The sequence below is a fragment of the Halichoeres trimaculatus genome, unplaced genomic scaffold (genome assembly GCF_033239565.1).
Source record: "Halichoeres trimaculatus isolate MK-OKI-2021-1 unplaced genomic scaffold, fHalTri1.1 fHalTri1_scaffold_19, whole genome shotgun sequence".
NCBI classification, from domain to species: Eukaryota; Metazoa; Chordata; class Actinopteri; order Labriformes; family Labridae; genus Halichoeres; species Halichoeres trimaculatus.
In genome coordinates, this window is record NW_027437197.1 from 4,860,440 (window position 1) to 5,113,560 (window position 253,121).

The window sequence follows — 253,121 nt, forward strand, 5'->3', positions numbered from 1 at the left end:
GCTGTCTTCACAAAATCTTCATGAGACTTAAAAGAGTCTTTGCACTAGGATTTCCTGCCTAGTTCATGACATGTTAGAGGGGCGGGCCTCAAACACCAATGTCTCCTCATAGCCCCGCCCCCAACAGACCTCCAGAGGGCTGGCCAATCAGAGTGAAGGGGGTTTGTGAAGTAAGGATCTTTAAGAAATGGGGTGAAGGAACAGTTTTTTTCACACACAAAGTCACGCAAACAAAAAGTTGCATAATTCAGAAAATGATTTTGGTCTGTGCAGCTCATTTCCTTATCAGCAGACTCTCTATTTTGTTTGTTTTTAATAACTTATAAATTTTACAGACATTATAATTTCATCTTTTGCAGAATGATGCTGCATCACTATATTCCCAATATGGCGACTTCCAACAGAACGCTTCATAAATCTGCTTCTGAAACAAATGGATGATGTCATAGAGGCTGCCTTTATATACAGTCGATGGTCTCAAAGTGTGTGTGTCCTGGGTGAGTCTTACCTGCATACCTCGGGGTCGTGGAGGTCAGCGCTGATAATCGACCAGAGCTCGACCTTGACACTGAAACAGGAAAACAACAGAACATGAAGAAAACAGCTTCAGATATCTGGAGCTTCATTACATGTCTGTAGATTTGAGTAAAACCAGTTTGGATGAACAGGTTAAAGTGATCCTCTGTGCGACTTGTTATCTCATGAAACTGTAAACTCATCCGTCCAGCTGCTCTGTGAGTCTTTAAGGCCGGTTTGTACTTTGCTCTTTATTTTGATAAGTCGTGTCCTGTGGGCAGAGGAGTGTGTGTACCCAACATATCTCCACACCACAACTCAATTTACACACACACTCTATGAACCTAGAGTTTCAGTGTGTGTGAGCTGACCTGCTTCTCTCTCACATACTGTACACACACACACCAGACGAGTGGATTAATATTGATTCTTTCCTTAAAACCATAACAAGCGTAGAATCACTGAGTGACTCCTGAATGAAGACGTTTTTATTGACACAGAAAAACAAAGAGGTAAAGCAAATATTTGGTGTCTTGTCTCAGACGTCTTATCTCTGAACCACAAATTTATGTCCAGTCTACAGGTGAGTGTTGGAGCTCAGGTGTTGGTTTGATCAAAGCAAAGACAGCAGCCGAGAAAGATGGCTGTGCAAATATTCTCATGAAGAAGAAGAGCTGGCAGCGTTTGAAGAGCAGACGGAGAGCCGAGCGTTTTGACGACTGACAGAAATATGTGGATGGTGTTTCTGTACCAAACATGACTTCTCTGCCTGAACCAGGGCTCGCTTTGCTGGAAACGTTTGTAAAACCACATTTTTTATTCTTGAAGATGTTGGGAAATCATAAATTTATTAAAACATAAGGAAAAGCAGAACCACAACAGGAAACACAAACACAGGTTAACGAGATCAAGATGCAGGTGAAACCAAGGAGTACAATCAAAGAGGAGGGAGCAAGAAATACAAAGTGTCTCATTCTAATACGCTAATTTCACCTTTTTGTTTGATCAGTTTTGTCTTTTATGTTTAACTTGGCAGGTGTTGTCTTTAAGTCACGTCTTTCCTCTTGTTTCCTGCTCTGCTGTTTTCCCGCCTTTGTGATTTTCATCCATGCTCCTCATTGTTTCTACCTGTGTCCCTCATGTATTAACGTCTGCGTCCTTTCTCTTGCGTCGTTTCATGTCTTGTCATTGTGGTTACGAAGTATTTTGGCTATCCTAGTTTAAAGTGATGCTCTGGGATGGAACAAGTTGGGTCCTATCACAAGGTTTAGGGCAGAAATTACCCCTACAGCAGTGTTTTTGTGCAGCAGAAGCCCAGAGCGCTCGCACCAAACACCCCCTCCCTGCTCCTCTGCAGGTTTCCTCTGCACTCAGACAGGGCCATATTTTACTTGACCAAAAACACAAATAAACGAACTCCCACTGAAAAAATCTGATATCGGTCTGCATTCACGCTTTATTTTGAGAATTTTCAGCGCGTAACTTTCACACAAAAACACCGCTAAATAAGGCTCTAGTTCTCATCGTGTCCCTTCGTCCTGACAGACTACCTGGGTTTATTTATATCTGGCACACCGCGCACATGAACTGATACACTAAGCGGCGAGCGCCTCGTAGCCAGCTGTGGCTCTGCAGCGGAGGTAGCGCCATTTTACGACATGATGAGAACTAGAGCCTTATTTAGCGGTGTTTTTGTGTGAAAGTAACGCGCTGAAAATTCTCTAAATAAAGCGTGAATGCAGACCCATATCAGATTTTTTGGTGGGAGTCCGTTTATTTGTGTTTTTGGTCAAGTAAAAAATGGCCCCGTCTGAGTGCAGAGGAAACCGTCAGTGGAGCAGGGAGGGGGTGTTTGGTGCGAGCGCTCTGGGCTTCTGCTGCACAAAAACACTGCTGTAGGGGGTAATTTCTGCCCTAAACCTTGTGATTGGACCCAACTTGTTCCATCCCAGAGCATCACTTTAAGAATACATTTTTGCATCTTTTCCTTCTAGTGTTGCTGCGATTTTCAGTTTTTTTTGGTTTTCCAGTTTTTGCCAAGCTGTGATTTAGTGTTTATTACTTTGTTTTTTAAAGATGCCATGAGGAGGATCTTTTGCAAGTGCACTACCTCGCCACCTTGTGGTCCGGAGTCTCATGCACACTGTTGTAAATTACCTTTAGCGAGGCGTGCGTTTTTTTTTGGAAACAAATGGAGATCAGATTGAAAGAAATTTACTTTGGTGACGTAAACGTGAAGCAAACACTGTCAGTTTGTTTGTAGTTTAGTAGCCGGCTACATGTAGCGCTATCGGCAGCCTGGTGCTCTGAGACGTGTCTGTAATGTGTAACGTCAGTAAATCCTGGTTATGTCCTGCCAGTCATCTACCAATCAGAGCTAACGTAACCTCACTCTTCATTTTATTGATAGACTCTCAAGTTTGAACAGACCACTGCAGAATAACTGCTGACTGTGGGTTGGAATCAACATTAGCACAAACAGTTTAGCTCTTGTTTTAGCCTTCAGCTTATGCTCTATCTCTCTCCTGTTTATCTTTCTTCTGCTCTTCTGTCCTTTTTCTGTCAGACAGTTAGGCTCCAGTGTCCACCATTCATTCATTTTCTGAACCGCTTATCCTGTTCAGGGTCGCGGGTGGCTGGTGCCTATCCCAGCTGTCATTGGGCGAGAGGCAAGGTTCACCCTGGACTGGTCGCCAGTCAATCACAGGACTGACACATAGACTGACAACCTTTTTACGCACACACTCACACCCAAGGACAACTTCGAGCAGGGATGTCAAGCTCGTGCCATGGAGGGCCAAGAGGCTGCAGGTTTTCCTTCCAACCAAGAACTCCACCAGCTGATTTCACTAATTAGTCCCTGCTCTCTGCTTGAAGGTGAGGTAATCAGTGGAATCAGCTGGTGGAGTTCTTGGTTGGAAAGAAAACCTGCAGCCTCTTGGCCCTCCATGGCACGAGTTTGACATCCCTGACTTAGAGTGACCAATTAACCTGATGAGTTTTGGACTGTGAGAGGAAGCCGGAGGACCCACGAATGCACGGGGGAGAACGTGCAAACTCCACATAGAAAGGAGTTTTAAATGAGGAAATGTACGGAGGTGCTCACAGGATGATTTTCTTGTGGAAAGTGGAACAAGGAGTCCCCCAGAGTGAACAAGGTGAAAAAAAAATCATAGTACAAGTATCTCTTATGAATCAATCCCTATCCTGTTATCGCCAACATTGATGTAAAATAATTTCCCTAGTCTTGTTAAAGAAGTAGTTATGCATCTGGAGATAGTCAGAAAAGGTCCCAAGATTTCACTCAACTGTGCAGTTTAATGATGAAGGGAGAATCTTATTTTCTCTACATTCTGCCTTCCTTTGTGAATGTGTAGGAGCAGTAGCATCTCCATCTGAGCAGCCCTGCACACCTGGGATGACAGGACTGGCTTTCAATTTTATCAGGTAGTTTTAAGATGCTCCTCTCCCATTTAGGAACATTTAGTGTCCCTTTAGATGACCTTTTCTTGGTAAAGACGACATCAATCACCTTAGAAAGTGATGTTTCCTCCAACAACATACTTCAACCTTCAACAACACTCAGTAATAAGTGCTGAAAATTCACTAAGAACTGAGTCTGAGACCTCCTGACTCATTCTACCCCTGGGGACAAAGAGGAGAAGGCTCAGATTAAGGGTCTAAGTGTTCCCTGAACAGATGAGTCTTCAGACGTCTCAAAGTAGAAAGAGACTCTTTGGATCGTATAGAGTTAGGTAATTCATTCCACCATTTGGGCGCAACATAGGAGAAGAGTCTGGCTAGAGATTTGGAGCCGTGCTGGGCTGGGAGCATCAGGCGTCCTGGTCGAGATCCCTGCTTAATCTCTCTGCTCTGACATAGTGGTCCTCTGTGCTCCTCATTGAGCTCACAACATCAACAGAGGAAGGGATCGAGGCCGTGGGACCTGGGACTGTCAACCACACACCCTCAGAGGAGGATCAACTGGGAGCTTTTTGCGCTGGATAAAGAGGAAGGACGTGCTGGAAAAGGAACAACTAACCCCAACAACAGCCTCCGAGAAAACACCACAACATGCCCTCTGAGCTCAGGAGAAGCGTGTTGGATCTGTCCTCAGAGGATCCTTCCAGCAGAGAAAACATGATGTCTGATTTCCAAACATCATAACCTTACAGGCTCCTGCCCTCAGCCTCCCGCTGGGTCGTCCTCCTCAGCCAAACTGACCTTACAGCGCTCGATCCTCCAGGTGAGGCCCAGATGAGCGGCCCGCTCTGCCAGCTCACACCTGTCTGCTCTGCTCCTGATAAGTCTCTCACATCAATGCACGAAGCACACACCAAACATGATCAGAGACATCTTCATGCCAGGAAACAGATGCTGTCAGAGCCACAGATCATTACTCCTGGATGGTTTGAGCGGACGCTGATGAGCTTTCTCGGGACTCTGTTTAAATGATCTCCGTTAAACCAGTGGAAAGAAAGCCGAGGGCTGTGAGCATTTATTCTTCATATCTACGCCTCTTTCTGTTTGCTCATTTCTGTCTCTATCCACTCAGGAGTTGTTGATCTTTTGACTCTTTTTGTCCTTTTGGCATCCCGTCAGATTTCTATTTGACTTCCCACAGGAAACGTGAAAAGTCACTTTGGTCCAGGGGCCTCCTGACCCCTTGGAGTCTGGGTGTGTGCCCAGTAGGTCGGCTCAGTGAACCGTTCACGCTGTGTGGTCGCAGTTTGGGGGATTATTGTGGCATCCTGGCTGAAACGGTTCAAATGACTCCACTTTTGTTTATCTTACACTGATTTTTTAAATTGTTTTAAAGCAAAATCGAATAATTACACACCTCGTTTAAAGTATTTATATCGTCTCTCAACAGGAACACATAAAAACCCTCATCATCTCACAGCTTACTCTCTGAACAATGAGTGATATCTGATGAATGACAGAAGTCAGGGTGGATTCAGTTGCTTTATAGAGAGGTAGCAGGTGTGTGTGTGTGTGTGTGTGTGTGTGTGTGTGTGTGTGTGTGTGTGTGTGTGTGTGTGTGACTCATAAAAAGATGCACATTGGCTCCCTCACTCCCACACACTCTCTGCTCTGTGTTTGCCGTCCATTGTCGCTCTCTCTGAGCGTTGTATCAGTATTTTTCCAGAAATCATGCATTGTTTGAGCCGAAACAATGCTGCAGGAGGAGGGGAGTTGGTGTGTGTGTGTTTGTGGAGTTGTGTTTGCATGAACAGTACAGGGGAGGAGGTGTGTGTGTGTGTATATGTGTGTGTGGGTTACATAAAGCTCTGAAACTCTTTCATGGAGACTCATTTAAATCTGCTTCTGAAACTCAGGAAACGAGACGCTCAGCTGCAACTGAGAGGAAGACAACGTGAAACAAAGAGAGGACAAACAAAATGTGACTTTTGCTTCTACTTAAGGATGAAAAACTTACAGAAAAACTACAATATATTCAGTCATGAAGGAAAAATCACGTTTAAATGTTGTTTTATGTTGCTAAACATAGACATTTGGAGTGGATCATTACTTTGTTTGGCTCATTTGTTGTTCGAGACAATGGTTTTGTCTTCAGTGATATTTTTACTATTTTTGCTCCTGTGTTTGTCTGGAGATCCTACATGTAACCATGGTTGCATTGTTTACATGTGAAATCAGCTGTTAGCAGCCTGTAGCATGTCAATGCTAACTGGTGCTAGGCCGGATGTTTCCCCACAAGATGAGGATGGCATGTTGGTTCTCAGGTGTGAGCTAAAAAGTGACGTGATCGACCTGTCCTTCCATCCATCGTTATTGGGAACATAAGATCTATCTCCAATAAGATGGACGAGCTAGCCGTGCTAACCCAGCAACAGAGGGAATACCAGAAGGCAGAGAAGCATAATGCTATTCACAGACATGGCTAACAGAGCTAACACCAGACACCAACGCCAGATTGGAAGAGCTTCACCTGCTGTGAGCAGACAGGATCCAGGAGACAGAGACTGAACAGACTGCGGACAGACTTCTTCCCTCTGGGGTCAGGGTTTCCACTCAAACAGGCACTAAAGAGCGTCATGTTTTTAACATTAATTCATAACAACAAAGCAGAAACCTATAAAACAAGGAGTGTTACAAACACTCAGAGATGGAGCAGGTCGCTCCAAATGAACTCAGTCTCACTTCACCTGATCCACCACAGAATAATTTCCTCTTATTAAAATTTTCTGAGTCATTCTGTAAACATAAAAACTTGATCCCGGTCAAAAGAATTTGAAAGCTGGGAAATAATAAACTACAAGCCAAACATTTTTCCTTTGACATTTTTTGATGTTCTGTCTCAGGATTGTGACCTGCTGGCCGAGTCTGTTCCAGCTTTAAATGTTGGACCACTTTTCTCTGGACTGACTTGTTTTTATTTTCCACTTCAGAGAGATCCAGAACAAGTACAGTCCTGGCTACCAGTCCTTGGAGCAAAATTACAACATCTAATGGTTTGCAGCAGCAGGAAGAGAGAAATATTTGTGAAACTTTGGAGGAATAATCCAAGGTCGAGGAGTTTAGGGAGTGACACATAACTTTATCAAAAATATGCTTTAAACTTGTCGTAGTATTTTGTGACATTTCAACCATTTCTAACCAATTAAAGAATCAGTCCATTAAACTGCCAAATGGTGTAACCACAAAAGCATGACTAGGATGAAATAATTCAACTCCCTAGAGCTTATGCAAGTAGGGATGGGTACCGTATTAGGTACTTTTAAAGGTACCAACCAAATTCTGTTAAAAGTATCGGGTACCGATTGCCGTAAAATCAAAAGGTACCATGTTTAGGTAACTAAATGCATCCTTGTGACTGGGAGTGAGTGGAAGAGTAGGCAATTTTCCATGCTGGACATGAACACACCATTGCAAGGTTACATATTGAAAAATAGATATGTTTAATTAAGAAAATATATTATTAAAGAAATTGATATTTTTCACCACATAAACACAAAAAAGTACCAAAAATTGGTACCGTTGAGTACTGGTACCGATTGCCAGGTACCAGGCACCGGTACCGCATCGTTTAAAATGTGAAAGGTACCCATCCCGATATGCAAGTGTGCTGATGAAACAAGTTATTTGTTATGAATATCATCTCAAAGTATACTTAAAAATATTGCTGTGAGGCGATTAAAAAAAATCTAATTAATTACAGGGTTTGTAATTAATTAATCGAATTAATCACATTTTGATCTCATATCTGCTTCAGGTCCTCAAATAAAGAATCTGAATTCTTGGACATTATAAAACTGTCAAGCATGACTAATCAAATGAATACACAAAGAGAGAAGGTTTGAAAATCCACATTTTTTCAAATGGTCAAAACTAAAATGTCCGTGTTGGGTGCCATTGCCATCTATAGAAGTCAATTTGATTACAACCATTTACTGGGTCTATAGAAGTAATTTATGTTTTCAGCAGGGGGAGGCGGAGTCTGGCGGAGCTTGTCGATCAAAATCCTGCTCGTAAGCTACTGTGGGTGAGAGCGGTGTGCTATTTGGACGAGGGCTCAGCATGGATATGAGGAGAAGATGTGAGATGACAGAGGGATAACGAGACGCTGATTGCATCTCGACTCTATCCGACCGTTGTGGTCCTTAATGGCCCTATAATCACTCTTAAGTTTTTTCAATTTCTCCCAGTACTGGTGGGAAGTCTGGTGGTAGCCATGCTCCTCCATTAGCCTTGAGACTTCCTGGTAGACTTTTTCATTCCTCGTGGCTTCATCCAGCTCTCGGCCAAACCCAAAAAGGTCTGGACCTCGTCGTTGGACCACGGATTAACTTGTCGGGACTCCATTCCTGAAGATATAGTTTAAAAATGCTGGGTGGCTCTCGTCCTCCAATTAGTAGCCGGCAGTCGGTACTAAAATTGGCTTGTTTTGGGAGATACCAGGCAAGTGGAAACATGCTGCAAATCAAGTAGAGCCGAGTAGAGTAGGGCCAAGGCGTGCTAGTGAAAAAAGGTCCAAAAGAGAGATGTTGCAAGTCAGGCAGCTAATGCTCCAACTGAGGATGTGTCGAGGTAGTTCAGAGAGAAAGAGCGGCGCCATCGTGAGGAAAGACGACAGAGATCATGGAGAGGTTCAAAGGATGGAACGCCGAGATGAACCCGATCAACAAAAGTATGTTTTGTCTGTTTTTTGGATCAAAAACAGGAAGAGAGACATAAAAGAAAAGAGTCCACTCTTCTTAGGTAGTTTTGGTGTTTACATAGTCATAGAAAACAAGATTCTTTGGGTCTTGAAAGATCGTTTAAGATGCTCTGAAAATGTCCGGCAGCCAATGAGTTAACTGCGTTAATTTGCGGTTAAAGAGCGTTAAAGAGACAGAGCCCTAATAAAAATATTTAATTTCTAAACTTGTTTTTTTTTGTGCTGAGCGAGTCAGTTTGCCACGGCAATCAATGTCTTCTTTTTTTTGGGGTCAGTTGGTTAAAAACATTTTAATTTTATTTTTTACAGTGTAGCAGACTGATAAAATCATAATAAAAGAAGGGTTTTTTGTGCAATATCAGATTTTTTATGAGAAACATTGGTTACACCGAGTGACAGTTATCAGTTTCATCAACTGACCACGTCTATGTTTCCAGATTAAGATGTTGATGACGTGCTCTGACTTCACAGAGAGAATCAGACAATAAAAGCAAATCTGTTAATGCAAAGAAGTGAGTCAGTCTGTGTTTTAGAGTATCTAAACAGAAGAAACAAAAAGAAGGAGAAAGGACACGAACGAAGGAGATAGATGAGAAAGTAAAATAAGGAAATTAGAGAAGACAGGAGTCAGGAAGGAGAGCCGGGCCAAGCCATCTGTGGGTCTGTTTCTCAGTCCGCCATGTCATCAAACCTCTCAGCAGGACCCCAGATTCCCCAGACACGACCTTCCAGCTCTGATAAGAACTCGTGGTTTGGTACGTGTCATGGTTTTTGTATCTGATTGTCGTAAAGATTTTACGATGACATCTTGCTACTTCGGTTAAAGACGTACGAGGCGCTTAGAAATCGAGCTGCAGAGACATTAAGTGCTCCAATGAACCCTAGTGCAGCCTGAACAGTTCAGCTTCATGGCTTCAAATGTAAAAATGATGATCACAGACAGTGAAACTCGGATTCAAAAGATTCAATCAAAGTAATTTCACCAAATTACACAGATGAGATTAAAGACAGATGCAGACGAAAAGGTTTATCCAGAATTCATCGAGTGGCTCGAAGTGAAGTTGTTTCAAAGAAAAGAAAGTCTCATGTTGTGACTCTGAAGCTCAGTTTCAGAATCGCTGCAGCTCGGCCAAACAAGCAGAAGCCCTCGGGAGGTCCAGGTGCTGCTTTGCAAGTTGTAAAAATAAGTGGTGTTGGGAAAAGAACACTCTCAGGTCAGCGGTTGAGATGCAAAGTTGTCGAAGAGTCAGTGAAGCACGAGGGCCGTGCATTAGGTTTGAAACAGCTCTCAGGAGGTTAAAGCTCATGTTGCTTTCTCCACATGAAGCCACAAACCAGAGCAGAGACAGAGAGTAGGAGGGAGAGGGATGAAAAAACAAAGGTTATTAAGGTTTGTAAAGTCAGCACGTGGACGCAGGAGGAGGAGGAGGATGGAAAAAGCGGTTAGAGAGGGCAGATTGCTGCGCCTAAGTCCACACAGTGAGTCATCTCCTGCAGATAAGCCGTTGCATTTTATGAATGGCAGCGGGTGACTCAGGGCTGCAGGGGGGACTTCCTGTCTGACATTGCAGAGAAGAGCATCAACGTATGAAACACACTAACTCCAACAACCACGTGTCACTGCCAGAAAACGTCGCAAATCAACAAAAACACACACAGCATCCTCCCTGGTCAGGTTTAGGTAGCGGTGAGCGTTCGAGCTGAAGGTCGACGAGCTTTGAAGCGCTCCTAAAGCGATGTCCAGGCTTTTATTATCCAATAAAAAACTCTGGCAGGAGCAGAGTGTTTTCCACTGCGCTCAGATCAGCAAGAGGAGCAGGATTTAGAGCTACTGAGTGCTGAGCTGACGGATCTCCCCGCTAACCGCTGCCCCTGTGATGAAGATGGAAAACATCTCTGGTTAAGGTCACCGTCGGGATGCCCGCGAGGCTGGAGGGAGATGCTGTGCAGGATGGAGAGATGGTGAAGTCTGGGGAAGGATTCCTAAACTAAATACTACTTTTAACTTCATCACAGCAGCAAAATCAATATCAAAAATGATTAGAGGACAATTTCTCTGTCATGCAGTAAGACCAAGGGTTTATAACTTTGCAGAGGAGATGATATCAGTGAAGTTTTTTTAACCTTGGCTAAAGGAATTCAGGATGTGTCCGTCTACCAACCCAATTCTGATTGGTTACCCCAAAGTCCCAGACAATCAGGGCGTTAGCAACAGAAACTGCTCCAGAAACCGCTCAGGAAAGTGATGTTTTTAAAGCCAGGGTTATGAAAAAGCAACAACAACAGAAAGTGATTCTCAGAGACGGAAGTAACAATCAAAAACGTCAACATAAGTAAATGTACCAGCTGCAGCTAATGTTTGCAGTCTCCAGTCTATTCTTTTTTAAATATATAACACTTTTCCCTAAAGCCAAACATGATCACACTGAATTGTTTCTCCTCTCCCAACAGCTCAAAGTGCCAAAACTTCTTCTTTAAATCTCAAACAAAATAGAAAAGCAGAAAACTGTGACACAGACGTTTGACATTTTGCACGAAAAACTCCAACTTCCCTTAAAATGATCACAAATGTTTCTAAAGAAGCGTCCCGTCCCTTAAACACAAACTGAAATGTCAGAAAGGATCTACGGTGTGTATTAAACGCTCCTGTTTTCTGTTTCTATTCTTGGGTCTGTTTTAAGTGATCTTTTATTTTCCAGCTGTTTTTATTGTTTCATAACATCCGGCTGCATGTTTGGTGTTAGAGCACGGTGCTACACGCTGAGCGCATTAACGTTTCTGAACCACTGTGGTCCTGGAGGGGGGTCATGGGACCAGCAGTGAGGGGGAAACCTCTTTCAGTCGTATTTCTGAGTTTTGAGGCAGTTTTTATCAAATTATACTGCAGAGAATATTCAACTGTTTAGAAGACCTGTCTTTTATTATTATTATTTTACAAATCTGTCCATGGATATACATATGTTTATTATTATTCTTTTTTTAGTATTTTTCTTTATAATTAATTTATTATTTTCAAATAATTACAATTATTTTATGACTTTTATTATTATTTATTCACTTATTCTTGTTTTTGTACCTTTAAGTTTTTTTGTTTATGATTGTTTACCTTTTTTAAAACAATTTATTTTTATTTTTCAAATAATTACCATTATTTTACTACTTTTATTATTTGTTCACTTATTCTTGTTTTTGTACCTTTAAGTTTTTTGTTTATGATCGTTACATTTTTTAAAATAATTTATTTTTATTTTTCAAATAATGACCATTATTTTACTCCTTTATTATTATTTGTTCACTTATTCTTCTTTTTGTACGTATTATTTTTCCCCTGGGCCCTCTTTAAAATTTATTTTAGATTTTTACCCAAAGGATATTTAGCTGAAAGTCAAAACTCTAGAGGAACCACATGCTCACATGACCGATTAAATTAAATTGGCAAAAGGAAAAAACAAAAATACTTTTTATTAAAAAATTTTATATATTTTTTATTTAATTTTGTTCTATTTAATTTGATTTAATTTAATTTGATTTTGCCTTTTTTGTATCAAATCCATGACTATTAAAAATGAACGGACAGAGGAAGAGAAAAAAAAAAGAAGAAAAATTATAAGTGATATAGCAATGCAGTATTTAAAAAAAATAAATTAAAAAAGATTTAAAAAAAATAATAAAAAAATAAAAAAGGAAAAAAACCTGAGTTCGAGTCAGACAACAGAACAAATTTAACATTTTACACAGAAGTCCTTCAAAAGAAAAACCCAAAGCAGTGACTGCATTTAATACTCTTTATTCATTTTTTTCCTCTTCAAACACATTTTCCTGATGTACATGTACATTTCCATTCAAAGGAAAAACTCAAGTGAGGTAAAAGTGCTGAAAAATGAAATAGTATAATGGTTGTAACCATCAAAACTCATCGTCACAATCACAAAGCTGACAAAAAAGCTCTTTTGCATTAACTATTTCAAAAAAATATATATAGTGCGACAAATTTCATAACTTTTTTTTCCCCCCACTTTTGAACTTGTGTAGGCACCGGCATCCCTTCATACACACATGCAAACAAGCACACACACCTCCACACACGAACGTAAACACAACCTGCTGCAAAGTAAATTCACAAACTGTAGGAGAGCCTCCGTCACATTCCTACGGTGTAAGACTTGTACCAAGACAAGCGAAAAATATCGAATCCACAGCTTGCTCTGCACCCGCTCCAGCGATGAATACATCTACAGGTGTCATAAATAAAAACACGCTGCACTAAACGAAAGCCTGACGCGTGGGACGACCACAGAGGAGAGGCGGGTCAGAGGAGCAGGGATCAATAACACTGAGTTTACAGCAGAGAAAGAAAATGGGGCCGGAAACAACAAAGGCAAAAACACTTCATCCTCTTTTTTTTTTTTTTTCTTTTTAACACCATAATCGTCCCTCACTGACGTCGACACACATCAAACCCTGACAGAGAAACTGATTCAGCATCTGCTCTGTAAAGCTTTAGGCACATTTTCAGTCGTCAGGGGAAAAAAGGCACAAAAACCGTAAACACAGAGAGGGCAGAGTGGGCTCAGGAAGTAAACGCAGATTCAGGAATCACAAAGTCTGCATTTACTTCCTGTTTCGAGAAAATGCAACTTTCTGATTGTTACATTTTCTTTGACATCACTGAAAACTTTTTTTTAGCGAGCGATGTCAAAAAGGAGCCCGGAGGAAACACATGTTCTCATTACGCTCAGCAGACTTCAGCAGCAGCTGGTTTTAGTCGCGGGTTAACGCTTTCAATAAATCATTTTATCGTCACGGAGAGAAGAAATACAATCGACGGCGCACACAGCAGACGTTTCTCTGACTTTGAGCAGGAGATTTGACACCAGTTTAGCGCTAACGACAATCTGAGCAAGTGTTAGCGACACTGTAAAGTTTGCAAAAACAGATCAACTTTGTGTAATAAATAAATAAATAAATCGAAGACAATGACAAATGTTTGCAATCAAGCTCTGATTTGATATAGGTCTTTTCCAGCCACTTCCTGTCCACTCAGCTGCTACATTATCTGATGCTCGCCGTTTGGTAATCAAACATAATGTAACCTCAAACATGACCCCGTGTCTCTGTTGGTTTAAGATACTGATTTACAAATATCCTACATTCATACATGACGACGGCGTATGAATGCAGGCTGAGGTCAGAGAGGAGCTGCTGCAGTTTCAACGCCAAATGACTTATCCTGCGCTCAAAGCTGAAGTCTGCTGTCTGCTGCAGTGAGAAGCTGTGTTTGAGCAAGAAGAGGAGGGTTTTAGGTGATACACAGAAGAGGAAAAGACACGGTGAAGATCAGGAGGGGATGTCTGAGTAAAGTAATTCACCCTCCGAAGTAAAATAAAAAAGGGACAAAACAAAGTCCTCAAAAACACATCATTTATGTCCCTGAGAACCAGCTCAACTCCCTCCACAAATCGAGCACATTAGCTTATTTACATTCCTCTCAGGTGGCTGGGTTTGGAGTAAAACAAGGCCTCTCTAAAGTGCTTCTGTTGGTATGGGGTCTCTGCTGGGCGACCTCCAGCTACTGTGCCACAGGATGGCTTGTCAGTGCACTTAAGGTATTGCTTTGGTTTGGATGGGAACGAAAACAGAAGTGTCGGCGTAACGAGCGTCGCCAGGTTGCTGAGGAGCAGGTGGGTCTACAGGACTGCGACGCAGCTTTAAGAAAATGAGAATCAATCAAACGTTGGATTTCAAAGGGTGAAATCAACGAGGCTGCCAGCGACAACAAGGGGGGATAAAACGAACGACTGACGGGAATGACCGGACAAAGAGGATTCAGGGAACAAACACAGGGTGGGTTAAAAAGAAAACACCAAAAACTCAAAATATCAAATCAAACCAAAGTTATTTTGCTTCCCAATCCTTTTTTCTCTTTTCTCCCAGAAATGTGTCTCTAACACAGAAGTGATGGTTAACAGGGGCTGAACCCTTTCCCTCCTGGTCACCATTAAAAAAATCTTTAAAAAAGCTCAATCACTCCAAATAAGTCAAAGGCACTTTAGTGCTCGGGTTGCTGGTTGTGAAGCAGACTTTGGTCCAGAGCGAGGCAGTTTGTGGCACCAGATTTGTTGTTAAAAAAGACTAAAGCAGCCGAGCCAGCTGGGGTGTGACCTGCAGGAGAGGCTGAGCTGACCTTCCCCTGTGACACTTTCTAACCAGCCAGGAGCCGTGGGCCAGCTCGATAAGAGACCATCCTGGTTATCTGGTGTAAACAGCGAGAGCAGCAGCAGCAGAGACTCAGAGAGGAGTTTTTCTGGTGAACTGTGGGGCGAAGGGGAGTAAACACACACCGCCAGCTGCTGCCGCGAGGATAAGATAATCAAGAGGAGGCTTTGTCCCGTCTAAAATATGAAAGCATGTCAGGAGAGATGTCAGGTTATTTTCGTAGAGAAGCTTCGGATGCTGGTGTGAAAGGACCGCCTCATGGCTCGAGTGAGTTACAGCGTCCAGGATAAATCAAAATCTAAGTCTGAAGTGAGGCAGCAGACACGCTGGCGTTTCTCTTAACATACCGATCCCTGCTGCCTGTCATCCCATGACCACAAAAGGGGCTCAGACACAAGCGTGGTCCCAGCAGGCACCAGGAGCGAGGACAGGAAGTGTTTCAGCTCCCACACATGTAAGGTGGCAGAGCTGCCGCTGTTCCCTGCTTTTAAAAAAGGTGCCTCTTCCCGGAAAGCAAAAAAAAGAAAAACACGATAATTATAGACGGACGACGAGTCAGAGAGCCAGGCAGCGAGCTGCGTCAGAGGAGGATCCCATTTCAGGCCCGCAATGGCTGTGAGGGACGACCCTGCGGGGCCAACCATGTGCTGCTCCTTTTAAGGGAAGGGACCGGCTCTCAGCCTGTCACTCCCCGAGATCCAGAGCGAGCGCTCGCACCGGGAAACAAGGCCAGCTGCCTGAGCTGACTCCGTCCTGTCAGTCAGATCACCTCGCACAGAAGCCAGAGCGCTGTGGCATCTGGAGGTCTCCTGAAGGTTTTGGAAGAGGCTTAAAACACAGGGAGAAGTCAGCTCCTCAGACACACAGGAGCCCGTCAATCTGAGGCCTTCGCTGCCTCGTTGGAGATTTCCACTGACTGAAAAATACAGGGCAGAGTAAACCGGGTGCAGGGGGAGGAGGGGAGTTCCTCACACTGAAGTTCACAGTGGAAAAAATAAAAATACACACATTTTCTCTGATTACAACACACAGGCACTGTCAGCTTATCAGGGAGAGCAGAAACGTCTGTGAAATACCAACGCGTCAGAATTAAAACAAATTGTCTCCTCCCACTTCCCCGTCGCTTTAAGTTTTTAGTGTACCACCTTTTTGTGAACTTAACTTCTATAACACTGGTGCTTTATCTTTTTTTTCACCTTTTTCCAACCCCTTCCCCTTTTAATACTATTTTTAAACATTTTCTATTTTTTCTGCCTTTTTCACGCTGATTTTTTTTTTAAACCAAATTTCAGGCTTCAATTTTCTCTTTGTCCCTTTCTTCGTATTCAAATCATCGAGGGAGTAAACCTGGAAGTTAAGGCACAAAAACACAACTCCATCAAGATAAAGTTGTTAAACGGCGAAAACAACCAAACACAAAGAAAGAAAAAAAAAAAATCACACTTAAAAATATCACTTTTTCTTCCAATGACCTGGACAACTCTGTGGATAAGGAATGAAAAGGATTCCAAAAACGAAGCCAAACACTTGTCCACTTTAACATAATCGTGCCTCGAGAGGAACATCGCATTTATTGCCTCGTTAATACTTTTTTTGGAGGTTTTTTTTTTTAATATTCCTTCTCTTTTCTTGAAAGCAGCACCAGCAGAGCTCTCTCACACATCCAGGCACTTGATCTGTCAGTTACACGGCAGCCATGTTGGAATGTTCTGGTTAGACACGTAGTAGTTGCTGAAGTTTTGGTCTCGAACATACGGCGCCGGCTGGTAGTAGCAGGTGACACAGGATGCGTTTGGAATGGCGTTCTGCTCCGCCAGCACCCGGAAGGCCATCAGAGAGATGAGGTGCAGGGTCTGCCGCCGCTCGTGGCCCATGAGGCAAACCGTGCTCTCGTTGACCACTCTGCGCAGGATCATGAGGTAATCGTACTTGCTCTTCTCCTCGCCGACAAAGTGGCTCTGGAGGTAGGCCTCCACTTTACGCTGCTGCTCCCCGATGTCGGGGAAGTCGATGAAGAAGCGGGAACACATGTACCGCTCCAGGCCCTTGAACTCCTCCTCGCTGGCTGGTCGAAAGTCCCGCACCAGCAGGTTGCAGTATTTGAGCAGCCCGCCTCCACGGATCTCCTCAGGCCGTTTCGTAGCGATGAGCTTGTTGCGCAGGTGGCTCAGAGCCATGCTGAAGTCCCCGTACACGCTTTCCCCCTCCACGGTGGGGTGAAAGGCCTGCGACATCGGCGTCTGTGCCAGCTCGTAGTAGTGGAGCATGGAGTCCAGCACAATCTGAAAGGAGTCCACGCTGAACTCGAACTGTCGGCGTATCGAGTCCACAAACTTCAGCTCCACGTTGCGGCCGTTGTTGTTGGAGAGGGAGATGAGGCTCCAGCGGTCCTGCTCTGTGTTGACCTTAACCAGCTTCTGCACGTAGGCCTCCTTCAGAGTCATAGGTGTGATTTTCTCCTTGTTCACACCCTCAGGCAGGAAGTCCAGCAAAGTACCCAGAACCACATCCTTAATGAGCTTAAACTCTGCTTCATGAGGCAAGTCCACCCTGAAGATGACGTCCAGGTCCTTGTAGCTCCAGCCAATGTCCTGCACCAGCACGTGGCTGGCTGTGGAGCCGTTGAGACGAATGTCTTTCACTTTGATGCCACTATGCGCCAGGCGGGAGCGCACCCGGGCCACAATGTCTTTGAGCCGCACCTCTAAGGTGGGGAAGTTCCCTCGTCCGTGAACGGGAACCACCTCCGTCAAAACGTCATTCAGCCGGCACACCTGCTCCCAGGACAGGACGCTGACCGACTCACAGCTCTTTGATTCCTCCTTGTTTTCCATCTCCTCACAATGCACAGATGAACTGGGGTGAAAGAGTTAAAAGAACATGTTAGTGATCGCCTCAGTTGGAAATGCTAAACACATTCTTTACTAGAGAGCAAGAACAAACAGGTGTTTGAAAATAATGTGCTTTAGATTTGTTCAAACATGCAGATCAGTTGGATGGGGGATGACCTGATGCTTTGGATCTGGACCAGCTGTTTTTGGCAACTTGTCTGAATCACTTTTAGTGATGTAACATTTAATGGTTATCAAGTGCTCTGAAGTATAAACTATGAAGAGATGTCTTTTCCTGTTGTTGTTGTCAAATCCATCTGAGTTATGATCTGTTTTGCTGTTGTGATGGCTCACAAATGTCAAATCATTCTCAGAAAAGGATATGATTCTAGTTTTCCAGCTCTATATTATCTCTCTTCTATATGACTTTAGTAGTTTCAGCCAAAATATCTTATAGTAAATTGGTGCCTTTGAAAACCCTCATTACAGCTACTGTCTCTTTAAGGCCTCCCACCTGCATTCCTGAACCTAGCCAGAAGGTCCAGATCCAGAAGCCTCCTCCACTGCTGCCATGCTGCAAAGTCATCTTTCATTATTTAAAATGACAGAACATTTCTATAACCCCACGAGATTCAACATTTTACTTTTTATTTGTTTGATTTTTTTTTAAGTAACTAAAGAGGGAGCTTTTTCGCTTTTCAACTTCCTTATCAAACAGTGGCAGCATCATGGCTCATTCAGCACGAGCCGAGCAAAGTGCGAGCACGAGACAACCTGCTCGCTCTCAGCTGCACACACACAGCAGTAAAGGACAGAGCTCGTGAGGCTTCTAGAACAGCTCACAGCACGAGCCTGGCTGTTTTTCCAGAACCACATACACAAACAAGCTACTAAAAGTTACAAAAAACTGGTGTTTTACGACATAAATCCCAATGAAAAACGTTTTTTTTTTAAAGATGATTATCATTTAATCCAGCTTTTGCATTAACTTAACTTTAACCAACGCATCTATTAGCCTTTCTAACCGTCTATTAACTCAGAAACGGTTTCTAAGCACAATTAGAAGTTAATTCAAAACAAATCACGTCGGGAGGAACATTTACGAGCATAAAATTTTACAAAGTTTGACTTAAACTGAGTCCATATGGCAACATTTCTCTAAAATTAACTCCAAAAGTTGTCAAATCACCATAAAACAACAAACTCAGCTTTTAAATGAGTAAATATCCCTAAAATGTGTCTTATTTTCGGATCATGACAACAACTCAATGCATTTCAAATAAGCACATGTTACCTAGCGTTTATGGGACGTTTGAATAGTTGGAGAGTTTAGTTTCTTGTTTGTGAAAGCTACTCAGAAATCGTTCAAATTAGGCTTAACTGACCAATTTGTATCAGCTGTACTGCATTTGGTTATAATAGTTAGTTTCTACCCGTGTAGAGTAACCTGAGCTAGTTGTTAGCTCTGTAATATCACACATTCAGCTCAAGTATGAATAGTTTGGAGGGCGACTAACCAACGAGGCATCCGAGCGGCACGTGAATGCAGCACAGCTAACTTTCCTAGCCCTGGTTAGGCAGTGAAAACCAAAAGGCTCGGTGTACTCACATGTCCACAATCGAGTCCCGAAAGCCTTTAAAGTTAGCAAGAGAAGATGTTAATGTTCAGTTCGACCAGACGCCTCCACATACTCCACAGCCTGAGAGACACACGCGTACCGTTCACTGTGTAAAGTCAGTGTTTGAACCGCTTTGCAGCCTGGAGGCACGCCTGTTTTATAAAGCCGAAGCACAACCCACAGAGCACCATGCACAACAGTAAAACAGCAGAGCTCCCTCTCAGTGTGACGTATTTTCACAACAAAAAAAGTACACCAATTCTGACAAGTGAGGTCTACAATCAAAATGTGAAAAAAAGACGTTTTATATTTACCTAAAAGTTCAACTTTCACCATAAGCACATCTCACAGACGTAGGACCATGGAGTTTTGAAGTATCAATGCGCCAAGCGGAGCTTCTGATTGGTCAGCGAGGTTTTTTTCGTTGCCAAGTAACCAGGACCGTCTCCGAGCAGGCGCGTTGCTGTGTCACAGTCCAGTTCAACTGTGTTGTCTTTATTTGACGATTTTAAAATAAATTCGGTAGATTTAATAAGTTTGACTACACTTTTACACACATAAATTTGATTTATAGTCCTCCAAAATCTTACAAGGATTTTTTTCTTCAAAGATCACCTAAAAAAAAAGTATGTCATAAAAAAAAGAAGAAAAAAATGCAAATAATGTAAACGAAAATTAATATTAATTATATTCAATCGCCAATTTTATTTTTTTCACCTTTACAGAAATAAGGAAAAATATTGAAGCACTCAGTAGCCCTGATCAATCTTATTATTTACAAGACACAACATCTTGTAAAATAAATAAATAAAAATAAAATAAAATAAAAAATAAAATAATAATAATAATAATAATAATAATAAAAATAATAATAATAATAATAATAATAATAATAATACATTTTATTTATGACCCCCTTTCAAGGCACCTAAGGAAGCCAATTACTTTCAAAAAGATAGGATGGATGATTATGAGACAAACTTCTGGTTCATAGCTTAAACCATTTAAAAGAGATTCTGTGGAAAATTGTTGTGAAGAAAATTGTTAATTAACAAGGTAAAATAGTGAAGCGCAATATACTGTGTTAAATGATAAAACCATAATCCACTACTAGTCAAAACAAATGAAAAACACAGACAAAAAGTCAGGTAAACTGAACCCTATAGGCTATGGTAACAGCCATTAAACAGTTTTTTTATGTTAATGTTTTGAGATTTATAGTTGTATATTTTAGTGGTTTAATGGAGTTACAAAATTATACAGACTATCAAGTGTTATGCAGTTATTTTCGGGAAATGTCTCTGTACAAATCTTGTGTTGTATGTAAATTGAAGAACAGTTTTGTGTGTTGACTCAGGCTTATGGTGCTAACAGGCCCTCCTATCACAGAAAACACAGGAGACAGATACTCTCTGGAAAGCTGCCACATTAAACAGGGAGAGGAACTCTCCCACCAAGTTCCAGTGAAGAAAGTTAATCTTGTCAAATCTATTCACTGGAATACATAAAAAATACACACAATTCTGCTTTTATTCATACACAAACACTTATGTGGACTAAAAACAGCTGCATTTGTGGAGCCCCCCCTGTGAATAAAGCAGAACAGACCTCTTCCTAGTCTCACACAGAGGAGTATTGAAGTCATAAACATGATGTGTGGTTGTTCTGTGGAAAATAAAACACTCATGATAAGATAAAATGATTCCCCTGTAACAGTAAAGGTCTTCTGCCTGTGAAGGTGCTTTTTATTGAAATATGAAAACGAATGTGTTGTATAAACATGAGCAGCTTGGTGGGAATAAAATCTAAACTGTGACACAGAAACTGTGGATTTGAAAAGGAAAAACTGTGCTCATTTGTGGTAGACCAGAACACTCTCCCACAGTTTTATTTGAAAATGATTTCTGTTTTTGCAGCCCAAGAAGTTGCTGACCAATAACATTTGATAAAACCCAAATGCTAAACCAAGGGTCTTCAACCTGCGGCTCTGGAGCCTCATGCTGCTCTTTGATGCCTTTGCAGTGGCTCCGTGTAGCTTTAAAAAAACATATATCTAAAATGAAAAAAGTTTGTTTTTCTTACAAAGGGTATTGGTGATTAGGACATTGACACTTAATAAGATCCTGCATTAACATTTTGTTAAAATATATACCCATCACAATCTTGCAATAAAGCTTTGAAATATTTTTGTAATTTTTGCAAATATTTTGTGTTTCAATTTTTTTTAAAGTTTTGCAAATACAGAAAAAAAATACATTTTTAAAAAAGATTGTGCAAATTTTTACAATTTCTGCAAAACTAACATTTTTTCAATTCCTGCAAATGAAAATTAAAAATTATTCCAATTCCTTGGATTATTTTTTGCAAATTAAAGCACATTTTTACAATTTTTATCTTTATCAATAATTTTGCAAATTTTTCAATTTTTAAAGTTACTGATGTTTTTAGAAATTTTGGCTTATTTTTCTGAAAATTTCATTTTTATCTGAAATTTGGCAAATAATTTCATTTTCAAAATTTTTGCAAATTTTGTCTAATTTTTTAATTTCCATTTTATTTTATTTTTTAAATTTTCGCAAAATTTGGCCTATTTTCACATTTTGGAAAATTTTCGCCAAATTTTGCAAGTTTATGAAATTTCTTACATGACAGATTTTTCAATTTTTTAAAAATATTTGTAAATCTCTTTTAAACAAAAAAAACTAAGACATCATATGTACAGCTTCATGAACACACAAAAAAATCTTGTTTAGGGAAATATTCACTAGATTTTTTACAATGTATAGAATTTTAAACACTTTTTTTTTTAAAGATAAAATAGATTTTGTGGCTCTTGAATGTCTTTAATCCAGGTGATCTGGAGGAAAAATGGCTCTTATTAAAGTAAAGGTTGCAGACCCCTGTGCTAAACTGATCACAGAACTTTTTAACATAATCTCCAACAAATCCAACTCAAGGCGAGATGAGACGACACAGTAAGCAAGGAAAAAGAGAAAAAAAAAAAAAACGAAACAGCTGCGTGTGTTTCAGGAGAATTTTATTAATTGTTGCTATAATATTCCCGGATTTTGTTCATTGAGGTTGATGACTAAAATATCAAACAGTCCATTTCAGCTGCTGATACTCAACAAGTGAACAAACATGTGCTGTAGAGCAAATCTCGTGGGATGCTGATCAGCACATCAGGCTGGAGGATGATGCTGAAAAATTTGGTCTTCAGTTGATTTCTTTATGACTTGTGCCAAAATGACAACATGTCATAAAATAATCACTGTAATATTGCTCCAGCAGTGTTTTCTATTTCGTGCTGTCAGCTTGTCCTGGTGTTGATGTTTGGAGCTGGAGTCTGTGCAGCAGAGACTGACAGGTGGAGACAGCTTTTGTGTTGCATACCAACGACTCATAAGAAGACAGATTTAACTTGCCAGTGAAATAACAACAGCAAAAGCAACTTATGGAGATAGCTTGGCTCTCACAGTTTTGAAAAGCTCAGCGACTGAAGAGTTTAATTTACTCTACTCTAATAATCCTGTGAACGAAGTGTAACAGAGTCTTCATCATCAACAGAGCAGTGGTTCGTGACGTTATACTCCAGCTTGAGCATCAAATAACTCAAAGTAAACTTCATACACACAAGTCAGCATTGCTTGGCTATGGCTGCCTTTTGGAGCAGCTCTCTCTTTTTTGTCCGTTTCTTGTAATATTTTTTTTGTCTCTTTTTTGTCGTCCTTGTATTTGGAGTGGATCATCACTTTGTATGCCTCATTTGTTGGTCATGGACACCAAACTTTTTGTGTCTTCAAGTGATATTTTTACTATTTTTGCTCCTGTGTTTGTCTGGAGATCCTACATGTAACCATGGCTGCATTGTTTACATGTGAACTCAGCTGTTAGCAGCCTAGAGCATGTCAATGCTAACTGGTGCAAGGCCTGATGTTTCCCCACAAGGTGAGGAGAAGGAGGTGATGACAACGTGCTGGTTCTCAGGTGTGAGCTAAGAAGTGACGACATGGACCTGTCCTTCCATCCATCGTTATTGGGAACGTAAGATCTATCTCCAATAAGATGGACGAGCTAGCTGTGCTAACCCAGCAACATAGGGAATACCAGAAGGCAGAGTAGCATCATGCTATTCACAGACATGGCTAACAGAGCTAACACCAGACACTAACGCCACATTGGAAGAGCTTCACCTGCTGTGGGCAGACAGGATCCAGGAGACAGAGACTGAACAGACTGCTGAAGAAGCTCAGTCCTGGACCCTGTGGAGATGGAGGCTGGCTGACTGGACAATGATGGACAAGTTGTCAGCATCTATTTTCTTATGGACCTTTTTGCACTTTTTATACACTCTCTTACTTTTGTTTTCTTGATTGCTGCTGTGACATGAATTTAGCTGTACTTTTAACAATGACAATAAACTTCTACTCTATTCTTCTATATTTAAACTAACTACAGTAATGAAAGCTGTGAGACAAATGTGTTTGGCTTGTATTTAAGTTTCATAGTTTTACCGCTCTAGTCCAGTAGGGGGAGCCCTAAAGGTTTTGATATCATAGTATCATCCTCCACTCTCTTTTACCTCTTCCTCTAAAAGTCTAAGATTCAACTTAAAACGTGTGGATAGAAAGGTTCTAGGATGTTAAGATGTCAAAAAAAAGTTAACCTTTCACCTTTTTTTTTTTTTTCTTTTTTAAAATCTATATTTCATGACTTCTTCATGTCATCCTGGTTCCACTCCTACCTCATAGGCCGCACTCAGTTCATCCAACTCAAATCCTTCCCCTCACAGCCCTCCCCCGTCACTTCAGGTGTGCCCCAGGGGTCTGTGCTGGGGCCCCTTCTTTTTATTATATATCTACTTCCAGAAATTTGGTACCCACTTTCACCTTTCCAATAAACCCGACGCCTCTCTTCCACCTTCCTCCCTCACCCACTGCCTCTCAGAAATCAAATTCTGGTTCACCTCCAACTTCCTCAAACTTAATTTGGATAAAACAGAACTCCTCCTGGTCGGTACAAAATCCAATTTCTCCAAAGTTGACAGTTTCTCCCTCACCATAGACAACTCCACAGTGTCCCCCTCCCCTCAGGTTAAGAGTATGGGTGTCATACTTGACAGCTTTCTGTCTTTTCACTCTCATACCAATCAATCAATCCCCCGGACCTCAGAAACATTGACTTCCTTCCCCACTTCAAATCAAAACTCAAAACTCATCTTTTCCAAACTACTTATTCCCTTTAACTTTCCACTCTCTTCTAACTGTGTCACTTTTATATGTTGTTTTTATTTATTTCAATTGTGATTTTAATGCAGTGTGTTTTTATTATCTATTTTGAAAAGTGTCCTTGGGTGCTAGAAAGGCGCTTTTAAATAAAATGTATTATTATATAATTACTGTCATCCTATCAGGAACAACTACTGACTGTTAAGTCTGAGAAAACATCCAAGTAAACATTTGTGCCAGATTTACAGGTTCAATCTGGGTACCTTGAAAAGAAAAGGTGATGGATGGACAAAAAAGTGGAATAAGCCTTTAACCTTTGACCCCAGCTCTCGACGTAACGGTGTCAGCAATCCTCTGTCATCAAAGACGGATCAGTCAGAGCTGGAGTGTCGCTATCTTTTCTGAGACATCAAAAGTTTTCTGCTTGACTTGAAATAAGATGAGATGTGTTGAGATAGCTGCAGGAAACACACACACACACACACATTCACTCACACTCTCACACACACATAAGTGAGTCTGTGAAGAGAAGTGCCGGGGTTACGGGGAACAGATCTGACTCTCTTTCAAAGACTTTTATCTTTTTCTTTTGGCCTCAGCAGAAGAAACGAGAAGTTCAGATGAAACCGCTCAAGTCAAGTGAGAAGCCAGAGACGTGTCAGCAGAACGGATGTAGTAGTGTGTGTGTGTGTGTGTGTGTGTTGAGTGGGTGAACCCTCAAAGAGGCTGGTTGCACATTAGTGACTCAGCAGAGGCTCTGATAGGAAAGCACAGAGGGGATTCCCTCCCGCTGTGTGGGTGTGTGGGTGTGTGTGAGGGCATCAAACTGACTTTATGATCTGATCAAACACAGACATGTATGTTGATTTGAGCAGACAGGATGAAAGTTTAGACCGCGTCGGCTGATGAGGGCTGGTGAGGCGTTGCTGAGGAGGAAATCCACAAATCAGGGTGGATGGAGACGTTTTCTTTGCCAGACAGTCGTTTATTCAGCGTGCAGTCTGTTTACGATGCACTGTCTTTTAGACGGAGTGGCCCTTTAATGATTCTGTGACAGTATAATGAGAGACAGTGGGCTCACAGAGGGTAGAGCACTTGAGCAAAGGACACAAAGATAAGCAGAGATTTGGACTGTTGAAACGCCGGGTTGGGTCAGGTAGTTTGTTACTGTTGACAGAAAAGACACCTACACAGAAATTACAGCTCAGACCTACAGACAGTTTATTATGTGTTCCTGAAGAGACACTCCTCTGCCTCAGGGCGTGAGCAGCTTTCTAGGAAACACGCTGCACTCTGAGTTATCACCTCTTTCTCTCTAGACGGGCTGAACGAAGCATCCAGCTCAGATCAGATACTTCCAAAAACTTCTCCCTACAGATTATACCAAAGTAAAACAGGCTGAGAGCAAGTCGCTGAGTTCAACAGATTATCAAACGTGCATCAGTTGCCTCCGGCTCTGAGGAGCGTTTATTAACTTACTGTTTTAGTTTCTGGCCTCTTTGAGTGTTGTGGTGCACTGCAAAGCAAACAACAGCTCATGTTCACATTCAGGAGAGTTTACAGAGAATCTGCCAGCCATATCCCTGCTTTTTTGCGTTAAAGATGTGTCAGATTCTTGAGAATTTTGCTGGAAACAGCTGCCGGTTGGGTTTCAGGATGCCTGTAATGACGTCGAAAAGAACAGTAGAGCTGCAGCAGACTGTAAGTACTGGTTTGATGTGGTTTCTGTTACTCAATACAGGAAACAATTGTTTTCATCTCCTTTTCGTCATCTTTGTGTTCAGATTGAATCATTACTTTGAATGGCTCATTTGTTGGATGTGGACACTAAACTGTGACATTTTTACTATTTATGCTCCTGTGTTTGTCTGGAGACCCTACATGTAACCATGGCTGCATTGTTTACATGTGAAATTAGCTGTTTGCAGCTTGTAGCATGTCAATGCTATATGGTGCTAGGCCGGATGTTTCCCCACAAGGTGAGGAGAAGGAGGTGAGGACGACGTGCTGGTTCTCAGGTGTGAGCTAAGAAGTGACGACATGGACCTGTCCTTCCATCCATCGTTATTGGGAATGTAAGATCTATCTCCAATCAGATGGACGAGCTAGCCGTGCTAACCCAGCAACAGAGGGAATACCAGAAGGCAGAGCAGCATCATGCTATATACAGACATGGCTCACAGAACTAACATCAGACACCAACGCCACATTGGAAGAGCTTCACCTGCTGTGAGCAGACAGGATCCAGGAGACAGAGACTGAACAGACTGCTGAAGAAGCTCAGTCCTGGACCCTGTGGAGGTGGAGGCTGGCTGACTGGACAATGATGGACAAGCTGTCAGCATCTATTTTCTTATGGAGCTTTTTGCATTTTCTATACACTTTCTTAATTTTGCTTTCTTGATTGCTGCTGTGACTCCTCCTGAATTTCTTTCTTTTGGTGTTGACTGTTGTGTGTAGCAAGTTGAAGCCATTTTTTCCTGGTTAGCCTCACTGATTGCTGACCCCCCAGCGATCAGACTCTAGCATCAGCAATGGAAGATCTTGATGAAAAAAAAGGCGGTCTTACAAATTATAAGAGTGTGTGACCTCTTCTTTTTGGTGGTGACTGTTTTTTTGGTCAGGCAGTGTAAATAACCTCAAGAACAAGCCTAAAAGAAAAGGAAACGGGTAGCTCATTGCATCAGATTGCATAAACACTTTTGTGAACAGACTATTCCAACTACTCTACTCCCTACTTATTTTATTGTTATTTAGTATTTAATCCTTATTTATGAATTAAATTTTACCGGAATTTCCCGCAGGATGAATAAAGTATTCCTGACTCTTCTTATTTCTTTGTCTTCTTGAGCTGTTGGCCCTCTGTTGCTGATGCAGTGACTCATGATGTACTGTTTTCCATCGTTTTATGTCTGACTGAATGTTTTATTAATCATAGAGGTTGCTCGTTGTTTTATGCAGTACTTTGTCTGTTTTATAGCAAACACACACATGCTTTCGATTAAAGAGCTACATATCTTCTGAACTGATGCTACGGCACGTGTCTAATAATAAAAGTTACAATAACTCTAATTCTAACATGGTAAGCCAAGTCACAGTGGGTTTCACTGAGTGTTTTGGCCGGACGCTCAGGTTCACTGGTTCACGTTAACTTGATTTTTTTTCCCGTCACTTGATCCCGGCTCACACAGGAGTCGTAGGTGGTTTTTACGGCATTGTTGGAGCAGCAGAGTCGACGCTTGAGCAGATTTCGTGATGGAACAAGACGTGTTTACTGTCACAAACACATGCTCTGAACAAAATACTCCCGTCTGTGTGTGTGTGTGTGTGTGTGTGTGTGTGTGTGTGTGTGTGTGTGTGCTGCTGTAATTTTAGCTGTTTGTGCCAAACCATCTGCCTCCTGTCTGTGGAAACATTCAGTATGTATGGAACTGCAGCCTGCGGCACAAACAGACGCAGCGAGTTAAAATCTGAGGTGACAACAGACGATTACCGGGATGCTGTTGTTTACGGATGAACGACAGCAGGTATGTAAAGGAGGGAGAAGGAGAAGGAGGAGGAGGAGGTCCCTGTGGTTGTGTTCATGGCTCAGTCTACCTCTTTCTCTGTGTGTGTGTGTGTGTTTTCATGCTGTTGTGCAGCTGGAGCTCTGCCACCTGCCTCTCTCAGGCCTCCTGCAATCCGAGGAGTGACTCAGTGTGTGCAGGTCACGGCTGGGTGAGCAGCCCCGGCCATTAACACATTAAACACACACTGAGACACACAAACACAATCGATTAGCATTTTCCCGGATGCACATATTGTACCTAAGCAGACACGAGTGCCATTAAAGGTTCCACTACGTCTACCGGACCAACACGTGTGCTAATCTCTGCGGGATGAATCATTCAGAGGTTTAAAGCCCTGCGCTTCCTCTGACATCATCAGGTCGTTGTTGGTTATCAGAGCGCACATTACCTTCTCCTTCTTTGCTCGTTATTACCTGATCAAACCTCATCTGAAGGTCAGATTCTGCTCTGGCTGCTGCAGATTTGAGCCGGCAGTTGTAAAGAAAGGTTTCCTCCCATAAACAGAGATTTATGTCGCCCCGCAGAGTCACTTCCAGAACCATCCATCATGTGCAGGAGTGAATAATAAAAGAGTTTTAGGGCGGCTGTGGAAGGACGGACGGAGCAGAAAGTTACACAGTGTTCCTCGTCTTACCTCTTACACACGTTAAAGCTAAAGAAACAGAAAATGTGAGTGATGGAAATGGCAGATATTTCTATCGAATCTACTCTGTTTTCATATCTCTGACACATGAGCTGAAAATGACACCCTGACATGATAACACCATAGGAAACATGCATGTTTGAGTTATTTCTGTTTCCCTACATCACCGTGTCACACCTCTAATTCAAGCAAGGAAACAAGCAAATTATAAGAGAGAAAATGACTCACTGACTGTCACTGAACTCACAGCGCTTCGTTTAGATCACTTCCTGTCTAACGGAAGCTGAAGGTGGTGATATAAGTGTGAAATGTCACAGTGATGATGAGCAACGAGTTCAGGAGCGTTACAATGAGCTGTGAGTTGAATAGAAAGTTGTGTTGACAGGAAATAAATCAAGCTGCACGTCAAACTGCTAACGTGTAGAAACTAGATCTTTCTGTGTGACTTTATCTGAGATTTTTGGTAAATATTTGAAGGAGAAAGATGCTGCAGCTGTTTCCTGATTTACTCTGAACACAAACATTGTGAGAAGATGTTGAAATTCGACAGATGAGCTCAGATATTTAAGCTGAGCAGTGTTTGTTTTTAGCTCAAATGATTGGTAATGGACGTTGAGATCGTAATAACTTTTACTCTCATCAACAGATTGGACACGCTGGTGAAAAGCTGAAGGTGCTACTGAGACGACACAATCAAACTATCTTCGGCTTCTTTAGCACCACCTGTGGTCAAAGTCTGAACTGCACGAGAAGAATAAATCCAAGCTAATCCTAAGCTTTTTTTCTATTCTGTGCACAAACTAACCCCCAAACAGAAAAAAACAGCCTAGCATGGATAGATTGAATGTGATTTTGTTGGGCTTTCTCTAATTAGTCTATAAATGTTTTGCGCAAAGTGTTTTGGATTGCCTTGTTGCAGAAATGTGCTCACAAAAAAAAACTTAGACTAATACTGAAAAGTTGTGTGACAGCTTCAATCTTTAGGACTTGTTTATCTTTTTGGAAAATGTGAAATATATATATATATATATTTATATAAAATATAACCTAAAATATTTCCAAATAGGGGAAAGTCCTATTTTTTTTAATAAAAAAAATAAAATAAAATAAACTAAACTTAAATAAAATAAAAGGAAATAAAATAAAATAAAATAAATAAATGAAATAATTCATGTGGCTATTATCTCATCTTAAAGATGTATTTTTCCACTGTTTTTTAAATTTTAATCCATATTTTTTTACTGGCGATCCAACCATTAGGTGTTGGTAATAGAGTATTTAAAAGCTGTTCACTTTGTGTCTGTAAATAACCAAAACCTCTTATAAATTACATGAAAAACATCCAAATAACATGAAACCATGAGGATCAGTGGTTGATAAAACACCTGTGAGCTGTGAGATTCAGAAGTGGAGTAAACAGAGACTTCTGCAGAATCAAAAAGTTCTGGGAGGAACTTATAACCAAAAAGATAAACAAAAAAATGTGATTAACTGAAATATAAACTTAGATCATGCCCATATCTAACTGACCTATGATAAATCTGCTCTTATCATTATTCAATGAGTCACTAAGGCAGAGGGAACTATTTGATTCATTGGCTAAAAGTTAGCAAAGACTATCAAACAAATTCCCGCCCTTATCTGACAAAGACAACAAATTTTAAAAAAGGTCTAAGAAGAACTTTTAGAAATAAAGAGGAGGGATCGTGTTGAACAGAAGGAAGCTGACTCGTGAACTAAATGACATAAAATGCCTCAAACTTCATATCAGGCTGATTACGACTCAGCAGAAAACAAACAGAAGGCCGCAGTGAATGAGATCATCATAAAACACGCCGTCAGTGGAAAAATTTCTGACGGAATAAAAGTTAAAAATAAAAACACACACCTCTGTTTGCTAACAGCCTGCAGCAGCTCCTATCGTCTCCAGCAGCTGTTTAATCATTATATCACATATGAAGAGTCAATATTGGTCTGTATGACTCCAGGCAACATGCTCCTTATAACACACTGAGGAAACAAACAACACACACACCACACACACTGGGAGGGAGGCTGACAAGACGATCAATATTTATGATGAGAGTTATCACAGAGCGCGCGTTTGTGTGTGTGTGTGTGTGTGTGTGTGTGTGTGTGTGTGTGTGTGTGCTCATGGATTATAGAAAGCACCTGTTCACGTTCCCACTGATGATATGAAGCAAACTCTCACACACAAACACACACCTGTTTCTGCCAGGAGACATTTCGAAACACAAACCTTGAGTTAAACCGTTCATGCAGCTTTTTACATCAAACACGGAAGATTTTACAAAAGTTTGACTGAATTACGACGAAAAATTTCTGGACCAGTGTATCAAATATAATGCCGTCTTAATAATTAAGACATTTTGACTCGTGATCTGTTTCCTCTGCTGTCTGACTCTTACAGGGATGTCTCTTCTTTAAGCTTAGTTTGCTTTTTAACCCTTTAAAGCCCAGCCCATCGGAAAATAGCCCGAAAACACTAATAAAACAAAATCCACTAAAGATATATTGTTATATCATTGTGTTTATTAAATGAATGACATGGTGCAAATCTTCACTATGAAAAAGTAAGAGTAGGAGGTTTTTTTTTGGCATTCTGTGAATCAGGATGAGTGGCCTACTTCCTGTTGGCTGTTTTGGATCTTAAAAATAACCGTATAGAAATTTTCAGCATCTATTTTGTAGCTCAAACAGAGGCGTCAGTGTTAATGGTGTCAGTATTAAAGCTGTTAAAAGTGAAGAGGAGATGTTTGAAGTCACGGATCAGCTGTTGGTGGTTTCCTGTGTGAAACCAACGGATGCAAACGGACGTCACTCTGGTTTCGGTTTTGGTCGGGGTTATAAGAAAAGAAGAGACATCATGTCTCTTCTGAAGAACATGAAATAAAAGATCAAACATATGCAAACGCTGCAGCATTTAAGGTAGAGTGACGCTTTTCAGGCGGGCTTGTTGACGTAGCTCCCAGACTCATCTACTACAGAGCTGTTCTGTTGTAATACACGCAGAATGAGTAAATATATAAAAAAATACAAAAGTACAAGGCAAATATGAGCAATGCCTCAGTGTAATGATAGCTCCACAGGTGCAGGTCACACCTCAGCTGAAGTACAAATGAGTAAAAATGTAAATTATAGTTTGTGTTGGCTCAGGAGGAACATTGTGTGTTGAAGTAGAACCAGAGAAATGTTTTGAACATGATGCAGTGTCAGCATAAAAAACAGAAGTCTGTGTACAAACAAAGCCTACCACAAAGAAAGGTGCTTATTAGTCTGTGAGCTGCCAGTTTGGAAGAAGCTGTGGAGCAGCTTCCTGCCAGCAGCCTGCAGCGACGTGACAGACGAGACAGACGAGGAGGAGGAGGAACCAGAGAAGTTTTGTTCTGAAAACGAGTTTGAGCTGAACTGACACAGAACCAGACTTTTACAGAGTGGGCCAGAAAGATTTACCCATCGTTTTTTTCCACACTATTCAAAAATGCTTACAGACAAAGATATCAAACATTGAACACAGTTTCTATTCTTTATTCTCTGTCACCAAAAAGATTTACATCTCAATATGGCCGCCCTTTGCCTTCATCATCGCCTGGAGACGACCTGGCACTGTCTCTGCATCAAGTTTTGACCATGACTTCATCAGAGCTGTCTTCAAAGCGGTGACACTGCTGTGAGATACTCTTCAGACCTCCCTCTCCAGGATAGACCAGATCACAAAGTCCATTTGATTGATGTCCAGACTTGACGGAGGCCACATTCTCTTGTCCCAGAAGCCAGCTGCTGCTCCATCTTGTGTGAAGACAAACTGGTTTCCAAACGCATCGGTACACCAAGGCAACACTTTTTCTTCAAGCATGTGAAGGTACACCTGGCTGTTCACCTTCACACCCTCCTGAATGAAGACCAAAGGAGACTTTGAGTCATCAGATGCAGCAGCAGCCCACACCATGACTCCAGCTGCTTCTGACGATGTAAATGAGTTCATTCTGGGAATCGACCACTGCCTGAACGGTGAAGATCTTCTCATCAGACTAAACCAGGACTTTGGATCTCCTGCAGCATCATTTTCCCCCTATCAAGACGTTTTTTTCTCAGGAGCGGCTGAAATCAGTTGTCTGTGTTGCATTTTTAGTGCTTTCCAATCCTGTTTGACGATTCTTCTCAGAGAAGTTCTTGAGATCTTCACTTCCTTTGCTGTTGCCTTCATGCTCCTGCGAGGATTCCTTTGGATTCTCTTCCTCACCATCTCAACAACCCTTTTGGTCCAGACTGAACGTTTTCTTCTTGCTGCTGGTATTCCCAGTCTCCTTGTATCATTTCATGACATTGTAGACAGTCTTACGACAAACATTCACCTTTTTCATGATTTGCATTGTTGTCAGTCCAGCCTCCTTCAAGGCCACAATCTGGTCGCGCTTACCCTTCGATGCCAAACTCCACAATCATTAGGAGTAAACAAATGAACTCAGGTACATCAAAAGCTATGGGATGTTTGAAGACATTTGATTTTTGGGGGGTTGTTTTAGGAAAATTTCAAGTTCTACTGTTTGAAACAAGTTTTTTTTGGACCTCAGTAACTCGATTCTAGTTTCATTGGCTTCAATCCCTGAAGAATCACTGAAATCTGTCCAATTGGCTTGAAATTAACTAAACAGTCTCCTCTTCTTATCACCCTGAGCAGACTGGTATCTCCTGGGTAATACTCTAACAAATAACTCTGAAATAAACTTTTTAAAAAGCACCAAAATCTCCCCAAACCAAATTCATCTTAGACATCCCATCTCATAAAACTCTGGTGTGTAACAGCAACAAACCTAAACAAAGATCCTTTTTTCCACTCAAACACAGATCATAGTCTCTGTTTCTGATCACTTTTCATAACATCTTTATTGAATTTGTGTCTCAGTTTAAACATATTTACAGATACTTTAATTTTATTTTTTTTTAGTTCAGTAAAAATACAAATACAGAACACTCAGTTTTTCAAAATCAGTGTCGGTCCCAGCGACTCGATGGCCGCCCAGGTTTCCCCTGGGCTTCCTCCCCATCAGATATACATGGTGATGATGTCAGCGTGATGTCAGCGTGATGTCAGCGTGATGACTCGGGGAAAAGTGGCCGTACTGCATGAACAGACTGTTTGAGTTGACTGCCACCAGAGATGGAGGATAGAGATGGATGATGGATGAGATAAAGAGTGTTGGAAGGGAAAGAGGCAGATGTTTCTGATGGATGTGGGTGTGAAGAAGAATCAAACACGGGTTGAGTTAAAAGTTGGGTAGAGGTTCGATCAAAGGTGTTTTGTTGTTAAAAGTAAAAGAAACTTCCAAAGTTTTGTATCACAAATTATTTCTATTACATATTTTTTGCCGTAAAATTCTCAGGTAAGACCAAAAGCAAAACTTTTCCAATCTAAACTTTACTAAACTCAAACTTCCCCTGTTGGTTGACCTTGGTATGTCCCAATATCCCATAGACCAGGGTTCTCCAACTCCTACCCTGAAGGACCGAGAGGCTGCAGGTTTTCTTTCCAACCAAAAACTCCACCAGGAGGGTAGGAGTTGGAGATCCCAGCCATAGACGGTGAGTAATAACATTTTTTGTTGTATATTTTTGGTAACATTTCCAAGAAACAGCACCACACTGTCGTTTCCAGAGAATTTTACCCAACAGTTGGACATTTCATCGGCAAGTATCAAGTGTTTTTGTCTTATTTCCAGTAGAAATAGCCTTTTAAGGTCTAATATGAGCTGCATTTACCTGACCAGACCAGAGAAATGTCTGATTTCAAGTTATTCAAAGACAAAAATGAGGTCTGAGTTTCTTGGAACAACTAAAAAAGAAATCTGCCAATGGGATAAGAGAAAAGTTACTTGTATTGTATTTGTTTACTTGTTACAAGCAATTCAGACCTCATTTTTGTCTTTAAATAACTTAAAACAAGACGTTTTTTTGGACTGATAAGTTGAATATGGCTCATATGGAACATGAAAAGACAATTTTTACTTAAAATAAGACAAAAACACTTGATACGGTTTAGGTTTTGCAGTGTGGGACTATTTTAATTGGAGGAAGAATACATATTGGGTTTGTTTTTGACCACTATTTGTCTCTGGATGAGGTTGACCTTTTCAACTTTAACTCCTTTATCTTTAATTTTTTGTTGTTTTGTGCAGATTTGAGGCAAATTTCCTCCATTTGCTTTAAATATGTATGAACGCTCCATCCATCCATTGACTGGCTGCTTATCTCAAACAGCACCTGGTGCTGAGAGCTGCTCATCGACAGGTGAGAATGATTTCCTGTGTCACACAGGAGGTGAACAAAGATCTCAGCTGATATATTTTCTTATTTTTTCAGGGGGGCAGCAGGTGAAGCGTTAAAGCCTTTTTTTTTGGTCGTCTTGAAGCTTCGAGTGTCTTTTGTCAAGAGTCTGTGGTCGGCGTGGTTTTCACTACATCAAGAGTGCAAAGAAAACGATAAAACAGAATATAACCATGAGGATGTATTTAAAAAAAAAAAAACACAAAAAGCAGAGAATGTGAAAAAGCATAGAATCATCCAAGGCGTCACATTTGACAATAAGGCTTAGAAAGAAACAAAACACACACACATATACACACACTCTTCCTGCTTTAGTGCAATCTGCTCAGCTTCATCGCCTGCATGCAAGTCGTCTTCAGACAGAGGAAACTCTGCTCGTCACTCACTCCTTCTCAAACACACGGCGTCACGAGCTGATGATTAAGACTATTTCAAAAACTAGCTTCAAGAAGCCGCCGTTTTTTTACCGACATGAAAAAGATCAGAAGCATTTGGCTGATGAAGCATGTTGGATTTGGCGTTGGTGTTAAAGCAACAAGACGTTATGATTTCCTTATTTTGTTTTAAATCTCACTCTTAAATTAACCAGAACAAGCCCTCCTGAAATCTAAAGAAAGCGCAAACATTAGCGTCTCCTTTAATCTGTAATCGTCCTCCAATTTGCTGTTATTTCACCGTTGATCTGATTCTGAATGTTATGTTTGGGTTGTTAAGGTTGAGACGCTTTCCTCACACCCACACGCTCCGTTTTGATTGGACATGAGACGTGTAAACTGGAGTTGTTTCCCTCTTTTGCTGAGCTAATATTGTTTCACAGCGCGGCTCTGGAAGCTGCAGAGAGAGTTGTGTCAGGAGCGATAACTGGAGGCAGCAGAGACTGAGCCGCTAACCGAGCAGACAGCGCGGCGGTGTGTGGTGGCTCTGACTTCTGTCAACACGGCCAAGCTCTCCATAAATCTGGGCATTCAGAGCGAGAGGAGTATTCTGACTGTAAAGCCCTTAAAGAGAGGAGGCATGACGAGTCAGTGGAGGCTGGGGGGGTGAAAGTACAAAAACCAAACCAGCCAAGAAGTCTGGATTCAGTTTTCAAACACTCTGGTGTCTTTACTGATATCGTTTAGTAGATATGATGTTGGGAAAGTTCAGGTTGTTGGTTAGAAAGAAAGGGGAAGGGGTTGCAATTCGACAGCTGAACACAAAGCCAACATTTTTTTAAAAGTTTGACTTCTAAAAGTTCAACTTTAAACTGACTTAAACTTCTACATTAAAAGTTTTCTTGACATTTTTTAGGGCGTAAATGTCTTAAATGTCCCAAAATTTAAGAATTGATACAGTTGATTGCTTGAGCTAGCTATGAAGTCATATTTAAGACTGAGAAGATCAGATTGAGGAACTAATTTCTTAAGATAAAGAGCTTTCCTGAAGATTATGGGAGTTGCTGGTCTACCTCTGCAGAATTATCAACCATCTTTGATTGAAATGAGAAGTTAAGTTGTTAAAAACCTCAGAGTAAAACTGTTTCATGTTTAATCTCTGCTGGAGTTGAGAGTCTCATGCACTGAGACTGAAGGCCAAAGTTTTACAGATGTTTAATCGTGAAGAGAAGAGGTAGAGTTAAATGAATGAGAAGCATGAGGAAAGACGAGAGATCGATGGAGGAAAGCGGACTCACAGTCAGGCAGCTGATATGGGTTTGAACAGAGAATCGCGTCACGGCGGCTCAGCAGACACAGGAGGATCTTCATTTATTCAGCTCGTTCAGTGCTACACCTCTACCTGCCTCTTGTCCCCAAACAAAGTGCACAGATAAATGATTTACAGCAGAGGTTGTTTTAACCAGCACGCACGCTCACACTCATACAAACACACGGTTGAGTTCTCGCCTCGGTGGAAAGGATTCAGAGTGATTGAGGTGGAAAGGAAGCAGGAGATGACGGGATGGTTGAAAAGCAGCATCCAGACGAGTAGCAGCAGCGTGTTTTTCGACGGGGAGGAGTCGTGACCCTGGAGGAGGAGCGAAGATTGGAGAGGCCTGCTGCTGTCCCTGTGAGACTACTGATCCACTTATAATGGTCCACTTTTCTGAAAAAGGAGGATTAGAAGAGGAGGAGGTGGGGACCAAAGCTGGACCTGCTCTGATGATGCGAGGAGCTGCGAACAGCTCCAGGTCAAAGTTCTTCACATGGAGATGAAACGGGAGGGAGAAAACGAAGGGCTTTGATTCAACCCTGTGTCCCCATCACGGATTCGTCAGAATAAAATAAAAAACACCTCATAACAGACCCTGTAAAGTCCCGAAGTCTGTCTGTCTGTGTGGAAAAATGATACTTCTGTCAGTGCAGAGTCAAACTGACCGAGTGATCCTTCACAAAGACTCCCGTCTGCACTCTCAGCGCGAGTCTGTACGGGAGGAAAGTTTGGTCAAATCTCAAATAAACACTAAAAATAATAACAAAATATTAAGCATCCTGTTCTGGAGCTCGGTCCTTCAAAGAAAAGAGTCAATTAGAGCCAGTCGTGAGGCTGAGCAGCAAAACCCACCGTCCGCCGGAGAGACGGACAGAGAGCCGGAAAGACCAGGCTCTCCCTCCGTCTCCTCCGGGCACGTCTGCAGTCAGAGAGCAGAAGACAGTCTGTGGAGCTGAATGTAAGGTTGTCCAGTGTTGGTGGGTTGGGTTTCTTCAGGCCAGGTGGGCAGACAGGTGGCGCCCCCTGGTGCAGAGGAGGAGTAAGAGCAGATCCGTCTATAGCTGAGCCGGCTCGCTGCCAGGCAGGGTGATGTTGCCCAGGTGGAGGACGGGGAGCGGGTGAGCCTCGGTGTTGAAGACCCAGCTCTCCAACGGCAACAGGTCGTCACTGGAGAACAACAGGTACAGGTACCTGAGGGGGGTGGGTGGGTGGACGGGTGGGGGTGGGTTGGGATGTTTGGGATTGAGGTAGGTAAAAGAGTGGGTATGGATGAGGAAGGTGAGGAAGAAAAATAAGTGACTGAGCTCAGACGGTTGAGACCAGTGACGCATCCAATGAGCAGTCGTTAAAACAAAAACATCCTGACTTCAGTTTAGTTATTCATAGGCCTGTCACGATAATCAATAAATCAATGAACCGAAGGATAAATAAAAATGTGCTCGGTAAGTTTGCTCGATAAACTGACACGTACATGCATGTTTGTTTTCCTCCTCTCTTTCGACCAAAGAGGCTGAATGAGAAGATGGCTCACTACGTCTATCTTTCCTAACATCGGGGTGCATAGATTTTATAGCGGATTTAGCGGATTTATAGCGGAGTGAGCATCTGTCAAAAATGCGATCTTTGGCATTTTTTGCGACGGGGCTGCTCGGGCGTACACACGGAGAGAGCTGAAGCGAGTGTCCTGAGGGGTAAGGAGGAAACACACGCTAACATGAGTGATGGCACCAAAGATACGGTTCTTAAGCCGCCTGCCACAGTCCCAGTGTGGGAATATTTTGTTTTTTATCAGAATGAACAAAGTGTGAGCTCATGAACACCAACGAGCTGATATGTCGCATTTGTTTGAAAATAGTGGCGACGAAGAAGAAGAAGGGGAGGTGCAGCGGAGCCTTGTTCTTTGACAATCCGCTCTTACTGAGGCTTTTGGTCTGCAAAGTAAATAGAAATAAAAGCGCCAAATGGTGGGCGCTCAAAGACAGCTACATTGCCAAAGAAATGCAGCCCTTCAATACGGTTGGAAGCCAGAAATGTTCAAAATGTTTGACAGACAGTACGGATTGACTGGGAAAAAGTACATGCTACAAACAATTCAGGAACTGTATAAACTCCCTTTTATTTAGGCCATAGTTTTTATTGTTGTTGTTTTGAGTTTTGTTTTTTCTTTAGAGACAGGGTCTATGTTTTATTGTTTTTGATTAGTATTAATTATTTTCATTGACACGTATTTTTTTCTAAAAGAGAGTCCATTTCATTTTCATTGTATTTTTTTTCTCTTTCTTGTTTGTTAAATTTATTATATTTTTGGTTTAATTTATTTTATTTAAAAGATCCTGACTTTTTAATTGCAGTTAAATATTCTTAAGAAATTAAAGTTTCTTGCTTTTGATATGATGTACTTACTTTATTATCCCATTTATCATAATTACATCAATGAAAAAATGGAAAAAATCAAAATAATATTGACAATAATATCTTTTATCGGCAATAATATTTTGGAAAATTATCGTCTAGCAAAATTTGTTATCGTGACAGGCCTAGTTATTCGACTCGACTTCCTGTTTCAAGCTACTGCATTCAGGTGTCGTCTTTGTGCAAATCACTGTGACTGGCTTTGATGTGATTGGCCGGCAGCCAGCGGGGGACACCCACAGAGCAGAGAGACACTAAAGTCAGCACAACACGGAGCCGTTCAAATGTCAGTGTGTCAGAGAGCCACGGCCGACCCCAGAACACTGACACACACAGATAAATCTCCTGATGTTGGACGCTCCGGTGATAATTTGTGGTGAAAAAGGTCGGATAATTAGCTGCCTGCTGACAGAAAAGCCTGTTAAGCCTGCTTTGCTCTGTTTTATGATTATCTCTGACCTTTAACAGAGTTTGACTGACAGTTACAGCTGCACACACCGTGTTAAGGAACATCAGTTTGTATGCACAGTGATAAGAGGAGGTGGGATTTAAAGAGCTGCCAGCAGGGGGAGTCAGAGAGCCAATAAGGCTCAATGTGCCCTTCTGTCTGCATCCTCTATCTCCATCTATAAAATCATGATGCTTAGATACAAAAACTGACAACAGAAACAATCAGGTGACATAATTATCACCTTTGAAGGTTTTTTCTCACCATCTTGTTCTCAGTTGAACACATTTTAATCACCTTTCATTTCAGACTCCACCGTCCCTGCTCTGTTTTTAATTTTCCTCACACGCTCCAAGGATTTACAGGAAACCATGTATGTGTTAAATCCAGCCTCTCTGATCCGTGTTCACTCTCTGCGAGCTGCTGTTTGCTCAAATTAAAATCATTTGACAGCAGAAAAAAACAGGGCGCATGTTTTTGTGAAGCGGTTACAAGAAACAGGATGTATTAGTCACAAAAAAACAAACCCCTGGTACAAGAAATGCCCTGTTTTTGAAGCATTATTTTTCAAAATAAAAGCCTTTAGTGTTTTTTTTTTAAATTTATACACCACCAGCATCAGCATGTTAGAAGTGTGACTTGCAGGTGACGTTTTTGACGACATTAAAACATAACTTTGTCTGAAAACAGCCGCTGAGGAAGTTGTAGATTGTTTTAAGGTGTTATTGGGTGCAGATCTGGAGGAAATAAGAAGAAATGCTTTCTTTTCTCCTGCTCTTCCTCTCTTGCACTCAACGCACATGTTAGAAGAATGAAAATAAAGGCGGACTTTGACACAAACATCCTCAAAACAGTATCTGTATCTGCTTCTTTCCATCTGAATTTCATCACTTTCTGTTTGGTCTCACTGCTCCTTCACTACTCTTCATGTGGACGTTATTTCTCCAAATTAGTTCCTGTTCCTGCTTTAATTTGACCTCTAGAAGTTTCATCCAAAAATTGTCTTTCTCTTTATGAGTAAAACTTGCATTTAGCTCCATATTTACTAAAATGAAACACTAGCTTAACAAGTGGTACTCTTTTGATGTCACATCCAATTGTCTCTTTAAGACACAGAAGTAAAAACACACAGTGGGGAAAATAAGTATTGAATGTATCAACTTTTTTCTCATCACATTTATTTCCAAAGCTACAATTCAAACAAAATTTCTACCAGACATTGGTATTAACTCAAATAATCCACACATGAAAAGAAATCACAACGTTCAGATCCATAAATAATGATTATGTGGAATTAAGTACGATAACACAGGAAAAAAGTATTGAGCACGCTAACTGAGACTCATCTAATACTTAGTGGAGAAGCCTTTGTTTGCAATGACAGCTTCAAGAAGCTTCTTGTATGTTTTAACTAATGGCCCACACTGCTCAGGTGTGATTTTGGCCCATTCCTCTGCACAGATTGTCTTTAAATCTGGAATATTTAAGATATCTTTTTCAAGAATTTCCCCATACATGGCTCCATTCATTGCTCCATCAGTTATATGAAGTTTGCCAACACCATGAGATGAGAAACAACCCCATGCCATGATGCTTCCACCCCCAAACTTCACTGTTGGTGTAGTGTTTTTTGGCTGATGTGCAGAGCCATTTCTCCTCCAAACATGGTATGTAGTATGACAGCCCAAAAGTTCAGTTTTGGTCTCATCTGATCAGACAACATTCTCCCAGTATTCTACAGGCTTGTCAAGATACTGTTTAGCAAACTTTAAACCAGCTTCAACATGCCTTTTCTTGAGGAATGGAGTCTTGTGGGCTGAGCGTCCATAGAGGCCATGGCGGTGGAGTGCATTGCCTATTGTTTTCTCTGTAACAATTGTACCTGCTGCCTCTAAGTCTTTCTGGAGCACTTTCAGGGTGGTCCTTGGCTGGTTGAGTACTCTTCTGACTATCTTTCTGACTCCCTGGTCAGAAATCTTCAAGGAGCTCCTGTGCGTGGCCTGTTGATGGTAAGGTGGTGCTTCTTCCACTTGTGAATAATGGCCCCAACGGTGCTGACTGGAATATTCAGGTGCTTTGATATAAGTCTGTAACCAGTTCCATTCTGATGCTGAGCAACAATCAGGTTGTGAATGTCTTCAGAGAGCTCTTTGCCTTTACCCATCATGAGGTGTGTGGTATTTAACTGCTTGGTGAAAAAACACCTTTTTTATAGGACCATCAATTTGCTCTAGCCCAGCTGATGTTGGTTTGCACTAATTGGAAGTTCAAGTAATAATTACTGACAGATTTCAGGTGGTATGGTGTATTTCTTTGCCAAAGTATACAGCCTTTCCATGGTGTGTTCAATACTTTTTTCCTGTGTTATCGTACTTAATTCCATATAATCATTATTTATGGACCTGAACGTTGTGATTTCTTTTCATGTGTGGATTATTTGAGTTAATACCAATGTCTGGTAGAAATTTAGTTTGAATTGCAGCTTTGGAAATAAATGTGATGAGAAAAAAGTTGATACATTCAATACTTATTTTCCCCACTGTAAGTTTGTTCATATTCAAGCTAAATAATTTTCATTTTTGTAACACAAGATTTTCTGATAAATTACTGAAAATCTGAAAACCCAGAGTAAGCATATTCTGCAATCACCCCTCCCAGTTGAGCTCTCTCAATCAGCCGCTCACCGCCCACTTAATCATTGCATTAATCAAAAATAAAGTGATTAATTAATCAGGAACAGTGCAGTTGATTCACGGATGGTGCTAATTAATCTATTCATTAGTGCAGCGTGAGCTTACTTGAGTGTCTCTGCGAGGAAGAAGCTCTGCTGCACGTCGTCGTACGTCGGGTTGGAGGAGTAGACGTCCTTTACACCCGAGAAGCCTCCGCTCACCCTGCAGTACTTATCGATGGCCTGAGGAGACAAGGAGGCAAAGAAGGAGGAAAGGAAGGGAAGGAAACCGGGAGAGGAAGTCAGAAAAGTAAATTAAGAGCAGGAGGAAAAGGAATAAAAAAGCAAAAAGGAGCAGAAAATGAGGAGGAGTAAGAGAAAAGGTGGTGGGGGTGAGACAGAGGAGAGAACCATTTTAATAAGCTTTCAAAAGCACGCTGTAATTAATTTCTTAGCTGGTGACAGATTAGAGCGCGTCCTGGGGAGACACATACAGGAAACTGCTGCTGCAGAAAACCAGAGGAAAAGAAGATTAGCCCAAAAAGCCTCAGCCTGCTTCCCCTGCATTTACATTTCATCCTCCACTTTTTGTCTCTCCTGCAAGAAACGGCCGCATAATGAGGGACACGCGTTTGTTTTACTGCACACGGCTTCTGAAGAGGCTGTTGCATTATGGGAAAGTTTTCTCAAACACATTTTCTTCTGGTTTATGGGAAAGTGTGAGATGTTTTTCAAACTCTGGTTACAAAAAATAACAACACGATGTTCCTACAGCTCAAGGCAAGTTAAATTCAAGGCTTTTAAGACTTTTTAACGCCATTTATAACTGAATCTAAGACCGAATGTCCTACTGATCCAGGAAAATTTCCCAGTAAGCAACAGACCAGTCTACCTGGCATGCTGTTGCCGCATACACAACGCTAACTGTTTGTTTATGCAGGGGGCAGATTTTGGTGAATTACCGCCATCTACTGGAATGAGCTGGCATTACAACTACAATACAACAACACTAACGATAGACACTAATGGTAGTATGTAGGCACTACATACTACCTACTGCTTTTGCTAGTGGTAAGTAGTATGACTGTTATGTTGGGTCTGTTTTGTAGTATACTACTCTGGGTTTCCAATTTCAGAAGCGGAGCTACAGGTGATTTTTTTTTCCTTTTATGATAAATGTAGAAAACAATCTATGGACAGATCTTGGCCCTTTAGTTATTTTGTTAATCATATCAAACAGAATTATCATACTTTATTTCTTATCTTACACCAAAAGTTATATTGTTTACTGAAAATAGATCTGAAAATGATTTTCATTTTTACAGCTGATGGAAAAAAACCACTTCTATATAATCCACGTATGGTTTAAAAAGTATATTAGTGGTTTATATGAGCTTTAATGAATTTGTTGAAGTAAACACCTCTTGTTCGACTGGAAGTGACAAGATTTACTTTCACGGACCGTCCATCGTTAGTGTTGTTGTATTGTAGCTGTAATGCTGACTCATTCCAGTAGATGGCAGTAATTCACTGAAACCTGCCACCTGCATTAGGATGCTAGATTGACTGGTCCGTTGCATACTGAGGACTTTTCCTGGATACTGCAGATTTTGCAAGTTTTTGCATACTACCTACTACGGACTGATTTTTAGCCAAAATAGTAGGCACTGCTAGTGTAGTAGGCAGTTTGGAAAACAGCCAGTCTGTGAGATAGAAGTGAAGTGATGTGAAAGAAACGCACCACTGAACCACTTATTTACTTTTTTAAACCATACATGGATTATATGGAAGTGTTTTTCCATCAGGGGTAAAAAAAATATCTCTTCCAGATTTATTTTCAGTAAACAATATAAGTATTAGTGTAAGATTAGAAATCAAATATGATGATTCTGCAACGAAATGATTAACAAAATAACTAAGATGCCGAGATCTACCCAAAGTTGTTTTGTACATTTATAATAAATGCAAAAAAAAATCTATCACCTGTAGCTCCATTTTCTAAAACTGGAAACCCTAGTAGTATACTAAGAAACAGACCCAACATAGTCAGGCTAGTAGTAGGTGGTTTGAAAAACAGCCTACATCAATTTCCATGGGGTCAAGGACAATTAATAGAGTCCCAGCTGCAACCACATCAATGGTTTTGCCATAGATATATACACGCTGTGAGTCAATGGGAAGCAACGTTGTCACAATGACGGCCATCTTGGGACAGGACTGCTCGATCGCTCATAGCATTAAAATCAATGGAGCATGGACTTTGAAATAACTGTAGATTACTCAGTTTTCAACTGAATTTCAAATGACTTGGTTTGTTGTAAACGTCAGAGATGTAGTTATTTTACAGTGTACTTAAAAATAATTAAAACCATTGAATTTGGTATATAAATTCTATTGAGTCCATAGGTGGCCAAGTTAATAAGGTTTGTAATAATCCAATCAGTAAACGAGTTAAAAGTGTTTAAGAGAGTAAAGCATCCACCTTGACCCTGACTACAGTACGGCCCATCATGATAACCTGATGTTATGAGAGTCACTCAGTAAATTACTTAAAAAAATAATTGTAAATAAATGGTATCAATTATTTCAAGATTTGGGACTTTTTACAATCATTCTAACATTTTTTAAGACTGTTAAAGGTTGATTAAAGACATTTTAAGGCCATCTAAGGCCTTGTTTTTAGATTCATGAATTCAAAGCCTTTTAAGATTTTTTATGGAGCCGATTTTTTAAGGCTGTGACGTGTGTTAGGGTTGCATCTTTTTGTTGGACATGGGGTACGGCGAAGATTTCTTTAAATTCACAAAAATAAACACACTGCTCAGCCTTTTCAGGATAAATTCAGGCTCCTTTGGTTGGAGGTCTGAGTTGTGATGTAAATCCTTCAGTCCTTCAATTTGTTCCTCTTTTCAAGGGTTTATCTTAGATCCTCAGAATGCTTCAGAAACAACAACAAACATGGAGCAAAAGTGGATAAAATAAGGACGAATGAAGACTGCTTTCCTCAGAGGGGTATAAGTTGCAGCTCTGACTTGTTTTCTTTACATCGATACCACGACTGGTTGCATTTTGTTGGACAGCCGTCATCAACAAAGGCGTGCGACATGCAGGCCAGCAGCAACGACTCTGGAAGCGCTGCACAATTACCCGCTGAATTCATTTATCGATCCAGGTGGACGTTACAAGGACTCTGTGCTCGGGAGCAGGCGGAGTAAAGACCCGTTAATGTCCACTCCAACTCATCTGGACATAAACTCCAAACACAGCTCCTCCTGGTTATTTCCAGCGTGGACACGGAGGACGCAGGCGGCGACTGACTGACGTTAACTCCTGCTTTATTGATTTACGATGAGGATTTGTTTCACGGACGTTGGCGCCTCCATAAAAACTCAGGCTGCTCATACCTTATTGACTTTTACTGTTAACAGACGTGATCAAAAGAATCACCTACGTCCTTGTCCTCCTCTCACACACTCACACACACACGTCCTGTCCTGGAGTGACCACTTTGCTGTCAGCAGATTTCTGCCCTCCTGGAGCCTCACTACAGCCTGTGACACACACCCTCACACACTTACACACACACACTTATACGGAGCTGAGTGTATTCTTCATTATTTCTTGGTGCTTAAAAAGAAATTTGTTCACAGGTCACATTTGCTCAAACTTCCAGGCGATTCACAACAATACATCCAGTTTATTCTACTGTACATATAAATGTGTGTGTGTGAGGGAGTGAGACACACACACACACACACACACACATTAGGAGCCATCTGTGCTAAATAAATTACCCAATAAAGTCTACCTGCGGAGGAGGAGGAGTGTTTCTGCAGCTGCTAAGCGAGGACACGTTTCACATTACAGCAGCCTGGCTTCACCTTCACACACTCTGACACAAACACACACACACACTCACACACACACACACAGAATGTTGGAGGGACTCCGACATGGTCTGAGGGTGTGTACACACAAACAGGTCGAGGGTTGGATATCTGAATGGTGAAGTGGTGGAAAGAGGAAGGTGCAGGTGTTCAGTGGATGAGACGGACACAGCTGGGGTTCAGAGGGGAGTGTGTGTGTGTGTGTGTGTGTGCGTGTGTGTGTGTGTGTGTGTGTGTGTGATGCAAAATAGAGAAGATCACAGGTGTGTGTGTGAGATCACAAAGGGACAGAGCTGGGCTTTGTTTGAATAGAGTGTGTTAGTTGTGCAGTATACCGCTGTTTATGATATACCGTCAGTGTGTCTCATGATGTTCCCCACGCACTATTTTTGCTTTTACCACCTCATACACAGTCACATGTCGGGGTCCCCTAACAACTGTGTACGTCTTACATCGCGTGTCATAAATGTTTTCCATGTTTATCCATTAACCCTCTTCACTAGGGCTGGGTCTTGCTAGGGACCTCACTATTCGATTCAATTCAATTTCGATTTCGATTCTTTAGGTTGCGATTTGATTCAATATTGATTTAAATGCTTTGATTATTGATTTTCATGCCCCATGTAAACATATGTGGTATGTCACTTCATATTTTGTAAAGTCCAGTAGGGCTGAACGATTTTTAAAAGTAATCTAATTGCGGTTTGTTTTGGACCAATATTGCGATTTAGCATGCAATTTTATTTATTTATTTTTTACATTTTATTCCATTCTATTTTATTATATTTTATCTTTTTTTATTTCATGTATTTATTTATATTTTTTATTTTATTTTATTATTATTATTTTTTTATATTTTATTTATTTTTTATTTCATTTCATTTTATTTTATTATTTTTATTTATTTTATTTTATTTATTTATTTATTATTTTATCATATTTTATTTATCGTATTTTTTATTTTTGTATCTATTTTTTTATTTTATTTATTTTTTATTGGGGGAATTATCTTTTGCATTATTTACTAAAACAATTAATAAAATCATTCTATATCATTCTATAGTATGAAGGCTAGGTTTACAAGTTGTGCTGAAATTGAATTGACTGAAGGTTTGTGTTAATGAAACTTTTTTTAAATGTTATTTTTATAAATTGCAGACTCTGTGATTTGAAAATTGCGATGTCGGTTTGAATTCGATTAATTGTTCAGACCTATTTTGGAGCAATAAAACAAACGTCACACTTTGAAGCTTAAGGATCTGGCTTTATGCTTCTGCTGCTGATTTGGCTGACATTTTTTTTGTTGTTTGGTGTCTCGTGGCCCTCGTCCACTCAACGTGAATAAAACAAACACTCCCCCCATTTGCTAGGAGATGAATCGATTGACAAATAGTTTTACCCGCCCCTACTCTTCACCGACACATTTTGACTCTTGGTCCCATGTGCCTGCGCTGCACGCGCTCTGTTACAGTTTGACACAGTTTAACTCATGAACTCTGTAAGTAACAGCAATAAATCTCCATGGTTCAAGCCCCAACACTAATACCACTTTTAATCCTGAGTCCCTCCCTGCGTTACAGGTTGGGACTGACGCACTGTTTCAGAGCACATCATCATATCAGTGATAAAATTTAAATTCAACTGATGGAAACAGCGTCTGTTTCTCTATTTTCTATTGCTCCTAAATGTAGATTATCAGACATGTATGATGAGTCAGAGCTTTTGTCCAGTAGTTGCTCTATAAATCCAGAAATGTGGAGAAAGGATGAAAAGCATTGCTGCAGATTTTGATAAGAATGAGTTCATTGCATTAATGGAGCTAAAAGAGTGCGCACATTATGGTTATTTCAGCAGCTAAATACAAGGTAGACTGCTTTTCCTTTTTGAAGTCTTCAGAATAAAAGTAAGATCGCAGCGCTCAGGTAATTGTTGCTTTGCAAAATCACTCATGCATGCACGTCAAAATCAAAATTTCTGATGGTTCAGTATCAGGGGTAGGACTCAATAAAAACTGATCTGTTGCATCGTAGCTTTTAAGTTTCAAAGCCATACCATGATACCGTTAAATTCTTAAAAAACACTGTAATATTGTTTTTTTGTCCATACCACCATGCCCTAGTTGAAAGGAAATGAAACTGTGAAGAGACGTCAAAAAAAAAATTTCAGGAAAACTTTGAGCTCCTGCCCACAACGCCAAAATGACCATGAAGTATTTCAGTGTCCATGATGTCACCCTGCCTGATTGGTCAGCTGTCTAGCCCAATCCAAAAAGTCCAAACAAGCTGGAGGCTGCAGCTAAGACGAGCTCTCTGGGTGTCGCTCACAGTCAGACGTATTTTCTTGAAACGTCAGAGTGTCTTCACTTACTCCCCCTCAAAGAAAGCAGAAGTTTCACTGCTTTAAAAGAAAAGAGTTAAAAGACTGACAAGAAGACTGGCAGGAGGCAGAGGGAAACAAAATGTTTGACGAGCGGGCCGGCTGAGATTCAGACAGAAGAGACGCACCGAGCGCCGTACGGAAGACGAGCGCTTTAATCCTCTGTCAGACGGAGAAGAACAGAGGAGAGACGAGGACCGAGACGCTTTTCATTTCTGTTCTGTGTTTTATAAAGCTTTTCAGGTCATAACACAAAGGAAGGATAAATATCTAACACCTGAGAGACTGGAACGCTCTCACATCCTCCCACGCGCCGGTCAAAGGTCGGCACGCCAACGGCCGTCAGACTCTCGGTGTGGGAATGTTAAATGAGTCTTCTGTGAGCGAAGTTTCGCTTTATTCTTTTCTGAAACTGTTGGACTTCAGATCAGTGTGAACACGTTTAATCTAAAGTTCTCAACTCAAACCTGGAGAAAGTCTGAGCCTGGCTTTAATTTCCCCGTCAGTATCATTTAGCGAAGCCCCATTTTTCCAACGAAACTCATCTCTGACTCAATTTCAGGTTAATGCTTCACTCTAATGGACTCTAAAGTCATTTCCTCCAAAATCTGCTGGACTTTGTTGTTAAGAGGTCGGCTGCTCTTTTGTTCTGAGAGATTCAATAAGAAAAAATGATGATTCATGAGCTCGCTCTCACACATATTCAACAGTCTGTTAAAGGAGGTGTACGCGTGTTTTTAGTTACCTGTGCTGCCTCCCAGCCCCACTGCCGGTACTTGGGGTCGTGGGTGAACCTCCACATGTACCAGTACGTCTCGATGACCTCTGGACGAAGGATGTAGTACTTCTCGTTCTGCCGCACGGCCACAGCCTCCAGACCGCTGTCGAACTTAAAGGCCTCAGGGCCGAGCTTCAGCACTGGAGGAGAGAAGACGAAGATGAGGGAATCTGCATCATGTAATAACTCCAGTTTCATTCATTCAGTCTAAATGTGTGTGTGTTGGTGTGTGTGTTGGTGTGTGTGTTCTCCTCACCCGTCCTGTCGTAGGACTCGTGGCAGGTGTGTGCGATCTCAGCTCCCAGCTGCAGGTAGTGTCCCGCCTTATCGTCGGGTGAGCCGTCGGCACCCAACGCAAACATACCACCGGCGAAGCAGGCCAGGTGGCCCATCTTCCTCTCCAGGTGGCCGTTCTTCCACTCGCCGATGAATGTCAGACCGCCGTTTGATTTGCGAACAAGGTGGCGTTCGATGGCCTGAGGAAAAAGTGAACAGTGAATTAGATTATCTTTGAAGATGTAGGGATGGGAACTGGATTAGGTACTTTTATAGGTGCTGACTGAATTCCATCTATAATACCGGGTACCGATTTACCTAAAATGAAACAGTATCATGTTTAGGTACCTAAACGCATCTTTGTGACTGTGAGAGAGCGGGAGAGAAGGCAATTTTCCATGCCGGACATGAACACAGCATTGTAAGTTTAGATATCCTCTTAACACCCGAGCTTTTGTCTGGTGTGCATCTTTTAATTCACCTTCCCTATTTGGGATAAATAAGACCTAATACGTATAACTAAACTTGGGTCATTGTGCAGAACGTTTTGACTATTTGTGTTATGAGTTCTCTATTAGTTGTTTGATGTTAGTGTTGTTTTTTTTCACTAAAGTGGGTGTAATGTTGTGATACAACCAATATTTGATGTGGGCAGTGTCCTTTATGTTGCTAAGAGTTCAAAGTTTAAAAAAATGAAGTATCATGGGTCTAAGAGGCAGGGATGTAATGATCACATATGTAGACGCTGAGTCTTAAGCTGTTAATGAAGAATAAATATGTTTAATTAATTAACTGTGAGATCTTGTTATTTCACAAATTAACATTTATTTCCACACAAACACACATAAAAGTACTGAAAAGTAGTACCATTGAGAAAAGATACTGATTGCCAGGTACCGTATCATTTCAAAGTGAAAGGTACCCATCCCGGAGACGATGACAAAAACAAAATGTTTTGGGTGTTTTTTGGTCTTAAAATGGATCAAATAAACATAATCCAAAGAAATTTTCTAAAAAAAAAAGTATAGATATTTTTGAGGTTTGTTGCTTTGAGACAACATTGTACCATAATGGTCAGTAATGAAAACAGAGGGTTATTTATTTATATTTCAACACATTTTCTTAAAAAACACATGGATAATACTTGATGGCCTCAACAGTTTACAATGCATGACATAAAAAATGTAACATCTTTAAAAAATAACCCTTTTTATAAGATTTCATGTCTGAACGTTGCCAAATGGCATCACTAAACCATTGAGGAACGCCCCATTGAAATGAATGGGTCAAAACTACACATATTTTACACATATTTCATTAAACTTTACCAGAACTATTTAACTTAAGACTTCACTTCTGTGGCTTTCAGGAGACAGACTTTCCTTAGTGGGTAAAATGTGTAGAGGATATGAGCCTGTGCTCTGTAATGAAGGCTCACAAAGTTCACTCCAGCAGACCAGAGACTATAGTTTAAGCCTGAACTTTACTAAAACTAACATCAAATTTATACAGGTGAAAACTGGAGAGGTCTTAAAAACAAATTTTAATGACCAGTTTGCTTTTGAACAGTTTTCAAACCCAAAGACAGAAAACCAAAATGTTTTCATGGTGAATCGGTAATGGTACAGTGTTGCCTCAGGGCAACATTTGCATTTTTACACGTTTACTTAAATTAATAAGCAAATAAAGTAGAAGAAACTATTACAGATTGAGCTTTACCTGTATATTAACATAAACATTTTTTTTCTAGACTGAGAAAGACAGGGTAGAAAAGTTATTGGACAGTTTTGAGGAGGGGAACTCGCTGAGTTGGTCCTTGCGAGAAAGTCTGCAAAAAAGGGTTCAGTCTGACCTTCGGAGAGTCATACGACACATTTAAACACTGTTTTTGGTTCCTTGAGGTCTTTTCTCTTTTTTTTAAAAGTATTTTATGACAACTGAGATGTATTGTGTGAGTGTAAAAGACTGAGAGTGTGTGTCCTTATTTGTTGACAACAGAGAACTCCTGCTTGCATCTCACCTCGATTGCATCATCGTACGTCTTGCGAGCTTCTGCGTCGGTCTTGTCGGACATGAGCCACGCCTTCAGCAGGTATTCGTAAAAGCTGTCTCCAAGTCCACCGACTGAGGTGTGATCTGTAAAGAAAGCAAAAAAGATGAGGTTAAAAGAGTGAAGAGGAGGCCCATATGGCATCAAACCCTCCCATGCATCCATCCTTTGGCTCTTTCTCATCTCGATCCCTGCGTTACGTTGGCAGCGTGATCCCTCTCATTTCCTGTTTTATTTACCCTTTCACTGATGTGTTCACATTTCCACGTCCCCAGTCGCTCTGTTTAAAGTTTGCTCAGCTTTCATGGCTGTCCTCATTTACAGGACGCCACACTGAGAGCCAGAGAGGATACGAGCAGCACTCATCCTGATCAGACAGAGGGAGAAACTCTTTTCTCCGGGGGGAATTTCGAGCCCATTTCATCCTTTTTTTTTTTAAATAGCACCGGTCTAATTCAGCACTGACCTACTAAATATTATTTATGACAAATACAGAAAACAGAGGGATTACTCCACATGACAACAAATCAGAATTCAGCATTTTAATCATCTGTACGTTTGATCCTGTGCCAGAGAATATAGGACCTATCTCAGAGACACTGAAACATGAAGTCTGAAAGTTAAATTCTCCTGCTTCAGGAAAGATTATTCTCCTCATCCCTCTGAGCTGCTCTCCTTGCACGGCAGCAGAAATAAACTTGGCTTATTTAGCTCTGAAACCAAAATATTCCTCATCCTTTACATATCTCTTCAGCTTGATGTAATCATCCTCGATATGTGAGCAGATTGCTTTGTGTCTCCTCTAAAGAGTTTCTTTCCTGTGTGTGATTAACGTGCCCGTGGGCAAACCGAGAGATATGCAAAGAAGCGAGGAAGATGAAGAAGCCATTGGAGCGATGAATTATTCATCTTTTGTCAAAGGGAGAGCGAAAAAACCTCACAAACAACCTTGGAGACATCACCGAGGGCAGAGTTAGCTGGTTTGTGGTGATGCCTGTGAGCGCACACGTGGGTGACTGGGTTTACACATCCATGATGAGAGGAGAAATAAGACGTCAGGGCTGTTTGGTTTGAAATATTGATAAGAGATTGAGTTTCTGAGTCATTTTCTCACAGAGAGTAAGATCATGATGGGGAAAAAGCTTGTCTGAAGATGTTTTTGCAGCATCAGCAGCTCGAAAGCCCTTACAGTGACTCAGACTATCTTTGGGGTCTCTAAGAGGGCTGTACACTCACGTGCATGGTTGCTTGTTATTGGTGGTGAAGAAGATTCTACTAGAGGATGTAACATGCTGTGCGTGGTTTCATCTCAGTGAATAGATATCATTATTCAAACACAGTCCATGAAACAGATTCTTAAAGCCTTAGACCTCATCAGGTACGTCTGGGTTATCTGAGACAAATCGTGCAACCCCAAACAGGAAGCGGCAAACTAGTGTCAAAACATGCGACCAAAAAAGCTGCAGCCTTCAAAACCTCCAGTGTCATTGTTAGCTCGCTAACTAGCTTGGTCATGGACCCCAAACTGGTTTTGTCTTCAGTGAAATTTTTACTATTTTTTTCTCCTGTGTTTGTCTGGAGATCCTACATGTAACCATCACTGCATTGCTTACATGTGAAATCAGCTGTTAGCAGCCTGTAGCATGTCAGCGCTAACTGGTGCAAGGCCAGATGTCTTCCCATAAGGTGAGGAGAAGGAGGTGAGGATGACGTGCTGGTTCTCAGGTGTGAGCTAAGAAGTGATGACATGGACCTGTCCTTCCATCCATCGTTATTGGGAACGTAAGATCTATCTCCAATAAGATGGACGAGCTAGCTGTGCTAACCCAGCAACAGAGGGAATACCAGAAGGCAGAGTAGCATCATGCTATTCACAGACATGGCTAACGGAGCTAACACCAGACACCAACGCCACATTGGAAGAGCTTCACCTGCTGTGAGCAGACAGGATCCAGGAGACAGAGACTGAACAGACTGCTGAAGAAGCTCAGTCCTGGACCCTGTGGAGGTGGAGGCTGGCTGACTGGACAATGATGGACAAGCTGTCAGCATCTATTTTCTTATGGAGCTTTTTGCACTTTCTATTCACTTTCTTACTTTTGTTTTCTTGATTGACTTCAATTTGGTTGTACTTGTTACAATGACAATAAAGTTCTATTTTATTCTATTCTATTCTATTCTAACTAGGGTTGCCACCTTTGAGGCAGAGAAATAAGGGACACCCTCAGTAGTGTGAAGGAGAGAGAGAATAGGAGAGAAGTAGGAGAGAATATTAAAATATTTTTTAAAAATGTGTTCTGTCCTGTCTGTCCTTTTGTTTTTTTTTCTATAATCATGAATGATATTGGTTATCAATATTGTATTGAACTTTTTTCATGTTGTACAAATGAAATGTCTGTATTTTTGATGTATTGATAAGAAATAACCAATCTGAGAAAAAATATTCTGTAAAACGCTGTGGTGTAATAATATTTTATTGATTATTAATAAGATCCCTGTATCTGGAAACGCCTCAGTGAGTCTGACATTTGTTTGTCCTGGTGTTGCACTATCATTGCTCTCTAGCCCAACGCTGTCCCATGTTCGACAGGTGACCATGTACATGTGAAGTTCTGTCTGTCTTTGGTGCGTGATGCGCTTACGCACTGCATGTGTACGCGACTGCGCTCTCTCTTCAGAACAGTAGAGAGTTCAGGTGAAGGAGACTGACTGAGCCAGTGAAAACTACAATGTCTTGTACTCTGCCTGTGATAGAGGAAGTATTTAGACATATGCACTCACAAGAACGTGACCGATGCATGCACAGAAAGCAAACATTCGATGATTCCCCGGCTCCAAACAGCTTTGACACTCTTTAATCTTAGATGGAAACGGCGCCCTGACTCAGACGACTGCTGGTATATTTTGTATTCATGTTGAGTGTTTCTGTTCAGCCGGCCTCTGGCAGGTCACCAGCGCTCTTCTGGTGGCTCCGCTTCATGCCAAATTATCCTCCTCGGCTGGTCAAGCACTGAAGGTGGCAGGTGGGTATTTTTGATTCTCACGGCTGGTGGAAAAATAGTTTCACCTTGGACTTGGTCACCTTGGCTGAGACTGAGATTTTCCTGATGCTTTTAAGTTGTCTTATCATGTTGGAATAATTGCTCCATCAGAGTCAGACGGTTAAAAGTGGGTAGATTAAAAATCTCACCTGCTCCGACTACGTGAGCTGATGTCTGATCGTAAAAACATGAAAATACAGCAGGCGAGACTGCTCATCAAAGCAGAAGCACTTGATTCAAACATGCACCCTGATGTTTCACAGGAAGGAAACACAAATAACAAGTAAAGGTGAAAACAGCATCCACCCAGATTAAGTATTCAGCATCACCCACAGCTGACTGTAAAGAGGCGCAAACAAAGATTAAAACATGAAAAGGAAGATAAAATGCTCTTTCCAGAGCCGACTAATCTTTTTTTCCGGTCCTCCCTTGTTCCTTCACCTCTCTCTGTTTCACGGTCACCCCTAACACTCTTTCAACTTAACATCCGCCCACAGACTCCCCCAGCTTCTCCATTATTTTTCTGCCAATCAAAGGACGGGGGTCAGGCAGGGAGCAGCTGTCAATCAGAGGCTGGGTTTACAGAGGAGGTGGCTTCAAATGTGCAATAACCAGAGAGAGAAATGTATGAACACAAGGCGGCTTCAAAAAGCTTCAAACGGGCTCTGCAGCTTCACAGGTCCAGGCTCCAGATCGCTGAGGGAATGTTAAATACTTCAGTGTTATTACGGCGTGACAGAGTGAGCCGCCGCTGACGTGACAAACACAACATGTGAGGTCAAAGGTTCATGGGAGGCATTTTTAGACCAGGAACCATTTGCCTTTTATGTGCAGCTCAAGAAATCAGACTATGAGTTTAGTCAGCACGTGATCAGACTGAGCATAGCTCGATCAACACGTATAAATAATGCAACTGCTATCAGGTTGTGGCTGGACTCAGCATGCCTCGGCTTTAAGTCCAAGCAAATTTCACCCTGTAGAGGAAAACCATGATAAATAGAGCCGCTGCGCTTCAACACAACAAACACCACAGCACATACTTTCATAAAAACATAAAGAGCTACAGATGAATCCAACTCAACCATTCGTCGTTACAATGTTGCTTTATTTTTGGGTAAACTAAAACTAGTTGGATACCCACGCAGCATCGCTTATCAAGAAAGACACTGTACCGTCCAGTCCTCTTTTCTGCATATTTACCCAGATAAGACTACCTCCCAACTGTGACTTCACAGCCATGATATCAATGAGAAACAACTCCATGCCATGATGCTTCCACCTCCAAACTTCACTGTTGGTGTAGTGTTTTTTGGCTGATGTGCAGAGCCATTTCTCCTCCAAACATGGTCTGTAGTATGACAGCCCAAAAGTTCAGTTTTGGTCTCATCTGACCAGAAAACATTCTCCCAGTATTCTACAGGCTTGTCAAGATGCTGTTTAGCAAACTTTAAACCAGCTTCAACATGCCTTTTCTTGAGGAATGGAGTCTTGCGGGCTGAGCGTCCATAGAGGCCATGGCGGTGGAGTGCACTGCCTATTGTTTTCTCTGTAACAATTGTACCTGCTGCCTCCAAGTCTTTCTGGAGCACTTTCAGGGTGGTCCTTGGCTCTTTGAGTACTCTTCTGACTATCTTTCTGACTCCCTGGTCAGAAATCTTCAAGGAGCTCCTGTGCGTGGCCTGTTGATGGTAAGGTGGTGCTTCTTCCACTTGTGAATAATGGCCCCAACGGTGCTGACTGGAATATTCAGGTGCTTTGATATAAGTCTGTAACCAGTTCCATTCTGATGCTGAGCAACAATCAGGTTGTGAGTGTCTTCAGAGAGCTCTTTTCCTTTACCCATCATGAGGTGTGTGGTATTTAACTGCTTGGTGAAAAACAACCTTTTTTATAGGACCATCAATTTGCTCTAGCCCAGCTGATGTTGGTTTGCACTAATTGGAAGTTCAAGTAATAATTACTGACAGATTTCAGGTGGTATGGTGCATTTCCTGTCCAAAGTATACAGCCTTTCCATGGTGGGTTCAATACTTTTTTCCTGTGTTATTGTTCTTACTTCAACGTAATCATTATTTATGGACCTGAGCGTTGTGATTTCTTTTCATGTGTGGATTATTTGAGTTAATACCAATGTCTGGTAGAAATTTTGTTTGAATTGCAGCTTTGAAAATAAATGTGATGAGAAAAAAGTTGAAGCGTTAAATACTTATTTTCCCCACTGTATGTACATTAAGAATTCAAGAGGTGGACCTGGAGCTCGACGCTCTGAGGTGAAGTAGATTTAAAGAGCCTGAAGCCTGTGGGCAACGGCTTTTAACCTGCCAGCGGGAGGCGCTGCCACCATGACAGGAAGAGGTTTAATGGTTTATCAGCAGGAGAGAAGGAACAAAAAACACTTCCTGTTAGTTAAGATTCAACAATGACGTGAGAGTCGAAGAGCTCGTTTTTAAACAAAAGAAGAAGAACGACCAAAAGAAATGATTTTAATTTGACTGACGTTAAAAATCTGATGCTTTTTTGTTTCAGTTAATCTTTCATAAGAGAGACGGTGTGTGTGTGTGTGTGAGCAGAGAGCGTACTGGTGTGTTGGTTTAAAAAAGGGAGTGGGTGGTGTGTGTGTGTGTGTGTGAGTGTGTAGGCTGTGTTTTACTTCAGGCAGGAGTGTGTGGTGTTGAGGCTGTCAATCACAGCAGGATCTCATTAAGACAGAAACACTCATCCTTATTCCTCATTAGTGTGTGCTATCTACTGTAACACACACACACACACACACACACACCTTACACTCAGGCTTACATTTTCACACACTCGGCATGTTGCCAAAACTCAGGTACACATTCTAAATCTCATCGAATACCGAGAGTTTACAAGTTCATTACTCCAACACACTTCTTCTTCTGCCTCTGACAGAAAGAAAACTGTTATTTTGACAAACGTTTTATTTCTAAGGATCATATTTCTATCAACTTCTCACAGTCCTCTTGATATTTATTCAAATTTTCTTACAACCCTCTTTAATTTTTTGTCTGTGAAGCTTCTTGTTCCTCCGATCCTCCTGGGAGGTTTGATTCTGGTAAAGCTGTACGAACATGCCTCAATAAATACTTTAAAAAGATAACTTCAATTCAACTGCCTGAACAGTTTGTTTACCAGATGGGATCTGACGTCGGCAATGGTTGTTAAGCCGCATCTGTGATTTGAACGCTGCCCCCTTTGGGACTCAGGGACCCAGATTTACAAAGACTGCAGAGGGAACTGGACAGTCTGGTCGTTTGACCCACAAAAAACCCTCATCATGCTCACCGTCAGAGGATAAAAATCTGGATATGTGGAGCTCTAAAGCTTCTTCTTGTTATTTATTTTTCCCTTTTCCTACCATTGTTTTTTTCCTTTTTTTCAGCCAATCACATGGCAGCAACTCGAAGCATTTAGGCACGTAGACATGGTGAAGACGATCTGCTGCAGTTCAAACCGAGCATCAGAATGGAGAAGAAAGATGGTTTAAGGGACTTTGAACGTGGCATGGTTGTTGGTCTGAGTATTTCTGAAACTGCTGATCTACTGGGATTTTAACCATCAACCATCTCTAGGGTTTACAGAGAATGGTCCCAAAAAGAGAAAATATCCAGTGAGCAGCAGTTCTGTGGGACAAAATGCCTTGTTGATGCCAGAGGTCAGAGGAGAATGGACAGACTGGTTGGAGCTGATAGAAAGGCAACAGTAACTCAAATAACAACTGGTTACAACCGAGGTCTGCAGAAGAGCATCTCTGAACACACAACACGTCCAACCTTGAGGCAGATGGGCTACAGCAGCAGAAGACCACACCGGGTGACCCTCCTGTCAGCTAAGAACAGGAAACTGAGGCTACAATTCACACAGCAACACCAAAACTGGACAATAGAAGATTGGAAAAACGTTGCCTGGTCTGATGAGTCTGGATTTCTGCTCCACATTCAGATGGTAGGGTCAGAATTTGGCCTCAACAACATGAAAGCATGGATCCATCCTGCCTTGTACCAACGGTTCAGGCTGCTGCTGCTGGTGTAATGGTGTGGGGGATATTTTCTTGGCTCACTTTGGGTCCCTTAGTACCAACTGAGCATGGTTTAAAGTCCACAGGAAAAAAAAAGAAGAAAAAAGAAAAAAAAGAAAAGAAAAAAAAACAAGTGGGGAAAAAGGGAAAAAAAAGAAAAAAAGAAAAAAAAAGACAAAAAAAAAGGAAAACAAGGGGAAAAAGAAAAAAAGAAAGAAAATAAAAAAAGAGGAAAAAAGAAAAACAAGGGGGGAAAAAGACAGAAAAAAGAAAAAGAAAAAAGAAAGAAAAAAGGAAAAAAGAGAAAAAAAGAAAAAAAGGGGGGAGAAAAAATTAAAAAAGAAGAAATATATTAAAATAAAGAATAAAAATAAAAAATAAAAAAAGGAAAAAAAAATCCACAGCCTACATGAGTATTGTTGCTGACCATGTCTATCCCTTTATGAGCACAGTGTACCCATCTTCTGATGGCTACTTCCAGCAGGATAACGCTCCATGTCATAAAGCTGGAATCATCTCAGACTGGTTTCTTCAACATGACAATGAGTTCCCTGTACTCAAATGTCCTCCACAGTCCCCAGATCTCAATCCAATAGAGCACCTTTGGGATGTGGTGGAACGGGAGATTCTCATCATGGATGTTCAGCCGACAAATCTGCAGCAACTGCGTGATGCTATCATGTCAATATGGACCAAACTCTAAACTTCCTCACTTCCGTACAAAATATCTGCACAGAAAGTGTTCAATAGTCCCAAAACTGGAAATGATTATCACGGCTCAATAAAAGTTGAAGCAGAATGAAGAGTCGAAGTGGTTGAAAATCATTAAGTCCTAATCCATGGCGGCATCTCTGCTTTATAACTTGTTATTTTGCAGGAATTTATGGACGTTCAAGGTCGTGTTTGCCGTGAGCCCGCTGGATTTTCACATTAATTACATTCCTCTCACCTCCTCCTCTTCCTCTAACTGTATCATTCAGCCTCTTGGAGCATCACTCAGGGGGCACAACAGCAGGTCAGGTGTTTTTTAGGAGCTGTGAGCTTTAATTAAGGCAGCCTGCTCAGCTGACACGCTTCCACCAACGAGGTAAAACGGCTCGTTATGAATTCAGGTTTAAGAGCTCATCTCTGGGAGTCGATCAGGATGTTGATGTGTAAGGTGGAGCGATTTGGAGATACTGTACATCAGTCGTGATTAGCATAAAGGCGGAGAAAGAAACACAAAACATCAGTCATCACCTGCACTGGCTAACCATCCATCTACCAACACCCGTCCATCAATCAACCTGCCTTCACTTCGTCTTTCATCCATTCATTTTCCTGCTTTCAGGAGCACATCAGTCTGACTGCCAAACCACCTCTCCATCCATTAATGAGCCTCTCCATTATTCCTCCATCCATTTGTTTTGTCAACATGAAACAAAAAACACAAAGATGCCATCCTGTGCGAAAATACTGTTAAAGAAATCCAAAAGGTGGTCGAGTTATCTGCTCCGTGTGTTTCCTTTTGTCCTCTTTATTATTAGTGTGTGTGAATAATAAGCAACACAACCTCCTGGACAATAAAAACAGCACAACATATTCAATTTCCAACAGATTTCATCTTTTCATTTCCTTCCAGTGAACCAAAGAGTAAACCCTGAGCAGATAGTCGCGTCTGATCAATGGAGGGGAAATACAGCGTTCAGTTTCAAAGAAAAGACTTCCAAAGCACGTGGCACAAAAAGGAATATTTTTAAATCCACAATGTTTTAATATTCTGTTGGAATTTCAGGAGAACAAACTGAGATCTTTTACATATCTGTCATCCTGAATCTTACTCTCTGTTAAACGCTCTCTCAGGTTCAAACTCTCCCTGCTGAAATGTTAAAAAATAAACATCAAGGAATATTTAATGATCCCTCGGGGATGCTGGGATGATAGCTTGAGGTTTCCCTGTGTAGTGTTCGGGGAAAAGCACAAACACTCAGAGCACATTTAGGAAAAAAAAAGAAAGAAATGTAGATTATTCTGAATAAATATTTGGAGGATGAATCAGAAAAACTGACTCCAGGCTGGAGGTAAACTCAGCACAGTCGGAAATAGAAATCAGCCCACTCCAGAGAACATTTCAGCAGGCGAACATCACACAGTTTGAGTCCTGCTGTGTTCAGAAACGAGCATCGAAGCTCAACCTTACCCCCATTCATACTGTATCTGTACTTATACTTTCCTGTCCTGAAAGTACAAATATATTATTTACAGTCTCTCACTTTAAAGGGGCCGTAAGGAGTTTCTATGTGATCTTGAAAAAGTCTCCCTTCTAGATATATGCCCGATCATAATCCACACTTTAAAATGAGATTATCAGTGCCAATATTGCTGGTTACAGGTTATTTTAAATGCTACTTCTTAGCTTCCAGTTTCTGTGATTAATTTTGTAGTGATGGTGGACACTGGAGCCTAACTGTCAGACAGAAAAAGGACAGAAGAGCAGAAGAAAGAGAAACAGGAGAGAGATAGAACACGAGCTAAAGGCTAAAAGGGCTAATCTGTTTGTGATAATGTTGACTCCAACCCACAGTCAGCAGTTATTCTGCAGTGGTCTGTTCAAACTTGAGAGTCTATCAATAAAATGAAGAGTGAGGTTACGTTAGCTCTGATTGGTAGATGACTGGCAGGACATAACCAGGGTTCACTACCCTTAGACGTTACAGACACGTCTTAGAGCACCGGGCTGCCAGTTGGCTAAATATAAACAGCTACTAAACTACTTGTGGTGGAATTTTCATATTGCTTTATGCCTTTCCTTAGCTAATTCTTTAAATTGCCTCTATATGTGTCACAATAATACCTGTATTTGCCTTAAAGTTATCTGCACACAGAGACACTGTTTTTCTTAGTCTGGGTTGGATCTGATTCACATGTTCCTGTCTCCTTGAACGCTGTTTCTCACATTGAGTGCCCAAGCTAAGCTGAACTCCCCTTTCTGATAGATAGACATAACAATCCCAATCTCAAGAATACTAAATACTGAGTACACGGACTGCTCTGTTAGAGCTGACTTTGCATTACACTGGGCACCATGTGTATTGTCTGTCATATTCTCCTCAATCGAGCTATATAAACTATTTCAACTTAAGCCATCTGAGTCTCCTGAGTCTTCTTCATCAAGTGTCAAGATTCCTGAAATTTCTTTAACACTAGTTAGCTTACGTGTCTATATGTCTGAGCACAGGCCTGCCGATAGCACTACATTTAGCCCGCTACTACAACATTTCCTTGATGTCACATTTTAAACTGTATCGCTACAGAACTGTACTGATAAGTCCCTTACCTCAGCACTTTGTATCCAGTAAAAAGTTGTTCTGAACGAAGAAAATCTTTTTCAATCTGATCTCCATTTAATTCCAAAACAAACACACGCCTCGCTAGAAGTCATTTACGACTGTGTGCTTGACACTCCAGGCCACAAGGTGGCAAGGGAGTGCAACTAAAACAGATTTTCCTCATAGCATCTTTCAAAATTCTTTGATATTGTAAACTTAAAAACATGAGAAATACTATTTTGAGCAACAAAACAAATAGAAGTCTACCCTACTAAATTAAAAAACAATAAATTAAGAGAAAAAAGATATCATTTAAGGGGGTTTGGTGTCTTTGAAATGGATAAAATGAGAACAAATGTTAAATACAGATGTGTTTCTTTTTTGGGAGTTAAATTATTAACAGTGTTAACTTAGTGTTAAAAAACACTTTAAAGTAAAATACTAAAGGGTTACAATGAAAATGACTTAATGTAAAATAAATAAGAAGAATATTAAAGAGTAAATCTTGTTTTTTTCCTTGTTTGTATTATTAATATTCTGGGTTATTTTATGGATTAGATAAAGGATAGGCAAACATAAGCCTGGATTCAGCCTTCTCCTTTTACACTTCTAGACTGTGCAAAATAAAAAATCAATAAATAAATAAAACAAGATTTTGCGGGAAAAAAGTTTTGTTTAAGCATGTATATTCATTTTTTTATTTTGTTTGTTTATTTTTTGTAAAGTGATTGCACATAGTTCAGATTGTAACCAAAATAAAATACTTATTCATATGTACACTGCTGTATTTAAGGATACTTTCATATATTTAAGACTATTTTAATCACATGAGGCTTGTTTCTTTCCTCTAAATGTTACGCTCATGTTCGGAGATGTTTTTTGTCGAATTCTGTCCCTAAAGACAAGAAAACCTTAGACCCGTTTAAAGCTTCGTTTTCCAACACAGGATTTTTCATTGTGCTGTTGTTTTTCACCATCGTGGGCATTTCCTCAGCGTGGTGGTCACTGCTGTGTGCATCCAGTAAATTAACAAATGATTGCAGGTGTAGCCGACCCCCAGTTTTAATTACATGTGTGTCAAAAATTGCTTTAACAGGAAAATTACAGGTTTAAGGGCAAGAATTACACGTCACAGAACATCTCACTTTACTCCGCGAGCTGTTAATTTCCCCGGGCAGGCGGCCAAAAAGCAGTCGATAAACTGGGAATACTGTGTTCCCCCTCCTCCGTCTGCCTCTGCTTGCTTCAATTTGTTCTTATTAAAGGAGATCCATGTTGATCCCTTAGTCCTCATTTAGTGTTGATCTCTACTGTTTCTCTTCACAGCACATGATCATCTCAGGCTCAAAGGGGAAGGTTTCAGACTTCTTACAAAAGGTTATTTTCTGGTCAGCGGCGCAGCTTTTCTGGTTTTTTGAGTCAAAGGAAGCAAAAGAAATCTTTCTTTCAAGGCAGATTTTCTTTGGATGAAGACAAAAGAGCTGAAAAGTTTGCATTTATCCCACTTCAACACTGAAGTTTAAATATCAACGAACTGTTTTGTGAGTTTTGACTCAGCTGTCAATCAAATACGAGCAAATTCTTGATCATTTATCCAAGAAACGATGCTGATTGGTTGAATCTGTGTGCAAAAAAAAAGGAGTACTCACGCTGGCCCCAGCGGCCTGTTCGAGGATTCAGGTAGTTCGGGTAGAGCCCGTTGGGTCGGTCCATTTTGGCTAGCAGCTTTCGGATGTGCATCACCTGTGATCAGACATAGGGTGAGCAACTTTTTTGCATGAGTGAAAATGTAAACGTTTCCAAAAACGCTGTCAGATCAGGTGTTTACCTTCTGGTAGTAGGCGGGGTTTCCTGTCAGGTACGTGAGGTGGACAAACTCCATGTGCAGAGTCCCAAACTCGGCCAGGATGCTGCTGCCGGCTGACGCCCAGCCCCAGTTACGACCCACACCGCTGAGAGCCAGGAGAGGAGAGAGAAATGAAGGATACGGATGAAAAACAGAAACAACAAACATCACAATCCTACACACTCTGAAAAAAAAGAGTTATAAAGTTTTAACTGCACAGTGTGAGGTGGTTTCTGTACAGTAAAATTTAACAGGATGCAGCTCCCACACACACACACACTTTCCCTTCTTCCTCTTTTTACAGGTACCATGAAATAAAAACTACATAAAGACAGAGAAACCATTGACAGTTTCCCCTCTGTGTGAGTTTTCTCTGCAGCACCAACAAACGGTCACACATTATGCAACTCTAATAATGATGAAGAGGTGAAGCGCTCTGCCCTCACAGCACAGTTTGCACACGTCCACACGGTCAGGTGAACACCTGAGTGGGCAGACGGTCACTGTGTGGGCACTTTATTATTCATACCAGGGCAATTTGATGTTTTCACAGTTTGCAGACTTTTAAAAAATACAGTCAGTGTTTTAACTAAAAAACACTCTGGGCAATGAAATAAAACAATGTGAGGATTTGAAGGAGCTGACTGTGGTTATTGCTGTTAAACTCTGATATGACTCCAACATGAGTAACCACGGCTGGAACAGTGAGGCTGAAAATAAAGGAGATAAAGCCAAAATTTTGGGAGACGGTGCTTTAAATGATGTTGTACTAAATTAGATGAAACACAGGCTGATTAAGCTTGAAATAATCTTGAAAACTTAAGAGAGGATGCAGAAAATTAGGAAGACAATGCTGCAAACATTGGAGATGTTGCTGAAAATAATAAAGATGCTTAAAAACGTTCTGAAAACGATAAAAAATGATGATTGAAATGAGAAGATGTTGCTGTAAATGAGATATTAACGCTACAACAGTTAATCCTGCCATTAACAATCATTCAGCTACAGCCTCTCTGTTTTCGTTTCACATTTATCTTTCATTTTTCTTCTTCTCTGACACCTATTCAGTGCACTATTGTGACTTAAATGCGCATTTTATTCTACTCTGTACAAGGTTCTCTATCTAATATCATATAATCATTATTTTTCCTATTATTTAAGCTCTATTTTTTCTAATTTTGACAGTTTCAGTGTTTTTTATTCACAATAATGGTACTGAGAGAGTGCAGTTTAAACCAGAATCAAATTCCTTGTTTTCTTGAAGATAAATGGCAAATTCATGCTTTTCTGATTCTGATTCTGAAAGTTATTAAAATGGTGCAAATGAAGCTAATGATAACGTGATATAGGGATGGGTGCCGAATTAGGTACTTTTATGGGTACTTTTACAGGAATTCTGTTAAAAGTACCAGGTACCTTCTTGGTTCCAATGGATCTGATGATGGACTTTTACATATGTGTTTTGATACACGGTCAGTTATGCACCCTTTATGCGACTTTCATTTGTGTAACTTTTGCTGCTTGTCCTCCTTTTTTTCTGTTTTTGTCAAATTGTTAAATTTCAATAAAAAGTTGATCACAAAAAAAGAAAAGAAAAGTACCAGGTACCAATTCACGTACCAGGTACCATGTTTAGGTACCTTAACACATCCTTAACACATCCTTGTGACTTTGAGGGAGTGGAAGAGAAGGTGATTTTCCATGCCGGACATGAACACAGCATTTCAAGTTTATATATATATTGAAGAATAAATTTGTTGCATTGAAAATTTTTTATACTTCATTTCCCAAAAAATTGATATTTTGTACCATATAAACACAAAAAGTACCGAAAATTGGTACTGTTGAGTACAGGTACCTATTGCCAGGTACCTGTCATCAGTACTGTTTCATATCAATTGTGAAAGGTACCAAACTTATGTTTCTGAAAATAATAAAGATGATGCTTAAATTTGAGAAACAGTTGAGATGTTGCTGTGATTAATAAATATGATGCTCAAAATGAGCAGATAGGCGTGCATGGTGGCGCAACGGTTAGCGCTAGGGATGTCCCAATCCGATCACGTGATTGGAATTGGGGCTGATCACGTCATTTTTTAATCGGGGGAAGGGGGGGCCTTAGTTCTTGTTTCTAATTAAAATGTGTTTAATAGCACATCATCATTCATTTTAGAATATAACTTTATTTGACATTATAACAAGTACAACGATATTGCAAACAAGAAATTGCAACCTTATTGTCAAACACATACACAGTAATCTTGTGGTGCACCACTGAGGAGCTTTATTTTTATTTTGTTGATCCAATACTGCACTAAGTAGAAAAAAAAAAAACCTATATCCATGTTGGATAGAATGATACCTTCGTTTAAACAAAATGAAAAAGGTTTTTTTTTCTGTCCTATTTTCTTAATGCATTGCTGAAAGATTGGATCGGGAAAAAACAGGATCAGCAGATATTCAAAATAAAAAAATCGGAATCGGATTGGGAGCAAAAAAACGTGATCGGGACATCCCTAGTTAGCGCTGCAGCCTCACAGCAAGAAGGTCACCTTTTCAAATCCAAGCTTGGCTGGTGGGCCTTTCTGTGTGGAGTTTGCATGTTCTCCCATGTGTGGGTTCTCCAGCTTCCTCCCGCAGTCCAAAAACATGCTCATGAGGTTAATTGAACACTCTAAATTGTCCGTAGATGTGAGAGTGTGTGAATGGACGAATGAATGAAAATGGGCAGATTTTAGCCGCACTTAGCGGGGGCCACGGCAAGGGAGCTTCAGCGCGGAACATAATCTCTGCAAAATCGCTCATTTCGGCTATATTTTTTCATCCATCGCTATCCATCGTTATCATTAACACACTCCTCTTCTGTTGCCATAGGCGAACACTGTCCACAAGCGCACCACCAGTTCGCATTGAGTCGTGGACGTGCTCCTGTTAGTTGTTCTTGAGCCAGCTCTTCGTCCCTCTCCCTCTGCATCCTTCTTTCATGGAGCTCCTCGTCCGTGTACTCAGGCTCAAACCGATAAGGACAACCGTCAAACGTTTGTTTACCAGGTCAGCTCTGGGTCAGCTGACCCACCTGAAGACGGTAGACGAGCTGACTTTATGATAACACTGGCGTTGGATGAAGAAATGTAGCCGAAATGAGCGATTTTGCAGAGGTTATGTCCCGTGCTGAAGCTCCCTTGCCGTGGCCCCCGCTAAGTGCGGCTAAAATCGGTTGGATCTAAATAACTTCAGAAGGACTCCGAGCTGCACGATGTTTGTCTGAGTGAGTATATGAGCATGCACACACCTATGAATAAGGTCCAGGTGTCAAAAAAAACGGAGTTGCCCTTTAGGATGATGCAGAAAACCCTCAAGATGTAGTTAAAATGCTTGAGATGTTACTGAAAAAGCTCGATCTGATTCTTGCACTGCGCAGATGTTACTGTAAATGATGAAGACACTGCTGAAAGTTTTCAAAATGGGTCAAATATTACTTTTGATAATGTTAAAAACACTTAAGATGTCTTTAGAAACAATGAAGATTTTATGGTTGAAATAAACAGATGATGCTGAAATGATAAAGACGATGTGGAAAGGATTAAGATGGTGCAGATGTTGCTAAAAGTGATGCAGAGGATGCTGAAAATGTTTGGACTGATGCTGAAAACGAGGATGAATTAATTTATTCACACCAGATTCAGATGCTCGGTCCACTTATTTGTTTTGAGCGTGAAATCCTCATTAGCATTCAACCCAGATACGCTACAGGATAAAGGGGGAGGTTTTAAGCAGGAGAGTCTCTGACCTCTTCAGGTTGACCATGGCCCAGGGGATCCCAGTGGGGGTGTTAAAGGCAGGGAGCAGCTTCTCGGCTAACTGGACCGCTTTCAGCTTAAACACCTACAGAGAAAGAAGGAGAGGGAAGGAAAGGGTTAACATTAGGACAGATCATCTCAAAGATCCTTTTCATCTTGTTTACTCTCAACTTCTCCTGCTTAATATTCTCCTCCAACGGCTGACAGGTACGAGCATAAAAGTGCCAACCGCCAAAACAAACGCAGGATGAAGGAGAATAAAACAGAGCGAGATGTCAAGAGACAAACAATTGCTAAATGACGGCCACAAAAGTGTCAGAGCTCAACAGATTTATGGAGGAGACTGCCGCGCTAATATATGCAAAATCTGCCATCAGACTGAGCCGGGACGACGTGAAACGCTGCGTTGAGAAGTCGAGGAGAAGAGCTCTGAGGTCAAACTTTAGCGAAGGAGCAGAGTGAGATGGAGGATGGAGAAAAATGGATATGTGTTCGTTTTGAGATTATACAAGTTTCTGCGCTCGTCTGTCAAACGAAGACCTAGAAAAATCTTCTGTTCTTTTCTCAGCATGCCAATCAGAGAGATGAGAGGAAAGTGTGATTTTACAAAACCTAGCGAGCATGCTAACATGTGCTTAAAGCATGAATCTCAAATATTATAAGTCTGCTTCTTTTTCTCTCAGTTGTACACTGTGCCACTGAATTAATCAACAGTTTTCCTCCTTAAACCGGATTTCCATCCACCTCAGAGAGTTGCATACCTGAAAAAATACATCGCCCTGCAAAGGTGTCACTTTTGTGTCCAAACAACACATGAAAGTGGATTTATAAAATCCAATTACTCACAGCATGAAAAGCAAGCTTTAACACGAGTACAGCAAACAGACACAGCAGGACGTGGACGGGAGGAGAGGGACTTCTGACTGTTGACAAAAACAGTCACACTGATTTAAAAAAAACATTTAAGAAGCGTGTGTTGACGGAAATCTTTATCCGACTAAACCGGGAATGCAGAGACAGACACAAAACTGTTTCTCTAAGACTCCTGCTGCAGAGACGACAAACATCCATGTTTAATAGAAGCTGGATGAGTGAGAGGAACATCTGGGATTATAAATCATAAAACAACAGCGCTAAAGAAGAGCTCTACTTCTTAATCCAATTATACAGAGACGGTCACTGCAAGAAACGTGGATAAAAAACATCTCACCTCTTTGCATGACCACCAAAACAAGCTAACCTCGCACCCGTCGTCCTCTGACATGTACAGATATTCACGTCTGTTTTGGGATAATCATTTTACTTCTGAAGGACAGAGTCAAAGTTTTACAACTCTCAGACAGCAGCCGGGCAAAGGGAAGCCCACTGACACAAGCAGACTGACGCTGATTTATCAACACGATCCGTCAAAGCGGAGCGGTTTTATGGAGGAACAAGATCTATGGAAAATTCCCGCTGTTTCACGATGTAAGAGGGAGCAATAACATGCTGGTGTTTGCAGAATAACTAAGCAGCCTGAGGGACGGCTCGAGCAGGAGCTGGAGGTCAAAGTGAGGAGTTAAATATGAGACAAAGGGAACGGGGAGCATCAACCAGGAGGATAAGAAGGGTCGAGGAGGGCTGGGCTTCTGGCCTCTATATTTCCTGTCTTGTCGAGCTTCTCTTAAACAGGCTTTTAGGCAGATTACTGATGGAAAGACACTTTACATTTTGAGAGACTTAGGCCTGTCACAATCACAAATTTTGCTAGACTACAATTTCCCAAAATGTTATTGCCGATAAACAATACTATTGTCAATATTATTTTGATTTTTTCCATTCCATTTTCCATTTTTTCTTTGATGTAATTATGAAAAATGGGATAATAAAGTGAGTACACCATATTAATAGAAAGAAACTTTAATTTATTAAGAGTATTTAACTGTAATTAAAAGGTCAGGATCTTTTAAATAAAATAAATTAAACAAAAAATATAATAATTTTAACAAACAAGAAAGAGAAAAAAATGCAATGAAAATGAAATGGACTCTCTTTTAGAAAAAAATACATGTCAATGAAAATAATTAATACTAATCAAAAACAATAAAACATAGACCCTGTCTCTAAAGAAAAAATGGAACTCCCCCCCACAAAAAAAAAATAAAAACTATAGCCTAAATAAAAGGGAGTTTATACAGTTCCTGAATTGTTTGTAACATGTACTTTTCCCAGTTAGTCCGTAGTGTCTGTCAAACATTTTTAACATTTCTGGCTTTCAACCGTATTGAAGGGCTGCATTTCTTTGGTAATGTATCTGTCTTTGAGCGCCACCATTTGGCGCTTTTATTTCTATTTACTTTGCAGACCAAAAGCCTCAGTAAGAGCGGATTGTCAAAGAACAAGGCTCCGCTGCACCTCCCCTTCTTCTTCTTCTTCGTCGCCACTATTTTCAAACAGATGCGACATATCAGCTCGTTGGTGTTCATGAGCTCACACTTTGTTCATTCTGATAAAAAACTAAATATTCCCACACTGGGACTGTGGCTGGCGGCTTAAGAACCGTATCTTTCGTGCCATCACTCATGAGTTACGGTAATTTAAAGAAAAACTTGTAAAATGGGTGCATCTGTGCTTTCCTTAAGTGTTAAAGTCTTTTTCTGGTGGTGCCTCGGGGTAAAATGTCGCTCTGTTAACAGCAAATTAAAAAGTGTTTCACTTCATTTTCAAACATCTGTTGCTCAAATTAGCATCAATGACTTGTTTTTAAACCTGCGTGTCGTACACACATCTGCTGCAGCCTCCTTCACACTGACACCACCAAGCAGAGACCAATCAGAGGAGCCTCTTCCTTCTTATAAAACTCTTCATGCTAATCATCCTTCAATGCTTTCATCTTGAGAGGGCTAAAAGATCAGGCTAACCTCAGGGACTGTTATTGTTTCACACCTGATGGGAGGAGGAGGAGGAGACAGAGGTCTGATTAACGAGTGCAGGTGAGTTTTCCTCGTCTTGTTTATTTTACCACAGAGCGTTAGCACGCTCGAGACAAAGCGGTGTTGTTGCCAAACTCGGCGTTCAGCACATGGTGTGAAAAGAGTCGGCAACGTGCTGCCAGACGCACCGCGGGACAGCGGGTAGGATCTGAATCTTAATTTACAGGTTGTCCAAAAAGCAGGAGGTCCTGGATGTAAAGCTGTTTTCTCCAGTGGCAGCTCATTAACTTTTCTATCAGCTACTTTTTTTTTTTTTTTTCTGACGCTTGTGCAATCTGGAGAGAAAACCCTTAGTCAGCAACTTGATGAAGAAAACATTTACTTAGATAAGAAAAGATTTAACCCATGGTCGCCAGTGACTAAAACTCAATTAATACTGAAGTAAAATGAGTATTTCTTTATTTTTATGTTTATAGGATGACTTAAATACCCATTCTGATGTTAATTATGAGTATTTGTATTCATATTTTGATTCATTGCTTTGTTTACCCAGCATCCTCTGCAGCAAACAGCCCACATTACCGCTGAGCATCACTCCTGTTGATGCCATGTTTACCGTTGCATGATTACAAGGCTGAGATATTAGCAGCTGAGAGGTACGAGTCCTTGGGGTTGCGAAAGGCCCAGACGGTTTATTGTCTGCCGTCTCTCAGCTTGTTTCTATCTTTGTCCCTGCAGGTCTGACAGCTTCAGAGTTCAGCCTCTTAAAATGCATCGCAGCAAGCTTTCATATGCATCTCTGGAGGATGAGCTCTCTGTGAACAGTTTCATACGCAGATATACGGACAGGAAGTTTTGAAGACAATGAAACTGATTTATTTTGCTGCCCCTTGAGGTACCGAGGTCAAAACGAAAGCTCAGAAGAGACAGAGTTTTTTCTGTTGCTGCAACTAAATCGTTGAACAATTTTGTTTCAGTTTTGAGTAATTTCTGTTAAATTAATAGCAGAACGTCTGGTCTTTAACCAGCCCTAAACAGCACATGTCACCCTGCTGTTAATCTCTCTTCACTGGCTTCTAGTAGCAGCTCCAATCAAATTTAAAGCTCTTCTTCTGGCTTACACTCCTTCTCGCCCTCTACGCTCTGCTTGTGAAAGACGCCTGGTGCTCCCAGCCCAGCGTGGCTCCAAATCTCTAGCCAGACTCTTCTCCTCTGTTGTTCCCAAATGGTGGAATGAATGACCTAACTTTATATGATTCGCAGAGTCCCTCTCTACTTTAAGAGATGTCTATAGACTCATCTGTTCAGGGAACACATAAGCCACGTTTCCACCAAGCAGACTGGTTCTGTTTGTCTCAGTACGGCGCAAATTTTGTGGCGTTTCCACTGACTTATCCTGGGACAGATCCCCGAATAACTGAGACGAGCCGTCCCACTTTTTGGGACCCTTTTGTATGAGTGCTCTTAGAGGGTGGAGCTACAAATTGTCACTTACTCCGTGACAGCGCTGCATTTCTCCTGGTGGCACACAGTCTTCTCTGAAACAAAGCTTGATTGTTCTTTGTATCAAAGAGCTACATACCAATCCCAGAGAGGACGAAACGCTGCATGTCTTCATCCATGCTCTTTGTTTACTGTGTCACATTTTTCTTCTTCGTTGGATTTATTAGTGGGGTAAACTGTGTCACGCTGCTACGGCGTCAGGCTATTGTTTAACTGCTGCGGCTTTCAGCTTCTGGCTTACACGGCGCCGACCACCAGAGGGCACAGTTTTGCTGTGGAAACACAAACAGGATCAGGCTTAACGGCCCTTAATCTGACCCTTCTCCTCTTTGTCCTCAGGGGTCGAATAAGTCAGAAGGTCTCAGACTCAGCTCTTAGTGAACTTTCAGCACTAACTACTGAATGTTGTTGAAGGTTGAAGTATATTGCAACAATTAATTGTGGTTTGTTGTCCAGATTATTTTACATTATTAATAAAAAAATCCTGCACTTAATGACAGCACCTGCAGCCAAATAATTTGTACCACTTTGTGGCACTAACTTGGTTTTTCTTCTGTCTAAATTCTTGCTTGTGTTGTACGTCGCTTTAGACAAAAGCATCTTCTAAATGAAACTGTCAGTTTGATTGTTTTAAATTGTTTTCAAAAAAATGAAACAGTTATTTCACTACCTGCACCTTTGTTTTACTGATTTATTTGTTTTATTTACTTATTTATTCCTGCATTTCTTTTTATGAACAGCACTTTGTCTCAGCTGTGGTTGTTTTAAAGTGCTTTATGAATAAAGTTAAGTTGAGTTTTTTTTGTATCTTTACAATCTAGTAGAAGTTATGTCCTTTCAAAATAAAAGCATGTTTTATAATCAAAATCTTGAGAAAGTGAAGCATAAGAGGCGAGGGAAGCATCACAAATCAGTTTTGTGATGCAACATCTCCTCAGAATTTTACCTTCAGCATAAAAAGACAGATAAAGTTTAACCATGAAGACTATTATGATTTTATTTAGTCAGAGCTGAGCATTAAATCTTTTGCTGATTATGTATCAGCTGTACGTTTTTTGGTTTCCACTTTTTTTCACACTTCTCTTCAAGTATTTTTACTTCAAATCACTTTCTTACACACTCTGTTCCTTCAGTTTTCCCCTCTTTCTTAAAACACCCGTTGTGTGTTTGTGCCCTCCCTCCTCCAGGATTAGCCGTGGTCCTGTCCTGCAGTGCCATTCGTTTCGATGGGCTAAATTCCCACACAGCAGACTGAGAGCACGGCAGAGCCGGGTGAGGAGGTTATCGAGGGGCACCAGCTGGTTTCCTGGCCCTTATGTCGCTGAATGACGTTTACATTGTATGGGTGAGAGGTTTGACTGGGACCAGACGTCCAAACCTAAAAACGCGTGCAATGGTTCTGTAAGGAGCTTTGGATAAGAATCATCTGCCAAATGGTACATCAATGTTACATCCCAGGGACAGGCAGAGCTGTAATCCAGCACTCAAACACGCCCTAAACTCAGCCAATGATCCAGTTATTACACATGAGGATATAATTTGTAAGCTGCGAGCAGCTGGGAGAGACTGAGAGCGCTGCAGAGCGGTCGGCTCGGAGAGATAAGAGAGTCTAGACGGCATCACACACAGGGAAGAGTGCACGGGTACAGAAAGTCACAGAAACACACAAGGAGCGAACTGCAAACTGTAATCTGCATTAAATCCATCCTGCCCTTCAGATGAAGATGCATCACCCGGGGGGAGAGGTCTGTGTTCATCAGGCGCACGGATGTTTGAGTAAACAGCATCTGAAGATTCAAACACAGTGAGAGGAATCTGCTGCGAGAGGTTTCTGAAATAAAACTACTTCACGTTTAGTTTGATGACGTGAAGCAGCAGCTTTTTATTTATGACAGTGAGAAATTTGAGTCTGGGGAGAATTTTTGAAAATCAGAGCTAATGCTGAGATTATTACAGATTTTGGGTATTTTTTGTGATTCCATAATTAGGGGTTCATTTTAAGTCCAAGAGGTATACTCATCAGTTTTACAAAATATTAACTTCAAGCAATAACGAATTTCACAGTGGGTTATCTGGGTGATTTTTTTACTTTTATTTAATACAGAAAGTTAACAGTTGTTGCTTTGATTGCTTTTATTTTACGGACGTTTCCTTTCCTTCATTTGGTGGTGGTTCTTACACTGCAAAAACTGAAATCTTATCAAGTGTTTTTATCTTATTTTCAGTAGAAAATTCCTTTTTAGACTCAATATGAGCCAAATTCACATGACCAATCCAGAAAAATGTCTTGTTTAAAGTTATTTAAAGACAAAAATGAGGTCTGAATTGCTTGTAACCAGCAAAAAAAAAATCTGCCAATGGAACAAGAGAAAAGTTAGTTGTATTAAGACATTGTTCTAGTCTCAAGGAAATTTTCAAGCAATTTTCTCTTGTTCCATTGGCAGATTTTTTTACTGGTTACAAGCGATTCAAACCTCATTTTTGTACTCTGATAACTTGAAACAAGACATTTTTCTGGATTGATAAGTTGAAAGTGGCTCGTATCGAGTATAATAAGACAATTTTTACTTAAAAAAAGACAAAAACACTTGATAAGATTTCAGTTTTTTGCAGTGTAAGATTCGACTTATTACGCTCGATATGAGCCACATTTAACTGATCAGTCCAGAAAAATGTCTTATTTTGAGTTATTTAAAGACAAAAGTGAGCTCTGAATTGCTTGTAACAAGCAAAAAAAATCTGCCATAGAACAAAAAAATTTGCTTAAAACTAGAATAATGTCTTAATACAAGTAACTTTTCTCTTGCCTCAGTCTAAAAAGACATTTTCCACTGAAAATGAGACAAAAACACTTGATAAGATTTCATTTTTTGCAGTGTAGCCTTTTATGTTTTTATGTATTTCCTCACATTTCTCTTGTACCTCTCTGTTACTACTTCTTCTCATTTGTTTTTATTGTTTGTTTTATTATGTAAAGCATTTTGTAACATTGTTTTTAAAAAGTGCTGTATAAATAAAGTTTTTTTTATCAGTATTATTAACAGGTTGCATTGTTTATTTACCAAAAAATGCAAATCGTGTGTTTGAATTTACAGTTTTTGTGCTGTCAGATTTCTCAAATGTTAAGTTTGCTCTTCAAAATTAACACTAGAATACATGTTTGTGTTTATTATTTTTTAGTATTTGTTCAAAATAATCATTAAAATATGACAAAGGTGATTCAAAAGCAAATAAATAATTAATTTAGACAAAATAATTCACTTTGTGTGTGTCTAAGAATTCTGACTGACTGTGTTACTCGTTAAAAAAAACCCTTTAAATTAGCAATGGTTTGCTCCAAAGTCACATGACCCAAATCAGCTGAGGTCCCATCCTTTTTGGTGGGAACCTTGAAGAAAGTGTGTCATGTTTTAGCTCCTCCTCATCAATATTTCATCAGAATGATTGTCTGTACATGGGGCGCATTAACTGTTCATCAACTGTGTTACCAACATTTTCTGCTCTTCTTACTATAGATGTTATAAAAACCAAACTGTGAAGAAAAGGAGCAGAGATATGAGCTGATGGAGGTCAGGTGGTGCCATGTTCATGGTCTGCAGTTAGCACAAGGGACAAAAAATGGAGGAAATGTCGACTGTGTTAGCGTCACTAAATGTAGAGTTGTTGGAGCGTAGTCTGACATAAAAACGTTGAATAACTCTAAATTCAGTATTATATGGATTTATGTTGAAAAATAGGCACAACTTTTGTCCATAACACGGTTGACAAAAGGGCACCAATTTTTTTTATTTTTATTTATTTATTTTTCAATTTTTTTTTAGAATTCATTAGAGCTTAAGCTGGCCAATTAATTTATATATTTATATTAATTATTTAGTTTATTCCAGGTATAAACTTTGCAAACGAATAGAATATGAAGCAAAAAAATCACAGATTTTTTTCACTTTGCAATGAAGATGCATTGAGCTTCCTGCTGGGTTTGTTAAGTCATGCTACCGCCCTCCTTTTCAATGCAGCGCAGCGTAGGCCGCTGACGGTCAAATCCTGTGATTCATTCAGTCTTTCTCTCTGGTTTCTGCAGAGGAAAGACATAAAAATAGTCCCTGTGCTTGTTTCTGGATGTCTTCATGCAGAAATGCTGCAGATTAAACCTTCAGTGTTTTCACAACCCAGTAAAAAATGATAAGTCTGTAACTCTAGAGAAACAAAATAGTGAAAAACAACAGAATAACTTCTGGGTTCATTCATCATTCTGATCACTAACTCGGTCTCTGCTCGCTGAAATGTCTCCATAACAAATGAACTGTGTGAGAACAACGAGGACTAATCTAAGTGCCCGACTAAATGACTTAATAAGATCAGCGTCCTCACACACACACACACACACACACACACACACACACACACACACAGAACGAGCACTGCAGACACCCACAGTCTCTGGTGGGAGCAGTGGGCCTCTGTTGACATGTAATGGAGCCTTCCTAAAGGGATTAAGGGGCAGACTGTGAAATGAGCTGAATGCGCCTGCTTGGAGAAGAAGGACCCCGAGGGCCGGCAGGAGAGACAGGATTAAGTCACCCGCTGTGTCTCTGCGCTAACTGGGTGTCATTTCCATACTTTGTCACGCCACTTTGCCGTCACCTGATTCATTCGCTCGTACTGTCGGAGCATCCGGTGAGGAAGGAGAAGATAGAGACGTTTTTGTCCTGCGTCGAGGATTCGAAATCTTTCAAAACCTGAACCTCGACCTCAGGGCTTCAAGGATCCTGCTTGAAAAACTCAGCATCTTTTCTTGTTCCTTCTCTTGTTTATTGCCTTAATATTCTCTCTTTAGTGTTGCCGCCTTCCCCTTTGAGGACAGCTGGAAATAGAACAAAGCTAATTTAGCCTCCATGCAAAAACACAGAGTGGAATTAAAATGTAGGACATCCAGTTTAATCCAGACTGTCTGGATAAAAACGACTCCACGTAGACGTCTTCATGTGCTCACTATTAAATCACACAGAGGAGACATCTTTCCCCCTCATTAGCTGAATCCGTCCTCTTCTCCTGTGCCCTCCTCATGGTCCATTTGCCCACTTCTTCCTACTTGTCATCTCTGTTTCCTGAATCTTTCACTCTCCCTCCGTCCCTCATTTGGAGCGTGGTCTCCTCTCCTTACAGTATGCCGCTCGTTTTTTGTTTTCTTGCTTCAATCAGATTATTACAGTTCTGTCACTCCCCCCTGTTTTTCCGAGGCATGGAGAGCCATTTGTTTGCAGAGTGGAAACTCCTGAAGCTGTGATGAAATTAAATTTCTCTCCTGTTTGTTACACCCTCCTGCTTCTGCTCATTTCTCGCAGTGTGTGTGTGTGTGTGTGTGTGTGTGTGTGTGGGCCTGCCTGCTGGCACAGCAGCAGCTAGTTACTGAGCGTGTCATCACAGCAGAATCTGCAAAGGGGGAAGAGGATTCCCGGGGGATGCTAGACGACTGTTGCTGGAAACAACTGGGGTGGGCTCAATATGGATTGCTTATTACTGGAAACAAAGCCAAAACATCGGGGTTTGTCTGTTTAAAGCAGCTGTTTGATCAACAAACACTGAACACGAAGGGTGAATCCCAAAGCTCCAAAGTTTCATCCTTGATTCCTCCACTTGGGTTTTAGTCCCTCCGACCAGAGATAAATGGAAATGAAGAGAGGAGGAAGGAAACAAGGAGACATTAGACGTCCTTTCCTTTGGAGCGTCACATGATGCAACGTCGGTTAGTCGGTGTTGTTAACCTGCTTAAGTAATATTAATTTATTTGATCTTTAGTATCATTGTTGTTATTGCTGTTACTTCTTATATTGCTACTGCTTCCAATATCACAATAATCAATACCACTATCAATATTATGATTACCCAATGCATTACAAAAGTCTTTCATTTATGTTTTTGTTTTCCTTGTTGTTATAAACGTTTTGTTGTCCAGTAATTTCTGCTATAATGTTTACATTATTGCCAATATTATCACTGCAATCACCACCTCATAACCCTTTCATCTGTCACTATGTCATTCTCTCGTATTGTTGCACAAAAAGAAGAAGAAAAAAAATTAATTGGAAAAAAAAAGAAAAAAAAGCACAGGGATCACTGTTCTGGTAAAATACAGTATTAGATTATTTTCAATTACAGTGACAAAAACAAACAAACTTGTGATTATCGATATCGGTATCGGCCAAAAGGGGTTTCGATATATCGGCATATCGGCTATCGGCAAAAATCCAATATCGTGCATCCCTAGAGTGTATGATGTCTCAGGAAAACTAAATATTAGTCATTTATCAGATTTCTGGGAAAATAGGAATTATGATACCCTTAACTAACCCAATGCTCACGAATAAAACTTTATAAACTCTAAAGAAGATTTTACAAGTGTTTTTTTTTTTGATAGACTTTTCTCTCAGACTTGAATTATCATCATAAAGAAAAACAGAACAAACAGGAAAACGGATGAAAAAAACATTAATATTTTATCCATTTATTCAACTTTATGAATTATTTGGTTAGATGATGAATTTGACCTTCACAGTAATAAAAACTCAGAACCTTTCAGTATCTTCAAAAATCTCATCAAAACCAAAGCTAAACCTTGTTTTTTGTTTTTTCTTTCCTGTTGTTTTTTTCCCTTCAGTTTAGTGGAAATTTCGATTTTATGTTTGTGGTTTGTTTTGCTTTCTATCTTACTCCAAGAAAGACTTAATGGAAGGTTGAAGGCAGAGAGTGTTTTCGTTTTGTCGGTCGTGTGTTTAGTCAACATTTTGTGAGAGAAGAGGCAGATACAACAAGACTTTTCTTCTTTCTGCTCCTTTTCATTCACTTGATATTTCATTTTTATAGTGTATCTATATTTTTTATGACAACCATAGACTGTAAAAAAAAAATGGAAAAAGTGAGGTCTCCTCAAAAACTGCTCCCCCTGGTGACTGGCTGCAGTATAGGTTTAAAAATACAGCTTTCCAGTCATTCCAGATGGGCTGTGGTCAAACTTTAAAAAATTAATACACCTGGTAGAAATGTTTCCCACATCCGATTGTTGTGGTGATTTGAAGATATTATTTGGCTGTCTTGTATCCAAGTCCTCTTTTTTTCTGAAAAGTTTCGTTTTCATTAGTTATACAAGGTTAAAAACAAGGTTTTATGTAACGTTTGACGATGATTGACAGCAGGGCTTGACGCTTAGCATTTTCCCAAGTAGCACGGGTGCTACCAAGCAGAAAAATCTAGTAGCACACAAATATTTTTAGTAGCACAATGAAAAGTTACCAAGTATGTTTTTCTTTACTACAAAGATATCCGGTCAAGGAGGAGGCCTTTATAAGCAGAATATTTCCATTTATTTGAATAAAAAACATACATGGTATCCCATGATATCCCTTATGGGGGCGTGTCTTTTGGTGAAAAGACTTGTGGGAAACTAGCTCTCCTGTTTCCTCCCTCATCGCTCCTCTTCCTTCTCCTTTGCGCACAATTAACGCTTTGGGACACCACTGAATACGGCGGCTCAGAAAGTACTTCTGGTGCCACGGAGGAAAGAGGAGAGAGGAGACTGCAGTTTATCGCTTTGGGATTCATCCAAATTGTCCTTCAACGATGAAAGAACCTTTTTAAGAAACTCTTGATGCTTTTTCTTTTACATCCGCCACTTTAATGAAAGGGTATACTTTGGAATGGGGCTTCGATGAAAGAGGAAAGAGGAATGTGGTGAAGCAGGTGTTCATGCATCAGCTGCTCTCATCTTCTCGAGTCAGATCTGATGAATGAGGAGGTTTGATTTGTTTACATTCACCTTCATTGATAAACCTGCCAGATCCAGTGAATGGAAAGCCTCAGGTTACCGTTTGGCTGCACAAAGGATACATTTTATTTTCATTCTGCATCTTTTTGGCGGGGTATGCTCTCCCTTGAGAGAACCCTGGCAAGTTCACCTTCTCTCGAATTTCAGCGTAGCTAAGCCAGCTCAGTCACAGTGATCACGGCGCTAGCCAATCCCGCTCTTCCCTTACACGTGTGTTTTCTCCCTCTTCCTGCTGGCCAGTCGAGAGATGTTTGAATGAATTTTTTTGACAGGTTCAGTGTTTGACAGAAAACTGAGAGGGAGAATCAAACGCCCCATGGTGGGGATCAAACGGCGCAGCCTGCAGTCACCTATCCCTGGACGACTCGGCTTCATCACGGCGCAGACCGACAGGAAAACAGAGAGAAGTGTAAAGGAGGTTAATGGAGGAGGCAAACAGAGAGATCTGAGAGGAGCAGGAGTGACAGGAATCAGAGGAAAGAGGAGAATAAGATACAGGAGGTCTTCATGTCACGACAGTCGTTGGCAGAGACAAAAAGCTCGTAAACAACCTTCTCATTTTCTTCCTGCTTATCACAATATTCGCTTCACGATTTGTCTTCTGTCGCTGCTTTCCAAAGTAACTTTTTTCTCCCTTGACCCCTTGATTCCTCCTTCTCTCTGCTCCTATCAGCCTTTCCCTCTATCACCATCATTATCTCCGTCCTTCTGTCTTCTCGCCGCCATTCCCATAAATTTACTGTTCCATTTCTGTCATTCTCCGTCTCTTTATCTCCCCTCCTCCCCTCCGCAGGGCGGTTGTGCTGCTGCGTTTCTGCCTGCAGAGTCTGCAGCTTTTCTCTCAGACGCTCTCATCTCATTATCGTACATTATAGCCTCGGCTGGCTCCCCTGACCTTCTCTCTTCTCCGTGCAATCTGCTGTTCCTCGCTCGAATCGTCGCCGCCGTTGCAGTCCCCTCTCCTGGTTTTAGTTTGCAGCAGCACGGAGAGAGTTGTTTTTCCTCCTCGCATGAATAATGGATGTGAGCCAGAAGAAGGAAACTTTAAACAATGGGGTGTTGAAACTTGGGGCACATTGAGAATAAAGTGTATAGTCCTTGACCGGGGGCTTTTTAATTTAGGTGGCTATCTTAATGAGTGAGTTTAAAGCACTTTGTACGATAATTGTATCGCTATTAAATTTAATTCTCCAGTAAATAGCTTCTCTAATGAACACGCTGAAGCTGGAGGCTCTGGACTGAGGAAGTGATGGTGGAAGGTGCAGGCCGCACAGTTGCGTAAACTTTCAGTAATAATGATCCTCAGAGTTTACTCTTGGCACGAAGCACTCAGGTAAGTATGGAAAATGGTTTGGCAGGATATCAAACACACTCTCAGACTTTACTCTTCTATAATCAGGGACTTATAATGATCGTCAAAGCAAAGTATTGGCTCCAAAGCTTGTTTAGGTGTTTCTCTTTTAGCTCCATTAACTTCATTGGATCAGGTTTCGGAAACACTTTTTCACATAATCAAAGCGATATTTCTGAATTTTCAAAGAAGTACAAATTATATTGTTGTTTCCTTTACAATTAGAATGACACACAACTTGAGTAAAATCTAGAAATGCACGATTGGATGGGCCCTGTTGGCTATGGCTGCCTTGTGCAGCAGCTCTCTCTTCTTTGTCCGTTTCTTGTAATTTTTTCATCTCATTTTTGTAATCTTTGTATTTGGAGTGGATCATTACTTCGTATGGTTCATTTGTTGATCATGGACACTAGACATTTTGTGTCTTCAGTGATATTTTTACTATTTTTGCTCCTGTGTTTGTCTGGAGATCCTACATGTAACCATGGCTGCATTGTTTACATTTGAAATCAGCTGTTAGCAGCCTGTAGCATGTCAGTGCTGACTGGTCCAAGGCCAGATGTTTCCTCACAAGGTGAGGAGAAGGAGGTGAGGATGACGTGCTGGTTCTCATGTGTGAGCTACGAAGTGACGACATAGACCTGTCCTTCCATCCATCGTTATTGGGAACATAAGATCTATCTCCAATAAGATGGACAAGCTAGCCGTGCTCACCCAGCAACAGAGGGAATACCAGAAGGCAGAGTAGCATCATGCTATTCACAGACATGGCTAACAGAGCTAACACCAGACACCAACACCACATTGGAAGAGCTTCACCTGCTGTGAGCAGACAGGATCCAGGAGACAGAGACTGAACAGACTGCTGAAGAAGCTCAGTCCTGGACCCTGTGGAGGTGGAGGCTGGCTGACTGGACAATGATGGACAAGCTGTCAGTAACTTTTTTGTTTCCTAAAAATAATTTCTTAAAATGTTATTAGCCTAGGTAGATTAACAGGTCTTAAAAAGCGGTATTTACTTTTTTCGTTCGTCAGTTGGCTACGCCTAATTGCTGACACGAAGAAACTCCCCGCCTGCCGAAGCGTAATGGTGATTTGGTTATTTTCTTTTCTGATAATTCTGAAACTGTTACACACTGAAGACATAACTCAATGGAGGTGCATCTGTTATTCACGTCCAGTGACGTTTTTTTTTTTTAGAAAAATGTGTTTCCATTGCACTTTTATGATAAACTGTAATACCAAAACTTCTGAAAAACCACCTCATGAAAGCTTAAAAGCTTTTTCTTGAAATTAGAGAGTCTTTTTGAAATGTTGGTGTTTCCATTTTTCCACTGGGATATTAAGGTTTTGCATATTTTTAGGTGTAATGACAGAAAACTGCAGCATCCTCCACACCTAATGTGCCTCGCAGGATTAATTATAGATGTTTACAGAGGGTGCGCTGTAACCATTCTCTGAGATTTACCATCAAACAGACTGTCACGCTGGGTATCACCAACCAAACTGTCTGCACCGTCTAAGTTTAACACTCAGGAAAGGAAGGCAAACACAGCAGTGTGCTAATGAGCTGCAGGTATCTGCAGAACAAACTCCAGAGGAAACAAAGAGGAGCGCTGCAAACAGAAATAGCTGCAGGAGAGAAAACTGTACAGACAAACTTTGTTTTTGATTATATAAGTTTTTTAATGTTGGAGTTGTTTTTTTTTCCCCTTTCTCTCTCTCTCTGTCAGTTATTTCCTGGAGCTGATGACTGAGAGGGTTCATTAATCATTGCACGATGTGGAGAAGAAGAGTTATCCTTGAGGTCTTTTGATTGGAGGCTAACTCGCTACCGAAAGAAGAGGGTGATGAAAGATTGAAAACTGAACGAGGATAAACATGGAGAGAGCTCTCAAGGAAAAAAAACAGATGAAGAGACTTTTACTGGTTTAATATTAAAGAGGGTGAAGAATTTAAAGGGTCAGAGCAAGGATAAAACAAAGGATAGAAATTAAAAGGGAGAAAAGACAACAGAGGAATATGTAGAGAGGGAAAGTAGACAAGAAAACACAAGAAAGCAGAGGGTTGAAGGATAAAAACTGAAGTAGCAATTAAGAAAGTAAAAGAGAAATGTTTGGAGTTTCAAGAACAAACAACAAGATGAAAAAGTCTCAGAGATGAAGCAAAAAGAGACAAAAAAAGTGAAGGCAGAGGATGGACAGAGACTGAAAATGAGGATGACGGAGCAAAGGAGAAATATAGGAGAGAAAAAAGGCCAGAAGCAAACAAACCAGAGGAGAAATAAGAAGGAAAGAGATAAAAAAGCATCTCTGTGAATAAAGGTAGCCAGGAGCAGAAAAACAAAGCAGAGCAGAGAGAAGGTGAGAGGATCGAGGAGAGAATAAACGAATAAAGCCGAGGATGGACTGAGGAGTAAACACGATCCATCACTGCTGACCAACACCTCCTCCTCCTGAATACTAAACTTTAAACTCTTTGTTTTTCTGTTTATCTGCAGCTCTGCTTCGATTCTTGTGGGTTTACATCCTTCTGTGGATGATTTAGAGAAACGATGAAGGCGTCACATGACGGAAAAACCTGATCTGACCTGTCGATGTGTTCATGGACTTTCACTTCAGAAAGTTGGATTTAATGCATCGCTGAGCCTTGAAAGCCTGTGACAGGTTTTCCTTCCTCAGACCACTTCAGGTAGGTAGTGACCCCTGCAGACCGGGAACACCTCATAAGAGCTGCAGCTTTGAGCCGCTCTGACCCGGTTGTACTTCTGTCATTATTTGATCCTCGAAGTCTCTCATCCTCACACTCAATTCAGAGATTCTTCCTCTTTCCTTCGTCACACCTTGGGCTCGGACAAAGTTACCAAAGCATCTTCAAATATCTTTTAAGACCCAAATAATCTTGTTTTCTCTGACTATGTAAACACCAAAACTACATAAGAAGAGTAGACTCTCTTCTTTAAGTCTCTCTTCCTGTTTTTGATCAAAAAAACAGACCAACTTTTTTGACTACATTCAGCTCTGGCACCACATCGTTTGACTGTTCTTTCTCTCTGAACTATGGCGACATATCCTCAGTTGGAGCGTGAGCTGCCTGAACTTTTCTGACTTGCAGCGTCTCTCTATGTCTCTGTCATCTTACATCTTCTCCTCATATCCATGCTGAGCTCTCGTCCAAAGAGCACACCGCTCTCACCCACAGTAGTTTACGAGCAGGATTTTGATTGACAAACCACCAGACCCCGCCTCTATAGACGAGAGGAAAGAAATTCTGTTTGATGCATCGAAATATTTCTTAGCCCAATTCAATATCGATTCAGCAAATCCTCTAAACTGATTAATCTCCTGGAAAGTGAGGGGGACTACACGTGTTATTTGCGTTGTATGGATGAGGGCCACCAGAGACCAAACAACAACAAAATGGCAGCCAAAGCAGCAGCAGCAGCATAAAGCCAGATCCTTCAGCTTTAAAGTCTGACATTTGGGTTGTTTCATTTCTCTAAAACGTACGGTGACATACCACGTATGTTCACATGGGGCATGAAAACAGATAATTGAAGCATTTAAATCAATATTTAATCTAATTGATATTGAATCGAATCACAACCTAAGGAATCAAAATCGAATCAAATCGTGAGGTTCTTAGCAGTACCCAGCCCTACTATAGATGTCATTAACAGCAAAAATATTGGCCAGTTGAAGGACCCATAATTGGCAATGGCACGTCACTTTCCACATGTGCCCCTTACCAAACCAAACAGCAAGTTTATTTACGAAAAAAGATGAAGATGGGGCCATCAACAAAAATCGGGTATTTGTAGCTTGTTTAAAAAAAGAATTTTCATATCGACCGCCTGACGAATCATTTTAGAATATTTTTGGACAAGATGCCCTGAGTTTTTATTCAATCACCAAAAAATGTGGACTTACAAATCTTTTCTTCTTTGAGTATACATTTGATTGGTCATTTGATTGGCAATTTTGTAACGTCCTAGGAGATATGAGATTAAAAATGCAATTAATTTGATTAATTAATTACAAATCCTGTAATTAATCAGATTATTTTTTTAATTGCCTGACAGCACTAGTTTTTGTTTGTTTGTTTTTGTTTTCTTGCATTCACTCTGTTTTGCTCTCCTTCACATCCTCTCCACCTCCCAGTTTCTATTTCTGTTTCTCCAGCAACAACCTCCTGAGCTGAAAACAAAACCCGAGCAGAGGTGCATTGTTCTCTGATGAGTGTCCACTTGAGGCTGATTCAGGAGCAGAGGAAACCCCGTTAGAGCCCATGTTAAAACCTTCATTTTTACAGCCCAACTGGAACAACTCCTTCTGACTTATTTTGGTCTACATGCTGCTAAATCTTTAGAAAGATAAAACTATTTTCTCCTAAGTTGCACTGAAACAATCACTGACTCTGTGGGACTATTGACAGGACCAGTTGAGGGGTTAAGTGCCTTGCTCAAGGACGAGTCCAGTGAAAGTGAAGGATGAGTCTCTGTTCCTTTCCCGACCCCCTGCGCCATCCATCATCGTCATCCTCCCCTCCCATCTCTTTATCTGTGACCACCACCTTCACGCAACCTCCGCTCATCCTCACTGTCCCGCCACAGCTGCTCCTCCAGCCTCTCCTCCTCCTCTTCACACGCTCCCTCCATCACTGTCTGTCTCCTAACCACCCACTGCTTCGTCTATCTGCAGCGGGATCTGATGAATGGCTGAGTTTGATTTCGGGGGAGGAAGGAGGGAGGAAGGTGGAGGAATGAGAGTGACATTAACTTTCACTTTAGCTCATGATGTTATTCGGAGCGATTAAACAGAATCTCGGTTCATCAGTATCAAAAGAGAAACCCGAGACCTTTAAATCACTCACGGTGGCCTGGAAAAAGTTTAATGGGCTTTTTTAATGTGCGGGCTGTTATTGGTGGGAGGACGGAGCTGTCATTTACTCTGCAGTTACTGGAGTTTTGCATTATCTTAAACAGAAGATGGTTTTCATCAGCTCTGAGAGGATCAGGAGTGTGATGCTGAGGCTGGAGAAACTTATATTTTCATGCACATTTCTTTCTCTTAGTTTGACTTTTGCCTCTGCTTTAGTCAGTTTTCGGTATTTTCTTTTTGTATTTCTTTATTTTTTGTTGGAAAAGACATTTTCATTAATATAAAATTGAATTCAAGCTTTCACACCAGCAGCGTTCCTTCGCTGAGGGAAATTGGGGCTTTTATTTTTTCAGACCAAAGTTGATTTTTCTAAAGTTTCGCTTGCGACGAGTACACATCCGACCAATCAAAACGCTCGTTGTTGACAGGTCACATACCAAAACACTCAACATTGATTGTCTTCGTGTCCCAGCAGCCGGTTCTTTATGACAAAAGACAAAAACACTACAAAGACAACTATTACAAAGACATTGGAGGAGAACAGCTGCAGAGATTGAATTTGACGCCTCCTTTGCAATTGAGTGCCGTTTATTTGTGTCACCGTTGGTGTGCAAAGGCTTTTACACATTTTAAATCTTCATATAACATCCACATATGTTTACGTCACTTATATAAATGAATTACTCTTTACATTGTATCTCTGAGGAGGTTGAAGGAGAAAGACTGATGGGGGAGTCAAACAAATGGGGAAACAAATTCAATCCACTTGATCCAGATGAGATTAAACTTGTCTTTTTGAATCCTTAGATTGTTGGTCAAATTCTCCATTTCAAAGATTTCTAAGATTATTTCCAACCAGTCGTCCCTTGTAGGTGGTAGAGGATTGAAAAATTTCGAGTAATGAACTTTTTGCTAGCTTCCAGGAGGGTCTGTAATAACTTCTTTTCATCCCTCTCTTTTATTGAAACAATGTTACCGGGATAAAAACCTTCAAAATTCAGTTGTATTTGAATGTTGAATAATTTGTCAACCGTTTTGAGGATTTTCTCCCAAAACAAACTCAGTTTGAGCCCCAGAAGACATGACAATGGTTCACCACCCCTGAACCACGCTGCCTCCAACATGTTAGACTTGAGTTCTAGTAGCTATTTTTCTTGATTAGGTGTCTTAAAGTATCTAATAATATTTTTCCAGCAATGCTGTCTCCAGTTTACCGAGTTGGTTGAGGAATAAGGCTGGGTATTGCCAAGAACTTCACGATTCAATTCGATTCGATTTCGATTTTGATTCTTTAGGTCGTGATTTGATTCGATATTGATTTGATTCGATTATTGATTTTCATGCCCCATGTGAACATATGTGGTATGTCACCTCACCTTTTGGAGCAATAAAACAACCCAAACCTCAGACTTTAATGCCAAAGGACCTGGCTTTATGCTGCTGCTGCTGCTCATCCATACAACGCAAATAACACACACAGTCCCCCTCACTTGCCAGGAGATGAATCCATTCAAAGGATTTGCTGAATCTATATTAAATTGGGCAAGGAAAATTTTTTGATGCACTGATTCATCAATATTTTTACCCACCCACATTGAGTAACATTGAAAACTGCAAATTTCTTCCTTAACGACCACTGAGATCCTTATCTCTGCTCCCATTTCCCATTCATTTCTTTTAATGCACAAAGTGTTGTCATTTTTAGCCATCAGACGAGTTTTACATAGTTTAATAGTAGATTTATTAGGCATTAAATTGAAAGTCACACTCTGTTGTTGAACAACCTGAGAAATTACACTTCTGATTGAAATAGTAATCGAATTTTAGATAACTTAAAAACTACTTTGAATACTTTCTGATATAGTTTTTTGGTGTAAATAAAAGGTATGTTGTCAAAGCTTTCCTTACCCAAGATTCAAATCTAAGTTTTCTGTATTTTCAACCATATTTTCTCACTCTGGTCTGTCCAATTTGTTTAGCATTCATGGATTCATGAAGACACTTCTTCTCAGCTTTATCTGAGGAGCATTCGTTGATGAACTGCCTCTTAGTCGATCTTACAAACAGTTTGAGATGATTTTAGAGATGATTCCACTCATAAAACAAACCTGAGATATCACAGAGTAGCAAATTTTGACAGTAAAACAGCTGATGCTGTGTTTTCAAGTGAAACGATTCACCGAGGATGTCGACCCCTGCTTGCAAACATCACATGAAATTATAACAGAGATGCACAGAGGATCAGGTTTTATGTTTTGCTCCTTCAGCAGGAGAACTGCTGGCATGAAAACAGAAAAATGAGACAGATTCAAAGATCTCCTAAAGCAGGAAACCTCCTGATGGCCTCGACGCTAACAGGTGAGAAGATGAAGGATGTGAAAGTATGCAAAGGAAGAGAAAGATGAGAGTACGTACTTCCTGTCCAGAGAGGTAGTAGGCAGCCAGGAGTCCTCCGATGAAACGGATGTTGACCTCAAATACGGACACCTCGGCATTCTGGGAAAAGAAAAGAGCACAGAAAAGCACATCAGAGCTGCAAACTGTTTGTTTACAATGTTTCTTTTATTTGTGTCACAGTCGATCATTTATCGGTTAGTTTTTTCATTTCAACATCGTCTTTTCTTAGCTCCTCTAGGTTTACTCTTTTTTTGTACCACTAGAAAGTTTGTGGTTTGGTTTCTTCTCTGTGTTTGTAAAACCTTCAAAAAACCCTGAAACCCACAGGTGCAGCAGAGAGATACATACATTTTTAACCACTCATCCTCACACAGAGCACCAATCATTAGAAGATGACTCTTACGATGAGCATCAGGCTGATTGTTTTACGGCAGATGAATGCAGACACTTTTGCTAAAACTGAGAACATGAGTGGAAAAATGTGCATGAAATGTGTGGCATCTGTTGGAGAGCCTTAAAAGCCCCCATTAACAAATTAATGACTCCAAACTTAACCCTGACATTCACTATAAGTCAGCTACGTGTGGATAAATACTTCACGCACGACTCTGCATATTTCTTCAACTAATTAAGCAGAAACTTGTCATTGCTGGGTATCATTTCGTAGCCTCGGGGAGAGCGTACGCTGGTGTTCTCTGTCTGCTTGTTTGTGAAGCACCATTTAATTGGGGCTAAATCTCAAATAGATCTTCTGTTTTTTCCATTCTATCACTTGTTTTGCAGCTTTCCTAGAAACCAACAGTCTGTGTGAGCACTCAGAGTTGATTTCTTTCAGACAAATGAATGCGCAAACACACAGGCAGGTACTTCATGTAAAAATAAAACACGACTCTTTGATTGGCGATGTGTGTGATGCCATAAAACTGCTTCTGCTAAATTGAAATGCTGAGAGCTGCTTGCAAATTACTTTGCGACCTTGCACGGATATTTTCACAGAAGAAATGAAAACATTCAGACTTGAGGACTCGCACATCTCACTTAAGGTCAGTCTCAGTAACCTCGATTTTACAGTGAATGCACTCAAGAGGGGGAACAAAGAGAAGAAGGAGTGGAGGAGAAGAGGTACGCTGTATGAAATTTTAAAACAGTCACTACTTCTGCTCTTACAGCGGGGTCAGGGTCACTGCTACAGCTGTTTGAAACTTTCAAACTGCTGCTGTTGAGCTTATGTGACTACATTAAACCTTTCACGACGGATGTGTCGGCGCCGACACATCGCACTATTAAGGACCGCTATTCCTAAGCGGTTTGTGAAAGCTGATATGTGGTTTTAGGGTAATTTTACTCAGGCATTTAAGGAAACCTGCAAATACACACAAGATGAGTATCTGAAGGAGCAACACCATGTCACAAAAGGTAACGGTAGATGGGATGAATGAAGCAGTCTCTGTCTATTTTTTACTATTTATGCGTATTAATATGTGTAGATTGAGGCTTGTATTGTGTGGTGACTTCTTTAAACACTGAACTAGGAATGGGAATCGAAAACTGGTTCCTGTTGAGAATCGATAAAAAATGTTTCAATCCATCAATATCTTTAGCCTTTGTGCTTAACGATTACCTTATTGATTCTTTACATTGTGTCGGAGCCGCCAGGCCTTACGTCAACTAGTCTGCCGCAGCTATCTTAGCTTAGCAGTTAGATAACGTTTCCCAAGAAAACTCTGATTCCGGATTTTCAGCTTGAAGTTTTACTGAAGAACCGACTTCATAAAGAAATGTACATCACTCTCTCTCAGGAGATTCATATTCAGTACATTCGAAATGGTATAAATCACCTAATTTACCAAAATAACAAAATAGCGCAAGTCTGATGCTAAGGTATATGGGAAACTGCATTGATATGCTAACAGTTAGCACACATCAGTATGACTTTAGCTTCAGAATAGAATTTCAACCCTTGTCACAGAAACATATCACATCAACTCTTTGTAAAAAATACTGAGACTTTCAAATGTCAAAAGCTAACAGGCTAATGAAAGGCTCATGGCTGACTTCATAACTACGGGAAGGTTCCAAACAACTTAAACCATTGCTATAACCACTTTTAGACACTAGATGGCCTACTTGGATTATTAATATATTACAACACAATACATAAACGTCACATTGTGCAATTTTTACCTGTGTCCCCTTTAGTTTCACTTTCAGTTTGTCCTGTTGAGAGGAGCAGTGATGCTCAGGTGGTGTGAGTGTGAGGAGAGATTCTGGTGGTTTTAGCGACCTTTTTTATTCACAAAATAAGCGACTATGCTCAGAAATATAAATGCACACCTGTTTTTGAATGTTTGATCTCTAAGTTCTTCTTGTAAAATCTACTTCTGATGTTTAATTGATGTTTTTCCTTCACTAAACCTCTAAGTTCCTATTCTGTCTTTGTGTTTTTCTCCATTCTAAACTGTTTTACTCTCATTTAACAAGCAGTAAATTGGAAATAACTCCAAATATTGAAAGTTCCAAGTGTTCCAGAGAAATGGGCCAAAGCATTTTTTCGCAGGACATTTTTGACAATGTTGTAGTCAAAACTAGAAAAGCAGACCTCCACCAACACTTTAGTCCTACTTTAATTTTATACTCCCTTTCAGCAGACTGTCTGCTACAATTTGGTGTTAATTTCAGGTTTGTACAATAATTTGTTTCCTGACAGTGTTGAAAATTATGATGATGCTGTGCATGTTTCATATTCTGAATCTTAGTATCCAGAATATTTCCAGGATCTGGATCGTACTTTAACATCCGTCAGAAATTATGGTGAGCTTGTCTTGCATTGTTTTGCAAAGCAATCAGACCATTTATGGTGGAGTTATATACACATATGGTGAAGACGGTCCTATCTCACAATGATAAAGAGTCCTGGATCCAGACGTTGATCCGGATCACCTCCAAAATGTATCCACTTCTTCCTTTTCCTATTTTGAACATTTCCTGAGAATTTCATCAAGGTCTGTTTGTTACTTTTTGAGTTATGTTGTTCACAGACAAACAAACTGTCCCAGAAACTTTACCTCCTTGGTGGAGGTAATAAGCAAAAAGCTCCAGGCAGGCATTTTGAGGCTCAGGTGTAAAAGGGTTAAACTATAGAAGAAAAAGTCAAACAGTGGGTTTAATAACTGGACAATAACCTGTCAGCGACTTCCTACAGAGTATGAAATAAAGGGATCAGTAAAGGGAAGATGGAAGTAGACTCTTTTTAGCCAACAGTCTCAAACGCTGACTGTAACATTCGACAATGTTTTTTTTTAATAACTCAGTAAATCTAAAGAATGAAGGAGCGACAGCATCGTATAGGAATCATTCCACACACAGCAGAAACTTCTAGTCACGGCTTTGTCAGCAAGCTGAAGCGTTGTGAACTGAGTGATGAAGGGTTCGGATGCTTTCATAAACCTCAAGGCCAGCTATGTTTGGCAGCAGCCATCTATCTAACTCCCCATCTCTCCGTCCGTCAGCCTCACTTGTTATCCGTTAACAGCTGTAGTTTAAGAGCCGGACCCAAACGGGGAAACGAGCTATAAAAGCAGCCCTGATATCAAAGCGCCTGCAGTCAACACAGACAGGACGGCGAGGAGTAACGCAGGTTGTGAAATGACGCCTGAGAGCCCGACGAGAATAGAAGTTTTGGTTGACATGAATTGTTTTAGTCTGACACGATAAAATAGGACAGCAGAGTCATTTCCTGTTCTGATCTACTTTTACAAGATACCCGGAGATGACATACTGTATTCTTTCTCCCCTGTGGATTGCGTCTACGTTCAAAGATTTCTACTTTCTCTAATAATATCCAGCACTCAGCAGAATAAACAGCAATCTGTCAGCCCGTCTTGGAAGTCATTTCTTTTTGTGCACTTCCTGTCAGATGTGATCACTGTTGTTTATCCAAACTGGAATCTGTCCCTGCTGTAACTGCGTGTTTTGATGGGGTCCACAAAAACTGGTTCTGTGCTGGATTTTCTCAGAAATGGATTTGGCATAAGTGAGCTAAAAGTTTACTAAGTTTAAAATCAGCTGACATGATTCAATCAAGTATAAAATCGATCATTAATTTTGAAGAATCCATCCAAGACTCTTTTAGGCCCAAACTTTTTACCCCGGATTTCCACCAGATCCACCCCTGGTCCGTCTCTGCTATGCTTCAGTTTGTCCACCAACAACTATCAGCTGCTTTTCCAGTCACTACTGATTGAACTATTGATTTTGCTTGTATTTACATATTTCAGAATTGGTGAGTCATCTTGTTAAAGTCGCTCTCACTTTGTTGTTCTTTTTTCTTCCATTTCTTTTTACCTCTCTTTGTATTTGGAGCTTGTAATTAAATTGTATGGCTCATTTATTTGCCATTGACACCAAACTGGCTACGTTCACAGTGGTATTTTTACTTTCTTTTGTTCCTGTGTGTGTCCAGAGATTCTACATGAAACCATAATTAGATTGTTTACACACAAGACTTTAGCCTGTAGCATGCTAACTGGTGCTAGGCCCAAAGTTCCCTACAAGCTGAGGAGAAGGTGGCCAGGACAGCGTGCTAAGGCTGACATCAACCTCTCCTTCCAACCATCATTATGGGGAATGCAAAATCTATCTACAATATGACAGACGAGCTAGCAGTGCTAACCTAGCATCAGAGGGAATACAAGAAGGCAGAGTAGCATCATATTATTCACAGACATGGCTAATGGTGCAAACAATTATTATATTATGCTTATATCATTATTATATTATGTTGCTAGGTGCCACCTGGGAGCTCTCTCTTTCTTGTCTGTTTCTTGTTATTCTTCATCATCTTTGCATTTGGAGTGGATCATTACTTTGTATGGTTCATTTGTTGGTCATGAACACCAAACTTTTTGTAGCTCCAGTGATATTTTTTCTATTCTTGCTCCTGTGCTCGTCTGGAGATCCTACATGTAACCATGGCTGCAATGTTTACATGCGAAATCAGCTGTTAGCAGCCTGTAGCATGTCAGTGCTAACTAGTGCAAGGCCAGATGTTTCCCCACAAGGTGAGGAGAAGGAGGTGAGGATGACGTGCTGGTTCTCAGGTGCGAGCTAAAAAGTGACGACATGGACCTGTCTTTCCATCCATCGTTATTGGGAACGTAAGATCTATCTCCAATAAGATGGACGAGCTAGCTGTGCTAACCCAGCAACAGAGGGAATACCAGAGGGCAGAGTAGCATCATGCTATTCACAGACATGAAGAAGAAGCTCAGTCCTGGACTCTGTGGAGGTGGAGGCTGGCTGACTGGACAATGATGGACAAGCTGTCAGCATCTATTTTCTTATGGAGCTTTTTGCACTTTCTATACACTTTCTTACTTTTGTTTTCTTGATTGCTGCTGTGACTCCTGAATTTCCCTTTTGAATGCCTTTTGTTGGTAAAATGTAAATCAGATTCGTTAGTGAGAAAGTTGATTTCTTGGGGAGAAACTGAAGGAAAGATGTAAAGCAGAATGTGACGGTCGACACACTTGCATCCTTGAGAGAAACTGAGTGATGTATGTCTCAGGATAAAACACAAAGATGCTGTCACTCAGAAAGGAGCAAAGGATAGGAGAGCACAGGTCAAGTCCTGCTACAGTCCTGGAAACTGATCTAAGGGAGACATAGTTTAATGACCAGCAAAGAAGATGAGAACAACTCCAGAGACATGTTTGTATTCAGCTCTTGCAAAAATCTGAAAAGTAGAAGCTTTTACCAACTGATCTGACAGAGATTTTCTGTCACTCTTTAACTGTTTTCCTCTTGTAAACGTTTTGCACTGTGTGTCTGTTCCTCTACGAATAAAGTTTGACTTCCTTTACTTCCTTTACTTGAGGGACACAAACTTGTGAACTTTTAGCTCTCTCTGACGGTCTCAGCTCTCTATCTGAAACTTCCTCTCTGACTCAGCCTGCTCTTAATTTAGCTGAGATATTAAAACCCAACTATCAGAGAAAGAAGAGAAGCCTCCCAGTACAGTTATATAAACCATTTTATCATCTTCTGAATGTTGTGTTTGCTGTATTTTTTCTGCAGCTTTATACTTGTAGGTTTCCTCTCAGGCTGAACTTATCCACTAGAGGTCAATACACACAAAAAAAACCCTTTGCATTCATTCTTTACAAACTTCTCTTTCATACAGTTTGCTAAGAAAGTTGTGCTTGAATAGAAGAAGAACACAAAAGTCTGTTGAATAAGTGAAAAGCCTTCAACACCTCTGTTTTTTCAGTTAGAGTATGTGGTGTGTAGGAAGCACAACGCTCGGTTCAAATGCTTCACTGCAGCATGAAATAAAAGGATGATCGTCTTTGAAGTTCGAGGGGGAAACAGCTGAAAAATATGTCATCCAGGCAACTCCGCTAAAATATTAAATCCTCCCATGACTTTTGACAAGAGAGAAGAACACACAGAATCAGGGAAGTCGCTGTCAAATGTCTCTCACCATCAGCAGAGGGCTAAAGGGGGACAGGGGGGAAAGATGCGAGAGGGGGCGTCTGATCGTCTCAATCTGACAGATCCAGCGTGTAGGGATCATGAGAGCTCAGAGTGAGAAAATGTAAGGGGATATTTTTGCGACAACTCTGCTTTTTATGTCCAGAATAACAGTGCAACATCAAATATTTAACATCCGACATTTTCAGGCAGATAAAACTCAGAGAAAAGGAACTCTTGCTTCTTTATAATTAAACCTGGTCGAGCAGAGTGATCTGACAGCCAGGATTAATTCATCTCTCCATCTCTGCCGTACCTCCTCTGATCATATCCTCGATTTAACCAGGGTTATTAATGCGTCTGTTAACAGAGTCCATTAATTTGGCGGATCTCTGAGCCTGGCGAAGGCAGGCTGCGGACCTCACACCGACACATCCATCATGTAAGGGCAGCTACAGAGCGGGGGCCCCAGCAGGACACCAGAGACTCCAACAATGACTCACTGCCTGGCTCGAGCCGACATGGCTGCTGTTAAATCATTCAGTAGAAGTGGAGCTGGTGGATGTGGTGGTGGCAGGTGGGTGGCTGAAGTGAGAGGAGGGTGTGACACACACACACACACAAAAAGTGCATTAAATTGTTAAAGCATGAGGGACTATTTAAGGGTGATTTGAGCCAAACAGAGGAGCATCAGACAGCAGAAACACACTCTTTCTCATTTATGTATGATGGATCTATTTTTAAACAGACCTTTAGCTCATTCATACACACTCAGACAAAAAGTTAGTGGTTCAAATGTCAGCGCCTGCTGTCTTATGTTTGGTAAATATTTTATATTCCACCAGGGGTTGATGGCAAATTTGCTCGCAGACTTATTTCAGTTCATTTATACTTCTTCTTCTTGGGTCTGACCGGCTGCAGAAACATTCAGGCTCTTTGGGAACAGAGCAGAATGAGAAAATATTTACCCCAAACTAATTAGCCTGATGTTCCAGGAAAGCATCTGCAAAATATGGGAATAGATAGAATAGAACTTTATTTGTCATTGCGACAAGTGCAACGAAATTGTGGCCCCCAAATGGCACCAAGATCCATAACAATGCAGAAAAAAAAAAAAAAAAACAACCATAAAATTGATTTTATAAATTATATAAGTGTTACTCTAAAATAATTGGACAAATTGTTGCACCAAAGTGTCCTCTTGGGCCAAAATAGAATGCTAAAGTGCCCTGTTCAGAGCCCAAACATATGCTTAAGTGCTCTCATAAGGGCCAAAACACACTATAGTGCTCTTTTCGGAGCTTAAACATATATTGTAGTGCCCTCTTGGGCCAAAATTATGTGTTGAAGAGCTCTTTTACCTTGAAAAGCACTTAAAAGTGCCCTTCCTGAAACCCAAACAAATGCTTAAGTGCCCTCATGAGTCAAAATGGCGCTAATGTGCCCTTACATGATTGAAATATGCAATAATGTGCCCTTTTAGTTGCCGAAACACATGCTTAAGTGCTCTCATGGGCCAAACTTGCTCACTAGTGTGCCCTCTTGTAAGCAAAAATGCAGCTAATGTGCATTCATGGGAGGTTAACTGAGTGCTAAAGTGCCCTCTTAAAGGAGCCAAAACACACTATAGTGCCCTCTTTGGAGCCCAAACACAAATTAAAGTGCACTCTTGGGCCAAAAGTGCATGTAAGAAAGCTCTTTTGGCTTAAATAGCACTTTAAAGTGCCCTTCTTGGAACCCAAACGTATGCTAGAGTGTGTGCATGAGTCAAATTAGTGCGCTAATGTGCCCTGATATGAGCCAAAATATGCACTTCAGTGCCCTTTTGTTGCCCAAACACATGATTAAGTGCTCTCATGGGCCAAACTGGTTCACTAATGTGCCCTCTTGTGAGCTACAATGTAAAAGTGCAATCTTGGGCCCGCGCTAATGTGCCCTCACATGAACTGAAACATGCACTACAGTGCCCTCTTCAGAGCCCAAACACACATTAAAGTGCCTACTAGGGCCAAAAATGGCTTGTCATAGAGCTTTTTGGACCAAATAGCACCCTAAAGTGCCCTTTCTAGGAGCCCAAACACACACTGAAGTGCCCTCTTTGGAGTCCAAATGTGCCCCCATGAGTCCAAATGGTGCGCTAATGTGTCCTCATATGAGCCAAAATATGCACTAATGTGCCCTTTTGGTTCCAAAACACAGACTTAAGTGCTATCATCGGCTGAAACGGCTCACTAATGTGCCCTCTTGCCAGATAAAGTGCATTCATGGGTTGTATATTGCCTCCTAAAGTGCCATCTTGGGCCCAAATGGCACACTAATGTGCCACATGAGCCAAAATGTGCATTAAAGTGCCCTTCTAGTTGACAAAACCCACTAAACTGACCTCTTGGCTGGTTAAAATATAATAAACTGCCCTCTCTGGTGGCAGAAATGTGCGCTAAAGTGCCCTAAACATGTCTGGGGTGCCATGTAAAGCAAGCAGAATTTGGAGGAAACATGCTGTATGTTTTTTTTTTTTTCTTTCTGCTTCCAAAAGCCACTGAATGAATAAGTTACCCATGCTCTGAAGTTACCAATTACATGTTGGTTACCAGCAGACTCCATGAACTTCCTGAGTACACCATGACACTGTTCGAGTTTAAACTTCTGCTTAAATGATCCAATGTCCGTCCTTATCTTAAAGTATACATTGATGAAGTCAAAAAAGTGCAAAATCATCTCCATCATTTGGGTGAAAGCAGCTCTAACAGGGTCACAGTGAAGCTCAGAGTAATGTTTGGAAAGTGGACGCACTGGAGAGGAGAAATAAGAGACCCTGATGATGAGTGGTGTCTTTAATCTCCCAAATGGAAATCCAGATTTTGCATTTCTTTCTGCCTCACGGCTCTGGCTGAAGAGGCTGGAAACCTTTGGCTTCAACAAATCTTTGATTTTCACAAGGGCCAAGCTTAATAACACTTTTGCTGCCAATTACGCTGCCAGGCCACTGCAGGTCTGAAAAGTATTGCTCCCTGCGAGCGGGCGAATTACCTGTTTTGTTAAAGGCCTGAGCAGAAGTCGGAGCGGAGCCGTGGCCATATTGCTGTGAGTCAGCCTCAGCTACCTTAACCTTTCATGAATGTTAAAGGAGCTTCGAGCTAACGCTGGAATAATTTGTGTAATGCATGCAGGTATAAGAGCATCAAACCAGGCTGTTAATGAAAACAGAGCATCACACCTCCCTCCCCCCTCCTCCTCCTCCTCCTCCTCCTCTGGCTCGTTAACAGGAGCTTCATGTCTCATCCTCTCCTCACTTCTCCGCCCTCTAATCTCATCTCTCCATCCCTCTCCTGTGTAAGCCAAGTGTCCCTCCTCTCCTCTCCCTCATCTCATCCTCATTACTCCATCCAAACACATCTGCAAGGTTTTATCACCGTCTCAAACTCCTGTCATTGTTATTGGATCCGTTTCAGGTTTTATAACGCTCAACCTTTTTTTGTTCACGAGGCACGACTCACCACTGTTTGTTGCTGAGGCAGGTTTTATTACAGCTGCTGCTCCTGGAGGTATTTTCAATATCACTGTGCTGGAAAAATCACATTTGTGCAAAATTTTCACTTCAACACTTCCACTAAATGAATACAGTTGATGCTATTTTCATTTGTACGGGAGCTCTATTCTCCTATTACAGGGCCTGAAATCTTTGCTACAGAGAAAGTTCCCAATAACACGACATGAAGATCAATCTGCTTCACGTTTAAAGATCCTTTCACATTTTTCTTCACCCGCAGGTGTCAAAGATCTCACTTTCTATTTCAAAGCGAGCATCAGAATGGGGAAGAAAGGTGATTTAAGGGACTTTGAACGTGGCATGGTTGTTGGTCTGAGTGTTTCAGAAACTGCTGATCTACTGGGATTTTAACCATCAACCATCTCTAGGGTTTACAGAGAATGGTCCCAAAAAGAGAAAATATCCAGTGAGCAGCAGTTCTGTGGGACAAAATGCCTTGTTGATGCCAGAGGTCAGAGGAGAATGGACAGACTGGTTTGAGCTGATAGAAAGGCAACAGTAACTCAAATAACCACTGGTTAGAACCGAGGTCTGCAGAAGAGCATCTCTGAACACACAACACGTCCAACCTTGAGGCAGATGGGCTACAGCAGCAGAAGACCACACCGGGTGACCCTCCTGTCAGCTAAGAACAGGAAACTGAGGCTACAATTCACACAGCAACACCAAAACTGGACAATAGAAGATTGGAAAAACGTGGCCTGGTCTGATGAGTCTGGATTTCTGCTCCACATTCAGATGGTAGGGTCAGAATTTGGCCTCAACAACATGAAAGCATGGATCCATCCTGCCTTGTATCAACGGTTCAGGCTGCTGCTGCTGGTGTAATGGTGTGGGGGATATTTTCTTGGCTCACTTTGGGCCCCTTAGTACCAACTGAGCATGGTTTAAAGTCCACAGAAAAAAAAAGAAGAAAAAGGAAAAAAAGAAAAAAAAAAAGAAAAAAAAAAAGAGGAAAAAAAATAAAAACAAGGGGGGACAAAAGAAAAAAAAGAAAGAAAAAAAGGAAAAGAAAGGGGGGGGGGAATGAAAATTAGAAACAGAAAAAGAAGAGAAAAAGGAAAAAAAAGAAAAAAGACAAAAGACAAAAAGGAAAAAAAGACAGAAAAAAGAAAAAAGGGGAAAAAGAAAAAAGACGAAAAGAGAGAAAAAGGAGCAAAGAAAGAAAATAGAAAAAATAAAAAAATAAATGAATAAATAAAAAGAAAAAAAAAAGAAAAAAAAGAAGAAAAAAAAAAGTCCACAGCGTTCCTGAGTATTGTTTCTGACCATGTCCATCCCTTTATGAGCACAGTGTACCCATCTCCTGATGGCTACTTCCAGCAGGATAACGCTCCATGTCATAAAGCTGGAATCATCTCAGACTGCTTTCTTCAACATGACAATGAGTTCCCTGTACTCAAATGTCCTCCACAGTCCCCAGATCTCAATCCAATAGAGCACCTTTGGGATGTGGTGGAACAGGAGATTCTCATCATGGATGTTCAGCCGACAAATCTGCAGCAACTGTGTGATGCTATCATGTCAATATGGACCAAACTCTCTGAGGGGGTATAACTGGAACTAGCAAGGTGTTCCCAATAAAGTGGCCGGTGAGTGTAAATGTATAATATAAAAATAAAAAATCTCAAACCAATGAAAAATGAGCTCATGATCAAATAAAAAAATAAAAAAATAATTTTTCTAAATTTTTTGTGATCCTATGAGATGTTCACTAACACTGTCCTGTGATTGGTTCAGTGAGGGGACTAACAAGCTCGAGCGTCAGACATTGGAGCAGGAGGAAAGTAGGTAAGGGGAGAAAAAAACGAGTGAAGGGAGGGCAAAGAAAGGGCACGGATGGAATAATAAATTCAAGGGGAAAAGGGGGACAAAAGAGGGGATGACAGCTCAGCTCTAATGAAAAAGAGGGAGAATGAAGAAGAAAAAGATGAAGGTAAAATAGAAGAGAGAGTATAAGGATTTAATGGATGGTAAATGGATAGAAAGGAGCTAAGAAGAAGGACGGATAAATACAAGAAGGAAAGATTTTAACTAAGGCAGAAAAATGAAAATCTGAAACATGAGTTCGGATGAAGAGGACAGCAGCAGGAGTTTTCTGCACACATAAAAAAAGAAACAGAGGAACGGAGAGTGGATGGAGGTGATTGACAGGTGAAATAGAGGAGAAGGAAGGCAGTAATGGAGGAGGACGACCGAAACAGAAATAAATGAGGAGAGCTGCAGTTCTGATGGAAGAGGTTGTTAAGGAAGAGTGTGAGAGGAGATTGGAAGTGAAAATGGATAAAAATGGACGGGGAGAAAGAGGTGTTGGTTATCAGAGAAAAGAGACGATGAGGAGAGGTAAAAAGTGAGTGCCGTGTTTGACACTAAGACGAACAACCACCAGTTTGTCAGAAAGAAAATGTTTGTTAAATACATACCACACCAAAGTCCAGATTCTGCTCGATCCACTCCTGCCCGTCCTTGAACTCATCGTGCAGACCCATGATGTACAGGGTGTCTAAAGCATCCACGATGCTTGCTCCAAGTTGGGAATTTCCTGCACAGAGACACAGGATAAAAACAAATTAGATTAATTGCTCCAGTCACGCATGAACTAATTTGCTTCACACAAAAAAAGCTCGCTCTTCAGGGAATTGTGCGAGGAAAAGTAATCACAAAACACAATGGATCTAATTTGTGAAGGAGAAAGTAAGACATTTAAAGCGCTGACAAATAAGATATGACTTAGATGGTTTTTAAAATGTGAGATTAAGTTGGAAGTGGTGGCACAGGGGTTTGATTTGAGGAGAAAATTAAGATTTAAAGTGAATAGCAGCATGATTATACCCCTGACCAGTAGTGGGCACTGTGACATTGTACTGGTCTTCCCTCCTTTCTGGCTGCACAGAGGGATAAAGAAATACTTGGATGCTTCATTAAGTTACAGCTAACCAGAAAATCAATCCATCTCTCCTCTTCCAACCCGTCCAACACTCTCAGAGGAGCTGCTGAGCGAAGAGACCAGAGTGGGGAGTCTGTGGCAAGAGCCAAAGAGACAAATAAAATATGAAAGAGGGGAGACGTGAAGTGGTTTGGAGGTTTTTGTGCATGAATAAAAAAAGAAAATGAACTGAAATGAGCAAATCAGCACCACTAGAGACAAGAGAAGCCTCTTTCTGATCTTCAAATTTTTTTTTTTCTGATAAACATAATCGATATCTTTACCCTCATTACATCTCTGAGAAGCAACTTCTTCATTCTTCTTGCTAACTTTTTCTCTATAATATACTATTACCACATGAATAATATTCAGGATTATTGCAGAGTTGCATTGATGAGTGCAGATGAAACTCTTAAATTCTCAGACTTCTAAAATCCAATATCTTTTGGAATAATATTTATGTAGAGAAAAGCTGCAGCTGTGATGGAGCTACCAAAAGTGTGACAGCAAAGTTCAACTGTTATAGATAAAGGTTAAAACTCATTACATGATAAATAACCTTTACCAGCCTGCATCCCATAATGGGATTAAAACAGGCCTCAGCTAGTCTCCATCCTCTGACTTCAGCTGGACTGAAAGTGACATAACTGGGTCGATTTCTTGCGTGTTAAGAAATCAGGCCAATTAGCACGGAGGTAAAATATCAGAGATCTCACATCTTCATAAAAAGATCATTTGCTTAATTATAATTTAATGGGCTGGAGTCATGGTTTGGGTATCAGGGGGGAATTAGCATTTCAAATGTGACGGATTAAGACAGTAAATGATCAAATTCAGCAGCTTTTCAATAGCTAGACCTGACATCTTGGGTCAAAAGACTTTTGTTCGGTTCGGCTCGGCTCGGTGTACATTGTTGTTGTTTTTAACACCCCAGATTACCATACACCCTAATAATCTACCATTAACAGATTATTATTAATCAATTCTGTCGTGTATATTCATGAAAAACCTGAAAGAATGAGGCTGTTTCCCATTTCAAACATCATTAAAGCTGAGTGAACATCGCTACTTTCAACATGCCAACTCCTCAGTAAGGAATGTCACTATTGGATCTCCCAGAAGTCACTAAAAGCCACTAAATGACACTGCTGTCTAATTTGCAGAACAATCCCTTTGCATGAAATTGTCATGGACTCTGAGAGAGAAATAACGTGGGAGAGACAGAAAGCAGGTAAAACACAACATCATGAATATGTTTAGAACTACAAATTAACTTTCTTATGTTCATTCATATTTGTTTATGTCTAAATATCAACCCTCCTCCTTTATCTGAGCTGGGGATCAGCAGAAGTGACCATAATGAGACACACATTTGCGTATTCGAATGCAGCTGTCTGACCATTGAGGAGATCAACACACAATTTAACCGCAGATTCTCCAAACTCAAGAAAAGTCGCAAAAGTTTTCTTCATAAAAAAACTCACCAGAGGGGTCTGAAAAGTCATTAAATGTAGCGACAAAGTCTCTAAGTCGGCAACACTTAGTCGTGGTTTTATCCTCCACTTTCTAACCGCTGTCATCAGAGCTCACACTGAATCTAAAGTGCTCCCAGACAGCAGGACTCTACACATGAAGACAACACACACACTTCCCCTCAAAGTGTCCTGCAGTACTCCTTAGCTTCAAGTTAAGCATGCGTATAATCGGAGCTACATCCTCGCTTCAAACTGAGTAAAATAAAGAAAAAATAAAACAGAAACCGAACAAAGTACACGCGCCCCGAACCAAGTGAGGAAAGTCAAACAGTTTGGATTTTTTTCATGAATCATTCCATCCCTAGTTGGTCAATATATTTAGAAAACAAAGCTGTTTCAGGAGAAAGAAGAGCAGCCCTAGATCACAGGCCAGTTTTAAGAGCCCATAAATCTGAAACCAGCTCAGCACAAAAACTCAACAATGTTCAAATCAACAGTGAACAACCTCGTAAACCCGCAAAGTATCTTCATTTCCAAGAAAGTTGTTCACCACAGACTTTAGAGGTTATTCTGCCATTTTAGGAAGAATGAAACTCATCAAGGAAGGTTGCATCCAAAGTAAAGCACTTTTTAGTCCTAGTTTTACAAAAACAGACTAATCACTGCAGTTTTGAACCTTCTGAAGCTGGGTCACTGCATGTATTGCATAAAAACGAGGTCCGTGCAGCATAGTGTCAAAATGAAACTCTCACTCTACTCCTGCTTCAAACGTACCCCTGTTTTAAAGGCAGTGGCCCGGCCCTTTAAGTCCCTCCTGCTTTCATATCAGCTCCAGCGAGCTCTGTTGGAATTCCTGAGCCTCCCCGCCGTCCCGTCTTATCTCTGAGTCCATTCAAAAGCAGAGCGCCCGGCTTCATGCAGGAGCTGCAGCGGTACTATCATTATAGACAGGAACCTCTAAATCACTCTAAAAATACACCGCACTCAGGCAGCGGGCTGATAGCGGTGCCCTGGCCGCCTGCCGGATCTTGACAGATTGGCCTGGCTGTTGGTGGAGCGGAGCCCCCTCTGCTGCACCACACAACCCCCATCTTCCTCCCTTCTGTCACTTCCATCACCTACAGGTACGCTTCAGGCATTCAGAGCAACGTGACACCGCGGAGGAGAGGAGGCCTGTCGCTGCTCTGTGGTCAGAGGATGCTCATCTGATGTCAAGGTTTTGTGGAACGGACTCTGAATGCATTATGACCGTGGCGTTGAAAGCGCATCCCATATCAGTGAAGGATTTCAATTTGCTGTGCTGGTATTTACCTGGGCCTGAATGCATGACCAGCTCTTAGCAGGGTAAACGGACGGTTCATACTAACAATGAGTTTTATAAGTTTGATTCCCTCTTTGCTTTTATATGTCTTGAGTTCTTCCAAGATGTGTGTGGTGAAATGTTGGAGTTCGTAAACTTTTTTAAGAGTTATTCATTAAGATTCTTGGGGCACTGCTGTAGCACTTGTTTTGCAAAGCAGTTTTCATATTACAGATTTAACTATTGAAGTTTTCTACTGTATGCTCGTAAACATCACACACATTTACTCTGTTAAAGATCGCCGAACTTTCTCTTTCTCTTTGTTTACCTGATTGACTTCCTGATAACAGCCGTTTGTGTATTCTTGTAATAAAATCCCAATTCCTCACCAGGATTATTGCTGTTAATGTGTGGTGGACATGCACAGTTTAAGTTTGTTTGATTGGGTTTACCAGTAGGTTCCCCTAATTATGACATAAAGTCCCCAAATGGGACTTTCCATAACAGACAAGAGGACTAATGGTCCCGTTTGTTTAGAATAGAATAGAATAAAAAATACTTTATTTATCCCCCAGGGGAAATTCAGGAGGAGTCACAGCAGCTATCAAGAAAAACAAAAGTAAGAAGTGTATAGAAAGTGTGACAAGCTCCATAAGAAAATAGATGCTGACAGCTTGTCCATCATTGTCCAGTCAGCCAGCCTCCACCTCCACAGGGTCCAGGACCGAGCTTCTCCGTTAGCCATGTCTGAGAATAGCATGATGCTACTCTGCCCTCTGGTATTCCCTCTGTTGCTGGGTTAGCACAGCTAGCTCGTCCATCTTATTGGAGATAGATGTTATGTTCCCAATAACGATGGATGGAAGGACAGGTCCATGTCATCACTTCTTAGCTCACACCTGAGAACCAGCACGTCGTCCTCACCTCCTTCTCCTCACCTTGTGGGGAAACATCTGGCCTTGCACCAGTTAGCATTGACATGCTACAGGGTGCTAACGTCTGATTTCACAACAACGCAGCCATGGTTACATTGGGATCTCCAGACAAACACAGGAGCAAAAATAGTAGAAATATCACACTGTGGTGTCCACGACCAACAAATGAGCCATACAAAGTAACAATCCACTCGAAATGCAAAAATAACGAAAAGGAGATGGATAAAATCACAAGAAATGGACAAGAAAAAGGCAGCTGCTGTAACAGGCAGCCACAATGGGCCCAATTAATGTCATCTTTAAGTTTCTTAATGTTACCCAAAGTTTAGCTAACTGGTTTTTTATCTAATCTTGGCACCTGGGGTCATTTTGCTCACTTTTCTGATGAGACACGATGCTTTCAGAGGAGTTTATTTTGAGCTGAAAACTCCTAACACTGAAGTTTTTGAGAGTAGAGTTCATCTTCTTGGGTTGCAAACTGGCTGTGGTTCAGCCTTGTGGTCATTAACAACTCCCCACTGACCCCTCTTCACCTCCTTCATCCCTTTATCATCCTCCCTTACGTCTAATTTCAGTCAAACACTTCAAAGTTGAACCTGCAGTTCTCCCTCTTCGACTGTTTCTGAGTATTTTTCTCAAACCTTGAGAAGCTGAGCTCTCTCTTTCATGTCTGGATGTAACCTTGTGATCACCCTGAAACAGCCTCCACCTCTCCATCTTTCCAGCTACCTCTCCTCCTTCTACCTAACCATCTGTTTGTTCTCATTCATCACTGTCTAACTGTGTTTAATCTCAATCTTTGCATCTTTAAACGCCACATTCAAACACTGACGCACAAATTCTCCCTTTACCCTTCAGTCCTCGCATTTCCCGCTCATGAATTCATTATGTTGAGCATTTTCCTCTCTGCGTCTAATCCTCCTCCGCGTATCAAAGCTGGCATTACCTGCCCAAAGTTTTCATATCTGGGCTTGTATTGTCTAATCATCCTCCTCGTCCACAAAACACAGTCTGTTTGGGTCTGTTTGCACCAGCCTGCCTGCTTCCTTTCATACACTGCCAACTGCATCAAATGTAGCTGATTTGGCACATCCAAGAGAGGGCTTTAGGGTTGCCAGGTGCTGCTTATCTGAGACAAATTCGCCAGGATGAGGTTGATTTATTTTGGGAATTATCGCCACAGCTTCATGCACACACGCAGACACCCTCAGGTGAAAACTCGAACACACTTCCTCTTTCTCTCCTGACACAGATACACCCTGGTGTACCCTCTTTACGCCTCAACTGAACTCTCCACTCTTCGACTTCTTCTTTTCATCTGTTTTAATCTCCCACTGCCCTCCTGTGTCTCTGCTCTCTGGGTCACACTCCCGTCTCGGTCTGGATAGCAGCTCCATCAGTCGACGGCGTTCAGAGCTCTTCGCTATGAATTCCCACGAGGAAGGAAAACGTGATGTCATTATTCAGCCTGCTTTCTCTCTGTCATGTAAACTGTCAGCTCCAGAGATTGCGACATGATGAAGAGCTTGTGTGTGCATGTTTATGTCCTGTATGTTGTGTTTTCCAGCATGTTGCAGGATTTCTGGAGTCTTTGTGTTGATGAAAGCAGAGAAACAGAGGTCAGCGTTTCGCTGCAAGAACACTGATGTTGCTTTTTTAAAGATTTCCTTTAATGTAATCACTCCACATCCTGCTCGTAGCCTCCTTCTCGGTCTCATTCAGCCTTTACGATCATGCTTCACTCGACCCCTTCCCTCTTCTGCACGCTTGTGCCTTTAATTTCTGCAGATCAATCCATCATAGTTTACCCACAAAGTCTGTGAAACAGCATTAAGTGGTTTCCATAACTTAGCTGCTTCCTGCGTGTTTTCTTACCGTCAGACTGAGCCAATCTGACGCACCTTTAGCTTCAAACTGATTAAAAACATTAATAGGAGAGCTGTGGTGTTATTCTTGTGAACGCTGCCCTCAGTAACTCTCCGTCACAGCTTGCTACACAGTTTTGTAAACATTATGCTGCAGACTTCAGCCCCATCTCCTCCTCCTCTGCTGCTCGCAGTCCGCCGTGGCCTTTCAGCCTGTTTTGTAATGAGCCCAGCGGCGATAAACAAAGCCAACCCGGGGCCAATTCAGCCCAGTCTGGCTGGCAGTGAACAACTGGTTACCAACTTCTTTGGCAGCCGTCTGGAACATCTGCTGTGCTCTGTTTTTCTGCCTCAGAGGGTTACTGGTCAAACTGGGCCTTCTGCGCTACATGAGCTCTTCAGCTAAACCCCAGCCCGAGTGCCCGTCTCCAGGCCGGCTGCCAATGGGCCCCAGTCTGCGCTCACTTTAACAGGGATAAAGTCATTTCATGGCGTTCTGTCATCCGCACAAAGAGCAGGAAAACTGTGAGACATCTTTAGTTTGTGTTAAAGTTAGAGGCGAAGAATATCTGTGTGGCAAAGAGTTCGACAACCAAAGGGTACCTTGGCTAAGTTTTGAATTTCAATGCCACACTTGGTAGACCTACAGTATATACAATATGTCCGACATAATACCAGCACTGCAGGCCAAGTAGGGATTAGGATGAATCACACCGCTGAATCCACAGGCTGTATGGACTGTGGAAATCTCTGTAGAGCTCATATAATATTTCTACAATGAAGGATACAGCACATTGAGCATGGTAATACACAGATTCACAGCAAGGTCTGACTCAGATTCAGAGCTGGAATAAAGATGGAGACCTCGTTATTTCTTTTGGAGAAGCTGCTCAGACAAAGGTCTTGAGAAGACAAGTGAGGATAAGGTCTGGGGTTATTTTTTTTTGTGCAGAACCAGTGACCTCTTAGTGAGCCACTGAATAAAAGATTTAATAAAAGAGATAAAAAAAAAATATCCAACGACTGAGATTTAGTTTCTCATAAACTTTGAATGTTGTGTTTCTCTTACACTTCAGCTTCACACTGTTTCAAACAATCAACAGCTACCATGAGTGATACCAAATCCTCTAGAGCACCCCTGCTGGGTGACTGCAGTCTAGGTCTTAAGACTCGGTTCTCCTCCCTTTATGAACGAAAATGTATACTTCCATACATCCCTTCCGTTGGCACTGCAGTTAACCAATACCCATACCCAGGCACGCTTCAGCACTAAAGTCCTGTTTGTTTGGCCAATGTGATCACAAGAGTGCCATTCTCAGGCACGGTACACTTCTCTGCTCTGGCACGGTACACTTCTCTGCTCTCGCAAGGTACACTTCTCTGCTCTGGCACGGTACAATTCTCTGCTCTGGCACAGTACACTTCTTTGCTTTGGGACAGCACACTTCTCTGCATTGGCACAGTACACTTCTATGGTGTGGGACGGTACACTTCTCTGCTTTGGCATGGTACACTTCTCTGCTTTGGGACGTTACACATTTCTGCTCTGGCACGGTACACTTCTCTGCTCTGGCACGGTTCACTTCTCTGATTTTGCACGGCACACTTCTCTGCTCTGGCACAGTAAACCTCTCTGCTTATGGACGGTACACTTCTCTGCTTTGGCACAGTACACTTCTTTGGTGTGGGACAGTACACTTCTCTGCTCTGGCACGGTACACTTCTCTGCTCTGGCACGGTACACTTATCTGCTTTGGCATGGTACACTTCTCTGCTTTGGCACGGTACACTTCTCTGCTTTTGCATGGTACACTTCTCTGCTTTGGCACGGTACACTTCTCTGATTTGGCACGGTACACTTCTCTGCTTTTGCATGGTACACCTCTCTGCTTTAGCACGGTACACTTCTCTGCTTTGGCATGGTACACTTCTCTGATTTGGCACGGTACACTTCTCTGCTTTTGCATGGTACACCTCTCTGCTTTAGCACGGTACACTTCTCTGCTCTGGTACGGTACACTTCTCTGCTTTGGGACGGTACACTTCATGCGGGAGCACAAACACAGGTACCCATCAAGGACATGGCGTGTTATACCTGATGCGTAATCTGTGCAACCTTTCTCCACAATCGTGTTTAACAATGGCGGGCACGTGAGAGGGCCGTCTAGGACTAAAACAACCTAATATATACCAAAAAGTAACTAAACTAAAAAGTAACTTAACCAAAGTAAATTGTGCTAGAGTGCCGCACGGTTCAGATGCCCCGAGTGACTGTGCCCTGAAAGCCACCTCTGTAATTGAAACAGGTGGGACATGGGTCAAACTATAAACTTTATATTTCACTTTTTTTTTTTTTTTTACAAAAGTACAGTTGAACTGGCATCAATTCACGCTGCTATAAATGCATCAAAGCAAAGCAAAAAGAAATTACCTCCTTCTTTACATCCTTCTTTCCATGGAAAGGAAACCAAAAGAAGCCGCCTGAATTATCCCCGAACTGACTGCAACAGAGAATATTTGCCCTGAGAGGAGGTAACTGTGGAGGTAATTGCCGTCTTGTTTCCTTTTGTACAGTCTCACTGCAGTCTAGACTTTGAAAAGTCCAATTTGCCTTTCCTTTACATGTTCTGCGTTAGCTTACATGAAAATATCTGATGCGGGGTGTTAAATTAGGTCCATGCAGACGACAGATTAATGGGACTTGATCAAAGAGGTGTGGGAGGAAAAAGTGAGGGTATGAAGCAAAGTAAGTTTGACAGAGTGAAGGAAGAGGAGGTGAGAAAGGTGTGAAAGTTCCTCAAATCCAACACAACATCCATCGACTGGAACATCCAAAACTGAAATTATGTGTATTGATCAAAGGTAATCTATCAAATGTTAAATTTGAGCCAAAAGAAGATGGCTGATTTATTTTGTTTTGGCTAAAGCTGCTGCTCTTCCTCGTGAGCTGAATATCTGAGCGCTTATTCTGTCCCCGACTGGTCTATTTGCTTCATCTTCCTCTTCTCATCACTTCCTGTTTTTTCTCTCACTTTCAAGTTTCTGGCTTTCTGTGCTCGGGCCAAATTCCCTCTCTGAATTCGCCAGAGTATTTGGTGTTTTGCCACTTCATTACTGGTGTTGCTTTCCTCTTGATCTGACTGCCCTCACAATCTGGTTCGTGTAAGAGTACCGCCTGTTGTTGACTGAACTACGGACGATAACGAAGCAGAAGATAAGACTTTTTAACGTGTTAAAAACAGAATCAACTGCACATTTTCCGAACAGATACACTGCAGATATAAGGCTCTTTTTTAAATGTATGTAAAGGTTTTAAAACTGTAAATAAATCACAGGAGGAAGTGACTCAATGAACACGACCCAGCTGAATATTTCTAAGCAGCTACCTTTCAGCTCCCTCGAGTCAATACCTGCTGCTTTTATCAATATTAAAATAAATCCTTGCAGTGTCAGAGCTAGGCAGAGCTGCATTGTGGGTAGTGACTCCAAAAAGACTCTGTGTTGCTACTTTTACCCCAGCCTTTGTTGTCATCTGGCTTTTAGACAACAGAAAAACTGAACCCAGTGGGTCTGAACTTACAAGGTAATGTTTTTTCATCAAACGTCCTCTTTTTTCTGCCCCATCTGAGGGGCTTATGCACATTCCTGCTGGACTCAGCAGCAGGCAAATCCTCCTGTTTCCTGCAGTCCAATTTGGCACTGGCACCCCTGCTGAAAGTTTAATCTGAAAGGAAAGAAGGGGATGAAGGGAGGGCAAAGTCGAGGAGTTCTGAGGGAAATTTGACGTCTTGTTGGGAGCAGAATTCAATTCTCTCCACGGTTTCCTTTCTGCTCGACAAATGAGCCAAGAAATGGCTCAAAACAAGGCAACGGGCTTTTATCTGGTCATGAATCATTTGAATTCTGGTTTGATTATTTGCCTCTGGAAGATAATTCACTTAACTATGAGACGACGAAGCCCTGTATAGGCTTGAAACTTGACTATAAAAACCTGACTTTTCTCCTTTCTGGGCTGAAACCTGGACTAGATTGGACAACAGAGAGGAAAGAGGTTAGCCGAGAGGTGAATTTAATACCAGCATTTGTAAACAACCTTTCTGACCTGAGCGATTGTGTTCCTCTCTTTGTCTTTCCCCTTACCAAGCCCTCATCTCTGGTTCCTCTCTTTGCGTCCCTCATACAGAAAGCAGCTTTTGGCCTTCAGGTCATTTTGAAAGTGATTGTTAGAAAAACCTCTCATCCTACTCCACCCCCTACCTGAACGGTCACAGGGACTAAAGGAAAGAAGGGAAAATGCTTGATGTGTTGTGTCTCGTGATATAACGATTAACCAGAGAAACATGCTCTGAGTAACAGGATATTTTAATGAGGAGCTGCTGATGAGTTTGGAAACATACAGAGATTAAAGCTGCAAGCAGCGCCAATCGGAGCATGTACTAGCTTCCACATGAGCAGCAAAACGTGGCTCAGCAAAAAGCCTTAGGTCTATGGGGTTGAGGCTTGTGCCCAAAAAAATTCATGCCTGTAAGCTCTGGACAGGCTGCAGTTTTGAACCCCTGGGCGGCGCTGTAGAGCATGTATGTTATGGCAAGCAGTGTTAGAAATGCACTGAGGCTGTGACACTGAACCTCTGTGTGCATTTTGGTCTTAATCCAACACTGAACTAGAGAGCTATTAAGGTTTTCATGAAGCTGCCAAAATGGTGAACTTTGACAGGCATTTGTAGCCACGCCCAATGACGTAGCACAAATCCATTTGGCAATTTTCATTGACAATGCAAGTAGCATGGTTTAGCCAAGTTTGGCGTTGGTCTGATGAAAAACCCAAGAATTGTTCGAATTTAATCTGAGGCAAAAAATCGTCAAAATCCGATGTTTACGTCCAAATAGCCAACTTCCTGTTCGGAATTCGCTATGGTCATAGTAGACTTTTTTGTAGGTCTAGGCATGATTGTTATGTCTACAAAATTTCAGGCCTGTAGCTCAAAGTAGCCAGAGGGGCTTAAATTTTAAACCCCTTGGTGGCGCTATGGAGCATTATTGTTTGCACAATCAGTGGTAGAAATGGAATGAGAATGTGAAAATGAACTTGTGTGTGAATTTTGGTCCTGATCCAACGTTGTACAGGAGAGCTATTGAGATTTAAATAAAGCGGCAAAATGGTCAACTTTGGCGGTCATTTGTGGCCACGCCCCCAAAAATTATAACAATTCTATTATGATTAATAATCTTCAATGTGTCCAGTATACACACGCCAAGTTTGGAGCTGATCTGAGAAAAAACCTAGGACTAGTTCGTTTAAATACGTACCCTATGAACGCAATTTTTGACAACTTCAGGCCATCGCCATTAGGGGGCGCTGTACCTTCAGGGGGAAATAATGACATGGTTGCATCCGGGGCATGAGCCACTGCTACACATTCATAAAAATTCACGGAAAAGCTTTTTACAGTCTTCCTAAAGACCTGATCAACTAGTCTGGAGACAAATCCATCCAAGAGGCTCTTTCATTTCTGCAAAAACCAAACAAAGACACAGTCTTTACTGGAATCAAGCGAGCTAAAAGTGTTTACATTTATGGGAAAGTGATAAAAGCATCCAGCTGACGGCATGCTGCATTCATAAAGTTTAAGATTATCCCTGAGGAAGTACTCTGGGATTGATGCTTGAAGCTTTCAGTGCAATGAGTCTGTTCTGAGAGTGAACACAGTGAGATCTTTATGCTGTAATGGATCAGTACTGCAGCTGGAAACAACTGGTACACCTTGGTGATAAAAAACGTTATTACTCTACTGATTTGGAAATATGCAGAACAACATCTCAGTGTCTCTGCAGGCTCCACGTCTTTTCTATCTTCTTTTTCTTTAAGACATTTTTTGAAAAGTCAAATCCGTCTTTCCAATTCATCTGCACACAACCTTTCACAAAAAAACCCCACCTAAACAAGGACTTGATTAAAAATGGGTCGAAATTTCAGATTCTGTCTGTCCAGATCAACCCCGAAGCAAATCAACCAAAACACAAATTCTGCATGAGAACAGAAATAAAATATTCACAGTGTGTGAATTTCTTATCAGACAGAAAACCAAACCTTCTCCACCTGAGTATCTTTGCAGGAGCATGACCGCTCTGTACCTGTGCTACACTGAAAAAACTGAAATCTTATCAAGTGTTTTTGTCTTGTTTCAGTAGAAAATGTCTTTTTAACTTAATATGAGCCACTTTCAGCTGAACAGTCCAGAAAACATCTTGTTTCAAGTAATTTAAAGACAAATTAAAGGCTGAATTGCTTATAACAAGTAAAAAAATCTGCCAATGGAACAAGAGAAAAGTTACTTGTATCAAGACGTTATTGTACTTTTAAGCAAATTTTCAAGCAATTTTTTCCTGTTCCTGGCTGATTTATTTTCTAAGTCAGAGCCATTCAGACTAGGGATGCACCGATTCAGCTTTTTTTGGCCCCGATACTGATACTGATGCTGATACCTGGGCTTCGGGTATCGATGATACTGATCCTGATGCGATACAAGTGCTCGTAATGTTTTGAGCAAAAGACAAAAATGACTAATATTTATTTAAACTATTACTTTTTAACCATAGTTTGGTTCAGAATTTACAGAAATTACTATTTGATTGTTAAATTTTATACTCTGTAGACTAAATCATGGTTTAGCCTGAGAGTCAAGTTTGGACTAGGGGTGCACCGATCACAATTTTCTGGCCGATCACAGATCTTTAAAAAGCCTGATCTACTGATACCGATTTGGGCCGAAACCAATTTTTATCTTTTATTTTTTATAACTGACAGCATATACCTTCAATGTTCCAATCTAATTTTATTGAAAATCATTGAACAATAGCTGTGAAACAATAAAATCTTTATGTTTTAACTTAAACAACCAATAAAGTGTCCTGAGTTTTAGGTCTCAGAGCAAAAGCAACAAAGGCTGGCTGTCAGACCTGCCCGGAGGTATATAAGATCAGTTTTATATGTAAGGATGGGCCAATCACTGATCACCAATCACTGATCACCGATCCCCCAAAATTTAGGAAATCGGTACCGATCAACCGTTGCATGTCTAGTTCGGACTGATCCTTTCCCACCGCTCCTCACCTAATCCAGCTATGAGGGGCTGGATCGACGCCGATACCCGAAACCAGGATCCGATCGGTGTATCTCTGGCAATTTTTTTAACTTGTTACAAGCAATTCAGACCTCACTTTTGTCTTTAAATAACTTAAAACAAGAATTTTTTCTGGACTGGTGAATGTGGCCAAAATTAAGTCTAAAAGGACAATTTTTACTTAAAATAAGATAAAAAAAAACCCTTGAGCAAGGTACAGGTAGCTTATAATGATGCTTTCAGAATATTTCTTAAATTTCCTCGATGGACAAGTCACATGTTTGTTTATAACAATGTGCCCACATTTTATGCTGTTTTTAGAAACTATATGCACAAATTCATAGGTCGTTTGGTTGATCCAGAAAAGGAAATAATAATGTCACTTACTTAACACACAAGGTTCACATCCTGTTACTGGAAACACTGGTACAAATGTCCCTTTGTGTGTTTTTCTTTTCTTAATTTCTTTTTTATTAATTATCTGTTTTTCTGCTACTAATACATTTATATGGACCTAAGGGTCTGGAATAAAGCATAACAACAACATGGTAAATTTTCATTTTTTGTGGTGTATGTGCTCCAGTTGAGTTGATTTTTATCCCCCACCTTCCCGCTGAGGTTAAGCAGACGTGCACACACATACACACACACACAGTGCCTCATCATGTCACACACTGTACAAGGCCATAAAAAGATGTCTCATATTTATGGTATGAGATTTGGACCTTGGGTTTCAGACCACCTGACTGACAGAGCTACACATCATGTCTGCTTCATGGTAGTCACCCATAGCTGCACTGTCACGTTCCTGCCATGCAACCTCCCTTCATGGATGCAATGCCCAGGAGCCAATCATGTGAAGACATGACCTAAATGTCAAGGAGGAAAGAAAAGCCAAGTGAAGTGAAGTGGTTGAGTGTGTGGTTATCACACTATCCTCCTGAATCCTGCAGCCAGAGAAAGGACGCTTCGACAAACAGCCCATAGTCCTGCAGAAAACAGCGCTCCTCACTCAGTATTGATCAGATGAGCTGGAATCAAAGCACTATTTGATCTGGGTTTGTGGGTTTATAGGATTCTGGATGAGGCGTAAAACCAAACAGAGTCTGTACTGATCTGCTTCTGCTTGATCCCACAAAAAAAAAGGTTTGAAGATATTTAGAGAGAGGTAAATTAGCGGCCTGAAACACGGCGTAAGGAAACCGAAAGTTAAAGCTTTGATTCACAGAAAGTGAGATGAAGTTGTTTAAAATACTTTTCAAAAGGAAAAGAGTACAAAGGGCTGATGATAGCTGTGGGAAAGCTATCGAAAAATGCTGTGGAAACGTGTCGTTTCATTTGTTTAACTTAGTATTCTTTGCACTACGTGGATACAAAATCAAAAGAGAAAGAGGAAATTTAGGTAGGACATTTAAAAGTTTAGAGCAATGGCGCTTCGATGCTAAAAAGTTGATATCTTTTGAATTTATAACAAAAGATTTATAAAGCAGTTTGAAAAGTTTTGGACTTGAAAGTTTTTGTAACTTTAATTGAAGTTGAAGCTGACAGACCGTCTCTGAGGGTACCATGATACACAAACAGAGGTAATCTAATCATAGACGGAGCAGTCCTCCAGAGCCAGGCTGATAGACAGACCAGGTGTCCACACTTCATCCCTGTTTTGCATCATCTCCATCTCCTCCGTCCGAACAGGCCAGTCGCCCGAGGCAGAGTGTGATTTCACTCACTGTGAGCGTGTCAGCCCGCCTGTGGGAGAAAGTCGTGTCGCTGACAAGCGCGAGAATCTCCACTTACAAGTTTAGATTAAAATCATCAGACATCGGCCGAGCTTCTGAGAGAAACCAATAAAGCAGAAACAGTCACCAGGTCGACTCAGGGACGGATTCCCCGGCGTGCAGACGAGATTAAATCCACAAAAATGACTCCAGTCGGGTCACTGAGAGCCACAAATTAAACCCACAGAGAGAAGCAGCTCGGAAAACAGATGACAGACAATCCAGATGCTCCTGTTGTTGGCTGAAAATATTACCTGAATTTCTCCTGAAACCATCGACTCAAAAACAAATCAGGTACAAACTCTGCTCTGCTTTCTGGATCTGGGAACGTGAGCCTCCATCTTTCCATGAAAAAGATATCTGTTCTTAAATCATTCACACTCAATCCCAATGGCCCGGAGTCTCCGCACACTGTTGTAAATTACTTTTAGCGAGGTGTGAGTTTGTTTTGGGATGAAATGGAGATCGGATTGAAACAAATTTTCATTGTTTGAGACAACGTTTTACTGGTGCCAAGGTAAGGTATTTATCAGTACAGTTATGTAGCGATACGGTTTGAAATGTGACATCAAGCAAACGCTGTAGCAGCCGACTAAATGTAGTGCTATCGGCAGCCTGGTGCTCCGACGTATCTGTAGGCTAACATGACAGTAAGCAGAGCTAACGTAACCTCACTCTTCATTTTTTTGATAGACTCCCAAGTTTGAACAGACCACAGTAGAATAACTGCTGACTGTGGGTTGGAATGAACATTAGCACAAACAGTTTAGCCCGAGTTAAAGTCTAATTAGCCTTTAGCTTGTGCTGTATCTCTCTCCTGTTTATCTTTCTTCTGCTCTCCTAACCTTTTTCTGTCTGACAGCTAGGCTCCAGGTTCCACCATCACTTCAAAATTAATCACAGAAATTGTTTTTAGCAGGAAAAAACACTGATCACTCTTCTCACTACTAAACGTCGTCAGCTGGCGTGAGGTTTAGGGATGGGTACCGAGTTAGGTACTTCTATAGGTACCGACCGAATTCTGTCAAAAGTACCGGGTACTGATTCACATAAAATCAAAAGGTACCATGTTTAGGTACCTAAATGCATCCTTATGACTATGATCACGGCATTGCAAGGTTATACACTGAAGAATAAATATGTTAGATTGAAAAATATAACATTTTATTATTAAACAAATTGATATTTTTTACCACATAAACACAAGAAAGTACTGAAAATTGGTACCGTTGAGTACCGGTTGCAAGGTAGCGGGCATTGGTACCGTATTGTTTCAAATGTGATAGGTACCCATCCCTAGTGATGTTGTCATAGAGACCTAGACGTGCCGTGGCTCAATCTGGTCCTAGACAACCTGAAATGGAAGTTAAGAAGTAGCAATTTAAAATAACCTGTAACAAGAAATATTGGTGCTGATAATCTCAATTTAAAGTGTGGATTAGGATCAGGCAGATATCTAGAAGGAAGACTTTTTCAGGATCACTTTCATACTCCTCATAGCCCCTTTAAATATTGAACGCCTGGAGAAAGTATGACAAACTCGTGGTAAGTCTAATCAACCCTCAAAACAGGTCTGCACCACAAACGGAAACACAGACCAGATAGAGAGTCCGACGCTCACTCTGAGTCCACGATCAATGGAAAGTGACCTGTGTCCCTTGAGAGTGTTTTCTTGTCAGTAATGAGGCTGTGTTTAAAAGGAGACCAGTGTTCCCTGTACAGTTACCTGTTGGTAGACGTGCAGGTTTTTACCGAGCTGCTCGTTTAATTATTTTCTTCTCCATCAAAGAGGAAGCTGTGTGCAAGCCGTCTCCTCTCTGTGTGGGTTAAAATGAGCTCCAGCTATCAAAAACTGTCATCGCCCAGAAAACAGGCAACATACACTGTAGTTACTGCTGATGCTGGCTATAGTAGCAGCAGAGTTGTTAGTATAGCTCTCTAGAGCTGCTGCGCTGGCTTTGAGGATCAGTCTCCTTCTGTTGGCATATAAGCTTTGCAGAAGCAACTTTAGTAACCGTTCCCTGAGCCAAAACAAAGTCTTTGCTGTTGTTTGCTCGACTTTTATACCCTGATATTATCTACAGCGCAAATACAAACTGTTTACAGCCGTGATCTTTCGATGACATACACAGGATTTGCTATCGTTTTCAGAAATGTGCAGATTATTTAACCCACTGCTCCTCCAGTCTATAAATAAATCATTTATTTCTTCATCTCGGAGTGTGAGTCTGTGTGTTTGTGTGTTTGAGGGTGTAAGTTTCAGTTAAAGGTTCCTCCCAGGCTTTTTGTCCCCCAGCTTGAACTGTGCTCCCAGTACAGAGCCGTGTGTTATCCTTGCTTGAACCGCCTCCTCCCCCCAAGACAAAGGCTGTTTGTATCTGAGCTGAAAATCAGCTCCACTCAAAGGAGTGAAAAACAGAAAAACGGCCTGAACAGGCACGGGCAGTGAACTCAAGGTTATCTGAGCCTGGTGCCACGGACAGAGCTGCAGTCCGCTTGTTACCATTCTGGCCTCTCCTCCTCTCTGCAGACAGATTAAGGCTGTGCTGGAAGGCGTGGAGTGAGTGCACACAGTTTTACCCTTTGTCTCTGGCAAACGGCTTGAAGGCTGATTTTTACTGGAGGCAAATGGTACACAAACTGCTCAGTGTGCAAACATACGTAATCCTCATGTCAGGCGAGAAGACCGGCCGCGCTGCATAAAGCTGTGAAAGCAGAGGGAATTCTTTCCACGTTTGCTTCCAGAGGTCACTCTCAAATAAGGCTGCAGAAAACCATGTCTTCGAAAGTCTGCAAATCATCGATTATAGACAGGATTATTGGACTAATCAGATCCTAAAGTGCACCATATATTACTGGTTCTAGCTCTGTGATCAGCTTTTAAAGCTAACGTTAATGTGCAAAGACTGGAATCAAACCACCAACCTTCAAAATTGAGAAACAAGCAACTCTACCACTGAGTCACAGCCAAAGGATTGTTTTTAAAAATGTTCTGGTTTATCTTTGCAGCGTTGAAGGTGAAATACTCCGAGACTTTTTCCTCTTAGCAAAGATAGTGTGAATGCAAGATGTCTCACTCCTCAGGAATTCAACTCAATATAACGTCTGCACACAGCATGACAATGAGCAATGACATCTCCAACAAATCAATAACTGTTACATGCATTTCAGACCAATCTCAGACAACATTTTTGGTCGACCACATTGAAAGAAATTAAAATAAACATGTAATCTCTCTTTAAGAGCTCACTGTTTGTTTCAGTCGTCTAGACCTAGAGTCTGCAACCTGTGGCTCTTTGACACCTTTGGCTATTTGTAGAATTTTTTTTACATTTTTTTTAGAATCAAGCAAATTTTTGGTATTACAATTTTCTTATATCTTTTTTTTTTATCTTTTTAAAAATATTTTGTATGTTTTTTCTTTTTTTTTTTCTTTTTAAAAATGTATGTTTTTTTTTTTTTAAGTTATTTTTTGGGGCTTTTCACCCCTTGATTTGGAAAGGATAGGACAGTGGATAGAGACGGAAATGGGGTGAAAAAGGGGAATGACATGTAGGAAACAGGCCCCAGGTCTGACTCGAATCATGGCCACCCAACCCAGGGCGAGTCTCATGGGGCATAATCTAGACTGCTAGGCCATCTGCGCCCCCAAATTTATGATATTTTTGCAATTTTTCTAAATTTCAAAATTTTTGGAATTGTTGCAAATTCACACACTTTTTAATTCCTTTTTTTAATTAGCAAATTTTTGATATTACCATTTTTATTCATTTTTTATTTTTTGCAAATGGGCACATTTTTTTAAAGTTATTTTTTGGGGCTTTCATGGCTTAATTTGGAAGGTGTGGGACAGTGGCTAGAGACGGAAACAGGGTGAGAAAAGGGAATGACATGCAGGAAACAGGCCACAGGCTGGACTCACACAAATCACATAGGGCGTGGCCTAGACAGCTAAGTTATCTACGCCCCCAAATTTGATATTTTGGCAAATTTTGACATTTCAAAATTTTGGAAATTATGGATTTTTTTTTTAATTTCATATTTCTTAATAAGCAAATTTTTTCAAATTTTAAAACTTTAAACATTTTTTCTAATTTATTCATTTTATGACATCTTTTTTTTTTTTTTTAGAAATATTTGCAAATTTATTTAAATAAAACCAAACCAAGAAATCCCATGCACAAATTTATAAATACAAAAAAATCTTTTTTATATAATTATTTACTAGTTTTTTACTATGACTAGAATTTATACACTGTATAGTTTTTATTGTGAAGACAAAGTAAAATTTGTGGCTCTGGACTGATTGTTATCCAGGTGAACCGAGACTTCTGCTCTAGATCATTGCTTTATCAGTCATACCCAAGGTTTCTAAAAGTAGTATGGGTGGTGGAGCCTTTAGTCCTCTCCTCTACTTTTAGGAGCAGCCTTCAAGCTTTCCTTTTAGATAAAGTTTATAGTTAGAGCTGGATCAGGTCTGAACCAGCTCTTAGTTCTGCTGCTATATGTAACTTCTGGTCTTATTGTCCAAATATAGTAACTGACCACAGATCAAGACCTGTTCATGTTTTTGGAAAGTGTCCTGAGATAACGTTTGGTGTGATTTGGCATTATATAAATAAATGATTGGTTGACTTACGTGTCAATTTAGTTGGCATTTTGAGACATTTTTTAAGAGAGGAGACAAGATGTCTTCCACATGAGACAAAAACAAGAAAAGTAAAGACAGGATATCGTCCAAAGGTTGGGTAGTTGGTGTTAACGTTGAAGTTCAACGATCGTTTTGCTATTTTTTGAGGACTCTGAGTTAACATATTTCTCAAACTTCTGACCTTTAGAGACATCTCACTTTGTCTTGTTTTGTAAAATAAATAAAGAACAGCTAAGGGATCTGAATTCACCCTTCATGGTAGATCTGCGTCACTGTTTCCTCTGAGCAGTCAATGCTCTTAATCGCGACAGTAACACAACAAAAGGAGTCTGCTGGATCTCCAATACATTCATCTCTCTTTTCAGTGCTTCCTCTTTTCTCAACACAAAAACACACACACACTCACACACACATAATCAATGAGGCCGAACTCTGCTGGAGATCAGCATACGCCTCATCAATAATGGACGGTGTTGTGTGAAGATCGGGAGGTGTGTTGATTCTTCGCTTTGTGCCCGAGCCGGTGTTTTACCGTCCATCCTTGGACTAACAACCTGAAGACACACTGACTCCGGCTTCACACACAAAGACAAACGAGAGACACACAGCTGCAGATGAGCGAGCACAAGACACACAAAAGACTAACAAAAGAAAACACACACACACACAAACAGCATCTATACACCATTTAGCAGCAGCTCATAAAATAACTCAGACGCCGCCGGCCAATTTGCCAGACGGAGCATTCCAATTTGACACAAAAGGCCTCATAAGCATGCATCCTCACACACACACACACCCAAACATGCACACAATGCACACATCGAGGAACCTAAGGCACAAAGACACAAAAACAGGAGACACAATCACCAAGCTGGCAACTCATAAACACTCTGAAAAGAAGCATAAAATAACATTTTCACACGCTTTAATTCACACTGAGCGGGGAGTAACGTGGGATTCTGGACATCCATGCCTCTTCACATTTTTCACACTTTATTATTCAGAAGCTAACGCATTAGTTGATATTTACTGTGTACATTCTTATTATTTTATGTAAGAGCTGATTATGAGATTGATTTAAGGAGAGGAGCAGAGTACAGAGGCAGAGACGATCTGCCTCCTCATCACTCACTGCCTCCAGGACACACAGTCACTCTAAGTCGCTATTACTCACCAGGAAAACGTGTTAATTAACATTATCTCTACAAAGCCGAGGCTACAGGCAGTGGATCTCTGGATATTTTTACACCTTCTCCATCCGATGTGACAGCTACAAGTCCTCAGAGGAGACGTGCCATCAGCTGACGAGAGGAGAGGGTTTAAAGGCAGGACGAGGGTGGAGGAAGTGCAGATTTCTGGGCCCTGAGAAGATGTGAATCTGAAGTTTGTGTATCAGGATCATGCATGGCAGCTCCCAGGCATGTCAGTGTGTAAACAAAACTTTAATGCATTCATCAAACACAGCGTCGTAGAGATCAGAAACTCTGCAGGAAACCAGTAAATCCCCGGAGTCTCACTGACTTATGGCTCACGCTACAGGAGCTTTAAAATCTTCTCTGGTTTTGAAATCGGGAAGCATCACGCACGTGAGGAAAAAAAAAATGTCAGATATACTTCCGTCTGATCTCAAACATGCACCACACTACAAGATTTGAAAGGAATAATGCATCACACAATACAGGATAGTGTCGAGATTATCCTGTGTGCCGCGGGGAGCGATGTATCACCTCACAGGTAATCTCACAGAGGAGGAGATCAGAATGGAGTGGGGTCTCTTTGGTGAGCTGATGTTTCCATTCATAAAGAGAAAAACAAAGTCACAGAAGGAGCAGAAAGTACATCCAGACAGCGGTTTAGAGGGTGAGGGATGGGAATGTACAGTAGTTCCTGAACTCGTTAACTTGAGTATTTGTAGATTATTATTATTATTGTTTTTTAACCCTAAACAAAAATTAAGTCAGTTGGACACGGAAACCTTGGACCATACTTAAAGACTTCACATCTTTTCTACTCCTGTAGATGTTGTTCTCCATGGTGGAGGCTTGTGCTCCAGCTCAACAAACGCCATCAGCTCTCTGAAGCCTTCAACTTCCACGAAACTGAATGAGAGCTTATGTCCAGTTAGCATTTTGGTGATTAGCAGGCTAATTTCTGGTTTCGACACAATGGCATGTGCTAACAGGGCTAACAGTTGGCAAGATGTGGGACCTGTTTTCTCTTTGTGCTTTGAGCGCATGTGGTTACGCACTAAACTAGTGATTCTATGTCAAGTTTAACACCACGCATCTTAAGGGCGTGAAAAAATTTTGATAAGGTAATATATCACAATAATTAGACCTGTGACAAAATATCAATAATTCAACTCTCAATATCAATATCTTTCTTAAAATATAAAATCATATTTTAGGTGAGTTGGAAGTACAATACATTTTCCACAGCTCCACTGCAGTAGATGGCACCAAAGAGCTACTCGGCTGTATCTTACCCATAAACGGTAAAATAAACATAACCTCGAAGTTTAATCAAAATATTCTATTAAACTTGATGATGTGGGTTTTGATGCCGTAAACATTAATGTTTTCTCTCTATTCTTGGGTCAGGTAGTTTGAAATCATTTATAGTTTAATTTTTACAGCGTACTAGACTGATAAAATAATAATCATAGTCCTGTTTTGCTCAATATCAGATTTTTTTATGAGTAACATTGGATACACCAAGTGACATTTATCAGTTTCACCAACTAATCACATCTTTTATCCAATCATTTCTTTCCAACATTAGTTTAATGACACAGTAGTTTAAGTGACAAACTTGACAAACTTTATGTTTTCATGTTAAGTGTCTGTATGAAACTCTGCATCCGACTTTAATTATTTCAAACACAATAAAAAGAAAAGTTGTTTCACATCAAATAGTTTACTGGGTAGAATATTGCGATTTATCTAGGGATGGGTACCTTTCACATTTGAAACGATACAGTACCTATACCCGGTACCTGTCAATCGGTACCGGTACTCAACGGTACCAATTTTTGGTACTTTCTGTGTTATAGTGGTAAAAAAATATCAATTTATTGAAGAATAAAATCCATATTTTTTTTTCAATTTAACATATTCATTCTTCAATATATAACCTTGCTATGCTGTGTTCATGTCCAGCATGGAAAATCTCCTACTCTTCTGCTCCCTCACAGTCACAAGGATGCATTTAGGTACCTAAACATGGTACCTTTTGATTTTATGTGAATCAGTTCTCAATCCTTTTGACAGAATTCGGTCAGTACACATAAAAGTACCTTACTCGGTACCCATCTCTGGATATATCACAACATGGTGATATTGTGATATTATCCTATTATGACCCAAGTATCGCATTATGAAGTTCTTGCCAATACTCACCCCTTTTTATCCTGCACTGCACATTAACTTTATCGTTTTTGTTGAAGTACTTCTGGGTATCACTTTTCTTGACTGATATGTCGCAGGTGTAGCAGACGGTTCTGTATTTATTATGTTTTTGCTCTTGTGTAATAACATGTTCCTAGAGAGTTGCTGTAGCTGCTGTAAAGCAGTTGTATTTTGCGGAAATCTGGCTGAGTGTGCAGAAGTTGTGGCTGGAGAAGTCGTACGTTTGTAACCTGTTAATTGTTTTTCTACCTAGTATATTCAGTTAGGGAAGGACAAAAGCTGAGTCACACATGTGAGGGTGCATGTGTTGAAGTTATGTCGAGAAAAGTAGTGCTTACAAAGGTGCGTGAGTAAAGAAATGTAACTCGAATACCGGGGTTAACCACGAGCGCTTGAGTACACGAGTACAGAGAATATCTGCTTTAATTCATCTGTTTGTTCTTTTAATCAGTCTCGGGCACAAACATCTCGGTCCCTCGTTACACAGGAAGTTTCCAAAGTTTACACTCAGGCTGTATCTAATTTAAATTTACCAGCGCTGGCTTTTAATTCCTCTTAATAGGGAACCAGTTAATAGCCTGCCAAAAGTTAATAGTGCTCCTATCTCTCTGTACTGAATGACTCAGCACGTATGCTGATTTGATCGACCAGATTAGGTGTTAGAGTTGTGTTTCACAGCTCATGATCCGACCGCAGGACTCGTTTAAGAGTCACTAACACAAGTTGAATTCCCAAACGACACACAAATGTGCTAAGTTCTCCTTCTGCGACAACTAAATTTAGAGACTTATGTTGTGATGAAAGCTGCTGAACTGGGTCTAAAAAAGTGATGATGAGAGGGTCAATGGATTAACCTCTCAGTGAGAAAAGTAGCACCGCCAGTGGCAATGTTTCAATCGCTACAAAGTGAATTTTCCGTCTGAATGGACTCTGACAAAGACCCAGCAAAGTGTTTACTCTCCTGCTGACTGAAACAAATCTAACAGAGTCACATTTACAGGCTGCTGGAGTTTTACAGGTGGTGTAATAACTCTGTGTCAAGGTTGCTGACATTTAACTGGAGGAATATACGTATGAAGAGCCACACCAGCATCATGCCGTGCTTAAAACACAGGCTGACAGTGACTCAGACGGATAATGGCGTGTGAAGCAGAAAACACATCTGGCATTTCAGTGTTCCCTCTCCTTGTGGTTTCAGTAATCTTGTGCTTCTGCTTGAAAACACTCATCTCAAAGTGATATGCATCCTGCTGGAGGCTTTATCACATGACCTTGTCCACAAGAGGGAAGACAGCGTGTGTGTGACTGAGTGTGTGAATTCATGCATGCATGCATGTGTGATTTACAACTGTGTGAGCGCACTGTCAATGGGCACAGACGGCAGAGGGAGGGAAGGAGAGTGGTGTGTGTGTGTCTGGCTTACCAAAGATGTTTGTGGAATGTCCTTTCTTGGCGAGGGGCTTCAGCTCGTTGTGACCCCAGCCGTACTGTCGGTAGCTGTCCCACGCGTGCTTCATCATCTGAAAGAGCAGGACAGCAAACAAGACGGCTCATTAGAAGATGAGGGAAGAAGTCCTGACGAGGCAGGAGTGTGGCGTCGGAGGCAGTAGTTGGATAAGACACAAACTTTACTTTGTTTTAGCCTGAGGACCACAGACTCCTCTTGGACAGGTAAAAGAAAGATACTGACAGGTGTGAGCTGAGCTGCTGCAACTTATTGTATTCTCACAATTTAAAGGGTCTGTGAGGAAATGCCTGATCACCACAACTCAAAATGAGATTATCAGCATCAAAATAGTAGTGGTGGTCAATTTTAAGCCACGTTCTTTTGTTCTTTTTTTTTTTTTTTTTACAAATTTAAGTCCTTGATTTGAGTCTTTGTTTATAAGGTGGGTCGAAAAAAGTTGAGACGTAATTTCCCCTGAATAAATCGTAAAAACAGACTCTCACATGATGCCCATTTTTGGGAAAAAATACAGCTCCTTATATAATCTTTAGACATCATCATCATTCAACTTTTTCACTTGGTCTGGTGTTTAAAAAAGCAGATTAAAAATCACAAAAATCAAAAGAATCTCAATTTAAGTCTGATCGGCAGCCCAAAAATGGTAAAAAAAATCAAATTCGGGGAAAAGCATATCATACGGCCTGAAAAAAATATTTTTTATTTTTTATTGCTACTTCTCAGATTGATTTACAGCTCTTCCTTCTGTATGTCATGCTGGCAGTGTCTGCCAAAAAAATAAATATGTTAATATAAAAATAAATAAATAAGAGAGCAGAGCGCTTGTTTTTTACTTATATATTTTTATTTAATTTTATTTCTACATTTATTTTGTATTTGTTTTTCCTTTTATTTATTAAATTATATATATTTTATTTATATTTTTTTATTATTATTATTTTTCATTTATTTTTATTTTGGCATTTTTGGTCCTCCATATCATACCCATGACAACACCACACAGGCTGACAAAGTTTAGCAGGGAGAAGAGAGATCTGAGTTTTATCTCTGCTAAAAAGGATTTCTGTGATTAATTTTGTAGTGGTGGTGGACACTGGAGCCTAACTGTCAGACAGAAAAAAGACAGAAGAGCAGAAGAAAGCAAAACAAGAGAGTGATAAAGCACAAGCTTAAAGCTAAACCATTAATATTTCATATCAATTACAACAGTCTTCTCCTAAACACAGGAATTAAAATCTTAAATCACCAAATGAAACAGTTTCACCTCTTCTCGACCTGCTGTGGTCGAGCTGTGAGCCAGGCTGATGCAAACGTAAATCAATAGCCAACCAAAATCAATCATCCACTTAATTCTTCCAGTAAATAAACGCCAGGAGTAATTGGAGACAATTGCACCTTCATTTAAACTTACATCGAGAGTTTTGGCACCATGTGGTTTCATTTAAAACAAAAGTTTCTGCCCTGAATAAATTTTTAAGCAATCAAAGAAAATCTGAGGTGTAGTTGTTTTCCCCTTATTTCATCACAACAAGTTTGAACCCACTTTGGTCTGTCTGTCCCCTCTCGATTCAAGCAACAGTACAAAAAACACACACGCACCAAAACACACTCTTGAGTTCCAGTTATATGACAATACATGAGAGAAACTTTAATTGTTTGGAGACTTAATCTCAGGGTAACCTTATCCCCTGACCCTGAAATCTGCTTTTTCCCATCTGGACATGGCTTTTGTCCCCTCTGGACAACCTGTCCACATTCAAGTTGTTTTCTCTCTGAAATGAGTCCCTGAAAGTGGGTTAAGTCAGAAACACACACACACACACACACACTCACGGCTTTACTGGTGGTTCTGCAGGGCTGAAGGGAGGGCATGACCCCAAACACTTAAATCCTGAAGATGATGAGAATCAAAGTTCACTGTTTTGCCCTCAGTTTGACCTTTGACCTACACACCAGCCTGCCCTGTACACCGAACAGCAGGGAGCCCCACACACACACTCATCGTTGGTGGAAAGAAAGGCTGCATGAAAAATTCAGGTGTTTTACTTTTTGAGGAAGCACTCTGTCTCTATTTTGTTTCAGTGCATGACTTTGTGTATCTGTCGGATTAAACAAAATCAGATTTTATTCTCCACATGACCTTTGAAAGGAGGCTGTGAGATCTCTGCTCAGGGAGGGGTGCTGAGGATAAAAAGAGCAAGAGATTGTGAGATGAGCCCTGACATGGAGGCTGATGCTTAGAAGAGGCGCTCCAGGGCAAACAGAGAGGATGACACAGCCGAGGAAGGAGAGGAAAAAAAAAGTGCCAGCTTTTACTGAGGCGCCGCTGCTCTCTTTCAATTCGAACCTTTTTGTCCTCCCCCACAGCCTTTACTCGAGTGGCTCCGACAGCCTCAGAAAAGAACATTTCCCGTCTCTGTGGTCGTGTCACTCACTGTCTGCTTCCGTGGACATCTGTTGGTTTCTTTCCCCGCGTTCTCGCTCTACCTGGCAGTCTGCCTATGGGTCCATCTGCGCTCAGTTCTGTCTGTCAGCTTGTCACATCATTTCCATGATGACCTTTACGATGACGACGAGTATGATGATTGGGTTAGCATCGATGCCCTGCAGGCAGCGTGGAGCACTGCTTCTCGTTGTGATCATTTTTAAAGGACGCCTCATTTTGGACGTCTTCCCGCTGATACTGAAAGATATCTGATGCTGGAACCAAAACAAGCAGCAGATTTCCACAAATGCCAATATTGATAATTAACTTTTTCAGCTTTTTTTCAGCCAAAACTGATGCTGAGCCATCTCTAAATCCTCCTTTAAAAGCCTGACAGTCGATTCTCTCCAACTGAAGCGTTCAGATTCAGATTTTCTTCCTGCTCGGGGCCCATGTAGGGCATCTGATGTTATTCAACGTTTTAAAAAAGGGAACAATAAAAGTGACAGATGCCTTTAGTAGGGATGGGTACCTTTCACATTCGAAACAATATGGTACCTGGCACTTGGTACTGGTACTCAACGGTACCAATTTTGGGTACTTTTGTGTGAGTTTATTTGTGAATAAATATTCAGTTTTTTGATAATAAAATCTCAAAGTTTTTTTTAAATTAACTCATCTATTCTTCAATATATAACCTTGTAATGCTGCGTTCATGTCCAGCATGGAAAATCTCCTTCTCTTCCGCTCTCTCACAGGCACAAGGATCTGTGTAGGTACCTAGACCTGGTAACTTTTGATTGTAAGTGGATCAGTGCTTTGTTCTACAGACGAAATTCAGTTGGTACCTATAAAATAAGATAAATAAATAAAAAAAAGTAAATAAGAAGAAAAAAGCTGCATACAAATACGCCGGGGCTGATACAAATTTTGCTGGACGATATATTGTCCCACAATTATTCACAATAAAGGATATTATTGACAATATTGTTTTGAGACCAAATTAACCACTAATATAGAAATATTATATTATCATAAAGCAATACACCCTTTCAAATGCAATAAAATTCTATTTCTCATGAGTATTTTTTACTATAGTAATTGGAATATCAATAACTTTCAAATATTCAAAAAAAATAAATTAAACAATAAAAAAATGAAACAATAAAATAGACCCTCAGTCAAAAATTTCACTCAAACAAACAAACAAAAAAAGTATTAAAGGGCAGCATTTCTTTTGGGATGTAGCAAACTCCACTTCCTGTGTCCATGTTAATTCTCATCATCCAGGTCAGAGTTATTCTGAACTCTTTAAAATTGAGACAATCAATCAATCAATCAATCAGTCTTTGTTTGTATAGCGCCAAATCATAACCAACATTATCTCAAAACGCTTTACAAAAACATTAACAGGTCTAGACCTGTAAATGTTGATAAAGTTTTATTAACAGAAACCCGACATCAAGACAAGATAAGGAGTCTGATCTCATCTTAACCCACCATGAGTACAGGACTTTGCAGAGTTTCGCAAACTGGACTCATCCATGAGGCCTCATCAGCTTCAACCCAAACTATAAACAGTCCAGTTATCCCATTTTTAAGTGTTCAGAATACACCTTCTGTGAGCACACCAATTTGCGTTCTTCTGATTGTCTTTACTTTCTCGATCAAATGCTTCAGTGAGTTCTGACTGTCAGGATGAAAGCTCTGCATCTGCAGGTGCAGTTTCTTCCCCAGCTGGAAAAACTGGGTCAGGTGGTTGTGTTATAGGTGGGCATGCCAGTTTGTTGTGTTGCCTTTTTTTGTTGCTGCACACTGGCTTGTCTAGGTTGATGGGCTCACCTTGCTTATCCAGTTTGAAGCAGATATATTTCTATACAGGGGCTCTGGCATTTGACTTCACAATCATCTTTTCTTTATCCTAATTTCTATTACGTTAACTTGCAATGTCTCTGACAAGCTCACAAGGGTCACTTGTTACACTCTGTGTGTTTACAGTAGCTTGATGCTAGCAGCCCCACCTCCCCTTTGAGACAAAGATTTGATGACTGACAAGAGCGTTCACTGCGTTCACTCCATTCATTCCACTACCAAACAAAAACGCTTAGGAGTGAACTGTCTTGACATCCAGCCTGTGTGGAGAAGAAAGACAAGGAAAACAAACACGTATGCACTTGGCGATATATTGAGGCTAGTAAAGGTATCAAGTTAATTTCATTCATCGTATGATTAGTTGATTTATTGACTGTTGTCTAAGGCCCGCGTACAAACAAGTGAAATGTTCTTTATTAATTTTGTCCTTTCAAAATGCTCCAAACTGAGACCTTGGAGGCAGATTCCCATCAGCCACCTTGTTTTCTCTCCCCTCCAAGCTCCGCCTGTCTGCCTCACTAACTGCTGGCCTCTTTCTGCCACCGCAAGCATCCAGATCCTCGTCCATCTCTGCTCTCCTTGGAGGCGGCCTGCAGCCAAGCTAATAAAGACAAGGGCCAGGAGCTTCATTGTGTTCTTGGCCTCGTGGCTTTCCATGACGCACTGCATGCACACGCCGAGGATTATAAATCAAATTAATACACACTGTGACATGGACACTTAAGTGTTGGCTGGCTCCCTGCGATCGGTGTTGATTGGATGCTTCATCAAATTCTGATTGGCCCATATGCCAAGGACAAGCGCAACAGTGCAGTGTGCTCTGCAATGTTGACAAACTGCTTATTTAAGAGGGACCTTGGAATACTAATTGGACATTAAGCTGCAAAATTCAGTGATTGATTCTGACAGCTACCGCTCGCCAGCACAGCATCTCGTTAGCCAAAAAGGAAAAAAGGGGAAATATTGGTTTGTGTTGGCTCAAGTTTCTGGTTTATCCCACAAAGACGACTGAAAGGATTCCAAGATAATCTGCCGAGGACACAGAAAACTCTGCATCCCCCAGTATTTCTGGTATTATCACAAAACGAGATGGCTCTGTCGGATATCAACAGGTCGCCATGGAGTGCCAGAACCACGGCCAACTATCTCACAACTGTGTTTGAGCTAATTGACTGCCTCATGGTTTTACAGCCGGCTGTATGCGGTTTTAAAATCCTGTTAAATGATGCATCTTCTTGTTCAGCACTTTGAGATACAGGCCATAAATTCAAGTGCTGTGAAAGTGCAGCCCTGAGACGAGCTTTCTGCAGGAGCGATGGAAGAGAGGGGATGTTTCATGGATCATTATAAGCGGAGAGAAAACAACTAAAAATGGAGCAACACTGCAAGATGAACTCACAAATAACATTCATTTCAAAAGACTGATCACCGGGGACTGGGTTTCCTTATTGAGAGACTTTGGCTTCTATGAATCTCCAAATACAGTTCTCAAAATATCAACGCAAAAATAACCTCAACAGTCATGAAGCTGGAGTTCAAGACAGCAGAAATATTTCACACTTTGCATAAAGGTCAGAAATTTTGAGTTATGGACTCATGCAGCGAACTTTCTTGTATTTCTTTAAGACTGAGTATGAGCTAAAAACATAGTGCTCTTAATCTAAGGCTGTATTCAGACCAGAAAAGTCCTTTTGGTCCACTTGTTTGGTCCGGACCAAAAGCGGACTTTATTTTTTTCATTTGGTGCGGTTCGTATTCAGATTGTACTTTTTGCAAGTGGACTATATTCTGTAGGGCGGCACACAGAATACAGACCCGGGAATGGAGGTAAACATGTATGTTTGTGCTTTTATTAGAGCTGCAAAATCATTTTCAGTTTCAAGAGCAGCTCCTTCAAAGCAGCTTAACAACACCGTTTACAATTTTGGAACAGCGAAGACGAGCGTGCGCAGCAAGGAGACGCTATGCTCTGCGTGTCCTAGCAACAGCGTGGCTAAACAGAAGATGGAGGATCAGGTATGAACCAAAAACAGTTAGGTTACTGTGGCTTTAAAGGCCCAAAAGGCGCATGTATCCTGTAGTAAGTTCGGATGGACCTTGGTTTGTATTCAGACCTTCACCGGAGAACCACGAACTGCACCAGAGATCGTTTGGAAGTGGACCGAGACCACCTCAAAAAGTGGGTCTCGGTCCGGTTGTTTGGTCCGCACCAGGGTTTGTTTGTGTCTATTCACACCTGCATGAAAAGTCTGCACCAGCGTGGGAAACAAACCCAGGTCCGTTTAAAGTGGACCAAACAGTCCAGGTCTGAATACGACCTAAATCGTAAGGTTCGTCCATGAAGCGGCTTTTCTATATCAAAATGTTTTTATTCCCCCTAAACCAGCCTCATTAAAAAGACAGTCTGGCATTTAGTTGATGCTACAGCAAAACCCACCTGTGCTCCGGTAATCATTCTGCATCAGGTAGAGACACAAGGACACACAAAATAAATAGTCAGTGGGATGATTTAAAAAACAAATGTTAACAGTTTTGCTTCGTGATGAAGGGTTTTCCTGAAACACAGAAAACCAATATTTCATCACGAGTATGTTTGAATCCTTTGGGGAAATAAAGTTTACCCAAAATGTTATTTTAAATTGGTGCAATGACAAAAAAAACAGAACTTAAATTCCTGTATTTTTGGAGAAATCTCTCTTGAAGCAGTTGCCAACCTGCTGTGGAGCAGTTGGTTGGAAAATACTGTCATTCCCCTGAGACTACTCAACCATCCCTGCTGGAGTTGAATATAAAAATATTTTTTCCTTAAATCGCACCAAACACAAACCCCTCCAATCCAATCAGAATCAGTGCAGGAAGAGTATCTCTGCAACTTAGTTTTACTCCCATCATGCAAAAAATGCGCGTCCTTCATGTTCTCTCGCAGTCGACTGTCGTCTCTGTGACACTCAGCTGTGACTCCCTGTGAGTCCAGGCGGTGGTTTGTCCTCTTGTCAGTTAGTACCTACTGTGTATTACCACATCTGGGACTGGGGAGCGTGACAACAACTAGCAGCTTGTGGTGTAGGATGAGGAGAGCCTGTTCAACCCTGACAAGTCTCCAAAGTAACACAGACAGACAAACACAGTCTGTTCCTCTGCATGATTCATCGTCTTCTCTGTGGCAGCTGCTTGGTAAGCCTGGGACTCACTCTTAGTCCCTGCACAAATATGCACTTGACAATGCAAACTTTGGACGCATTTCTCAAATTTTCATCCAACAGCAACAGTATACATTAGTGAGGCGGTTCAATAAGCCTCTACACGGATCTCATATGTATTCTAAATAGGTGTGTGGTGCTATTTTTGCAAAGCTCACACTGAGATGAAAGGTTTCTCATTTAATCCAAAGTTTGGTGTTTTCCCTGAAAGAGCAAGCTTAGAGCAGTCTCATTGCGAGTCTTGAAAGCACTCCTTCATTAGTACCTGTCCTGATTTACTAAACAGGCCCCGGCTAATAAGAGGTTGAAATCCTTAAGGCACAAACTAATCTACATGCAGGAATAAGTAACATTGACTGGGATAAATGTAGTGAATTTGCATGTGATGAAGCTTTAGAAATGCAGATAATGTGCAGAATAACGTGCACGTGCAATGCCTTAAAGTGAGTTATTATCACAGTAATGCTAATGGGTTGCTTGTCTTCAGTGATATTTTTACTACTTTTTCTCCTGTGTTTGTCTGGAGATCCTACATGTAACCATGGCTGCATTGTTTACATGTGAAATCAGCTGTTAGCAGTCTGTAGCATGTCAATGCTAACTGGTGCAAGGCCAGATGTTTCCCCACAAGGTGTGGAGAAGGAGGTGAGGACGACGTGCTGGTTCTCATGTGTGAGCTAAGAAGTGACGACATGGACCTGTCCTTCCATCCATTGTTACTGGGAACGTAAGATCCATCTCCAATAAGATGGACAAGCTAGCAATGCTAACCCAGCAACAGATGCTATTTACAGATATAGCTAACAGAGCTAACATTGGAAGAACTTCACCTGCTGTGAGCAGACAGGATCCAGGAGACAGAGACTGAACAGACTGCTGAAGAAGCTCAGTCCTGGACCCTGTGGAGGTGGAGGCTGGCTGACTGGACTATGATGGACAAGCTGTCAGCATCTATTTTAGAATAGAAAATGTTCTATTCTATTCTAAATATTTCAAACAAAGCGAAGGCAGCTTTGTGCAAACTCCTAAAAGAGGGTTGCAAAGACTGAAACTCCAAATAATTCAACACAATTGTGCAATTTTCTGCAGCTTCCACTGTCTTGTAACCTCGCAAATTTAAAGGAATAAACTTAATGGCTTCAAAATAAATCCTCTTTATGAAGCTGGGACATCTTTTGAAATCAGAGGTCATGAGCTGAGTCTTCCTACATCTCAGTCTCTCCCCAGATCAAACCCATTTAATTAACATTCGCAATCATATATGGCATCTGTGTTTTGGGACAATAGAAAGATTGAATAGACTTCGCCCTGACTTCCTCAGAGCCTGACAGGACTGGGAATACTGCTGCTGTGAATGGCTATTATCACATTCAGAGGTGATCTGCTTATTATTTCTATGTGGCTCCGTCTCCATACAGTGGCTGTAAATATATTAATCATGCCACATTAATATGTTCAAGCTCGCCTCAGAGCAATCTGGCAGCCCAGGAGTAGCCCAGTGTTATTAAGGTCAGAGTCAGAGGGGGATTAAAAACTGCTCTTCCCCTCCCTTTTTCTATTGACTGATGAGATTGAGAGTGAAAAATGAAACCAACAATATGGTGCCGCTTTTGATGAGCCTGGCAGCAGAGTTTCTCATTTGATGAATTCATTTGGTCAGCCAAGCCGAGACTTCATTCACATTTCCATTTGATTGGGTGAAAAATTTCCAAATGAAGTGCACATTGATTTAAAGTCTGCCAGACGGGCGGCATGGCGTGCAGGTGTGAGTTCGCTTATGAATTCACCACTTCTGTGCTGAGAGGGTCCACTGCGCCGTGCAAATTCAGAGAAACATTCATGAAACTGATGAATAATAGTTTGGATGGATGTGTTAGAATTCTCCAACCTCATGATTAAAAACAGGATTTGATTTCTGACCAAAACACTGGAAAATAGTTTGTGCTAGAAGCATATCCCCAGTTTGTAACCCGGTGTATATTCAAGCTTTCAGAAGAACTGAGCCCCGTTTCCACCAAGCGGTCCAGTACGGATCAGAACAGTTTGGTACGGGTTGGATCGGTAAAACATGATCCTGTTTTATGCCAACCGTGCCTTTCTTGGTAGGCATTCTTTGTCAAAAAATCGTTGCAAAAATGAAGCCTATGCGGAAGTGCTTAAAGTTGCTGTTCATTGATAATCAGCTCGACGCTAGCTGCAAAAAGACCCGAAGTCACGAAGACATCCAGCCATAAAAACAGGCTTTTGCAGCATTAAAAATATATTTACAGTCCGATTCAAAAAAAAACTTGGGTCTAAAACGCTGATTTCACTATTGGCACACACTGTGCGGTGGGTGAGTTTTTTTCTAACTCAGCAGTTCAGAAGTGATTAGGATCGTTTGATTGTCCAATCAGAGACACAGCTCAGGTCACGTGACTGACAGGCGCCCTGTGTTCGAAAGGAAACTCACAGCCAGCGTCATATCAAATGTGGCTGTGTCTGCGGACTGGCCTCATTTCAAGTATCAGGAACAGACGGGTGATGTCAGGGAGGCTGCGTCCATGTGATATACAGTCTATGCTCCTGATATAGTCTGTAAACATTATCATCATCATTTAACTTTTTCACATGGTCTGGTGTTAAAAAGTAAGCTAAAAATCGCAAAAATAGTAATAGAATCGAATCACGAGACTAGCATATCGTCCCAGCCCTAGTACCCCGCTAATAAATTCAATGAAGAAGAAAAACGCAGTAAACAAAGAGCAACGATGGAAGACATTCAGCAATTTGTCTTCTTTTGTGATTGGCATGTAGCTCTTTGTGAGAAAGAAAAATCAAGCTTTGTTTCAGAGAAGGCTGTGGGCTGCCAGGAGAAATACAGCAGCCACTGTCGCAAAGGAAGTGACGATTCTTTCCACGGACGGCCACTGCAGTGTTTCTAGCTCCACCTTCTTTAGTACCGATTCATGTAAAATCAAACAGTACCATGCGCATCCTTGTGACTGTGAGGGAGTGTAAGAGTAGGCGATTTTCCACGCTGGACATGAACACAGCATTCCAATTTTAACAACTGGAGAATAAATGTTGAATTGAAAACTTTGGGATTTAATTATTAAACAAATTAATGTTTATTACCACATAAACAAACACAAAAGTACTGAAATTCGGGCATCGGTATTGTATTATTGACATGTGAAAGGTACCCATCCCTAATCTGTCACCCCAACAGAAGGGTACCAGAAAGCGGGACAGTATGGGTCGGTTATTTAGGACCTGTCTTGGTTTAAGTCAAAGGAAACGCAACAAAGTGAGACGAACTGAATGAACCACTTGGTGGAAACTGGGGCTCATGTCGAACAACATTAGCCACCTATACATGGACCCGAATATTCCACTTGCATTCGGTTTATCTGCTCAAACGGAAAGAGTATAACCTTTGTATACACCTTATTCCGAAAGAAAAGTGCCGATCCGAACGGACATTTAATCGGTTTCACATGGGGTGGAATATTCCTTTTCCCAAACCGATTGAGGTATCATGTATCCACTCAAACGGAAAATTGTCGGGGTGCGTTCTTTCAGCGCATGCTCAGATATGACGTAACTAGAGACAACTTTAAAAATGGCGCTGAGCAGTCAGCACTGGACTGCTGCAGAAAGTTTGCTTTTGATCCAAACTTTGAAGAACTCAACATAATTTCAAGACAAGACAGACGAAAAACTCACAATACGGAGTTATTCCAGCAAGTGAAAGAAAAACTCTTTGATAAATCACGCGATGTTTACGATTTTCTGCGCATGCCCCATTGACTATTCTGTTTGGTTATAGCGGCGCATGTAGACCAGAGATTGGAATATTCCTTTCCATGTATACTATTGTTTTTACGGAAAAGTCATTCAGAGAGATTCCATTCGGAAAGACGAAAAACTCCTCATGTAAACGTGGCTACTGTAAGAAATTGCTGAGAAGCTACTCTCAACTGGTATGTGAGGAGTACAGAAAGAGATGGACGACATATTTCTTGAGCACTTTGGCATTTCTCTACTTTATCTACTGCAAGGCCACGACATTAAAAAGAAGTCACATTTCAAAAGCGTTCACTTCTACTTCCCCTGACTCGAGTCATCACCGAATTTCATCATACTGAAATTAAAAGACTTTCAAACCTGCTGCCTTTCTAAGGAGAGGCAGGTTGTTTTCTCTCTTGACTTGACTGTGGAGTCTATTAGGAGCTGTGACCTTCAGCACAGCAGCCAAACGCCTGCTTGCTCTTGAAAAGAAGCACATGTGCCCCCAGCTATGTCTACCCAGAGGACCAACAGTCGTGATTCATGCACCCACATCCCTAAAGTGGCACAGTACACACACACAAACACACACGTATAATTGCAAAGCAGGGACACGGACAACCACAGGCCAGTTAAATATTCATAAATCCCCTTCCAGCCAGAGCTGAGAGCAAGGCCATTTCTTTTTGCCATTGTTTGGGAGAAATTTAAAAATCAGCTTAGCTCCCACAGAAGAGTCAAACAGTGACAAGCTCTGGGAGGTTTGGGGAGCTGCTGCAGAGCTGAGCTGGAGTTATGTGCTGCTCTGACTGACCTCCAGAGTCACTTTGACTGATTTAAAGCACCCGTCTGTCTGCCTGCCCCCCTCTATTTTCTCATCTCCTTCCAACTCGCCCCATGGCGGCCTCCTATCAGGCTTAACTGAAGGCCTCTCAGAAGATGCACGAGGGTGGTGAGGATGTGACATCTGAATCACTCCTTGCAGTAAATACATTCATTGCACTTAGGCAGGGGGAGGCAATAAATTACCCATGAAACCGAGACAGTGAGAGTCGAGATAGATTTAACACAGTTCCACAGCCAGGAGTTCAAAGATAATGGCTGAAGATACGGTTTCTCCTGCGTAATGCATGGATCTATCATACAAATGACTCTGCTTAAGGGATGACACAACTCTCACAATAAAGCTGCACTATTTGGATCAGCATCCACGGATCAAAACATGCTTGTGAATTGGATTTCCTTTTCAGTACTGCTAAAGCTAGCTTCATGAATTATATTTCTCTATAAATTGGCTCAGTTTGTGTGTGAGTGTCCCTGCAGTGGGATGAGGAAACTCATCCAATGAGAGGCAGATGATAGCATGGAGCATTAAAGTGCTGAGTAGCATACACATTTTTATATCATTTAATAAACCAGGAATGTTTATAAAAGGAAAAATAGTCTCTTTCTTAAAAATAAATAGTTTTGAAATGAAGGATTGAAAAAAGCTTGACAGATTTATAACAACACAGGTTGATCTACCATTTTTAATCTGGCTTTTAAATTTGAGTGTTATTGAGTCAGAATCAAGCGGTAACCTCCGGTCTAAGAATATGCGACAATGCTGAAGTGCTAAAATTTGCTGTTCCTTGAGTGTCCACTTGAGGCTGGCTCCGGAAGTACCAGAAGTCACAAACACACCAAGCCAAAAAAAAAGCTGTTTCAAAAGCAGAAATTATCCTATTTACAGCCTGATTCAAAAAATGCCTCCTGTCTGAGTCGCTAATTTCACCATCGGCGCACACTGTAGGGGGGTGAATTTTTTTTTCCAACTCGGCCGTTCAGAGGATATTAAGATCGTGAGCTCACACAATCAAAGGCACAGCTCAGGGTCATGTGACCGACAGGCGCCCTAAAGCTTTTCGAGAAGCCCTTGCTACTACCAATATGGCCGCTATAGCCGATCTGCTTCATTTTCCGTTTCAAAAACAGACAAGTGGCGTTGAGGAGACTACGTCCATGTTTTATACAATCTATGGTCAGAATGTACCATTATGGAACGGTCCATTTAGTTGTAGTGTTAGCGGCATGCACAGCTGCAAATAAGTGGCCAGTTAACTAATTACACCATGTAAGCTAAGCCGGTGCAGATAATATTTTATGTCAGGGGAACGTCTTGGAAAACCTCTATCCAATAAAGTCCGATCAAGCCCGGCAGATGGTAGCATCCACCATTCTTCGAACAGGTGTGGTAATCCTGTCATTAACGCCTGTAATGGTGTGGTCCACCTCTGCTAAATTTGTCCGTATTAATAATTTCCTTTGGGGCATTAACCTGGCTTGTACATACCCCTAATCAATTTTTTTCACCATAAAAACGGTCTGTTATCATCGCTAATGGTTAGATGATTTTTGAATATCATTTTATTTAGCTTTATTCCATTTTCTTTTTCTTTTTTTTGTATTGTTTTTTATATTATCATGTTGTACTGATGTTTATCTGATATTATTTCATTATTGTTATTGATGGGTTTTTATCTTATTTAATTACCACCCTTCATTTTGTTTTGGTACTTAAGTATTTTATTTTTACTGTTATTTTCTGTTCATATGTTGTTCTGAGTAGGTCTTTGGGATGGTTGCTTGAAAGTATGAAAGCCACAACACAACAGAAGTACAGTCACAACAAAAGTTATCCCAACAGATACTAGAGAGAAGTTGTGAAGGTTAAAAAAAAAACATTGTTCTCTTTTTAAACTTCAGCTGTGATAAATGTAACTTTGCAGAGGTCTCACTTTTTGATATCCTTCCTGGTCCTTCTATTTTTATCGTATTTACAGGTAATTTGTCACCTTGTGTTTAGCCAGTCAGCCATGCCATGACTTTGGGATTATAGCTACATTTATCACAACTTAAGTTAAAAAAAGAACACAATGTTTTCAAGACTTAAATAACTTAAGTGTGTAAATTGGGATAGCGGTCAGTTGGAAAAATGCCAAAGTCGACCTCTTTTAGCTTCTGTTGTGTTGTGGTGTTTGCAAATCATCTGACACCTACCAGCCACCGTATTCTACGTACATAAAGAGAAGTTGTGTGAAGTGTAACAGTGTGTTATTGATGTGCTGTTTGCTCTGTTGGTTTCATAAAGTCTGACATCCTGGTTAAAAAGAAAGAAAACAAGGCACTGTACCTAAAAAAGGTACACATGATTCATCTAATCCCCATCATCTGACATATCTGTTACCTTAGTTAGGATCAAAAATACATTTTCTCAGTAAGCCGACTTAAAAAGGTGGAAGATGAGTCATCTGAAGTATTAATTGGGTACAGCTGTAGGCAGGTTAAACAGTGTGTGTTGGTTTTCTGCACATCACAGGTACCACTAAGTGTCTTTTAGGAAAAGAGCTTTTTTTATTCACAACCTCTGTTTACCTCCCCTTACCTCATTTTGCCTTTAAATAATTGTTTCTGAACAACAGCATAGAGCTAATCACCGCACAACACCTCAACAATACGAGAATTTAGTCTCTAGTGAAACAACCAGTGATGGGAGCAACAGATTTTCAATAACATCACCGTTAAGTGGTTAATGATGACATCATCCGATCAGCGACTCCGATCACTGCAGATTAAAAAAAAAACAGCTTTGCCATTTGAAATGTTTTATTAACTCTAATTGTGTGTTGCTCGCTGCTGTCTGCATCGCGACTCCCTCACACGTCATTATCCATTACTCATTATCTCCTCATCATTTCAGCAGATGAAAACTAACAGAGGGGGGTAGGAGGTAGGAGGTAGGAGCTTTCTGTTCACATTGAGATGCAGTGTTTACAAAGAGCAGCAATAAAACAGAACTGCTGAATAAATACCAAAGTTTATGTGATTACTCCCTGATTATTGGAGCTCCATGGAGGCAGATTTCTGACGAGTGGGAGCAACAACAAGACAAGGGAAGGGAGTATGAGTTTCAAACTGCGCAGGACTTTTTTCAAAAAGTAAATTAAATGTATGTACGGATTGGATAGAGAAGAAACAGAGGGAGAGGGGATTTGAAAAGGTAAGGCAAACAGATTAAATGAATCTTCTGCTCCAAAAAGAGGACGCTGGAGGAGAAAACAGCAGCTGAGGTAGGTTTGCTTTAATTTTAAAAAGAGACATAAAGATCAATACTGAGCGACGATATATCCTCAAAACAAGAAAATACAGGAGAGGAAAACAGTGAGGAGCGAGGGGGAAAGTGTGCCAGGCTTTGATGGCTCTATACCTTCACTGTTTCTATTGAATAAGAGAACAAAGTTTGATTCAAGGCAGTGAGGGTGCGTCAAACATACAGATTATTATTTGATCAGGCTGCAGAGTACGTGCCTGGAAAGGGTGAGGACAAAACTCAGTGAAAGAACTTATTTCACAGAGGAAATGACAACACTTTCTTAACTTTTGGGCTCAACTGTTTCATTATTAGCTCAGTGCTAAGACTATTTAGGGGGATTTTCATTCCTTTGTTGACAGGAGAGGAGAGTGGATGGAGTCAGAAAAAGGTCAACGAGTTTAATCATAATTTACTTTTATTAAAAATAAAAATAAAAAATTATGTAGAAAAACTGGTAACACTGTGGTGCATTGACTTTTGAGTTTAAACTGCTCTGTGACAGGGCTGGTCAGTGAAATTACTGGTATGTCAAATAGTTTTTTCCCCATTGAAATGAATTGAAATGAGCCTCCTTGGGGGCCGTCTACACAGGAATCAGAATCAGAACCAGAATCGCCTTCAATTAGCAAGTAATTTAGGAATACAAGAAATTTGACTCCAGTTAACTCCACTCTTTCTGTATAATTATTGTAAATACACACCCATTATAACAAAAATAGAAAAAACTAGAGCTTAAGTAGTAAGAAAAAGTAAAGATAGTAATAATAATTATTATTATTGTTATTATTATTACTATTATTATTATTATTATTATAACAATAAAGAACTTTGGACAGAGAAGAATAAAATATACACATAAGTTAAAATAAAATTAGAAATTAAAATAGTGCACTGAACGAATGTCAAAGAACTGTGCAATTTGCAAAAGATAACACAACATAACAACTGTTTTATGGTGAAATGCAAAAGTATTGTTGCGTTTGGGCCTCAGGTTTACAAGGAAACAGCGTTTCAGCCGACCTAAAATGTATACTTTAAAAACAGCCTCCAGGGTGGTATTTTTCAGTTAATTGCCGTGTTAAGTAAGCCAGTGTTTTCTGTTGAAACACTGACGTCACACTTTACTTCAGGCAAGAGCATACAACAGGACAACAATACCGTTGTTAGGATTGTTGTGGTCTATCATGTTGTGCTTGTGCTGCTCAATCTGCCGAATTTGCTGACTTTCTTTCATCAAAATGAGCATCTGTTCCTCCACTTTTGCTCTTAGTATTCACCGAAACACCTTAAGATCTTCAGTGGAGGCCTACCAAAAGTCACATCTGGACAAGACAGTTATAGCACCATCTACAGGCCTGGCATACTTACTACAGCGTTTTCAGTCCATCAGATTTTTATTTTTTACTGCATTTTAGGGTTTTCAGATGAAACGTTGGGTAAACCAGGCTTTAGTAGCAGATGTAGGGCGCTATCAGTCACGTTTAGCTGAGCTGCGGCTCTGATTGGACAAACTCACGATCCTAATATCTTCTAATTAAGGGTGGGAGAAAAAATCGAAATACAATATATCTGGATTTTTTGTTTGACAACATCAAAATCTTTTTTTTTTCTCAAATCTAAATTCTTCGTTTCAGTCTTTGTTTATAAACTAGATTGGAAAAAACTTACCACTTTTCTCCAGTAGAGGGTGAAATCTTTCTCTCTGACTCACGTGATGTGCATTTTATGGGGAAATATGGCTCCTGATATAGTCTGTAGACATCATCATCATTTAACTTTTTCCCTTTGGTCTAGTGTTTAAAAAGCAAACTAAAAATCACAAAAATTGTACATATCAAAGAATCACAATTTCAAATCGGTATCCCAAGAATCGTAATAAAATAGAATCGCAAGAAAGTTTGAAAAAAATTAAACCATGCGCAGTGTGCAGATTGTGAAATTAGCATTTCAGACCAAAACCATTTCTTGAATCTGGCTGTAAATAGTTTTTTAATGCCGTAAAAGTCTGTTTTTCTGGCTTTGTGTGTACCTGGTTGCCAGTCTTTCTGTAGCCAGCCTCAAACAGAAATTCGATGAATTGTACCTTGTTGTACTTCTGCATAGGCTTCATTTTTCTAAACCATGTGTTGCCCCTTGGTTGAGACACTCATAAGTCGAGCAGCTCTGTACTTCATGTCCAAGAATTCTCCCAGAATGGAAACTGTCACTGCATGGATCCCATTTCCAGCCCACTTTGGTAAAGGTTAATGCTAGTTTTCTCGGATATATTCAGCAGACGGGAGCCCTGTCGACTTATAGAATCATACATAATGTATACGTAAACATACAGCCTGGTGCAGAGGAGGCCGGCTGTCAAATGTCAGCTCCTTATTCCTCATGCTGCTGAAAGCTGGCTCACACACCGACATCAGTTATTACACGACAGAACATGATTGCTGGAAAAAGTTCATCTGTAGCCGCGTCGCAATCGATGTCCAGAGTGAAATATAATAAACACAACAACAGCTCAAAGACGAGGAGCTGCCGTGTGTTTCCTCCTCCCTCACACTCCCCAGGTAGCTTCTCTTTTTTTTTTCCCTCGACTCAAATGATATACCGTGTTGTCTGCAGACAGAAAGTGCTCATTGTTCAGCACAAATCAATACAACAATCCCAAACAGATGATTTTATGAGTCTTATATAAGAGCGGCTTTATGAGGGAGATTCCTTCGAGGAGTCTGCCAAATGATACTGAGCTGAGAATGAAAGGACGACAGGAGGAGGAGGAAGAGATGGTGAGAAAGACGATGAAGAGGAAACAAAAAGTGAGAGGAGACGAGCAGAGTGAGTGGAAGGAATCAGGAAGACACAGAGAGCAATGACTGATGAAGGCTGAGCTGTGGCCTAGCCCTGGAGCTACTGTGCTACAAACACACATTCTCTCACACACACACACTCACTCTCACATGATATAAGCCTTGAATGCAATCCACATACAAGGCCATCTGCTAATGCCGTCAAGGCTTTGAAGGCGTTAGGAAGACAGAGGATGAAGGAGGATACAGGAGAGGGTTAAAGACGATATACGGAGCTGAGGCGCTCATGCATCTCTGCAGAAATTCCTCCTTGATGATGTCTCCTCATGGGCCCATACATCTGGATCGCAGCACCATTTAGATCGCACTTAAACAGGTCTGCTGTAGCCATCGATTTATCCACGCTTTACAGCCACAGTCCATGGCTCTGCAGGGAATCACCAACACAAGCGCTGACTCAACGCTGGCCAAAGAGACTAAGTAGTTTTCTTATCACTTAAGAATCACAGCTGAGTGTTCAGGAAGCAGAGCTGGCGGTCATATCTTACAGCCTTTGAGCCATGAACTGGCTCCTGACACGCAAAGTAGGCTACAAGACTTTGATATCAGGGGTTCCTCTTTTCTTTTTAAGGGTCTGAGTGGAGTTGCAGTTCATTTGTGTCCTGTTTTGTGTTTTGCGTGTAAGGGGTGGGCTGTATAGAGGGATTATCAGTCTACATCATCACAAAGATGTGCACACATCTTGACCTCAGAAGAGAGTTTTGCCCAGTGTCAAGCTCCATTCATTTAGACGAGTTAGCGTTTTTTAAACTCTAAATTCAACCTGTTATCAGCATAAAAATGTACAGATCTGTGGTCAGTTTTTAGAAACGATACTATACAACAGAGGCAACGTCTATCAAGTTTAACCGTCACAGAAAAAACAGTGTTCTGTAGCTAATAACGACCATGCTAACTGGTGACTCTCAGCCGACAGTATCAGTTATTCAGTGATTAATGGCCAACAGTCCATCTATACCAGGGGTCTGCAACCTTTACTTTCCAAAGAGCAGTTTTGCCTCAACTCACCTGGATTACAGTCATTCAGGAGCCACAAAATCGACTTTATCTTCACAATAAATAAATAAAAAAGTGTATAATCTGGTGAATAATTATCTAAACGAGAAGTTTTTGTGTGTGTTTTGTGATTTCTTAGTTTTATTTTTATTTTTAATAAATTTGCAAATTTAAGTTATGAAGTTTCAAAAAGTTGAAAATGTAAAAAAAAAAAAAAAAAAAAAAAAAAAATTTGCAAAATAAAAAAAGGAATTGAAAAATGTGCAAAATTTTGATATTTCAAAACATTTGCTGAAAGGTCATAATTTTGTGAAGAAAAAAAACGAAATAATGCAATTTCAAAATTTTGCTTAACTTCCAAATATTGAAAAACTCTCTAAAAATTGCAAAACAGGGGGATTTATATAAAAAAATTCAAAAATTTGCTCAATCATAAAAAAATGTTTTTTTCCTAATTTGCAAAAATGTAAAAATAATGAGATTAAAGAATTTCCAAAAAAAAAATCAAAAAATTGCAAAAATTTAAAATTACTTAGTGTCTGTGTAGTTATCATTAATACCCTCTGTAAGAAAAATTAAAAAAAAACCTTTATTTCAAATATATTTTTTAAAGCTACAAGGAGCCACTGCAAAGGAGTCTAAGGGCCGCATGAGGCTCCAGAGCCGCAGGTTGAAGACCGCTGCTCTATACCAGTTTCATTGCCGTTACCAGTACAATACGCGAAATGATTTTAGTCATAGTAGTGGTTAAGCTATTTGGGAGTTTTATTTCCCCTCGACGTTAGAAGACACTTTTCTGCCCCAGTCATTCTGAAAATACACCTTTAAGGCCAGTAGCAGCAGGTCAGTGACATAGTTTACTAGATGAAGTAAACATTAACTGGCTAACCTTTTGGACACAGCCTGCACATTGCTATGGGTAAGTGTCGCAAACCTTAAAAACCTCAAATGTGATATAACCAATTTTTGAACAAAAGTAGTGTCATCAAAAACATTTTGAAGCAAACTGAATACTGTAGTTTGCAGGCTATAAACCGCTACATTTTTCACACTCATTGAACCCTGCAGCTTAAACAGTGGTGTGGCTAAATTACAGATTTTTACGATCTACCGAGCTTCATATTCTTGTAGCATCAAAACCAATACATTTTTAGATTATTTTTGTTATCAATAAAATAAAAAGTCATAAATAGCCAGCATGCTCTTGATTCCGTCCGACGGAGTGGCCACTGTCATGTCAACAGGTGTTTCTACTAGTTTGCAATAAACTTGTTTTCACTTTTTTTGGTCTAATAAGTTTGGGGAAAGCTTTGTAGCTCTGATCATACGCATTCACAACACGAGGCAAAGGAGTACAGCAGGACACTTTGTGAGGAAGCATGTGTGATGTTTACATGACGAGCAGTTAGAGGATGTACCTGTGGCATTGTGGTGTTCTGCTGTCTGGGAGCTCTTTAGATTCAGTGTGAGCTCTAATGACGGGGGTAAGAAAGTGGAGGATAAAACCACGACTGAGTGTTGCCAACTTAGAGACTTTGTCGCTACATTTAATGACTTTTCAGACCTCTCTGGTGAGTTTTTTAAAAGATGATAATTCTTGCGACTTTTCTTTTCATTTAGACATTGAAAAAACAAGAATGGACAGAAGAAAGTTACTTGGTAGTTCTAAACATATTTATGATGTTTTTACATGCTTTCCATGACAATAACATGCTAATGGCTTATTATGCAAATTAGGCAGCGTCATTTAGTGGCTCTTAGTGACTTCTGGGACAGCCAATAGCAACTTTCCTTACTGAGGAGTTGGCATGTTGAAACTAGCAATGTTTCACTCAGCTTTAATGATGTTTTAAAGGGAAACAGCCTCATTCTTTCAGGTTTTTTCATGACTATACATGACAGAATTGATTAAAAATAATCTGTTAATGGTGGATTGTTAGGGTATATAGTAATCTAAGGTGTTAAAAACAAGAATGGTGTACACCGAATCAAACCAATCCCTGATGAAAAAGGTCTGAAAGTGAGCTATGCCTTCGTGTCACGGCCCATTAACTGCATCAGCCCCTTTTTCTAACAGCTCTGAGACAACAACAGCTCATGGTGTGACAGGTGAGTATTGGAACAGTTAATAGTCGTTCATTTCATCCCTTTTCTTTTATTGCTCTAAAGCTCTCTTCATCTGCAGACAAAGGTTTAATGGACACTAATGTCACCGTGGTGTAATTAGTGGAAAAGCAAAAGAGCACAGAGTCCCGAGCTAATGGAAGAGGAAGCGTTTTTTATGTTATGTGCAGTCGATAAAATATGTATTTTACAGGCGTAAAAAAGATGTTCTCTTCTATTCCTGGAGGAACAAAAGGCCTGGCTGTGCCTCGGCTGGATGAAACAGATTTTTCTGATTTCTACAACCTCAGCTGGACTGAAGAGGGACAGAAAATGCATCCTCATAACCCCAAATACGATCGACTAAAACACAGACACAAAGGTGCTGTTATCACCACATCAAGCTGCATAAACAAGATTATTCCTGCACTTATTATTCAGGATGCGGTGATTCCTGGTGTGCAACACTGTGCTCATGTAAACAAACCATGTTCCTATTCATCTAACGCTCAGAGAGTCAAAGGTGGATGAGCTTGTCATCATCTCTTTTGTGAGATTTTCTTAAAATGTGATATTAAGAAGTTTCTGCTGAGAGAAAATGTCGTGAGCAGCTCAACAGGAACTTTGAGGTCTCTAGCAGACTTTTTCCAACGAGCTGCCTCCTCATTAAGATGGATGAGTTCATCATTTAAACTTTATGAATCAGCACTGAGGAAAGTAATGCTGTTACAGAGTGTCTCCATACTCCCCTGCTTGAACTCGTGGTTCCCGTCTAAATGAAACATATCCAATGACAAAGGGAGATGGATGCTGATACTCCTCAATGGACTTTACATCCTCCAAAGACAACCTGCAGCCCAGCCTTACAGAGACAAAGAAACCTGCAGTCTTACCCATTGTGCAGCAGTGTGCGATTATGATTTCTCCTCGGGATCGCGAGGCAATCACGAAAAAAGGGAGGAGTGCTGTTGTGTGCTGCACCGTGGCCCGTACAGCTGCTACTTTCTTGCTCATTTGGGAGTGTATGGCATTCTCTCTGAATGGCAATTATGAAGGGAACAAAAGGGGCATTTAGAGACAAAGGCGGGTTTCGGAGTGAATGGGCCTGCTCCCGTGCGCCGCAAGTGTTCCGACTCCGAGTGCTGCTTCAAGAGAGACGATATGAGGTAATTATGCAGGAGAACTTGCAGGGGGGGAAAGAGGAAAGAGATGAAAGGAGCAGAAAGGAGGGATAGGCTGGGGTTGGCGTAGCGTCTATGGGGAGCAGGAGCAGATAGCACCATCTGCATTCTGGACAGGCTCTGTCCGTCTGGCTCGCTGTTGCATTCAATAAAACGTGGCGCTGAGGCAGACGTAAGGTATTCAGACACACAGATCACAAACTGGCCTCACATAGGTCAGCTCTATTAATGCAGAGTTTTTGGGGTTTTCACTGGATTACTGCAACAGTCAGCTGATGGTATTCAAGTAGGTTGGTATTAGTTTCGCACAGTGGACCTCTTGCCACATGAGAAGACTTGTAAATAGGATCTGAATATTAGCTAAAAGAGGGAATTACAGTGTGAAAGGGTCCAAAGTTCTTATGATTAATAGCAGATAAATAGGAGATCATGGAGGAATTACAGGGACGGATTTTCAAAATGAGGTTGTGCAAAATTTTACATTTACAAACTTGCGCAAAATACTCCTTTACCATCCCCGTGTGTCATAGGGCTCATGGTTGCAAATAGGGATGTCCTGATCCGATATACTGAAAGGTATTGGCGCCCAATATGGCTATTTTTGGAGGATCGGATAGCCACGGATTATGTTATGCGATGGAGGCCGATCCAGTTTTCACGTTTTCAGCTTCATCACACTTTACGGCTGCTGTAAATCAAACCACATTGCAAACACGTCTGTGTGGGACTACTTCTCTCTGGAAAGCAGTGATAGTAAAACAAAGTCTTTCAACATTTATATTGTATTTGTTCTGTTGCTAGGCGCAGCCCTGTTGTGGTTGCCTGTTACAGCAGCTCTCTCTTCCTTGTCCGTTTCGTGTGATTTTTTTCATCTTTTTTTTGTCATTTTTGCATTTCGAGAGGATCATTACTTTGTATGGCTCATTTGTTGGTCATGGACACCAAACTGGTTTTGTCCTCATGGCTGCATTGTTTACATGTGAAATCAGCTGTTAGCAGCCTGTAGCATGTCAATGCTAACTGGTGCAAGGCTGGATGTTTCCCCACAAGGTGAGGAGAAGGAGGTGAGGATGACGTGCTGGTTCTCAGGTGTGAGCTAGAAAGTGACGACACGGACCTGTCATTCCATCCATCGTTATTGGGAACATAAGATCTATCTATAAGATGGACAAGCTAGCCATGCTAACCCAGCAACAGAGGGAATACGCCATGTTGGAAGAGCTTCACCTCCTGTGAGCAGACAGGATCCAGGAGACAGAGACTGAACAGACTGCTGAAGAAGCTCAGTCCTGGACCCTGTGGAGGTGGAGGCTGGCTGACTGGACAATGATGGACAAGCTGTCAGCATCTATTTTCTTATGGACCTTTTTGCACTTTCTATACACTTTCTTACTTTTGTTTTCTTGATTGCTGCTGTGACTTCTCCTGAATTTCCCCTAGGGGATAAATAAAGTATTTTCTATTCTATTTTATTCTTAGGTGAGTGTTCCTCAAGGAGGTACCAACAGGGCTCACTCTAATAAAACAAATATGATTCGTCATTTACAACAGAATCACCAGACGGAGTACGGGATTTATCAGAGAAAGGTATCAGTATCAGATTGGTATCGGCAAAACATATCGTGAAAGAAATCATGAGTCAAAAATCTGTATCCAGACATCCTTGGTTGCAAATGCCTTCCTGAATTCTATCAAACCAAACTAGACTGCTAAGGCGGTCTCACCTCTCTGATCTTGTCCCGTTTCTCTTTGACGTCAGGCTCAGGTGGTTCCCCGTCGCTGACGCCGACCACTTTGGGCATTGGAACCGGAGGAAGCGGTTTTGGCCCCACGTCCTTCTTTTTCAGATCCTCCACCACTTTGTTTTTCTCCGTCTGAATCTCAGCCTGCAGCTCCTGGCGGGACTTCCTCAGCTTCTCCTTGGCCTCCTGCAGCGCCCGCTCATGGTCTGCCCGGATCTTGTCCCGCAGGCTCTCTTCCTCCTCCCTGCAGGAGACGGGAGAAAGGAACGAGGTGAGTGTCTTTCTACCAGTGTTTGGATCGGCTTTGTCAAAGTGAGTGTGCTGCAGGGTTTAGTACTCAACAAGTAGTTTGGGAGTAATATGATTGAAGAAAAAAGCACAGGTGTGAGAAATGAGAATTGTTTTAACCTTTTTTTTCAGGTATTACACAGATTAACTCAAAAAGTAAAGCACAATCCTTTGGGAAGGAGATGTGGAAACTGATTCATCTTGTATTTTTCAACAAAAATAGACAACATTTTTAGCTTTTTGTTTCATAAATGTAAGAAATGCATTTGTCTTTTCTATTTCTACCTCAAGAGATTAAAAAACCTCTTGATTGGTATAACAACAGACCCAGAAAGCATGATTAGAAGCCTCTGCAACACACAGCTGCAGGAAATGAGACTTTAACTTCCCTGCTTCTGATTGAGATCAATATGAGACAGGGGACAAAAAAAACATCAGTCTCCCATGGGAAACCGAAACCCCTCACTTCCCCCCTCGTCTCTGCGGTTACATCAGCTCCAGGAAATAGGACAGGTGTGCAGGAACACAAAGAGGAGGGAGGATGCAGTGCCAGAATGAGAAACATCATCTTTGGTTTCACATGGCGGTGCGAGCCCCCAGGTGTTGACACAACTCTACCCCATGAGGATGTGGGTCAGTAATGGAAAACAAACACAGCGGGACGCCGAAGCAAAGGTGACAGGAGGAAGAGGACACGGTGCTGATCTTCTTGAAGGGGAGAAAAAAAAACCCTTCAGAATTCAGCCCTGAAACTGGTCTGGAGGCTGTGAGGGCAGAAACAACCCAGGAACATTACACACAACGTGAGTTAAGCTCGAGCCGCTGCTAAAGATTCTGCTCTTGTTCTGAGGATGAGGAGGAGATTGACGCAGAGCGGGAGGAAGGATGTGAATTTAAACATAAGATTGATTTGTTTAGAACAGAAAATGTGATCTGAATGATACATTTAGTCTTAATGTGTCCTTCTTCTTCCTGTGACGTCCTATTCAATGCTCGGACACAAACTTCATTACAAATCACACTGAAGTGATAAGAAGCAAACGAGAATGTGGTTTAGAGAAACAAGATTTTTCCAGATATCTACAACTAAGACATCGACTTAATACAGTTATGACAGAGGCGTTAGGAAGTGATACCCTGAGGGTCTTTGCTTCAACTTATAGCGGGATTGTTTGTTTATCATCAACGCCGGATGCACACACAACTTGGGTGCAGCAGCACTGCGGAGTATAATGGTTTGTCAACTGACGTGGAGGAGTTAACCACCAAAAAACACACTTTTAAACTAAATATCATCACTCATAGGGATGATAAACGGCTCCCAGGTTTGTGAAACAGCAGTGAGTGGACAGAAGAGATCAGCAAGTGGACAGACGTAGAGAGCATTTTAAACACACAACTGTCACTTGATGCTCATGACTGCATTATCCATGGACACTTACCAGACTGTGACAGTCCAGGACGTTAATGTGTGTCAATAAATCGGAAACCCTTCCTGACCAAAAAAAAGCACACAGACTGCTGAGTCTGAGACCTGGTTCATAATAAAAGAACCAGAAAACTACGTCCGGAGTTAATTATTTACCCGCGGACGTCGCTGGTGTTTCAGTGTAAAGTGTGACCCTGTTAACTGGTGACTCTCTGCCATTAATCACTGATACTGTTGGCTGAGAGTCACCAGTTAGCAAGGTCGCTATTAGCTCCAAAACACCGGTTGCTCCGTGACCGTCAAAACCTGATAGACGTTGCCTCTGTTGTATAGTATCGTTTCTTAAAACTGAATACAGAACAACCGTACATTTTGATGCTGATAACAGGTTGAATTTAGTGTTCAAAAAAAAAATCTAACGCTAAATCGTCTGAATGAATGGAGCTAAACGCTGCTTCTGCAGTCAAGATGTGTGAGCATCTTTATGATGGCGTAGACTGATAATCCCTCAATAAATCTGGGGGTGGAAGTAGACTAATATCTAGATTATACAAAAATTTCCAAGACTCTCTAATCTCACACACCCTGCATGCTAAATGCAGACGGGTAACGGAGGGAGATCTGGGTGAGTCCAGATGGAAGAACAGATGAGGTTCTTTATTAGCCCCGCCCACAAGAGACATCAAGGTGGTTTATTTTGAGGTTGTCCAAACCTTTGTCATACTGGTCTGACCCAATCATTAGCAGACTATTATTTAATGAAGAAAATATTGATAGGAGGGAGGAAGCTGTTTCAAGCAGCCCAACGCACCAACACTGGAGGAAAATCGCCATCTTACCTGGGTAATCCTGCCAACGGCACGTCTTAGATATGTGCATGTGAGGAGGCCTGAATTGCTTTGAGTATCTCTATTACGTGGCTTTAAGTACCAGAATATTAAGTATTGTGCCGACTAAAATTTGTTAGGAGTCATTTTTCATGAAAAATGAGGATGTATGACATCCATTGTTAAGGTTTTCTCAATTTGTCTGTTGTAAAATGAAAAGGAGTGTAATAAATATGAGGATATCTTTTGATGTTTTTGTATGTAACCGTCCTGAAATGACTTTGTATGCTCCTTCCTGAAAAAAAAATAAATTTATAAATTAAAAAAAAGAAGCAAACAGGCAAGAAACTCTGACACTAATCAGTGTTAATCTGTCCCTCAAACATGTCACTGCTTCAGCTCCACAGTTACCTGTACCATGAAATATCCATGATCAATCAGAGTGTGTGTGAGACAGACCTTGACGATGCTGCCTCGTTTTAAATTGTTAAGAACAGTCAGTCTGAGAAATCATGAAAATAGCTCTGTGTGTGTGTCTGCTGTGTGTGTGTGAGCTGAGTGCAGCATGTGACTGTGTTTATTAATGACCTTCTGTGTGATAAACGCAGGAACTGTGGGAAGAACTCACCACCCGCTGGGATCCGTGTGGACTCAGCTGCAAGTCCCCGCCGAGCTCCACGGCGACATTTTTTACAAAATGTGAAAACAATACCGAGAATGTTTACGTGTTTGCTTCGCTGTGAGATGGAAACTCTGCTTCGGTTTGATTGGTGGATGGAAAACAGAGTCCTTATATCCGGGATTGGTCCTGATAATGACTGTAAGCTGCCTCTGCACGTCCACATCCGTCTTTTTATTATCTCATCACTTATTATTCATTTATTATCTTATAGCTGTACAAATACTCTAAAAACAGAGATAGCAACACAAAGATGATAAGACAAAGACAAGGAAGTACAAGACAAACAGGAGCGAGTGGTTGAACTTCTCCCTCCTCACATCACACCATTACACTGTGTGCATCCTTTTCATAATGATAGCATGATGCTGAATGTGGGGCCAACAGAGACCAAAATAAACAGCTTCCGAGTTACGTAACAATCACCCTGGAAACAAACTCATAAATATTCAAATCGCAGCTCAGCGTGTCTGACTTTAATTGATGGAAAACATATTTCACAACACCAAGATGGCGATTAGTGCGTGTGCACGCAAGGGCGGATGGAGAAATGCATCTGTAGCAGTTATTCCAGTGTGCTGTGTTTACATTCAGAGGACAGGAAGTGTTAGGCTGCATCTGCATGACTTAAAGGTTTGCGATGAGGTTTCTGTGAGAGCAGTGTGTGTGTGTGTGTGTGTGTGTAATTCTATATCAGGAGGTGCCACGTCTCCTCTGTGCCACTGTGAGCGAGTGTGTCCCCTGCAACATGCATTTAAATGTGATATTTACACGACACTGCTTTTATTACATGACAAGCTAATGTCTGTGTAAGCGTTCACATTTATGATGCATGTGTGTGTGTGTGTGTGTGTGTGTGCGTGCGTGTGTGTGTGTGTGAGGGAAAGAGAGGTGCATGGGAGCATGGCAAAAGAAAATGAGCAGGTTAAGCTGACGGCATCATCTCTTAATGGGTGCTGATTCTATTCCATACATGTGTGTGTGAGTGTGTGTGAGTGTGTGTGTGTACGTATTAAGGCAGTTTGTTGTCAGGGAAACAAACTCCATCGATACAATTCACAAAAGGTGCAGGCCTAGAAAAGTGCACACACACACACACATACACATACACAATCCTGCAGAAGACTTGTTCCCACACACACCGCATTAGCCTCCCTCACCCTGCACACTCCTCTTCCTCCTCTTATCCCGCCCCACTCTTCATCACACTCGTTCCAGCAGCACCAAAGGGTCCTCTCTGACTCTCATATGATGTCAAACATGCAATTAAGAGCACGTCAACAGCCGCCTGATGCAATTAGTCTGACAAAGACGAGCGTAAAACTGCGAGCAGCATTCGAGCGCTCGGCTGACTTTTAACAACCCTCATGTGGACTTTCCAGCAAAGTGGCGTGTTGTCACATCCGGGAAAAATTACTGGAGCAAGAAGAGCCAACTTCTCTTATCAGGCAGGTTAATAATGCAGAACAAGCAGGGACTGAGTTGAAACATTTTTATGAATCATGATGTTTGAGGTTTTTTGCGATTCCCATGGCACCTGAGTGTCACTTACACAAGCATGTGTGAAAAAACCAGAGGATGTTACAGATCTGTTTGTCATCATTTCTGTGAAGTAGGGGTGGGCGGTATACAGGTATCATAAGTTGCCACGAAATGAATTTTGCTTTACGGTTATTACCGCGGTAAAGCATTGTTACACTTAATTTAGTCCAAGTAGTGGTTAATCTATGCGGGAGATTTGTTTCTTCTAACGTAAGAAGACACTTTTCTGCCACAGCCATTCTGAAAATACACCTTTAAGGCCAGTAGCACAGAGTCAGTGACGTTAAGTAAACATTTACCGCGTGCAGAAAGCGAAACAGCTGGTGTGCATAATGACGGTTACCCTGTTTTCAACACAGACTGTACATCGCTATAAGTAAGAATCTATGGTCAAACCTCAAAACCTAAAATGTGATGAAACCATTTTTAACAAAAGTAGTATCATCATAAACAATTTGAATCAAACTGAAATCGTACTTTGTGGACTATGAGCCGCTACATTTTTCATACGCTTTGAACCACAATAGTGCGGCTAAATTACAGATTTTTACGGTCTAACGAGCTTCATACCCTCGTAGCATTAAAACCAATAAATTTCTCAATTATTTTCGTTATCAATAGAGTATGTGCCAATTAAAATTTGAGTTTTGCTGAGCTTTGACGGAGTGGCTGCTGTCATGTCAGCAGGTGTTTCTGCTGATGGGATCGGTAGGCTACAACAAGCATTGTGCTAGTTTGCTTAAGTTTGTTTTCACTTTTTTTGACCAATAAACATGGAGCTACAAAATGTCTTTGATAGACTCCTGTTCTGAGGATGAAGCCCGAGCGCTGTCCAGCGCCACATGTTGTTCTGTCGGGACAGGTTATTGTTTCTACTCCTTGTGGGTGACGATGATAAATATCTTAAAACAGTATTGAATGATTTAGGAATCCTACCTTGGATTGATAAAGCTGTAGACCGAGAAACTGCTTCAAAAGTTTTTGTTTTTTTTGTGTCGTGGTTCAGGCTCTGAGTCCAAACTCTCACCCTCTGTTCTTCAGTCAAAATCACTGATTTGTCAGTATCTCTGTTCAAGTCTGTTTGTTGTAGGGATGTCCCAATATTACATTTTCACTTCCGATATGATACTGATACTGCAGCATTGAGTATTGGCCGATACCTATTTTAATCCGATGCGATATCAGCATTAAACATGCATACTTTTATTACTTATTTTGTATGTCTGTCATGTTAGAAAAGACTTGATTAAGTGATATTATTTAAACAAAGCACAGTAGTCAGAAGCAGTAGGTATGAGGAAAAACTGACCCATTTATTATTAACCAATGGGTAACATAAACTGCTTAAATCGGAGATTTTAGATGCATTCCGATACAATACCGATACTTGTTTTTTGGTGATATCGGATTGGACACCTCTAGTTTGTTTCCTGAAAAACACGATAACGGTGGAAAAAAACACGTCAGTAAAATGTTATGTCTCATGCCACAGCCGTCTGTTTTACAGCAGCAGTGTTTAGAGGAATAAAAGCTCTGAAATCTTAAGTGCTTCATTAAACAACCTTACAGGCCTCAGAAAACATACAGAACATACATTTAGGAAAACACACGGAACGAAAAACTAGTAATGTTAATTTTAACAAATTTGTTGGCTTCCAAAATGTTATGAGTAAATTGCTCACCTTTTTTAAATAACATGCAAAAAGTTTTTGTTTTTTTTCTGTAAGTGTTCTTCACTCCTTTTTCTATTACAGTATTAAACATTTTCCACCTGCTAGGTACACTAATAACACAGAACAGAGTCAGAATCATGTTTTGAAAATACTTCACTTTTTTACATGTTGGAAAATCGTGATATAATTATGTTATCGCAATTTGGAGGAAAAATACCGTGATATAAATTTTGGGTCATATGACCCACCCCTACTGTGAAGAATGAGAAAAACCAGCTGACCTATTAATAAATTATCCAGATTACCAAGACTTCTCCACCTTTCCCTCCCACATCCCCAAACTCAAAGTGAAACCAGGGCAGCCCTCTATTAAGTTGTTTGATCCATTTCAGGCGATTCCTAATCTCCTCCTTTTATCATTCCTCCTTCCTGTCACTGGGATTTCTTCTTCTGTGGCATCTTGAAATCTGCTGCTCATTAAAAAAGCCGACCCTCTCCATGGCAACTGCAGAGAAGCAGCAGTTGTCCGATCGCCTGGTGGGGTATCACAGAGAAGGTGTTTCTTCTTCTTCTTCTTCTATTTTTTTTTCGGAGGCCGTGGAAACACAAGGCTCCAGGGAGAGAAGCATAGGCTGGATTGCACATAACCATGGCAACAAACAGCCATACAATCACACACACATATTCATAGAGGTCACAGACAGCAAGCCGGACAGCTGGGCAGCGCGGGGAGAAGTCGCCGGACTCCGTGTTTTCAGCAAATCAGTTTCAAACCTCAGGAGCTGCTAGATTTAAACGACTCAAACTGTTGATTTTATGCATTACCAGCGTGTACAAGTGAGGCCACACCTCCTGGCTGCAGGGATGATAAACCCCGCTCAGCTGGAGGGCCGTCAGCCTCAAGTGACAGTGACTCATTTCACACCCGGAGCAGACGAGAGTTTTAACGCTTTTACATCGAGACCCAAGTGTGACCCGCTCAGTGTCAACTGGTATTAAACCCACGCTGAACTTCTTTCATATGAGGCTGCTTTCACAAATTCATCTGCCTTCAAAGAGCGACGCTGAAGACTCACACACATCAAAAATGAAACATTAAAGAGCAAAGGAAGCGTTTGGTATTTAAGAGTTACAGGGTTAAGCTCTTGAACCTTCAGCATTTGAGCAGAGTATGTAGCAGAGCATCACTGAGTTACATTATTTAGCTTCATGATGCAGTCATTTCATTCTGATACACCGCCGTGCGTTTACAGCCAAAATTGGATCATGATTGGAGCCACACGTGCCAGGCCTTCACACCAATTTACAATCAGATAAAGCCCCAGTTAGCCATTAGCTACCCACAAATTAGGTTCCTGTTCAGTGGTGACATTATTCATCATGATTACTGGAGGAGGAGAGGATAGCAAGGGCAGCGTGATCGTTAGAAACCATATGCTCAAAGAGACGGCACGACAGGAATTTGGAATCAATCTGAGATCAGGAAAGACGGTGTGTTGGAAAAAGTTCATGTAGTGGCTTAAAGCTGGCACACATGACAAGATTCTTCAAACCCTTGCAGATTTTAAATATATATATATTTTCTTTTTTCATTTTAGTCTTTAATTACAAGCTTGATTTGAAAAAAGATAACTGCTTTTCTCAAGCTGAGGGTGAAATGTTTTTCTTTGACTGACGTGTGAGGTGAATAAATCCTAAAAACTGACTCGTGTGTGATGTGCATTTTGGGGAAAACATAGCTCCAGATACAGTCTGTAGATATCATCATCATTCAACTTTTTCACATGGTATGGGGTTAAAAAAGCAAACTAAAAATCGCAAAAATTTGGCATATCAAGGAATCACAATTCAAACCGGCACAGCACCCCAAAAATTGTAAAAATGTGACTTTGGTGTAAACAAACATGATGGACGACAAGAAGATGCAATGATGGCTGTTTTAGGCCTCTTGTTTCCAAAAAACACACCACAAAGAAAAATGATACTAGAAAAAGTCAGTATGAGTTGGAAGAGAGTAAAATTATCACAAGTATCACGGAAAGTTTGGAGAGCACGGCTTCATTCTTTTCTTACTCCCTCTTTCATCAGTCACCTGATTCAACTCGGGTCTTGATTGGCTTTTGTTCCTGTAAACGTGACATTACACTCTGCGTGCTGGACTCATCTCGGAGCGTCCCACACGCTACAGGATTTCTAGTCGCAAATAATAATCATGTTCATGATTTACGAGCTTTCCTTCAGAGCAGATCAGACTGGACAATAAGAAATGGTCCGGTAGAATGGTCCATTCAAAAGATTCGGTCACTGAAGCGTTCAGTACTTATCTGCAGTACTTAACAAGCAAAAACTCAGCCAAACGTTCAGTTCTGCTTGTGATCGTTCTGAGGATTTAGTGGGAGAAAGCTACAATTTGCAAACTGAAAGCTGCTGCACACGTTTTCTTTCCCTGACCACTCTGTTAAGTACGTTAAGAACAGAGATCACTCACTGACTGTCCGACTGAGAGACTCGGAGATGGAGCTCACGTTCAGTACATTCAGTCGGTGACTGAAAGTGAAAGTGTGAGACTGCGCAACCCTCAGTTTATTCAGTTTTTTCAATGAGTGAACGAAATGAACGGGAGCTCCTTTCTCAGTCAGTCAGTCAGTGAGTGATTCGTCAGTGTAGTTCAGTTTGTTTACCGAACTGAACGGGAACTGAACATGTCAGATTTGGAGTCCTCAGCCTCAGTCACATACAGTGTTCTGACAGAAACATGATCATTTGAGATAGTCGTTAGTGGATGTTAAAACAATGAGCCGTTCGCAAACTGAAGCTGCTATAAAAAGCACAGACATTTCGTGACACCTAATGTTTAATAAAATATTCACTATTTCCCGGGATTTGGAGACATTGGGGCAAGATGTAGGGGTGGCACCACACAAGAATCCCAACAGACTCTGGTTCAGTCCGTACATTTCACTGGTAGGAAAGGGGGAGGGGGCAGGCTTTGGCGACTGAGGGTAGAGAGCGACAGAATTGAAAAATGAACAAATCTTTTCAGTACATGATTCAGTTCAGTTCGTTCACCCAGATGGTTTGTTTTGAACGAAATGTTCACAAACGACACATCACTAAAAAAATCTCTTAACACATCCCACGCAACAGGAAAATCAGACATTAGGTCGACAATCAGGCCTTTGCTAGCTTTGATCAACCCCATTATCCTGTAAAGTGTTGTCATCCATCATATTATATCATATCATATTCTTAATGGCTGTCTTGCGTGTTATCACTCGTCCTTAAGGATTATATTACTTCTACAACATTTCATAAATAGAAAAACCCTCTCAGCACTTGAAATAACACGCTCCCAGAGGACATGTTGGCAGCAGCAAAGGCAACTGATGAATAATTTACATCAGCGTACGCCTCTCTGTCATACATGTGTTTAAGGGCATATGGAAAATTTAATCAACAGCTGATTTGTTCTTCAGGGGGTTTCACGATCACAGCGCACCGCACGACGACTTGGTGTTGTAAGTGTGACAGTGTAAAGGCAATCCCAAGTGTCTCCACAGTTCACCTCCAACACGTGACTGTTACAGAGACAGTGTGTTTACTTCATCTGAAGCGACCGCTCTCCTGAGAACGACCCCCCCCTTGAGCTCGACGTGCTGTACACAATCCTGTCTCCTGTTAGCCAATAAACAGGAAGACCTGAGAGAAGACGACACAGAGTTTGGAGAAGCAGCAGCGCAGTGTGTGTCTGGTTTGAGCCAGCTGCTGGGGTTTCCTTCAATGTGAAATATCATACAGCTTCCATGTCTTCATTTTTTTTTTTTCCCATGACCCACTTGGCTCAAATGGAAGCAGCGCTGCTGTATGTGGAACAACTCTCCTCTGCTAACCGTGGGTGTGAAATAGCATACTCTCTCTTATTCCTCCAGCTCCTTCTGTGCCCTAACAATCTGCTCCTGCAAGCTAAAACTTCACACACACACACACACACACACACACACACATCTCTTTTTTCACTTTCTCGTCTTCTGCTCCTCCTTTCTTCCCTCTTGGCTGTCTCATCCATTGTTGCTCCATGTCGACAGCCCTTCTCATGTCTCTTTTGTTACTATTTGTTCAAAACTCCCCCCTCCCACTTGTCAAGTGTTGCCTGTATCAATTACTGATCGGTTATTTTCCTCGTTCTGCTGCTCATCAAACCCAGATTAGAGCTGAATCGCATCCAGAGAAAATGTGAAAATGTGCGTCCTTATTGGCCATAAATGGACCATGAATGCGCTCCCACGGGAGAGAAATGTCCTTGTTCCCTTTATCCTTATTATTTCAGAGTATCTCTCAGTCACAGGTGCACACAAACACATTCATAATCCATTCACTTTCCCCCGCTCTGTATTTCAGGCACACACCTGAGCCCCTCCAGCCTCAACAGCCTCGTCCCTGTGTTCACATCCAGCCTCTCTGACCTACATCATGGCTGGCTGACTAATGCCTTCATGCCAAGCAAAGGAGTCAATCTCCTGTCAGCTGTAAAACAAATAAGCCAGCTTGGTTTCAGCCCGGATAGATGAGGTTTTCCCCAGGTGTGGGAAAAGAGAGTGATGATGGAGAGGTTCAATCACCGGACCTTTAGAGAGAAACATCTAAAGAGATGCTCCCATTTCCCCATTTTTCCTCTTGACAAAAACAAAAACAATACACTGAAGCAATTTTGTGCACAATAAAGGTTTTTGATAGAGTACGCTAAGAGGTAATATATGATCTTAATGGTGACATATGGGGCAGCTGTAACCTTTGTTTTCAAGCTGAGGTAAGAAGACTTCTCCTGGTAGTAAATGGGACTTTCACAATCACAATGCCATCAAGGCTTTGAATGTACAGTGTTTCTTTTTAAAATCACAGAAGTACAGGGATTCTTTTGTTTTAAATATCTAAATCCTGACTCTTTGTTAAAAGAAATGTACCTGGCAATCAGTATCAATACTCAACGGTACCATTTTTTTTAATTTTGTGTGTTCATGCAGCAATAATTAATGAGTTGTTTATAGAAATGCATCGAATATGAAAGTATTTACCGATATTCAACAATGTCAATATTAGTCAAAAAAAAAAAAACAATCTGAGATGATGTGTCGAGGTAGTTCAGTGAGAAAGAGCAGCGTAATCGTGAAAAAAGACGACCATGGACCATGTTTTGGATCAAAAACAGGAAGAGAGACATAAAAGGAGAGGGTCCGCTCTTCTTAGGTAGTTTTGGTGTTTACCATAGACTGTATATAGAGGGGACAGCGTGGCTCAGCTATTTACCATTGTACTGTTTTGAAGCCAATATACCCCCGCTACAGGCGCAGCCATTGAAGCAGTTGTGCAGCCAGAGTCTGCGCAGTAGAGACGATGAGGGATTCTGGGAGAATCTGAGTGGAGCTGGGTGACAAAAATAATAATTGTTTTTTTCTCATGAGAGTCTAATCACTTGACTTTGACTCTACCTCCCGATAGATTTTACAATCCCCGAAAAAAATACACGAGAACGGCAGCTGTCAATCATCGTTAAACGTTACGTAAAACTTAATTTTTAACCTCGTATGACTACTGAAAACTTTTCAGAAAAAAGAGGACTTGAATACAAGACAGCCAAATGTTATCTTCAAATCACCATAACAATCAGACGTGAGAAACATTTCTACCACGTGTATTAATTTTTTAAAGTTTGACCACAGCCCATCTAGAATGACTGGAGAGCTGGATTTTTTAACCTATACTGCAGCCAGCCACCAGGGGGAGCAGTTTTTGTGAAGACCTCACTTTGAGCCGAGCAAGATGTCTTCCTTTTTTTTTACAGTCTATGGTGTATACATAGTCAGAGAAAACAATATTATTTGAGTCTTGAGAGATCGTTCAAGATGCTCTAAAAATGGCCGGCAGCTAATGAGTAAATATCAGCCCAGTTTTATACATAGGCTAATAGCGATATTGAGACTGATATATTGTGCATCCCTACTTTTTTAATAATAAAATCTCATTCTTTTTCAATTTGACACATCTTTTCTTCAATATATAATCTTGAAATGCTGTGTTTATATCCAGCATAAAAAAAATCACGTACTCTTCCACTGCCTCATGGTCACAAGGATGCGTTTAGGTACCTATACATGGTACCTTAATTGAAGTTAATTTGGTTTGGTTGGTACCTATAAAAGCACCACTTTCTAGTCAAAAGTGATACCCACTCATAAAATTTTTATTGAGTTTGAGTTTAAGCTCAAATAAAAACCTCAATACCCTAATGTGGGATACGACTTGAATTGTTTTGAGTACAAGGCAAAAAATGAGTTTACGGAATTTTTGAAGTTAATATTTATTTAAACTATGAAATACTTAAATGTTTACCAGCAGTTTGGTAAATTAAATTACTTCAGAATGAACTGACATTACTATTCAAATGTCGACTTTTACTCCCTGTGGACTGGTAACGCAGCAAAAAACTAAATCTGAACAACAGTGAGAGCAGCCTGACTGGAGCCCCTAGAAAATTGGCGTCACGATAACCAGGAGTCACAGGAAGTGAGTATTTCATTTGTTTCCATCATACATCTAAAAGTCAAGGTTATTAAGTACTTATATCAGCTTTTATTTGATTCCAACATCAAGACACTGGCAAGAAAAACTAAATACTGGTAATATGGACTTAAAGCTGTTTTTAAAATTCAGAATAACAAGATTTAAAAGTTAGGATTAATTATTTACATTCAACAGTTAATGGTAAATAAAAAAAACAACTGTTTAACAGTCCTACTTAAGAGAGAAATCTTAGTGTTGTTATTCTGACAGATTTAAAGACAGGAATATAATTCAGGTTCAAGGGTTACATAAAAATAAATTATTCAAATGTTTGTCTCAGATTAAATTTTAAACAGCAGCTCTTGAAAATCTCAGCGGTAAATCGATTAATTGTTCCACTCTGGAGAAAAGGAAGGTGAAAATGGTTGAAATAACAAAGCTTTGCTCCCAGAACCGTTAACTAATTACCAACCCGAAGTCAAGCCAAAACCCTGGCTCTCAGCTCTCTTATTCCCACTGACTCTGTCCTCATTTGGTCCGTCCACCACCATTACTGCAAATATTCATCGCCTAAAATGGTTTCTAAGAGTCATGACGGAGAAAAAAACCACCACCAGAGCACGGATCCCATTTCCCATCAGCAGCCTGGACATAAATCCAACAGCTGGCGTGTTGCAGCTCTGTTGCAGGGCGCATTTATAATCGGGCCAGTGTGGCTCTGATACAGCTTGTGTGGTTGTGAATACAGAGGGTGAATACAGAATGGATTATTTGAAACTCAAGCCTCCAAAACCTGAGGGCCATTTCTTAATTTGCCGTTGAGTGATTCCACTTTGATCCCGTAGCTTTAACTGACAGGGAGCCATTGTGGAGCGGGGCTGCAGCTCCAGTGTTTGGCAGGGATGGGATTTGTTGAGAAGCTTTGTAGTTAACCATGGTCACCTCGTCCCTGAGGACTGAGAGCCTCTCTCTGTCTCTGTCACCCTGTGCTTCTCGTCTCCTTTCAGCTCCTTGATTCTGCATCTCCTCCACTGAAAACGCTCTGTGTAGCATTCACGCAGACCTATTCAAACCAGTGTCTGCTTTCTTTCTCTGACTTCCAAGGACTTGTCACCACTGCTGCACTCCAGAGAGACGAGGCACGCTCCTGATGGGCAACACCTTTCTGTTAGAGAAACAAGAAGCTGGCACCACAAAATACTCCTTTTTCAGTTCTACTTTTACTCATTTCACTCATTTAAAATCAACACACCGGCTCTCAAAACATCACATGATGTGACTTTCGCTTTGGATTTAAATGTGTCTTTGTTTCCCTCAATATTGACATATCACCGAGCCCAGTCGGTTAATTAATCCATCAGCTATCGATCTGGTTCTTTTTGCAGTCCAGTCGACATTAATGGGTCAGTCCAGCCCCGTTTTGGTAGTGTATCATAGCGTCAATATTAATGACCAAACTGGGGATTGAGTGGAGTAAAATGCAGAACATGCAGGACAAAGAATGAGCTGTTTGATGAAAAGCAGACGTGATATGCTCAGAAATCATGCTCCAATCAATTTAGGAAGCAGGATTTCCTGTTGTCTGTGACCGCTGCAGACTCAAACGCCTGATTTTAAAATAGTAACCATGCAAGAAGCAACGCTTAGAGGCGTTTTCACACATGACACGTTCACTGTGAGGAAGTGGGGCGAATGCTTTAATAAAGGCTAAGTGACTTTGTTTGCTAACGTCACTTCAGGCTAAATTAAATGTTTTATGAAGATTCAAACTACACTGAATGCTTATTTTCGGCATTACATGTGAGCAATAGGAGCTCAGATAATCTATACCTGACTCAAATCAGCATAATTCTGCACAATCAAGACTTTTTAACTTCCTCAAGTGACTTCCAAATGCAATCACAGAAAGTTATGCTAATTTCAGGGTTTACAGCACATAAGGAAAAAATGTCTGAGTGCAATCCCTTCAATTTCCCATCCCTATGATATCTCATTTTAAAACTAATTTCTCCAGGTGCACCGATTCATTTCATCTCCATCCTGTTCTGCTTTTTTTTAAATCTGTGATCACCTGCAGTATTCTGGACACATCTCCCTCCACAGCACGCCTCCTGGATCATCACAGAGCTGCAGCACAGATCAAATGGTGTAACAGACAATTCTACATCTCTTTCACATGCAGAAAAACTGAGTGTTTTTTTTTTCTGATGCCAAAATCAACAACACAGTCCAGACTGTCTAATGAGTGGCATTTAGAAAGATGAATGGACAATTCTTAGACCATTTATCTTACATTTTGTAGCATCTAAAGCATTACTGGGCTGAAATCCTGCCACCTAACGTCAAAAACTCGAAGATGTTTAATTTAAGGCTTCTAATTCAAAGCTTCTTTATGCTTTCAATCATAAATGGTAGGGATGCAGGATACTGGATTTTTTGCACACTCTTCTCACATTTGTTAAGTAATATTTAGGGATACACTGATACCGATCGGCGGTATCAGTGTATCGGTGCCTCTAAAAGCTGGATGGTTATCAGTGGCTATGTGCAGATCCAGGCGACCAGCTCCATGCCTTATTTTTTTTGCAGGCACTTTCGGCTCCTTGATTTGAAATGTGACCTCTGATGTGCTTTCTTTTTTTTTCCTGCATTACCAGTCTACAGGGTGTAAACATTTAAAAAGAACTTGTGTATATTCTGACGCTTCAGCCGCGTTTCCACCAAGAAGACCGGTTCGGTTCGTCTCAGTACAGAGCGCATTTTGTGGCGTTTTCACTGACGTATCCCAGGACAGATCCCCACATGACCAAGACCAGCTGTCCCACTTTTTGGGACCCTTTCATATGGGTGCCAGACTGAACCGATCTGCTCTCGGAAGGTGGAGCTACAACACTGCAGACTGTTGATTCGTCGAAAGAATCGTCACTTACCCCGACAGCAGCTGCATTTCTCCTGGCGGCACACAGACTTCTCTGAAACAAAGCTTGATTGTTCTTTGTATCAAAGAGCTACATGCCAATCACAGAGAGGATGAAAGCTGCATGTCTTCATCTCTGCTCTTTGTTTACTGTGTTGTGTTTTTCTTCTTCGTTGGATTTATTAGCGGGGTAAACTGTGTCGCACTGCTACGTTACGTCACGCTATTGTTTAACAGCTGCGGCTTTCAGCATCTGGCTGACACGACCCCTACCCCGAGAGGGCACAGTTTGCTGTGGAAACACAAATGGGATCAGGCTTAACTGTACCAAACTGTGCCAAACTGTACTGAACTGAACCAGACTGCTTGGTGGAAACGCGGCTTATGTTTCGCTGGGAAACATTTTACTATTTCATAGTTTAAATGAATATTAACTTCAGTAATTCCCTATACTCCTGTTTTGCCTTTTACCCAAAACATTACCAGTATTATGTACCAGTATCAGTAGCGGTATCTGCACCAGAAAAGTTGGATCGGTCCATCCCTGGTAATACTCATTTCTTGTGCAAAATAAGAAAAATATAAACTTGAAACTGTAAATTTATGTAGGATAATTGCTTTCAAACAAAATTAAATCCAAAAATTACATCCTACTTGAAAGCTGGATGATGCTCTTCCTGAAAAACTAATAACATCACCCACAACCAGAGCCAAATATGGGATGACTCAATCTGAACTGTGCAAACAAAATCACAAAAAGTGCAAAAAACACATGAAGCTTCAGCCCATTATTTTATCTTTTTATTATATCAACTGAATTTGGTGTGTTGACCAATAGCCGAAATCTGATGTCTTATTTTCAAGCCACTATTAGCTGATACTGATAACATGCCGATAATAACTTGCATCCCTATGCTATCAATCAGTTATGGTAGGGATGCAGGATGTTGGATTTTTTGCCATTACCTATGCCGATATTTTTTAATCATCGTCTGATGAAGGTTGGATTTCCGCCTGAAATCAATTACAGAGTCACGCTTTGTGTTGACCAAGGACATGCCAGTCACGAGCTCTTTGTTTTTAAATTGAGGCACTAGAAAATGTTTGCGATTCATGTTATCACTTCAGGATGTTTTTTCAGACAGATAAGAAAGTTTTGAAAACGTGTTTATATTCTGTGTACTGTGGTAATGTGGCTTCTCCCTGACATGAAACCCTCTCTGATGTGGAAAATATGCCACGTCTCTGTGACTAACAGCAGCTAATGAAACGTGACGTGCCCACACAGCAGCGTGGTTATCAGTAAAGATGACCTAACGTAGATATAATGATGTGGTATTGACATTTTCCTGCTTACTCAACTCTGCTTCAGGTCATTTTCTGCCTCCTTACTGCACAGTGAAGAGCTCTACTCATATCTTAAGACACACAAACCCTTAACGGCTTCCTATATCTTCATTTGGCTCAAAAAATACTCACAAATGAAAGATGTTAACAAGATGCAGCCTCCTTTCGCCGTCTCTCTGGGGATTTCGGACCAGTTCTTGGTGCTGTTCGTCAGAATTAGCTGCTACTGTTGTCATGCTTGACAGGCCGGTATTCTCCAAAGCGTTGTTACACTGTTGGCTGGAGGCTTGACTTTATAAACAGGCATTTCAGGCCTAGTGATGGACCTGACAGCCATGCACAAAACAAACAAAAAGATGCAAGCGCCTACACTAACACAGGACTCCAGCTTCACAAACACAGAGTCGTGTCTCAAGCCTGTCACACGCCGTTCATCGCTCATATTAACCGGTGATCGTACAGACTTGTTTCACTTATTTATTTAGCCTAAACGACAGAAATCTAATTCTTCTTGGCATTAAAGGAAAATCGTACAGTGTAGCACAGCCTCTGAATCAAAACCACGACTAAAAACGCTTCAAACAGCAGATAAAAGGACACAGCCTGTCACTTCAGCCAGTCTGAGAGTCTGCAGCTGTGTTTTACACAGAGATCAACACGAGGATCACATGAAAAAAAAAAAAAAAAAGGATGGAGGCACAACAAGAGAACAGCAGAGAGGAAATGAGACACAAAGAGCGGACCTGATAAAGAGCAGCGGTGTTAATGAGCAGATTACGCCTGATGGAAGTCCACCCCTCATTCTGCAGGCTGCTCGCTCCAACACACACTGTACCAGATCAAATCTCCCGACAACAGACAAATTAATTAGGACGAGGCTTTGTGAAATGACTGTGAACACGGATCTGAAAGATGAATTTACATTGATAATCTCATTCTGCATGGAGTGATATCTTTTCTGAACTGTCAGAATACAGAGTTTAAACGGAAATCATGAAAGGGCAGAGAGCAGGAAGCAGCAGCATCTGATCAGACGTGGTAGAAATGGAATATTAAATGTGTACGTAAGCTTGAGTCTCTGTTTCTGAGTAATTTAAATATAAAAATCTTTGTTTTTAGACTTAGAATGAGGATTTCATATCTACACTGGAGCAGATGTCATCCACAAAGCCAGCATCGAGCATGACTGCATCGGTTGTGAAGAGGAAAAAGAAGACGATCATGGTTGCTATTGTGCAAAAAAAAATACCTATTGATAGAAGATTTTGATGGCGGGGCAGTATCCCTCCCACTGTTTACGTTATTCACAGAAACACAGAAGAAGAGGTTCACATGAATTACGATAGAGAGCACAGAGGATGATCAAAAAAGGCGACGCAGTGCTTCCAGAGTTTTCAGAACATTTTATCAAAAACAAATCGGCGAAACACGTAAAGAACAAACTGTGTGAGGGAAAACTCTTCTTCAATGGCAGCTCTACGACAACACAAACACCTGAAACGTACATGCTTCAGCAGTTGATTTAAAACAGGGATTCAAACTATTTTGCCAAATAAAAGTGATTAACCGACTAATCAAAAAAATAATCAATAGATTGGTCAACGAAAAAAAAAAAACATCAGTCGCAAATATTTTGCTGATTTTCACTGTAAGCTTTCCTACCAGCAATGTCATGTCGCTGAAATTGCGGCGCTTTTAGTTTTTCAGACTAAGGACGGGTTTTCCAGAGTTTCATGCACCAATCATACATTTTCAGGGGTTTAGGGGATCTGTGATCGGCCTATCCTTACATATGAAACTGATCTTACATACCACTGGGAAGGTCTGACAGCCATTATTGCTTTTTGCTCTGAGTCCTAAAACTCAGGACACTTAACTGGTTGTTTAAGTTGAGCCATAAAGATTTTATTGTTTCACAGGTATTGTTCAATGATTTTCAATGAAATAAGATTGGAACATTGAAGGTCTATGCTGTCAGTTATAAAAAATGAAAAATAAAAATCAGTATCAGCAAGACAGGGTTTTTAAGATCACAGATTGGCCAGGAAATTGTGATTGGTGCACCCCTAATCAACACGCTGGTTGTTCACACATCACATACCAAAACAGTCAATATGGTGGACCACTTGATTGTGTCCACCCAGTTCTTTATGGCAAGAGACGTAAAAACTACAAAGACAGCAATTATAAGAGGAAGAATAGCTGCAGAGATTGAAAATGACGTCTCTAAATTTTTCGCAAATTCGTGTCGTTTATTTACGTTGCCTTTGGTGTGCAAAGGCTTTTAGAATTAGTTTAAGGACTTTTTTAAAGATTACTAAGTGCCTCTACGTTTGTTAAATTGTACAACACTATTAAATTTTGTTTGTCACAGGTAAGCGGATTATTTTTGGAGGTGTCCCAGTCCAATAATGATATCAGATATCAGTCCAATATCAGCAAAAAAACAAGTATCAGATTATATCAGAATGCATCTAAAATCTCTGATATAAGCAGTCCATTCCAGACTCAGCTCCTGCTGTTTTATTTGATTTATTTAGGTTATTTTCTGCGTCTTCAAATGTATTCATTATTTTATTCATTTACTTGTATATTCTTCTGTGTAATGTTAAAATTTCTGCTACCCATTGGTAAATAATAAATGGGTCAGTTTTTCCTCAAACCTACTGTTGCTGACTACTGTTCTTTGTTTGAATAATATCACTTAATCAAGCCTTTTCTAACATGGCAGACATACTACAAAATAAGTAATTAAAGTATGCATGTTTAATGCTGATATCTTATCGGATTAAAATAGGTATCAGCCAATACTCAATGCTGCAGTATCTATATCATATTGGAAGTGAAAATGTAATATCGGGACACCCCTAGTCATTTTCTATGTATCTGGCTAATTGATTGTTGATTTAAGATCAGCAAAATCCAAAAAAAGGACCTATTAAATTTGAATCTGGGACCAGGAAGTATTTGAATAATCAATGACTAACTCAACAGATAAATAAAAACCAGCCTAATAAAAGAGACATGTAAAGTAACAACAGCTGAGGGATCAATATGTTGAAGGAAAAGGAGAAATATGGTGCAGAGCAGCAGAACTCAAGTACCTCATAATCATTATTCAGTACAGGTACTTCAGTCAGTGCACCTTCACCTTTGCCCTCACCTTTAAATTCTTCCTCTGCACAGGTCAAGATGCACTTCACACTTAACCTGTTTTTGCATATGAAGTTATGTTTTCAAAATTCACTTTTTCTGTGCAGGAGAATCTGTTGAGAAGGTCAAATTCAGGGACTGTCACCAAGACTAAAAATCTCCTTTAATTTAGATATTTTGACTCTTAGATTGGCGGTTTGTTGGCGTTCGGTGCACAAACCTGAAATGAAAAACTCTGGCTGAAAACCAAAATCCATCTCCTGCTGTAAACACAAGTTTTTAGAAGGAAAAAACCCTGAAACAACACCAGAACAACAAAAAGCAGTCCCCTTTGCCAGGACCTTGATGTAGGTGGAATTTCAGAGCGCGCTGCCAGCCACTTGGGCAAATAACCAGAAAGTATCTGGAGTGTCTTTACCTTTTAAAGCTCTGGCTGGCAGGTAAAGGGGAGAGCATTTGTAAGATGAAAGTCAAGCATGGAAAATAAACTAAGTGTTATGGCCTGCCTGTTGAACTGCAGGTAGCGGTGCAGAGGTGGAGCTCACGGTTGTAGAAACGACGCCTGGCAGCTTTTACAGCCTGTTTATTACCACATATGATGATTCAAATCAATACGTCTTCTGAATCCTGGAGTTTAGGCTACTGCAAGTATGAAAACACAAAAGAGGGAGTCTCTACTTGACAATTACTGTGTACACCTTTAGTTTGTGCTGAAAGGATGATAACATGTGTTAACAAACACCAGTGTGTCAATGTTTCCATGTGGTTTCACGTGGGACACATTGCGGTCTTGAACAGCTTTCCTTCCCCTGTCACAAAGTCCACCAATGTGTGCACAGCTTAACCTTCAAAACCACACCCATGACCGCACTGTTAAACCTACACAAGCTCAGCGAAGCGTGCTGTGTAAAACCACGCCAGCGTGTACAGAGCCGAGCGTGAGAAGCCACACCCCTCTGGGGAAAGCTCTGTGATTTCAGCGAGCAGGGTGACAGCAGCAATTGGTATTCTCTCCAGCATCAGATAGCTTGACAGCATGTGTTGGAGTGCCCGGCAGAGGTGCACGCACAGGGCTGCTCTTTTATGAGCTGGGGTTCTCACAGAAACACACACCAGACACAAACACACCCCGGCTGAGGTTTACTTTACAGCTGACAGCCGAATGAAGCGTGAAGACACAGAAATGATATCTAAGATTGCACTAAATATGATAAATAACTGCACTTTGATGTTGGCCCAGGCCTCAAATTTGATCTGCGGGGCTTTGATGCTGATTTATGGCCGTATCAGAGCACAAAAGCAAAGCAACACTAACAATAACTGGCAAGGCAATAAGTGGTGAAACCAGGTTACTCGCGGTCACAGCAACAAACTCCATTATGAGAGGGATGCAGCGTGGAGACTGTGCTTGTACATTTCCCTCCACCTTTGGCTGTTTGGGGACATTACATGAGTCACTTGGCTTTTCATCTTGGTAAAATGTAAACAAGTTCACACTGTGGTGTCCACACTTTAAAACACGGAGGCAGCAGCAAAACATTTAACCTTTAAGAGGATTACTGGGGAAATTAAAGCAACAAAAGAACACGCATCACTGATTCATGTGAGGGAACTCTGTGACACGATTCTGCAAAAAGTTTAGGGTGGGGCGCAGATGGCCTAGCCGTCTAGGTTGCACCCCATGAGGTTTGCCCTTGAGCGGGTGGCCTTGGTTCGAATCCAGCCTGTGGCCTGTTTCCTGCATGTCGTCCCCCACTTCCACTCTGTTTCCTGCTTCAAATTGAAGGCACAAAAAGCCCGAAACTGTAACCTCACAAAGAAAGTCCCAAACTGGTCCCGATAGACCTCTGCGACACTGGAGTCGACATCATATCACATTACAGAATGTATATTTTATGACAGGAAAAGAGATGCAACAATAACTTCATGCATGAGCGAGTTCCTACTCATGCGGACGCCCAGGTCCAGTGACTGAGTGAACCCAGCCACTGGAGACGCCACTGGAAGATGATCTGATGTCTACTGGACCGTGGGGCAAACAATTCCTCCGGAGTACGGATACTGCAGGGCCAACTTGAGCTTTCTTCAAACAGAAAAAGACTGTTTATTTTCCCCTCAGCCGGGAGGAGGATACAGACAGAATCCCAAAACTGGTACCTCTGAGCTGTTTCCTGCTGGCCCACAAATGAAGCTGAAGTTGCTTCGCAGAGAAAATCTTCATCACAATGAGCCTCACGTTGCCAGAGGAATACCGTATTATTGTGGAAAAGCAAAGTGGGCTTATAAAACACAGGAAACTCACAGAAATATGGCTCTAACTGTTGATCTCTGAGTGACACAGCCACAGACACAAACTGTGGTTAAATTTGGTGGCAGATGGTGACCCTGTAGAAACCTACTGGGGGCTTTGGCAGCGCTCACTCTGTGCGCTCATGTTGTAGTTTTTCAAATCTGGACTAAATAACTCGATTCAGAAAATGTTTCAGATGCTCTGAGAGTGAATGTGTGAATATTCCTCGTAAAAAAATCTATCAGTCAAACTTTATAAAGCACTTTTCATACACAACAGTGGCAACACATTGTGCATGACAAAAGAAAATAAATAAATAAAAAATATAATAATAATAATAATAAAAATAATCTATAAGGTACCTTTTATAGGATTTTAGGGCAAAACAACATAAAGTGAAGTCTGTTAAAAATCAATCTATAACTGAAATTGTTACGGATGGGTGACTACCAATACCAGGTATAGGTATCAGCAGGGATGGGTACCGAATTAGGTATTTTTATAGGTACCAACCAAATTCTGTCTAAAGTGCCGGGTACCGATTCAAGTAAAATCAAAAGGTAACAAATAAAGGTGCCAAAACACATCCTTGTGACTGTGAGAAACTGGAAGAGTAGATGATTTTCCATGCTGGACATGAACACAGCATTGCAAGGTTATATATTGAAGAATAAATATATTAAACTGAAAACTTTGAGATTTTATCGTTACATAAATTGATAGTTTTTTACCACATGAACACAAAAAAAGTACCAAAAATTGGTATCGTTGAGTACTGATACCGATTGCCAGGCATCGGTATCTAGGGATGGGTCCCTTTCACATTGGAAACGATACGGTACAAATGCCCGGTACCTGGCATTCGGTATTGGTACTTAACAGTACCATTTTCTGTTACTTTTTTGTGTTCATGTGGTGAAAAATATCAATTTAATTCAATCTAATAATAATAAAATCTCAAATTTCTTTAATTTAACATATTTTTTCTTCAATACATTTTAACCTTGCAATGCTAGGTTCATGTCCCGCATAGAAAATCGCCTACTCTTCTATCCCTCACAGTCACAAGGATGTGTTTAGGTACCTTAACATGGTAACTTTTGATTTTACGTGAATTGGTACCCGGTACTTTTGACAGAATTCGGTTGGTACCCGGTACCCATTTCTACTGGTATTGTATCATTTCAAATGTGAAAGGTACCCATCCCTAGGTATCAGGCCAATACCAACCTTATTTCAAGGTATCGGTACTCGAAAAGGCTGCCAATACAATAGGTGCCCTATAGCTGTACACGAAGCCCTTGTCTGTTTCAGAAACAGACAGGTGATGTCGAGGGAGACTACATCCATGTTTTTTTTTTTGCACTTTTATTAATTCATTAAAAGCTTATCATTAACTTCAAAGGATTTTTTGTGTTTTATTTCAAACTTAATGTCAGAGTGACTGTGCTGTCTTTGTAAGAAATTTCCTCTTGCTGTTAATTGAAATTTAATTTATCAAAATTACCGGTGGTATCAGTGCTTAGTATCAATGGGTACATAATAGGGAGTCCTCATACTGGTATCAGCCTGAAAAAGTGGTATTGAGCATCTCTACAAAATATTAACTTCATTTGACTTTTATAGCTGTAATTATAGAATATCTTCATCATTTCATCCAAAATCAAACTTATACATCTGTATTGAGATTAATTAAGAAGTTTCATTATTTCTCATCATAATTCCTGACGTATAAAACACAAGCTGCTTAAATTAGTTCATGTTAAAAAAATAAATAAAATGACTGTAACGATAAATCAATTTTCAAAAAAGCACTTGACTTTATTTCTGAGCCGGCGGCAAAAGCACTCAAAATCCCATTTAAAGAAAAATCAATCCCAACATGCAATTCATGACCGCGTTTCAGTGAAGCGATAATAAAACAACTCTCACAAAAACATCCATCATCATATTCTCCTTCATTGTGCTGCGGCCTGAAATGTAATTAATAACAATAATCATGTAATCAAAATATCAGGCAGCCCTTCTTTAAGCGTTTGTGACAGTGATGCAGATAAAGCTGTTTACATCCTCTTCCTCAGTCGATTATAATCTGGTTGTCTGGAGGCGCTGTGACTTATGTTCTGTTATGTAAAACAATCTGCTTCTGCAAAATACAATATTCAGTCCACGCTAATACCTCACTGTCAGTCATGATGTTTCCAATACCACAAGACGACGGACGTTCCCCAGCCTCCTTATTGCTGCTGCAGCAACGCTGGACCGAAACGTCTCAGCTTCTGTCAACATGTCAGCCTGACAGCCTGTATGTGGACGTACAGCTCACGGCTACTGTAATATTATTTTAGTCAGACCACAAAGAAAAAAATGAGGCAGGGTTTTGGACGGCTACACACCAGAGCAACACATCTGAGTGATTTATGGACTTCTAGAGGAGCTGTGTTTGAAGAGGATCATATGAATCTAAAGACGACGAACAATCCTTAAACACGAACACTAGAGATGTTAAAAATGTCCATTAATGAAGCACAAATCCATTTTCAAAAATCTGTGTTACCTGTCTCTGCTTTGAAATAGGGATAAGCAATGATTTTCTAATATTTGAACAGTCATTAGCATCAAACAAATTAAATAGTTCATGTGACGATGGCTTTGTATTGTCTGCAGCAGATTGCAGTTTTATGCCAAAGTTGTTGCGCATCTGGGACAGGAAGTTGTGCACAGAAACCATCTAAAATGCCCAGTGACTTTCAAAATAAAACAAACCAGATCGTATCTAACTTGACTTAATGAACGGAGCCAGACCAGGTGTCATCAGGTTGGAGGATTTACAGCCAAAACAAGAACGAGGAGACTAGGGGTTGGTACCTTTCACATTTAAAACGATGTGGTACTGATGCCCGCTACCTGGCAATCAGTTCCAGTACTCAACAGTAGCAATTTTCGGTACTTTTTTGGTTTTATGTGGTAAAAAATATGAAATATGAATGAATATGAAATAGTTAAATAATAAAATACCTATTTTTTTCAATTTGACATATTTATTCTTCAATATATAACCTTTCAATGCTGTGTTCATGTTCAGTATGGAAAATCTACCACTCCCTCACAGTCACAAGGATGCGTTTAGGTACCTAAACATGGTGCTTTTTGATTCCACGTGAATTGGTACTCAGTACTTTTGACAGAATTCGGTCAGTACCTTTAAAACTACCTAATTTGGCACCCATCCCTAGAGGAGATTCTCATAAATAGATTGGGAAGTGTGGGAACTTTTTCGAGAATATAAAACGAAAATGAGGTGGAGTGCCAGCTCTGAAAGTCGTCAGCAACTGTGCTCAGCCACATCTGTCTCTCTGTAACCCCAACACAGTCGAGACAGATGTCTGTCTAACTTGAGTCTGGTTCTGTCCGAGGTTTCTGCCCATTAAAGGCAAGTTTTTCCTTGCCATTGTAACGTGCTAAATGCTGCAAAGTCCTGTACTCATGGTGGATTAAAATGAGACAAGACTCTTTATCTTGTCTTGATGTTGGATTTCTGCTAATAAAATTTAATTAACATTTACGGGTCTAGACCTGTAAATTGATTGATTGATTGATTGATTGATTGACATGACAGCAGAAAGTGCGGCGATATCCGCAGAACAACAGTAAATGGTCGGCTTCGTCACACAGGAAGTAATTTTGATGATCAAGGTGCAGAGCATAACAGCCCTCTCCATCTTTGTCAAAGTGTAATGTAATTATTCCTCGCATCATTTTCGAGAAGGTTGCGAGCAAATATTGAACAGTTCTTTTGCTTGAAATGCTCATCCCTACTTTGAAGCAGTATCACATAGTGGGGCAAACTTCTCAGTCTGTAGCTCTGATCTTTCAAAAATACTGAAATTGCAATAAGATCTCTGCTGCTATGTCTTCATTCAAAGCTTAAAAACAATTAAGACAGTACAGCAGATGTTATCTTAACCTCAAAAGAGGAAATAAAACATTTCTGCTAAACAGTCTCGGTGTCAATCGTGCAAACAGATGATTAATGAGGAACTGGACATTTTCAACTTGGGCTTTTGGTTTCACTTTGGTTTCACTTTGGTTTCTCTTTGGTTAAATGAGGTTTGGAAGCACCTCTACTTCCAGTATTAGAAAACAGGGCTGGGACAATATGCTTTTCCTGATTCTATTCTTTTATGATTTTTAGGGTGCCAATTCGATTAAGACTGCAATTCTTCAATGTTACCAGTTTATGTTACTTTTAACTCACTTTTTGAACACCAGGCCATGTAAAAAAGTTGAACGATTATGATGTCTACAGACTATATTTGGAGCCATATTTTCCCAAAAAATCAACATCACGTGAGTCAGTCTGTAGGATTTATTCAGGGTATCTGACATCTCAACTTTTCTGTAACCCTGCTTATTAAGAAATGCTAAAATGAAGGACTTAAATTTGAAAAAAAAAAAATTAACAAAAAATCCTGAAAAATCCCCTACTATACAATGACTTTTTCTCCCACCCTATTAGAAAAGAAGAAGACCTTCCCAATAAAGACAACACTTACAGTCTCACTACATCCTGGACTATACACTAACATATAGTTAAAGCAGCAGAATTTAAGTCCTTAATAGGTTTCCTTGAGTCTCTCAGCAGCAGTTTGAGCTCCAGGCGTGTCCAGTAAAACCAGTTTAACCTCTAACCCATCTGTTGACTCCTGTTACACAAACATGTGAAAGAAAAGACCATCCTAGAGAGCATCCTCTGAGGTGTTAACAGCTCTTACGTGATGGAAAAATGTGTACGTCTACCAGCCGAGGAATACTACAGCACAGGAAGCGATTTAAAGACGTCTCTAGCAGGGAACTGGTGACTAAGTATCAAACAAATTGAGGCTTTTTAAAATTACATTTCCATCCAAAACTTGTTTAAAAGAAACACAAAAGACGGTTCAAACCAAAATGAGCCGTCTTTTGTGCCCGATCACCCTGTGACACATGAAATTCTGCTTTTTGAACAGCTTTTAAAAGACGGCTGACAGCGGGAACCTGTGAACAAAGGGCAGCTTCTGTGAGGCTTTTTGTGGCAAAATAAAGTAAAGGTGAAATTATTACGAGGCCGCCTCTGCTCCTGAGGCTCTTTTAAATGCTAGCTCGCCTCTTTTTCCACGGGGTGTTAGAACCTTGGTGCTCTGGAGCACACAATGAGGAATTTAAGAACGGCTGAGGCTGCTGCAGAATGAAACTGAAAACACTAACATTCACCGCCATACATAATGCAAAGTAAAGCAGAGGCAAACAACAGCAAACACTGTAGAGGGAATTCAGTCAGAGTGTATTTTGAGACTTTTAATTTGCATAAAAGTGAAGCTGAATGGTTTTAAAAGGTTTCTTCTCCTTACTCATCTGTCTGATCTCACGTTAGAAAGTCAGCAGCCTTTAATGCGATCGTAAAATCGGAAAGAAGTATCTGTTTTAAAAGCTAAATCCAATGAAAAAGCTCATGTAATAATTCTTTCATAGCTATTTAGGTTTGTCTAAAGGTAGGTGTTTTCCTAACAAAAAAAAAAAAAAGTGAACTGTTAAGGGAATAATCCTGCTCAATCATCACTTCTGGGCTTCTTTACTCGTGTGTCAGTGTCTGTGTCTGCTTCAAACCCCCTTCTCAGCCTGGATGTTGATGTTTTGGTTGTAATGCGACGTTTCTGGGCGAAGAGTGACAATGGTTACATCAGCCAATGTACTAGGGATGTCCAGACGTAGATTTTTTGACTTTCGATCTAATTTTTTCATGATACGTTTTGCCAATACCGATTCAATACCTAGACTTTCAGACTGTTAAAAATAATGCAACCAGTATTACATAATTATCCTTTTTTATTTTGCGTTATAAAATGAACCGTATCGCAAAAAACTTTGTCCCTCAACCAGGGCATAATAAAGAACCCAATATACTGATAATACTAATAATAAATAACATAAATCCTGGATAGTTCAAAATCAAAAGCCATAATAAAACTCTATTTTATAAAAGAAGTTTTAAAAAATAGTCAATAGATTAAGAAGAGAACCTTGCTAAACTGGGCTAAACTTTGCACAAAAAAAAAATACTGACTTGGGCTAGTGAGTGTGTTCACGTAGGACCTGTTGGAGGCTGTGGGTGTGGGCTGCCGCTGGCACTGAGCCAAGGAGGAGGAGCCCAGTTTGAATGTTGTGTTTATAAACAGGTAACGAAAATTCCTGCAGACCCTACCTTTAAACATTTGAAGCCTGAATGATACTGTCATTCCACCGATACCAATAATTAAAATTCATTCAGCCTTTCAAAAAACTCCCAATTGGCACAATTCAGTGTGTTTATAATTCACCACTGATGTAGAAATATCATATATCAGCTAGTGTTGCATGCTGAGGCAGTCTAGTTAGTACAACTTTTAGAACATGAGACAAATACTCAATCAAAGAGGAGTACTGGTGACAGAAAAATGTGCAGTCAAAAGGCTGTCAGCCGGGAATTTTGTCTTTTTCTATTGACAAAAAGACTCAAAACAGTTGATGGGTGGAAACAGTTGGCAAGTAATAAATTGATTGTTGAAGATAAACTGGGATTTAGAGGCATTAAAAGCCCGCAAATGCGTACTAATAACATGTTGGTCCAGATGCTGCGATAACAGCTGGAGTCTCCTCTCATCCCGGCTATAAACGACTCTCTCCAGGGAAATAATGAACATCTCCAATCCTCACATGCTCCATGTAAAACACTTAAGAGTTCCAGTTACAAAGCAAAGCACCGAGAGCTCTGCGCTGTCTGCTGCTCCTGAGCTGCTGGTCTGAAATAATAACCTTACTTTGAGCTCAGAGAGAGGAAAAATTAAAAGGCATCACGGGGGAAGCAACACTCCACGGTCCCTACTGTGAAGCTGTTTGAGAAACTGTTTTAAACACCTTTCCCAGCTCCGAGTGCAACTAATGACCTCCTGCAGCAGCATGGAGGAGACCTTCCCCAGAAAACCCTCCCTCTAACCTGCTGTTCGGTGTTTTGTGCATTCGATTATTAGCGCAAGATTGATGTTTCCCTCTTGAAATCGCACATTTCTTACAAACATTCACAGCGCCGTCTCATAATCATCAGGCGAATGTTTGCGGGGTTGTGTGTTGGAGAACAGCCAGATGTGCTGCATCAGAAGAAGAAGAAACCATTGTTTCGTTACTGTACACCAAACCAGCTTGTTCTCACTCTGATAACATTTATCAGAGGCGCACATCTAGTTATGCAGAACAGAACAGTGACAAATGTCGTACAAGATTTCTAAAACAACAAAAACGAAGATAAGCTTACGTTTCCTTCTACAGCAGTCAAATGGAAACCTTGGGTGCTCTGAGTATTTTTCATTTCAGTCAAAACACGCCTAAAAAGAGGTTGAATAAGTCTCAGCATTCTGTTTCCGTCTAACAATGCAGACAGCATGCTAAAAATGCAGCAGGAATGCTGTGAGACTGAGAAACAAAGGGTGCGTTAGATTTTCATCCCTACTCTCCATGTCAAGTTTGTGGACAGAATATTAGAAGTGGGACAAAATGAAAATTGATACGCCAGGGCTAAATATTGATGTTTTAACTGGAAAAATTCTGTGCTTTTAATAGATTTTCTTGCCAATGTGACTCACCATTAATGACTCTAATGAGGGGAACGTGAACAGCAGGTAACAGACCAAAGAAGAAGAAGTTAACAGCTGTATAACACCAGAAGAAGACAGCAAGACGTCAGATCTCAGGGAAATTAATCGAAGAGCTCAATCAGTTGTGCGTCCGCTTATTCCTTTAACCCTTTAACTACCTCTCAATTTAACCATTTAACTTTCATTTTTAAATACAAAGGGATATAACGTCAATTTCAATTATACACTTGAATTCAGAAAAACCTTTCTTTATCAATGAGGGGAAATTAAAGGCACATTAAGCAGTTAACACTGTGAATAACTATGGACAAAATTAAGACAAATAAAAACAGCAAAGAGTTCAGTATTGGGCCACCTAAAAAAAAAAAATTTTTTTTTGGCAGAGAAGAAAGCCAGAAGTCTGAATTTTTCTCAGAACTCTGAGATTAAAGTTATAATTTTGACGTTTTTCTTAGAAAAAAATAGTACCATTAGAAAAATTTGGACTTTTTTTAGTGGCCCAAATCCTCTTCCATACTTTAACATTCCATCCAAGAAAAAAAAAATAGAAATAGTTTAAAAAAATAATAATAATAAAAGAAGAAAGTCAGAAGTCTGAATTTTTTCTCAGAATTCTGAAATTTAAGTTAGAATTTTGACTTTTTTCTCAGAAAAAAAATAGTAAAAATAAAAAAATTTGGACTATTTTTATTTTTTAGTGGCCCAAATCCTCTTCCATATTTAACATTCCATCCAAGAAAAAAAAATAAAAAATAAAAAATAATTGAAAAAAAAAAAGTTATTTTTCCATTAGATATAAAAATTAGATACGCCAGATAATTTTTTAAATTATTATTAAGTGGCCTTAATCCTATTCTGTGCTTAAACATTCCATCCAAGAAAAAAATAAATAAAAATAATTTGAAAATAAATAAACAAGTATTTTCCCATGAGATATAAAAAATAGAAAAATCCTCCACCAATTGATTGAGCAGCAAGTTAAAGGGTTAAAGAATAAATTTCAGGTCACAGGATTTTTTGTCTCTGCTCTGCTGTATTTTTCCCTCCTATCGTTGCATCCTCATGTGACTACAAGGAAAAAACCCTGAATTCCCCAACGTGTGGGGAAAAACAGCCTGTTTCATGAATAGAGCATCTAGAAACCCACTGAGCCTAACATTCAACAAGCAATTAAAGAGATTTTCTGCATTTTTCTACTTGTGCAAAATGTTAATGTTCTGCAGCAAGAAATATTTTGAGTTATTCAACAAAAAACTTCATGATTTCCAAGAATTTGTTCACCATTTTGATAGAAAATCCAGGGAATTAAAGGCTGTGTCTGCTTTACTGGATGAAAAATAGCTCCCAGCTCTTCTTCGCCAGCTCACAGTCAATAAATCAACAGTTTACTGAGATATAAATATGATAACATTCCTTTGAACGTAACTGCAGTCAGTCGGGAATAACAATCTGGTCGGGGCATGTAACTTGTCCAGCTCAGCAGATTTTAAACAGCACAAGACACTTAGAGAACCCAAATATGAATCTGATTTAGGAGGAGGGAGAGGAAAGCTGGAAAAAGGATGGCTGGCTGGCGGCCAAAGAGGCTGGACAAACCAAATGACAAATGTAAAAGCTGCAGCCAAAATTTACCAGCATTTGGCTCTGGGTGGGCAGTAATTTCCAAGCCTGTTTAAGCAGTTACTAAAGCTTTGCAAACAGCCTGTGTGTTCTAGCTCATCAAGTTCAACCGCCACGTCTGCCCCTGGGACGGTGCGACAACAGAGGCCAAAGAGCTTGAATTTCTGTTGTACAAGAAGTTAAACAATTAGACCCAATGCAAATACGGAAGGTCAGAGCATGCAAAACGAACAGCAGCTTCACAGATGATGATGAAGGAAAGGAAAATACAAAGACGTGTAAGTGTAAGTGTCCAGGAGAAGGAATATCACCCCTCAAGCTCTGCAGTAGTGAAAAAATGATGAGTTTACATAAACCTACTCAACAGTGTATTAGTGAGTGACATAACAAAGGAGAAGACACAGAAACAGAGTAAGGAATATGCTCCGTCAAAACTAAAAAGCAAAGCAGACTTGTAACTCCTTGTGTCAGAGATGTCAGGGAAATAAAAACAAGTCTGACACAAGTGGAAAATTCTCCTGCTTCCCTGAATCCAACTTCATTAATCCACCTTCCCCAGAAGACATTGACCTTTGGTTTGAGCCCTGTTTCATCAGCTCTGTGTAAGCCAAATGAAGACGTGACTATCCCAATGCACTTCCTGTTTACACGCAGATGTGCAAGCTCTCGTTACCCCAGACTTGGGTACTGTCCGCTGGTTTGTTGGTTTGTTTACAAGACATAAAACTGACCATAAAAACTCAGGAGGCTGTGTCTTCCAAAGTACAGGAAAATCTCTGAGTCAGACTCATTAACCAAATGGACTGAATAAAAAATGCTCCTTAAACCTGAACAAACAGTCACACCACAGACACATTCTGGGTAAAGTCTGGAGCATATAAAGTAATAGAAGTAGTATTATTCAATATTTAAAGGGGACATATCATGCTTGTTTCTCCTTTTCACTATGCCAGACTAGGATGCCTGTAAAGCATTTCTGCCCTCAGTACAAGTCATTTAGTTCCTTCATTGTCCCACGATAGCGTTCTCAATATCCTCATTTTAGGCCATTCTGAAGATCTTGTTGAAACGCTCCGTTTGGAGAATGACCTCCAGTAACCTCGCAACGTCACAGCCCATCGTGCTCTGATTGGTCAGTTCTATCAGAGGGGCGGAGGGGGTAGAGCCAGGAGGCAGTTTTTGCAGCATGGTAGTTTTTACAAAATCGCCACATTGAATGGAGCAGACCGAGCGAGTTTGCTGTTTGCCAAAACTTCACCGTAAGGCATTGATAGCACTAATAAAATGGCAGAGTGTAGGATACGTCCTTTTGTATTGGACCCCGAGTCAGACCCGGATGGTTCTGCAGCTCAGGAGGAAGAAAATCCACCTGGACACAGATCATCTCAGGACGCTTCAGTGTGGTGAGTCAAATCGCTACTGTAACATGTATAGTTTATACGTGGAAATATAGGCAGACTTCACCAATAAACTATTTCTATAACAGGGCTCCATCCTGCTCCTTCACTTTTCCCTGTCTGTTTTATCCATCGTGCTGAAAGTGTAGTCTAAAGATCGCCTCTACCGTCAGTTCCTCACTATGTTATTACCGCAGCATTATTGTGGTCCAGGTTCCCAGTGCATGTCAGAACAAGCATGCAAATATCACAGTCTCACAAGTATTACGACGTCTGCTAAAACTACAGTGTTTTAACTGCTAATTCACCATGTAAAGCCGAGCTGCTCAGCAGAGCAGAGTCCCTGCATCCAGCACTCAGTAAAGTTAGCCAGAGCTAGTAGCGAGCTGTATTAATACTCGGCTCTTGGTGGGTGTATCCCTCAGTGGCTGTTGTGTGACTAACTGACATCACAGAGGAGGAGCTGCTTTATCAGATTACTCCAATAAAAAGAAAGGATCCTCGTGTCGTCACAACGGTTGAAATCTCGCGGCCAAATGGCAATTACCTATTTTCAGAGGCATCAAATCTCGTTCTAGGATATCAGAAAAAATACAATATCTCATTTTTTGAAAATTCAGGGGGTGAAAGGTCTTGTTTTCAAATGTATTATATTATATGTAAGTATTAAATCATGGATCAGCATGATATGTCCCCTTTAAGACCTCTGTGCAACACGGCAGAAAGCATCACATTTCCTCCGTCAGCTCACCTGTGTCTGTGCTCGTCATGTCCACCCTGTCCGTGTATCACCGGTCCAGACGCATGCTTCCCCTCTTTGGGAGGGTCAATATGAGGGATGAGCACATCCTCCAAACCCAAGTCAAAGCGCTTGTGCTTGGAATTGTCCGGGAGGAAGAAGAAGGCCCCGAAGCATAATGTGATGAAGGCACTAAGAATGAGGAGGAGGATGAACTTCTCTGAGAGCCTCAGCGTAGCCCTGTGGTGCGGGAAAGAGGAGGCCCCTGGCGACAAAGTGGGTATCCTGCGGCCCGACAGCGGCAGGAGAGCCGGGGTCGTCATGTTTGACTGTTGGAGGGAACTTGCTGCTTGAGGGGGGAGGGGCGGGGGGGATCAAGGGTGGGTGGGGTAGGTTCACAAGTGCCACAGGTGTTGTTGTAGCAGCATGCACAGGCTGGTTGACTTTATTATCTCATCCCGGCATTGATAAATCCAGAAACAGAAAAAGGCCGGAGTCCCTCAGCAGAGGAGAGACTGGTCAGCGGGAAAATGGTCATGACGAATCTGAAAAAAGACAGAAACAAAGAGTTAGAGAGCGCTCGCTACACAGAAGAACATCATTCACAGCTTTGCAGACATTTGTCTCCTACATTTGTTCTGTACTGTATTTCAACAACAAGATAAATCCCTCTCATGTGTAATAAACCTTCAAGACAATGAAGCAGATTCTGACATTCCTCTAATTATTCTGTCTTCAACCACGATTTAAGGGCGGTTAACCCTTTACATCATTTTCTTTAACTGTCATCACTGTAACCCACGTAACCACAACTACCACCTCTCTGCTGAGCTTCCTGTCAGCCCAACAGAGCTGAATTACAATCAAAACACACATGGGGAACTGTTGAGGACATATCTGAAATATCAGAGCAATAAACAATCCTCCTGCATGGTATTGGGAGGGATTTAACAACATGCCATCTAAAAAATAAATACTTTCCAATCTCTGGCTCACCCACACACACACACACGAAACACTTAATCCTTCAGCCATGAGAGAAATGACAAACATATTTTTCAGGAGCTTAAGGTATCAGGAGGCTGTGCAATATCTGTGAAACCATCACCAAACAACCGGACAGTGCTTCTGGTATCATCTCTAAATGAACCCGGCTCTCTGTTTTGCGGTTGTGTACTGAAAATAACACTTGGGCATATATTGCAACAAATGGCAAACAATGGCAGAGATGAAGAGCAACATTGGCCTACATACAAATCACTGTGCCACTGGTATGCACCACAGTCGACTGCAGGGATATGTCATTGCTGTGGCAATCCTTTGGAGAGCATGGTGAGATAAAGAAGCTAAATAAAACACTTGGGGTGAGCTTATTGAGAAAATTCTGGTTTTATATCTTTGGCTGATTTTTGTTGCATACTTAATTTTTGTTGACTGTGAATTTTCCCAATCTGTTTCAAGCAGGATGTGTTTGCAGACCAGGGATCACAATTCTGAGATCCTTAATGATTGCAGTGGCACTTCCTAGTGTACTGGATTGCATTTCTAGTCTCTGATGTTGCCTTTACTCTACGCCTCTATGTGTTGATCCCCAAAACTGTAGCCTCCAGCTCTACAAACACATAATATTGTCAGGACCAGGATCCCAAATGGACCTTCATTCTAAAAACATTAGTAAAATTGTTCAGGTCATTAAGGGTTTCATTACACTATCTTCAAGTGAGCGGAAATTCAATTATACAAATTTACAAGGCAACTTGTGTCAAAGTACCTGCTCATTATGGCAACAGGAATACTAATGCAGCACTGGATGAATGATTGGATCCTTTAAAGAGCTGCATAATACAAAAATCTATCAATTAATCTGTGTTTTTCCTCATTGAAATTCATTAAGTTTTAATAGTACAAGCAAAAACATCTGGCTCATGCTTGTGGTGTTATGACACTGATGCAAAGCAACAGATATCGGCTGCTGCAACAGTGGATGCCAAATAATTTGCTGATGGCTGATATTTGTCATCAGGCCCGATGTTGACAGATGCTGATGCGTGCATCCACAGAAATTCACTGCAATCATAGGACCTGCGTTTTAAGCGCTAAATATATATCCTTATTAGCAGCACACGCTTGTGCTTTTTCCGATAAGCACAGGCTGTATTCCTCAGTGCAAAAAGACAAGGAGCAAAATGTCCAATTCTGCTCTGCCTCTGCCCCCAAGTTGATGCGAAGGATGGATGGAAATAAAACGAACAGCTCCTCAGAAATACTGACAGAAGCGGTGGTTTTACTGCATGGAAGCCCATTGCTTGCTACTGTCAAACGCATGAATGTCTGACTGATTCTTGTGTTAAATCCAGTAGTTTTCCGTCAGGTCTGTGTGAAGCTACGATGTCTCGTCGTCTCCTCACAGAATACCAAGTTCATTCTGTGACAGAGGTAGCCTGTGTGAGCTGGTCAGCCGACACAAAATGCTAGCTAGCAGGCGAACCACAGGCTAACCTATGCGGCTGACACTGGCTAGCATTTAACGCGCACAGCGAAAATTGAACACATCTACGAAACAGAAACACGAGTGATAAACAAATTAATACAACCCGATATACATATTTGTGTCAGCTCACATTTACTACCCCACAGGTGATATAAAGTGGGTTCTAACCTGCTAGCTATTTGGCTAGGTGGCTAGCGCTAGCCGACAGACAGTATGCTCTTGATGAAAGCGAACTGACGCGGCAGAAAATTCGCTCCCATTCATTGTGTATTGCAGGCGACTAATTCGCTACCCAAAGCATGATGGGATACCAACAAACGCGTCCACTTTCTTACAGCTTCTCTCCCTCAAAATGTCATATTCGTCTCTTTAAAGAAAATAATGGTTTGCTGTCACGTAAAAACACCTTTTGTGAAAGTGGTATGAGCAGAAAAGACGCCTGAATTCGAAACAACTACTGGGGATCGAGACAGGGCGGACGCGAAGTCTAAGCGAACTGGACGCGTGCAGTGTGTCCGTACCGAGAGACGGTCTCTGCTGCATCACCACCTTTCTCATTTGCTCGGTGAAAATCGATGCCAGTCAGGAATCCTTGTCCGCCTGATAAAAGAAGTCCTCGTGGCAGTTGTCCTCATGTCCACGCGTGGTACACCGTCATATCCCTGCTCCAAATGAACGTATGAGGGTGAATTCAGAGCCACATAGCGTCACAGCTCCGCGGACGATGGGAGGATGTTGATGAGTGGCCGCTCTGTCGGACTGCAGCGACGGACTGACTGCCTGAGCTGCTGCCGCTCTGCGATCCAGCATCAACTACTCAGCCTGCCCCAGTTAGGGACCATCTGACAATGGCTTTGGGAACAAACAATGTGTAAATGCTAAAAAGCTAGGAAACATGAACAAAAAAAAAGTCTAATTTATGTTTAAAATATTGGATCTCAGCCTCAATTTTCATTTAACAAATCTCTTGGTATATATAATGAATTAATTAAAGTACTTTCTACATTTAAAATGTACGACGGCGTATTAGGGCCACTAAAGAAATGAAATAAATAAATACATTTTTGAGAAAAAAACTCAAAATGTTCGAGTTTCTAAAGTCGCAAATTTACGACTTTAGAAACTCAAAAATTTGCAAGTTCATTACGTGGAAAATTTATGACTTAATAAACTAGTAAATTTGCGAGTTAAAAAAGCCACCGTCACTATTAAGTCACTATAAGTAATAATAAGTTAGTAAGTAAATAATATATATAAATAATATATGATAATATATAAATTCATTAGTAAATATAAGTATAATAAGTCACTATTCTGTGAAATCCTCAAAAAGAAATATTAAAAAAAAAAAAAAAAACTTGTTTTTGCTGCAGTGATCAAACCAGATTTACATGTTATTACTGTGTTAAATACTACTGTAGTTTTCAATGTGTAGCTCTTAAATTTCATACTGAACTAAGTTACATTGTACAAAAATCTGTAACTCTGGTGAAAAATTTTATATTTCACATTTTGAGCTAGATCCTTTCAAATTTGGCAGTTGTAGCATGAATTGTTCACCAATTTTTGCACCAAATTAGCCCAATATGTTGTCTCAATCCTAAATTAGGAGTACAAGGTAACATGCATAGCATCCAGGACTAAATTCAGAGATTATTTACTTCTGTGGAGAAAAATACAACAATAACCTTTGATTTCTGGATTGTCATGGGAACAGTTCGAAGTGCCCAAAACACAAAACTTTAACCTAAACCACTTTGATGATACAAAGAAATCATTACACCCTGATTTTTTTTTATCATTATAAACATTTAAAAAAGCAAAATAAACAAAAGTATTCATAGTGTGAACAATTTCTCCTGTGTGGGTCTGAATGGATTAAACAGTTTGAGGTTTTTTGTCAAATCTTATTAATGTGGTTCATTTAACATCAGAAGCAGAACTACTTGCAGCACTTTCCCCTGTAAATGGAAAATAGCATTTGTCAGCACAGGCTTTTTACACACTTTTGTGGAGTAAATGGAGCAACAGAGTAAATGATCTCTCCTTGAGCTGTCCATAACCTTATAAAAACATAACCAAGGACTGTTCATTTGTCTTGTTTTTGCTTTTAGTTTCTCTTCTTTCAACCAAAGCAGCTCAAAGTGCATTTATTTTCATTTTGAATCACTTTAAGCTGATATAAACTGCCTTCAAACCTGAAATTCAATCAACAGAACAGTGGAGAAAAGTATAAAAAGTATAATCCTTGAATAAAAATGAAATTAGAGAGATGCTTTCAGCAGATTCCCTGGTCATTTCTGGCTTATTCTTGCATCATCGACTCCTCTATTCACCATGTAGCCAGGAACTTTACATTATAGATGGTTGCAGCATAAAATTGAGTAGTCTTATCAGATGCACAGTCTTTTATCAAAAGCAGCGTGGACTGTGTTCCCAGGACAGACACGGTTTATCACATTACTTCCTCATTGTATGCAGAGAACTTTCTTTCCTTTCTCCGCCCTGACACCAGCTCTCCGTCTTCTTGTTCAGCAGAGACTCGCTGCTGAATACGAGGTGTCACTTTGATTTCAGGAGCGATTCTTCCACCTTCAGATCACTTCTCCCTCTGCCCTCAAAAAAAAAAAAGCAGCACGGCCAAGAACTTGCATGGTGTTCTCTGCAAGTGAAGGGTGTAATTTGTTAGAAACCTCAGAGATGACACCTCTCCTGCTGCTGGGTAGCTGGCTTTCCTGTGGTGAGGCTCAGACACAAACCTGGCTGACTCTCACAGACGTTCAACCTGCAGAGGTGACGGGGATCTGCTCATCTGTGTGGAGGCTTATAGACTTGACCTTCAGTCCTCAGCTCAGAACAGGGGTCCTCAACCTGCGGCTCTGAAACCTCATGCGGCTCTTTGACTCCTTTGCAGTGGCTCCTTGTAGCTTTAAAAAATATTATTGAAATAAAGAATTTTATTTTATTTTTTGTTGCAAAGAGAATTAATGATAATTAATTTTTTGTACTGAAAATGCATCACCTCTTGATATTTTATTTTATTTATTCATTTTTTATTTTATTTTATTTTTTTGCAATTTTTGGAACTTTTTTCAAATTCTTTTTTTTTTTTTACATTTTTGCAAATTAAGAAAAAGAATCCAATTTCAGCAAATTTTTGAAATTTTATTGAAAATCCCTGTTTTTGCAATTTTTAAAATTTTTGGCAATTTTTTGTAAATGAAGCAAAATTTTGAAATTGCATTATCTAAGGTTTTTTTTTGCAAATTTATGACATTTCAGCATTTTTATAAAATATAAAAATTTTGCACATTTTTTATTTCATTTTTTTTAATTTTACAAAATTTTGAATTTTTCATTGAAATCCCCTTTTTTTGCAATTTTTGGAAATTTTGACAATTTTTTAGAAATAAAGCAAAATTTTGAAATTGCATTATTTAGGTTTTTTTTTTCAAATTTATGACATTTCAGCAATTTTTTTGAAATATCAAAATTTTGCACATTTTTTAATTTCAGTTTTTTAATTTTGTAATTCTTTTTTAATTTCTTTGTTTGAAATGTTTAACTTAATGAAATTTTATTAATTTTTTACAAATGTATAGAATTTATGACATTACTATTTAAAAAAAAAAACTTGCAAATTTATTTAAAATAAAAAAACTATAATTTTTCATTAGATTATCCTCTTTTGTGTCCTTATTGTGAAGATAAAGTAGATTTTGCGGCTACTTAATGACTTTAATCCAGGTGAGCTGAGGCTAAACGGCTCCTTTGAAAGGAAAAGTTGCAGACCCCTGGCTCAGAAGAAGAGCACAAGGCACATCGTAAACATACAATTCAACATGAGTGCATCATAAGTTTTACAGGACTGGATGATTTAAAGCAGGAATAGGTCTGCAGAGTGGCTGCACTGTCTGGATCAGCCTCTACATATTTAACCATGATTCAATGAACTGGACAGGTGCTGACTCCACAAAGTGTCTGTGAAACAGGGGATTTTATATCCTTTGATATTTTACTGTGATCGCTCCGTATTGAGGAAGAACTGAGGCCGTTAGTCTTCACTGTGACACTGTCAGCCCACGCACCAAAGTGAGCTTTTCTCTGACAGGTAATCCATCCAAAGTCCAACCATAAACACAATCCTGTGTTTTGCTGAGTGTGGCCGGCGATCTGCTGAGTCCATCGGCCGGTCCTTGAGCTGCCCCCCGAGCTCTCAGCCGGGCAACGGGGACGTCAGATTTACAGGACACCCCTCAGTGAGTGAATTAGTGGCAATGCCATGGCGTGCGGCGTGGTAATCACTGTGAGTCACCCTCTCCGCTCAGCGAGGAGGGCTGGTGGGGTTTGACGCCATGCCAGGGGCCGGTGTGGGTGCATGGACGCACACATCCACACACAAAAAAAGGGCTGAGCAGGCACAAAAAGCTGACAGGACCCAAAACACAGCCAAGTTGCAGCAAGGAGGGTGTGTGATAGTGTGAAAAGAGAGGTTGTCCTCTGCTTCAATGCATCTTTGATAATCATTGTAAGAGAGATGGATGGTTGGACTCGGGGAGGATTTATCACATATTTCACACCCACAGAGAACAATGCTGCAAAAACAAAACGTGCATTCTTTGTGGAAAGGAGGCAGACAGAGCGGAAAACGAAACAAAAAGGAGAAAAAAAATCTCACAGGAGGCCACAGCGAGACATGAGATGAATCGGTAATTACAGCCTGAAGCCACCTGTCCTTCAGCTCCGCGTCTGAGAGGATGAAGTGGTGAATTCAGGCCGTTTAAGGCTGGGAATGACAAGTCACAGCAGAACACCTGAGGGGAGGAACCTGTCAGGGCATGAGCAAGGTCGACTGCAACCTCTGACTCTCCTGGACAGCAGTGTGTGAGTGTGTGTGGTGTGTGTGTGAGGAGGAAACCTGTGTGTGGGTGTGAAGTGTCAATCCCACGCTCTAGTGGCAATAACTGCGTATAGTGCTGAGGATGGGCTCTATGACACACTCTTGATTTTTGACATTACAGTTAATGGTGCAGAGCGATGCCTCTGACACAGCCAAGAAAAGTGATTGTGTGTCTCCGGCAGAGAGCAAGGCATGATGGGTAGATAAAACAACTGTGTCTGCATGGCTGAGTAAAGAACAAAAACTTAGGAGCAGTAAAGTTTTGATATTTTCCAACTTAAAAAACGATAACACTGATGTTTTTTGTCATTTTTACCTCTAAATATCCCTAGAAAAGAAATAGTGAATTAAATTACAACAGTTTAAGATCCATTTTTTTCTGCAGGGATTAAATATTTGGAATTTAAGACCTTGGCTAATTCTAAAAACTCTACTTGAGTTTAATTACCTCTGCCAAGGAAGTTATGTTTGTGAATGTCATAACTCAAAAAGTAACCAACAGATCTTGATGAAATTTTCAGGTAATGTTCAAAATGGGATAAGGAAGACGTGATTAAATTTTGGAGGTGATCCGGATCACCGTCTAGATCCAGGACTTTTTTAAAGGATTCTTTATCATTGTGAGATAAGGCTGTTTTCACCATATGTGTATATAACTCCACCATAAATGGTCAGATTGATTTGCAAAACAATAAAAGACAACGTCACCGTAGTTTCTGACAGATGTAAAAGTATGATCCAGATCCTGGCAACATTCTGGATACTAAGATCTGGAATATGAAATATGTACTGGGTCATCATAACTTGCAACACTGTCAGGAAACAAATTATTGTACAAACCTGCAACTAACAGCAAATTGTAGCAGACAGTCTGCTGAAAGGGAGTATAACATTAAAGTAAGACTTAAGTGTTGGTGACAATCACAATATGCTTAGTGAAGGTCTAAAATAAAAACAAGACACATAACCAAAGAAAAGGCTCAATGATGATCTCATCCTCTGTTGTTCTCATACGCTGAAACATGATTGATCGACCATGATTGAAACAAGTACAAGAAACTAGAGCAGCCAACCTTTTCTCTCCTCGTTTTCTGTGTGTCTGTCAGTCTTGGAGTTCATCTTAAAGTTCTTCTTAAAGTGTCTTAAATCCCAGAGAGGTTTGGCCCAGATCTTAATTTGAGACCTTTAAACTCCACATCATGTTGTCACGGGCCCTCGGGTCCTGAAGTTCTACTCTCCTGCTGGTTCCTGAATCCAAACCGGAGAGCAAAGATTCAGAGCCGCAAGACTCTGCAAAAATCTTCCACAGGAGATTAGAGATAATTAGCAAAATATATCTTCATTTTCAGCATATTTAGCACAAAAAGGCTTTAATACATTATATATATATATTATATATATATATATATATATATATATATATATATATATATATATATGATAATTTTTAATAATTATAACCTTTTTTAAAACAACCAACATCGGCCAGAATTTTGCTGATTAAACATTGCAAAAAATTTAAATCTTATCAAGTGTTTTTGTCTAGACAAGTAAAATTTGTCTTATTATACTCAACATTAGCCACATTCAACTGGTCAGTCCAGAAAAATGTCTTGATTCAAGTTGTTTAAAGACAAAAATGAAGTCTGAATTGCTGTAACAAGTAAAAAAAATCTGCCAATTGAACAAGAAAAAAATGCTTGAAACTAGAATAATGTCTTAATACAAGAAACTTTTTTCTTGTTCCATTGGCAGGTTTTTTTTTTTTTTACTTGTTAGAGCAATTCAGACTTCATTTTTGTTTTTAAACAACTTGAATCAAGACATTTTTCTGGACTTGTCAGGTGAATGTGGCTCATATTAAGTCTATTTTCAACTGGAAATAAGACAAAAACACCTGTTAAGATGTCACTTTTTTGCAGTAAATGCCAATATAGTCTTAATTTTTCGAAAGCTGCTAAGTTTCAGTGTTGTGCCAAATGACGTCCTTGTGCTAATCCTCATACAACATACAGCGCTACAGCCAGGCAGCATCACAGGAGTGGGACCCATTTCTCTTCCCTTTGCGTGAGAAAATGTATCCGTCTATTTCAAACAATGTCACCGTCACTGCCCTCATATTTCCATACATCCTTTACGTTGGCACTGCAGTTCACCAATGCGTCCACCAGGGGGGAGCAGCCCAGAGTCAAAAGTTTATGACAACCAAACTCAACAAGAAGTACGCTGACTGTGGAGGAGGTATTAATAATGTACATGTTGCATAAAAACAATAAGTGAGGCTGTTAACTACATTGTGAAAGTTCCGCTATTGCTATTTCTTCTTCATGTCTCACTAAAGCTTTGTATCGGGTAGTAACAGCAACACTGCCCCCACGGTTTCCAGTGGTACATGCAGAAGTACGGACGAAATGAACGCAGAGCACTGACAGAAGACTCCGTCCATAGTTGTATCTGTATGTAAGGTTGAACTTAAGTTGCATTGCTAAAGTTGTGCTAACCTAGCTAAAGTTACTGCCTAACTGTAAAACTGAACACACAAAGAAATGCAAATTAATCTTTCACAAGAGATTCCTTTTCACTACATTCAACATGTTTTACACCTCTCATTGTACCAAAAATCTAGTGCTAGCTTAATGCTAACATTTACAGGAAATTGTCTTAATATGCTAGCTGTTAGCATTCATCCATAAAACTTTGGTTATAAAACAAAATCTTAAATGACATCCCAGTAACACATCAGTTACTCTTTGTAAACAATACTGAAAACTCTTGAGGAAAATATTCTCCAAACAGGAAGTAAAGTAACACGCAGAATCATGTCTGACTTCAAGCGTTAAGGGACCAAAAATGAGAAGGTTTTTTTTTTCATCAACAATTTTTTTTTTTAATTAATCGACCAATTAATTGGTTATCAGAATTTTTTCTGCCAAATATATTGGAATCAGGTTCAGCCTTAAAGAATCCACACTGTGGTTACATCTTGAGTGTTTTTGAGTTTTATTTCAAATGTTGGTGAAGTCAGTTCAGATTTAACCAAAGAATCAAACATTGAACTAAACTTTGTCATCTGTCTTTACAGAACTATACCATCCAAAGAAAGCCAAAGTATTCCTCAAACAGACGACTAAAACATTTTGAAGTGAATATTAACTCCACACCAGCCGTCATTTGGTACGAGCTGTTCCATTTAGCTTTTGAAAGCATCTTTATTTTGCAATGAAACTCCTCGAGTGGGATCTGTGCAGATGAAACAAGACAGAGGAAACCCCAGAGTGGTTTTTCAGACACACTTTAAGTGCATGAAATAAAAAAGGGGAGAAAATGAACACATGCAGATTCAGGAGGGCGAGATAAAGCAGGACTGGAGCCGTTAGCACAATGAGTGCCTGGAGTGAAATGAAATTCAAACAGCTCTGACACAGGAGACAGCGGGGGCTCCTCACCTTTACGGCTGACACAGAGAGCTTTTGTCGGATGGCTGTATGTCTCTTTTCATTTATCAGGTTTTATTACAGAGGAATGGTCTGATGACTTGGAACAGAGAGGACAGTTTCCAGTTCAAAAGGATGACATAATAGAAAGATGGATAGAATGAAAAAGAAGCAGAAGACGCCTGTTTCTTATCTTTTTCTCCTTCTCTGCGTTTGATCAACAGTGCACCGATCAGCCTCAATCACTAGATGTCGTCTCCTGATTACACAGAACGACTCCTCTTACATCATCACTGTCTGTCGTGTGTTTCAGTCTCATTAAGTGGGAGCAGATCTGCTGCTGCTCTCTGACTCGGCTGCTTCCAGACACCGTGATCCATCACTTCTGCTGCACCCGAGTCGTATTGGAAAACAATTCATACCCGTTTGAAAACACGTCCTCTCCCGTAATATCGCCCTTCAGTATCTTTTAGAATAAAGAGGAGGCCAGTTTGGGATGAGATTATTACGTTGTCACTGATTTATGGTTAGGGAGGCTGGCTGAGGTGGGAGGACAAATTACACGGCTGTTTGCTTGGCGTTGATTGAGTTTACTCAGCACAGTGAAATCCTCAAAGTCTGTATCACCATCCCTGCAAAACACCTCATGAACAGAGAGTGTACTGAGCTTTTACGTTTATTACAGCTCAAAAGAGTCTCCATTTTTCTCACACTGGTGTTTTAGGGGGCGGAGCTATGGGCAGGACTTAGTGTTTGAGGCCCCACCACTCCAGTATATCGTGAGCCAGTTCAGGATGATTAAGGTTTCTGCATGAACGTGACGTACAAGTGGGCAATACCAAAGTTGGTGTTGATATCAAATGATACCAGTGTAAAAAAAACTGATACCCTAGTTAGATTTTTTCTCGTACATTCACCGAATAAAATTTTATTTTATTTTATTTTTGTGTTTTAGTTTTTAACTCTCTACCTCAAAAACATTTTTTTTAATTTCTTCTCAGGTTAATTTTTTTTCACTTTGTTTATTTAAGAAAAAACAGAAGTGCACTGAAGGAAAAAAAAGTTCCTTAATTTTTGTATTATTTCAATAAACAGTTCTACTTTTTTAATTTTTTTTCATATTCTAGTCTTCAACTCTATATGTCATAAAAGATTTTTTTTTTTTTTTAATTTTACCGTAAAGTGATACAATTTTTGCACTTTATTTTCTCAAGAAAAGAATTCCACACATAATGTTTTGGGGAAAATTTGTTTTGTTACTGTTCTTTTGATTCTGAATAACAATGTTTATCATGAAACTAAAGTATTTTCTAATCACCTTTAAACTTTGCCCAAATCCGTCCTAGGTTTTAACAACATAATTAAAAGGAAAATATTTAAAAAAACTGTATCAGTATCGGCGATACTGGCCCTATATTTATTTGGTATCAGATCGATACCAAAATTCCCAGTATTGCCCAACTCTAACTTGAAAAATCAGCACGAGAGAACGTGCGGTTTTTATGCTTCTTACTTACTATACTTTGTCTGTGCAGCGTCCATCCCCAAACTGCAGGGGGCAGTGTATCACAAATGCATGTCTACCTCAGAACTAAACTAGAGTAGAAGAAGTTGTCAACACTTTTTGCAACCATAGACTGTATAAAACGGGGACGTAGTCTCACCGACGTCACCCATCTGTTTCTGAAACGGAAAATGAAGCACATCGGCTATAGCTGCCATATTGGTGGTGGCAAGGGCTTCCCCTACAGCCATAGGGCGCCGGCCGTCACGTGACCCTCAGCTGTGCCTCTTATGGGGAGCTCGCGATCTTAATATCATCTGAAAGGCCGTGCTAGAAAAAATTCACCCCCGTACAGTGGGAGCCGGTAGTAAAATTAGCGACTCAGGCAGGAGACTTTTTTTGAAGCAGGCTGTAAACAGGTTAATTTCTGCTTTGAAAATGGCTTTTTTTGGCTTGGTGTGTTTGTGACTTCAGGTACTTCCAGAGCCAGCCTTAAGCGAACACTCCAGAAACAGCAGATTTTAGCACTTCTGTATTTTCTCATATTGTCAGACCGGAGGTTGCCGCTTGGTCTTACTGTGCTACAATAAAGCAGACTTGCATAACTCAGGAGACGACCAAAGCAGCTCAACTTTGCAGCTAAAAATGTGCAACCCAGCTCAGGTCCTTAGTCTGAAAATCTTTCCCGACCAAATTTTTAATTGAATAGCTTTAGGGGATCTTTATGCGATGACCTCATAATTTCAGCAAATCTCATGAAGATCTCATGAAGCTCTTGTGCTAATTTAAGAACAGACTCTGATCAATCTACAGAAATATTCCGAGATTTCTACAACATATGAATATGTAGAGGTTTAAAATCTGCAAGTTTACTTTGGCCATGTCCATGTCAACCACAGCTGGGTATCTGGAAAACCACATATATTTTTATTTGTTAACAACTGTCATCCACACAAAACCACAGCTTTACGTTACTAAAAACAATGTTTTCTGAAAACTCTGGCCAAAGTGAAGATTTTGGAAAACTCTGGTTTCATGGTTTCCTGTAGACGCCGGTAAATAGAGTTTTTGGTCCTCAAACTTCACAGCTGAAAGACAGGGGCTCATTCTGATTGGCTGGCAGGGGTTTCACATCTGAAAAACACTACCACTAATGGGTTCGGCACGCTTTGAGCCACGCTTGTTGGCAAATTTACCAGGTTATGTGAGGGCAAAAGTATTTTTTCAAAAAGACATTAGTTTTTGAAAATACCCGGCTACGTGTGAACAAGGCCTTAATATCCCTGTTTAAAATATGGGAAACCAAATACCCCTCTTTAAGTTTTCCTGGTCTGCTTTTCCTTCTCCATAACAGCAGTGGTATGGTACATGTTAAACTCTCATCTATAACAGTATCAGATGAAGACCTCAGTTCCCGAGTCTTTCTGGCTGCTTTTGAAACCCTCCTCGCTCTGATTTTGATCTTTCATCCCCACATTCTGCACCAACACTCCTCGGCTCTGGCTGTAAAAGCTGTTAAAGTTCCTGGGCTCAGGACAAAGGCGGATGATGATTGTAAGCTCCAGCAGTGTGAAAGTAGGTCAGAGCCACTCAGCTGAGTCAGCGCCTCAGTTTATAAAGCTTTTAAAGACCCACCTGTGCTGACTGGCTTTGTTTCAATTTATTACTGCAGTGCTTTAATGCTGTTTGTGGCTTCTACATCAAATTCTTTATATTGGACGACTCCCAGTGATTATTAAGTCGTAATTTATGCTGGTTACTTTTTGAAGGTTGATGTTTTTATTTTATTACTGCGCCATTTCTTGTGACCCTAAAGGTGGTTAGGGAATGGAAGGAGAGCGACAATAAAATTAAACTCAGGAAATGAGGAACGGAGCCACTTTTTTCCTGGAAGTTTGCTGAAAGTTAGACAGAGTCAACACCTCTGATACGTCAACAGCCAACTTTGAACTTATGGAAACCAGGAAAGGTGAGAAAAAGAAAGATACAACAATATATCGCAATACTTTGACCTGTGATACAGTGTCGATATTTCAACTATTATTATCGATACTTTTGTAAAAATAAAGATTCGTATTTTAGGTGGGTATGATGCGTCTTCCACACCTCCGCTGCAGTAGATGGCGCTGAAGAGCTACTCAGCTGTATGTCGCCCATTAACTGTATAATTGATATAATCTCAAGGTGTATTCAAAATATTCTACTAAACTTGATGATGTGGATATTAATGCCGTAAATACAGTGGCCCGAGGGTGTAAGGGGAACTGCAAAAGCCACAACGCGAATGGAAGAGCAAAAAAAACACAAATGCAAAAGCCGGCAATGCAAAAGCCACAACCCAAATGCATAAGCTACAACAAAAATGCAAGAGCAAAATCACAAACAAAAAAGCCACAAATGCAAAAGCCACAACAAAAATGAAAAAGCCTCAACACAAATGCAAGAGCAAAATCACAAATGCAAAAGCCACAAATGCTAAAGCAAAATCGCAAACGCAAAAGCCACAAATGCAAAAGCCACAAATGCAAAAGCCACAAATGCAAAAGCCTCAACAAATGTGCAAAAGCCACAACACAAATGCAAAAGCAAAATTGCAAAAGCCAGAAATGCAAAAGCCACAACACAAATGAAAAAGTCTTAACACAAATGCAAGAGCAAAATCACAAATGCAAAGGCCACAAATGCTAAAGCAAAATCGCAAACGCAAAAGCCACAAATGCAAACACCACAACACAAATGCAAAAGCCACAAATGCAAAAGCCTCAACAAATATGCAAAAGCCACAACACAAATGCAAGAGCAAAATTGCAAACGCAAAAGCCTCAAATGCAAAAGCCTCAACAAATATACAAACACCACAACACAAATGCAAAAGCCACAAATGCAAAAGCCTCAACAAATATGCTAAAGCCACAACACAACACAAGTACGGCCACAACAGAAGAGTTTAAAAGAGGTCACTTATCCAAAGGGACACAGAAAAGTTTTAAAAAGTCAGTAAATGATGAACGTCATCTATATGAAATAAAGCTTCGTATATATGTTAGTTTTATCATAGATTAGGTTATAAAAGAAAACAATCATCAGCTCACTTCTTACAACTTTTCTTTGTCAGTCAGGAAAACTGCCCTCTTAACTTCCATTGTGGCTGTACTCCCATCGTGTTGTGGCTTTCGCTAATCAGCTGACACCTATCGCCCACCATACGTAAACATCAATGTTTTCTCTCTATTCTTGGGTAAGTTGGTTTAAGATAAAAAATTTCAATATTGTGATATTGTGTTTAGGGCTGTCACTTTAATGGGTTAATTTGATTAATTACACCGCAAATTAGTGCGTTGTGAAAAGTAAGGCAATTGACTTATTGGCTGCCAGCTGTTTTCAGAGCATCTTGAACGATCTTTCAAGACCCAAATAATCTTTTCCCTGACTGTGTAAACACCAAAACTACTGAATAAGAGTGGACTCTCTTCTTTTGTCTCTCCTCCTGTTTTTGATCCCAAAAACAGACAAAATGTGCTTTTTTAATCGTGTTTATCTCGGGCGTTCCATCCTTTGATCCTCTCCATGATCTGCGTCATCTTTTCCCACGATGGCGTCGCTCTTTCTTTCTGATCTACAGCGACACATCCTCAGCTGAACTTTTCTGACCTGTAGCGTCTCGCTATGCCTCTGTCATCTCTCATCTTCTCCTCATATCCTTGCTGGGCTCTCGTCAAAAGAGCAGACCGCTCTCACCCACAGTAGTTTACAAGCAGGATTTTGATTGACAAGCTCCACCAGACCCAGATTAAAAATTCAGTAATTAATTAGATTAACTTTTTAATCCCCTGACAGGACTAATTGTGATATAATCATATCATGACCCAAGTATTGTGATTTGTATCGTATCGTGAGGCTCTTGCCAATCCTCACCCATAGAAACCAGTAAGTGACTCTTAGTGGTGTCCACACTGAAACCTAAGCTCCATCAGCAACTTAAGACTCCGCACAAACAAGATCCACTTTAACAACTGCTCTGCCTCCCAGTGGGAGCTGGTTAGGCTCCATTTAGAGCCCAGTAAGTATATTACAGCCATGACTGAGGCCTAACCTCTTTGTCAGTAATCAGGTTACTCTGCGTCCAGCCCCAATGACCTGCACGCTCCCAGCTTTTTGCTGATCGCTGCATGAACACGCACAGTTATTCTGGAGAGGTACGTGACCTCACAGGACATGGACATGTTTATTCCCCAGACTTCCTGCAGCTGATCGAATCCCAGGAAGGAATAACAGAGTGGATGCTCGTGGTGACCGAGTGCTGCGGGGGTTTGCCTCATTCTCAGTCTGGAAAGCAGAATCTGTGATGAATTATTGACAGCAAACTAATTTTAACAAATCATCGTGAATTATTCACGGCTCTACACACGGCGCCGCGCTCTGTAACAGAGTTCATGTTCTCAGAGACGCTTGTGTGTTTCAGGTGACCTTCAATGTACAGCCTGTGTGTGTGTGTGTGTCCTGTCTTGACAATGATAGAGGTTGGTGCTCTTCCCTTGCAGTCCGCAGATAAAGTGTTTCCCAGTGAATGATGTCAGGCGGTGTCACAACATTAGCTTTAAGGTGACATGATGCTGTGGTGGGTGACTGTGTCAGCAGAGTTTATTCCTGTGTCTTTGTGTCAAAGTCAAGACGGCAGATTTTTAAGAAGAAGGTAACCGCTGCAGATTCAAAGTGTTGGGGTTTTGTCGTGGAGATTTATCGACACATGTCATTTAAAGAGAGTAGAATTAACATTTCATTTCTTATTTTCCTCATGTGCTTTGTGTCCTTGCTCTCCCTCCTTATTCCTCCCTGATGACATGATGTAAGCCAAATTCCAGCTCCGCTGCTGCTGAACTTTCTACAACTCTCCGCAGACGCACGGAACAAGCAAACCATGAAACATAAAAAGCCCCAAATGTGGGAGATTAAACGCAAGAAAAGACGTCTGGAGCCCGTGAGACAATATTGTGTCGTGATCACTGGTTCTCTCAATTACAAGCTACATTGGTCGAGGGCTCAATGGCGGGTGAAGGTGGTTTTATGAGGTCTAGTGTAAGTCCTACTCTCTGAGGTGAGCACCTAACACGGATTGTTCAATTTGGCGTGTGGGGATGGGTAGGGGAGAACGGGGAAATGTAAGACAGGGGTCTGCAACCTTTTCTTTTCAAAGAGCCGTTTTGCCTCAGCTCACCTCGATGAAAGTCATTTGGGAGCCTCAAAATCTACCTTTTCTTCACATTGAGACAAAAAAAGTGTATAATCAGGTGAATAATTACCTCAATGAGAAGTTTGTGTTTAAAAATTTGCACATGTGATTTCTTAGTTCTTTATTTTTAATAAATTTGCAAATTTAAGAAAAAAAAATTGTAGAGTCATAGATTTTATAAATTTGCAAAATGTATGAAATTTCAATAAGTTGGAAATTAAAAAAAAAAAAAATTGCAAAATAAAAAAATGTGATTTAAAAGCGTGCAAAATTCAAAAAAATGCTGAAATGTTTTAAATTTGAAAAAAAAAAAAAAACTATATAATGCAATTCCTAAATTTTGCTTAAGTTCCTAAACTTGTAAAAACTTTCTAAAATTGCAAAAAGGGGATTTCTATTTAAAAAAAAATAAAAAGTGCGATACATATTATTGAAAAGCCAAAGACCCACAAATTTCACTACAAGACTTAATAAAGTGATTTTTGCACAATATGGGACCTTTAATGGGAAATGTGTAAATTTTACTGATTGATCATTTCAGCTCTCTTAGAGAGGAGCAAATGTAAAAACTGTCTCACATTATCTGTTCTCCCCTATGAAGGCTCCCAGTGCAACAGGTTTTCCATCACCCTAGACCAACATCTGATCCAGGTCTCAGGCTTGTGTCTCCTGAAAGGTGTGTGTCTCAGCCCAGCAGTGACCTTCAGTCTTCAGATGTAAGTCAATGAGTCTCTGTTAATCACTCATTCCCAGTTCACTGAAGCTGAACAATCACCGTGTTTGATTAAGCAGCGTCACCGCCGCTGACACTGCTGATTTAACTCCTCCTGTGAAGGCTTTTAATAGACCAGGACCCCGTTCATCAAACACTCATTCAGAGAGTCAATCTTAAACCGCTTAAACATTTTTTCATGATAATGCAGAATTTATCAGGAGCCTGTCAGAGCAGGAGGCGGCTGAGGGGAAGACAGGTTTGAGAAAGCTGATGTGAATGATTATAGAGACAAGAAGAGGAAGTTAAAGCCACAGAGATGACATGATCAGAACAGGTAAAGTAGCTCTCTTCTGCCATCTGGTGGTTTGAAGAGGGAATGGTGGAATCTCATGTGGAAGGAGCCAAAATACAAGTCAGCAAGAGTCAAAACCCAAACATTCAGAGGAAAGCTGTGTGAAAATGTGTTTATTGTGACTTTAAAGGCTTAAAAGTTTAGTGAGTGATAAAAAAAAAAAAAGTTAAACTCAAAACAGCAGCAGACCTCATCAGAAAATCTTGGACCACAGGAAAAAAAAACTTGTGTCAAGTATTTGCAGAGATTTTTTCACAGATCAGGAACACACACTTCTCTGCTGATTCCACACACACACACACTTAGGACTAAAACAATGACTCTTTTTACATGCAGAATAAAAGTAACAGGAATAAGTTTATCATCAACAAAGGAAGAGGATTAATCCAGTGTTTCAGCTCAGTGTGTCTTTCCTGAATCAAGTTAGAAATCTTTTCATGCATGAAACGTCTTTTCGAAAAAAGTAACCTCATGTAGGATTAGTAAATAACATCTATAACACATACATTGTTTTATTTTCTTATTATTTGGCAACTTGAAGAGAAAAAAATAAATGCTTCAGTGGTTATTCAATAAAAAAAAAGTATTTAAATGATTCAAAGACTTCAGGGTGGAACGATTACCATTAAATTGAAATATCTTGTATATTGCTGAAGATGTTCCAAAAAGTTTTATTATGAAGAAAAACAACAAATATGATTGTAGAGTTTCGATTATCAGTGGAAATTAAATTAAAAAGGAGTAACGTCCAAAGGTTAAGCAACAGTGTTGTTTTTTTTTTTTAGAAAATTGGAAAAAAAAAAAAAGAAATAAAAAAAAACACATATGTATCTATATCTATATGCATAAATAATATTTCTGAGGATAAGAAGTCAAAATATTGAATTTAAATCTCTAATTTTCCAACTTTAACGTCAGAATTTAAAAAGTCAGAAGGTCAGAATTTTTTATTATCTCAGCGTCTCCTTCAAGAATTTATTCAGTACATAAAAGCAAACAAATTAATAAAAGTACATGTTAGTTTCACAGTTTTCTGACTTATATGTTCAGTGTTTAGGACAAAAAAAAAACAGTTTTTAGCACCTCAAACTTTCCCCGAGTGGTCACTTGAGGAACTGCAGTCTTCTGGGTCTCAATGTTGGCTTCATTTCTCAGCACTGGAGGCTGCAGCTTGGTTCAGGGGCTGTTTACACAACAACGGTTTTAGGGTGAAACGCAAAAGTTTTGTTGTGTTTCAGCCTCGCGTTTACACAGAAACTACCTACAACGCAAACTTTTGAAAACGGCCTCCTGAGTGGGATTTTTCTGAAACGCTGCCGACACCGTTGCTGTGTAAACAGTAAGCCGGCGTTTAGTGAAAACACTGACGTCACACAAGCGCACATAACAGGAAAACAGTACCGATCGTCGCAAACTACCGTGGTGAGCTTGTGCCGCTGAATCTGCTGACTGTCTTTATACAAAATGAGCATCTGTTGCTCCACTTTTTAACTTTGTATTCCCCGATACACCAGATGATCAGCTCAACTCTACTTTGGTGGAGATCTCCCAAAAGCTGCTTCTGGACAAGACAGTTATAGCACCACCTACAGGCCGGGCATGCTTACTACAGCGTTTTCAGTCCCTCTGCGTTTCCGTGTAAACGCAGATTTTTAACTGCGTTTTAGCGTTTTTAGATGAAACGTTGTCGTGTAAACGGGGCCTCAGTTGGACGTTGTTGGATCAACCGGGCACTAATTTATGCCAAAGAAAACAAATCTCAACAAAAAAACTTCTTATTTCAACAGCTGCTGACTCCTCAGGTAGACTCAGGGCTTGTAGCGGTCGGTGAGGAGGCGAATTATGAGCCATGGGTGAAAATGAAAATCGATTTTTATTTAACTCCAAGAAAATGACCACAGTGGTTCGTTAAGGGTGATATTCATCTTGTGTCCGCCCAGTCAGATCTCTTCTGCAGTCGCCCCCTGTAGGTTGTTAGAAACCCTGCAGCTTTAAGGCACTTTAGTGTTGACGTTGATGTTTGTTTTGCTCCTGATTGTCCTCTGGTCCCATCCAGACCTTCACCAGCCAGAGTGAAAGTGTGACGCAGACTCTGACGTGTCCTCAGAGTCTCACTTCCCTTGTCTGACCTTTTCAAGTCTGCTCCAGATTTACATCAGAAACCTTTCTTCCCCTCAGCTCTTACCTGCCTGTTGCTACCGTCCGTCATTAACTTGCATCATCCTCACAGGCATCACCCGTGTGTCACCTCACAGCTCCACGGTCCGCAGGTGACTGCGAGGGGAAACTGCAGCCAGCACGCTCTGAGGCAAACACTCGGACTGCTCCACGGTGCTGCCACAACACGACCAGTGGGGCTTCCCTGGGTGTCCTTTGTGACTGTGACCACAGCCTTTGAATCCTCCTGCACACAGACAGACAGAGAGGAAGAGACAAACTGTAAAAACTGTGCCTCTCAGTGGACACTTGGTGGGATTTCCTCCACGTACCTGGCATGGTTCCTGGGCAGCCGCAGCGAGCCTCTTTGGCCCCTCCGCTGGAGCAGAAGGAGCAGCAGTGAAACGTCCCGCTGTGCTGCCTCAGCTTCCTCTTCACGGTCAGCGTGAACGGAGAGCCCTGCAGGAACGAAACGAGATGACGTGACGAAAAAGAAACTCTCCAACCCATCACTTTATGACGTAACCAGCAGAAAAACTTCCTGATTGGCGACTTTAAGAGGATAATATCTTAATAAACTCCTCTTATTGTTAGACTTTATTGTTTTTTGTACCTTGACATGTTGGGCTTTGACACAAACCCACACTGAGTAGACTCCTGGCTCCTCAGGTGTGTATGAAACTCTGTACGATCCATCGTTGTTGTCAACCACCGTCGTCTCCAGCATGCTGAGAGAAAACAAAACAGATCATTCAGTTAAAAATTCATCATTAATGCAAACAAACAGGTCTTCAGATTGTAAATTATTGACATCTGATCCAGCTTTTAACGCCAGTGATGAGCCGGCTCACGCTGCCCACCTGTCACCGCTGATCTCAGGGGGCAGGAGGAGCCGTGTGGTTGTTAGTTTCAGGATGATTCAGCGAAATGAAGAAACATTGATCTCACTAAGTTACGCCAACACACTCACTTGTTCTTCCTCTCCACGTGGACGATGCTGACCAGGATGTTTTCTCCGCCCCGGGCCACCTGTTCCCCCGCGGAGTCTCTGCACACCAGGGTGAAGTGACCCGGCTGCCCCTCTCGGCCTCTCTGCACACCTGTGACGAGAGGTCAAAGGTCACGGGCATGTGTGTATTCATAGTCAGTGATGACGCAAAGAAAAAGACAGAAAACAGGAGTGGCAGATTTTTTTTTTACAAACACAAAGGCCAGAAAATTGAAAGTGAAAACTTTTCACACAGGCTGCAATAGTACGGAAGCCCTAAAGGTCATATTTTCTCCATTTCCTTGAGATGATGAGTAAATTTTAGGGCTGCAAATGATGATTATTTTTCATGTTGACTAATCTTTTGGTTATTGTGTCTAATTAGTCTGTTAAACAAATCATTTGGCAGACTATTTTGGATCCCTGTTTCATTCTTCCTGCTTAGCAAACATTGCAAGAGCGCGGCCATGAAAGGAGAGTTTGAGGTCAGGCAGTTTGCCACTTCCTGTAGCGAACTGCAGACACAGATAATTTTTTACAAGAGGATATTTGAATTTTTAATTAAAAATAATAATAATAATATGTGTTGCTGCTTCAATTCCTGCATCAGCAAATTTTTATGTTCCACATAACAGAATAGAATAGAGCTTAATTTGTCATTGCAACAAGTACAGTGAAATTGCAAATGGATTAATAAATCAATGAATTCTATTCTATTCTATTCTATTCTAATTTATTATATTATATTATATTATATTATATTATATTATATTATATTATATTATATTATTTTATATTATATTATATTATATTATATTATATTATATTATATTATATTATATTATATTATATTATATTATTTTATTTTATATTATATTATATTATATTATATTATATTATATTATTATTGATATAAATTAGAATTAATTTTATTATTAAAATTTATTTTATTTTATTTTTACCTAATTTTTATAAATAAATTTATAATGGATTATGTCAACTAATCTTTGCAGCTCCAGTAAGTTTGAGTTGTTTTCACTGCAAAAAAATCTAATCTTACCAAGTGTTTTTGTCTTATTTTCAGTAGAAAATGTATGTGACAAAATGAGGTCTGAATTGCTTGTAACAAGTAAAAAATAAATCTGCCAATGGAACAAGAGAAAAATTACTTGTATTGAGACATTTTTCTAGTTTCAAAACATTTTTCTGGACTAGTTAGGTGAAGATATTGAGTGAGATATTTTATTTTGCGAAAGTAGCAAACGCCACAAAAAACACAAAAAAAAGCAGAAAACCGTTTTGTTATTTATGATCTTGAGAAAACAAGTTAAGTTTCTCAAAATAAGATAAGTTATTTTGTTATTGAACAAAATTTGCTGGAGATAACAAAAAAAAAAAAAAATTAATGTGTCTAATTTTGACCATTTAGGGCTTCCGTAGAAATAGAGGCTAAGCATGATTTTCCTTATTTAAATCCAGTGGCATTTTTAATGATCAATTAGGTCATTATGACATCATTAAAAAGTCAAGTGAAGGTTAAAAACTTAATGTGTCACAGTTTCCCAAAGCCCAGGAAGTTGACCAAACATCACTTTTCATAAACTTTATGTTTTCTACCTGCTCATTACAAGTTAACTTCACATTTGACATCACAAAAGATCTTTGTCCTCCCTCCCTGGTGCTCCAAAAATGTTGATTATTCCCTCCTCTGCTCTGTTACAGTCTGTACTCGTCTAATAGGTGTGAATTATCTGAGGATTTATGTGTGTGTGTGTGTGTGTCGTCTAACCCGAGCAAACCAGCAGCTGCTCCCATCACAGACACAGCTGTTACAACCCACTGCAAACCCTCTCATCACACACACACACACACACACACACACACACACACACACACTCATTGAAACACGAGTCAAACTTTGATAAATATAACACACACATCTTTATCTTCCTCCTTGAACAGAGTCACTAATCCGCTGAGGCTCATGAGAGGGACAAACACCTTACAGGTAGAATGAGCAGGATTTAGCTCAAGCAGCCACACTTTGGAGTTTACACACCACACGAGGAGCTTTAAACACACACACACACACTAAAATACACAGCGTGCATGAATGGAAAGTTCACAGCTTGGCAGACAGATTTGTGTGGCCCTAAAGAAATAAAATGTACTCGGTATAAAACAGACTCCAGCAAAACCCCGAGACAAACACTTGACACAAAGCCAAGACGGCACTTTGGGCAAACACGACAACAATACACTTCCAAAGCTCTTATTTGCTGTGGTTTTCGATTTCCCGCTCAGGTAAACAACTCAAAGCAGACAGAAGCTGCTACAAATCTCTTAGGCTCTGCGAATGTGTGTGTGTGTGGGAGACATTTACAGAGACAGTAGTTTTAAATTATCATCGATCTGCCTTAAATACTTGACTCTGATTGGTTGAAGCTCTTAAAATCAATCAGGTGTTGATGTTTCTCTACCTTTATTAAACCCTGAGGTCATTTTCTTCTGTCTTCTTTCACTTGTTTTCAGCCTCTGTGTGTGTGTGTGTGTGTGTGTGTGTGTGTGTGTGTGTGTGTGTGTGTGTGTGTGTGTGTGTGTGTGTGTGTGTGTGTGTGTGTGTGTAAACATCCCCTGAGTGCACTGCCTCCAGGCCTGCTCAGTCACCTCCACATTCCTCAGGTCTCGCAGGAATTTGTGCCTTTGAACCGAAGCAGGAAGCTAACGACAGTCTTTAACCGCGACAGGAGGACTTTGTTTACACCTGGTCCCCTGAAATCCTAAAGAGCTGGAGCTCGTTTCATGACGGTTCGTTTACCTTCCCCTTCGATGGTGCATTTGCTGAGATCCACCGTCTTAGAGTTGATCACGCCGACCACCGGGTAGCCCTCCACCTCCCCCGCAGGCTCCCTGGGCAGAAAGCTGATGCTGTTGCTGTCGTCAGGGGCGACGGCTGATGGGTGAGGGTCGTAGCTGCTCTCCGCCAGGCTGGTCAGCCTCCTCAGGGTCACACCTTTGGCGCTCAGGATCTCAGCATCCGAGCCGAGGTTGAGGAGTCTCTCTGCAAACTCCACGCCGCCGCTGACGTCAAGCAGGGCCTGCTGTAGCTGCGCCCTCTGGAGGTGGAGCTGGTTCCTGGAAATATGGAGCAGAATGAAAACACAAGGAACATTTTCTCAAATTGAATGATGAGGAGCTGTTGCTGGTTTCGTCGTACCTGCGCTGGACACGGAGCTCCTCCAGGCGGCGCAGCAGAGACAGGCAGTGAGCCTCCACAGCGCTGGCGTAGGCTCGTGCAAACGCTCTTACTTCACCAGCTGTTGCATCCACCCGTGCCTGCAAAGCATCCTGGGAAACATCCACCTTTGACAGAGCAGAGAGAGGACTGAGTTTTACTCTGGAGAAGGATCTCTTGCTCAAAAACACACACACGTTATCATGGAGATAGATTATTAAGCCGCTCCCTCAGCACCTTCTGCAGCGAGTCCCTCAGACGCTCCAGGCGAGGGCGCAGCCGCACTGTGACCAACTCTCGGATGCGGTCTCCATGACGATCAATGACATCGCTGGTAGGGCAGCAGCGGTGGTCACGGTGCAGTGTGGCTGCACACTCCAGGCAGACAGGCAGGTCGCAGGGCTGACAGAAAAGGCGGAGCTCCTGACCCGGGTGGAGGGCGCAGAGGACGGGACGGCAGAGACGACCGCGAGACTTCAGCTCCTCCAGACGCTGAATGGAGTGAGAGGATGTTCGCTTCTGACGCCTGAAGGTGGAGGAAATGAGACTTTAGGCACAACACGCACGGAAAACATGGAGAGAATACAGGTATTTTCCATAGCAGGAACCTTTCCAAGGAATTAGGAACTTTTTGAAGAATTCTGTGCGTTTAAAAGCAAGACCAAGGGTCCTAATTTAGTCCTGGGGTCAATGTCGTGCATGAGGGGGTGGCAGGGGGCAGTTTCCCCACCTTGTGGTCAAATTGTTGAAAAACACTCATCCAAGTGCCCAACTGGTTGGAAAATGTGCTAAACTACCCCTTTAATAGCAAAATGAGGGGGTTACTCCCCCTTGTGGCCAAATTGTTGAAAAATGGGAGCTAAAATCTTCCTTAGAGGGCAAAACACACGCTTAAGTGCAAGCTTAGGAGATGAGACATGCCCTTAAAGAGCAACTCTGTTTTTTTGACACCTGGACCTTATTTATAGGTGTGTGCATGCTCATATACTCACTCAGACAAACATCGTGCAGCTCGGAGTCTTTCAGAAGTTATTTAGATCCAACCGATTTTGGCCACATTTAGCGAGGGCCACGGCAAGGGAGCTTCAGCGCGGGACATGATCTCTGCAAAATCTCTCATTTCAGCTATTTTTTTTCATCCATCGCCAGTGTTATCATAAAGTCAGCTCATCTACCATCTTTAAGTGCCTTTCAGGAGCCAAAATGCACGCTACGCTACCAGCTCAGCAGCCGAAACATGCTTAAGTGCCCTTGTGGGAGCCAAAACACATGCTAAGGTGCCCTCTTCAGTGGCACAAATGAGGGGGTCACTCCCTCTCGTGGCCAAAAAATTGAAAAACAAGAGCTTAAGTGCCCACTCAGAGGCCAAAGCATGCGCTAAAGTGCCCTTTCAATGCCAAAACATGCCGAAGTCCCCTAGTGGGAGCCATCACGTGCTAAGGTGCCCTGTTTAGTGGCACAAATGAGGAGGTCACTGCCTCTTGTGGCCAAGTTGTTGAAAAAACAAGCACTAAAGGGCCTGCTCAGAGGCCAAAATCCCCTCATTGGGGCCAAAACATATGCTAAGGTGCCCTCCTGGTTGGTAAAACACACTAAATTGCCCCTTTGTCTGGTTAAAACATGATAAACTGCCCTCTTGGTTGGTAAAAATGAGGGGGTTGCTCCCCTTCATGGCCCAAGTATTGAAAAACAAGAGCTAAAGTCTCCACTTAGATGCTAAAATGTGCACTAAAGTGCCCCTGTGGGAGCCAAAACTTGTGCTAAAGTGCCCTCAAAACTTCCTCCTTTGGTGGTTAAAATGTGATAAACTGACCTCTTTTTTCTTATTTATTTGTTAATTTTTTATTTTTACCCCAAAAAGTCTGCACGCCACTGCCTGGTGTAGTCAACATCAACATTATGGGTACAGAACTTTTAACACTTTTTTTTTTTTTTTTTAAGTCATTTAAATTAAAAAATCAAGTCAGGTAGAGCAGAAAAGAAAGGATAAAATCAGTCAGGTGAGTGTTTACCTGTGTGCCTGGCAGCAGAACTCGCACAGGTTGACGCTGCAGACCTCACAGCGGCTCTCGGCGCCTCCTTCCCCACATAAGTCGCATCCCAGCGGGCCGTCCGTCACCAGAGTCTCCAGGAAGACTTCATCCAGAGCCAGGTGGTCCGTGCTCAGCCCCTGAGGTCCGGATAGAGGCAGATCCACCTCAGAGTCACAGTCCGGGCAGAGAACCGTGACAGTAACGGGTCGGCCCTCCTTTACTCCCCCCATCCGGATCTCCGGAGAGTCTCTGGGTGAAGACACCGAGAAGGGCTCCAGCTGGCTGATACAGTCCGAGCAGAAGGTGTGCAGGCAGGGGAGGATTTTCGGGTCCCGGTAGAGGCGTTTACACACATTACAAACCGCTTTAGGATTCACAACAGATCCGTTTGGTTCTTCCTCTGAGGTCAAAGACTTCTGTTCTCTGTTTTCTGACTCAGACATTTTCAGTTTGTGCTGTTTTCCGACACCAAAAACAAACCAATGAATCCCACCATGAAGCCCACCGAGCCCCACAAACTTCCCACAAACTCACAGAAAACTTTTCCCAAACTTTTTCCTTGCGACAAAACCTCCTAGATCAAACTACAACATCATTTTTCTACATGTAGAAAACAAAAATATGATTTATCCACTCAAATGTGAAAAACCTGAGAAGTTGGAGTTCCACTTTTTCTTCGAGGAAAGTCTGTGCTGCGTTCAAAGCACTGTGGGACATTTGACACCTCGCTCACTAACAGACCAATAGGATTTTCAGGCTGACTTTTGGAGGTGGTCCGAGGACTTGCCAGGACTCTGACTGACCCCATCTACTGGCAGGAAGATATAAAGGATTTTTTACTGAATGCAATTTTTTTTTTTTAAATGTTTAAAAAAAAAAGAGGGCCAAAAACAAAACAAAACCAATATTTCACACTTTTATTCACGAGAAATTCAGATGGTATGGTTGTAGCTTATCTCTCTTAAAAGTTACAAAATGTGAAGAAAGGCAGGCATAAGCAATGTAAAAAGTGTTTTTATTGCACTTATTTTGTTTTTAAAGAGGGGTCGAAGTCATATATATTGATAATTTATGTGCCTTTTTCTATTTTATATTCAAGTTATCTTGTGTATTCCAATATATGAAAAAGACGTAATAATTCAGAAGCATTACCTACAAAATAAAATGAACAAAGCTATTATATTCTAAATTACACAGGCAAAACCGAATAAAGCATTAAATATGTTTTCATGGGGACAGAAGTCTTTTTTTCTGATACAAAAAAAAAATCATAAACCCAGTTAGATTTAAATCTCAAAGTAAACACGCAGAGTTTTTGTCGTTTAGGTCAGGTGATGGATATAGATGATGAAGGCCAGAGTGCTCAGGTAAATGGATGCCAGCAGAGATGACGCAGCACTAAAAGTGATGTATGTCCTCCCAAAAACGTTAGTATCTGTAAAATACACAAGGACAACAAATTTTTAAATCAAAACATACATTTTGCATGAAGATATATATGAGAAAAAAACATGGCTGCAGAATCTAAACCTTGAACAAGAACTGAAAAACCTTTACCTGTTACGGTTGCTTTTGACACGGCGCTCACCAGCTTGTTCTCGATCCTGCAGGTGTACGTATCGCTGATGTTGACCGGCTGCAGCGTGCTGACCAGTCTGTAAATCCCTGCAGAGTTTTGTCTGAAGCTCGTGTTCCCTTTCAGGATGTTCCCGGCCTCGTCCAACCATGTCACGTTTGGTTTGGGGAACCACCTGCTGGCTTCTGCAACCAGGACGCCTTTTAGGAACTTAAACTTCGGGGCTGTAAAGGCTGAGACAGCAGAGCGGGACGTTAAAGTCATGAATCTGGAACTTTTTTTTGTTTGCATTTTCACAGGGATCCATGGCACTGATCTATGACGTACCTGCCGTTCTGAGCTTGATGTTAACCGTCCCTTTGGCTTCAGAGGAGGTGATCCTACAGGTGTACTCCCCTGCATCGCTCTTCCTCACGTCCCTCAGCAGCAAGGAGGCGTTACCTGTGCCCAAAGCCTCTGGAAACACCTTCGTCCTCCCTTTGAACTGAGAGTTCTGGTCCTGGAGCTCATCGGCTCCGTTCTCATAATGATGGACGATTCCTCCCAGATTTGTCTTCTCCCAGATGACCGACACCTCTCTTAGTTTGGCTAGTTCCAGTTTGACATTCAGGGAGCAGCTGAGGATGACGTCCTCACCGAGGTTGGCGATGGGTAAGGTGTTAGTGCTCGTCACTTCCGAGTTAGAGCCTGTGGAACGAGTGTTATTTCAGGAGTATAATCCAGTTCATGATAATCAAGAGAATGACATCATTACCCTGCTCGCTTGGTCATGATGACTCTTCTAAACCTTTACTATAAAAATTGTAAAAAGTATCAAGACCAAACTGATTTAATATGGGCTCTAATGGAGTTTCCTCTGCTTTGGGACTCAGCCTCAAGTGGACACTCATGGTACTGCATCTTTTTTTTTTTTTTACTTCTACATTGCCTTCATCTTTCTAACTGGAGGAAACAGCTGATAAAAACACTGTGAAGCTTCCTTTAACCTCTCCATACAGAGTTCCCAGGGAAATGTCTTGGCTCTGTTCATTATTTACCTACACGTGTAATTGCACTTTCAAACACAAACCTGCTTTCACCTGACTGCTCATCAAACTCAAGAGTCAACATCTTACGAGTTTAGACAAACACAAGGTGCTGAACACACCCCACATGTGCCCTCAGGCCTGGCAGAGCCATCACCACAGATAACAGGTTCTTATAAAGGTAAACAGGTCTTACCTGAGAAGGCCAGGGCGAGGAGGAGGATGATGAGACCTGAGAATAGGACGATGAGGATGATCATGCTGAGTAAACACAAAAACACAAATACAGAGGTATTATATAAGGTGGCACGCTACTGGCTCATAGAAACCAAGACGAGAAACTCCCAGCTACAGAGACTCAGTGTGGGTCAGTGCGTTTCAGTGCAATGATCCTAAACTGTCTTTCTATCAAACTGTATGGTATCATATCAATTCATTCTTTGTGTTATTGTACAATGTTGTACTGTACCCCATCATGCTAAACTGAATTAAACCATATTGTGTGTATCGTTTCAAACAGTATTGTATCATTTCATACAAGACCCCATCACCTTGTTTCGTATCATATCTGGGTACCTACATTTGAAATGATACGGTACCAAAGCCCAGTACCTGGCATTTGGTACCAGTACTCAACAATACCATTTTTTGTGTTTATGTGGTAAAAAATATCTTTTTTTTTTTTTTTTTTTTTTTTTTTTAGAAATAATAAAGCATAAAATTATTTCAATTAAACATTTTTATTCTTCAGTATTTAACCTTGCAATAATGTGTTCAAGTCCAGCATGGAAAATCTCCTACTCTTCCACTCACTCACAGTCACAAGGATGCGTTTAGGTACCTGCACATGGTACCTTTTGATTTTATGTGAATTGATACTCAGTACTTTTGACAGAATTCGGTAATTCGGTGTCCATCCCTCATAATATCGTATTGCACCCTATCATACCAAGTGTTTGTATTGTGTGAAATATTGTATCACCTGGTGTCATACTGATTGCATTGTACCGTACTGTACTGAACCGTATCCTATTAAATTGTATCATCCTGTAAAATACTATGATGTACCGTGCTATATCATACCTTTTTGTATCACACCTTATCATATCATTCCATACTGTACCGTACACAACGTACTGTGTCTTAGCGTACCTTATTGTAATGTACCTTTTCGTATCGTACCTTTATCGTATCGTACCTTTATTGTATCAGACCTTTATCGTATCATCTCTAATGTAATGTATCGTACTGTACCGTATCATATTGTACATATATCATACCTTTTTGTATCACACCTTCTCATATCATTCCATACTGCACCGTACCGTACCGTACTGTACCTTTGCGTACCTTATTGTAACGTTCTTTTATCGTATCATCTTTAATGTAATGTATCGTACTGCACCGTATCATATTGTATTGTATTGTACCCTATCATACCAAGCGTTTGTATTGTGTGCAATATTGTACCACCTGGTGTCATACTGATCGCATTGTACCGCACTGTATTGAACTGTATCCTATTAAAGTGTATCATCCTGTAAAATACTGTGATGTACCGTGCTATATCATACCTTTTTGTATCACACCTTATCATATCATTACATACTGTAACGTACCTTTTCGTATCATGCCTTTATCGTATCACACCTAATGTAATGTATCATACCGTATCGTATCATATTGTACTGTATAATATTGTATCGTACCGTATCATATCGTACTATATCATCTTGATTATCATGTATCAGCAACAACCTTTGGTCTAAAAACATGAAACAATGAGGAAGTGCTAAAATCTGCAGTTCGTCAAGTGTCTGAGGCTGGCCCTGGAAGTACCAGAAACCACATACACATCAAGTCATAAAAGCTACTTTGACGTTTTGATTAAATGTATTTACAGCCTGGGGCAAAAAAATGTCCAGTCTGAAAAGCTGATTTTAGAAACAGACGGGTGACGTCGTGGAAACTATATCCATTAATTTTACAGTCTATGGTTGTATCACAGTGTATCGTACTGGATTGTATTGTATTGCTTCATATCATACCCTAGAAAACCATGCTGTGTCTTTTTGTATCATATACAACCCTTTAGTATTTTACTCTGCTGTACCGTACCAAACCATACTGTACCGCTCAGTGTCATAACAATCATATTGTATGCTTTGTGTTGTAACGTACTGCAGCTTAACATATCAAGACATGATGATTTTTGTTATCAGCTCTTGTCAAAGTCAAATGTTTGTAGTTTTACTTATCCAAACCGGAATACTTCACCTGTAGAAGATGATTTGTCCGAATGAAGCCATGGCTGCTGATAAATCCTCCAGAGAAAAACTAAAAACCTTCCTTTGGCTCAGGTCAAAGGACCACTTGTTCCATTTCTCCTAAATATCCACCATTCCTCTAAAATGGTCCTGTACATGCTCCAGTTTCTTAGAAGACTTGTTCTCTCTCCACAGAAAAACAGATTGCTGTGTCTTTTCTCCTTGCAGCACTTTTAACACGACACCATAAGTAAATATTACCTCTAAGGTGTGTTCCTCACACTTGTTGACGTGAAGTTGTGTTAGTTGGTTTATCTTATCAGGATAAAAGTGCACACAGCTGAATGACTAAAAAAGGATGCTGAGATAAGCCAACCTCCAATCTGCATTTTGCATTACCGTAAGAAAACAAGAGGTATGTTTTATTCAGTTCGTTTTATTTTACAAACTCAGACAAAAATCACATTTCTCTGAAGACACTTCAGTTACAGTTTGGAGTCAGAAGTTTTGTACTTTCTGTGATGTTCCATCATTTTTGGGAGATAGAAAATAATAAACCAGCTTCATCTTACACTGCATCAGAAATTCTGAAACTCTCCAATGGCGTGAGAGTCTCAGTCTAAACACACAATATATGGCGGCATGAGGGCACTGAGAGTAAAGGGGGTTGTCCTGACTTGCTCCCATGGGTGTGATATGATCTGTATTATTCAATATCAAAAACACTCGAAAGAGCTTAATCCCCCCAGAGTCAAAGAAAGGACTGGAGCAGGCTTGCAGCAGAATATCCAACATCTAAACCTGTACTTTGGATTTTGGATATTTTCAGCCATCATTGCTCTTCATACTCACGAGCCTCCTAAGGGACTTGTTGCAGCTGTCACTCAGGCTGAGAGTATGTTCCTGCTGATATCCATTACATTATATACTACACACACAGACACACACAGACATACACAGTGTTAATATGCTATATCATTTTTGTTATCAAACATATTTTGTTATGATTAGTTTGGCATTATTGGTATTACTTTAAGTGTTCTCTCTGTATTCAGATATTTTTTTAAAGAGAAAGTTTTTAAAGGTCCCATATTCTGCTCGTCTTCTGCAGTTTAATATGGATCATTGATGTCTTCATGAAATGGTAGTAACATGTTTTGGTCTAAAAAGCCAATAAATCAAGCACAGCAGCATTGTTTCCAGGCTCTCATAGCCCCTCTGTTCAGAACGCTCTGATTTAGTGGGCGTGGCCTTCATATGTAAATGAGCCACCGCTGATACCGCCCCGCTCTTCCACGTCACTGAGAGCGGCGCCATGAGCTCCGAATGCACAATGTTTAGAAAACAGAGAAGCTAGTTTACCGTAACATTACAGGCTAAAACAACAGGCTAAACGCAGCTAAAGTTAGCATCCTGAAGCTAACACAGAGACAGGGGGGACACTGAGGAAAAGCTCTTCCATCTGCTCCACAGCACACAGCATTTAAAATACTCACATTTCCAGGGTCCCAGGTTTGTTGGCGGATGGTTGGTAATGCGCCTGTATTCAGGACCAGTCTATTCGCTAGCCCTCTGTTGGACTGTCCAAAGTTGGAAAAGCAGTCGGCCGTGAAGTGACTAGCACACACATGTACAGTTTTACTGACTGTAGCTGGAACATTTCCCTGATAAATGAACTCTAGACACTTCGTCTGTCTTCTTCTGAGATGGGAAGCTAGAACATGGAACTATGTGGCTGTTTACAGCCAAAAACAGAGCAGTGATGGCTCTTCAACTTTGGCATTGTCAGCCTCTCCAGCAGCATGGAGAGTGGGTGGGGAGGAAGTTGGGGGGTATCTTCTCCGGTGGACCAATCAGGTCAGACTTGCTCCTGATTGGTCAAAAAAGGAAATCGCTGACGTCAGCAAACCCCCCAAATCCAAACAGCTCGTTTTAGGTCAGGATTTTACATTCACAAGCTCTACTAAGAACAGGTTTTGTTATTAAATATCACATTTTGTGGGCTGGGAGGAAAGACAAAGACCCACAAATTTCACTAAAAGACTTAATAAAGTGATTTTTGCATAATATGGGACCTTTAAGGTGGAGGCTTTGGATAAGCCCTTTGGGTTTCTTGCCCCTCCCTGGGCTGTACATTATTTGTCTCTTTTGTTATATACAGTTTTTGTCTGTACGTTATTTCAATTGGGCAAAGTCAATAAATCAAATCAAAGCCTTACTCCTTAAACATTGAGTCATTTATTTCTTTTTTTTTGGAGTTGTGTTAGATTCAGTTCAAGGCTGTGGGGGCCTTAACTGGTTCATTCTGAATATACGTGTCAAAGTTTGAGTTACCATCCTCGTCTTCATGGTTGTTTTACACATCAAGCATTTTGTTCTGCTCTCACTGCACTTAGCTTAAATCTTTGAAAGACATGTATAAATATTATTGCATTCCTGTAAATAATATTCAAAATATATTTCATGATATTTTTCAGGTTTTTAAAACCTTATAACAGAATTTGAAGATCATCCTGGAGACAGATGTATTCAGTGCTCAGTGTTTGGTATAATTTGGTTTTTACTGTTGCTAAGTTGGCATGTGTGAGAACTAAAGCGTTCACAGGCACATTTGATAACCACAGGAAAAGATCAGCGACCTTAGGCTGGCATGTGACGGGTGAAACTACTTGTGAACGCATTTGGCGGTTATACAATATGACTTCAAGGAAATGAGAGCTGTATTTAATTTGGTTTTGTTTCTGTTGCGTAACATAGACAAAAACCTCAGGTATGTTCCTTATGAAGGTGCGGCAGTTATAAAAACTGACTGATGTACCATTTGAAGTATGAACAAAATCTGATCGGATGTGTGCAACTTCTAAGATCCTTATTTATTGTTTTACCTTAGGGGGATTTCCAGAGGGGAGATTGCTTAGATTTTAGCAGCAGAATATCCAACGTCTAAACCCGTACTTTGGTTTTTTGATATTTTCAGCAATCATGGCTCTTCATACTCACGAGCCTCCTAAGGGACTTGTTGCAGCTGTCACTCAGGCTGGGAGTGTGTTCCTGCTGGTATCCATCTTCTTCATAATGCAGTATGTATTTGATATGGACTATAATTGCTCCTGCAAATCAGGAGTGCACCCAAATACTATACTGTTTATTGCTTTGCCTCCTCTGATTCTTGCCTGGTTTGTCAACATCACTGAGTCCATCCACAAAAGGAAGATATTTTCACTAAGATGTTTCAGTACAAACAGTCTCCTCTGCTGTCTGGTCAAGTTCCTCCTGGACTATTTGGTTCTGGGTGTTCTATGGTTCTCTGCTGTTCTGTTCGATGGAGACTGGTACCTGTGCCTGCAGACCAACCTGAACACCACTCAAACTGGAATCCCTTGCAAGAAAAGTCTGACCTATGAGGAGGAACTTATCAAGGCTGATTATAAGAACAACTCACTTGTAAGTAAAATGACATACAGTGGGGAAAATAAGTATTGAACGTGTCAACTTTTTTCTCATCACATTTATTTCCAAAGCTGCAATTCAAACTAAATTTCTACCAGACACTGGTATTAACTCAAATAATCCACACATGAAAAGAAATCAAAACGGGTTCATAAATAATGATTATGTGGAATTAAGTACAATAACACAGGAAAAAAGTATTGAACACGCTAACTGAGACTCATCTAATACTTAGTGGAGAAGCCTTTTTTGCAATAACAGCTTTCAGAAGCTTCTTGTATGTTTGAACTAATGTGATTTTGGCCGATTCCTCTGCACAGATTGTCTTTAAATCTGGAATATTCAAGATATCTTTTTCAAGAATTTCTCCATACATGGCTCCATTCATTGCTCCGTCAGTTATATGAAGTTTGCCAACACCATGAGATGAGAAACAACCCCATGCCATGATGCTTCCACCTCCAAACTTCACTGTTGGTGTAGTGTTTTTTGGGTGATGTGCAGTGACATTTCTCCTCCAAACATGGTCTGTAGTATGACAGCCCAAAAGTTCCGTTTTGGTCTCATCTGACCAGACAACATTCTCCCAGTATTCTACAGGCTTGTCAAGATGCTGTTTAGCAAACTTTAAACCAGCTTCAACATGCCTTTTCTTGAGGAATGGAGTCTTGCGGGCTGAGCGTCCATAGAGGCCATGGCGGTGGAGTGCATTGCCTATTGTTTTCTCTGTAACAATTGTACCTGCTGCCTCCTAGTCTTTCTGGAGCACTTTCAGGGTGGTCCTTGGCTGGTTGAGTACTCTTCTGACTATCTTTCTGACTCCATGGTCAGAAATCTTCAAGGACCTCCTGTGCGTGGCCTGTTGATGGTAAGGTGGTGCTTCTTCCACTTGTGAATAATGGTCCCAACGGTGCTGACTGGAATATTCAGGTGCTTTGACATAAGTCTGTAACCAGTTCCATTCTGATGCTGAGCAACAATCAGGTTGTGAATGTCTTCAGAGAGCTCTTTTCCTTTACCCATCATGAGGTGTGTGGTATTTAACTGCTTTGTGAAAAAACACCTTTTTTATAGGACCATCGATTTGCTCTAGCCCAGCTGATGTTGGTTTGCACTAACTGGAAGTTCAAGTAATAATTACTGACAGATTTCAGGTGGTATGGTGCATTTCCTTGCCAAAGTATACAGCCTTTCCATGGTGTGTTCAATACTTTTTTCCTGTGTTATCCAACTTAATTCCACATAATCATTATTTAAGGATTGGTGTGATTTCATTTCATGTGTGAATTATTTGAGTTAATACCAATGTCTGGTAGAAATTTTGTTTGAATTGCAGCTTTAGAAATAAATGTGATGAGAAAACAATTGACGCGTTCAATACTTATTTTCCCCACTGTATTTTGGGGCTTTTGTGTCGCTATGGGGAGGGACATTTAGGATCAAGATATTCTCTAAACAGTCTTAAAACAGCATATAAGCTGTGTTGTATCAATATTCTGGGCTTTATTTGAAGCTTTGAGTTAAAGTAGAACTTTATTGGAATTGAATTTTCTTTTCTCTCATGTTCCCTGAGTTTGTCAGTAATAGCTAAAATCTGTGTCCTATTTTTCTTCTTTTTTTCCCAGGACTACGGCCTCATTGCTATTGGTTCTTTTGTTCTTCTCTGGTTCATTGTTAAATGGATTGACTCCTGTTGTGTCAGAAGAAGAAATTGCTCTGAATCTTTTGCTGCCAGCCTGAAGCCTCATCCTTATTACAAAAAGGTTTATGAAGAACTTTTGGAAGAGGAAGTGAGAAACTTTCTGAAAGAAAAGCTGGGAGAAAAAGCCAAACAAAGGGCAAAGGCCATCTGTGAAACTCCTCTTCAAGAGATCAACAACGATGGAGCAACAGCTTTGGATCCCTGGTGGAGAATTTCAGCCTCTGATTTTTATTTGACTGAACCAGATCCAACTGATCCACAAGGGGATCCACAAGTTGAGCAACAAGGGGGTCCACAAGAGGATCCACAAGCAGAGCAACAAGGGGGTCCACAAGGGGATCCACAAGAAGAGCAACAAGGGGGTCCACAAGAGGATTCACAAGCAGAGCAAGAAGAGAGTCCACAAGCAGAGCCACAAGAGGGTCCACAAGGAGATCCACGAGAGGAGGAGAAACAAGTGGGTCCACATATTTGATAATTGTCCTATTTTTATGTCTTTGTGTTTTTCTGCATCTTATTCTACCATCAGTCTTTCCACTTTAAGATCCTCAGAGAGGGTTTCCTTACTTTGTCATCAACGCTTTTATTTGTGTGGTGGTCTTAATATGCATTGAGTAGTCAATAGGTGTAAGCGGATGTGTTAAAGTTAATAAAGGGTCTGACATCTATCATGTCTGACTCTTTCATGCATAACTTTTTAGTTAACAGATCAAAAACTTTCAAATTTTATGATTTACCTCAAAGGAAAAGCGAAGGGATTTTAGACTTTCAGTTTGAGAGTATTTCTTATGTTTGAGCAACCAACAGAAGTGTTCACAAGGGGGGGCTACAGGGAGTGTAGTGAACTAAGCGTTTGTCCAGGCAATGAAGTCAAGCTCAGACCACAGGACATCAGCTGATCTTAACACCAAACTGTCAGCTGACAGCTCAGAAATTTCTGAGTTTTTCAGATTCATGTCACTGATGCTCCCCCTGCCACATGGGGTCTTTGCTGCTGCTCCCCCTGCCTTGGCTTTGTGTGTACAATTGAAAAAGAGAAGAGATGTGCTCTCTCCATTTAATGAGTTTTGTTTTGTGCCTGTGCTGAAGCGCTGGTAGAGATGTCATGCCTGGTATTTACTCTGTCATCTGTGACAATCAGCTTCTGCTCTGGCTCCTGCGAGCTGCCAACTTGTGCCAACTTGTGCCAACTTGTGCCAACTTGTGCCAACTTGTGCCAACTTGTCGGCCTTATCAAGGCATTCTTGTTTTCAAAAGATGTTAGAGAAGATTTTGGCTCCTGATCCTGCCTCTCTCTTTTTTTATTATCTCCACAGCCCCTTCTACCCCACTACACACCTCGGCGCCCTTTGAAAGAAGTCTGAGTGGAGTGATCTTTATTCCTGTAATGTTACTGTTTTTTAACGAGACCATGTCAGGTAAACCTATCCAAAAGGTCACAAAGCATCCTGGAGGCAGAGTCTTCAGTTCTCAGTGATCAAGTCTAAGTTGATGTTTTTTTTTTATGTATGTAATTACTTTTGCTCGGGGTTGATAGTAGAGGTGAGTAGGTACATAACGATACAATAATATCACGATATAACATTATCATAGTGCCATATTCTACACAGTTAACTCTTTGATCGAAAACAACTTTTCTAATTTATTGTGTTTGAAAGTCAGATGCAGAGTATCATACAGACCCTCAACTTGAAAACAGAAAGTGCATCAAGTTTGTCACTTAAACTACTGTGACATTAAACTAATGTTGCAAAAAAATCATTGGTTGAAAAACTTTAAATGATTTTATCCAAACTTACCCAAGAATAGAGAGAAAACATTGATGTTTACAGCTCCAAAACCCACATCACCAAGTTTAGGAATAAAATGTTTTGAATTTACTTTGAGATTATATTAATTATACAGTTTATGGGCAACACGCAGCGGATTAGCTCTTCAGCGCCATCTACTGCAGTGGATATGTAAAAGACATACTATACTTCCAACTCGCCTAAAATATGACTTTTTTTTATTTTTACAACAATATCTGTATTAAGAGTTGAGATATCAATATTTTAACACAGGTCAAAGTATGGCAATAAATTGTTGTATTAATATTTTTTTTCACACCTCTAGTGGATCGAAAGCTAATTCCCCTTACATTATACACACACAGACACACACAGACATACACAGTATTAATATGCTTTATCATTTTGTTATCAAACATAATTTGTTATGATTAGTTTGGCATTATTGGTATTACTTTAAGTGTTCTCTCTGTATTCAGATATTTTTTTAAAGAGAAAGTTTTTAAAGGTCTCATATCATGCTCCTTTTCTGCAGTTTAATATGGATCATTGATGTCTTCATGAAATGGTAGTAACATGTTCTGGTCCAAAAAGCCAATAAATCAAGCACAGCAGCATTGTTTCCAGGCTCTCATAGCCCCTCTGTTCAGAACGCTCTGATTTAGTGGGCGTGGCCTTCATATGTAAATGAGCCACCGCTGATACCGCCCCGCTCTTCAGCGTCACTGAGAGCGGCGCCACGAGCTCCGAGTGCACAATGTTTAGAAAACAGAGAAGCTCCTTTACCGTAACATTACAGTCTAAAACAACAGGATAAACGCAGCTAAAGTTAGCATCCTGAAGCTAACACAGAGACAGGGGGGACACTGAGGAAAAGCTCTTGTAAACAGAGCAGTGATGGCTCTTCAACTTTGGCATTGTCAGCCCCGCAGCTGGAGAGATGTCTCTCCAGCAGCAGGGAGAGTGGGTGGGGAGGGGGTTTGGGGGTATCTGCTTGAGTGGACCATTCAGGTCAGACTTGCTCCTGATTGGTCAAAAAAGGGAATCGCTGACATTGGAAAAACCCCAAAATCCAAACAGCTTGTTTAAGGTCAGGATTTTACATTCACAAGCACTACTTAATACAGGTTTTGTCATTAAATATCACATTTTGTGGGCTAAGAGAAAAGCCAAAGACCCACAAATTTTACCAAAAGACTTAATAAAGTGATTTTTGCATAATATGGGACCTTTAAGGTGGAGGCTTTGGATAAGCCCTTTGGGTTTCTTGCCCCTCCCTGCGCTGTATATTATTTGTCTCTTTTGTTATATACAATTTTTGTCTGTATGTTATTTCAATTGGGCAAAGTCAATAAATCAAATCAAAGCCTTACTCCTTAAACATTGAGTCATTTATTTCTTATTTATTTATTTCTTTTTTTTAGAGTTGCGTTAGATTCAGTTAAATGTTGTGGGGGCCTTAACTGGTTCATTCTGAATATACGTGTCAAAGTTTGAGTTACCATCCTCTTCTTCATGGTTGTTTTACACATCAAGCATTTTGTTCTGCTCTCACTGCACTTAGCTTAAATCTTTGAAAGACATGTATAAATATTATTGCATTCCTTTAAATAATATTCAAAATATATTTCATGATATTTTTCAGGTTTTTAAAACCTTATAACAGAATTTGAAGATCATCCTGGAGACAGATGTATTCAGTGCTCAGTGTTTGGTATAATTTGGTTTTTACTGTTGCTAAGTTGGCATGTGTGAGAACTAAGGCGTTCACAGGCACATTTGATAACCACAGGTAAAGATCAGCGACCTAAGGCTGGCATGTGACGGGTGAAACTATGTGTGACATTATGTGGAATTAAAACCAAATTAAATACAGCACTCATTTCCCCGAAGCATGTGACTTCGGGGAAATGAGAGCTGTATTTAATTTGGTTTTGTTTCTGTTGCGTAACATAGACAAAAACCTCAGGTACGTTCCTTATGAAGGTGCGGCAGTTATAAAAACTGACTGATGTACCATTTGAAGTATGAACAAAATCTGATCGGATGTGTGCGACTTCTAAGATCCTTATTTATTGTTTTACCTTAGGGGGATTTCCAGAGGGGAGATTGCTTAGATTTTAGCAGCAGAATATCCAACATCTAAACCCATACTTTAGTTTTTTGATATTTTCAGCAATCATGGCTCTTCATACTCACGAGCCTCCTAAGGGACTTGTTGCAGCTGTCACTCAGGCTGAGAGTATGTTCCTGCTGATATCCATCTTCTTCATAATGCAGTATGTATTTGATATGGACTATAATTGCTCCTGCAAATCAGGAGTGCACCCAAATACTATACTGTTTATTGCTTTGCCTCCTCTGATTCTTGCCTGGTTTGTCAACATCACTGAGTCCATCCACAAAAAGAAGATATTTTCACCAAGATGTTTCCGTACAAACAGTCTCCTCTGCTGTCTGGTCAAGTTCATCCTGTACTATTTGGTTCTGGGTGTTCTATGGTTCTCTGCTGTTCTGTTCGATGGAGACTGGTACCTGTGCCTGCAGACCAACCTGAACACCACTCAAACTGGAATCCCTTGCAAGAAAAGTCTGACCTATGAGGAGGAACTTATCAAGGCTGATTATAAGAACAACTCACTTGTAAGTAAAATGACATACAGTGGGGAAAATAAGTATTGAACGTGTCAACTTTTTTCTCATCACATTTATTTCCAAAGCTGCAATTCAAACTAAATTTCTACCAGACACTGGTATTAACTCAAATAATCCACACATGAAAAGAAATCAAAACGGGTTCATAAATAATGATTATGTGGAATTAAGTACGATAACACAGGAAAAAAGTATTGAACACGCTAACTGAGACTCATCTAATACTTAGTGGAGAAGCCTTTTTTGCAATAACAGCTTCCAGAAGCTTCTTGTATGTTTGAACTAATGTGATTTTGGCCGATTCCTCTGCACAGATTGTCTTTAAATCTGGCATATTCCAGATATCTTTTTCAAGAATTTCTCCATACATGGCTCCATTCATTGCTCCGTCAGTTATATGAAGTTTGCCAACACCATGAGATGAGAAACAACCCCATGCCATGATGCTTCCACCTCCAAACTTCACTGTTGGTGTAGTGTTTTTTGGGTGATGTGCAGTGACATTTCTCCTCCAAACATGGTATGTAGTATGACAGCCCAAAAGTTCCGTTTTGGTCTCATCTGACCAGACAACATTCTCCCAGTATTCTACAGGCTTGTCAAGATGCTGTTTAGCAAACTTTAAACCAGCTTCAACATGCCTTTTCTTGAGGAATGGAGTCTTGCGGGCTGAGCGTCCATAGAGGCCATGGCGGTGGAGTGCATTGCCTATTGTTTTCTCTGTAACAATTGTACCTGCTGCCTCCTAGTCTTTCTGGAGCACTTTCAGGGTGGTCCTTGGCTCGTTGAGTCCTCTTCTGACTATCTTTCTGACTCCCTGGTCAGAAATCTTCAAGGAGCTCCTGTGCGTGGCCTGTTGATGGTAACGTGGTGCTTCTTCCACTTGTGAATAATGGCCCCAACGGTGCTGACTGGAATATTCAGGTGCTTTGATATAAGTCTGTAACCAGTTCCATTCTGATGCTGAGCAACAATCAGGTTGTGAATGTCTTCAGAGAGCTCTTTTCCTTTACCCATCATGAGGTGTGTGGTATTTAACTGCTTGGTGAAAAAACACCTTTTTTATAGGACCATCAATTTTCTCTAGCCCAGCTGATGTTGGTTTGCACTAATTGGAAGTTTAAGTAATAATTACTGACAGATTTCAGGTGGTATGGTGCATTTCCTTGCCAAAGTATACAGCCTTTCCATGGTGTGTTCAATACTTTTTTCCTGTGTTATCGTACTTAATTCCACATAATCATTATTTAAGGACCTGACGGTGTGATTTCATTTCATGTGTGAATTATTTGAGTTAATACCAATGTCTGGTAGAAATTTTGTTTGAATTGCAGCTTTAGAAATAAATGTGATGAGAAAACAATTGACGCGTTCAATACTTATTTTCCCCACTGTATTTTGGGGCTGTTGTGCCGCTATGGGGAGGAACATTCAGGATCAAGATATTCTCTAAACAGTCTTAAAACAGCATATAAGCTGTGTTGTATCAATATTCTGGGCTTTATTTGAAGCTTTGAGTTAAAGTGGAACTTTATTGGAACTGAATTTTCTTTTCTTTCATGTTCCCTGAGTTTGTCAGTAATATCTAAAATCTGTGTCCTTTTTTTCTTCTTTTTTTCCCAGGACTACGGCCTCATTGCTATCGGTTCTTTTGTTCTTCTCTGGTTCATTGTTAAATGGATTCTCTCCTGTTGTATCAGAAGTAAGAAATGCTCTGTACCTTTTGCTGCCAGCCTGAAGCCTCATCCTTATTACAAAAAGGTTTATGAAGAACTTTTGGAAGAGGAAGTGAGAAACTTTCTGAAAGAAAAGCTGGGAGAAAAAGCCAAACAAAGGGCAAAGGCCATCTGTGAAACTCCTCTTCAAGAGATCAACAACGATGGAGCAACAGCTTTGGATGCCTGGTGGAGAATTTCAGCCTCTGATTTTTATTTGACTGAACCAGATCCAACTGATCCACAAGAGGATCCACAAGCAGAGCAACCAGAGAGTCCACAAGAGGATCCACAAGAAGAGCAACAAGGGGGTCCACAAGGAGATTCAAGAAAGGAGGAGAAACAAGTGGGTCCACATATTTGATAATTGTCCTATTTTTATATCTTTGTGTTTTTCTGCATCTTATTCTACCATCAGTCTTTCCACATTAACATCCTTTGAGAGCGTTTCCTCAGTTTGTCATCAACGCTTTTATTTGTGTGGTGGTCTTAATATGCATTGAGTAGTCAATGGGTGTAGGTGGATGTGTTAAAGTTAATAAAGGGTCTGACATCTGTCATGTCTGACTCTTTCATGCATAACTTTGTAGTTAACAGATCAAAAACTGTAAAATTTTATGATTTACCTCAAAGGAAAAGCGAAGGGATTTTAGACTTTCAGTTTATGAGTACTTATTATGTTTGAGCAACCAACTGAAGTGTTCACAAGGGGGGGGGGGGGGGGGGGGGGGGGGGGGGGGGGGCTACAGGGAGTGTAGTGAACTAAGCGTTTGTCCAGGCAATGAAGTCAAGCTCAGACCACGGGACATCAGCTGATCTTAACACCAAACTGTCAGCTGACAGCTCAGAAATGTTTGAGTTTTTCAGTTTCATGTCACTGATGCTCCCCCTGCCACATGGGGTCTTTGCTGCTGCTCCCCCTGCCTTGGCTTTGTGTGTACAATTGAAAAAGAGAGGAGATGTGCTCTCTCCATTTAATGAGTTTTGTTTTGTGCCTGTGCTGAAGCGCTGGTAGAGATGTCATGCCTGGTATTTACTCTGTTATCTGAGACAATCAGCACCTGCTCTGGATCCTGCAAGCTGCCAACTTGTGCCAACTTGTGCCAACTTGTGCCAACTTGTCGGCCTTATCAAGGCATTCTTGTTTTCAAAAGATGTTAGAGAAGGTTTTGGCTCCTGATCCTGCCTCTCTCTTTTTTTATTATCTCCACAGCCCCTTCTACCCCACTACACACCTCGGCGCCCTTTGAAAGAAGTCTGAGTGGAGTGATCTTTATTCCTGTAATGTTACTGTTTTTTAACGAGACCATGTCAGGTAAACCTATCCAAAAGGTCACAAAGCATCCTGGAGGCAGAGTCTTCAGTTCTCAGTGATCAAGTCTAAGTTGATGTTTTTTTTTTATGTATGTAATTACTTTTGCTCGGGGTTGATAGTAGAGGTGAGTAGGTACATAACGATACAATAATATCACGATATAACATTATCATAGTGCCATATTCTACACAGTTAACTCTTTGATCGAAAACAACTTTTCTAATTTATTGTGTTTGAAAGTCAGATGCAGAGTATCATACAGACCCTCAACTTGAAAACAGAAAGTGCATCAAGTTTGTCACTTAAACTACTGTGACATTAAACTAATGTTGCAAAAAAATCATTGGTTGAAAAACTTTAAATGATTTTATCCAAACTTACCCAAGAATAGAGAGAAAACATTGATGTTTACAGCTCCAAAACCCACATCACCAAGTTTAGGAATAAAATGTTTTGAATTTACTTTGAGATTATATTAATTATACAGTTTATGGGCAACACGCAGCGGATTAGCTCTTCAGCGCCATCTACTGCAGTGGATATGTAAAAGACATACTATACTTCCAACTCGCCTAAAATATGACTTTTTTTTATTTTTACAACAATATCTGTATTAAGAGTTGAGATATCAATATTTTAACACAGGTCAAAGTATGGCAATAAATTGTTGTATTAATATTTTTTTTCACACCTCTAGTGGATCGAAAGCTAATTCCCCTTACATTATACACACACAGACACACACAGACATACACAGTATTAATATGCTTTATCATTTTGTTATCAAACATAATTTGTTATGATTAGTTTTGTTACAGTTCTGGGCAGAACTAGCAAGGTACTCGCTGGACCCAAAAGCGAGGCGGAGGCAAGGAAGCAGTTTAAGAGTTTTTATTGCACAGAGGGAGTAAGTGAGAATGAGAGTCCGGTTTGTAGCAGCTCTCTCCTGAGAGCGCTGGGCACAGAGAGTTGTGGCTGTGGAAGGTGGCAAGGGCTGTAGCAGTAGCTCGAGGGAGGCACTAGGACAAAGCAGCACAAAGACAGGATCAGCAAAAACTCACAGAAAAAGATACACAACAATGTGAGGTCAGTATACTCATCACGAAGGAGACCAAACTACCACGAAGCAAGACGGAATCCACTGGCGCCGGTCCACACCTGAAGAGAGTCTTAAGTAGCCGGCGCCTGATTGCAGATCCGCTGCAGCTGTGCCGGCTGCAGCCGCGGGAGAGAGGAACAGGGAGGGGAGGGGGAAGGAGAGGAGCGCTCCCAGAGTGCAGCAGATTCACCACAGTACCCCCCCCTCAACGGACGCCTCCTGGCGTCCTACCAGGCTTCCCAGGGTTGGCACGGTAAAAGTCATCAATGAGAGAATTGTCCAAGATCAACTTACGGGAAATCCAGGATCTCTCCTCTGGACCATAGCCCTCCCAGTCCACCAGGAATTGGAATCCCCTCCCCCGGGGACGGACGTCCAGAATCCGGGAGACAGAGAAGGCCGGATGGTCATCGATGATCCGGGGGGGAGGGGGGGGGACGGCTGGAGGACTAAGGTCACTGGAGGAGACAGGCTTGATTAGTGACACATGGAATGTGGGGTGAATCCGAAGGGAGGCAGGCAATTTCAACTTTACACATGAGGGGTTGATGACCTTTACCACTGGGAAGGGTCCGATGAACCGTGGCGAGAGCTTACGTGCATCCGAGAGGAGGGGGAGGTCCCGGGTAGAGAGCCACACCTCTTGGCCTGGCTGATACACAGGAGCGGGGGAGCGATGGGCATCAGCCAGACGCTTATTCCGGTCAGTCGTTCTGAGGAGCGCCGCCCGCGCCTCCCGCCAGATGGTCCTGATGCGACGGTGGTGCTCCCTCACCGACGGCACGGCCACAGTCTGTTCCTGCTCAGGAAACACAGGGGGCTGGAAACCGTTACAGACCATGAAGGGGGACATACCTGTGGCCGAGCTGGTGAGGGAGTTGTGGGAGTATTCAATCCACGGCAGGCAGGTGCTCCAGGAGGCAGGATGCTGGGCCGCCACACACCGGAGCGCAGACTCGAGATTCTGGTTGGCCCGCTCTGTCTGGCCGTTGGTTTGAGGGTGGTATCCAGAGGAGAGGCTGGCTGCTGCGCCCACCGAGGAGCAGAAATCCTTCCAAACCTGGGAGATGAACTGGGGTCCTCTGTCAGAAACTATGTCCGCAGGGATACCGTGAAGCTTGAAGACGTGGAGGACAAGAAGGTTGGCAGTCTCTAGAGCAGTTGGGAGCTTGGGCAGGGGAATGTAATGAACCATTTTGGAAAATCGGTCAATAACGGTGAGTATGACTGTGTTACCTTCGGAGGGGGGCAGACCAGTGATGAAATCCAGGGCGATATGGGACCAGGGCCGACTAGGCACAGGGAGGGGGCGCAGCAAACCAGCAGGCGGGTGGTGAGAAGCCTTGCCTCTGGCACAGACAGAGCACGCAAGGACAAACTCCCGTGTGTCCTTGCTCATGTTGGGCCACCAGAAACGCTGCTGTAAAAACTCGAGAGTGCGGGTCACTCCGGGGTGGCAGGCCAGCCTCGAGGAGTGTCCCCACTGGAGGACTTTGGCACGGGCGGACTCGGGAACAAACTGCCGATCCTTGGGTCCTGTCCCTGGATCTGGTTGGGCCTTGAGAGCTTTTTTAACCTCCTGTTCTATCTCCCACTGAGCTGCTCCCACGAAACAGGAGGAGGGAAGGATAAAATCCGGGTCCTCTGAATCCGTAGAGGGGGAATGAAGGCGAGAGAGTGCGTCAGGTTTGGTGTTCTTGGAGCCAGGTCGGTAGGAAAGGGTGAACTCAAACCTGCTCAAAAAAAAGGGACCACCGAGCTTGTCTGGGGTTGAGTCTCTTGGCAGAGCGAAGGTAAGAAAGATTCTTGTGATCCGTCCATATGATGAAGGGGACGGCAGTCCCCTCCAGCCAGTGCCTCCACTCCTGCAGAGCCCATACCACAGCCAGCAACTCTCTGTTACCCACGTCGTAATTGCGCTCTGCTGGAGAGAGGCGTCGTGAAAAGAAGGCACAGGGATGAATCCTTTGGGTGGATTTATCCCGCTGGGAGAGCACAGCTCCTGCTCCTGTGTCTGAAGCATCCACCTCCACAATGAACTGGAGAGAAGGGTCAGGATGGCGGAGGATGGGTGCGCTGGTGAACAGCGCCTTCAGCTGGTTGAAGGCTGTCTCAGCCTCAGGGGTCCACAGGAAGGGAGAGGAGGTAGAGGTCAAACGGGTGAGCGGGCTAGCCACCAGGCTAAAATCGCGGATGAACCTCCGGTAGAAGTTAGCGAATCCCAGAAAGCGCTGTAACTCCTTACGAGTGGAGGGAGGGGGCCACTCGGCAACCGCTTGGATCTTAGCAGGATCCGCTTGAAGTTTACCTTGGGCGATGATATAGCCCAGGAAGTGCACAGAGGAAACGTGAAACTCTCACTTCTCTGGTTTGACGAAGAGCCTGTTCTCAAGGAGACGCTGGAGGACAGAACGGACATGCTGCTTGTGTTCCTGAAGATCGCGGGAGAAGATCAGTATATCATCCAGATAGACGAAGACAAAGCGGTTCAGCATGTCACGCAGAACATCGTTCATCAGGGTCTGGAAGACAGCGGGGGCGTTGGTGAGGCCAAATGGCATTACTTGATATTCGTAATGTCCCAGAGGTGTGTTAAACGCTGTCTTCCATTCATCTCCCTCTCTGATGCGGATCAGATGGTAGGCGTTGCGTAGATCCAGTTTAGAGAAGACCCGCGCCTCACACAGAGGCTCAAACGAGGGGTCGATAAGGGGTAGTGGGGTTTTATCCTTGATGGTTATGTCGTTGAGCCCCCGGAAGTCAATGCAGGGTCGCAGGGTTGAATCCCTCTTCTTGACAAAGAAGAATCCAGCTCCGAGAGGGGAAGAGGAGGGTCGGATAAATCCAGAGGCCAACGAGTCCTTGATATACGCCTCCATGGCGTGTCTCTCAGGGCGAGAGAGATTGTACAGTCTACAGGAGGGTAGAGGTGAACCAGGGAGAAGGTTGATCGCGCAGTCATACCGGCGGTGAGGTGGCAGAGACAGGGCACGGTCCTTACTGAAGACTGGCGCGAGATCGTGGTACTCGGGAGGAACAGCAGACAGGTCCGGAGGTGGAGAAGAAGACAGAGGAGCTCTGGTAGTAGGGACGGCAGATTGAAGGCAGTTAGCATGGCAGGAAGCGCTCCAGCCTGTTATGGATAATGTAGACCAGTCTATAGAGGGGTTATGCAGTTTCAGCCAGGGGTAACCGAGGATCAGAGGAGTAGTGGGGGAGTGGATAATGAATGGCTGAAAAGTCTCTCTATGGTTCCCAGAGATGATGAGGGTGAAGGGCTCAGATTGGTGAGTCACTGTGGCGAGGAGACGGCCATCCAGGGCGGTGACTCTCTTGGGCTCGGGAAGGGGAACTTGTGACAACCTGAGCTGTTGAACCAGTCCTTCGTGGATGAAACTGTCATCCGCACCAGAGTCAATAAGAGCCTGAAGAGAAGAGGACTCCTGTCCCCACAGGATCTGAGCAGGTACCAACATGCGAGGAATGGAACTGGCAGGGGTAGAGATCTGGCTCACCGTGATCCCCTCTCTCAGCGGTGAGCCTACCCTTTTACTGATGAAGGACAGGAGGCAATGTAGTGGCCAGCCTCGCCACAGTAAATACACAACTTGTTGTTCATGCGCCTCCTGCGCTCCTGTGGATGAAGGCGGGCTCTGCCCAGCTGCATGGGTTCCTCTGGGGGCTGGGGATTAGGTGGCCTGACCGGGGAGGCTGAGGACGGGATCTCTGGGGCTGCAGGCTCACCTAGAAGGGCTGGTCTGCGAGGTCTAGCACCCCGCTCTCTAACCCTCTCTCTTAGTCTATTATCAATCCTGATGGCGAGCGAAATTAAATCCTCCAGGGAGACTGGTTCATCCCTGGTAGCCAACTCATCTTTTAACTGATCAGATAAACCCTTAGCAAAAACCCCCATCAGGGCTGACTCGTCCCACCCACACTCACTGGCTAGAATACGGAATTCTATGGAGTAGTCGGCAACAGAATGAGAACCCTGAGTTAACGCTAGGAGTCTCCTGGTAGCCTCCCTCCCCCTAACCGGGTGATCAAATACCCTCTTTAACTCAGAGGAAAAACTTGAAAAAGAAGAAAGCACAGGTGAAGAACTGTGCCAAAGGGCAGTAGCCCATTTAGCGGCCCGGCCGCGAAGTAAATTAATCACATACGCTACTTTAGCTTTATCACTGGGATAGCTGGAGGGTTGCAAATCAAAAACAAGAGAGCAATTTAACAAAAACTGAGCACAAGCTCCTAAATCACCAGCAAAAGGCTCGGGAGAGGGAACATAAGGCTCTCTAACAGTGCCAGAGGGTTGGGGGGCAGGCTGCACAGGACTGCTGTCAGCAGAGGGCACTCTAACCTCACTGGAGGAAGCCTGCGGGGTTAGCTGGTTGATCTGGAGGTGCAGGCCCTGTAGTGTCTCCAAAATCCCCTGTAGCATCTTGTCGTGCCTTCCAAGCAGCATGCCTTGGTGGGTGAGGGCTTCCTTAAACTCCTCTGGAGAGGTTGGATCCATACTTCTTGGCCAGTGGATTCTGTTACAGTTCTGGGCAGAACTAGCAAGGTACTCGCTGGACCCAAAAGCGAGGCGGAGGCAAGGAAGCAGTTTAAGAGTTTTTATTGCACAGAGGGAGTAAGTGAGAATGAGAGTCCGGTTTGTAGCAGCTCTCTCCTGAGAGCGCTGGGCACAGAGAGTTGTGGCTGTGGAAGGTGGCAAGGGCTGTAGCAGTAGCTCGAGGGAGGCACTAGGACAAAGCAGCACAAAGACAGGATCAGCAAAAACTCACAGAAAAAGATACACAACAATGTGAGGTCAGTATACTCATCACGAAGGAGACCAAACTACCACGAAGCAAGACGGAATCCACTGGCGCCGGTCCACACCTGAAGAGAGTCTTAAGTAGCCGGCGCCTGATTGCAGATCCGCTGCAGCTGTGCCGGCTGCAGCCGCGGGAGAGAGGAACAGGGAGGGGAGGGGGAAGGAGAGGAGCGCTCCCAGAGTGCAGCAGATTCACCACAAGTTTGGCATTATTGGTATTACTTTAAGTGTTCTCTCTGTATTCAGATATTTTTTTAAAGAGAAAGTTTTTAAAGGTCTCATATCATGCTCCTTTTCTGCAGTTTAATATGGATCATTGATGTCTTCATGAAATGGTAGTAACATGTTCTGGTCCAAAAAGCCAATAAATCAAGCACAGCAGCATTGTTTCCAGGCTCTCATAGCCCCTCTGTTCAGAACGCTCTGATTTAGTGGGCGTGGCCTTCATATGTAAATGAGTCACCACTGATACCGCTCCGCTCTTCAGCGTCACTGAGAGCGGCGCCACGAGCTCCGAGTGCACAATGTTTAGAAAACAGAGAAGCTCCTTTACCGTAACATTACAGTCTAAAACAACAGGATAAACGCAGCTAAAGTTAGCATCCTGAAGCTAACACAGAGACAGGGGGGACACTGAGGAAAAGCTCTTGTAAACAGAGCAGTGATGGCTCTTCAACTTTGGCATTGTCAGCCCCGCAGCTGGAGAGATGTCTCTCCAGCAGCAGGGAGAGTGGGTGGGGAGGGGGTTTGGGGGTATCTGCTTGAGTGGACCATTCAGGTCAGACTTGCTCCTGATTGGTCAAAAAAGGGAATCGCTGACATTGGAAAAACCCCAAAATCCAAACAGCTTGTTTAAGGTCAGGATTTTACATTCACAAGCACTACTTAATACAGGTTTTGTCATTAAATATCACATTTTGTGGGCTAAGAGAAAAGCCAAAGACCCACAAATTTTACCAAAAGACTTAATAAAGTGATTTTTGCATAATATGGGACCTTTAAGGTGGAGGCTTTGGATAAGCCCTTTGGGTTTCTTGCCCCTCCCTGCGCTGTATATTATTTGTCTCTTTTGTTATATACAATTTTTGTCTGTATGTTATTTCAATTGGGCAAAGTCAATAAATCAAATCAAAGCCTTACTCCTTAAACATTGAGTCATTTATTTCTTATTTATTTATTTCTTTTTTTTAGAGTTGCGTTAGATTCAGTTAAATGTTGTGGGGGCCTTAACTGGTTCATTCTGAATATACGTGTCAAAGTTTGAGTTACTATCCTCTTCTTCATGGTTGTTTTACACATCAAGCATTTTGTTCTGCTCTCACTGCACTTAGCTTAAATCTTTGAAAGACATGTATAAATATTATTGCATTCCTTTAAATAATATTCAAAATATATTTCATGATATTTTTCAGGTTTTTAAAACCTTATAACAGAATTTGAAGATCATCCTGGAGACAGATGTATTCAGTGCTCAGTGTTTGGTATAATTTGGTTTTTACTGTTGCTAAGTTGGCATGTGTGAGAACTAAGGCGTTCACAGGCACATTTGATAACCACAGGTAAAGATCAGCGACCTAAGGCTGGCATGTGACGGGTGAAACTATGTGTGACATTATGTGGAATTAAAACCAAATTAAATACAGCACTCATTTCCCCGAAGCATGTGACTTTGGGGAAATGAGAGCTGTATTTAATTTGGTTTTGTTTCTGTTGCGTAACATAGACAAAAACCTCAGGTACGTTCCTTATGAAGGTGCGGCAGTTATAAAAACTGACTGATGTACCATTTGAAGTATGAACAAAATCTGATCGGATGTGTGCGACTTCTAAGATCCTTATTTATTGTTTTACCTTAGGGGGATTTCCAGAGGGGAGATTGCTTAGATTTTAGCAGCAGAATATCCAACATCTAAACCCATACTTTAGTTTTTTGATATTTTCAGCAATCATGGCTCTTCATACTCACGAGCCTCCTAAGGGACTTGTTGCAGCTGTCACTCAGGCTGAGAGTATGTTCCTGCTGATATCCATCTTCTTCATAATGCAGTATGTATTTGATATGGACTATAATTGCTCCTGCAAATCAGGAGTGCACCCAAATACTATACTGTTTATTGCTTTGCCTCCTCTGATTCTTGCCTGGTTTGTCAACATCACTGAGTCCATCCACAAAAAGAAGATATTTTCACCAAGATGTTTCCGTACAAACAGTCTCCTCTGCTGTCTGGTCAAGTTCATCCTGTACTATTTGGTTCTGGGTGTTCTATGGTTCTCTGCTGTTCTGTTCGATGGAGACTGGTACCTGTGCCTGCAGACCAACCTGAACACCACTCAAACTGGAATCCCTTGCAAGAAAAGTCTGACCTATGAGGAGGAACTTATCAAGGCTGATTATAAGAACAACTCACTTGTAAGTAAAATGACATACAGTGGGGAAAATAAGTATTGAACGTGTCAACTTTTTTCTCATCACATTTATTTCCAAAGCTGCAATTCAAACTAAATTTCTACCAGACACTGGTATTAACTCAAATAATCCACACATGAAAAGAAATCAAAACGGGTTCATAAATAATGATTATGTGGAATTAAGTACGATAACACAGGAAAAAAGTATTGAACACGCTAACTGAGACTCATCTAATACTTAGTGGAGAAGCCTTTTTTGCAATAACAGCTTCCAGAAGCTTCTTGTATGTTTGAACTAATGTGATTTTGGCCGATTCCTCTGCACAGATTGTCTTTAAATCTGGCATATTCCAGATATCTTTTTCAAGAATTTCTCCATACATGGCTCCATTCATTGCTCCGTCAGTTATATGAAGTTTGCCAACACCATGAGATGAGAAACAACCCCATGCCATGATGCTTCCACCTCCAAACTTCACTGTTGGTGTAGTGTTTTTTGGGTGATGTGCAGTGACATTTCTCCTCCAAACATGGTATGTAGTATGACAGCCCAAAAGTTCCGTTTTGGTCTCATCTGACCAGACAACATTCTCCCAGTATTCTACAGGCTTGTCAAGATGCTGTTTAGCAAACTTTAAACCAGCTTCAACATGCCTTTTCTTGAGGAATGGAGTCTTGCGGGCTGAGCGTCCATAGAGGCCATGGCGGTGGAGTGCATTGCCTATTGTTTTCTCTGTAACAATTGTACCTGCTGCCTCCTAGTCTTTCTGGAGCACTTTCAGGGTGGTCCTTGGCTCGTTGAGTCCTCTTCTGACTATCTTTCTGACTCCCTGGTCAGAAATCTTCAAGGAGCTCCTGTGCGTGGCCTGTTGATGGTAACGTGGTGCTTCTTCCACTTGTGAATAATGGCCCCAACGGTGCTGACTGGAATATTCAGGTGCTTTGATATAAGTCTGTAACCAGTTCCATTCTGATGCTGAGCAACAATCAGGTTGTGAATGTCTTCAGAGAGCTCTTTTCCTTTACCCATCATGAGGTGTGTGGTATTTAACTGCTTGGTGAAAAAACACCTTTTTTATAGGACCATCAATTTTCTCTAGCCCAGCTGATGTTGGTTTGCACTAATTGGAAGTTCAGGTAATAATTACTGACAGATTTCAGGTGGTATGGTGCATTTCCTTGCCAAAGTATACAGCCTTTCCATGGTGTGTTCAATACTTTTTTCCTGTGTTATCGTACTTAATTCCACATAATCATTATTTAAGGACCTGACGGTGTGATTTCATTTCATGTGTGAATTATTTGAGTTAATACCAATGTCTGGTAGAAATTTTGTTTGAATTGCAGCTTTAGAAATAAATGTGATGAGAAAACAATTGACGCGTTCAATACTTATTTTCCCCACTGTATTTTGGGGCTGTTGTGCCGCTATGGGGAGGAACATTCAGGATCAAGATATTCTCTAAACAGTCTTAAAACAGCATATAAGCTGTGTTGTATCAATATTCTGGGCTTTATTTGAAGCTTTGAGTTAAAGTGGAACTTTATTGGAACTGAATTTTCTTTTCTTTCATGTTCCCTGAGTTTGTCAGTAATATCTAAAATCTGTGTCCTTTTTTTCTTCTTTTTTTCCCAGGACTACGGCCTCATTGCTATCGGTTCTTTTGTTCTTCTCTGGTTCATTGTTAAATGGATTCTCTCCTGTTGTATCAGAAGTAAGAAATGCTCTGTACCTTTTGCTGCCAGCCTGAAGCCTCATCCTTATTACAAAAAGGTTTATGAAGAACTTTTGGAAGAGGAAGTGAGAAACTTTCTGAAAGAAAAGCTGGGAGAAAAAGCCAAACAAAGGGCAAAGGCCATCTGTGAAACTCCTCTTCAAGAGATCAACAACGATGGAGCAACAGCTTTGGATGCCTGGTGGAGAATTTCAGCCTCTGATTTTTATTTGACTGAACCAGATCCAACTGATCCACAAGAGGATCCACAAGCAGAGCAACCAGAGAGTCCACAAGAGGATCCACAAGAAGAGCAACAAGGGGGTCCACAAGGAGATTCAAGAAAGGAGGAGAAACAAGTGGGTCCACATATTTGATAATTGTCCTATTTTTATATCTTTGTGTTTTTCTGCATCTTATTCTACCATCAGTCTTTCCACATTAACATCCTTTGAGAGCGTTTCCTCAGTTTGTCATCAACGCTTTTATTTGTGTGGTGGTCTTAATATGCATTGAGTAGTCAATGGGTGTAGGTGGATGTGTTAAAGTTAATAAAGGGTCTGACATCTGTCATGTCTGACTCTTTCATGCATAACTTTGTAGTTAACAGATCAAAAACTGTAAAATTTTATGATTTACCTCAAAGGAAAAGCGAAGGGATTTTAGACTTTCAGTTTATGAGTACTTATTATGTTTGAGCAACCAACTGAAGTGTTCACAAGGGGGGGGGGGGGGGGGGGGCTACAGGGAGTGTAGTGAACTAAGCGTTTGTCCAGGCAATGAAGTCAAGCTCAGACCACGGGACATCAGCTGATCTTAACACCAAACTGTCAGCTGACAGCTCAGAAATGTTTGAGTTTTTCAGTTTCATGTCACTGATGCTCCCCCTGCCACATGGGGTCTTTGCTGCTGCTCCCCCTGCCTTGGCTTTGTGTGTACAATTGAAAAAGAGAGGAGATGTGCTCTCTCCATTTAATGAGTTTTGTTTTGTGCCTGTGCTGAAGCGCTGGTAGAGATGTCATGCCTGGTATTTACTCTGTTATCTGAGACAATCAGCACCTGCTCTGGATCCTGCAAGCTGCCAACTTGTGCCAACTTGTGCCAACTTGTGCCAACTTGTCGGCCTTATCAAGGCATTCTTGTTTTCAAAAGATGTTAGAGAAGGTTTTGGCTCCTGATCCTGCCTCTCTCTTTTTTTATTATCTCCACAGCCCCTTCTACCCCACTACACACCTCGGCGCCCTTTGAAAGAAGTCTGAGTGGAGTGATCTTTATTCCTGTAATGTTACTGTTTTTTAACGAGACCATGTCAGGTAAACCTATCCAAAAGGTCACAAAGCATCCTGGAGGCAGAGTCTTCAGTTCTCAGTGATCAAGTCTTAGTTGATGTTTTTTTTTAATGTATGTAATTACTTTTGCTCGGGGTTGATAGTAGAGGTGAATAGGAACATAACGATACAATAATATCACGATATAACATTATCATAGTGCCATATTCTACACAGTTAACTCTTTGATCGAAAACAACTTTTCTAATTTATTGTGTTTGAAAGTCAGATGCAGAGTTTCATACAGACCCTCAACTTGAAAACAGAAAGTGCATCAAGTTTGTCACTTAAACTACTGTGACATTAAACTAATGTTGCAAAAAAATCATTGGTTGAAAAACTTTAAATGATTTTATCCAAACTTACCCAAGAATAGAGAGAAAACATTGATGTTTACAGCTCCAAAACCCACATCACCAAGTTTAGGAATAAAATGTTTTGAATTTACTTTGAGATTATATTAAGTATACAGTTTACGGGCAACACGCAGCGGATTAGCTCTTCAGCACCATCTACTGCAGTGGATATGTAAAAGACATACTATACTTCCAACTCGCCTAAAATATGAATTTTTTTTTTATTTTTACAACAATATCTGTATTAAGAGTTGAGATATCAATATTTTAACACAGGTCAAAGTATGGCAATAAATTGTTGTATTAATATTTTTTTTCACACCTCTAGTGGATCGAAAGCTAATTCCCCTTACATTATACACACACAGACACACACAGACATACACAGTATTAATATGCTTTATCATTTTGTTATCAAACATAATTTGTTATGATTAGTTTGGCATTATTGGTATTACTTTAAGTGTTCTCTCTGTATTCAGATATTTTTTTAAAGAGAAAGTTTTTAAAAGTCTCATATCATGCTCCTTTTCTGCAGTTTAATATGGATCATTGATGTCTTCATGAAATGGTAGTAACATGTTCTGGTCCAAAAAGCCAATAAATCAAGCACAGCAGCATTGTTTCCAGGCTCTCATAGCCCCTCTGTTCAGAACGCTCTGATTTAGTGGGCGTGGCCTTCATATGTAAATGAGCCACCACTGATACCGCTCCGCTCTTCAGCGTCACTGAGAGCGGCGCCACGAGCTCCGAGTGCACAATGTTTAGAAAACAGAGAAGCTCCTTTACCGTAACATTACAGTCTAAAACAACAGGATAAACGCAGCTAAAGTTAGCATCCTGAAGCTAACACAGAGACAGGGGGGACACTGAGGAAAAGCTCTTGTAAACAGAGCAGTGATGGCTCTTCAACTTTGGCATTGTCAGCCCCGCAGCTGGAGAGATGTCTCTCCAGCAGCAGGGAGAGTGGGTGGGGAGGGGGTTTGGGGGTATCTGCTTGAGTGGACCATTCAGGTCAGACTTGCTCCTGATTGGTCAAAAAAGGGAATCGCTGACATTGGAAAAACCCCAAAATCCAAACAGCTTGTTTAAGGTCAGGATTTTACATTCACAAGCACTACTTAATACAGGTTTTGTCATTAAATATCACATTTTGTGGGCTAAGAGAAAAGCCAAAGACCCACAAATTTAACCAAAAGACTTAATAAAGTGATTTTTGCATAATATGGGACCTTTAAGGTGGAGGCTTTGGATAAGCCCTTTGGGTTTCTTGCCCCTCCCTGCGCTGTATATTATTTGTCTCTTTTGTTATATACAGTTTTTGTCTGTATGTTATTTCAATTGGGCAAAGTCAATAAATCAAATCAAAGCCTTACTCCTTAAACATTGAGTCATTTATTTCTTATTTATTTATTTCTTTTTTTTAGAGTTGCGTTAGATTCAGTTAAATGTTGTGGGGGCCTTAACTGGTTCATTCTGAATATACGTGTCAAAGTTTGAGTTACCATCCTCTTCTTCATGGTTGTTTTACACATCAAGCATTTTGTTCTGCTCTCACTGCACTTAGCTTAAATCTTTGAAAGACATGTATAAATATTATTGCATTCCTTTAAATAATATTCAAAATATATTTCATGATATTTTTCAGGTTTTTAAAACCTTATAACAGAATTTGAAGATCATCCTGGAGACAGATGTATTCAGTGCTCAGTGTTTGGTATAATTTGGTTTTTACTGTTGCTAAGTTGGCATGTGTGAGAACTAAGGCGTTCACAGGCACATTTGATAACCACAGGTAAAGATCAGCGACCTAAGGCTGGCATGTGACGGGTGAAACTATGTGTGACATTATGTGGAATTAAAACCAAATTAAATACAGCACTCATTTCCCCGAAGCATGTGACTTCGGGGAAATGAGAGCTGTATTTAATTTGGTTTTGTTTCTGTTGCGTAACATAGACAAAAACCTCAGGTACGTTCCTTATGAAGGTGCGGCAGTTATAAAAACTGACTGATGTACCATTTGAAGTATGAACAAAATCTGATCGGATGTGTGCGACTTCTAAGATCCTTATTTATTGTTTTACCTTAGGGGGATTTCCAGAGGGGAGATTGCTTAGATTTTAGCAGCAGAATATCCAACATCTAAACCCATACTTTGGTTTTTTGATATTTTCAGCAATCATGGCTCTTCATACTCACGAGCCTCCTAAGGGACTTGTTGCAGCTGTCACTCAGGCTGGGAGTATGTTCCTGCTGATATCCATCTTCTTCATAATGCAGTATGTATTTGATATGGACTATAATTGCTCCTGCAAATCAGGAGTGCACCCAAATACTATACTGTTTATTGCTTTGCCTCCTCTGATTCTTGCCTGGTTTGTCAACATCACTGAGTCCATCCACAAAAGGAAGATATTTTCACTAAGATGTTTCAGTACAAACAGTCTCCTCTGCTGTCTGGTCAAGTCCACCCTGTACTATTTGGTTCTGGGTGTTCTATGGTTCTCTGCTGTTCTGTTCGATGGAGACTGGTACCTGTGCCTTCGGACCAACCTGAACGCCAATCAAACTGGAATCCCTTGCAAGAAAAGTCTGACCTATGAGGAGGAACTTATCAAGGCTGATTATAAGAACAACTCACTTGTAAGTAAAATGACATACAGTGGGGAAAATAAGTATTGAACACGTCAACTTTTTCTCATCACATTTATTTTTAAAGCTGCAATTCAAACAAAATTTCTACCAGACATTGGTATTAAATCAAATAATCCACACATGAAAAGAAATTACAAAGTACAGGTCCATAAATAATGATTATGTGGAATTAAGTATGATAACACAGGAAAAAAGTATTGAACACGCTAACTGAGACTCATCTAATACTTAGTGGAGAAGCCTTTGTTTGCAATGACAGCTTCCAGAAGCTTCTTGTATGTTTGAACTAATGGCCCACACTGATCAGGTGTGATTTTGGCCCATTCCTCTGCACAGATTGTCTTTAAATCTGGAATATTCAAGATATCTTTTTCAAGAATTTCTCCATACATGGCTCCATTCATTGCTCCGTCAATTATATGAAGTTTGAGATGAGAAACAACCCCATGCCATGATGCTTCCACCTCCAAACTTCACTGTTGGTGTAGTGTTTTTTGGCTGATGTGCAGTGACATTTCTCCTCCAAACATGGTCTGTAGTATGACAGCCCAAAAGTTCAGTTTTGGTCTCATCTGACCAGACAACATTCTCCCAGTATTCTACAGGCTTGTCAAGATGCTGTTTAGCAAACTTTAAACCAGCTTCAACATGCCTTTTCTTGAGGAATGGAGTCTTGCGGGCTGAGCGTCCATAGAGGCCATGGCGGTAGAGCGCATTGCCTATTGTTTTCTCTGTAACAATTGTACCTGCTGCCTCCAAGTCTTTCTGGAGCACTTTCAGGGTGGTCCTTGGCTGGTTGAGTCCTCTCCTGACTATCTTTCTGACTCCCTGGTCAGAAATCTTCAAGGACCTCCTGTGCGTGGCCTGTTGATGGTAAGGTGGTGCTTTTTCCACTTGTGAATAATGGCCCCAACGGTGCTGACTGGAATATTCAGGTGCTTTGATATAAGTCTGTAACCAGTTCCATTCTGATGCTGAGCAACAATCAGGTTGTGAATGTCTTCAGAGAGCTCTTTGCCTTTACCCATCATGAGGTGTGTGGTATTTAACTGCTTGGTGAAAAAACACCTTTTTTATAGGACCATCAATTTGCTCTAGTCCAGCTGATGTTGGTTTGCACTAACTGGAAGTTCAAGTAATAATTACTGACAGATTTCAGGTGGTATGGTGCATTTCCTTGCCAAAGTATACAGCCTTTCCATGGTGTGTTCAATACTTTTTTCCTGTGTTATCCAACTTAATTCCACATAATCATTATTTAAGGACCTGACGGTGTGATTTCATTTCATGTGTGAATTATTTGAGTTAATACCAATGTCTGGTAGAAATTTTGTTTGAATTGCAGCTTTAGAAATAAATGTGATGAGAAAACAATTGACGCGTTCAATACTTATTTTCCCCACTGTATTTTGGGGCTGTTGTGCCGCTATGGGGAGGAACATTCAGGATCAAGATATTCTCTAAACAGTCTTAAAACAGCATATAAGCTGTGTTGTATCAATATTCTGGGCTTTATTTGAAGCTTTGAGTTAAAGCGTAACTTTATTGGAACTGAATTTTCTTTTCTTTCATGTTCCCTGAGTTTGTCAGTAATATCTAAAATCTGTGTCCTTTTTTTCTTCTTTTTTTCCCAGGACTACGGCCTCATTGCTATCGGTTCTTTTGTTCTTCTCTGGTTCATTGTTAAATGGATTCTCTCCTGTTGTATCAGAAGTAAGAAATGCTCTGTACCTTTTGCTGCCAGCCTGAAGCCTCATCCTTATTACAAAAAGGTTTATGAAGAACTTTTGGAAGAGGAAGTGAGAAACTTTCTGAAAGAAAAGCTGGGAGAAAAAGCCAAACAAAGGGCAAAGGCCATCTGTGAAACTCCTCTTCAAGAGATCAACAACGATGGAGCAACAGCTTTGGATGCCTGGTGGAGAATTTCAGCCTCTGATTTTTATTTGACTGAACCAGATCCAACTGATCCACAAGGGGATCCACAAGTCGAGCAACAAGGGGGTCCACAAGAGGATCCACAAGCAGAGCAACCAGAGAGTCCACAAGAGGATCCACAAGAAGAGCAACAAGGGGGTCCACAAGGGGATCCACAAGAAGAGCAACATGGGGGTCCACAAGGAGATTCAAGAAAGGAGGAGAAACAAGTGGGTCCACATATTTGATAATTGTCCTATTTTTATATCTTTGTGTTTTTCTGCATCTTATTCTACCATCAGTCTTTCCACATTAACATCCTTTGAGAGCGTTTCCTCAGTTTGTCATCAACGCTTTTATTTGTGTGGTGGTCTTAATATGCATTGAGTAGTCAATGGGTGTAGGTGGATGTGTTAAAGTTAATAAAGGGTCTGACATCTGTCATGTCTGACTCTTTCATGCATAACTTTGTAGTTAACAGATCAAAAACTGTAAAATTTTATGATTTACCTCAAAGGAAAAGCGAAGGGATTTTAGACTTTCAGTTTATGAGTACTTATTATGTTTGAGCAACCAACAGAAGTGTTCACAAGGGGGGGGGGGGGGGGGGGGGGGGGGGGGGGGGGGCTACAGGGAGTGTAGTGAACTAAGCGTTTGTCCAGGCAATGAAGTCAAGCTCAGACCACGGGACATCAGCTGATCTTAACACCAAACTGTCAGCTGACAGCTCAGAAATGTTTGAGTTTTTCAGTTTCATGTCACTGATGCTCCCCCTGCCACATGGGGTCTTTGCTGCTGCTCCCCCTGCCTTGGCTTTGTGTGTACAATTGAACAAGAGAGGAGATGTGCTCTCTCCATTTAATGAGTTTTGTTTTGTGCCTGTGCTGAAGCGCTGGTAGAGATGTCATGCCTGGTATTTACTCTGTTATCTGAGACAATCAGCACCTGCTCTGGATCCTGCAAGCTGCCAACTTGTGCCAACTTGTGCCAACTTGTGCCAACTTGTCGGCCTTATCAAGGCATTCTTGTTTTCAAAAGATGTTAGAGAAGGTTTTGGCTCCTGATCCTGCCTCTCTCTTTTTTTATTATCTCCACAGCCCCTTCTACCCCACTACACACCTCGGCGCCCTTTGAAAGAAGTCTGAGTGGAGTGATCTTTATTCCTGTAATGTTACTGTTTTTTCACAAACCATGTCAGGTAAACCTATCCAAAAGGTCACAAAGCATCCTGGAGGCAGAGTCTTCAGTTCTCAGTGATCAAGTCTTAGTTGATGTTTTTTTTTTATGTATGTAATTACTTTTGCTCGGGGTTGATAGTAGAGGTAAATAGGAACATAACGATACAATAATATCACGATATAACATTATCATAGTGCCATATTCTACACAGTTAACTCTTTGATCGAAAACAACTTTTCTAATTTTTTGTGTTTGAAAGTCAGATGCAGAGTTTCATACAGACCCTCAACTTGAAAACAGAAAGGGCATCAAGTTTGTCACTTAAACTACTGTGACATTAAACTAATGTTGCAAAAAAATCATTGGTTGAAAAACTTTAAATGATTTTATCCAAACTTACCCAAGAATAGAGAGAAAACATTGATGTTTACAGCTCCAAAACCCACATCACCAAGTTTAGGAATAAAATGTTTTGAATTTACTTTGAGATTATATTAATTATACAGTTTACGGGCAACACGCAGCGGATTAGCTCTTCAGCGCCATCTTATGCAGTGGATATGTAAAAGACATACTATACTTCCAACTCGCCTAAAATATGACTTTTTTTTTATTTTTACAACAATATCTGTATTAAGAGTTGAGATATCAATATTTTAACACAGGTCAAAGTATGGCAATAAATTGTTGTATTAATATTTTTTTTCACACCTCTAGTGGATCGAAAGCTAATTCCCCTTACATTATACACACACAGACACACACAGACATACACAGTATTAATATGCTTTATCATTTTGTTATCAAACATAATTTGTTATGATTAGTTTGGCATTATTGGTATTACTTTAAGTGTTCTCTCTGTATTCAGATATTTTTTTAAAGAGAAAGTTTTTAAAGGTCTCATATCATGCTCCTTTTCTGCAGTTTAATATGGATCATTGATGTCTTCATGAAATGGTAGTAACATGTTCTGGTCCAAAAAGCCAATAAATCAAGCACAGCAGCATTGTTTCCAGGCTCTCATAGCCCCTCTGTTCAGAACGCTCTGATTTAGTGGGCGTGGCCTTCATATGTAAATGAGCCACCGCTGATACTGCCCCGCTCTTCAGCGTCACTGAGAGCGGCGCCACGAGCTCCGAGTGCACAATGTTTAGAAAACAGAGAAGCTCCTTTACCGTAACATTACAGTCTAAAACAACAGGATAAACGCAGCTAAAGTTAGCATCCTGAAGCTAACACAGAGACAGGGGGGACACTGAGGAAAAGCTCTTGTAAACAGAGCAGTGATGGCTCTTCAACTTTGGCATTGTCAGCCCCGCAGCTGGAGAGATGTCTCTCCAGCAGCAGGGAGAGTGGGTGGGGAGGGGGTTTGGGGGTATCTGCTTGAGTGGACCATTCAGGTCAGACTTGCTCCTGATTGGTCAAAAAAGGGAATCGCTGACATTGGAAAAACCCCAAAATCCAAACAGCTTGTTTAAGGTCAGGATTTTACATTCACAAGCACTACTTAATACAGGTTTTGTCATTAAATATCACATTTTGTGGGCTAAGAGAAAAGCCAAAGACCCACAAATTTTACCAAAAGACTTAATAAAGTGATTTTTGCATAATATGGGACCTTTAAGGTGGAGGCTTTGGATAAGCCCTTTGGGTTTCTTGCCCCTCCCTGCGCTGTATATTATTTGTCTCTTTTGTTATATACAGTTTTTGTCTGTATGTTATTTCAATTGGGCAAAGTCAATAAATCAAATCAAAGCCTTACTCCTTAAACATTGAGTCATTTATTTCTTATTTATTTATTTCTTTTTTTTAGAGTTGCGTTAGATTCAGTTAAATGTTGTGGGGGCCTTAACTGGTTCATTCTGAATATACATGTCAAAGTTTGAGTTACCATCCTCTTCTTCATGGTTGTTTTACACATCAAGCATTTTGTTCTGCTCTCACTGCACTTAGCTTAAATCTTTGAAAGACATGTATAAATATTATTGCATTCCTTTAAATAATATTCAAAATATATTTCATGATATTTTTCAGGTTTTTAAAACCTTATAACAGAATTTGAAGATCATCCTGGAGACAGATGTATTCAGTGCTCAGTGTTTGGTATAATTTGGTTTTTACTGTTGCTAAGTTGGCATGTGTGAGAACTAAGGCGTTCACAGGCACATTTGATAACCACAGGAAAAGATCAGCGACCTAAGGCTGGCATGTGACGGGTGAAACTATGTGTGACATTATGTGGAATTAAAACCAAATTAAATACAGCACTCATTTCCCCGAAGCATGTGACTTCGGGGAAATGAGAGCTGTATTTAATTTGGTTTTGTTTCTGTTGCGTAACATAGACAAAAACCTCAGGTACGTTCCTTATGAAGGTGCGGCAGTTATAAAAACTGACTGATGTACCATTTGAAGTATGAACAAAATCTGATCGGATGTGTGCGACTTCTAAGATCCTTATTTATTGTTTTACCTTAGGGGGATTTCCAGAGGGGAGATTGCTTAGATTTTAGCAGCAGAATATCCAACATCTAAACCCATACTTTAGTTTTTTGATATTTTCAGCAATCATGGCTCTTCATACTCACGAGCCTCCTAAGGGACTTGTTGCAGCTGTCACTCAGGCTGAGAGTATGTTCCTGCTGATATCCATCTTCTTCATAATGCAGTATGTATTTGATATGGACTATAAATGCTCCTGCAAATCAGGAGTGCACCCAAATACTATACTGTTTATTGCTTTGCCTCCTCTGATTCTTGCCTGGTTTGTCAACATCACTGAGTCCATCCACAAAAAGAAGATATTTTCACCAAGATGTTTCCGTACAAACAGTCTCCTCTGCTGTCTGGTCAAGTTCATCCTGTACTATTTGGTTCTGGGTGTTCTATGGTTCTCTGCTGTTCTGTTCGATGGAGACTGGTACCTGTGCCTGCAGACCAACCTGAACACCACTCAAACTGGAATCCCTTGCAAGAAAAGTCTGACCTATGAGGAGGAACTTATCAAGGCTGATTATAAGAACAACTCACTTGTAAGTAAAATGACATACAGTGGGGAAAATAAGTATTGAACGTGTCAACTTTTTTCTCATCACATTTATTTCCAAAGCTGCAATTCAAACTAAATTTCTACCAGACACTGGTATTAACTCAAATAATCCACACATGAAAAGAAATCAAAACGGGTTCATAAATAATGATTATGTGGAATTAAGTACGATAACACAGGAAAAAAGTATTGAACACGCTAACTGAGACTCATCTAATACTTAGTGGAGAAGCCTTTGTTTGCAATGACAGCTTCCAGAAGCTTCTTGTATGTTTGAACTAATGGCCCACACTGATCAGGTGTGATTTTGGCCCATTCCTCTGCACAGATTGTCTTTAAATCTGGAATATTCAAGATATCTTTTTCAAGAATTTCTCCATACATGGCTCCATTCATTGCTCCGTCAATTATATGAAGTTTGAGATGAGAAACAACCCCATGCCATGATGCTTCCACCTCCAACTTCACTGTTGGTGTAGTGTTTTTTGGCTGATGTGCAGTGCCATTTCTCCTCCAAACATGGTCTGTAGTATGACAGCCCAAAAGTTCCGTTTTGGTCTCATCTGACCAGACAACATTCTCCCAGTATTCTACAGGCTTGTCAAGATGCTGTTTAGCAAACTTTAAACCAGCTTCAACATGCCTTTTCTTGAGGAATGGAGTCTTGCGGGCTGAGCGTCCATAGAGGCCATGGCGGTAGAGCGCATTGCCTATTGTTTTCTCTGTAACAATTGTACCTGCTGCCTCCAAGTCTTTCTGGAGCACTTTCAGGGTGGTCCTTGGCTCGTTGAGTCCTCTTCTGACTATCTTTCTGACTCCCTGGTCAGAAATCTTCAAGGACCTCCTGTGCGTGGCCTGTTGATGGTAAGGTGGTGCTTCTTCCACTTGTGAATAATGGCCCCAACGGTGCTGACTGGAATAATCAGGTGCTTTGATATAAGTCTGTAACCAGTTCCATTCTGATGCTGAGCAACAATCAGGTTGTGAATGTCTTCAGAGAGCTCTTTGCCTTTACCCATCATGAGGTGTGTGGTATTTAACTGCTTGGTGAAAAAACAACCTTTTTTAAAGGACCATCAATTTTCTCTAGCCCAGCTGATGTTGGTTTGCACTAATTGGAAGTTCAGGTAATAATTACTGACAGATTTCAGGTGGTATGGTGCATTTCCTTGCCAAAGTATACAGCCTTTCCATGGTGTGTTCAATACTTTTTTCCTGTGTTATCGTACTTAATTCATCATAATCATTATTTATGGACCTGAACGTTGTGATTTCTTTTCATGTGTGAATTATTTGAGTTAATACCAATGTCTGGTAGAAATTTTGTTTGAATTGCAGCTTTGGAAATAAATGTGATGAGAAAAAAGTTTGATGTGTTCAATACTTATTTTCCCCACTGTATTTTGGGGCTTTTGTGTCGCTATGGGGAGGGACATTTAGGATCAAGATATTCTCTCAACAGTCTTAAAACAGCATATAAGCTGTGTTGTATCAATATTCTGGGCTTTATTTGAAGCTTTGAGTTAAAGCGTAACTTTATTGGAATTGAATTTTCTTTTCTTTCATGTTCCCTGAGTTTGTCAGTAATATCTAAAATCTGTGTCCTTTTTTTCTTCTTTTTTTCCCAGGACTTCGGCCTCATTGCTATCGGGTCTTTTGTTCTTCTCTGGTTCATTGTTAAAAGGATTCTCTCCTGTTGTGTCAGAAGTAAGAAATGCTCTGAACCTTTTGCTGCCAGCCTGAAGCCTCATCCTTATTACAAAAAGGTTTATGAAGAACTTTTGGAAGAGGAAGTCAGAAACTTTCTGAAAGAAAAGCTGGGAGAAAAAGCCAAACAAAGGGCAAAGGCCATCTGTGAAACTCCTCTTCAAGAGATCAACAAAGATGGAAAAACAGCTTTGGATGCCTGGTGGAGAATTTCAGCCTCTGATTTTTATTTGACTGAACCAGATCCAACTGATCCACAAGGGGATCCACAAGTCGAGCAACAAGGGGGTCCACAAGAGGATCCACAAGCAGAGCAACAAGAGGGTCCACAAGTTGAGCAACAAGGGGGTCCACGAGAGGATCCACAAGCAGAGCAACAAGAGGGTCCACAAGAGGATCCACAAGCAGAACAACAAGGGGGTCCACAAGCAGAGCAACAAGAGGGTCCGCAAGAGTACCCAGAAGCAGAGCCACAAGAGGGTCCACAAGGAGATCCACGAAAGGAGGAGAAACAAGTGGGTCCACATATTTGTTAATTGTCTTATTTTTATGTCTTTGTGTTTTTCTGCATCTTATTCTACCATCAGTCTTTCCACTTTAAGATCCTCAGAGAGGGTTTCCTTACTTTGTCATCAACGCTTTTATTTGTGTGGTGGTCTTAATATGCACTGAGGGGTCAATAGGTGTAAGCGGATGTGTTAAAGTTAATAAAGGGTCTGACATCTGTCATGTCTGACTCTTTCATGCATAACTTTTTAGTTAACAGATCAAAAACTTTCAAATTTTATGATTTACCTCAAAGGAAAAGCAAAGGGATTTTAGACTTTCAGTTTATGAGTATTTCTTATGTTTGAGCAACCAACAGAAGTGTTCACAAGGGGGGGCTACAGGGAGTGTAGTGAACTAAGCGTTTGTCCAGGCAATGAAGTCAAGCTCAGACCACAGGACATCAGCTGATCTTAACACCAAACTGTCAGCTGACAGCTCAGAAATTTCTGAGTTTTTCAGATTCATGTCACTGATGCTCCCCCTGCCACATGGGGTCTTTGCTGCTGCTCCCCCTGCCTTGGCTTTGTGTGTACAATTGAAAAAGAGAAGAGATGTGCTCTCTCCATTTAATGAGTTTTGTTTTGTGCCTGTGCTGAAGCGCTGGTAGAGATGTCATGCCTGGTATTTACTCTGTTATCTGTGACAATCAGCTTCTGCTCTGGCTCCTGCGAGCTGCCAACTTGTGCCAACTTGTGCCAGCTTGTGCCAACTTGTCGGCCTTATCAAGGCATTCTTGTTTTCAAAAGATGTTAGAGAAGATTTTGGCTCCTGATCCTGCCTCTCTCTTTTTTTATTATCTCCACAGCCCCTTCTACCCTACTACACACCTCGGCGCCCTTTGAAAGAAGTCTGAGTGGAGTGATCTTTATTCCTGTAATGTTACTGTTTTTTAACGAGACCATGTCAGGTAAACCTATCCAAAAGGTCACAAAGCATCCTGGAGGCAGAGTCTTCAGTTCTCAGTGATCAAGTCTAAGTTGATGTTTTTTTTTTATGTATGTAATTACTTTTGCTCGGGGTTGATAGTAGAGGTGAGTAGGTACATAACGATACAATAATATCACGATATAACATTATCATAGTGCCATATTCTACACAGTTAACTCTTTGATCGAAAACAACTTTTCTAATTTATTGTGTTTGAAAGTCAGATGCAGAGTTTCATACAGACCCTTAACTTGAAAACAGAAAGTGCATCAAGTTTGTCACTTAAACTACTGTGACATTAAACTAATGTTGCAAAAAAATCATTGGTTGAAAAACCTTAAATGATTTTATCCAAACTTACCCAAGAATAGAGAGAAAACATTGATGTTTACAGCACCAAAACCCACATCACCAAGTTTAGGAATAAAATGTTTTGAATTTACTTTGAGATTATATTAATTATACAGTTTATGGGCAACACGCAGCGGATTAGCTCTTCAGCGCCATCTACTGCAGTGGATATGTAAAAGACATACTATACTTCCAACTCGCCTAAAATATGAATTTTTTTTTTATTTTTACAACAATATCTGTATTAAGAGTTGAGATATCAATATTTTAACACAGGTCAAAGTATGGCAATAAATTGTTGTATTAATATTTTTTTTCACACCTCTAGTGGATCGAAAGCTAATTCCCCTTACATTATACACACACAGACACACACAGACATACACAGTATTAATATGCTTTATCATTTTGTTATCAAACATAATTTGTTATGATTAGTTTGGCATTATTGGTATTACTTTAAGTGTTCTCTCTGTATTCAGATATTTTTTTAAAGAGAAAGTTTTTAAAGGTCTCATATCATGCTCCTTTTCTGCAGTTTAATAT

The 253,121-nt window shown here is 40.9% G+C and overlaps 4 protein-coding genes across 6 annotated transcripts; all 4 read right to left on the bottom strand.

The window, feature by feature from the left end:
• Positions 1-12,469: 12,469 nt before the first annotated feature.
• On the bottom strand, positions 12,470-19,517 carry tent5c (terminal nucleotidyltransferase 5C). Its single transcript, XM_074695111.1, has 2 exons — positions 19,355-19,517; positions 12,470-17,770 (listed from the first exon to the last, which is right to left on the bottom strand). Exon 2 carries the CDS (start codon positions 17,746-17,748, stop codon positions 16,594-16,596), a length of 1,155 nt encoding a protein of 384 aa, XP_074551212.1. The 5' UTR covers positions 17,749-17,770; positions 19,355-19,517; the 3' UTR covers positions 12,470-16,593.
• Positions 19,518-35,339: 15,822 nt separating this feature from the next.
• On the bottom strand, positions 35,340-187,308 carry man1a2 (mannosidase, alpha, class 1A, member 2). 3 transcript variants are annotated; one of them, XM_074694550.1, is made up of 14 exons: positions 187,022-187,308; positions 183,994-184,526; positions 149,838-150,099; positions 125,537-125,633; positions 101,077-101,195; positions 88,651-88,731; positions 67,758-67,852; positions 63,950-64,073; positions 63,771-63,864; positions 51,707-51,822; positions 49,667-49,886; positions 49,378-49,550; positions 42,497-42,612; positions 35,340-38,029 (listed from the first exon to the last, which is right to left on the bottom strand). In XM_074694550.1, exons 2-14 carry the CDS (start codon positions 184,302-184,304, stop codon positions 37,894-37,896), a joined length of 1,944 nt encoding a protein of 647 aa, XP_074550651.1. In that variant the 5' UTR covers positions 184,305-184,526; positions 187,022-187,308; the 3' UTR covers positions 35,340-37,893. The 3 variants fall into 3 exon arrangements, with proteins under 3 accessions (XP_074550651.1, XP_074550650.1, XP_074550652.1); XM_074694549.1 differs by having other exon boundaries at positions 186,994-187,308; XM_074694551.1 differs by lacking the exon at positions 187,022-187,308 and adding an exon at positions 186,641-186,702.
• A 16,925-nt stretch (positions 187,309-204,233) lies between these two features.
• On the bottom strand, positions 204,234-211,729 carry trim45 (tripartite motif containing 45). Its single transcript, XM_074694937.1, has 8 exons — positions 211,000-211,729; positions 209,225-209,513; positions 208,970-209,115; positions 208,571-208,887; positions 205,735-205,864; positions 205,378-205,492; positions 205,097-205,223; positions 204,234-205,011 (listed from the first exon to the last, which is right to left on the bottom strand). The coding sequence occupies exons 1-8, from the start codon at positions 211,461-211,463 to the stop codon at positions 204,857-204,859; spliced, it is 1,743 nt and encodes a 580-aa protein (XP_074551038.1). The 5' UTR covers positions 211,464-211,729; the 3' UTR covers positions 204,234-204,856.
• Positions 211,730-212,342: 613 nt separating this feature from the next.
• On the bottom strand, positions 212,343-215,930 carry vtcn1 (V-set domain containing T cell activation inhibitor 1). Its single transcript, XM_074694938.1, has 5 exons — positions 215,899-215,930; positions 213,818-213,882; positions 212,924-213,283; positions 212,578-212,829; positions 212,343-212,455 (listed from the first exon to the last, which is right to left on the bottom strand). Exons 1-5 carry the CDS (start codon positions 215,928-215,930, stop codon positions 212,343-212,345), a joined length of 822 nt encoding a protein of 273 aa, XP_074551039.1.
• Positions 215,931-253,121: the final 37,191 nt, after the last annotated feature.

Coding starts and splice junctions, on each gene's coding strand:
- tent5c (XM_074695111.1), bottom strand. CDS start 17,748: ATGGAAAACAAGGAGGAATCAAAGAGCTGTGAGTCGGTCAGCGTCCTG.
- man1a2 (XM_074694550.1), bottom strand. CDS start 184,304: ATGACGACCCCGGCTCTCCTGCCGCTGTCGGGCCGCAGGATACCCACT. Junction 125,634..149,837: donor AACGGGACAAGATCAGAGAG/GTGAGACCGCCT, acceptor CTGCTCTTTCAG/ATGATGAAGCACGCGTGGGA. Junction 101,196..125,536: donor ACATTCCACAAACATCTTTG/GTAAGCCAGACA, acceptor GTCTCTGTGCAG/GAAATTCCCAACTTGGAGCA.
- trim45 (XM_074694937.1), bottom strand. CDS start 211,463: ATGTCTGAGTCAGAAAACAGAGAACAGAAGTCTTTGACCTCAGAGGAA. Junction 208,888..208,969: donor GAGCTCCGTGTCCAGCGCAG/GTACGACGAAAC, acceptor CCATATTTCCAG/GAACCAGCTCCACCTCCAGA. Junction 205,865..208,570: donor ATGCACCATCGAAGGGGAAG/GTAAACGAACCG, acceptor CTCTCGTCACAG/GTGTGCAGAGAGGCCGAGAG.
- vtcn1 (XM_074694938.1), bottom strand. CDS start 215,930: ATGGCTTCATTCGGACAAATCATCTTCTACAG. Junction 213,284..213,817: donor CCTCGCCCTGGCCTTCTCAG/GTAAGACCTGTT, acceptor CTCGTTCCACAG/GCTCTAACTCGGAAGTGACG. Junction 212,830..212,923: donor CATCAAGCTCAGAACGGCAG/GTACGTCATAGA, acceptor CTGCTGTCTCAG/CCTTTACAGCCCCGAAGTTT.